The 275,312-nt window shown below is 51.8% G+C and overlaps 3 protein-coding genes across 8 annotated transcripts; all 3 read right to left on the reverse strand.

Moving 5' to 3' along the window:
• Nucleotides 1-52,490: 52,490 nt before the first annotated feature.
• RAB28 (RAB28, member RAS oncogene family) lies at nucleotides 52,491-134,958 on the reverse strand. Of its 6 annotated transcripts, none has more exons than XM_048509521.1 (8): nucleotides 134,758-134,958; nucleotides 121,093-121,189; nucleotides 112,471-112,559; nucleotides 108,147-108,276; nucleotides 63,660-63,763; nucleotides 62,964-63,041; nucleotides 55,224-55,319; nucleotides 52,491-52,947 (listed from the first exon to the last, which is right to left on the reverse strand). In XM_048509521.1, exons 1-7 carry the CDS (start codon nucleotides 134,830-134,832, stop codon nucleotides 55,224-55,226), a joined length of 669 nt encoding a protein of 222 aa, XP_048365478.1. In that variant the 5' UTR covers nucleotides 134,833-134,958; the 3' UTR covers nucleotides 52,491-52,947. The 6 variants fall into 6 exon arrangements, with proteins under 6 accessions (XP_048365478.1, XP_048365477.1, XP_048365480.1 ...); XM_048509520.1 differs by having other exon boundaries at nucleotides 55,219-55,319; XM_048509523.1 differs by lacking the exon at nucleotides 55,224-55,319 and having other exon boundaries at nucleotides 134,758-134,957.
• A 32,553-nt stretch (nucleotides 134,959-167,511) lies between these two features.
• NKX3-2 (NK3 homeobox 2) lies at nucleotides 167,512-172,765 on the reverse strand. Its single transcript, XM_048510137.1, has 3 exons — nucleotides 172,417-172,765; nucleotides 171,982-172,343; nucleotides 167,512-168,200 (listed from the first exon to the last, which is right to left on the reverse strand). The coding sequence occupies exons 1-3, from the start codon at nucleotides 172,509-172,511 to the stop codon at nucleotides 167,650-167,652; spliced, it is 1,008 nt and encodes a 335-aa protein (XP_048366094.1). The 5' UTR covers nucleotides 172,512-172,765; the 3' UTR covers nucleotides 167,512-167,649.
• A 19,672-nt stretch (nucleotides 172,766-192,437) lies between these two features.
• On the reverse strand, nucleotides 192,438-244,502 carry BOD1L1 (biorientation of chromosomes in cell division 1 like 1). Its single transcript, XM_048509573.1, is given in 18 exon segments — nucleotides 192,438-192,546; nucleotides 194,165-194,175; nucleotides 208,195-208,206; nucleotides 209,259-209,335; nucleotides 209,491-209,563; nucleotides 211,299-211,372; nucleotides 215,013-215,067; nucleotides 215,700-215,767; nucleotides 216,978-222,885; nucleotides 225,062-225,137; nucleotides 232,324-232,468; nucleotides 232,656-232,770; nucleotides 233,874-234,043; nucleotides 234,554-234,697; nucleotides 235,354-235,950; nucleotides 236,503-236,693; nucleotides 239,524-239,648; nucleotides 244,177-244,502. Coding segments are annotated over 18 exon segments (8,214 nt in total). The 5' UTR covers nucleotides 244,441-244,502.
• Nucleotides 244,503-275,312: the final 30,810 nt, after the last annotated feature.

Raw genomic sequence — 275,312 nt, forward strand, 5'->3', positions numbered from 1 at the left:
GTGGCGCCGCCGCACACACGCCCCTCCAGTCCCTATTGGGCAGGGAGGTTGCTTTAGTAACCCCTTCTCGGCACTCAGAAAAATGAGTAACCACTTCTAGAGAAGTGGTGAGAACTGGTTGGATCCCACCTCTGAATACGTTTATCATGTTGCTATTCACCTGGTACTTATTGTTATCCATCAATTCAGCTTGAAGAACCACAAGAACCTGGCTATGCAAGAGAGATGGAAAATCTACCCGCCTTGCCTTTAAAATGCCATTCCTGATGCTGATCAAGAAATTGTTATTATTGTTGTTGTTATTATTAATGAAAATGACAATTTCAGTTTTAGACCACTCAGTTTTAGACCACTCAGTACATTAAAATAATCATACAAAGTAACATATAATATTCAATTATGACTCTTTAAAGAATAAAATCCAGCAAGGGACAGGATGGTCCAATTAAACTTATATATTTAAAGATCTTAAATGTGTTCAGTTCTGGTCGCCACATGTCAAAAAGGATATTGAAGAGATAGAAAAAGTGCAGAGAAGGGCAACAAGGATGATTGAGGGACTAGAGCACCTTCCTTATGAGGAGAGGCTACAGCATTTGGGACTCTTTAGTTTGGAGAGGAGGCCTCTGAGGGGGGATATGATTGAAGTCTATAAAATTATGCATGGGGTAGAAAATGTTGACAGAGAGAAATTTTTCTCTCTTTCTCGCAATACTAGAACCAGGGGGCATCCATTGAAAATGCTGGGGGGAAGAATTAGGACTAATAAAAGGAAACCTTTCTTCACGCAACGTGTGATTGGTGTTTGGAATATGCTGCCACAGGAGGTGGTGATGGCCACTAACCTGCATAGCTTTAAAAGGGGCTTGGACAGATTTATGGAGGAGGAGTCGATCTATGGCTACCAATCTTGATCCTCCTTGATCTGAGATTGCAAATGCCTTAGCAGACCAGGTGCTCGGGAGCAGCAGCAGCAGAAGGCCGTTGCTTTCACATCCTGCATGTGAGCTCCCAATGGCACCTGGTGGGCCACTGCGAGTAGCAGAGAGCTGGACTAGATGGACTCTGGTCTGATCCAGCTGGCTTGTTCTTATGTTCTTATGTTCTTATGTCAGAAAAAAAGAAAAAGGGAAAGGGAGGCCAGCTGACAATGGATAGAAATTGTTGCTATCCTCAACCAGAAGCCTCGTGGAACAGCTCTGTCTTACAGAAACTGCGGAACTGTGAAAGATGCCAAAAATGTTTTGGTTCCATCTCTGTTTGAGTGGGATTTGGATGCAACAGAGGGACAGTTACATGGGAAAGTGCTAAACAAAATCTGCACTGGCAACGTATTCCAGTGGCATAGCGCCAAGGGGATGGGGTGTGTGACGCACTAGCCACACACCGATGCGGGGGCGTGGTGGGGGCATTCCGAGGCATGATGGGTCATTCCGGGGCATGGCAGGGGCGGGCGGGGGCATGGCAGAGCACAGGGCGCACGCATGCCCCATGCGCAGTTTCCCCTTGCTATGGCTCTGATGTATTCCCAGGAATTGGCTCAGATGGCATGGAGTATAGAGCTCGCATGGAGTAGTGCTTAAGAGCAGTGGACTGAGGACTTCCTTTATTGAGTCAATCCATCACACATTGGGTTTTCTTCTCTCTCCTCTGCCTTCTACTTTTCTTAGCATTATTGTCTTTTCTTGTCTTGTGAGTAAACTACAATAGCCACAATTGGGTCATTTTAATTTCTGGGGAGAGTTCAAACTTGCTTTGATCCAGTACCCACTTATTTGTCTTTTTCATGGCCTTTGGTATCCGTAAAACTCTCCTCGAACACCATATTTCAAAAGAATCTGCAGGAAGAGCTCTCCTGGGTGGCTCAGTTCCACGCAGCCTTTTGGGACTGGCACACAGCATCATGCTTTAAATTTTCCTTTGATTTCTTGGATAGATCTCTTGTTCTTCCTTTTTTGTTGTTCTCTTCAGCCGCTTCCGCACGACCACGCTGGGGGTTGGTTCGGCGTACATGACGCCGACCCAACCCCCCCGGGATCGTTTGCACAAACGGTCCCGGTAACGAATGGGAAGACAGTGCCGCGGAGCGCCGTCGTCAGATCGACGTACCTTCTCTGCGACCATCCGGCGCATTGCCGAGGCCAGGGAACACGCCCCCCCTGCCCTGCATGACCGCTCCGGAGTCGCAGGGCAGGGGGGCATGTCCCCAGGCCTCGACGACGCGCTGGACGGTCACAGAGAAGGTAGGTCAATCAGGCAAAGGGGAGAGGGATGGCACCTTCCAACTGCTGCCGTTTGCACGGCAGTGGCTGGAAGCCGCCATTTTCCAACAACCTTGCTCCCCATGGGAAAATGGCGGCTTCGCGCCACTGGGGAGGTGCAAGGGCAGTGTGGCTGCGGAGCAGCTGCACCCCCCATGCGAACAGTTCCCTGGGGACGGCGTTTTTGCCGTCCCCAAGGCGCTGTATTTCACCCGTGCGGAAAGGCCCGAATTCTTGACACTGGTATTGCAATGCTTCTCATTGTCTCTATGGGCAAGTTGCTGGAATGCTGCATTTAGACCTCTGATTCTATTTCTGGTCATTTTTCCTTTTGCTTCCAATGTGTTTTTACCAATTTTAAGGTGTTCATTAGTCATCTATCAAGGCTTTTCCTTTCTTTGGGCTATGGGAATAGTCTTTGTGCATTCTTCATGATAGTTCTTCCAGTTCACATGCACTTGAATTCAGTAATGTAAATCTGTTCTTTACATGTTTTTTTAACTCTTCAAGAATGTTTAAATTGTACTTTGACATTATGAATATTTCCAGCTTTACTGTAATTTTCAATATAAACAATTCCTGATCTGTACCACAATCAACTCCTGGTCTTGTTTTAGTAGTGAAAATAGAAATTCACCTTCTGCTTCCACTTATATAACTGATTTGTTTTCTGTATTGGCCATCCAGTGTTGCTCACACATATGATCGTCTGGTTGCCTGAAACGTGTTCAGAATGGCTGTTTCCGCACAACACAAATAAAACATCTTGAGGCCAGAAGTAGAAGCATTTTGGGGAGGAGTTCTGCACAGCTGTTTCTCCAAAACATTTTGACAAAATTTATTTCAGCACAAAACTGTTTTATTTGAAAATGCTTAACTAGCTATCTTTTTTCCTGAAACATCTTCAAAACGTTTCCTGCTTGCTGTGCAGAGATTAGGAAATGTTTCATTTTAATGTATTGTCGAAGGCTTTCACAGCCGGAATCATACTTTGTGTTGGCCTGGTTAAGGGTGGCAGGTTTCTCCTGACGTTGCCAGCTTCGGCTGGCATCTTCAGAGGATCTGATCGTCTGAAGATGCCAGCCACAGATGCAGGCGAAACGTCAGGAGAAAATGCTGCTAGAACACGGCCATACAGCCCGGAAACCACACAGCACCCAAATGTTTCATTTCTCTCACCCAATTTTTAAGCTCTCACTTGTGTTTCTCCACCACTTGCCATTCTCTCTGCTGTCTGCCAGTGGTGGGATTCAGCCAGTTTGCACCACTTTGGCAGAACCAGTTGTTAAAATGGTGCTTGTAAACAGCCAGTTGTTACATTATTTGAACCCCACCACTGCTGTCTGCTATTAGCTGAATTGTCCTACAGACATTTTCTCATCTTCCATCGCAACTGCCCCCAATTCTCTCATTGTTGTGTGCTAATAAACTCAGTATTGCCTGCTGACTACACACACGTGTCATTTTTCCTTAAAAAAAAAATTATCTGAGAAAACTTTGAAGCTACATAAAAATGCTGCATAGGCTACACAGATTTCAAGTCTCTGTAGCTTCAAAGATATGACAGTGTGTGTTTTTTAAAGGGAAGAACCATTTTTTCCTGAAATACTTTATTTTTCAGCACCATGTGGACAACCCCTCCCCCCCCCAAAAAAACAGTTCTTTTCAAAATGTTTGGAAAATGTTTTAAATGTTCTCTGCAGAAAAAAGCCTACGAACAACTTATTTCTAGGAATCACCCGCCTGCTTCATTTCATGCTTCTAGCCCAAATCTCCAGATTTATTCCATTCCACTTTGTAACCTATGTTTGTGTTCCAGTTACCTATGTATACTTTGTGTGTATACTAGATCCTAAAGGGAAATTATGGCTGTTTTTCAGATTTTGTTATTGAAACACAGTAAGTCAATAATTTCCCTTCTGAATTTTCCACCCCTGACTGTTCACGTCTTATTACAGTATACACTGTAATCGCTGTAAGAATTTGCCACCCTCTGTGTTGTGAACCACCAGAACATTGAGGCTAATGTAATTTCCTTTGGTAATTTCCTGTGGCTGGATTCATCCAAAGGATGAGATACTTGTGTGCCTTTTTCCAGTCAGAAGATTAATTCACAGCTTCAGTGTCATTATCCAACTACAACATTTTTTTGTTAGCTCTTTTAGTTCTATTTACTGATTACACTTTACACAGAGTTCTAAATAAACATCACTGCAAACATCACAGTGCATTAAGAATCCACTCTGTGTGAGCTGCTAGCACTATTTATAAAGACACGGGGCTGGGCTTTTTTTAAAAAACCCAAATTTTGTTAGAAGTTTTGAAATAAGAGCTGTAAAATTGGAGAGGGAACACTGACCACCAGGAACATTTTGCCATGTTCTTGAAGAGTAGTGACTTGGAGTAGTGATTTTAGCAGGACTGGTTCTAGGTTTTCATTAACTCTGGGCAACAGACATAACTGAACTCCCTTCTCCCTTTGGGAAAGCCCCAGCCTTTCTCAGAAGGAATTCTTCAATCTCCTCTGCCCGATCTCCCTTAACCTGGAGGGCTGGTACCTGTTTAACTTCCTGGTGTGTACAATTTAATGCAATAAAAGTGCAAGCATCACAGAACGAACTACAAAACCGGCCAGAATGTCTACGACAGTTAAGTAGGCCAAACTTGGGACAAGCTTGCCCATTTCATGATAAAATGACTCCACTTCCTTAGCAATAGATTTTAATCTTGCCTGTAGACTCAGAAGTCACTATCATGGAATGTGCTGTGCACTCATCATAGATGTGACGATTTCCATTAAGTTCGGGACCGCATTACCCCATATGTCCCAGCTCGGCCTCTGCGTTTGGCAGAGGCCAATTTACTGGAGATCCCTGGCCCCTCAATGATGCAGCTGGCCTCCACTCGGGCCAGGGCCTTTACGGCTCTGGCCCCTGCCTGGTGGAACACTCTCCCTCCAACTGTCCGGGCCCTGCAGGACCTTGGTGATTTCCGCAGGGCCTGCAAGACCGAGTTGTTCCACCGGGCTTTTGGAGAAACCAGCCGCTGAGTGTGCCCCCTCCCCCCCAGGTTAGGGGTCCTCAATATCAGTGGGACCCATTATTGGGATTTATGGGTCCTTAATACCATCAGGACCCACTACCTTCCTAGGGTGACAGAAATTTGGCATCTCCAGATACAGGATTCCCATCAGCCCCTGCCAGCATGGCCAATTGGCCATGCTGGCAGGGGCTGATGGGAATTGTAGTCCATAACATCTGGAGTGCCAAAGGTTCGCCACCACGGTCCTAGGAGGATTAGGTTCAGGTGGGACTCCATCTTAGGATATAACAACTGCTGTTTTTATTATAATTATGGATGTTTATGATGATTTTATGTGGTTTTATGCTGTACACCGCCCAGAGCCCTTTGGGGATGGGGCGGTATATCAAATTAAACAAACAAACAAACAAACAAACAAATAAATAATACCACACTAGGAAGCTTCCTGGTGAGATAGTGTGAGGTTGTGCTTAAAGAGTTGGACTAGAGTCTAGGGGACCCAAGTTCAATTCCCGCTAATTCATTGGCTTATTTTTATTCATATTCTGTTTTTCTGCTTGATCAGGATTTAGAACAGTTTTTCTCATTTCACTCACACTTCCACTTAATCCTCACAACCACAAATTGTGAGGGGAGGTGGGGCTGAGAAAATATGAAGGACTCGAGGTCTCTTAGTAGGATTCCAGGGTTGAGTTTGGGAATCGAACCTGGTTTTCCCAGGTCACACTACAACACTCTATATACTACTCTACATACTACTCCGTATAACACTATATACTACACTATGCCAGCCCACTCCAACACTCTATGTGCTACACCATGCCACAGAAGCTCACTGTATGTGGGTCAGTCACACACTCTCAGCCTAAACTACCTCAGAGGGTTGTTGTGAGGAGAAAAAGAGAGATTGGTGCAAGGTGCTTTGGGTCCCTCTTGGGAAGAAAGGTGGGGTATAAATAAAGCAAAATATATTTAACTAGCAGGGCCCGGCCACGCGTTGCTGTGGCAATTGTCCTTCTCATCACAGTCCGCAACCCACACAGATGTCCATGCAGGTCCAATGATCCCCAGCATAGCCTTTTGGGGTGGTCAAATGGAATCCCTCTTTCCCTTTTCAATTCACATATGGTGGCGTCTTGTTTTTTTAGTATAAGGTAACCCTTCCCATTCCACAACGGAACTGTCCAGAGTGCGAATCCCGCTGTCCATGAGGCTGGTTGCCACTTTCACAAGTCCTGGCTTGGGAAGGCAGAACTGGGGCAAGGAGGCTATCCCAGTCAGGGAAGCAGAGGTGCAGAGGTGGTGAGGGCGCTTCAGATCGAGGCCAGCTCCCCTGGGTTCTTAAAGGCCATGTGCAAAAAAGAAGGGAGAGCCGGTAGTGTCGGGTTCACCCCCAGCCCGCTGGATTTTCTTAGAAGAAAAAAGGCAAACCCAGCTTGCTTTTAGTAAAAGAGAGTTTTCAAAGTAATATGGGGTGAGGAAGTGGGTAAGTGGTGGTTGGATGTGAGGGAGGGCAGAGTGAGGTAAGGATGAGCTGGATGTGTATTGTGTGGTAGCAGTGGGTGAGGCACAGAGAGTGAACGTTACCTGCGTGTGAGGGCGTGAACCCCACCTGATGTCTCACACGGCAAAGTGTGTATGTGTTTCACTTCCACTCGTATTACCTAACAGTATTACCTATTTACTGTTTTCACTGCTCATCTCTTCGGTGTTTAAGAGTCATATTTCAATCATCTGGCTGAAGGAATGTCAGCAGCAACTTTGAGGTTTTTCTTCACAAAAGGGGACTACATACCCTATGCTTTGAAAGTATTCCAGGGTACGATAATATCCCAACTTATGTATGATGCACAGGTATGTTTGTATAATGATTACCAAAACTTTGAAGTCATTCAGACCCAATTTCTTTAATCTCTGGAGTGCCTCACGATATATTTAATGCCTTACTTCCTTCTAGCAGGAAGGATGGGTAGAGGAAGGGGGAAGTGAGGATGATGTATGAGTTTGAAAGTGTATGAGTATGATGTATTGTATGAAATTGTATGAGTATGATGTATGAGTCTGAATTTGTGTGCATCGAGGAATGCTGCTGTAAATTTCGTTGTGCGTGCACAATGACAATAAATGCTTATGCTTATGCTTATGCTAGTTTAACCTCATTAACTTATGCTGGTAATTATCACTCAATGCGGATGAAGAAAGTGGAGGGCAAACACAACCGTCTTGGTCTTTCTAATGCTGCTTTGCTTCACCTCGGGTATCCTTGAGTGAGAGCATTTGTCAAACGAAGATTGTAGGATATTGCTCTTCAAAATGATAGAACACAGGCCCACACCAGTTTGGTAGTAGGGAACAGTAATAAAAGCCCCGTTAAGGTATTTATATACTTTAGAATACCTTAAATATCATAGAGCATTTACCATAGCTCAGCTTATTGGCCTTTCATCTGCTTTGCTCGCATTTCCTATACACCAGTGATGGTGAACCTTTTTGAGACCGAGTGCCCAAACTGCAACCCAAACCCCACTTATTTATCACAAAGAGCCAACCCAGCAATTTAACCTGAATGCTGAGGTTTTAGTTTAGAAAAAAAAACCAGTTGGCTCCCTCTTCCTCTGCCCCACCCGCTTGAGCAGGGGCCAGCCTGCTCTAGCCTCCAGCAAGTCCCGTGCGCACTGCTCTGTGCCTCTCTAGCATCTCTGCCTCCTCTGCGCGCCCCCAGGCAGCAGCCACCCAGAGCACAGGCACCAGGCCTGCCAGTCGAGTCCTCCCTGCTCACCGTGGTGTGCACACGTCGTGCTCAGTGGCCAAGGCCAGCCTAGATGTGTGTGTGTGGGGGGGTGATTTTCTGCCCCCCCACATGACGAACTCTGTGTGTGCGTGCCCACAGAGTTGGCTCTGAGTGCCACCTCTGGCACCCGTGCCATAGGTTCGCCATCACTGCTATACACTATGCTTACGTCCATGCCAGTTGATAATGATAAAAACTGTTCAGCATGTTCTGTTACATTATTGCTTGGATCAGAATATTCACATTAGTGGCGTAGTGGTTAAGAGCAGGTGCATTCTAATCTGGAGGAACCGGGTTTGATTCCCCGCTCTGCCGCCTGAGCTGTGGAGGCTTATCTGGGGAATTCAGATTAGCCTGTGCACTCCCACACACGCCAGCTGGGTGACCTTGGGCTAGTCACAGCTTCTCGGAGCTCTCTCAGCCCCACCTACCTCACAGGGTGTTTGTTGTGAGGGAGGAAGGGCAAGGAGATTGTCAGCCCCTTTGAGTCTCCTATAGGAGAGAAAGGGGGGATATAAATCCAAACTCTTCTTCTTCTTCGATTTATTGCTCCAATCTTGTCTAGAAAATCTGTTTTTAGGTCTCTCTTCTGGATGATAGTGCTGCTGAAATGTCCTATAAGGTGGCAAAATTTTGGGCTGTAGCATGTGAAATGAGCAAAAGAAAGTGGCTCATTTTTAATAAAGTTAACATTTTCATTCATATTTTATATGGATCCATTCTGCTATTGATTGTATGTCTTATAAGACTGATCTGTAGCTTTTTTTAGTTGCTAAGCCTGGATTGCAATAAAATTGATTGATTGATTGATCGATTGATCAATTGATCGATCGATCGATTGATTGATTGATTGATCGATCGATTGATTGATTGATTGATTGATTGATTGGAGAGAGAGAGAGAGAGAGAGAGAGAGAGAGAGAGAGAGAGAGAGAGAGAGAGAGAAATAACAGCTGCCGCAGTGTCAGGGGCATGCACATAACACTTTCCACATCCTGACAATCAAAAGGATAAGATGCTCAAGTTAGGCACACATGTGCATTGCTATATACATGGTGGGAAGCAAATACCGAATGGCACAAATTGCTGCAGCCCCATTTCAAACTGAGAGCTTTTCTTTTTCTTGTCTTCTGCTGTGATGGAGAATGTTTTCTTTTCGTGTCCACATTCATTTGAACACTCAACACTTTGTCAGTGCACCGCATGAGCAATCCTTAACAACGGCCAGAAACCCGGGAAACTGGGGAAAGATTCAGTGGCTTGCTGAGAAACATCACGGGGAAGGAGAGAAGGTCGTCGTCTAGATTGATAGACGATAAATCTCAGGAAATTGTTGCACAGGCCCCATCGGCTTCTCCCTCGTCTTGCATTAAATTTAACACCGCTGTTAGTTCTTGGGCACAATCTGGAGCAAACGGTTGGTAAGCCTGTCTTGTGAAGCTGACTCCAGATAGTTCCTTCTTGAAATCTTGGAGCTTTGGGGCTTTACCTGACAAGGGCTCTGTCTCTGGCATTCCCCATGGTTCCTTAAACTTGCTTTTCCGGAGCACAGAACCCCTACACTGACCTAGCTCCAGCTGGAGTTGATACAAGGATCACAGTAGCTTCGGTACAAAAGAAAGCTCAGCCCTTCTAACTTCTTCTCCCCATTTTGACCCCAAAAGAAGGGAATACCTCTTTTGCCTGTTCTGGGGCACTTTTGGGGACTTTCCCCACTACAGAAGGGAGCTAAAGTCGACTCGGTTCCCTTCAGTGGAGGGCGATTCCAGGCTGTCCCCACAGCAACCGAGTTGGCCCCGTGGAACTGAGCTAAGTGGGCGGGATCATCTTGGTGCCTGTTTCGCTCCTCGATCGTGATTGGCGCTTGTGTTACGGCAGGAAACGGGAGCGTTCTTTTTTTAAAAAACAGTTTTTACAGTTTACAGTTACATTGCTTCTGCTCCGCCAATGCGACTCTCCTCGTTTCATGCATGCCACCAAAGCGCCTCGTGATTGGTTGAACGGATGAGGTGTCGTTTCGATGCTTCCCCACTTCTAAGCTTCGAAGCGGTATCGACCTTGTTCCAGCAGAACAGTGTAGGTAGAAACCAGTTCAACTCTGTCAGTGGGGAAAGATCCTTTGAGTGTTTGGAACTTTGTTAATCAATTAATTGGTTCAGTTAATAGAGGAAATGTTGACATTTTTGTGGTTATACTGCTGTTGCCATATTGAATTGTTTTTTATTTTTTTTAACAGCTGTTAGCTGCCTTGAGAAATCAGCTAGAAATTTAATAAATAATATGTGCACAAAACCCCTGCAACGGGGTGAGAGTTGCTAGTTGCAATGATACTGTGGATGATTCATTGCTCACTTGCCACATCTGGTTCCAATAAGTTCTCCACGCTGAAATGTTCTACCAAATGTAGCAGAAGGGCAACCCTGCAAAGCTTCGCAGCTGCTGGATGACCCTCGTCTGCAGACTGACACAGAGTAACAAATTTGCACCCTTTAAGAAGATCTTATTACATCTCAGTCATTTGGCATGATGAAGGATTTAAGTTTCCACCCTGGGAATTCTAATTTTTGAGAGAGAGAGAGAGAGAGAGAGAGAGAGATGCTGTACATATTAAGGAATTGTTGAAGCCTTGGTTCATGGACAATAAAGCCACAGGCCAGCCAAGCAAGGAGAAGTCAGACTTTCTTGTGGGATTCACATATTCAGCAGCTCCCTAGTTAATTGTTATTTGCACAATTGTGGTAATCTACATTTTAATCGCAAATCTCTGAATTTACACATGGGAAATGTGGTAAAAAATATAGTAAACTAAAACAGCCCCTCTATCGACTTAATCTTGTTTGCCAAATGTCAAGGTAATTAAAAACAAAACAAAACATTATGCTCCCACTTCGGACTTGATGGAGTTTTGGCAAATGTTTCTGTTGTAGAGAACGGCTGGCTATATACTACAATCAATGCACATGATATTTAAACAAAAACAAATAACCCAGACTCTGGGGGCAGCAAGATCAAGTGTATCTTGTTCATAAAATGCAAGTTTCAGTTTTGTGCAGCCTCAATTTGCCTTGGAGACATGCAGGGACGGAGCAAGTGAGAGGATTTACCTCAGCTTCCATTTTGTACATGATACAGACAGTCTTACTTGGCCACCAGCCTTTTAAAGTAAAAAATGCATTTTTTAAAACAAAAGTCCTTTTTAATAACACATTTCCCACATTAATATTCTAACAACAAAGCTGAAAGTGACATTTTGAATAGTGTAGTGAAACCAAATGGAGGTTGAAGCGTTAAATGCCTTCTCCCTTCCCTGCAAAGACCTGAGGCAATTGAAGCTTTATGACAGTGATGGCGAACCTTTTCGAGACCGAGTGCCCAAATTGCAACCCAAAACCCATTTATTTATGGCAAAGTGCCAACACGGCAATTTAACCTGAATACTGAGGTTTCAATTTAGAAAAAAACAGTTGGCTCTGAGGCGTGCGTTACTTGGGAGTAAGCTTGGTGGTAGTGCAACTCTTCCAACGGGTGAATCACAACCCTAGGCAGGTTTACTCAGAAGCAAGCCCCATTGGCAGCAACCGAGCTTACTCCCAGGTAAAGGATGGCACTTTAGTTCTTCGCCTGAAAATACCTACACTGCTTCCCCAAAACTAGGTCTTAGGTTTAATGCTAATAATCGAGCCCAGCGGCCCAGGCCAGCCTAGATGGGGGGGGGGGAGGGCGGGGTGACTCTGTTTTTGCGTGCCCACAGAGAGGGCTCTGAGTGCCACCTCTGGCACCCGTGCCATAGGTTCACCACCACTGCTTTATGACAAGGATCTTCACTGTGTGACTGAAAATAAGCTACACTACACTTGATCTTAGCTGTAAGGCCGAGAAGTGATGAAAATAAGCTGTTTGTTTGCAAGAACATATTTTTAAACAATAGTTCTAAAAGGCATCCTGGTAAGAGAAGTTTCTGCCTGCCTGAAATGTTGAAGAATTATTAAACCTATGCATGGTCTCACTCCCTGACATTCTGTGGTTGGCTCCACCTCTGGTTGCAGTCATTTTGTGGTTGTGGTTGTACCCCCGCCCCCCGGCAACCTGTGTCAGACTTAAATTCTTCAGAGCTTATTGGCTTCAGTGGAGTTGGGAGGGTGGGAAGGCTCCCCCATCAGCTTGCCCGAGTGGCTGGCCCTCCAGCATCGTTCCTCGGTCAAAGGTGAGCATTGAAAGTGTGAGAGAAGAGGGGTTTGGCTTCACCCCTGAATCTGCGCTCTGGCTTTCCTGCTCATCTCCCTACAAGCCGGGTGAGAGATCCGGTCCTTATTCCCTGGCCTACCCTCAGGCTGCTTTCCAAAGAGTGGCTTGGAAGCAGGCGATCGCAACAGCGGCAGCTGGGCCCACAGGAGGACTGGGCCTAGTAACAATGGCTCCTTCCCCAGGACCCCTCCCTCCCCTCCCCCCCCCCCGTTTGCTTCTGGGGGTCATATGCTCACTGGTTCTCACCCATCCCTCCCCTCCTGCCTGAGTGTTCTTGCCTGGCCTCCCCTGGTTAGGCCACCTCGAGCTTTACTCTCTCCTCGGGCTGTCTGGAGGGATGTTCTGGACCTGAGCACCTCTTCCCACCACCCTGGTATCTCTCTCAGTGCCCGTGATGACTTGCAGTGCCAGTGATGACTTCCTGTGGCTCCCAGCCTGCCTGCCTGCCTGCCTGCCTGCCTGCCTGCCTGCCTGCCTGCCTGCCTGCCTGCCTGCCTGCCTGCCTGTGGCTCCCTGCCTGCCTGCCTGCCTGCCTGCCTGCCTGCCTGCCTGCCTGCCTGCCTGCCTGCCTGTGGCTCCCAGCCTGCCTGCCTGCCTGCCTGTGGCTCCCTGCCTGCCTGCCTGCCTGCCTGTCTGTGGCTCCCAGCCTGCCTGCCTGCCTGCCTGTGGCTCCCTGCCTGCCTGCCTACCTGTGGCTCCCAGCCTGCCTGCCTGCCTGCCTGCCTGCCTGCCATGTTGCCAGCACAGCTGCTGTTTGTGAGGGCACTGCCTTCGGCTCCTGGACATCCTTTTCCATCACAACCTTCTGCTGTTGACTGCCAGGGCACCACCTGCAGCTTCCATTCTGCCCGACTTAGAGCTGCTTCTGTTGCTGACCATCAGGACACCAGAATGCTGGCCAGCCACCAGGTGGGGGCTGAATATCTCCCACTACTACAACTGATCTCCAGGTAAAGGAGATCAATTCAATTGGAGAAAATGGCTACTTTGGAAGGTGGACTCGATGACGTTCTACCACAATGGAAGCTTTGGGGGGGGGGGTGGCCACTGAGCCCACCCCTCTTTTGTTGCCCGCGCACTGGCTATATATTTGACCATCTGTCTACCCCCTCCAGCCCAGGGTTTGTCCACTGGGGTTGGATCCCAGATGCCTTTTATTATCATTCTTTTTTTTGTAGGTTACTGCTGCTATAGTTTTAATAGTTTTAAGGTTTTGTATTGTTTAATTGGGGCTATCCGATTTGTTTTATTGTCCTGTTATTTGCTGTTGTACACTGCCCTGAGCCCTTCGGGGGTAGGGCAGTTTATCAAATCGAATTAATGATGATGATGATGATGATGATGATGATGATGATGATGATGATGATGATGATGATGATGATGATGATGATGATGATGATGATGATGATGATGATGATGATAAAAGTCCCAACCCTCTCCAAACCCAAGGCTTCTCAGGATCCACCCCCCAAAATCCCAGGTATTTCCCAACTCAGAGTTGGCAACCCTCCATGGCTCCCAGCTACATGGCTTGACCAGCCAGTGAGAACAGGGCCAGGGTTGCCAGTCACTGGCAAATCGAATATGAATCTAAACACTGGGATTGTAACTACTGATTCTTAACAGTGACACTCAGAGAGCAACAAACAGATCGCGAAAGGCCTTCCTAGATCCTGGGGATGAATGGTGAACATTTAGAATTTCAGACACCTCCTTTTCCGTACTTGCAATGGACCTAGACAGCCACTGGAAGAGAACTGTTTTTATATTGCTCAGCACATCCTGAGGATTAGAGGCGTATCAGGGGGAAATGGCGCCCGGGAACAACACCTGCTCTATGCACGCCCACGTGCCCCATGTCCCCCCTGCACCCCTGTGCTCAGGGGCAGCGCTAGGGGTGGGGCCTGAGGACGAAGGTGGCTCGGACAGGCACTGCAGCAGCCTGCCTGAAAGTTAGTGGTAGGACTTTATACTCCAGTGGATTGGCTCCCATCAGCCCCTGCCAGCATGGACAATTGGCCATGCTGGCAGGGGCTGATGGGAATTGTAGTCCCTAACATCTGGAGTGCCAAAGGTTCACCACCACGGTCCTAGGCTGTTCTGCTGCCACGGTGCCCATGCAAGCCACCCCCCTGAGCCACTGCCCTGCCTCCCTGCAGGCCACCTCCTGCCCTCCCCAGGCCTATAGGGAGGCAGGGAGTAGGGCACCACAGTGGGAGGCCCAGGAGGAGGTCTGCTGCAGTGCCCATTCAGGCTGCTTCTGCCCCTGCCTCCAAGCTCCGCCCCGAGGGCCTGGGGAGGGAAGGAGGTGGCTCAGACAGGCGCCGCATACCACTCACTGGGTCAGGGGGGATCAAATGACCACACCCAGGTTGATGCAGGGGAAGAGAGAGATGCGGGGCGATTTTGCATCCCCCTGTCGGTGTGCCCAGGGTCATTTGCCCCCCCTTACCCGGTGGGTGGTACGCCCCTGCTGAGGATAAAATCTCAGCTCTGAGACTTCTCCCATGGCCCTTAAAAGAGACAGACATCATATAGGAATCAAACCCAACATTAAGGAGCTGGCTGTTGGCCACCTAACACAAGGACCTCATTGAAGACGTACCTGAGATCCGTATATCATACAAACATATCATGAATGCACTTTAAATGCTGGTTTTGTATCCAGTTTTTTCTTGTGATTTAGAATGGGGGATTATATCACATACTTGGTGGCTAGTAGCCAGTGAAATGACTTGTGGTTTAATATGATCTTAACATCTATTTCTAAAGTGACCAGAAATAAAATAAGCTTGCATATGAAGCCTTACTGGGCACTTTGGAAATTATTCACATCTAAACTCCGCCAGTTCACAGCTGAGTCACTACATTTTGCCAAAGGGCTGGCAGCTCATAAAGAGCTTGGCAAACATATGGCTGCGCTGTGGTGGCTAGAGTTATACAGCTCCACAAAGATGCACTCTTGACCACCAGTGTTGCTCTCTGAGTCAATTGGCTATTGTGTCTCTTCCAGGCTTTGTGGCCATGGTCTGGTAGTTTTTGTTACTAACATTTTACCTGCATCTATGGTTGGGATCTTCAGAAACATGTAACACTGAGATGTGTTTCTTGCCAATGTCAACCTATACAGTTGTCGCTACAAACATAACTGGATATATTGATGGAAGAGAGTATATTGATGGAAGAGGCACTTTTAAGCGCCTAACAGATTTATTCAGAGTCTCATGAAAATAAAGCATATCTCTTCATGAACCAATGAATGGTCTATAAAATAAGGCCATATGATCCAGCTTTGTGCATTTAACAGCAATATGGCTTTGGGAAGAATATGAGCATGACTGCTTTGTAGCTTTGGTGAAATGAAGGACAACTATGGCTCAGTGATAAAGCATCCGCTTGGAATGTAGGAGGCCCTCAGTTGAAACTTCACAGAATCACGGAGTTGGAAGAGACCACCAGGGCTATCAAGTCCAAACCCCTGCCATGAAGGAAGACACAATCACAGCACTCTTGACATATGATCATCCAGCCTCTGTTTAAAAACCTCCAAAGAAGGAGACTCCACCACCCTCCGAGGCAGTGAATTCCACAGTCTAACAGCCCTTAAAGTCAGAAAGTTCTTCCTAATGTTTAGGTGGAATGTCTTTTCCTGCACCCTGAATCCATTACTTCATGCCCTAGTCTCTGAGGCAGCAGAAAATAAACTTGCTCCCTCTTCGACATGGCATCCTTTCAACTATTTAAACATAGCTATCATGTCCCCCCTTAACCTTTGCCTCTCCAGACTAAGCATCCCCAGCTCACTTCTTTCCGTAGGGCATGGATTCCAGACCTTTTACCATTTTGGTTGCTCTCTTCTGGACACAGAGTAGAGTTGTACAATTACTTCCTTCGATCTAGACACAATACTCTTGTTGATGCATCCCAGAATTGCATTGGCTTTTTTGGCTGCCATATCACATTGCTGACTCATGTTCATGTGGTCTACTAAGACTCCCAGATCCCTTTCATATGTACTGTTGTCAAGTTACGTGTCACCCATCCTATATCTGTGCATTTCATTTTTTGTAGGTATACACAATGAACGATGGTGCAACGACCAAATATTTAAAGCAAAAACAATGTGTTGCACCTACCGCTATACAATATATATTAGTACAACTAAATTATCAACAAAGTGCAATAGACAATAAACATGCTCATACAATACAGTGCTCTTACCCTACCGTGTTTCCCCGAATATAAGACAGTGTCTTATATTAATTTTTGCTCCCCAAGATGCGCTATGTCTTATTTTCAGGGGATGTCTTATTTTTTCTGTGTTCTGTTCGTCGGGCATGCTTCCAAACAAAAACTTTGGTATGTCTTACTTTCGGGGGATGCCTTATATTTTGCACTTCAGCAAAACCTTTACTATGTCTTATTTTTAGGGGATGTCTTATATTCAGGGAAACAGGGTAAGTACAACATCAGCATCCTATACAATATACAATCACAGAGTCCTACAGAAGAATGCAGAATTAACCATCATATGAACGTCTTTGGAGTGCCCAATTAGGCGTCCTCGCTACTGAGTTCTCATGCACTCAATGAAGATAACTTTCTGTTATTTATTTATTTATTTATTAAATTTAGCATGCCGCCCTATCCCCGAAGGGCTCAGTGGTGGCGAATTTGTGCAATTGTCCTTGCTACTAAGTTCTCATGCAATGCAAGAAGATAATGTGAACGAGAGATGTGATTTTTCACCGTTTTCGAACTCCATCTTCATCAGATATTGCAGTTCTCATCTTTAAATATGCCTCTCATACGGGGCATTCACTCAAGATTTTAAAAAGATGTGCCTCCATGCAACGGCACATCAGCAACCCGCATTGTTTGCACGGCCCCCGTAGCTGCCTGCATGGAGGCATGTGAACACGGAAACAGGAGAGCCTGTTACTTTATCCTGACCGCAACTTGCTCTACCTGTGCTGTGTGGAAGGGGCCTAAGAGTTGGGCAACAGTGGAATCAACTGCGTAGGGAGGTGATGAGCTCCTCCTCACTGGCAGTCTTCCAGCAGCTGCTGACAAACACTCCTCAGGGATGGTCTTGGCAGATCTTACGTTGAGAGGGGGTTGGACTAGATGGCCTGTGTGGCCCCTTCCAACTCTGAGGATTCTATAAATGAAAATTGACTGCTCTTGGGGTTGTTATTGGTCTATGTCACAGGTGTCAAACTCACGGCCCCCCAGATGGTATGGACTACAGTTCCCATCATCCCCTGCCATCATGATGCTGACAGGGTATGATGGGAACTTTAGTCCACAACATCTGAAGGGCTGCGAATTTGACACCTATGGTCTATGACAGTGATGGTGAACCTTTTCGAGACCGAGTGCCCAAATTGCAACCCAAAACCCACTTATTTATTGCAAAGTGCCAATACGGCAATTTAACCTGAATACTGAGGTTTTAGTTTAGAAAAAATGGTTGGCTCTGAGGCGTGCATTACTTGGGAGTATGCTTAGTGGTAGTTGATGGCTTTGCTTTGAAACAACCATGCAACTCTTCCAACGAGTGAATCACAACCCTAGGAGGGTTTACTCAGAAGGAAGCCCCATTGCCAGCAACCGAGCTTACTCCCAGGTAAAGGATCGTGCTTTAGTTCTTTGCATGAAAATCAGTGAGGTTTAACAGCGCTTAACAGGGTTACCTATACTGCTTCCCCAAAACTACGTCTTAGGTTTAATGCTAATAATCAAGCCCAGCGGCCCAGGCTAGCCTAGATGTGTGGGGAGGGGGCACTCTGTTTCCCGTGCCCAATGAGAGGGCTCTGAGTGCCACCTCTGGCACCCGTGCCATAGGTTTGCCACCACTGGTCTATGTTATGCTCGGCATTGATGTAAATCAGCGTTTCCTCCTATGCTACTGCCAGAAAGCCCCTGCAGGGCATGGACATGCTCCTCGTTATGCTGCCCCGAACCATAGCTCGAGTGGCTTGTCCAGAGACCCAGCCCTGTGCCCACCAGTCCTGGCAAAAAGCCCTCCTCAAAAAAGGCCCGGAAAGGGTCAACAGATCCCCCTTGTCTTTCCACCTTGGTCTCCCCTCTCTCTGCCGTCCGTTCCTCTCCCATCCTGAGCTTGGCACCAGCCCTGTTTCGTGGAAGGGCTCTGGCAGTGGCTCACTGGCTTTCTCTGTTCCTCCGGCCTGCAAATAAACAGAAGTCAATCTATGGGGTCTATTTTGAAGATAGAATTCTCTCAGGACCGGTTCTCCTCAGACGGCGGTCAGCAAAGCCGGCCTGAATTTCAAAATTGTTCCTGCAGTACTTAGAGCAAGCTAAGCTGTTGTGAAAGGGCCAGTCATAGGCCTGGAGGACTCTGGGGATGAGTTATTAGGAGACAGGGGCATCAGGAGCTGCATGATAATTAGACGAGGCTGGGGAGGACTAATGGTTTTAGAGCAGAAGGGAGAAGGGGGGGGATGGGGGAAGTTTTTCCACAGGACTGGGCACTCCATTTTCTTCTCAGCTGACAGAAGGCTGGGAGAAAGAATATTGTTTATTGGTTGTGGTGGGTTTTCCAGGCTGTGTGGCCGTGGTCTGGTGGATCTTGTCCACGGCCACCCAGCCCAGAAACCCCACCACAACCAGTTGAATCTGGCCGTGAAAGCCTTCGACAGTGCAATATTGTGCCATAGGTTTGCCACCACTGGTCTGGGGGATACAACTACAACATTAATCCATGAGGATTGTGAAAACCATGACATTTGTGAGGACTGTGACTCTGTAGCACAAATGGCAGATAAAGAAGAGCCCCCTGAAACTTCTGAAACTTTTCAAGATAACTTTTTTCACAGGCTACTTATGGAACTGGCAGACCAGAGCTTGCTAAAAGCTCACACACTACAGTATCTTGAAACCCAAATGAAATCAATATCAGAACAAGTTAACAGATTAACAGAGAGAAAAATTACACTTTTCAATTGCTCCTAAAGGGGTAAGCTTATTTACTTGTACAAAAAGTCAAAATAGAGGAGCCTTATCAGCAAGTCATAGGACAATATTTAAATCAAACTCTACATTGCTTGACAAAGTCAGTGGGTCTGCTCCCCTTCCAAATAGCATGAGTTTAACTCTACTACCTTTGCATGTCATACTTGGTATTTTTGCTCTAAGAAATTGCATGCCTTGATGGGACTCAGTTAAAAGAGCAACCCACTATTTACAACAGATATTAGGCAATAAAACTCTGAAAGTTACAGAAATGGAAAGACTTAGAGCAACTCAACAGAATATTCCTGCGACTGATGAGGAGGAAGCAAACTTTGCAAATGAATGGGGTCTTCCCTACTGGAAAGTTTTTAAACCAGCAAATTAGACCTCTTATTCCCTTCATCTGATGGGAAACTAAGTGTAATATACATGGGAGGGCAAGACCCATTGCATGGGAATGCACGGGAAATGCTTATGAGAAGTTTTGACCAAAGCCAGAAGCAGAAGATTTCCTCAGTTCAACCAGACTGTCAAAAGCACCCAAAAATCATCTCGCTTCAAAACCCAGCGCTACACAGAGAACAACATAATAAGAGCAGTGTAGAAGTGTACAATTACTTCCCTCGATCTAGACACAATACTCTTGTTGATGCATCCCAGAATTGCATTGGCCTTTTTGGCTGCCATATCACATTGCTGACTCATGTTCATGTGGTCTACTAAGACTCCCAGATCCCTTTCATATGTACTGTTGTCAAGTTATGTGTCACCCATCCTATATCTGTGCATTTCATTTTTTGTAGGTATACACAATGAACGATGGTGCAACGACCAAATATTTAAAGCAAAAACAATGCGTTGCACCTACCGCTATACAATATATATTACTACAACTAAATTATCAACGTGATCAGCGCTACACAGAGAACAACATACTAAGAGCAGTGGAATTTAACAACCGGTTCCAGTGGTGGGATTCAAATAATTTAACAAGTGATTGTTTACAAGCACCATTTTAACAACCAGTTCTACCGAAGTGGTGCGAACCTGCTGAATCCCACCACTGATTAAGAGGCATTGCCCTCCCCTTGGGCAGTGGTGGCGAACCTATGGCATGCGTGCCAGAGGTGGCGCTCAGAGCCCTCTCTGTGGGCACATGCGCACAGAGGCCATCATGTGGGGCTGAAAATCACCCCCTCCCCCCACACACACATCTACACTGGCCTGGGTCGCTGGGCACAACGTGCGCACACCGCGGTGAGCAAGGAGGACTCAGCTGGTGGGCCTGGTACCTATGCTCTGTGTGGCTGCTGCCCAAGGGGGGGCAGAGGAGGCGGAGATTCCAGAGAGGCACAGAGCAGTGTGCATGGGACTTGCTGGATGCTAGAGCAGGCTGGGCCCTGCTCGAGCGGGTAGGGTGGAGGCGCTGGGGCAGCGCAGGGCAGAGCAGTGGGTGCACGCAGGACCTGCTGGAGGCTGGAGCAGGCTGGCTGCTGCTGCTCGGGGGGCTGAACAAATAAAACGTGTGCCTTTCCAAACACCAGGGAAACGCTCAGACCCAAGTTTTTTGTCAATCGCCTGGGCAGATCAAGCCCAGGGAGGAGGAACCGAGATGAATTTAGGATTTTTTTTTAAAAGCACACCAAGGTCTTTGCTAGAACTGCTTTTATTTTTCTGTTCCTGTTGCATTTTTGTGGGAAGTCAAGTGCTGTGATGACATGTGAAGGAAAAATCACAGATCAGATTACTGCTTCTCAATTTAGCTTTCCTGAAGTTATCCCACCCCTTGCACAGCATTCTTGCTTAGGATTGCTTTCCTTGGCTGCCTTTTTACTTCTATTTTGTGGTGGGGAGTTTATTGGGTTTCAGAAAGCAAAGGTTTTACTTCCCTCTCCCCCCACACCCCTCCCCCTTCCCCTGCCAGGTCCCCAGTGTGATAATAGTGTAATTATTTCAGGGAGATTATTAGCATTAAACCTAAGACCTAGTTTTGGGGAACCAGTGTAGGTAACACTGTTAAGCGTTGTTTGTCCTCGGATGTCCCCATTGCAGCGACGTGACTGCCATGGGGAGAAAACGTGCTTGGAGGATGTTTCAGTGGCCTATCACACTGGCCAACAGCTTGGCAGAAATGAAACTGACTGGAAGTTTTATTTTGTACCAAAAAATGCATACCACCATGAAGATAGATCAAAGCACTTGAATCCCTTTCCCTGAAGAGTTAATGCCTGGGCTAATTCAGCTAAGAGACATCTAGGAGCATAGGGTATTTCCCCCACTGCATGCATGCTTTATATTTATCAATTAGAGACAGCAGCCTTTGAGACCAAAATGACAGATTTTACATTAAACAAGCTCTTCTCTCACCTGCTTCTCGCTTTCCTCCCATTTCCTTCTTGCTCTCTCTCTCTCACTCTCTTGTTTATCCAGTGTTTGAACTCCAGGAAACCAACCCCCAACCTGCAGTATCTCAGCTCTGAGAATGACTAAACTGAAGGCATTATTAAGCTGAGAAAACATTTGCTGGATTGTGTTTTTTAATGTCAACTGCAAACATTCCAGCGTAACATTAAAATAGAGCAACATTTGCTTGAAATGCACCGTGTCAAATGTAAAAAGTTGCCTCCACGTGAAGGTGCTGTTTTGGTTCCAAGCCAGGCTGCTGATCTCTTCCAAAGGCATTATTTTGATTCCAAAGGCATTATTTTGATCTCTTCCAAAGGCATTATTTCTGCGCCTGATTAATGATCGCAAGAGAGCAAATGTTAATAGCTTGAGAAGCTCCTTGAATCGCTACGCACGAGAAACGCTTTAAACTGTGCCATAATTTCACAGCAATAAGTCAGAGCTCTCACCTGACCATTATACCAGCATTGCGCTTGGTTTGCTGGAGAGGACTCTGTCGGATACAGACCCCTTGTTGCTCCCTTGTTCCAAAGAAGTTTCCTATATAAGGGCAATAAGATAACTGGAGGGGAAATTCAAACTCCTGTTCTGTTTAATTCACTTTTAATTCACACTCCTCCTATTCTGCTTACAGAAGAGCTTTGGAGATCATAGCATCCCATCTCCACTGATGTCATGTTTTTATAGGGGAAGGGGGGGACATATAGTCTTGTGTTATCAAATCCAACTCGTACTAATACTGTCATAACAAGACACCCCCCCTCCCCTTTCTAGTGGTAAGAAGAAGAAGAAGAAGAAGAAGAAGAAGAAGAAGAAGAAGAAGAAGAAGAGGAGGAGGAGGAGGAGGAGGAGGAGGAGGAGGAGTTTGGATTTATATCCCCCCTTATTCTCCTGCAGGAGACTCAAAGGAGCTGACAATCTCCTTGCCCTTCCCCCCTCACAACAAACACCCTGTGAGGTAGGTGAGGCTGAGAGAGCTCCGAGAAGCTGTGACTAGCCCAAGGTCACCCAGCTGGCGTGTGTGGGAGTGCACAGGCTAATCTGAATTCCCCAGAGAAGCCTCCACAGCTCAGGCGGCAGAGCGGGGAATCAAACTTGGTTCCTCCAGATTAGATACACGAGCTCTTAACCTCCTATGCCACTCCTACGCCACTCTTAACCTCCTACACCTCCTACGCCACTACACCACAGCATGGGGCAGTGGAGAGAGGGTTAGGCTAGGACAGCCATTCTCAACCAGGGTTCCCTGGTACCCTGGGGTGCCGTGAGCATGTCCCAGGGGTACCGTGGCAACACTACCGCCCCCCCTCATTTTTGTGGTGTCTCCCACCGGCGCCAGCAAGGACATGGAGCTGGCCCATGGGGCAGGGCCTGCCACAAGGTCAGCAGCCACCCCCACCCCCAGTGCTTCCCTTCACCCTGGGAGGGAAAGGTAGGGGGTGTGGCAAGCAGGAGCAATGGGAGGGGAAGGTGGCGGGTGGCGGCAGGGGTACCGTGAGATATGAAGAGTGAGGTCAAAGGTACCCTGACCTCAAAAAGGTTGGGAAACACTGGGCTAGGATCTGGGATTCCCAGTTTCAAATCCCCACTTGGCCTGGGAAACCTGTTGGATAAGAAGAGCCCTGCTGGGTCAAACCAGCGCCAGTCCATCTATTCCAGCATCCTGTCTCACACCGTGGCCAAACAGTTCCTCTGGATGGTCAACAACAGGGCACGGAGGCTGAGGCCTTCTCCCGAGGTTGCCTCTTGGCACTGCGGCTCTCAGTATGGAGGCTTCCTTTCGCCCCCATGGCTGGTAGCCTCTGAGAGCTCTCCTCCATGAATGTGTTGAATCTCCTTTTAAAGCTGCCCATGCCTACATCCCCTGGCAGCGAACTCCACTTCTTTACTCTCTGTGTAGAGAAGTATGACCTTGGACTAGTCACACACTCTCAGGGTAACTTACTTCACAGGGTTGCTGTCAGAATAAAGTGGAGGGCAGGACAACAACGCAAACCACTTCCCTATGGGACAGCAGAGATGTTTAACTGTTCCCTTTATTTGCCTAGCTCGCTTTTTATCCTGTTTCATTATTTATTACTATTTATTATCTGTCAATGCCAATAAAGGAGGAAGAGGAGGAGGGGGAGGAGGGGGAGGAGGAGGGAACAGCAGAGGTTTCTTCTTTGTGCCACACTGAGTGTTTGCCAGGGTGATGGACAGCCCAATCCACTAGCCCCCGGCAGCCGGAGATGGTGCTGCTGCTACGTTGACGTAGGAGGTTAAGAGCTCGTGTATCTAATCTGGAGGAACCGGGTTTGATTCCCCGCTCTGCCGCATGAGCTGTGGAGGCTTATCTGGGGAATTCAGATTTGCCTGTACACTCCCACACACGCCAGCTGGGTGGCCTTGGGCTAGTCACAGCTTCTCGGAGCTCTCTCAGCCCCACCTACCTCACAGGGTGTTTGTTGTGAGGGGGGAAGGGCAAGGAGATTGTCAGCCCCTTTGAGTCTCCTGCAGGAGAGAAAGGGGGGATATAAATCCAAACTCTTCTTCTTCTTCTCTAGAGGCCTGGGAAAACAAAATGGATGGGCTCCTGAAAGCCTTCCACAGGGCTAAATGGAGCTACGCCACCCTTTTGAAGCCCTCTCCCCAGGCCTTTCCCATAAGCCAGCATCTGATCAGACACCAGTGTTGCTCCATGGTGGCACCCACTTCCAAGTTCTACTGCTTCAGAGCCGTGGGACACCTGACCGCTGGCACCTTTGCCCTCTCTGCTGGCAGGGGTATCCGTTATGCCTGTGAAGGCCAGCGTGGCACCGCAGTGCATTTCAAAAGCAATCTGGCACCCCCATTAAGAACATAAGAACAAGCCTGCTGGATCAGACCAGAGTCCATCTAGTCCAGCTCTCTGCCACTCGCAGTGGCCCACCAGGTGCCTTTGGGAGCTCACATGCAGGAGGTGAAAGCAATGGCCTTCTGCTGCTGCTGCTCCTGAGCAATCTAAGATCAAAGTGGATCAAGATTGGTAGCCATAAATCGACTTCTCCTCCATATATCTTGAGTGCCAGGAGCTCATTGCAGCGAGGGCACACCCACAACTTCTGTCCTTGTGGCAGATAGTCGTACATGTGACTCTCAGTGCAAAACACTGGAAAGCCCCCATCCCCCTGCTGGCTTCCTGCCTTCATGTCTGATTTTGTTTAGATATTTAAATATTAAACTTTTAGTCAGTGCCACCCACCCCCCCCGAGCTATCTGTACCTACTATCCCTCAGGAAATGTCCTTATTTATTTTTTAAAAATTGCACGTGCCGTTAGGTGCACGCCGCTGGTTCCAGAGACTGAACTAAAGACTGACTGACTCACCTCTCAGCAGCCCCACCTCTCAGCAGCCCAGGACAAAGAGGAACAAGAGATAACCTCTGTTAACCCCTGTTAAGTCCCACCTCTCAGCAGCCTCAGCAGCCTCACCTGTCAGCAGCCTTACAAGGAGAAAAAGAGATAACCCCTGCTAACCCCTGTTAAAATACACTGTTTTAAAAGATGTGGTTTTGAGAAAAGCCCTCCAAAATGAACACCAGAGCTCACTCTGCTCTTCCTTGCCCAGTCCTCTTCTCCACTGCTACTCCTCTCTGCTGGTTCCAGAGACTCAGTCTTCTGCTGTCTCTCTCAGTCTTCTGCTGTCTCTCAGTCTTCTGCTGTCTCTCTTGGGTTTGGGCCACAAGGAAGATAGACTGTGGTAGCCATTTTGAAATACCAGATTCCAGTTGCCCAGGGCACAAGCAGCATGGGATTTGCAGATTCTGTTGTTCCAAATGGAAGGAGAGTTTCCAGGAAGTAGACGATTTTGGCCTAATTGTTTGTTTGTTTTTGCCTTTGCTTAACCAAAATGAACTACTAATAACTGCTGCAGAGCCTTGTTGGAATGTACCATAATTTGCTGTGGAAAGGGGAAAGGGGCTTTCCTTGAGATTTTTTAAAAAGTCTTAGTCTTTTTCAATTGTAGACATTCTATGAGATTTCACTCCACTGTTCAGTAAGAATCATAACTGCTGCTGCCTTCCGATGTTTCCACCAGTAACTTCTGAGCTAAGAGTCAAACGGTGGATCCTTATTTTAAAATGCGATAAAATCAGATTGGATGTCATTAATAGTTTATACCTTGAAACCGGTTCAGTGAGCTTCACCCTGCATTGATTCCCCCTTTTCCTGGTGTTTCCCTTGCCCTCCTCATGACAGCATTTCTGATTATGAGCCTAAATCCATCGATTAAAAACCCTCCTTACATCTTCTGTGTGGGAGACAAGCACGGGCGGCCAGAGAAGCAGGTGGCAGAAATCACACCAGTAATATTTGAGTGGGAGATTACTTCGACATCTGCTGGCCAAACTGGAGAACAGCAGGGTGAAATTTGCAGCCCGATCAAGGACCATTCCTGTTTACAGCCAAGGGCATGAAATAAATACTCTCTCTCTCCTCTTCTGGAAACTGACGTGTGCCCTGTGGAGTTGTGGGTTATACACATTAGCATGAAACTTGGGGAATTAGGAAATCTGGCTCAGACCTTATGAAATGGCAGTACAGGCACTTCAGTAACTTACCGGATAACCCACATTTTGAATGTTTCTTGTAAATAATTTTGTTAGAGTGAAGCGGGGGGTGGAGGGGGATGAAATGAAAAGACCTGTTTACACGAGTGTCTGCTGCAGTGCTGAAAGATCATGGTATGTCCAAAGTGATCATGATCATGTCAAAAGTGTTCCACATTTTTCTTTTAATGTTACAGGTTGTGACTTCTTTTTAAGCTAATACAGAATAGCGCGGAGGGGGGGAGTGTCCATTTATTTTCAAAGATGACGCTATATTAACTATAACAATTATATTAGTCAATTCAATAGACATAAATCAGTGCGATGATAGCAGAAAAAGGTATAGTATAAAGTTCATTCATATTCATTTAAAGTTCATTGAGTGAGAAAAACGCACTTTAGCGCTTGGCGTTCCGCTGTTGCCGCTTGCGGGGCTGTAATTGAAGATCTCACGTGAGGATTTCACGCCAAAAATTAGATGTGCCATTACTGCCTCGCATGCGTGGATTAGATCATTCTACCACTTTTCTGATAAGTATCAGCTTTATTGACTTTCCATATTGGTTTTGCGGTGTGTGGACCGAGATCACACCGCAGTTTTTTTCACTCAATGAACTTTAAATGAATATGAATGAACTTTATACTATGCCTTTTCCTGCTATCATCGCACTGATTTATGTCTATTGAATTGACTAATATAATTGTTATAGTTAATATAGTGTCATCTTTGATTACGCTTCCTTGAGTTACGGCAAGTTTCTTGTAATGGATGTGTGGTCCAAAATGACCACGAAATTACAACCATAGACCAATCTCAGTGACGCCAACCCTTATCAAAATCTCTTAGCCAATCTGGGACCAACACAGCATGGGGGGAAGTATCTCCAAATCCAAGTCAGAGAAGAGATGTGATTTCCCTCATCTCGTGGAATATAGCCGGATGGATCAAGAAATGCGATAATCGTGATTTCCTCACTTATCTACAAAAAAATTTACGCTATAGCCTTACAAGAAACTTTGTCCAATTCAGAGCTTCGTCTTTAAATGGCTACCAAACAATACTCTCTCTTCCTGCTACAAGAGTATCCAAGTTTTGGTCGCTATTCTGGAGGACTTTCACTCATTTGTGTAGCCAACAGCATCAAAGCTAAATCTCCCTTCTCGACTCCAGTGTCCCCCCTGCTTTGCACACAGGTGGCTGTTTTGGTAGAGGGGGGAAGCTCTTTCTACATGATTATAGTGAACTTGTATATACCTGCTGGATTGACATGAGACCTCCTTAATCAACAACACATGGAGTAGGATATCATCATTTTGTGAGAAAAATTTAGAAAAATAAACAACCATCTACGGAGGTGATCCTGGCAGGTGATTTTAACGCCAGAGTGGGTATCGGACCTTTCTACCACTTTTGGCCCATTTGGAATCAGGAGGATGATCTCGTACAAGCTTCTTCTAACCCCAGCTCTTTCGCCTTCCTCAAAAGGACTCTCTCTGAATGCGTATGGAATTCAGTTAATCAAATTTTGCCATCAAATTCTAACAAATTATGGTTAAACGGCCTCAAGTGCTATAGGGAATGCAGATAGCTTTACCTTTGGTAAACTCGCTCGGTGCTAGCGTGATCGACACATCTTTAATATCCCCCTATCTACACCTCAGTGTGTCAGCATCTTTTAGCTGCTGGGGACTTATTGGCTAAGTGATCATCTTCCACTCAATGTAACTTTTTTCATTTTGAGGTAAAGACTAACAATACAGAGGACCCCCACCTCAACTTTAGGCATCAGAAAATAACATGGTCACCTTGCAGGTGGCAGCTGCTGCTACAGAAACATCTACTTAGCTCTTTTACATTTAGTAAATTAAAAGAGAATATATTACAGGCTGGACACACCTAGAAATGCGTGGAATACATCACTTTTGAAACAACTAGTTTCAAATTTAGCAGGGGAACTTCCTTCAAGCCGTCTCCTCGAATTCAAATCTAAGGCTGTAAAACGGTCATAGAGAATGGTTTGATCGCTACTGTATTGGAATTTAAACAACTCTAATAACCATCATTATATAGAAGTTACTTGCAGCACAGGTGAGGAAAAGCTACTCAGCAATATAACCCGAAACTGAAAAAAGCGATTTTCAAATTATGGTACAATGGAAACCGAAAAAAATCAATTCAACAGCAGTGGGGAACAACTATATCAAGCCACTTTTAACAAATAACATTAAGCAATTCTGGCAGATCATAAATAGAAGGGCCCAAACGCAGTATCCAGTTGCCCCATATTTCACTAGACCGATGGTTCAGTTATTTTTCTAATCTGTTCAATGCTAGCCTAACTGAATACCCTGATTCCAATTTCAATACCAGAGGAGCTACCAGATTGGCCTGAGGTTAATCCTCAAGAAGTGAGTAAACTAATCAGTGGTTTGAAAAGCGGTAAGGCCCCAGGTCCTGATGCAATAATACCAGAAATACTTAAATCCTCACCCGAAAGTGGTGGGCTACAACTCTGGCTTCCTTTATTTACCCATGTAATAACACGGGCCGCCTCCCAAAGACGTGGCTGGCGCCTATAGTTGTCCCAATCTACAAAAAGGGTGATATTACAAATCCTTCAAACTATCGTCCTATAAGCCTATTATCTGTAATTGGCAAACTATATGCAAAACTACTCCTTAGGAGAGTGGAAGATTGGGTCAAGCAAGCAGAAGTAATAGGACCGAGCAAATTGGATTCACTAAAAATAAATCAACACTGATCATGTAACAGTTTTAGCACACTTAGCTAACAAAAGTATAACTCATAATAACCGTGAAACTGTTTGCAGCCTTCCTGGATTTAAAGGCATTTGACTCCATATCTAGAGCCCTACTGTGGAGAAAATTGACGGCGTTACACATGGACACCAGACTCCTGTTTCTTATAAAACAGTTACACATTTGCACTAGCTGCAGAATAAGAGCCGCAACAAAAGGACCGCCACAGAAAATATCATCACAACCAGAGGGGTCAAACAAGGCTGTACATTGGCCCCCACTTTGTTCAATATATTCCTTAGTGACCTAGTGCCAACCCTCCAGAAGGCCAATGGGCATGTTCCCAAATCCAAGCACTAAACACGTGTCTGCTACTGCATGCTGACGACACCGCTCTTCTTTCCCACACTAAAGTTGGTCCTCACTGCCTCTTAACTTGCTGGGCGGAATATTGTAAGAGGAACGAACTGGTAATTAACTATGAAAAAACTAAAATAAGGGTCTTCGCTAGAAGAACCCCTAGTCATACATGGACCATCAATAACAGACCCATAGAACAAGTTAACCAGTTCAAATATTTGGGCATAACTCTTACTAGCAACCTTAATTGGGCAGTACATAGGAAATTAGCACTCGCTGCAGCTAACAACAGTGCCCTAGCAATTCAGCCGCTTTTCACTGTGGGCCACCAGTATATACTCATCCGCATTGAAGGTGTTCAATGCTAAATGCTGCTCCTAGCTCCTCTATGGAGCACCTATTTGGATCGGAGCTATAAACAAAATATAAACACAGCTCCAGTCCCGCTTCTTCCACAAAATTATGGGCTTACCAAATTGTGCTTCATATGCAGCTCCTATGTTTAGAACTCGGCAAATATCATATGCCACGATGGTCTGGTTGAGAACTGTCAGATACTGGCTAATGCGAGATCCACTATCTGCAGGATCACTCCAGTTTGTTACACCTCATGCTTTCCGACTATGCAAATTCTAGGTGGCTGAAACTAGTTGAGGGAAAAATCAACACTCTTGGCTTTTCATTAGAGTCGTTAGTCCCTCTTTTCCCTATCAGAAGCATATTTATTTATTTATTTATTTATTTATTTTTGGAACTTTTATACCGCCCCATCCCCGAAGGGCTCTGCTTGAAAACTAAGCTATTAGAACAAGAGTATTGGGATATGATAACAGCTGCGAGGAAAACGTGTTCCCCCCTGACCCTGCTTATTCCAATTGAACAAGGACACATGGCCAATTATTTACAGTGGATCACCAACCCTAAATTAAGAAGAGCTTTAACACTGGCCAGATTCAATCTAATGCCTTCTATGCTGCTCTATGGCAGATATCAACAAATTGATAAACAGAGGAGGCTATGTCCATGCAATATGGGTCAGGTGGAGACACTCGATCATACCCTCTTTCATTGTGTAAGGTTTGCAAAAAATCAGAATGTCACAATCTGCACTTATCCCATTTCTGTATAACAATCTAACTGATGCTCTTAAGATACCTATGCTTTTGAACAACATGGATCCCACAGTGTGTGAGAATGTAGCAAAATTTCTGCTAACAATAATAGACGTAAGTCTAGATGAATACCAACCAATGTCTATGTATTATGACCACATATAGCCAGCAGTAATTTTGCTAGCTTCTGTCAGTATCCGATGACGTTTAAGTGAGTTAACTTAGCTGAAGGAATGTCCTATAGTTACAGAAGGACCATGTATATATTTTAGTATTTAGTATTTTTTAAGTTTCTTGTTTGGGATTAGGCTATCCCGGTTCATTGATCGTTTCCTCTGGTTCACTTGCCGCGTTTTTTCCATCCATCCATTTATATTCCCCAGATTTAATAGCCAAGTCTGTGTTCCTGTTTTATGCACTATGGTTACTGTGATGCACTTCTCATAGGAAGGTCCATGAATCAGAACATGGGAACAGATCAGACTGTGTGTCCAGCTTTCAACTGGGGTCAGCCACATGGTAGGTGTAATTTCAGAATGGGAACCACTTTCCTGCCAGTTGGCCATTTGTAGGTTTAGTTGTACAGAAATGGCATAAGCAGCTTGTAGAATTTTCTCTTTGAAACTGATGCCTCCAAGTGAAACAAAGACTAGCCCGGCAGCTTGAATGTTGCTTCTTTGAAGAAGCCAGCAAAACATCTCCAGGGTACAACTTTCTCTGTTTCTAACACAAGTTGCTTTGATCAGGAGCCCACTGGAGTCGTGGGAATGCCTCAGGATAAAATGCTCTTACTTGATCCACTTGGATTTCGGCCTGCCTCTTTTCACTCTTTATGTTGACACTTATGAGGAACTCAACAATATTTCTGCATAGCAAGTGGAATTTATCTGGACTGAAGTCTGTTCAATCTTGCAGGTTATAATATTCCATTGGAACTCCTATGGAATTTCCATGGAGGTGAAAAGGGAAATGGTTTGTATCTGCATCATGGGTTCTACAGAAACTTAGTTGCACCCAAAGGAGAGTCATTGAAGACTGTTCAACACAGACTAATGAGTGGATTGGCACAACGAAAACTGCCCACTTTTGGAACAATGTATTTGGAGAATTCAGTAGAGGAGAACTTTTACAGGAGTCTTTTAAGAATTTGCCAGTTGCCAAACCAATTAAAAGTACTACTAGATTGGACAAATCTAGAAATAAGTCACTGAGAATTAAAGAGGAGTATTCAATACCGGAGCCAAATTACGACACCATTTACAGCTATGGCACGAATGGGCTCTACAGTAGAGGTTTGTTTATTTGTTTGTTTATTTGTTTGTTTGTTCAGTCGGTCGGTCGGTCGCCCTATCCCCAAGGGGCTATTAAAGAGACAAACCCCAGAACTAAGAAGAAATACTCTAAAACCAACAGAAGAACAACATACCAGGGAAATAACAATTATTGCCAGAAAAGGAGATAGTGGTGGATTTGGCACAGCTAATGTATGAGATGGCAGTCATGAGAAAGGAACCCATTTCCCTTTTTCAGGCAGCGATTGGGGCCCATGGAAACAATCCAGGTTGCTTTCGCACCTTTGCATGGAGATATTTGTCTTTTTAAATTATTTCTTGCAACACATGTGTAGCTGTGCAGGCATACACAAATGAACCCCTACAGCCATGCCGGTTGTCCCACAATCCAATCAGCTGCACCTGCATAACTGCGCATGGGCAACATTCTACAGGGGAAAAACGGAAAAGGGAGCTCCCTGCAATGGCTGGGCAAGAATAAAAGTGTTGCTGTAGAACAGTCGTACTCGCTGCCATGGGGAAGAAACATGCTTGGGGGACTTTGTACACTGTTGGGTGCTCAGAGAATTTGCCACTTCATGCTAGGCAACCTAGTGGTGCTGAGCTGAACATGGACCCGATGTCAGGCTGTGGCTACAAGTCGGTCGGTTAACCTTTGTCGCAACCCAAAGATCAAAAATGCCAATCTTGAAAGGCACCGTACATTGGCCTCGCCCAACCAATGTGAGAAATATGCAAGGGCTACCGATTCAAGGGAGGAATTGGCCAAAGAAGCTAGCCCCTCCAAAATCGAAACTGAAACCAATTCAAATCACTACGCTCAACATCAGAACACTAACCAGACGAAGCCACAAGCTCACGGAAAAACGTAAACAATGTTGCATACACATTGCCTGCCTATGAGAAACAAGATGGAAGGGACAAAAGTCACACAACATTGGTGATGGGTTCAAAGTGATCTACAATGGCATGATGAATCAGACAGGTGTTGCCTTAGTCGTCAGCCCCGACTTGCGCGATTGTGTGGCTTAAGTTAATCACTACTCTGACCGGCTTATGTCTGCTGCCATCGACTTCGGCACCTGCCCATTGCGAGTCTTCTCTACATATGCCCCGCAGACAGGATGCACAATGAAGGAAAAAGAGCAGTTCTGGCAGGAGCTACACAACCTCGTTGCCTTGAGCCATGCAGAAGATTTGCTTATGTTCTGTGGTGACCTGAATGGCCATGTCAGTCAGGCCAAAGATGGATACAACTGCCATAGTGGCCTTGGTTATGGTACATGTAACCATGACAGCCACTGAATCCTTGACTTTGCAGAAGCCAATGACCTCATAATTTGCAACACATTTTATAAGAAGCGCATGAGCCATTTGATCACCTATACCAGCTGCAATTATCACAGCCTTTATGTTGACACGATGCAATTATCACAGACTTTATGTTGACACGATGATGCAACTTCACTGCTAATTCTACTGACACAAAAGTTATTCCATCTGACTGCTTGACCCTGCAACATAAGCTAGTAGTCATGGACATGAAGACTGCCGTGCAATCTCACAATGGCCATGAAAGAGGACCAGCTGCCATTAAGTGGTGGAAACTACATCACCAAGCAAGGGCCATAGTTAACAGCATTATCTTCCCTGAAGTAGATGCAACCTCTATCAACATCACATGGAATACACTTCTTGACTCCATAACAACTGCCCTTGGCACAAGGAAGCCAGGCCACCGGTGCCTCAATAAGCAGATGTGGCTCTGGGCTGAGGAGGTGCAGCAGAAGGTGAGGGAAAAGACGATGATCTTCAAGGCCTGGTTTGCTAACAGGACTGGCGCCAATTGGCAGCATTACACAGCCGCCAAGTGGGAAGCCAAAAGAATAGTGGCCGCAGCCCTGGCTGAATACCACCAAGAACTCTATAAACAACTGGATACATGGGAAGGTGAAAAGAACATCTATCGATTAGCAAAAGCACGAATGACAGCAGCATGTGACATCAAACACTGCATGTGCGTAAAAGATAAGAGTGTTCAGTGACTGCAGGATAAGAAGAAAATCCTGAGTTGGCGTGAACACTTTGACAAGATCTCAAACATCTAATTCCCACATCCGCCAATTCTGGAAGGTGTACCATGCTTTGGCCCAGTCCCTCACATTGCAACTGAGGAGGTGGCTGCCACCATCGGAAGTATGAAAAACCAGAAGGCCCCTGGCCCAGATGACCTACCAGCAGACATTTGGAAGCTAAAGAATATGTGCATTGAAGCATTAGATTGGCTAACTGCATTCTTCAACGCCATGATCTCCACTGGCCAACCGCCGACAGACTGGTCTATGAGCATCACTGTACGAATCTTCAAGAACAAGGGCGACCCAGCAGAATGCTCTAGCTACTGGCCAATATGCCTGCTCTCACACACCATGAAAATTTTTGAACACATCCTCAACCGATGTCTACACGACATCATCCAGCTTAACACTAATCACTGCGATTTTGTGAAAGGCTCTGGAACAACTGACGCAATCTTCGCAGCCCGACAATTAATGGAAAAACATGGTGAGAAAAACAAATCACTATACATTGTCTTCCTAGACTTGGAGAAGGCCTTTGACCATGGACTTCATCAGCTTATTTGGTACGTGCTGCATGATCACAGTGTGGCTGAAGAACTTATTAACTGGGTCAAACTTCTTTACACGATCACCAACAGCCAACTATTGTGCGCAGCTGAAACATCTGACAGCCCAGTAAATGTTGGCATCCACCAGGGCTCAGCACTGTCACCACTGTTGTTCATTCTCATCATGGACACGAGCACGTGGAATTTACAAAGTGCTGTACCCTGGATGTTGCTCTATGCTGACGACATCATACTCATAACCACTACCGGGGAGGGGCTTCAGCGCCAGGTGCAGGCCTGGAACGACTGTCTAAGTCAATTCAGCCTCTGCCTTAACGCTGCAAAGACTGAATATCTGGAAATTACTCTTGGTGTGGGCTCGATCCAGGTCAATGGTGACAATCTGAAGAAAACAGATGCATTTTGGTACCTTGGCTCAAACTTACAGAGCATTGATGGTAAAATATGGGCGAGTGTCAATGCGACATGGTTGAGGTAGAAGGGAGTCACTGGTGTTCTTTGTGATAAGAAAATGCCTATACACCTGAAGTCAAAAATCTACAAGACCATGGTCCACCCCGTAGCACTCTATGGGTCAGAGTGCTGGCCTGTAACGAAAGTGGCTGAACGATGACTCTATGTCATGGAAACGCGCATGATTCTCTGGACAATGGGCATATCCCTCCTCGACCACATCACCAATGACTTGGTCCGACAACAATTTGGCATCATGCCCATCGAGGCAAAAATGAGAGAGAGGTGCCGGCACTGGTTTGGCCATGTCTGATAAGCAGCCACAGACACTGTTGTCAGCATCGCCTATCACATTGAGGTTACTGGTCGGTGGTCACTCAGATGGCCAAAGCAACGATGGCAAGACACCATCAATGTGGATCTGAAAGTTGCATGGCTGCAACCAGACAACGCGCTTGACTGAGATAAGTGGCATTTAAAAATCCAAGCAGTGGGACAATGCTAGAAACAAGGAGAATGGAGTGTGCTCAGAAAATGGTGCCGAAGAGAAAGTTCAGGGAAGCAGAGAAGCATGGGGAATATAGTCAATAGATCACACAGCAACTGAAGACATTTTTGAAACGTTTAAGCCAGAGAATTGTTTTAAAAGGGGATTCACTTCAAACATTTTGAGACTGGAAATAAAACATTTTGGTGTAAAAACAATGTGGAACTCCATGGAGAAAACATTTTATTTCCTGCCGCAAAATATTTTGGAACTTATGGAATGTTTTTAACTTGTTGTAACCTGCCCAGAGCCCTCCAGGAATTGGGCGGGATATAAACAAACAAGCAAGCAAACAAACAAACAAATTACGCACAGTGTAGGGTTGCAAAGGCAATGCAGGCCATCAGAGCTGTAGCAAGGGAAAATTGTGCCTGGGACATGTGTGTGCCCTGCACCCCTGCCACATCCCTGCCTGCCATGCCACGCCCCAGAATGCACCTTGGATGCCCCCGCACTGCCCCCACACCGGGTCGCACCCAGTGCAAGATGCCCCCTGTCCCCTGGGCGCTACGCCACTGCAGGCCATTTGTGCACTTGCAATTTTCTTTTATGGTTCCTTTGTGTTTAATGCGCAGCCTCCCCTCCCTCCCTACCCAGAACTCACTGTGCTCTGACTGTTTGGAATCTCTGCAGTTTCCCCAAACTGGTAAACTGCACCTTTTTGTCTCTTATCGCAGTCCCTGTGTGTTAGGCTCCTCCTGGGTTTTCCTCTCCTTCCCACCTTTACACCCTCTTCCCCCACCCACCTAATACCAGTCCCTCCCCTTTTCAGGCCAGCAGAGTGGCCAGAAGGGTTTTCTTCTTTTTTTATTTACTGGTCTAAAGATGGCTAAGAAAAGGAAAAAAGAAAAGGTGGCAGGCGACAAGGAAAGAAGAAAGCGGCCGAAGTTGAAAATGGTGCCTGGCTCAGCTGGGGATGATTTGCAGCAGGAGAATCCCCTATTTGAATGGGAAACTGCGGGTAAAACCCACTATGAACAAAAGAGCTGGGGAGTAAGCCCTGCATGCTTAATGGGCCACTATGGCCCTTTCCCCACTTACCTTTGACCGAGGGTTGCTGCGCGCAATTCCCAGTGTGCGCAATTCCTGGCGCGCGCCCTGGCTTCCCCACAACCCCGCGCTCTGCACGGGGTCATCAAAAGGCGCCATTTGAAAAGGCGCCAGGAATTACGCGCGCTGAGGCAGCGTCGGGGCGGCTGCGTTCTCGCCGCCCCTGAAGTGGGGAGTGCAGCTGGACCCCGCACTACTTGAGGAGAGTAGCGCGGGGCTTAAGGTAAATGGGGAAAGGGCCTATTTTCACTTCCCAATCCCACTATAGTGGGACAAATGAAAAGCCACCTCTGGAGGGAGAGCAGTGCCCCAAGGTAGTTTTCTGTTTCCATCTCAATGGTGAAAAGCCCACATAACTTCCAAGTTATATATTTAAAAACCTGTTCTGTTTTAGACCAGAAATGCCAGAAGCTTGTGTTGCCATTCTCCAGACTGAGGGCACGATTTTTGACTTGGGTTTGTGTTCAGCCTGCAGCTGATGTAAGCACTCTAGAAAGTAATAATAAACCACACCGATCGGAAACCCTCCCACATCTCAGAAGTTGACAGAAAGGCAGTAACTTTTTGAAACTAATTATTTCTGCACTTTAAGTCAGGATAATTTCTGCAGGATATTATCTAAAAGCTGGAGAAACAGACCCTTCTCACAACGGATCATAAACTTGCCCTTTCACTGAAGACTGATGAAAGTGATGTTTCTAATTGTTATAATGGCACATTTATTAATGACTCATCTGGTTAGTATTCCTCACTTTGGACAGCTTTAATCAGGGCAATTATCTCTTTGACAGCCTGGACAGGTAGTTAGACAAGGAAAGACCCTTTAACAAGATTGAACTCCTATGGACCAATTAATCTTTCTATAAATTTGTGTGTTCTAACAGATGGATCCTACTCAAAGCAGGCTTTTGACTAAAACCATAAATCCACTTTTTCCCCCTAGTAGTAGCCAGAGACATTTGCAAGTCAACCTGAAATATTACAAAAACTCTTAAATTGTGGTTTCAAAAACAGAGCAATTTTATGTGGCGTGACTCCAGTCTGTGTCCATTCATTTCACTGTTGAGTTATCCGTGGTGTTTGGAACCTTACTCGGGCACATTGTTCATCTGTGTTCAAAAGTGGATTGATATAAATGCCTTTTTGGTCCTTTTGGATTATAATTTTGATGCATAAAAACAGCTTTTGCTCTCTTGAAAACTGGCGTGGCCTTCCCCGGTGGCACTTTGTGTGCCAGGATTTTTCTAACTGAATGGAAATTTGATGCTGACAATTTGTTTCCAAATTGTTCTGTGCCGCTGTTTGCACATGTAGTCACTTCGTAGCTGATGGATTGAGGTGCTGCGATGTTATAGAATGTCTACAAACATTCCAATAGCTCAAGTAACATAGTTGTGTCCATACTTTCACTTCTGTAAAAAGAGCTGTTAGTTAGCGTGGCAGTGATTTAAATTTCAGAAAGGTATCATGGAAGGAGGAGCTACGTGGAGCAGGGTAGGGTTGGAAAGCTACCTGGGAGAATATACCAGAATGTCAGGATCCCAGGAGACAGAGTCCTCAGCTATGTTGAATTCTCTTCCCAGCATTCCAGTAATATATCCTTCTAATGCCTTTAAATAATTGGAAGTTAAGACATCTTAAACAGTGTCTCAGTGGCCATTTACATACCTATGATCTCCTTTGCATGGAGAATACATTGCCTTCAGATTTGATTCTCAATGATGCATGTGTTTCCCCCTCTTCAATACTCAGTGCGTTGCAGATCAGAGAAACGCTGCAGTTTGTGAAAGCGGGCATGGGGAAAACGAAAAGGTGGCTTGGCACTGAGGAAGCAGTGAGGCATGTAAATGAAGAACCACAGTGAGATCCCACTGTGAAGCACACAGCCGCACCACCGACACAGAGGGCCATTGTTCAACTTCTGTTAAAGATCTAGACTGACAATCTGAATCAACATGGTATAGTAGTTGCAGTGTCAGACGGGTGCATTCCACACAGCAAATGTGTAATCGGTTGCAGTCATTATAAAGGAACCCATTTTCTAATTCACACGGGCGCCCTTCACCTGTTCAAGCAGTGATTGGAGCCCATGGAAACAATCCGGGTTGCTTTCGCGCCTTCTCACTAAGACACTTCTTTTTTAAAAAAATTCCTGCAACACCTGAGTAGCTGCCCTGGCATATAGACATGAACCCCACAGCCATGCCAATTATCCCACAATCTGATCGGCTGCACCTGCGTAGATGCACATGTGCAACACACAAAAGGGAGGGAAGGAAACAGGACCTCCTTGCAACGGCCAGGCAGCAATGAATGTGTTGCTGAAGACGGGTCATGCTTGCTGCCATGGGGAGGGAACATGCTGGGGGGACTCCGTAGACTGTTGAATACTCAAAGAATCTGTCCCAACCAGCCGGTCAACCTACATGGAATAGTGGGCAGAAGGATTCTCCCTGACAGAGGACTGCATGGAACTTAAAGTGAATGGGTGGAGGGAAGGGAAGCAGTGGCATATTTGCCCGGGGACATGGGGGTACCCATGCCCCTGGACACAACTAATCTGGTCGCTTACCCATGCCCCCGGACACAACTAATCTGGTCGCTTACCCATGCCCCCGGACACAACTAATCTGGTCGCTTACCCATGCCCCCGGACACAACCCAATCTGTCTTTACCCACATGCCCCGACACAACTAATCTGGTCAGCCACCCATGCCCCTCCCGGACACAATGCACCAATCTGGTCAGCCACACCATGCCCCCGGACACAACTAATCTGGTCGCTTACCCATGCCCCCGGACACAACTAATCTGGTCGCTTACCCATGCCCCCGGACACAACTAATCTGGTCGCTTACCCATGCCCCCGGACACAACTAATCTGGTCGCTTACCCATGCCCCCGGACACAACTAATCTGGTCGCTTACCCATGCCCCCGGACACAACTAATCTGGTCGCTTACCCATGCCCCCAGATACAGCTAATCTGGTCGCTTACCCATGCCCCTGGACACAACTAATCTGGTCGCTTACCCATGCCCCCGGACACAACTAATCTGGTCACAAAATCACCCCCCCCCATGTGACCAGATGTCTCCCAACCCAACAGCCACTGCTCCTGCCTGAGTTTCTTTCATGCTGTGGCTGCTGGGCCGGGAAGAGGGGCTGACCAAACTCTTACTTGTGAGTAAGCACTTTTAAAAGTCAGTGCTTACTCATGAGTAAGCTCCACTTACTCACAAGTCAGGCTCCAGCCCCTCTTCTTGGCCCAGCAGCCATACAGCAATTTTCTCTCGCTGCTGGGCCGGGAAGAGGGGCTGGCCCCAGCTCTTACTCATGAGTAAGCCCTGCTTACTCATGAGTCAGGCTCCAGCCCCTCTTCCCAGGCCCAGCAACCAGGGCGCTAGGGAAAGGAAATAAAGCATCTCCTGTGTTGGTGCAGGAGTGTCTCCAAACTAGGATTGTTCGAAAGGATCACTGGTTTAGTGATTTTCAAGAATGGGCCAAACTCATTTTGGGAATGGGACCTGTGCTAAGTCACACACACACAAAAAACCCAGTTTATACTATGTCCTATACCTGTTATATTTGGCCTGTACGGAATCCACCAGGGATCTGGTAGACCCACTCTGCCAAAGAATATACACTCACCTACCTCACAGAATAAAATGCAGGAGAGAAAGATGTAAGCCATTTTGAGTCCTTGTTGGGAAGCAAGGTAGGCTATAAATGAGGTGTATAAATAAATCAAAGCATCAAAATTCTCAATGACACTATAAAAAGATGTAGCAAAGATGTATTGAAAGTAATATGCAATGGAAACTGTTTTTAAAGGGATTTTTCCCCAAGAAATCTTTCTCCAAAGTGTTTGCTTGTCTTTGCACTAGCAAAATTGTTAACCCCTTAATTTGTAATAATTAAGTGACTTTTATATATGGAAAAACTTCAAAACCCTATCTGGCACATGGATATATATGCTCCAGCCACCTGAATAAATGTCCTTTCTTCACGCTGTAGCCATGTGGCTTCATCTTCCTGACTTTGCACAGGGAGATAAACAAGTATTTTTAACTATCTGCCTACATGCAGTGGAGGGACACAAAAGTCAGACACGTGTGTTCCTGCCACAGGACAGAGAGGCCAGCTGGAAGCTCCTTGGGCAGGCCTCACAGCACAGTTTGAAAGCTGAAGTGTCCTCATGAGCAAACCCCTTTCGAAATCAGGGCTGAAGGCAGAGGAAATCATCATGGTAGGCACAGAAGTGTTCTCTTGTAGCAGGCCTCAAGCCAGTGCCTCTGGGGAACAATGTGTGAGGTTCCAACTCCTCAGCTAGGAGAAAAGGCAAGGTGACCAGATGTCCCCCTTTTGACGGGACAGTCCCGCCTTAAACCAATTTGTCCCGCATCCCGCCGGGTATTTTTTACTGTCCCGATTTTTGGAAGGCTGCCGCACTACCTTCTGGGGCGCTCCCCTTTTCCTGCCCTGTCACAGGGAGGGAAACAGGGGAGCGCCCCAGAAGGCAGTACGCTCCTGCGGCCGCGCGCACCCACCCACCCTGGTCCTGGTTTAAAAAGGTGACAATCTGGTCATTTTAAGAAAAGGGCCCTCACGTGAGGGTAGCAAATCAGCCTGAATCTGAGCTTGTAGGCAAGCTTCCTCTAGAGGAGAGATCCCAAGTTTTGTTCACCTTACGAGAATTTTTAGAAATTTGAAAAAGTGTAGGCCATCTATAAGAGGCAGGATCTGTCACAAAATGGCTCCGAGGAGAGGAATCACAAAATACTGGGACCTCCCAAGCAGTGGCATAGAGCCAAGGGGGCAGGGGAGTGCATGATGCACTGGGCGTGGCAAGGGCGTTCTGGAAGCGTGGTGGGGGCGTTCTGGGGGCGGGGGTGGACAGGGGTGGGATACAGGGTGCACGCGTGCCCCAGGCACAGTTCCCTCTCGCTCTGCCCCTGCTCTCAAGCCAAATCTCCTTCACTGGTGGAGCTATTTCTGAATGGGTGCTACTTCCAGACCTACAGGTGAATCTCCTGGTGATTTCTGACACAATTCTTGATCCCAGTGGGGTGGAAGAAAGCCAAGATTGGCTCTTAACTTTGGGGAGGAGATTTTGGGGGAAGGAGCAAATGAGCTACTTGGCACCAGTGGTGGGATCCAAAAATTTTAGTAACAGGTTCCCATGGTGGCGGGATTCAAACTGTGGCATAGCGCCAATGGGGGTGGGCAGGGCACAATGGGGGTGTGGCCAGGCATTCCGGGGGCGGGGCATTCCTGGGCAGGGCTGTGGCAAGGACACAGCCGCTGCGCCGGTCCTTGGGCAGGAAACGAATGCACACAGGTGCAGGCTGCCACGCACGCTGGTGCACCTCCTGCTAGACTGCTTCCAGTTCTGCGCACTACTGCTGAGAGGAGGGGCGTCACTAAGGCAAAAATCACGTGGCAAAATCACCAATTAGTAACCCCCACTTGGCACACACAAGTAATTAGTAACCTACTCTCGGGAACCTGTGAGAACCTGCTGGATCCCATCTCTGCTTGGCACCCTCTGGGGCCACACTGAGGATTATTTATCTGGAATAGGCACTTGAGTTTGGGTGTTGTGGGCTTTCCAGGCTGCATGGCTGGGGTTGGGCACTTTTGGCTCCTAATGTTTCACATACATCTATGGCTGGCATCTTCAGAGGTATGACACAGTAAGATGTGTTTTTCTCTGTGGCACAGTGTGGAGTGACTTTGCAAGTGCATTTTACTCCCCAACTGCGAGGCAGACAAAACATGTACCAGACCACACAATCACTCCGTGCTGTGCCACAGAAAAAAATACATCTTACCGTCACATGCTTCTGAAGATGCCAGCCATAGATGCAGGTAAAACTTCAGGTGCTAAAGCTACCAGACCACAACCCTACAGCCTGGAAAACCCACAACAGCCAGTTCATTCTGACCGTGAAAGGAGCAGCAGAGGCGTAGGAGGTTAAGAGCTCGTGTATCTAATCTGGAGGAACCGGGTTTGATTCCCCGCTCTGCCGCCTGAGCTGTGGAGGCTTATCTGGGGAATTCAGATTAGCCTGTGCACTCCCACACATGCCAGCTGGGTGACCTTGGGCTAGTCACAGCTTCTCGGAGCTCTCTCAGCCCCACCTACCTCACAAGGTGTTTGTTGTGATGGGGGAAGGGCAAGGAGATTGTAAGCCCCTTTGAGTCTCCTACAGGAGAGAAAGGGGGGATATCAATCCAAACTCTTCTTCTTCTTGATAACGCACTTGAGTTTCTTCCAACATTAATTAAAGCTGCTTTGAAGAACCGACAGTTCTGAATGTTCAGTGGGGGAGAATTTTATTTTGGCTCCTTCCTGGTTCACTCTCATGGCTGCTCCCGTGCTCAGAGATCATTCAGCAGATGGAACAATATCACATTTGCTTTATTTCGTTCCATGACTATGTATGCTTGCTAAGCTTCAGGTGAGAATTGGCATTCTCTCAGATTATTAATTGATCTCCAGAGATCAACTCACCTGGAGAAAACAGAAGCTTCTGAGGGTGGATTCTACTGGCACCCAGTTGGGGAGGGGGGGCAGGGACACGGGCATATCAGATTCTTTTTTATATATAATTTTTATTGTATAGAATATTGTTATATTTGTTACATTTTGTTATATTTGTGAGCAGCAGTGGCGTAGGAGGTTAAGAGCTCGTGTATCTAATCTGGAGGGATGGGGTTTGATTCCCAGCTCTGCCGCCTGAGCTGTGGAGGCTTATCTGGGGAATTCAGATTAGCCTGTGCACTCCCACACACGCCAGCTGGGTGACCTTGGGCTAGTCACAGCTTCTCGGAGCTCTCTCAGCCCCACCTACCTCACAGGGTGTTTGTTGTGAGGGGGGAAGGGCAAGGAGATTGTCAGCCCCTTTGAGTCTCCTGCAGGAGAGAAAGGGGGGATATAAATCCAAACTCTTCTTCTTCTTCTACATTCAATATGTTTATTCAAACTATACATTTTTCCTTTTTCTCCCCCCTCCCCCCTTCTTTTCATTGGTTATTCAAGCAAGCAGCAGAAGGTCTGTCTATATTCTTCTCTATTCTTTCTGTTCCATAGGTTCTTGTCTTCAAATCCAGCTTCTTCCATCCATTTCTCATACAATGTCCATAATTTCATAATATCTTCTAATTTCTCTTGCCATTGAGTATTTTTTGCCAGTCTCTAAAAAATTTCTAGCTGTATTTGTCCCCAAATATATTCTAACCATTTTGAAACTGTCCATTTCTTGTTATCTTTCCAGCCCAACGCCAACACTGCATGTGATGCTCTGATCATTATTTTATACATTGGTTCCAACGTCCTATTTACTCTTATATCATCTATTATCCCCACTATTAATAAATCATTGTTTACATGGGCACATCAGATTCTGATCTATGTGGGCTCTGCTGCCCCCTGATCTCCAAGAATGTCCCAACCCGGAGTTTGTGACCCCGCAACTATTTCAAGGAGTGCAAGCGAGTATGATACAAATGACTAAATATGTTCACATTCGCTGAACAGAATCTTTGCTGGAGGCCTTCACAAAAGCCGAGGTGTTTTGACCCTTATGTTTGTCTCGGCCCAGTCAATCAGTGGAGGACACCAGACCTGCCCCAGTAAAAATGGTCTCACTTCTCAAGCTAGATTGGAGAAAGGAACCATGTCGATAGTCTGATCAGTATGCAAACCCCTGCCAGAATTAAGCAACACTTAAACTCAGATTTTTTTCAAGTCACAGCTTCTCATTAAAACGAGGAAGAGAGCAAAAGCCCTTACAGATGCCTGCCAAAAATAACTGAAGGCCGAAAAACCCACAGTAGACTTCAGTCTCTCTCTTTCGCAACCTTGACCTCACTTGATTTCACCTTCTCTTCTGAAAATACGCTCTACTTCTTGCCACCAGCTTTCAGCTCTATTTATTGCACCTCTGCACTTTGGCAGCGTTATTTTCTGGAGCCGTTTTGCTGGTGGGGCGAGGGAGAAGCGGCCTGCAAGCTGGGCAGGGGAGCAGGAGCAGGAGTGTTGGGGGAATCCGTGACTTCCAAATGCCTGTTTCTCTTTGGGAGTGCCTTTGTGACATCAGCACCCTTTATTCCAATTCCTGCTGTCCAATCTGTCCAAGCCCCTTTTTAAAGCTATCCAGGTTAGTGGCCATCACCACCTCCTGTGGCAGCATATTCCAAACACCAATGACACGTTGCGTGAAGAAGTGTTTCCTTTTATTAGTCCTAATTCTTCCCCCCAGCATTTTCAATGGATGCCCCCTGGTTCTAGTATTGTGAGAAAGAGAGAAACATTTATCTCTGTCAACATTTTCTACCCCATGCATAATTTTATAGACTTCAATCATATCCCCCCCTCAGATGTCTCCTCTCCAAACTAAAGAGTCCTAAATGCTGCAGCCTCTCTTCATAAGTGAAGGGGGGTGCTCCAATCCCTCGAAATCCATCCCTTCGTTGCCCTTCTCTGCACTTTTTCTATCCCTTCAATATCCTTTCTGAGATGTGGCAACCAGAACTGGACGCAGTACTCCAAGTGCGGTAGCACCACTGCTTTATATAAGGGCATGACAATCTTTGCAGTTTTATTCTCAATTCCTTTCCTAATTATCCCCAGCATAGAGCTCTTGTCCTTTTCTACAGCTTGCCACGCATTGAGTTGACATTACCCCTATGGAATCTATCCACTAAGATGCCCAAATTCTTTTCCTGGTTCTGTGAACTGATAGCACTTGGACCCTCTGTAGCGTAGTATGTGAAGTTTGGATTTTTTGCCCCTATGTGCATCACTCTTGCATTTTTGCTACATTGAACTGTGAGACATTTACGCATTTCTTAGCCCCACTCCACCTTAATTTATCAAGGTCCGCTTGGAGCTCTTACGCCAATCGCTTTCAAGGTTCTCACCCACCTTACATAATTCTAGGTATCATCTGCAAACTTTGGCCACCACGCCTTCGCACCCCTACTTCCAGGTCATTTATGGAATAGGTTAAAGAGCACTTTGGTCCCCAAAGGCTGATTGGTTGGAGGAATTTTCATGCTCCTACACTTCCTCTCAAATTCCATTGAGAATTTCCCATTTACACCTTCCACTCCCTCTTGCTCTTTCCTGTTCCTCAACCAGTTTTTAATCCATAGAAGGACTTCCCCTCTTATTCCTTCAGCAGTGGCGTAGGAGCAGCAGTGGCGTAGGAGGTTAAGAGCTCGTGTATCTAATCTGGAGGAACCGGGTTTGATTCCCAGCTCTGCCGCCTGACCTGTGGAGGGCTTCTCTCTGGGGAATTCAGGATTAGCCTGGGCACTCCCACACACGCCAGCTGGGTGACCTTGGGCTAGTCACAGCTCTTCTGAGCTCTCTCAGCCCCACCTACCTCACAGGGTGTTTGTTGTGAGGGGGGAAGGGCAAGGAGATTGTAAGCCCCTTTGAGTCTCCTGCAGGAGAGAAAGGGGGGATATAAATCCAAACTCTTCTTCTTCTTCTTCTTCTTCTTCTTCTTCTTCTTCATTACTGAGTTTTCTCAATAGTCTCTGGTGAGGAACTTTGTCAAAAGCATTTTGGAAATCTAAGTAGACAATGTCCACTGGTTCCCCCTTACCCACATGCCTGTTTACACCCTCAAAGAACTCTAGTAAGTTTCTAAGACAGGACTTGCCTCTGCAAAAGCCATGCCGACTCTTCCTCAGTAGGTCTTGCTTTTCTACATGTTTTATCATTTTATCTTTAATGAAAGATTCTACTAATTTACCAGGAACAGATGTCAAACTGACTGGCCTGTAATTTCCTCGATCCCCCTTAGATCCTTTCTTAAAGATTGGTGTGACATTGGCCATCTTCCAGTCTTCAGGGATGGAGCCTGATTTCAGGGAAAAGGCTACAGCAGGCACAAATGACTCTTGGTACTGAGGGAAAGTCTATCAATTTGAAGTTTATTTTCCAACTCATTGCCAAAACATTATTTTGGGACTTATCTATGGAATCCCATTTTTCATTACTAAATTCAGCTGCTCTGAAGATAAATTAACATTGGGTCAAACCTCAGGCCAGCATCATCAGGGTATGGAAATAAACCGATGATTTGCTCGGTTTCAGTTCATGAGCGATGTTTCTGCAGTAACTCTTTCTATTTACTGGCACTTTCATCCCCTTTGAGAATGGGAGTCTGGACATCATAACACCGCAAAGCATAAATATGAAACACTGTCTTTAAAATGCAGATTCAGCAACTGAATTAAAACAGCCAATAAATTTCTCTTTTTTTTTTAGTGCTTTGATTTGTTTGCTCTTAAAAAATCCCTGTTGGGAGAAGCAAAGCGAGGTGGCCCGTCTCTGTGGTTACCTCCTCAAGGGCTGGTCACCCTGAGAGCTTCATTTCTCCTCATCCTCTGCACTGTGCCTAGGAATGCGAACCCCACTCTCCCTGTCAGATGAGCGGGACAGAAGTGCTCAAAAACCCCATCAAAAACCCCATCTAAGCTGTGCATGCAGAAACTCGGTCCGTTTGCTCTCTTTCGTGGGATTGCACCACAGAAGAAAGATCTGAACCTGTCACCCTTACCGCACAAAACAATGAGTAGATCAGTGTGCTGTCTCATTAGGGCTTAGTGCACAGGTGTCAAACTCGTGCCCCTCCAGATGTTATGGACTACAGTTCCCATCATCCCCTGCCAGCATCATGCTGGCAGGGGATGATGGGAACTGTAGTCCATAACATCTGGAGGGGCGCGAGTTTGACACCTATGGCTTAGTGCATCAGACACCTATGGCTTAGTGCATCCCCTGCCAGCATCATGCTGGCAGGGGATGATGGGAACTGTAGTCCATAACATCTGCAGGGCTGCGAGTTTGACACCTATGGCTTAGTGCATTCAGATCCTGGTGGGTGAGCTGTTTAGGAGGGGGCGCCTTGCTGGATGGAACTCATAACCAAGAATGGAACTCATAACCTCTAGAGTCTTCAGCTTGGCTGTGTCAAGGGTTCCTCTCATGGAATTCCTGCCGTAGCATTAACAAGCAGTTTTTAAAAGCTTTGATGCCTCTCTTATACCTTGTCCTGTGTTAGACTATAGACTATAGCAATCAAAGGGAACAAAGACTATAGTATAGTTGTCCTGTGTTAGACTATAGACTATAGCAATCAAAGGGAACAAAGACCAGGATACTTCTATTCAGATCCATCCACCTATTGACCTTGCTATCTTCATTGTTACTCCCATGCTACAGACTTCTCTGTGACTCACATGCCAGGCTACTCTATTCAGATGGCCTCACCTTTTGACCTCACAGTATATATACTCCACTTGCTTTCCATTCCTACCATCAGATCCTCTGAAGATGCCAGCCACAGATGCAGGCGAAACGTCAGGAGAGAATGCTGCTAGAACACGGCCATACAGCCCGGAAACCACACAGCACCCAAGAGAACTGGGAAATCACACTCCAGTGACCCAGACAACCCATTTTTGCCACTGCTGGTTTACATTTTACTCTTATTCTCAAGGCTACAGAGTCTTTCAAAAACAAATGGATTGACTGAAAGGAGGTCAACATTTCTGTAGAATGTTTCCATTAAGCCACTTAAAGCACCAGCTCATCTTTTTTTTAACAAATATAGATTGCACTTCATTTTTTCCTAGATAGAGATCAAATATCCCCCCACATCCCACCCAGATGACCCAGCTCGTGTTTATACATGTCAGGGCGTTGATCCAGGCAATACAAATGAAGACATGGTGTGTTTTAATCCGCTGTCTGGTATTCAGCTCTCCACGCACTTGGCCTGCCCCAGCCGGCTTGACTCATCTCTCCTTCATTGCTTCATTACAGGGTCGCCGCATTGTAAATCCCAAGAGCAATGATTCATCCAATGATTTCTTCAAAAAGAAATCCTTCAACAGTGCCAAGACGTGGTGCTCCCCTTCAGACATCGGCAGGCTTATGTTAATGGGGACCGCTTAATAAGTTTGTACTGTGTATAATAATATCAAGATCCGTGCCAAGCAATAACACAGAGCTCTCAATATGTTTAAGAGTAAAGTCAGTGACAGGAGGTGGATTTTCTGGTGTCCAAAACACAGCTGAGTTGGCACATTTTTATGTTTGGATTCTGGCAAACTGAAACCGTTTTGAGTCAACTGTTCCACTGACACTTTATGCACACACACAAACTGAAAACATCCCTGTTTGGAAAAAAGAAAGTGATAGAAGGGTAAAATGGGAGAGGGAACCTAAATCAGGGTTAAAGAAAAGCTTTTAAAAAAGCAGGCAGATATTAAAACGCGCCTCATTTTTGATCTGACTGTTTGTAAATTAAACATTGATGCTCAGAAGAACGAGAAAGCAGGTTGTAAAATGTGCTCTGCATGGTCCAAGTATTTGGAGGGGGGGAGAATAAAAACAGACCTGACCTATTCAACTGGTGCCTGGTGTTTGAAACCAAATACCAGCTTTGTTTGGGGGTCTGGGGTGGGGGTGGAGGGGTGGAGATATTTTGTTTGCAATTACTGCCATCCAGTTTGTCCGACTCCATCAGTCAGGGGCTGCCTTTGGTGGAGGAGGCTCCGCTTCCAACTTCTCCCTTTCCAGAATGCTTATGAGGAATGCCTCAGCAATGGAAAAGAGGAGCACATTTCCTCACTCTAATTCCCTTCCTGCTCTCCCCCCTGCCCCCCCCCCCCGCCTCTGTCTACCCCCTGGCTTAGAGGACAAGGTCCGGCCTTGTTCTTTTTTGACTGTCTCCAGGAAGGCTTTATAAAGGAGTACCTGGGGGCAGAGGTGGGATCCAGCAGGTTCTCACAGGTTCCCGAGAGTAGGTTACTAATTATTTGTGTGTGCTGAGAGGGGGTGACTAATTGGTGATTTCGCCACGTGATTTTTGCCTTAGTTACGCCCCTCCTCTCAGCAGTAGCGCGCAGAACTTGAAGCAGTCTAGCAGGAGGTGCACCGGCGTGCGTGGCAGCCTGCGCCTGCGTGCATTCGTTTCCCGCCCAAGGACCGGCGCAGCGGCTGCGTCCTTGCCACAGCCCCACCCCAGAATGCCTGACCACACCCCCGTCGTGCCCCGCCCAGCCCCATTGGCGCTACGCCACAGTTTGAATCCCACCACCATGGGAACCTGTTACTAAAATTTTCGGATCCCTCCACTACCTGGGGGCAGTACACGGATGCCACCAATACATCCCAAAACTCTCCAAGTCTTTAAAAGCTGCTCCTACTCAGGGCTAAGGCCCAAACCATATTTCCTAGAACTGACTTTGGTCTCCTGGCCTCCTGCCTTCTCACTGCACCCTCTCCTGTGCTCTTGTCCCCACCCAACTGCCTTCCCTTCCCTGCTCACCTAATGGTGGCCAGAGGCAGCTACCCAAAGCTCCCACCACCCAGGTTGGAGCAACCAGTGGTGGATATCCAGTGGCAAGACCACCAAGCCAGTGGCTTAGCTACAATGGGAAGATCTGGGGGAAAGCGCCCCAGGCAGCCCCTGTTGAGTCACGTGAGGAGGGGCAGAAAATCGCCCCTCACACTTCTGGCCTAGCTGGGCCCAGGCGTGACTTGCGTATGCTGCCTGGGCAGGCCTCGGCCCGTCATCCGGCCTGGTGGGCCGTGGACGTGCACACTGCGCTGCCCCCTCTGGCTCAGCCCACCCCTCTGGCAGCAGCCAGTCGGCTGTCACAGGGCGGTAAATGGCAAGCCCCAGAAGGCAGTGCTCCTGCGGCCGCGTGCGCGGGAGGCTGCCGCACTGCCTTGCACCCCAGAAGGCAGTGCGGCAGCCTCCCAAAAATTGGGACAATTTGAAGAACCGCGGGGCAAATTGTTTAAAGGCGGGACACTCCCACCAAAAGCGTCAGCCTATGCTTGGTGCAACCAACCCACGCTCGGGAGCGGCCAACAAAGAATTATTCTTTGGTGATTTCCCCCCTTTTTCATTTCTTGTACATGTCCTTTTAAAATCTTAGCTCAATTGAGAGTTCTTTAGACAGCCATTCTGGTCTCCTGAGACACCTCCCATTTTTCCTCCTCATTGGAACTATCTGAAATTGTGCCCTCAAGATCTCACTTTTAAGAAACTCCCAGCCATCGTGTGCTCCTTTCTCTTTTAGTATTTTTGACCATGGAAATGCACCCAGTAGCTTCCTAAACTTACTGAAATCTGCTTTCTTAAAATCTAGAGTGTGTGTATGACTACGCTTAGCATCCCCTTTCCACTGTATAACAAATTCCAGGACAACATGATCACTCCCTCCTAATGATTATACCACTTTCACTCCACTAATCAGGTCATAATTATTGGTTCAGAGCAGATCTAAAATAGCCGTTCCCTTGTTGCTTCTTCCACCTTCTGGACCATGAAATTTGTTGGACCTGATTGTCATTGGAAGAGTTTGACTCCAAGTAAATATCTGGATAATTGAAATCTCCCATTACTACTATTTCTCTTCTTTGCGCAGGTTTGGCCATCTGTTCCAAGAATGCCTCATCCATCTCTTCAGACTGACATGGCGGTTTATAATAGACCCCCACAATGAGACCAGTGTTGTTTCTCTCTCTTAATTTTTACCCAAATGCTCTCAACCTGGCTTGCAGGATTTAAGTCTTGGACCTGCTCAGAGCTGAAATAATCTTTTACATATACTGCTACACCTCCTCCTTTTCTATTTGATATGTTTCTCTGAAATAGGTTATACTTTTCAGTTCTTATGTTCCAATCATGAGACTCATCCCACCAGTGAGGCCTATAATATCATATTTGTTTTGTTGCGTTAAGAGTTCGAGTTCATCTTGTTTGTGGTGGGTTTTCCGGGCTCTGTGGCCATGGTCTGGTGCAGTGGTGGCGAACCTTTGGCACTCCAGATGTTAGGGACTACAATTCCCAGCCCCTGCCAGCACGGCTTTTTTCTAAACTAAAACCTCAGTATTCAGGTTAAATTTCCATGTTGGCACTTTGTGATAAATAAATGGGTTTTGGGTTGCAATTTGGGCACTCAGTCTCGAAAAGGTTCGCCATCACTGACCTACTGACTAAATCTGAGCTTTCCCTTCTCCATTTTATGACCCAGTGAGCGGGGTTCGGCTGAGTGAGAGTGACCGGTTCATGGTCAACTGTGAGGTCTCTCGGGGTCCCAGTCTAACGCTTTAAGCTCTATACCACATTGGCTCTCAGTAAGTTGCCCTTTTTCAGTCTGTTGTTGAGTTTCAAGTGTTGGAAGTGAAGGACTTTACGCTGTTTCCTGCCTCAACCTACAGAGGGGGTTTTACTCGAGAGCTAGTGGCTAGATAGGGACCTAGGGATTTGACACCTTTACTCTATCATGCTGGTTCTATCCCTTTGATGTCAGACTGATACTCTCAGGGACTTCCTTCCTTCCGGCTTTTTCCTCAACCCCTTCTCTTCTTCTATTCCTACCATGCCTAGAGAGAGGATGGATGCTCCACGCATCCATCTCCATCCAGCTAGATTAGGATAGCATAGTGACTCTATCTACCTACCTTTCTATCCAGAATGGAGTTCACTAATAAATACTCTTTTTATTATATTAGAAACTACAACTGACTCCGACTTTCTTTTGTGTAAGCTTGCCGCACATTGGGATCCATCACGCACACGCACGCACACGAGGTAAGGGCTTCTGCTGTGTTCTAGCCACCCGTGCCGCTCTGCTAACTACGATAAGGGATAATCTCCAACTACCAGGAGCACTTATCCCAACATGAAGGAGAAAGGCGGGCTGTAAAGGAAGCAAATGAATGAACTGCACAAATAAAATGCATGAAGCACAAAACCAAGGCATAGCCGGTCGCCCTTGGAGCTGTACCAGACCATGCAGCTGATTCTAAAGGGCAAATCCATCTGGTGCTCATGACCAACCCTCCAGGTTAAGAACGAGGAATCTCTCGTACTGATTTCAATAAGAGTGAGAACAAAAAACAGAAAGCATCAGGCTTGACAACAAACCCGTCTTACCTCCATCCGTTTATTTCAAGCATCACCTTTCATGTCATATAATTTATAGTTTTTTTTCTGAAATATTCTTAACAATATCTGTAAAAGGACATCTGTATACATAACTACACTGGTTTGCTGAAATATAATTCACAAGAATATAGATCGCTATCTCAATTTTGCAAAGTGTGTGGTCCCAAACATTTCAGACTTGGCTAGCCAAAGAAACAGCCTGCTTGCTTGTCGACTCACAAACGGGTTGAAATGAGTTGTCAGGATCTCTAACTGCATCACAGAAATGTTCACGGCTAAAATAACACGCCTGTGTCAAGGCAAAGGAGATAAATACAAAAGAAGAAAAAGAAGAAGAAAACATTCACTGAATTGTACACATTGAGCTTCTAGGAGAGTTAACTTTTCTTGACACAGGCTCCTGGCTGTAGTTTACAATGTCGGCCTTCACCACCCTCTGTTGTAAAAAGAGAGAAAGAAGAGGTTATAGCAAGAGAATCCCGCAGAAATGGGTTCCAAAGTGCTGGTAAAACATTTAATATGTTAATGACTCGCCTTGGAAGCTAGAGAACTGACTATGAAATATGGAGCTATAAAAAAGAAAGAGCCAGTCAGAAGGAGCAGAGGAGGCCGTCCCTTTTTCCTAGAAATCACACATAAAAATTACTGTATGTTCTGATACTAATTGTAAATGAATTCCTTGATTCCAAGCGAGGGGGAAAGTTTTCTTGTAACATGTTGTCTGCTTCTTTAAAATAGTCTGCTGAAATTCGATTTTTGATGCAAATATGGGAGGTTGCAGGGGGCCAAATGCCCGATAACAATAGCGCCCTGAGCCTGCTTTGTAGGCACGTGTCCACAGCCCAGGTTTACTGCTAATTTCAGAACCATTTCTTCCTCTTTCAGCTCTGAAGGAAGCTCGGCACATGCTGACACCTAAATTTAAGTCTTTGGAATCACTTGCAGTGATTTTTTGACCTCTCTTTTGCTGATAAAATATCAAGAATGAATTCTTAACCAGAAGTTTGTTGTAACACGGGCAGACCAGGTCTAATACAGTCGTTCTCAACCTTCCGAATGCCGCGGCCCTTCAATACAGTTCCTCATGTTGTGGTGACCCCCAACCCTACCATTTATCCATTTTACAGATGGAGAACACGATGCAGAGAGTCTTAGGCGACCCCTGTGAAAGGGTTGTTCGACCCCCAAAGGGGTCCCGACCCACAGGTTGAGAACCACTGGTCTAATACATGGCCTGGTCTACTTATGAACCATTCTTACCCAGTTTCCATGACAGACACTGACGGGATTCTGGGATCACGTAAAGGCCAGATAGACCAATCCTTCGTTTCTATTATAGATCAGTCGCTAACTCAGGATCCCTTTCCTCAGCCACTCAAGGAGACAGCCATCCACTATTTTTTTTTAAAAAAAATCTTTCCTACAGAAAAATGATGCGGCCAATTATCAGCTGTTTTCTGAACTGCCCTTTCTGGAAACAGCAATGGCGAGGTTGCCACAGACCAATCCCAGGTCTTCCTCAATAATTAATCCACTCTGGATCCTTGTCAGGTCAGCTTCAGGTCAGGCAATGGGACACAGACAGCTCTGCTAGCTTCAGATGATGCCCTCTACCTGAGTGTAGACAAAGGCCACAGTCAACTGGATTTATCTGCAGCCTGTGATAATCATGCCATCTTGTCAACTCAACCTAGCCCACAAGATGGCTTCTTACCTCGACACAGTTGATTTGACCACATGGATTCATGTCACACTAACTGAGACTAGATTACTGTAAGAAGAGTTTGGAAGAGTTTGGATTTATATCCCCCCTTTCTCTCCTGCAGGAGACTCAAAGGGGCTGACAATCTCCTTGCCCTTCCCCCCTCACAACAAACACCCTGTGAGGTGGGTGGAGCTGAGAGAGCTCCGAGAAGCTGTGACTAGCCCAAGGTCACCCAGCTGGCATATGGGAGTGTACAGGCTAATCTGAATTCCCCAGATAAACCTCCACAACTCAAGTGGCAGAGCTGGGAATCAAACCCGGTTCCTCCAGATCAGATACACGAGCTCTTAACCTCCTACGCCACTCCTGCACTGTCTTCCCTTAAAATCAGCTCAAAAGAAACTCCAGCTGGTGCAGATTGCTTTGGCTCAAATATGATCCGAGCGCATGCGCATTAATCCCGTTACTTGGACAAACGGTAAGGGACTGTGGTCTGTGCTGCTGTGTATAGCATACTGTAAGTAGGATCCCACTGTGCAATTTTTGCACCGTTTAATGTCTGCCATGCAGAAAGCTTCATGCATACAATGGAGCACAATCCCCCTTTGAAAGCGTTCCCCCATGCCATCTAAGAAATCATCCCAGAAGATTCTTCCAGTGAAGGCCAACGGACCGAGTGAGAAGAATCCCTGAGGTGCACGTGGGAAGGCCGAAGATTGTCAGTGCAGCTCTCTGCCACTTAAGACTCCAAACGGATCTCTAACCCCAAGTTAATCTTTCCCAAACACTCATGAAATCCACTGGCAGTGATGGCTGTCTGAAGTCACCAATGAATTCAGCGGCGTTTAGGCCTGTTATTTTTTTTCTGCATTAGGGTGAAAGTAGTTTACATTACGCTTTACCATTTGTAAAAAAATACAAATCAAAATGTCACACAATACCACAGTTACTATTTCATATACACAAAATAGTAACTCTTGAGTTGTTTCGCTGTACTACTACCTGACCTACTGCACTGAACAGATTTTACTCTGACAGTTGGGCAAGTTGGCTTGTTGGTTATCGTCTTCGGGATACTTCATTAGTTCTGCCCTGACAACATGCTGCAGCCATGCGCCAAGCAGAGGGAGGAGGTCAGTGGAAAAACACACACACATGAAACAAAGAGAGAGAGAGAGAGATGGACGGTTAGATGAGGAGAAGTGACAGGCACAAATGAACAGGAACAACACACAAAAGCCACCGGTGTCCCAGATGCCCTGCAGAGCAGACACACAGCCCAGTCCTTGGCTGAGCAAGGAGCGCTTGACGTTCCGTCCTGCCAGTGAGACCTGTGACCGTCCGCTCTAGAACCAGGATGGGATGCTTCTTAAGTAGCACACAAAGGCCAACTCGTGGGCGGTTTCGAGAAGGCGCTCAAAGGCCTGCTGCTTGGGCAAGGCAGCCCGGCCCGTCCCTGTAGGACAGTGGTGGCGAACCTATGGCATCGCTAAGTAAGCAGAGGTGGCACTCAGAGCCCTCTCTGGGGGCACGCGCACACAGAGTTCGTCGTGGGGGGGGAATCACACACCCCCCACAAACACATCTAGGCTGGCCTGGGCCACTGGTCATGACGTGCGCGCACCACAGTGAGTAGGGAGGACTCGGCTGGCGGGCCTGCTGCCTGTGCTCCAGGTGGCTGCTGCCATAGCACTGTTAACCCCACTGATTTTTATGGGAAGAACTAAAGCACGATCCTTTACCTGGAGTAAGCTCGGTTGCTGGCAATGGGACTTGCTTCTGACCTCCTAGGGTCGTGATTCTCCCGTTCGAAGCGTTTCAAGGTTGTTTCACCAAGCTTACTCCCAAGTAACGCGCACCTCGGAGCCAACAATTTTTTTCTACACGAAAACCTCAGTATTCGGGTTAAATTGCCGTGTTGGCCCTTTGTGATAAATAAGTGGGTTTTGGGTTGCAATTTGGGCACTCGGTCTCGAAAAGGTTCGCCATCACTGCTGTAGAATCACTCTATTGGATGGTTTCTGGTATTCATCAGGAATCTATTTTTTCCTGCCGTTTTGAAGTTATGCCTGTTTTATTTTGTTCTTAAATTAAAACTGTGATCTTTTTTCAGTCTACTGGAAGAAAGTGAGTTTGAAATTATATAAATGTGGGGGCAAAAAGAGCGACGGCTTCATATCTTGTTATAGCTTAATATACGGGGAAGAATAAAGAAGTGTTATTTGTATAATAAAAGGCTGGCTACAGAAACCGCACAGTTGGCCCCAATCCTGAGCTGATCCCTTTCTTCAGTTTGGCGTGCTGGGGATGTAAAGGAGGGTGGGTGGGTGGGGGGTGTTGTTGTACCAGCACCTGTGTGTCTTAGCAAGCACTCACTCACATAAGAGGTTGAAGAAATGTTTAAGCTGCAGGGCTCAGAGTCTTCATGCGAGTGTCTCAAGAAGATGCTTGGTTCAAAACCCCACAAGATCACCAAAGGCACCAGTGAACATTCATTTCAGTACAAGCAAATATTCTTTACCAAAAAAGGGAGTGAAATGTGAGAGTTCTGCTTTGTTTCCCTTCTCAGTCTCAAATAGTGACTATCTCTGTACTCAGGACCACAAGCAGCTGCAGCTACCAGCAGTCACAAGGCTCACGCTCAGAACAGCCAACACCTGTGCCTGCTCCTCCTTAGGCAGCTGCAGGTGGTACAGTGACTGTAGTTATTCAGCAGTGGGGAAGAGTGGTGTGCACACAAGAGAGTAAACACCACATTCTGTTTTGTTTGTTGTTTTTCACACATTTTGTGTAAGCCCCACTCCTATACTGTGTGAGTGCGTGGTGACTGGCTGGAAATGAGTGGTCGCCACCATGGCTAGCCTTTTATATTATAAGATTATGCCTGCCAATATACAAAGATATACATATAGTTTCATTTTAGATTAGATAGATAGATAGATAGATAGATAGATAGATAGATAGATAGATAGATAGATAGATAGATAGATAGATAGATAGATAGATAGATAGATAGATAGATAGATAGATAGATAGATAGATAGATAGATAGATAGATAGATAGATAGATAGATAGATAGATAGATAGATAGATAGATAGATAGATAGATAGATAGATAGATAGATAGATAGATAGATAGATAGATAGATAGATAGATAGATAGATAGATAGATAGATAGATGAGGGATGGATGGATGGATCATTAGTTTAAGCACACGTTTTATCACAGATGTTTATTTCTATCGTCAACTGTATCAGTTATATCATACCATCCTTGCCAAAAAGTGTTCTCAACTAATGAAACATGTACACGTTCTTAAGGTGCTTTGGATATATAGTCAATATTTTTAAAATGTTCATGAATTTTTTTCTTTCTTCTAAAATAAGATATATTAAAGGGCAAAATGAAAATACACAACAGGCTTGATCCAGCCTAAGTGCTAAAATCCCACTGATTTTAATCAAGTCCCGGTGAAACCAGTGAGGCTTGTCTGGATTGTGCCTTTATTTTCTTTTAAAGAAAAAGAACCTTTTACAGGTTCTCTTGCTGTATAAACATTTTTGGTTGAAGATAACCTCTGTATGTATTAGACAGAAATTGGTAATGGACATAGATGGCTGTGGGGGAATCTAAATTTATGAGCTGCCCATGTTCTCCACTGGAGTTCTTGCTGATCAACATAAAATTCTCTTATCAGGGAGGCCAGAGTCTTCCCAGCTTCATGGTATCATCAGAAGCTCAATCCGTTGAAGATCTTTGCAGAAGAGCAACAGTAAACAATGTTATCTGAACCCAGCGGACTCAATTTCAAGGCAATTCACTACCTTCAGCAGTTTAAAAAATTACTAAGGAAAATCCTGGTTTAAATTCTATCTTGTATACACCAGTGAGGTTAGTGAACTCACGTTTCACACACTGTACACACATTGTAGGAGATTAGCAAACAATTCGGAAGCATTTCAAGAATTTCTGGTTCAATGAACAGAGCATTATGGTGCATTGGACATTTATGTCCATTGAAAATCTGCACAAAGATGCTCCTCAAAACTTCAGCTAGATGTGAGTCCAGTACACCTTGGAGATCAACAACATTTTGAAGGTATGAGTTTTCCAGACGCCAAACTCCCTTTCTCAGGCACCAGAAGGAATGGAGATCCCCAAGTCTTTATGTCCCAGTCTGAAGGTGTTCGGGGTGGCAGGTGGGGGTGGGGGGTGGAGGTGGGTTGCAAAGAAAGAAATCAGGATGCAGAGATAAAACACGACCATTGGCAGTCCTTGATAGTATATCGAGACAAAATAGAAAAAAAATAAATTGATGACTACTGGTTTTGAAGATTAAAGACTGTTAAAACAAGATCCAATAATTCATTCATGGAAATTGGAAACCCTTGATAGAATATCTAGACAAAAGAGAAAAGAAATAAATTTATGACTAATAATTTTGAAGGTTGTGGACTGTTAAAGTAAGACCCTACAGAGAAAAGTGGGATGAAAAAATTAATGATGTTAAAGATTTCATTTTATTTTAAGGTTTAATAGCCAAGTGCTGAAAGTTTAGGGTTTAATGGTTAATATTTGATGCAGAAGAAACTGGTTTACCGTATATACTCGTGTATAAGCCGACCCGTGTATAAGCCGAGGCACCTAATTTTACTGTTCAAACCTGGGAAAACTATTGACTCAGGTATAAGCCGAGGGTGGGAAGCTGGGAGGCAGAGGGAGCTCCTTATTTGGGCAGTGACATCAAACCCAGCTGGCAGGCAGAGGGAGTTCCTTATTTGGGCAGTGACTCCCCCTGATGTCACTGCCCAAATAAGGAGCTCCCTCTGCATCCCGGGTTTGACCAAGCCCAGCCAGTCAGGGTGCCTCGGGGTTCCCCCTTCACCCTCTGAGGAGGACAGCAACAAGCAGCTTCCAGGAAGCAGGGAGGTTGTCCCGGCCTGCCCCCAGCCTCCTTGTGATGGATAGAAAATGGTAACTCTCGTATAAGCCAAGGGGGCTTTTCTCAGCCTTTAAACAGGGCTGAAAAACTGGGCTTATATGCGAGTATATACGATAAATCCTATCTTGTATACACCAGTGAGGTTAGTGATTGTGTACATTCACATTGTGTACACATTGTGTACATTTTGGATTTTGATTTTAAAGTACAAATAAAAAACTGAATCTAAAAAGAAGGATGCAGAGCTAAAATGGAAAATTCAATCAGCCAGGTTAGAGCAGGGGAGAAATGCTACGGGGCAGGAGACTGGCGTCTGTAGAGAAATAAAGACGCTAATTCCCCCACCCTCCCTGGGTGTTTTACAATTTGCAGTTATGTGTTATACGTAGGTTTGCTTACTTGCAAGCTCTTGTCAGTTTTTCATAAGCGGTTTGGGAACTGGGCTAGATCCAATTTTGAGGAAAGGCTGAGCCTTTGTGCCTACTTTCCCTGGTCTGGGACCCCATAAGGGGTCTGGGGGGGGGGGGGCTCTGTATATATGACCGGCTTGGGGGCTATCCTCTAGCTCTCACCTTCAGATGGCAAGAGAACCATGCAACGGCTTGCATCCAAGGGACCTCAGGGGTTGCCATCCCAAGTTGCTCCCCCTCCCCGCAGGTGGGCTGGGGAGATGGTTGGTGCCGCTGGGTAGCAGGTGGGGAGCCCGATGCTGAGTCTGCGTACTGTGCTGCATGGCCTGTTTTTTTTCTCCAGGCCTGTGTCTGCTTTGTTACTCCCCCCTGCCTCCCCCCCCCCCGCCCCACTCTCTCCCACTCCCTGGGAGCACAATAGGATTCAGCCACGCACCCAGCATCTCATTTAATCAGAATTCTCCACAACCACATGTGGAACACGGCACCCCAGAAATGGGAGTGGAATTGGAAAAGGGAACAGAGGTCCCTTTATCTGTTGAGGGTCAGTTTGGAAATCTAATAACAGCTGTGTTGTAAATGATCATGGCATTATTGCACAGTATGGACCTTGTGAAGGCATTATTCTGGAATATAGTTGGTTGGATTATTAAAGCCCAAACACCTTACACCGAACCTTCTTGTAAAAAAGAATCCACATTATATTACTCCAAGAAACTTGGCCAATGAACGACATTGGTTTAATAGGATATGCAGCCTTTCCAGTTAAAGCTCAAATGGGTAATAACGGAGGACACCCAAAAGCGGGTCTGGATCATTTAATTTCTAACACATTACAATGTAAATAGAGCCAAAGGAGCTTTCCTCCTGAGTCTTAGCTGCACATATACAATTCAGAAAGAATACTCTTCTATTAATATCAGTTTATTTATGACCTGTTAAAGATAAAATTGGAGGCAGCGAAGGGATTTAGTTGAAAGATTAGTAACATCCTATCCCAGGGTTTAGTTGTTAATTGTGGATGATTTCAATGTTAAATTGGACTGAACGATGAACAATTACTGACAGCCAGAGGGATGAATGGGTCTAACATGGAAGGATGGATGAATAGGTCTGAAATGGGATATTTTTATGGAGTCTTCGGTTATAAAGATAAGTGCATTGAGGCTGAGTTTGCTGGATCTTGTTCTAAAAAGTATTACACACACAGGCACTTCATACGCTTGCAGGCAATGTCACGGGAGTAAATGCTAGTTTTTGGCTGGCATCATGTTTAACCTGGGCCCCGTTCTGGGAAATCCTTGCTCAGATAATACAGGCTGCAAAGCCTGCATAGTCAGACAGCCTGCTACTGTGCGTTTCCTTCACTCCCCGTCCTGCAGGCGGAAACTCACAGATCCCCAAACACAACCTGTTAACTCTCTCCTCCCTCTCAGTTTTCTTCCTACGTGCCAGGAAGTGGGTAAGCAGCAACAGGCAGGCCAACACATGGACAGGTAAGTGCAGAAAGGATAAAAGGCAGATCCTGAACATAAGAACATAAGAACTAGCCTGCTGGATCAGACCAGAGTCCATCTAGTCCAGCACTCTGCTACTCGCAGTGGCCCACCAGGTGCCTTTGGGAGCTCACATGCAGGATGGGAAAGCAACGACCTTCTGCTGCTGCTGCTCCTGAGCACCTGGTCTGTGAAGGCATTTGCAATCTGAGATCAAGGAGGATCAAGATGGGTAGCCATAGATCGACTTCTCCTCCATAAATCTGTCCAAGCCCTTTTTAAAGCTATCCAGGTTAGTGGCCATCACCTCCTGTGGCAGCATATTCCAAACACCAATCAGACGTTGCGTGAAGAAGTGCTTCCTTTTATTAGTCCTAATTCTTCCCCCCAGCATTTTCAATGGATGCCCCCCTGGTTCTAGTATTGTGAGAAAGAGAGAAAAATTTCTCTCTGTTTCTCCTGGCTTTCCAATTTGGCACAGCATGTAGGAGGGAGAGTCTGCAAGAATACCAAGGGAAGCGCATCACTCAGAGGTACCACTGAGGTTGAGGCCAAGCATCTCCCCAGCCATGGCACTTGGGAGCGTTGGGTTCTGGCAAGGGCCGCTGGGACATCAGGGGAGCTACAAAGCATCTCTAGTCTTGCGCAAGCAGGCACCAACTTGCCTGTTGAGAATTTACATGAGATCCAAAATACTATTCTGCCAGTGAAGCGCAAAAACCTTCACCAGCTCCCTGGTATGAGAAAAGGGCTTCAGGGAGTTCCACTACAGCACCTTCAGAGATGGCCCAGAAGAAGAAGAGGAGGAGTTTGGATTTATACCCCACCTTTCCCTCCTGTAAGGAGTCTCAAAGCAGCTTATAAACCAGTGGTGGCGAACCTATGGCACGGGTGCCAGAGGTGGCACTCAGAGCCCTCTCTGTGGGCACTTGCAAACAGAGTGCCCCCCCCCCCATCTAGGCTGACCTGTTCCGCTGGGCTCGATTATTAGCATTAAACCTAAGACCCTGCCTGGGTTTGGGGAAGCGAGGGTGTAGGTAACCCCAAGTCCAGCCTCTGGTTAAACCCCACCGGGATTTTCATGTGAAGAACTACGATCCTTTACTTGGGAGTCAGCTCGGTTGCTGGCAAGGGGGATTGCTTCTGAGTAAACCCTCCTAGGGTCGTTATTCATCCATTGGAAGAGTGGCATGGTTGCTTCAAAGCAAAGCCACCGACTACCACCAAGCTTACTCCCGAGTAACACACGCCTTGGAGCCAACCATTTTTTTCTAAACTAAAACCTCAGTATTCAGGTTAAATTGCCATGTTGGCACTTTGCGATAAGTAAGTGGGTTTTGGATTGCAATTTGGGCACTCAGTCACAAAAAGGTTCGCCATCACTGTTATAAACTCATTCCCTTCCTCTTCCCACAACAGACACCTTGGAAGGCTGGTGAAGCTGAGAGAACTGGGACTAGCCCCAAGTCATCCAGCAGGCTTCATGCGTAGGAGCAGGGAAACAAATCCAGTTCACCAGATAAAAGTCTGCAGTTCACGTGGAGGAGCAAGGAATCAAACCTGGTTCTCCAGATTAGAATCTATCACTCGTAGCCACCACACCAGGGACCCCCTGCTGATTTCACCACAAAAAAAGGACAGACGGCCCCAAGTGAGACTAAAGCAGCTCTCTGGCCAAGTACCAGGGAGCTGTGGGCATTTGTTGGCATGCAAGAACTTAGAAAGAAAAGGAACAGCTGAAAGCTTAATTCTATGACTGGAGAGCAACATTTTGCTTCAGTATGCAAACAACATGCAGCTCAAGACTGCCACACTTTGCAGTAAAACAGATTGTTAATTGGTGGGCTTGAAAAGTAAACACATCGGCAAGCAAAAGCCCCACGCTCAGGAGCCTCACCTGTGATTGCTCTATTTCCGCTCTGTTTAATTTGACATCGAGGATGTCAGCAGCAATTCTTTGAAAACACAGGAAGACCTATTAAAAAAAGAGAAAAGGCTTAAGTGATTAGAAACAGACTTCCTGAAGTTACTTCAAACCCAGCAAACATTTCCTGAATTATAAACAGTGAGATAGGAAAAAATATATATAACCAGTCCCAAGATCTCCAAACGACTCCATTGGTAAATCTCATGCCAGTAAGCATAATGTAAATGCCTATTATTCTGGGCTGTTATATAGATTCTAGAGGATTGCATACAAAACACATTCTTGCATACAGTGACAGCCAGCATAATGCATACATTAGAATTACTTTTTTAAAGATACACAGAAACCCCACTGAAAACATCATGTTGAAGCACCTGTGATGAGCAATTTAGTGCACAAAAACCTTTGCCCATTATTTATTTATTCATTGCAGTCATCTCTGGAAACTGGTGCTATAAATGTAAATAGCACTTCACATTATTCTTAACAAATGAATTTGAATTGATTTGATGGCATATGATGTTATCGTTTTAGTTTTGATAAGCTACTGAATAATTGTAACTGTGAGCCACTGACTGACCGTAATCTTTAATTGCAAACTTCACTTTGAGATGTATCAATAAAATTATCTATTAAATGGGGGGGGGGGGGGTCATATTTACTTACAGAATCACCTGTCTTGGCTGACACAAAATGGCTGCTACAGTGGTTTTCCTGACAGAAGCGATGGTGCCGATCAGCCTTTACTGTCCGCAGATGCTCCAAATCAACTATTAAAAAGTTCAAAGGAAAATATTAGTGTGCTGTTGTTTGCACGCTTGATAACGGTTTCTTTGTGTGGTCACATGAATATGGGTTTTGCACTGATACATAAATCCAGGAAGTTCTGGAGCGCTGGCCAAGAAACTGGCGCTCCAACTCTCTCCAACTCTTTGCCCCTCTGCTCATGACTCAAGAGAAGAAGTAACCATCTTCCAAGTTCAGTTCTTTCTTTTTTTTTCAGAATCCCTCGAAGTAGCAGGATAAGAGAGGATTTAGGAGAGTAGGAAGAACGACTACACAGATGATCACTGAAAAGAAGGCCCAGCTATAGAGAAGAAGAAGAAGAAGAAGAAGAAGAAGAAGAAGAAGAAGAAGAAGAAGAAGAAGAAGAAGAAGAAGAAGAAGAAGAAGAAGAAGAAGAAGAAGAAGAAGAAGAAGAAGAAGAGGGAGGGAGGGAGGAGGAGGGAGGAGGAGGAGGAGGGAGGAGGAGGAGGAGTGAGAGCTTGGATTTCCTTATATCCCCCCTCTCCTCCTGCAGGAGACTCAAAGGGGCTGGACAATCTCCTTGCCCTTCCCCTCACAACAAACACCCCAGGAGGGTAGGTAGGGGCTAGAGAAGGCCCTGTGAGAAGCTGTGACTAGCCCACAGGTCACCCAGCTGGCATATGTGGGAGTGTACAGGCCAATGATCTGAATTCCCCAGATAGGAGCCCCCTTTACAGCTCAAAAAAAAGGTGGCAGAGCTAGGGAATCAAACCCGGGTTCCTCCTCCAGATTAGACACACACCGAGGCTCACTTAACCTCCTACTTAACGCTACTCTTCCTCCTGCTCCTTTGTGGTTTTTTCTGCAGCTCTCCACGCTGGCCCGCTAAGCCCCACTTTTGGTCGTTTCTGTGCTGCGCCGCTTACTCTCAGTGCTGCCATGTTCTGGCGCAGCTCCCTGGCTTCCTGACACCACGACCCTCTTGGGGGGCGGGGTCATCAAAAGGCGCCGTTTTGAAGAGCAGCAGGAATGACGCGCGCAGAGGGGGCGCGAGAGCGGCAGCTTCGGGGTGGCTGCGTTGTCGCTGTCCCTGTAGTGGGGAGTGCCGCGGGACCCCGCGCTATTTGGGGAGAGTAGCGAGCAGCAGAAGGTAAGTGGGGAAAGGCCCATAGTTATCCCGGATAAGAAACTGATTACTTGGACAAAGGTAGGCACTGTTAACATCTCAGAAGTCAACAGAACCTCTTACTTTGCACCAACATTGAGGTGAAAGAGTAAAATTCAAAGAGTTGTCCAAGCTACTGCTCAACATATACCTGGCAAAACAGTTGAATCAGAGCCCACTTGATCTGACATAAAGAGCTGGTCCTTATAAATGTTGATGCCGTGGTGAAGAGACGGGCACGGTCGCTGGAATTCATCTCAGTCCTGATCAAACTGCCAGAAATACTTATTTCCGTCACCCCTTCAAAGATTTGGGGGACGGGGGAGGAATTTTGCACCTCTCCCCCGTGGGCGCCATCTCCTCCTCCCCCACACTGACTCGGATGAGCCAAGTCAGTGCAGGGGAGGTGTGGGGGTGCAAAATTGCTCCCCACACGGCACACCCCTCCTCCCCTGCATCGACCCAGGAGCCGAGTCAGCGTGGGGGAGGAAGGGTGTGGGGGTGATTTTGCCCCCCCCCATGTGACAGGATGGCGTGTGCCTGGGGAGATGTGACCCCATATGTCCCTGTGGGCGCTCTGCCCGATGGTACTGTGCCATCCAGTCTACCCACTAGAGCAGACCTGGGCATTATATGGCCCACAGGCCACATCCAGCCCGCCAGATGACCCTGACTGGCCCCACTGCCTTGCTGGGGACCGAGGCGCCTTTGAAAGCCCCGCAGAAGCCGGCAACCAAGGCAACCTGCTTCTGCGGGGCTTTCAAAAGCGCCAGTCGATGAAAAAAGTCGGTCAAGGGACTTAAGTCTCCCCACTTGCTTGATGGTCACAGTGGACAACTATGCAGGTAGGTTAAGCCTGTGATTCTTTGTGCCAAATAGTGTTGTATGCAGAACTGTTGCCACTGATTCCGAGTTGATCTGTGCACCTGTCTGTCACTTATCAGCCCCTATTAGGCAGAGCTGAGTTCAGCATTTTGGCCCCGCCCTCCACAATATTTTCTGTTTCTTATGCGGCCCCATGGAAAAAATAATTGCCCACCCCTGGCCTAGAGCAATCGTTTTCTCCTTGGGAACTGATCTTTGTGGTCTGGAGATCAGTGGTCAAAGAGGGAGAATTCCAGGCCTCACATAGAGGCTGTGTGTTGGCATATGCTGAGAGCAGAAATACACAGACAAGAGAACTGGAAGTTATTTATTGGTCAAGGTTGAGGTGGAATAGTAGAGAGAGGCAGTGATGATTAAAAAAGGGCGAAGGGGATATATGTCTCACCTGCCTTGACGACCCTGCCTAGTATTCGTCCAGGGACGCAGGTATAGATTTTTAGGGGGGGGGTTGGGAGTGGGGCCACACCCACACCTGCCCCTAGGGCATAGCCACTCCTCCCCAAGCCCCGCCCCTGGCCTAGCACTTATAAAAGCAGCTCTCCGAGGCCAGGGACGGCAGACTGCCCTGCCCTGCCCTGCCCTGCCCTGCCCTGCCCTGCCCTGCCCTGCCCTGCCCTGCCCTGCCCTGCCCTGCCCTGCCCTGCCCTGCCCCCCAACCGCTGTTCCTTCTGCCCTCCACTCTGGGCAGAGGCATAGAGGGAAACTGGAGCCTGGTGCAAAATCTGAGCCCCACCCCCACCCCCCGGGCAGCCGGGCCAGCATGCTGGGAATCCACCCCAAGAAACAGTACATCACTTTCCAGTAATGGTGTTTAAAACTAGAAGGAGCCCAAATTCTCCCTTTTAAATCCACTCCTTGAAAGGGGAGAGAATCTGGGGGTCCCCATTAAACAACACTGAAAGTGATGCTGTTTTGGAGTGGATTATCCCAACAGCATCACTTTCAATATGGCGTAGTGGTTAAGAGCAGGTGCATTCTAATCTGGAGGAACAGGGTTTGATTCTGCCTGCCTCTGCCGCTTGAGCTGTGGAGGCTTATCTGGGGAATTCAGATTAGCCTGTGCACTCCCACACACGCCAGCTGGGTGACCTTGAGCTAGTCACAGCTTTTCGGAGCTCTCTCAGCCCCACCCACCTCACAGGGTGTTTGTTGTGAGGGAGGAAGGGCAAGGAGATTGTAAGATCCTTTGAGTCTCCTATAGGAGAGAAAGGGGGGATATAAATCCAAACTCTTGTTCTTCTTCTAAACTGAGGACCTCAGATTCTCCCTTTAAATCCACGCAAAGGGGATGGATTTAAAAGGAGAATCTGGGGAAATTTGGGGGGTGCCTGCTGTCAGGGGTACAATTGTTAAGCTAGAAGCACCAAACCTTCAGGGTATCTTTAGGGGACTTTCCTAATGATACCACTCAGGTTTGGGGAATCGATTCTAGCCTGGGTTCAAAGTTATGGACTTCCCTCAAAAGGTGTGTAGCCCCCCCATCTTCTATTAGTCTCCCATTGGAAATAACAGATGGAGGATGGGGGTACCCCCCCTTGCTGGGGAGTTCCATAACTTTGGACCCTCCCCTGAAGGCCAAACCTCCTCACCAAACCCGGGTAGTATCATCAGTAGAGTCCCCCAAACAATCCCTGAAAGTTTGGTGCTGCTAGCACAGGGGTCTGCAACCTGCGGCTCTCCAGATGTTCACGGACTACAATTCCCATCAGCCCCTGCCAGCATGGCCAGTTGGCCATGCTGGCAGGGGCTGATGGGAATTGTAGTCCGTGAACATCTGGAGAGCCGCAGGTTGCAGACCTCTGTGCTAGCACAAACAATGCGCCCTCTGTAGGCAAAAAAACGAAAAATATTAAAAATGTTTTAAAAACCCACAAATGGAGGGGCGGAGCTTCGGACATGAATGGGGGGGTTGAACCTGAGAAAAAAAACCCTTACCTACGTCCTTGTATTTGTCTGTTTCTTCCTATTCTTCTTCTGACATACATCTTTGGTGCCTTTTAAAGGAACCACAAATCTTACCTCTCCAAGTGAGAATTTAGAAGGGTTTTTTTTTAATTTTTATAAATACATACAGGAAATTGCTGCTACTCACCTGGAAGTTATTGCTATTTATAAGATTTTAAGTAGCTTTGTAAATTACCTTGAGCACAGAAAAGATGAGATACTTATTTTAAGTTAATCAACTGAACCCCCCCACCCCCCACCCCCAATTCAATTTATGCAATTTATCCAATATCCTTTGGTCAAACCAGATAAGCTTACTTCTACTTGGCCATTAGGAGCATAAGCATAAATATCTTCTATTTCACAAACGAATACTTCAAAAAGTGGTATTCTGAAATCCAAATGAATGCCCACTGTTTTCATTTTGGACCATTATATGCCTACTGGGTATATAGAAAAGCTTTTAAACACCACCGCATTTCACTGGAAAATCCAAGCTTGTGTTGCGTTACATGGAACTCAAAGCTTGTATGGGCTTGATTGTGCACATTCCCAGTCTCTTCAAATCTAATTCTAAAGTAATGGGAAGCGATAGTGAATAACTTCTCTTTTTATTGCATTACAGTCCCTGTAAGAGTGTTGATTCAATGCTGTCAAATTAAAAAGCAAACACGTTCACAAGGCTTTAAGGACAACCAAGCTCTTTATGTCAATATAGGGGGAAAACTTCAAGTGATTTCCTGAGGAAGGGACCCAGCTGACTTGTGAAAACTTGTAAATTTGCAAATCTAGTAAGGCTACATAATAGTGTCATTTGATTATCAACTGAAAAAAAACCTGCCACATAAGGTGCTTTATTTAAAAAATGATACTGGAGGTCTTTAATTTGCAGGCTCTGGAGATTTGGTCAGAAAGAGTTCTGGTCTAACAGAATTCCTTTTTATTTGGCACACTTTGGTTTTCTTCTAACGCAATTCCTACACACTGTTTATTTGGCATAGTTTAGCCATGCTGACATTAACAAAAAGAGAAATCATAACCAAGTGATACTACTGCTTTCAATAATGAGATAAAATAATGAAGTTAGAGAAGTGACTTAAAAAAAATCCAATAGTGCAATCCTAAGCAGAGTTTGTCAACTGAAGTCAATTGAAGTCAAAGGGGAGAGGACGTGGGATCTGGTTGGGGCTTACCCACTCTGGGGAAAAGGGGATTGGCTCAGAGGTGGGATCCAGCAGGTTCTCACAAGTTCCCGAGAGTAGGTTACTAATTATTTGTGTGTGCCGAGAGGGGGTTACTAATTGGTGGTTTTGCCATGTGATTTTTGCCTTAGTTACGCCCCTCCTCTCAGCAGTAGCGCACAGAACTTGAAGCAGTCTAGCAGGAGGGGCACCGGCGTGCGTGGCAGCCTGCGCCTGCGTGCATTCTTTTCCCACCCAAGGACCCTCCATGGCGGCTGCATCCCTTGCCACAGCCCCACCCAAGAATGCCCCGCCCCCAGAATGCCTGGCCACGCCCCCATCATGTCCCGCCCAGCCCCATTGGCGCTTCGCCACAGTTTGAATCCCACCACCATGTAAACCTGTTACTAAAATTTTTGGATCCCACCACTGGATTGGCTCCACCTCTGCAGCCCATGCAGATGTTGGAGGTGGAGTCCGTAGCGTAAAGCTGGGCCTGGCCTGGTCATGTTCAGCTTTATACTGCGGGCTCTGCCTCGGTAGTCTACATGGACTTTGGAGACACACAGTTCAACGCTGGACCCAGAAAGGCTGCAGGAAAGCGGGGGACAGGGGCGGGGTTTCAGTGTTTGCCCCAGGTACAGTTTTCACTGGATACACCCCTGAACGAAAGGGGTGTACCATTCACCCGCCCATCCCCAAGTATCCTTTTCCAAAAAGTTAAGCTGTACCAAGTACAGTAGGACTGGTGTATATAAGATTAAGATCATGGTCTGAAAATTACATATGGGAGATCAATCGGCATTTCCTTGTAAGACTGGTTAGGTTCAACGGCCTCTTCAGATAGCCTGAGGAGTTCATAATCCCATCAGCCCCTGCCAGCATGGCCAAGTGGCAGGGCTGATGGGAATTGTAGTTCATGAACATCTGGGGGGCCATAGTTTGAAGACCCCTGCTCTAGTAAAATTCTTCAGGATCTGGTTTTTGTTCCCAGGTTTTCCATGAAGGACCTACACCTTGGCCAATGGACCACATATACATATGCCTAGACACCAACTGCCTTTGCACTAAGAAAAAGAAATGATCAAAGGCAGCAAAAAAAAAGTTGAAGAAGGGTAGGACAAGAGAGTTCACATAAATGTGTTAACGGGGAAATTCTAAGAAATGTGTGTCCCGGGGGAAAGTTACTGCTCACAGCCAAAGGACTGTTAAGAAAAATTAACCAGCCACACCAACAGCGGGGTCACGAAAAATGATCCAAAACCCATTTCCTTGCTTATTGAACAAAGGTACGCAGTTGCAACAACACTCAAATATTTTCAGAGCAGCAGCATGCATGTATGTGGCATTCTTGGCACAGCTTTCCCTATTAACTCGCCACTTAAATTTCATGCCCACCCAAGTCTCCTGGGGGGGTGGGGGTGGGGGGAACATGCTATTGCCATTCTATTTACAATATCATTCTAGCTGCTTGTTTTGGACCCAAGACAAGAAAAAGATCTTCACAATCCGGGACGTTTGCCATCCTTTGGCTCAATGCACTATTTACAGATTTATCAACCAGATCAAGTGGGTGTGCTGCAGGCCAGCCTGAAGCTACACGGGAACCACTCAGGCCGCCAAGTCTCTTTGATCCACACGGCATTAAACACACCGCTCGCTCTGGACGAACATTAAACCCAGTTTTACAAGGCAGAAACCGTTATATTAAGACAAGCTTTTCAAAAGTACACTGAAAAGGGGTTCGATTTTATTCAGCATCACTAAAAAAACCTTGCTGATTTTGTCCAAATGAATTTTGACACGATTCAGTCCTAGCTCTTCTTTAAGATCACTTATTGTCACTGGGGCCTGTTTTAACCGCATTAATTAACTTGTGTTGTTTGATAGCTGCCTCAAGCGTTCGAAAAGGCAGCCTATAAACTTTTAAAACAAATAAATCATTAGGGTTAACTCTCGCATTACATTTTCAGAAACCAGTCCCAGTATGGAAAGGGACCATTGGAAGCCTCTGCATCTGCTTCCTATCAGGGGCAACAGCTGCCAGATGCCAGGCCGCGGTTAATCATCCGTATGTGTAAATTATGGGACTACTCACAGAACAAGGACATACACTGGTCTAGATATCCCCACGTTACAAAATGCACAGGTTGTACACACGATTGACCAATGGCATGCCTCAGAAATGCAATATGAGAATCCAGGTGAGATTAAATTGGTGGCGGAGAACTGTCATGATGGCTGGGAAGGAAGGAGGGAGGGAGAGTGTGCTGAATGTGGAAAACAGAAGAAAGAACAGGGCTCCTGTGGCAGCACGCAAAGAGAAAAGAGGAGGGGAAAAGAGGGAAGTTGCAAATTGGGTAATGTTCCCTCACTGAACTGTTATCAAAGCAAAGCAAAGCCTTTATTGGCATACATAGAACAACAGCAACAAAACACAGCAAACATTAAAATTTTAAAAGGCAAAAAGGATAACCTCAGATAAATACATATTATTACTGGCTCTGAATTATTTCCGTAACAAAGCTTGCAACCTCTTCACGAAAAACAGAATCAGAATTGTTCAACAAGAGAAATAATCTAATCGAATCTGTTAACTCACATTGGAAGAGAGGGTGTAGATTGACATATTTAGATCTTAATTCTTAGCAAATTTGGTGCGTAATATAATAGCCAGTGAGCCAATGTTTCTGACTACCTTAGAATTACAGCTGCACAACCTTTTAGATTTTCCAGGTTATTAAACCTGCCATGTAGTAAGGCAGATGGCATAACATTTGAATCTAGCAATTGTGAAGGCTCTCCTTGAGCAGGGGTTAGTTAGAGAATATAAGTAGTGGGCCATGCAAACTCTGCTCAAATGGAATTAAAAATTGTGTGGGAGAGCAAGTTCTTTTAGCTGCTAGATACAGTTCTGCAAATTCCCAATCTAAGAGACGGTCTTTGAGTAGTTTGTACGCTTCTGAGCAAGAAAGAGAGTAGAGTGATTCAAAAGACAAACCGATAGATACAATTTTATTTTCAATCAGAGAAAACCAGGGGTTAGCCTGTGTGTCTGGGACTGAGCTGTTATCGATATTTTCACATGGTCTCCATGGGGCAAAGTACGTGTTTTGATTAAGATTCATGTTCCATGCTGGTGGTTAGTAATGTCCAAACAGAATCCAGAAGAGTTCTGATTTGGTTTCAAGTTACATTTTCAACTTTTTTCTTTGTCGTTGGCAACAGTGTGCTTTTCCAATAATTGCCCAAAAACTGTTACAAAAACTCGTCTCTACGGTTAATGAAGAATGAAAGCCTCTTGATTTAATAAAATATTAAAATGTCCCTCAGGGTGATTTCAGTTGGCCGTGCCAGATTCAGAGTAAGAAAAAGCCCATTCCCTCAAAAATCAAACTTCTACAAACTTCTGTCAGATTCTTAGACCTTTTAAAAATTCTATATTAGACTGTATTCAAGCATTAATCATACACTAGCGGGGCCCGGCCATGCGTTGCTGTGGCAATTGTCCTTCTCATCATAGTTCGCAATTCACACAGATGTCCACGCAGGTCCAATGATCCCAGCATAGCTGCTTTTGAGGTGGTCAAATGGAATCCCTCTTTCCTTTCTCAATTCACATTGTCATATGGTGCTGTCTTTTTTTTTAGTATAAGGTAACCCTTTCCATTTTACAACGGAACTGTCCTGAGTGCTAATCCCACTGTCCATGAGGCTGGCTGGACATGCACAGTCCTGGCTTAGAGGGAAGGCAGAACTGGGGCAAGGAGGCTATCCCAGCTCAGGCAGCAGGAGGCAGGGTGGTGAGGAAGGCTTCAGATCGAGGCCAGCCCCCCTGGGTTCTTAAAGGGCCACTGCAAAAGAAGCTGAGCCGGTAGTGTTGGTCTAAGCCCCCCCACCTCGCTGGATTTCTTCTAAGAAGAGAAAAGTAGCAAACTGCAGCTCACTTTTAGTAAAAGAGAGCTGTGGCGAATATGGGTGAGGAAGTGGGTAAGTGGTGGTTGGATGTGAGGGAGGGCAGAGTGAGGTGTGTGAGGATGAGCTGGATGTGTATGAGAGGATGTGTGTTGTGTGGTAGCAGTGGGTGAGGCACAGAGAGTGAAAGCTACCTGCATGTGAGGGGGGGAACGTCTCACCACGGCAAAGTGTGTATGTGTTTCTATTTCCACCTCATTGATACCTAACAGTGTTACCTATTTACTGTTTGAAATGCTCATCTCTGGCCATCTGCACGAACATTGTAAGGGCACACCAACCCCTCAGGCCACAGACATGCTGCACGAACATTCTAAGGGTGACAGTTAAACACAGCCAGCTTCATGGCCTGGTGCGCCAGGAAAAAGACATTTTACCTGGCTCAGGTATGGACTTTCGGCGATTTGAAGGTCTGATTATCTGCCCGCAACAGGGAGTAACATCACGTGAAAAATTGGGGGCGATCCGTCCAATCATTTCGGCGTTAGGGCATCAGTAACCAAAACACTGTTGCGGTGGGTTATTGTGGTGAAATGGGAAAGGAACAGACGCTGACCCTTCCCTCTCCCTCCACTAGGGTGGGTGGGTCATATCCAGATGCTGGGCCCCCTCCCTCCCCTCCCTTGTATGCCACCCCTCCCTCTCTCCCCTCCCTAACTTCTCTTCCCTTGCATCCCACCCAATTGGCCATGCTGGCAGGGGCTGATGGGAATTGTAGTCCATGAACATCTGGAGAGCCGCAGGTTGCAGACCCCTGGACTAGGATCTGGGAAACCCTGGTCTGAATCCTCCAGTCTGCCACGGAAGTATGATGGGGGACCCTGAGCCAGACACACACTCTCACCCCAAAAGTATCCTGCAGGGTTGTTGAAAGAGCAAAAAGAGCAAAATGGAGGAGAGAAGACATAATGTAAGTCACGTTGGGTCCCCTTTGGGGTGAAAGGTCCAGTATAAACAAAGGGAACAGAAATAAATAAAATAAAAATACAAGCCTTCCATTGCAACTTTAATATGTGATGACATCGGCAATTCCCTACCTGTGAATGCTGCATATTTAAAAGACATCATTTAAAAATCATGGTCCTGTACAATTATAAGAATATTTCAAACACTTTTCAAAACAATGCCACTATTTCAGATTTTTATCAGTTTTTTAATTTGTTTTTTTATCCATTTCTATAGTCATATGACTGACTCAAGCTCTCTGGTACCCTCCTCAATCAAATGACTGCCCATTCCACGTGTGTGTGTGTGTGTGTGTGTGTGTGTGTGTGTGTGTGTGTGTGTGTGTGTGTGTGTGCGTGTGTGTGTCCACTCACAGGTAGGTTCCCGGTAAGAGATCAGAGAAAGCAAGCGTTACACAGCTTGCTGTGGGTATTTTATGGCTAAATTGTTCCATGCAAAACAAGTACAACGTATTCAGAAAACACCAAGACTTTGCTGCCTGGATGGTTAAAATCAGTTACTGGAAGTTTAATATTTACCTGAAGCACAGGCTGTCTCTATGGGTGGGTGGGTGGGTGTGTAAAAAATCTACATGGCACAGTGTAAAAGTATATGCTTTTCTACAGCATGTTGTGCAAAACTAAAAATAATCACTCAAAAAAGCATTTGCAGCTGTTCATACAAGTCATAAAATTACATAATGTTGAAATAATGAGCTATTACAATTAGCCCACACCTATCTGACAAGTAAAATACCCTAAACATGTATTAAATTGATTTACACGTGCTTAAAATTATACACATATTAGTTTTACAAAAACATGGCTGAGGCATAATTAAAAATGTCATATGGCCCTTTTTCTTCCAACTTGTGGGTCTACCGTGGTATCAAAGGGGGCTGCAAGCGAGCACTTGCCTGCAGGCAGGCCCACACGACGTGCGGAGCCACCAAGCCAACCACAGGCCATTGGCCACAGATCATAATCCACCAGGTGCTCCATAAACCTCCCAGCTTTTGTTGCCTGCCTGGCACTGGGAAGGCGAGGGTGCTGCCAAACACTGCATTGGCTCGGTAGGTCATGCATCGTTACAGCAGCCACCCACTTCCCTCCTTCCAGCCTCTCCTCGCTGTCCAAGTTGGATGACTGAATGGAGGAGGCTACTGACTTCCTGAGACCATCTGTTCACCCTGGGCCCAACCTCCAGGCCCCCTCTTCTGTCCTTGGGACGCTGCTGAGCTGCTCACCACACTGGCTGTCTTCACTGGCCCAGACCCTCCCTCCTGATGCTGAGCTGGGGGTTACTTCAGGGGGCTGTCTCCACACTGCCCCATTCCCTCTCTCCCTTCAGGTCCCCTCCCCTCTGGTTGCAACTGGAACAGAGGTAAGGGATTGGCTGGCCAGCTCCCCTGCTTGCTGTGGGCCTCGGCTGGGCCCCCTCCCTGGTGGCAGCTTCAGGAACTGCCTCCTCCTCCTTGGCAGCTGTGGCACAGCTATTCCCATCACTGGGGGAGACGGGGGAAACTGTGCTCGAGGCCACCGCTGAGGAAACTGTGGGGCAGATGGTTCCAGCTCAACACCCTCCTGCCAGCATTCAGAGCATCCCAGTTGGGAGTAGCTGTGGCATCAGTGTGTGGGGGGAGATCCCCCGAATCCAGTGCTTTTCCCGGACAGAAAAGATAGGCAGAAGGGGTAACCTGGCCCAGTGACCAATGTCTGAGGAACATGGTGTTTCTGCCTGCCCTCAACCCAGTTGAAAAAAGAAGTAGCAGAAGCAATAGAATTATTGCCCCGTTCAATCTCCTTCTTGAAAACAATACAAAATGCAAAATGCAACTGTTAGTAAGAACAAGGTACACATAAAATATAACACAGACCATAATATGTCAATGGAATTAACAAGGGCCCTCTTAACCTTGCTTGCAATCAGGCCAAAATTAGCAACCTTGTGTGAAATTTTAGGGTTCTCGTCAGAGAGCATAAGTAGGAGATCAGTTATTTTATATTTGTTTTATCTTGGGCTGGTCTTGGGCTGGTGAATAAACTTGATTGAATTGGATCTCCTTGCTGAGGGGCTCGCTGGCACAGTGGAAAGTGAAAAGTATTTCTGAGCAAGTGTGTTCAGGGTCGCCAACATCTTTTAAATTTATACTTTGCAGGTCACAATTAGAAATCCACAGTGACCTTCCCCAAGCCAAAGGCTGCTACACAGAGTGATCTGAAACACTGCTGGGTCAAAGAAACGGCAAGAAACTCCAGAACAACTTAAAATGCTGTCATTCTTTCATACACACTTACTCTGCAAGGAATGCATGCTGTCATTGGACTACATAAAAGGGAAGTTCCTCAATAGGAATAACGGGGATCAATAACGGGGATCAATAACGGGGATCCGTTAGTAGGACGCCATCTATATATTTGACTGATCGCTGCTTTTAATGGGGTGATTTTAACATTGATAGAGCCACTGCTTAATGTTTATTTAATCCAATTTGATATTACTGATTTTATTGTGTGCTCTATTTCTATGTTTTGTTCACCGCCCTCAGCCCTTCGGGGGAGGGCGGTTTATAAACACAATTAATAATAATAATAATAATAATAATAATAATAATAATAATAATAATAATATAATAATATAATAATAATAATAATAATAATAATAATAATAATAATAATAATAATAATAATAATAATAATAATAATAATAATAATAATAATAATAATAATAATAATAATAATAGATTTCCAGAAGTTTCTAATCACCAGAAACTCTCCCTCGGTTTACCATCACAGCAAACTACCCAGTGGTGGGCTCCAAAAGTTTTAATAACAGGTTCCCATGGTGGTGGGATTCAAACTGTAACGTAGCGCCAATGGGGCTGGGCGGGGCACGGCGGGGGCGTGGCTGGGCATTCCGGGAGCAGGGCATTCCTGGGCGGGGCTGTGGCAAGGATGCAGCCGCTGCGCCAGTCGTTGGGCGGGAAACGAATGCACGCAGGCGCAGGCTGCCACGCACGCCGGTGCACCTTCTGCTAGACTGCTTCAAGTTCTGCGCGCTACTGCTGAGAGGAGGGGCGTAACTGAGGCAAAAATCACGTGGCAAAATCACCAATTAGTAACCCCCTCTCGGCACACACAAATAGTTAGTAACCTACTCTCGGGAACCTGTGAGAACCTGCTGGATCCCACCTCTGAAACTACCTTCATCTCTTCACTGATCCCAAACTGCTACGAGCTGTTTCTCTGGCTAGATGCAATGTGCTTCTTCCACCAGAAGAATCATATTGCAAACACTGGTAGAACTTGCAGTTGCACCCTTGGGTTGGAGTAAACCGTCCACCGTGTCCTTCACCGCTGCCCTTCTTACGACTCTGTGTGGGAAAACCTACTTGAACCCCTTTTGTCTGGCCTAGACAGCATTGCGGATGCTGCCAAAACTCTGTTTTTGTTAGACAGCAACTCTGTCTCAATACTGGAACCTACGGTCGTCGTCACCACACTTCCCAATTTTTCGCTAAACAAAACTTGTAATTCTTACTTTTTAAAAAGATTGTTTTATTTAATGATCTTAATTTTTATATTCTTCAAGCGCATCACATATTATATTTTTTTAAATGCCATTAAAGGTTTCAATTCGCAGTTCACTAGAAACTATTGAAACAATATTTGAGGATGAAGAGTTTTAAACCAGAAGCAGGAAGGTACAAAATAAACTCAACACGCATCTCACTATTCTGTAAAACATTTTCTCAACCCCAGTCGTTTTGGTGGTGGTTTCTTTTGAGACGCAGAAGCACGTGATAGTACAGCAAACTGGGAACGGGCCTACCCTGTTTCCCTGAATATAAGACATCCCCTGAAAATAAGACGTAGTAGAGGTTTTGCTGAAGTGCGAAATATAAGGCATCCCCCGAAAGTAAGACGTAGCAAAGTTTTTGTTTGGAAGCATGCCCGACGAACAGAACACAGAAAAATAAGACATCCCCTGAAAATAAGACATAGCGCATCTTTGGGAGCAAAAATTAATATAAGACACTGTCTTATTTTCGGGGAAACACGGTAGTAGTGCCAGGCAGAAAAGGAGCCTGCAGCACTACCCACTTATAGCTACAGGAGGCAGCAGCAGCCAGACCAGCGAGAAGCACTCCAAACAGCAGCCGGAGCCGAATTCTCTGGCTCCTATGAGCACATCACACTTAGCCTCTACTCTGAACCACAAGAAGGCCCAGCTGTCATGGCTCCTTGCCCCACCGTACCACTGCCTTGCTCTGGCACTCACTTCTACTTCCTCCTGCCAACCTGCCTGGCTCTGGGACTGCATTGGCACTGGCACGCCTTTTCTGCATTTGCAAGAGAGAACCATAGTGTACTTGCTTACAACATGAATATATATATATATTGTGTGTGTGTGTGTATAAATCTCCTGCAACCTTTTGTACTTAAACACACACGAAATCTCTGTGAACCTCTTTTCTCATTGAAATCACATACTTTTCAGAAGTCCTGTTGAGGGGAAAGTGCCAGGAATCAGGTATAATAAAACTGAGTGTCAGAAACAAGTCTGGTTGGAAATCAGATTTACGCCATCATTTTTAGGTCATCGGGAAAGCATCTGGAGTGATGCTCTGGTTATACTCACATCATCCAAACTACGCGTCACATTAACAGCCTCCAGGAAGTTATTTCAAATACAAAATAAACTGTAAATGCCCCTCTCAGACAGACAGAATGACAGATAGTTATTAGGCAAGGGTACTTAATTTGATTGGGAGTGTGCGTTTTTTACGCACATAGGCCAATATTCATGGTGCCCCATACATGTATGTCAAAATAATTTTGCAGGAAAAAAATTAAATCTTCATATGCAATTTTTTTTAAAAAAAACCCGCAACAGCAGTTTGCTGTTGTTTTTAATCACCAGGCAAGAAGAGTCAGGGGCCACGGAGTGGACTTTGAGGACTAAGTGCAATATGGAACGCCTGCAAGTTTAAACCAGTGTGTTTAAGGTTGATGTCTTGAAAAATGAGATCATTTTAATAGAAAAGGATTCATTCTATTAATTACAAGGGAGAGCTAAAAGGTAGGAAAAGGAACTTTATTGGCAATTAATTAGTTAAATATTTGCAAGTTAGAATAATCAACAAAAATTAACCATTGGGAACCAACCCAAGTACTTGCTGTGTGGAAGAAAATTTGAAGGTGTCCGCCTTGTATGTTGGTGCACACAAGACACACCCAAAATAGTGGGGTAAAGCAAGATTGTTTAATGAGTGGTGCAAGAGAGAACCAACAAAGCTAAAGCTGGAAGGGGGGGCAGGTAAGATGATTGTGAAAAGAAGGTTGCTTGGTGGAGAATAGCATCCCAAGAGCCAATTAGCAAGGGTCAGCCACAAGAGGGAAAGGGAGGGAGGTGCTTAAGGGATGGAAAGAAGGCAGCTGTGCCAAGAGTGGTGTTGGGGAAAAGTGTCCGAATTGAAGGGTGAAGCAGCAGAGTGAATGAAACAGAGCAGAAGACAGAAAGGACGGTGACATAGCTGGCTGGGAACAAGGTCCCGAGGCTAGGGTACATGCATGCATAGCAGATAGGGGGAAGAGAGGTTTTTTTAAGAAGAATCTATTGAACTAAGCACCAGGGTAAGGGCTTTTAGCTCAGGTTCAGCCGTGAGGAGGGGGGGGACTGATTGGCTATGAGGGGTTTTGGGGGTCCCTCTTTTACCCTCATTTTCACAGACTTTTCTATTCCTTGCAGCTTTTAAGCTACATACATTTCAGTCCCAGAGGTCAAAATGAAGATTCCATCTCAGTCTGGGAAGAGAAACTTTCTATGCTGCTAGGAGTCTACACACAGAACACTGCTACAGCAGCAGACTCTAATATTATGCGCTATTTAGGCCTGCAATTGGGGATCACGACTCAGACAACCTGCTGAGATGGTTATTCAGGACTTTCTGCTCAACAGTTGCCACAAAACGTCAATTATGCTTTACCTCTTTTGAGTTCATTATATTCACCTGGCATTTCCTACTTGCAGCCCCCACCGACCTGCCCTCCCTCCAGATACTGACAATGTTTCTACCACTTCAGCTACACCAGCGCTAAAGAAGACTGATCACCAACCAGGAGAAACTCCACTTGTTAAATTAGTAGAAATTACTGCAGAACATTAAGGGGGGGGGATGTGTTCCCCAAAGAAACAATTGTCTGAGAGGGCTATAATTCAAACACATTTTATCAGACAGCTGGAGGATGGACACCCCCTTCTCTGGGGCTCATGATGTTCAATGGTTAGCACGCTTCCAAATTTGAGCAAAGCCTTCCTCGAAGCAAGAACCAAAAGAAGAAAGCTGTGCGTGTAAGAAAACCGCCTCCGAGAGGAGCAGAAGATTCTGTAGATCACAACCAAAGAAGAGCCTAACAAATCGGCATTCCTCCAGTAAACTTTCCACTTTGGAGAGATGTGAAAATCCACATACCAATTCAGTCACTTCAGACAATCTCTAGGATTGCCTTGACAATCTAAAATTTTGCAAAAATTCACAGATACACAAGCACACGCACACACAGGCTGAGCAGGCCAGTCCAGGTGAAGAGGAGACTCCATCCACTGTAAGAAGGTCACAGAGGGCCAACAAGGGAATTATGCCAAAGGAATATAGTGACTACGTTCTTTATGCACATGCACAAACTGCAAATGCAACTCAAGGCTGTCCTACCTTGCAAGCGCAGTGGAAGCATACTGAGCCCACAAGCTGTGGAGAAATTATGCAGTTACCTACATGGAAAAAAATGCTGCTCATGAAACCTCCAGGCTGGCTGCTGTCAAAAATGCCACAAGCAGCAATGAGCCAAAATGGGGCAAGAAGGATCTAAAAGTTTTCAGCTGACCAAAGCTCCAGCATCCTGAGATATTGAGAGCTTCCTTTGAACCCGTATTGGACAAAAGGCCATTTTTAAGCTTCGGAAGAGTTTCTATAGATATCCACACACAGGACGGCTTTTCAGTAGTTCCAATAACATGTCTGGGAATGTTCTGGTCTGCTGAAGCTTTCCCTCCACTCAGTGACAGACTTGCGAAGGTGCCATTTCAACACTACCTGCAAGCAAAGGTAATAAAGATCCAGATACATTTTGGGTTTTCCTCCTCTGCATCGCTTGGCTAGTGAACTAAAAGAAAAGAAGATAAAAGAAGGCAAAAGAAAAGAAAAATGAAGAAGAAGAAGAAGAAGAAGAAGAAGAAGAAGAAGAAGAAGAAGAAGAAGAAGAGGAGGAGGAGGAGGAGGAGGAGGAGGAGGAGGAGTTTGGATTTATATCCCCCCTTTCTCTCCTGCAGGAGACTCAAAGGGGCTTACAATCTCCTTGCCCTTCCCCCCTCACAACAAACACCCTGTGAGGTAGGTGGGGCTGAGAGAGCTCCGAGAAGCTGTGACTAGCCCAAAGTCACCCAGCTGGCATGTGTGGGAGTGTACAGGCTAATCTGAATTCCCCAGATAGGCCTCCACAGCTCAGGCGGCAGAGCGGGGAATCAAACCCGGTCCCTCCAGATTAGATACACGAGCTCTTAACCTCCTACGCCACCAAAGCACCACCAAGTTGTTCTAATATTCTTGCTGTTACAAAACTTCCAGCAGTAAGCAATTCCAAACATTATCTGTGGTTTCTTCCCCTTTTTTCCTGGGGACACAAACAAGATTGGGGCATACACAAATGCATGTGACATCTTACGGTGCCATTCCTCTGAAACTACCAGACCACAACTGGGAAGACCCACAGCAGCCTGCTGATTTGGGCCATGAAAGCCTTCGGCAATACAAATGGGTTAAGCCAGTGGTGGCAAACTTATGGCACGGGTGCCAGAGGTGGCACTCAGAGCCCTCTCTGTGGGCACAAGCACACAGAGTTTGTCATGTGGGCGGGACATCGCCCCCCCCCCATCTAGGCTGGCCTGGGCCGCTGGTCTTGATGTGCGTGCACCTCAGCGAGCAGGGAGGCTGGCAGGCCTAGTGCCTGTGCTCCAGGTGGCTGCTGCCCGGGGGGCAGAGGCAGCAAAGATGCTAGAGAGGCGCAGAGTGGTGCATGTGGGACTTGCTGGAGGCTACAGCAGGCTGGCCCCTGCTCGAGGGGGTTATTCAGGTTAAATTGCCGCGTTGACACTTTGCGATAAATAAGTGGGTTTTGGGTTGCAATTTGGGCACTCGGTCTTGAAAAGGTTTGCCATCAATAGGTTAAGCCTTTATTAACAAATAAATGAAAGAACCATAGGCCTATTAAATGGACAGATCATTCGTTTCATAAGGTTTTTAAGATCTTCTCTCCCAAAAAGTTTCAACAGCTCCAAAGCTTTTGTCTGAGCTAGTACAGAATCACTCAAAAATTGTAGGAGAAAACGAGGGACCTTACCTTCCGAGGACTTAAATGCTTCTATTTTTTTTTCTCCCTTGAAAAATAAATAAAAACTCAAGCAGCTGGCCAAACCAAAGAGCTTTGGATAGGCGAAATCTTGGTGGAAATTTTTCCCTTTTAAATCTTTTTTTTAAAAAAAATGTACCAGTAACTTTTTAGCTCGCGGCTCTTAAACAGCAGTTCACCTACCTCTGGGCTAGATTTGAAATTTTATTTCCCCACTGCTAAGCTAGAAGCCTTAAAAATCATTTGATTTAAGGTTTTCTTAATTAAAAGTCGAGGTTAAAAGGGGAATGGCAACGGGTGATGCAGCTGTGCGAATGCCAGCAGAAAGGCGTCCGGAGAAAGAAGCGAGGCAAAAACACATAAAAGAATGCCACAAAAACTAAGTGGGTGCCTTAAACAGCTGTTTTGTTTTAATTAATGGAAAGTGAACCTTGTGTAAATATGCCTTGTAGCTATTTCAAGAGCAACATTCTCTGTACATTTTCCTCCATCTCAGCCTATACCAATTCAAGTGTTCCCTGTTCCCATCACAAATTACTGATGTATCGTACCAACATCAAAGGTAAGTTCTTAGAAGTGGCGAAATTAGTCATGTGCAGCCTTGTTATTAACCAGGCTTGTGTGACTAAAGTCACATCCCGTGTCCAGTGAGGTCAGCTGGGGGAGAAAGTGAAAGAATTCTTTGCTTCAGAGTTCCCTGCAGAATACACACACGATGCACAGTTTTTAGAGAGGACCTCTGAAGAGAACAGTTCAGATGGAGTGCCATCTTTGGGACTGTGGCTAAACAAAATGTGGTTTGCGTAGACAACGAATGAGATATCTTTGCACAGGTTTGTGGGCACTTTGTTGATACTTGGAGCTTATTTACTTTATTCTAGAACAGTGGTTCCCAAACTTATTTGGCCTACTGCCCCCTTTCCAGAAAAAATATTACTTAGAGCCCCCTGGAAATTAATTTTTTAAAAATTTTTAATAGAAATTAAACAGAAAGATATATGTATTAATGTTTCTACCTGTGGCCATCACCGCCCCCCTGGATCGCTGCAGCACCCACCAGGGGGCGGTGGCGCCCACTTTGGGAATCACTGTTCTAGAATAACCAAGATTTGCAGCCACAGACATTGGAATCCATGTGAAAGTTGTTTAGAGATTTGATGATAGATACATAAGTACAGAGGGGTTAGGTTGGTTATGTGTATTTATTGATTTGTTTCGTTTTGTGTACTGCCCTTCTCTCATGGGCTCAGAGCAGCTTACAATATTTATCAACAAATAGAATAAAATACATAAAACCCAACCTGGATCCTCTGGCGATCAGACGGGAGGGAAAAGGCAAAACAAAAATTAGAATAGAAAAAAGGAGGAGGAGGAAGAGAAGGGAGTCCTGGTGAGAGAGAACCGTAGTCGCCTCAACCGTACACCCTGCAGAACTGCATCAGATTCTACTTACTCTTAAGTAGGATTTGGATTTAGGTTAATTGCTGTATTGGTTATTTTAAAATTTTAATTACTGGACTGAAGATACAAAAAGAAAATGTAAAATGTCTCACAAAAGAGGACATCTGAACAAAGGATTCAAGCAGCAGAGGCAAGCAATGGCAATAAATCGAATTAAAAATTAACAACTCAGGAGGTCTGGATGGTATTTAACAACATGTCTTCTTACTGGAGGATTTGAAAGTACACCAAAGTCACATGGATTTTTAAAATCTGGTCCTAAGGGGAGCAAGGAAATTACAGTCACCTTAGTAGAGCACAAAACAAAATGCAGTAAAACAGTATTAAGCACATAGAAGAACAAGCCTTGCTGAGGAAGAATGAGCTTGGCTTTTTCAAAAGGAAGGCTGTATGCAGAATTTTTTTCCTCTACCTTGACTTCCAAATTGCAGCTTTTTTGAGGGGGGCATCACATCCAGTTTCATTTTCTAAATGCATTTTCTCTCAAACTTAGTATAATACATTTTTTCTCAGAAAGAGAAAAAATACCAGAAAAGTTTCTAGAGCAGATCATTAAGGAGACAGTCTGTAAGCACTTGGAAGAGAATAATGTGATCACTGAAAATCAATATGGTATTCTCAAAAACAAGTCATGCCAGACTAATCTCATCGCTTTTTTTGATAGAGTGACAAACTTGGTAGATGAAGGGAATGCTGTGGCCGTAGCATATTTTAGAAAGGCCTTTGACAAGGTGCCCCATGATATTCTTGCAAGTAAGTTGGAAAGATGTGGACTAGACAATGCAACTGTTAGATGGATTTGTATTTGTTTGACTGGCCGAACACAAAGAGTGATCATCAATGGCTCATTTTCATCCTGGAAAGAACTACTGGGGTGTCACAGGGTTCTGTCCTGGGCCCAGTGCTATTCAATATTTTTATCAGTGACTCGGATAATGAAACAGAGGGCATGTTAATCAAATTTGCAGATGATATCAAATTAGGAGGGGTAGCTAATACCCTGGAGGGCCAGGATTCAAAACGATCTGGACAGATTAGAGAGCTGGGTCAAAACTAACAAAATGAATTTCAACAGAGATAAATGTAAGATTCTACACTTAGGCAGAAAAAAATGAAATGCACAGATACAGGATGGGTGACACCTGGCTTGACAACAGTGCAGGTGAAAGGGATCTGGGAGTCTTAGTAGAGCACAAACTGAACATGAGTCAGCAGTGTGATATGACAGCCAAGAAAGCCAATGCAATTCTGGGATGCAGCAGTAAGAGTATAGTGTCTATCTAGATTGAGGGAAGTAATTGTACCACTCTACTCTGCATTGGTTAGACCTCACCATGAGTACTGTGTTTAGTTCTGGGCACTGCAATTCAAGAAGGATATTGACAAGATGGAAAGTGTCCAGAGGGCAACCAAAATGGTAAAAGGTCTGGTATCCATGCCCAACATAGAGAGACTTGGGGAGCTGGGGATGTTTAGTCTGGAGAAGCGAAGGTTAAGGGGGGACATGACAGCTGTGTTTAAATATTTGAAGGGATGTCATGTCGAACAGGGAGCCAGCTTGTTTTCTGCTGCCTCAGAGATTAGGTCACGGAGTAATGGATTCAAGGTGCAGGAAAAGAGATTCCATCTAAACATCAGGAAGAACCTTCTGATTGTCAGGACTGTTTGTCTGTGGAAATCACTGCCTCGGAGAGTGGTGGTGTCTCCTTCTTTGGAGGTTTTTAAATGGGGGTTGGATGATCATACGTCAGGAGTTCCTGCAGGCAGGGGGTTGGACTTGAAGGCCCTTGTGGTCTCTTCCAACTCTATGATTCTATGATTCTAAGAACACAATCCAAACACATTAGCAAGCAATCTGGGCAAGAAAGTGCACTTTATCAAAAAAATCTACCATTTTGAGGGTTGGCACCATTCTCTTTCTGTCATCTTTCCCACTGGACCACCATCAGTGGGCTTTTTGAAAAACTGATCATTGCTATTGTGCTACAGTACAATAATATACTAGGGATCTATTGCAGTAACCGACTTGTGCCTGCCTGCTTTCGTACTTAAAAAGCAGACTTCTACCACTTTTTGTTGCAGATCCACAAAAGGCAGGAGCCGCTCTTTTTAACTTGCGCTGTTTAATCTAGTTGGGGAGGGGGGATTAACTTAGCAGAAATAAAACATGGTTCAGGAGAAACTTCTGTCATAAAACTATACATGAGAGGGCAAAGTGATTAAAAAAAATAAGCTTTTCACCTGCTCCATATCAGATACAGGTATATCGGAACTAGATCTCCATACCAGATAGCAGGTCTTGTGATCACTGAATTAATTTTTAGGCAGCAGACTGAGGACAGTCAAAAGAACAAAACTTATTCATCCAACACAATTTGTGGAATTTGCTCCCACAAGCCATGGCTACTAGCTTAATCACATCAAATGAGGTTTCCAGTGGCAATTTGTGAAGCAAACAAACCTCCACACGTTATTTAGAGGCACTGCACCTCTGTTGGGAGTGCAAGGGAACAGGGACTGTAAGGGAGGGATGATGGTTTCATTCCCAGCTTGCAGCCTTTCCACAGTTCCACACTATGGAAAGCAATATATTGGACTAGCGGGGCCCGGCCACGCGTTGTTGTGCCAATTGTCCTTCTCATCACAGTCCGCAACCCACACAGATGTCCATGCAGGTCCAATGATCCGCAGCATAGCCTTTTGGGGTGGTCAAATGGAATCCCTCTTTCCCTTTTCAATTCACGTTGTTATATGGTGGTGTCTTGTTTTTTTAGTATAAGGAAACCCTTTCTGTTCCACAACGGAACTGTACAGAGTGCGAATCCCGCTGTCCATGAGGCTGGTTGCCACGCACAGTCCTGGCTTGGGTAAGGCAGAACTGGGGCAAGCAGGCTATCCCAGGGCCTTTCCCCACTTACCTTAAGCCCCGTGCTACTTGAGGAGAGTAGCGCGGGGTCCCCCGGCACTCCCCATGAGAGGGGCAGCGACAGTGCAGCCGCCCTGACGCTGCTGCTGTCGCGCCCCCCCAGAGCAAGGCATCTCTGGCGCTCTTGCAAAGGGTGCCTTTTGATGACCCCGCGCAGAACGTGGGGTCGTGGGGACGCCCAGGCACGCTCCAGGGATGCCGCGCGCTGGGAATAGCGCGCAGCGAAGGCGGCCGAGGGAAAAGTGCGGAAAGGCCCCCAGCAGAGGCAGGCCCCCAGCAGAGGCAGGGTGGTGAGGTGCTCAGATCGAGGCCAGCTGCCTGGGTTCTTAAAGGGTCATGTGCAAAAGAAGCAGAGCCGGTAGTGTTGGTTCGCCCCCACCCCGCGGATTTTCTTAGAAGAAAAAGGCAAACTCCAGCTCGCTTTTAGTAAAAGAGAGCTGTGGTGAATATGGGTGAGGAAGTGGGTAAGTGGTGGTTGGATGTGAGGGAGGGCAGAGTGAGGTGTGTGAGGATGAGCTGGATGTGTATGAAAGAATGTGTGTTATGTGGTAGCAGTGGGTGAGGCACAGAGAGTGAAAGTTACCTGCGTGTGAGGGGGGGAACCCCACCTGACGTCTCACATGGCAAAGCGTGTATGTGTTTCACTTCCACTCGTATTACCTAACAGTATTACCTATTTACTGTTTTCACTGCTCATCTGTGGCCATCTGCACGAACATTCTAAGCCCTCAGGCCACAGACAGAAATGCTACACAAACATTCTAAGGGTGACAGTTAAACACAGCCAGCCTCATGGCCTGATGTGCCAGGAAAAAGACATTTTATCTGGCTCAGGTATGGGCTTTTGGCAATTTGAAGGTCCGATTACCTGCCCGCAACAGGGAGGAACGTCATGTGAAAATTTGGGGGCGATCCGTCCAGCCGTTTCGGTATTAGGGCATGACTAACAAAGTCACTGTTAGCTTTTTATATATATAGATAAGATGGACCTTTGAGCTGATCCAGCAGAAAGTTCTTCTTTTGTTCTTAAAATATATTATGCTAAGAATTCTCCCAGCCCAGGAATATCGAAACCCCACCCTAATTCTGGAACCGGGGGGGGGGAGGGAAATGTCCATTCAGTGTGTAAGTATCTGAAACCAATGAACGTGAATGGTACAGATATGGCCAAGCACCTTTAACCAATTTGCTACTGCATATAATCATAGGACAGGAGGCCACTCAGGTTGTCCCTCTAGGCATCAACTGGTCCAGATGAACAGGAATCCATAAGTAGAATGCAAGTATATCAAAGTACATCTATATCAGTGATGGCAAACCTTTTCGAGACCGAGTGCCCAACTTCAACCCAAAACCCACTTATTTATCGCAAAGTGCCAACATGGCAATTTAACCTGAATACTGAGGTTTTAGTATAGAAAAAATGGTTGACTCCAAGGCGTGCGTTACTCAGGAGTAAGCTTGGTGGTAGTCAGTGGCTTTGCTTTGTGTGACACTTCGAACGGTTAAATCACAACCCTAGGAGGGTTTACTCAGAAGCAAACCTCATTGCCAGCAACCGAGCTTATTCCCAGGAAAAGGTTCACGCTTTCGTTCTTCCCATGAAAAACAGTAGGATTTAACAGTGCTTAACAGGGTTACCTACACTGCTTCCCCAAAACTAGGTCTTAGGTTTAATGCTAATAATCTCCCTGAAATAATTACACTATTATCACATGACGAACTCTGTTTGCGCGTGCCCGCAGAGAGGGCTCTGAGTGCTACCTCTGGCACCCGTGCCATAGGTTCGCCACCACTGATCTATATCAAGGCGGATACGAGTGTGTTTTCAAGGGAAAACAAGATCCAGACAGCAGACGGAACGAACAGCCTCCACAGTCACTACCTTAGTGGTGCAGTAGTTAGCATCAGCAGTCTCCAATAGGGATGACTGAGTTTGATTCCCCATTCCTACACATGAAGAGAGGACTCTAAGCTGGAGATTTGGGTTTGTTTCCCCTCTCCTCCACCTGAAGCCTGCTGGGTGACCTCAGGCCAGTCACAGTTCTCTCAGAACTCTCTCAGTCACACCTACCTTCCAAAGTGTCTGCTGTGGAGAGAGGAAGGTGATTGTAAGCTGCTTTGACACTCCTTAAAGGCAGAGAAAAGCCAGGTATAAAATCCAATAGGGCATATTGCCTAAAGGTCTATCTTGTGTAATTATACAAAACAAATTGAGGAATTTTACACACAGACGTATTCTTGCTCATCAGCGTCTTCTGGCACCTTAAAGATGGCAAAATTTAGTGGGACATAAGCAGTAAAGTCCATTATGCTAAACAATACAGTGGGGGGTAGACACAGCAGTGGTGGTGGGCACAGCAGTGAGGCCTTGGGAAGCAAGGTGGGGGGGACGATCCTGCATGCTGGACTGAGCGCACTAGGGATCGGGCCCTCCCCAAGCCCCGCAGACCTTGGGGAGGGAGGGAGGATAATCCTGGTAGTAGGCTGAGCAACTCAGTCCAGCACCCAGGATTGGGGTGGGCAGAGAGATGCATCCCCATTCCTCCCCTCCCCCCATGCAACCAGGGCACGGCCTGTCCCTTGAGTCCTCTGGCTGTTCCATCAGTCACCCGCTGTTAGCTCCTGCTGACTTTTCCTGCTCTAACTTGTTCCTGGTGGAGGTGGGGCCACAGAGGCAGCAAGCCCCAGCCCAGCACTGCTTACCCTGGACACTCTGATGTCCACGGTGAGTGGGGTGGGGTTAATGGCGTGGCAGGCACTCCTGGGTCAGCTTCAGGTGGGTGAAGGAGAAGTCCAGGGTGGCAGCAGACACCTGCCTCCGCTGCTCCACCTGGTCCTGCTTGGCCCTTGGGGGCCCTTGGGGGCTCTTGGGGGTGGGTGGTGGGGAGGGTGGCAGGGAACGAGGAGGGCTGGTGCCGGGTGCAGGATAGTGGCCAATCGCCAGGCAGAACTCGCTTCCAGCAAAGCGACACACACTGCTTGGCTGGAAATAAGTCCTGTGCAGTGTTTAGTTAGAAGTGAGTCGTCGCCACATTCCATTCCTTAGGCAATTCTTTCTTAGGATAAGATTTCACGAAGCAGAGATTTGTCACAGGTCCGTCAAACTTTGTCACGGGTGTGATATTCATGCAAAGAGAGTCACTTGGAGTGCACGACTCAGTGGCCTTCTGTTCAGGAAAACACGTGCCTCGATAAAGTGGTTAGTCTTCAAAGTGCCACCTGATTCCTTATGATTTTGGATGCTGCCAACTAACAGGGCTATCCTCTGGAATTCTCTAAACAGGTCGTTTTACAAGCTGCATAAATTATGCAAATACACAGAATGGCTCATATTTACATAACATACTCTACGATTTGTGTTACTTCTTTTTCATGAAAAACAGCATGGAATTATGTTCTGAAGCCTCCTATATCAGGACAAGGAATTATATTTGGCAGTCTATTATATTGTAAAGTACCAACCATTCCATTTGGAGATTTCTGCAGCCCTTGCTCATGTGTTATCAAACCTAAATGATTGACACTAAAAAAAACCCCCATGATTCTCAAAACTTAAATTCTGTAACCCATGTTCTTGCCTGAAATGTGAATACTTCTCTGAAAACATAGCATAAACCAGTGGTGGCGAACCTATGGCACGGGTGCCAGAGGTGGCACTCAGAGCCTTCTCTGTGGGCACGTGCGCACAGAGTTCATCATGGGCGGGGGGGAGAAAAATCTCCCCCCAAACACTCACATCTAGGCTGGCCTAGGCCACTGGGCACAACATGTAGGTAACCCTGTTAAGTGCTGTTAAACCCTACTGATTTTCATGGGAAGAACTAAAGCACAATCTTTGACCTGGGAGTAAGCTCAGTTGCTGGCAATGGGGCTTGCTTCTAAACCCTCCTAGGGTCGTGATTCACCCATTCAAAGCGTTGCACGGTTGCTTCAAAGCAACACCACCGACTACCACCAAGCTTACTCCCGAGTAACGCACGCCTCAGAGCCAACCATTTTTTCTTAACTAAAACCTCAGTATTTGGGTTAAATTGCCATGTTGGCACTTTGCGATAAATAAGTGGGTTTTGGGTTGCAGTTTGGGCATTCGGTCTCAAAAAGATTCACCATCACTGGCATAAACCCAGCTCTGTCAATGGCCGATCTCCATTATCATCTCAGGTTTGTTAGAGTATGAAGAAAAAAAGAACTCAAGTTCAGGTAATGTTTAGCACTTATCTTGCTGAACTAAGTGAATTTAATCACCCCCCACTTCCAGTCCAGATCACCAGTGCAGCCAACACACTTTATTTTCCTTTAAAAAACAGAGTAATTATGTTAAGAAGTGTGTAAAGGGTGGAGGGCCCACGCATGCGAGGTCAAATATGAGGTTTATGAACTGCAGAAAAGCATGATTAATATGAAAGGGCAATAAGGGAGACACATATTTCACACTTTCGCTGCAAAGAGCAAGAGCATCGCTCAGAAACTGCCAAAACAGATGTTCGTACATTTGGCTCCTTAATCTAGAACACTTTCCAGGTTTTAAAGTATATCCACTGGTCTGCAAAAATTATGCCGTACTTTAATATAATTCTTCTGTTTAGATTTTTAATAAATAAGGTTATTACTTTAGTAGCCATGCCAGCTGGGCAATTATGATTTATTGTCCGGGCCTGCTTTAATATTGAGTGGCTTTTGTGGCTAACCCAGGCAGATTACCTTTTAAGCTTCAAGATATCGCTCACCATAAAGCAGCTGGAAAAAAGGCGGCCTGCGCTCACAAACCAGCATTATTGCCCAAGCAATCAACGTCCTGAAACATGCAGCCCTCCGAAAACCTTTGGCTTGGCTTTGTTCTCACTATGTTCGTTACAAAAGCCAAAGGGAGTCTCTACTGATTCTGCCGTTTGGACCTTTTTCTTTTTTTTTTAACCGGAAGGACAGCTTAAGAAAAGCATTAATTTTGTAAAGGGAAAACTACCTGGTTATTTAAAAGTTCCACTTACAAAAAATGTTTAAAAAAAACCCGCTACATCTAATTTCCTCTTTTTAAAAGGAAAGTCTTCAGATTTCGACCTGGCCCGCTATTCCCAATACTCAGCAGGACCTAATATGGATGTGTTTTTGGATAGCAGATCCAGATTTCATTCTGGGACCTTTTGCATGCAAAACAGATGTTTTATCATAGAGCTGCAGCCCCTGTCCACAATCTTGGATAGCCGACTTTGGATCAAGATCCACATGCCTTTCCCCCCCATGTCTGAATTACATTTATTATGCATTTATTTACTTCATTTATACCAGCGGTGGCCAACCTACGGTGCTTGAGATGTTCATGGACTACAGTTCCCATCAGCCCCTGCCAGCGTGGCCAATTGGCCATGAACATCTGGAGCACCATAGGTTGGCCATCCTAATTTATACCCTACCTTTCCTCAAGCGGCTCACATTGTTCTTTTCTTCTCCACTTTATCCTCAGAACAGTCCGGTGAGGTAGGTTGTGCTGAAAGAATTTGATTGGTCACTCAGCCACCCCCCGCGGAAGAGCAGCGAATCAAACCTGGGTCTCTCTGATCCTATTCCAACACTGACCACTGCACCACACACTGGCTCTCTCTGGCTTGTGTAGCACACATGAAAGTCTGTGCTAAACTGAATGAACACACAGTCATCTACGCACTTTTAAATCTTGATAGCAGAGAGGCAAAAGAGGCAGCCTCCCTGCTTTCAAAGTGTAAACTTTTTAATAAGTAAGCTCAGCGGCTCAAAGCATAAAGACCAAAGGAGGATTAATGAATATAGGTCAGCTCTTACATTTTCATGCCTCAGCTGAGAAATACAGGGAACCAACCCAAGTCAAGGGCAGGGAACGACCGGTTGCTTCTCTCCACCCAGAGGACAGGGAAATTTCCCGTAATAATTTCGTCTTGTTTGCTCTCCACTAAGTAAATTCACCTTCAAAGGTGGAATAAAGTGGGAGAGAGCCCCACAAGAGAAAAATGATAGAGAAAAGATTCTGCCAACCAAGTAGGCTTTTTTACTTCAAATTGGTCTCTTGAGCAAATAAAGCAGCAGCAAAATCTATACATCACTCAATACCACTGAAGTTTACAGGTTAAGGAAAATCAAATCCACCTATGGGGACACCAATCATCAATACATGTATTTACTTATTTCCTTATTTATTTTTATCTTGCCTTCGAATGGTCATATTCAAGAGAGCTTACAAAATATAATAAAATACAATACATTACAACATAGAGTCATTTTCAGACTATGAAAATGACCGCATAAAGGCCAAGCAAAGATGAATATTTCTGGAAATTTTGTAGAGTGAAAAACACGGTTGCTTTTGCAGAAAAGCAGCCATGCTGGGGAAAATTGAGATATACCGTATATACTCATGTATAAGTCGAATTTTTCAGCACGTTTTTAATGCTGAAAAAGCTCCCCTCGACTTATATGCGGGTCATTAATTTTTTGTGTGTGTTTTTACTTTGCCAGCCAGCAGGGGGCGCGGTTTTTATGCTAGCGACACCAAATGTTCAGGGTACCCTCAGAAGACACTCCTGATGATGCCAGCCAAGTTTGGTAAAGTTTGGTTCAGGGGGTGCAAAGTTATGGACCCCCAAAGGAGGTGCCCCCATTCCCCATTGTTTTCGATGGGAGCTATTAGTAGATGGGGCTACCCTTTTGAGGGTCCATAACTTTGGACCCTCTGAACCAAACTTCACCAAACCTGGCTGGTCTCATCAGGAGAGTCTCTTTACGATACCAGCCAGGTTTGGTGAAGTTTGGGTCAGGGGATCCAAAGTTATTGATCCCCAAAAAGGTGCCCCATCCCCCATTGTTTACAATGGAAGCTAATAGTAGATTTTCCATTTCTGATAATATCCCTCTTAAAATCTAAGTTGGGCTACATTTGGACATACAGATGATGATGAGGAATCCAGTTTTGAAGGATTTTAACTCTTGTGTTTTAGCTTGGTTGCTGGTTGAGCTAAGGTTTTTGTACTTTTTAAGTTATTGTTGATACCATATTGTTCTTGTTGACCCTCTTTTCCACTTACAGAGCCAGTTTACTGTTTTTCTTTGAAATAAATATTCAAAAACATTTAACCTACTGATGCCTCAATTGATGTAATTTTATTGGTATCTATTTTTATTTTTGAAATTTACCAGCAGCTGCTGCATTTCCCACCCTCGACTTATACGCGCGTCAATAAGTTTCCCCAGCTTTTTGTGGTAAAATTAGGTGCCTCGACTTATATGCGGGTCGACTTATACACGAGTATATACGGTATGTAATATTTAATCAACTTCTGTTGAGTCTGCCATACTCAATGTCAGACGACTGCTATCTATCCAACTGACATAGTGAAATCCTCCTCGTGATTAAATCCATAGGAATCGACACTGACCTTTTACTTCAGATGATCAAGCAACTATATTAGGAACAATTGCTCAGAAGATCCGCGACCAGGAGATAGCAGCCCTGCATCCGTATAAACCAAGACTCTGATTGCCTCAATTTCTAGCCATCTGATGCAATCACAACTCCAACTTGTCCTGTCTGACGGACTTGGAACCATCTATTAGCAGATGGGCATTGAGGATGGCCACGATGAACTCAGGGAGATTCCTTCGCATTCCACCCTCTCTACATTTATGTTCACGGGGGAAAGAAATGCCAGATTCCATCGCTCACATCCTTTTCAACGGCCATCATTATAAAGATCCGTGTGAGAGATTAATTATCCTGCAGCCCATCTTAGTACAGCCTTAAATAACACGGACCAAAAGAAACAACTCTAATTTCTTTTATCTGATAAAGATCCAAAAATCACTAGTTTGGTAGCTGAGTTTTTTACACAAATACTAAAAAATGAAGACCACCCAAATGGAGAAATTTCTTTTAAATTTATTCCTTCTATACATTGTTAATTTTAACTCAAATTTTAATCCTTGTGTTTATGCTTTATTTTTATCGGCGTCTTTTGTGGATATGAATCTGTATAGTATGCCAATAAAGGTATTTCAAGTTCAAGTACATGTAATACTTAAGCTTCCTCTCAAACCTATGTTGGAGTTTACTGCACAGAGAAGCAGTATAAATCCAGACTCCTCCTCTTCTTGTTTGAATGATCTATCTCAGTGGTTCTCAACCTACCTAATGCCGCGACCCTTTAATACAGTTCCTCGTGTTGTGGTGACCCCCAACCCTAACATTTATCCATTTTACAGATGGAGAACACTGATGCAGAGAGTCTTAGGCGACCCCTGTGAAAGGGTCGTTCGACACCCCCCCAAAAGGGGTCGCGACCCACAGGTTGAGAACCGCTGGTCTATCTGGTTTGTCAGATCAGAAAGGTTGGGACTGGGATGGATTTTTGAAGTGCGAATCTCTACAAAAAGACCCTCTGCTACATGACCCTGCACCCTCCTTTGGGCAGCTCTGGAGCATGGTAACATTTGTTGGGAGCACAAGGAGGTTGATGAGAACGTTCTTCTCTTTAGATTTCTACAGCGTGGCTTCCTTTTTGTCTCCAGTCTAAACCAGGGTCTTAGCTAACTTGTTTCTAAACAGCCTGTCCCCTTGGAAAAGGTAGGGCAGTGTGGTGTAGTGGTTAAGAGTGGTGGACCAGGTTTGATTCCCCTCTCCTCCAATGAGCGGCGGACTGTGATCTGATGAACCAGATTTGTTTTGTGCTCCCACACATGAAGCCTGCTGGTGGACCTTAGGCTAGTTACAGTTCTTCAAAGCTCTCTCAGCCCCACCAACCTCACAAGGTGTCTTACAGGAGAAAAAGACAAGATATAAATCCAAACTTCTTCTTCCAGGCTAAAACTATCAACTTGAAGTGAAGGTTGGCTTGCCATGCTCTCAGACACACAGCCTGTCTTGTGATCTCATGACAGCTGAAGCAGTCATTGGTCATATGGGGTTGAGGGATGCCTTTTACCAGGTCACAGTGACAAGGGATGCCTCTATTAGGTCACGGTGACAAGGGATGCCTCTACCAGATCATGGTGACAAGGGATGCCTCTACCAGGTCACGGTGACAAGGGATGCCTCTACCAGATCATGGTGTCTAGGGATGCCTATACCAGGTCATGGTGACAAGGGATGCCTCTACCAGGTCACGGTGACAAGGGATGCCTCTACCAGGTCATGGTGACAAGGGATGCCTCTACCAGGTCACGGTGTCTAGGGATGCATCTACCAGGCAGGTGATGCCCTGCTTTGTTGGGCCATTGCCAGGAACGTTCCCTGTAGGGGTCAGTATGTCCCTCTCCATAACCATACTGGTCAATGGGAACATGTGACGGGGCATCTGAGGGGTGAAGCAATGACTCCCCCTGGGTGAAGAGGCAGAGGTAGGCCTCTAGATCTGTCACAACTCTTCCCTTAAGGCCTTCTATGATCTCATTGAAGCAAGATGGCTGCCTAGTCGTTTCCTTGACTGGTGGGAGGTTGTACATTACCCCTTGTCAACACAGTCTCAGACATTGGGGTCAGATGGGAGACAGGAAGGGGGCGATGTAGACCTGCCTCCCTGAACAGCCAGTGGGAAGCACCCAGGATCAAATCGCCCTCCTCCTCCTCAGAGGGAGAAAGGATAACATAAAAGTGGATACAAAGTTAATTTCTCAGGCACCAGTTACTCAACTATGAGATACCTGCCCCAACACAAGAGACAAACATGGTTGAGGCCCGGTGAGACCACCACCCTTGCTGAAGTTAACCAAGTGGGGTTTTTCCTCACTGCATGGATAGGAGTCTTGCCTGGAGCAGAATGCTGGACTCAACTACCTCCAAGGTCCCTTAAACCTATAATATTCTATGGCTACTTCCACTCACAGCTCCAATCCTGAAAAACGACACACCTGTAACGTAGAAATCTATGCAGCACTTCTTTAAAATGTCTAATTGAAAATTAATTCCGTTGGCTGATGATTACATTGGAGCAAAACAGGAACACCATTATTTCTTTCCAAATCAACGTGATGGAAAGACGTCCCCCAAGGAAAGGAAGTCTTAACAGGAGGAAGAAGATCCAACTCGTCAGGAAGTCACTTGACCCAACCTAACAGAATGATACAATTGGGACATTTTTAGGGTACCAGATAATTCATTAAGTATTCTCCTCCCGCCCTCCCTGCCGCCCTGCTCCCCGCTCCCCGCACACGGACACCCAAGCTCTTTTCCCTCTTTCTGAACCTGCATTTATACTTGAGGGACCTATATATTTGAGGGATCGCATCTCCCTGTATCGCCTCGCTAGGACCCTCCGATCTTCGGAGGAGTACCTACCGTGTTGCCCCGAACATAAGACAGTGTCTTATATTAATTTTTGCTCCCAAAGATGCACTATGTCTTATTTTCAGGGGATGTCTTATTTTTCTGTGTTCTGTTCGTCAGGCATGCTTCCAAACAAAAACTTTGCTATGACTTACTTTCGGGGGATGCCTTATATTTCGCACTTCAGCAAAACCTCTACTATGTCTTATTTTCAGGGGATGTCTTATATTCAGGGAAACAGGGTATTAGTGGTCCCTGGCCCAAAACACATCTGGCTGGCCTCCACTAGGGCCAGGGCATTTACAGTTTTAGCATTTAGCGCCAAAAAAAATCTGAATCCTAATCAGAAGAATCTGGGTTAAGACCAGGGCATACTGCCCATGTCCTCGGGCTCATGCCATTTGGTCACATGGGAGGGCACCGGGCGCGGCTGGGTCCTTGCACCCGGCCTCTACTGCAGCACGGTGCCCAGGCTGGCGCCCGGCAGCTCCCTCCGTGCCAGTGTGCTGCTTGCCGACTGAGCTTGCCACTACGGCAGATCGGCTCCTGCCCAGAGGTCGGGGAGAGCAGGAACTGGCCCGCTGCTGTGGTGTCCATCTGAGCCTCCCGCCATCAAGCTTTGCCCTGCCCAGCGTCCCTGCTGGCTGTAAGTGGGACATGGGGGGATGTAGGTGGGGCATGCTGTAAGTGGGGCATGGGGGGATGTAGGGATCCGGGCTGGTGGGGGGCATAGGGTGCCATTTTTGCCTGGTACACCTCTGGTTAAGACAATTATTAAAGTTGCAATCTAATTATAACCACTGTGAAGAATGCACTTAATTTGACTGGCTCCCTAGCTATCTGTTGATAAGTAAGCTGGAACCTAAAACAAGTGCTGACGCAGCATGATAAAAACCTTACTACTTTTTGGTCCAGCCAAAACTAAACTGAGACGACTTGTTTCTCTCCCTCCTTCTCTTCTCCCACCCCCAAACGTCTGTGCACAGAGACACAGCTACCTCACGAGAGCCGAAAAGAAATGCTGCATTTGGTGGATACAGAAATCAGATGAATCTGCAGCATAAGCAGCAGCGTTGTATGTTGGCTGTGAAGTTTGATTATAAGCTCCTAACTTGACTCGCTCTTCGGTGAAAGAAACAATTGTAAAAAAAAATACTTAATGGCGCACACAGGAAAAAAATTTATAGAAATTCCTAAGCACACATTTGCCCCTCCTTCCAAACCATGTCCAAAAGTGCAGCTCCTCACAATCGAACATTCGTTATCCTCTATCATCGGCTTCCTTCGGTGAGGATATATTTCCACAGTAGCTAATGGAGACATTCCTCCAAATCAATGCACTGCAGTGATAGAGAAATAAAAGCTCATTTCACTGTAATGATGCTTCCAGACTTCCTCCAAGTCAGGTGGTTGCTTGCTGTTAATGATCTGTGACATACCACACAAGTAGTCCTAAAAAGACTGATTATCCCCTGCATGTGCAACAATATTTGCTTTATGGATGGCTAAATGAATGAAGACATTCAATGTAACTGTAAAAGTAAAAAATCAAAAGAAAACTTACAAGTAACGTGTTTTCTTTGAGTAAAAGAGCTGTGAACATTTTCCATTAATACTTAACCTTTTGCTGGAGCAGCACAACCACATATAATGCTCGAACCCATAAAGCCAAAACGCAACATGGGGATAATGCAGATTATCTACCGCATTGTGACTTTTGGGGGAAAAAATACCATTTATGCCCAATTGGTACCAATTAGAACTCTTATTTACTCTCGGGGACAGCCTAGAAGACAAACTTTATGGAAGAAGGACAGCAGAACAGTTTCCTTGGTCATAAATTGGACAATCGTTAACATCTCAACACAGGAAAATTTATTTTAACTAAGATACAGCGCAGTCGGGCAGGACAGGACATCTCCCGGCCCAAGACAGTCACAGGTTTTCTGCTTGCCATTTTATTGCATTTACTAGACGCCAATTTTGTCCCCCATATGTCAACTGTAGGTTAACGATCCCCCAAGTGCAATTTTTTAAAGTCTCCCTTTTTTTTAATAAGACTAAAGATGCAGCCAGAAAAAACAGTCCAAGTTAAGACAGACACAAAATTATCCTCAACTATGATTCACGACGCATCTTTGTTTAATGGCATTATGTCCCTGCCGCCTGGGCGGTTCGATGTAAATGCCGTTCACTTCAAGGGCCCTGGCAAAGAAACATTTCCCAAGTTGTTGTGCACTTTGCTGTGCAGATTTAAATATATATATATATATATATATATATATAAAAAAACTGAAAATTTAGTCTTTGACTCACAAAGCACTGCACGAAAGATTTAAATTCTCATTCAGGTGCTCAGACACTACAAAGCTGTCCATTTTATGCTTTTCAAGTTTAGGCATCACCTCATTTCTGTAGGAAATTTCAGTTTTGCGGGAAGCTTTCCAGCAACTTCACTAATTTCAAAGCAAAGCGTAATCTGTTCATAACGTAGCAATTGCTGCCGTGCTGATAACAAAAACAAGGCCTGATTGGCTTTGTTCATTGCTCCTGTTACACAAGAGGCCGGAAAACAGAAGGGCCTGATACCACACCTGTACGTATCATTGAAACTGAGGCAGGAGCAGTTTCGAGGCAAAAGTGAAGATGTGCATATTTCAGGGGAAGGCAAGCATGTTAATCTCTACAGCTCTTTATAAAACATGATTTAAAAATTATTTAGTTTATTTTTTTCATTTTGCAATATTAACAGAGTATAAAAAAGAAACACGAGACAATAAGGGCCTTTCCCCACTCTCTCCCCTTCACTTCATTACGCGCCGCGACGCTGCTCTCAGCCGCCATGGCATTCCTGGCGTACAGCTCGGTGACTTCTTCCATCGCACTCGCCGCGCTCTGCGCAGGGTCATCAAAAGGCGCCGTTTTCTCCAGCACCAGGGATGCCGCGCGCTGAAGGGGCGCGACAGCGGCAGCGTCGGGGCGGCTGCGCTGTCGCCGCCCCTGTCGTGGGAGTACAGGGTAATCCTCCCGCCATTTGAGGAGAGAGAGGGGCTTAAGGTAAGTGGGGAAAGGCCCTATGATAAGATAACTGTCTGCCTTTCTCACTGAGACCCAAAGCGGATCATACAATGCAAGTTGATGCAACTGGTAGAATGGGACGGTTCATTAACTTTTGTAACATACAATGAAACCTCAGTGGGCTAGCAGCCAAGTTGTGAACTTGCCTCTTTGCCGCTGCTGCTGGCTATAGCGGGCCCTGCCTTCTTTATCCTTGGAAATTGTATGCATTGTGAGTCAGGGTGGTAGGGAGTGAACGACGAATGGCTTAGGAGTGGGTCAGGGATAGAGGGGGGTCACACATGGTGCTGGCTGCCACACCCCCGCCTCCAGCACTGACCCCCTCTGACACTCACAGGGGAAGGTGGGAACCCCTTTCGATCTTTGATTGCCATCATGTGGCTGCACCTTGCTAGCCATTTTGCTGGCGATGGCTTCGGGGAATCCCATGAACGACTAATATAGGTAGCTGCGGAGCTAGTCAGAAACCGCCTGCAGCCTGTCCGTGTCATCACCTCGGTAAATTTATTGGAAAGCCTGTTTGGCTCCTAAAAGTAATTAAGTTATGAGTGAATGGAAAACTGTTTAGCTATCCCCATTCTGATGACTGTAGCTCCGCAGTTTTCATCAGACTATGAACAAGCTGCAGGGAAGCCTTCAAGGAATACTTTTCCAAGGATGAAGCCTTCTGATGCAGGCCCAAAGCTAAAGTCGCCCATAACCATTCCCTTGTCACTGTCAAGAAAGCAAGAACGGTCAGAATGGCAGGACAGTCCACCACACCTGGATTTCTGACGTATTCGTAGCAATTTAACCAAAGTGGAAATGTCACTAACGGCCGCCTCGTGTCTACCTCAGTGGGTCTCTCTCCTGTATTCGACAGTCATCAGGTTGGCACCTTTCCCGGGTTCACCGGCTGCCCAACATGGAGAAGCTTCTTGCATCATGGAGATAAGGAGTGCAGAAAACGTCCTCTGCTGGATTTCCGGTGTGCCCGTTTTCTGGCTGCTGCGGGTTTTCCAGGCTGTGTGGCACTAAAACTACCAGCCACGTGTCAGGACCATGCCTGTCAGTATCTTGATGTCTTGCTGTGTGTGATTTGCAATTGTTTTCCTGTTTCCCTCTTCCCTTCCTAGCAATCTCCTGTTAGCAATCTCCTGGCGCCAGCCCATCCTCAAAGAGGTGTGAAAGGTTCCCAGGTCCTTTGTAGCTTTGTAGTAGAAACTGTAATGGACATTTGGTGTGGGGCAAAACAGGGGGGAGGGGGGGTTAAAAAATATAAGTCCTGGATCTGAGCTCTCTAGCTGAGATCCTGCTTTACACTGTTACTCTTCGCATCACCTGGAATAAACTGCTTTTGGACTTTCTTACGGTCTCTGTTATTTCCACGTTGGAGAGTCTGACATTAAGCAGGATCTCCCAGTTTGACCCGCACTCGGATCCATGGCCGACAAGGATGGAGCTGCAGGCAGGTCCCCGGCTGGCGAACCTGATGAGGGAACGAGGCGAGTTCCAGACAAGGACGAGATGCCCCACGACCCGGACTCAGGAGACAAAGAGAAGGATGCTCCCGTCCCCGACCAAACGGGGGAGATTAAAATATATAAGTCCTGGATCTGAGCACTATAGCTCAGATCCTGCTTTACATTGTTACTCTTCATATCACCTGGAATAAACTGCTTTTGGACTTTCCTATGGTCTCTGTTATTTCCACGTTCGAGAGTCTGACACCATGCAGCCCAGAAAACCCACAGCAGTGAGCTGATTCCAGCTGGGAAAGCCTTCAACAATACTTTGCCTGGTTACTGTTACAAGCATGGGTAGCCGGAACATTTTGTTCAAGAAAGGAAGGTGGAAACTTCCTTCTGCAGGAGAGAACAGTTGATGCCACAAATAATCCACAAGCCCTATTATGATGCAATTCTTTCTGAGCCCTGGCAACTCTGAGAAATCTGGTACAATTCAGCATTAAGTTGGGCACAAAATACCGTTTGGGTTGCAGACTAAATTGGCCATTTCCATTGACTCCCACTTCCTGCCACAGACTGCCTACATATCACACCTCTATGTCCCCTGCCTCCAGAAGCATTTGGTAGAGAACAGAAGCCTGCAGTGGGGCAGCAGGAAGCAGGAAATGTCTGTTACACTGATGGAAGATTTATAGCCCCATCCAAAGGGGGAAGGTAGGCAAATCCACGGTTGGAAGTGATACGTGGCCTCGCTGGTACATTTGCCCTCCCCAGGAGAGGTGGAGGTTGGATCCGCTGGTGGGAGTCCACTGTGGCTCTCGACAGCAGTGGAATGCAGAGCTGAACACCACGCCCATGTCCCTGTGTCCCTGCCACCAGCATAGTGGGGGGCGGTCCGAGGGCGTGGCCAGGGGAAAGGCCAACACTAGTCAGCTTCCACCCAGCCATTGCCCCTGTTTTGCTGGTGGCCGGAGCTGTAGATTTACACCATCTTTTGAGTGGCATGAGTCCATTAGGTTCAATGTGAGTTTCTGGCCACAGGGAGACTTTTTTGTGTGTTTTTGGACTCCTCGTGCTGTTGGAAAGCCTTCTTGGGATCGGCAGCCACAGCACTGTGTCCAGACTCCCAGCCCTTTGGATGGGGCTGCCCATCTGGATCCAACCCATAATCCAGAATGGGTTTCTCCTGTGGAGTAGGGTGGAACCTATTCATTTGGACAGGATGCTGTCCCCTGAAACATAACATAAGTTGCCTACCAAAGAGAAATGTGTGCATCTGCTCTTCTGTATGAACATCACAGAATCCTACTGACTAGAATCAGGTGGCGGCGAGACTGTATCCAGATATGGACTGTTTATCAGCCCCGCCATACGCTACGCTGGCAGGGGCTGATGGGAATTGTAGTCCATAACATCTGGAGTCCCAAAGGTTCGCCACCACGGCACTAAGTCTTCACTTTCAGTTTCTGGACAGCAGTTCTTATTAATGACCGTGAATCTGTTCCGTGTACATTAAAACAGCATGTTACATTTCTGGCTTTCTGCTTTTAAAGAATACATAGGCTAATGTAAACTGTATTCTACTGCAGAAAAACCGGTTGTAACACTTTCTCGGGGTTTGTTATTCCAGCCTAACTGCTTCTCTGCTCCGCCAGGTAAGGACGCATTTCTCAGCAGAAACAAAAAGCGGCACTTACAGGCCAGTTTATTTGGAAATTGCCCAGTGTCCATTAGTAGAAATTATTTCTAAATACTCAGATTTATAACTCAAATCTATAGTTTCAAGTGCAATTATGTTGTCCTCATAGATCATCAGGCAGTTCAATGCATTAACCTCACAATTTACGTTAGAATTTAACCTTTACACTTCACACTACAACAGTGAAACATTTCCTGCTCACAGACAGCACTCCGGCATTCATTAATCATCGGTCAGGCAAATAGACCATCAACATTTTTAATTAGTATGGACGCACTGTCTTCTCAGCCCCATCGGTCACAATGGTTGTTTAAAAAGCTGACTTATTGGACTCTGTTTGGGAACGGATCTGGTTAATATCTACGAGAAGAGAGATTGCTCGTCCATCCAGCCTACAGTGCAGTCTGATAATTCCTACCCCTTCTGTAAGAGACTGATAACCGCTGCCCTTGGGCTAACCAGCCAACTGCAAATCAAGTAACAGCAGCTCCTACATAGCCTGGGTTAATTTTGGGTCACAATTTATCCACTAGGAATGTTGACTTGACACTTAAGGGTTTTGCTTATAAATATGATAAGGGGGCGGAGGGGGGGGGGAGCTGGTCAGGAAGAAGGAAAATAAGGCAACCCTGTGTGAATGTTGGAAAAAACCCCACTCATAGTAGTGAACATAAAAATGGATTTTAAAGCTTAAATAAACACACTTCTGCTCTGCTGCCCCTGCTCAAAATGAAAAAGAAAGAATGTAAGAGGGAAGGAAAGAAACCTTAAGATTAGCTGAATGAATTCACTGAATAAACAGCAACTGTCTACGTTACCTTCTAAGTGCCACAGCACTGTAATAAGGACATAATGTGCAATTCAAAAACTTTTAACAGTACTTCTGAGCATGCATTTTTCCTACAATTATGGCTCCTCACCTTGGATAAGCTACCGTATATACTCGTGTATAAGTCGACCCGCTTATAAGTCGAGGCACCTAATTTTACCACAAAAAGCTGGGGAAACTTATTGACGCGCGTATAAGTCGAGGGTGGGAAATGCAGCAGCTGCTGGTAAATTTCAAAAATAAAAATATACCAATAAAATTACATCAATTGAGGCATCAGTAGGTTAAATGTTTTTGAATATTTATTTCAAAGAAAAACAGTAAACTGGCTCTGTAAATGGAAAAGAGGGTCAACAAGAACAATATGGTATCAACAATAACTTTAAAAGTACAAAAACCTTAGCTCAACCAGCAACCAAGCTAAAACACAAGAGTTAAAATCCTTCAAAACTGGATTCCTCATCATCATCTGTATGTCCAAATGTAACCCTAAACTTAGATTTTACAGGAGGGATATCATCAGAAATGGAAAATCTTACTATTAGCTTCCCATTGTAAACAATGGGGATGGGGCATGCCCTTGGGCAAATAACTTTGGATCCCTGAACCCAAACTTCACCAAACCTGGCTGGTATCAAGTAAAGAGACTTCCTTCCTGATGAGAATTGCCACAGGTTTGGTGAAGTTTTGGTTCAGAGGGTCCAAAGTTATGGACTCCTTCAAAAGGGTAGCCCCATCTCACTATTAGCTCCCATTGAAAACAATGGGGAATGGGGACACCTCCTTTGGGGGTCCATAACTTTGCACCCCCTGAACCAAACTTTACCAAACTTGGCTGGCATCATCAGGAGTGTCTTCTGAGGGTACCCTGAAATTCTGGTGCCTCTAGCATAAAAACCGCGCCCCCTGCTGGCCAGCAAAGCAAAAACACAAAAAAAAATTAATGACCCGCATATAAGTCGAGGGGAGCTTTTTCAGCATTAAAAATGTGCTGAAAAATTCGACTTATGTATAATGTATAACTTATGTATATACGGTAATTAACTTCCAAGGGAGGACAGTGGGGGGAAAAAGCAAACCCCACCGGAAATTTTATGTTTCCAAGGAGAATTAATGCTATTAATTGGCCATGTTAGTAAGGGGCCATTGGGAAGCAACCTGTTGGGGACCCACGCTCATTTCTAGCAACATCCCCCAGTAAATACATATATATTCCAGGGAGGACCAGTGATGAGAATTTCTAAAAGCCCATCATGCCCTTTGGTGAACATGTTCCATGGAGGATGCCACCAGCACAAAAGCCAGATGTTAATTTAGAAAGATCATCTTTTGCCATTTTGATCCCAAGGCACACACAATAAGTAGAACCAGATACAAAAATGCCCACTTCCCCTTTCTCAGTCCAAAGTAGGACTAGGGGAGGGCAGAAAGGCAGGAGAACACACCCCTTCCTGTTTAATCAAATTCCACAATACGATGATACCAAGGACTTCTGAGAACATAGCACATTTGGGCAATTTGTAAGATGATCCACAATAGAACTTCAGCCATAGCCATATGACAGACTCCAGCAAGGTGCTTGGGGAGATTTTGGACAGCTTGGGTGAAACATCTGATTACTGACTGCACTTCAAAGTACACAAAGGTACAGCCCCTTTAAAGAACTTGGGTGGTCAACACTGAAGAACCAGTAGCAAAAGCTGACAAATGAACGGGTAGATGTCTCTATATCAGGGGTCTGCAACCTGCGGCTCTCCAGATGTTCATGGACTACAATTCCCATCAGCTCCTGCCAGCATGGCCAGCAGGGGATGATGGGATTTGTAGTCCATGAACATCTGGAGAGAGGCAGGTTGCAGACCCCTGCTCTAAATTATAAAATGGATCTTCAATCTAGGCCAGGGCAAAAAGTATCAGCTTTAGCAGACTCATCAGTTGACTCTCTTCTCTTTACAGAATGTCAGTACCAAGAGTGGATTTAAAGAACTTTCAACACAGACTTAGGAAAAATGTTTCCACTCTCTGATGTGTTCCCTGCTGCAATGGTATAGTGATAAAAAACACTAAATCCATACAACAGAGATCATAGGAGAACTAAACTGGAATGTGCGACTACGCTGTATTTTGATGAAGTCAGAAAAAACTGGTGTGAAGGACAGTGTTCAAAAGCACAGGCACAAATAGGGACTGAAGATACAAGCACAAGAATGACAGTCATATTTTTCAAAACAACCAAATCAAGAAACTGAAAACTGCTGGGCCAAGGAAGGGCTGGGAAAACCAGCCAATCTGTGGGTTCAGCGGCCTCTTGCAATCGATGTGCAGAATTTCAGGGAAACCTAAACAAACACGGCATTCCAAAACATCCCCAACTCTGAATTCAGGCAACACTCATCCTCCAACATACGAACAACGCTTGAAGAGCCGGCTACAGAGGACCTGGATCCTCCGAAGCTTTTATTGTGATGAGGAAAGATTTGCAGTTGCACATATTGATTTTGTGATGGTTTGCTCTCCCAGCCATCCCTTCCTGTCTGTCCCTTGGCCCCCATGCATTATCAACATTCAGACTTTAGGATCCTCTGAATTGGAACCTTTATATTTGGATCCAGAACACTGTTTCCGCAGGTATGAGGAATTCTGTCTGCAGAGTGCAACTTTCACAGTGGCCCCTCCCAAAATCCTGCCCCCGCCCCCCCGGAACAGAATTTCAGGGGGCATTTGGATCTGCTGCTGGAGCCATTAAAAATCTCCCTCTACCCCTGGAGTGAGGGGGGTTTTTGGCTCCCGCTAAGTTGTATCCAACTTTATGGAATATATTTATAATAAGCTCTCTTTCAGTATTTGAAGGGCTGTCAGAGGAGGGCAGGGAGCTGTTCCTGTTGGCAGCAGAGGAGAGGACTCGCAAGAATGGGTATAAATTAGGGGCAAAAAGGTACCAGGTGGACATCAAGAAGAACATTTTTACTGTTCAGCAGTGGAATCAGTTGCCCTGGGAGATGGTGAGCTCCTCCTCTCTGGCAGTCTTCACACAGTAGCCGGACAAACAGTTCTCAGGGAGGCTCTAAGCCCGTGGTGGCGAACCTTTGGAACTCCAGATGTTATGAACTACAATTCCCATCAGCCCCTGCCAGCATGGCCAAAGGTTGACAGGGGCTGGTGGGAATTGTAGTCCATAACATCTGGAGTGCCAAAGGTTCGCCACCACTGCTTTAAGCTGGATCCCACGCATTGGATCAGAGGGTTGACTAGGACGAGACCTGGTATGGACTTCTTCTTCTTAACCTCTTGTTATGGTGCGTTGTTTCCATTCCACACATGCAGAATAATGCACTTTCAAACGGCTTTTACTGCTCTTTGAAGCTGTGCAGAATGGCAAAATCCACCTGCAAACAGTTGTGAAAGTGGTTTGAAAACGCATTATTTTGCGTGTGCGGAAGGCGCCTATGATTCTATATCTACCATGGTTTCACTAATGGAAGCCTCCTATCATCTCTACAAAGTCAATGTTTTTTGTTCTCACAAACAAAAAAGTCACACAGATTAAGGTATGCCGTAACAATGAGAATCAGGTGAGATTGCCCCTCCCCCTTCTGTCATTAGGGAAATAGTGGCAAAACATCATGTACTGCACTGCAATGATGTTATCAGCCAAAAAGCCCCTCTCAATATTTGATGGCCAAAGGAAGCCTTTTAATTTTAAGGGATAATTTTAAGGGATCAGAAAGAAGTATCAGATTGTGCACTGCTGATCAAGCACGGTTTTTAAAGGGGAAACGCAAACAATAAGGCAGCCATTTTATATAAGAAAAACAAGGAAAACAAACGAGCAGAGCTCCCCAAGTTTTACGGGTAGTGTCATGCTGCTAATCACCGAAGCAAGTTATTTCCATGAAGTGATATCCCCCAGTAGACTAAACACTGTGATTGCTGTCACAATATAGCACCCCCTGTTTGGTGCAACACATGAAATATGACATTCTGAAGTCCAGAGCTTGCCAAAATCAATGCACAATGCTGCCAGTGAAATGAAAAGGACCACACATATACCCGTGTCTGCAAAACTGAACCCACATAGTTGTAAGTACAGAGCTGAGAATATGGAACATAATGCTGATGTGCATTTTAGTAGATCACCCAAACATTCCAACTAAATAACAATTTAACAACTTACTTTTATTGCCTACCAGTGCCACATGCGGCTGAGTCTCTGACTCTTCATTGACCTTCTTTATAACGTTGTACCAATCTTCCAAGTTTTCAAAGCTCTGCTGGTTGGTGATATCATACACCAGGAGGACAGCCTGAGGAGAAAAGGACAATTTGTTAAGAAAAATGGATGACTTTATGCTACCCTTTAAAATCTTCAAGAAGGGGGAAAGTCTCTTTTGTAAACATGATCCCTGTGACACAAAAGGAAAGTTACTCCAGGCTGAATCACACACGCTCCTCGGCAGCCACAAGGCAGAAGAGCACAGAACGGCACCTCAGGATCACGGTCCCACCCACAAGCAGAGTGGATAAAACCAGATTTTTAAAAAGTCAACAATCCCCCCAAAAATCACATTTAAAAAATGTAAATTATATTGATAATGTATTTACATTTTAGCTACAGCAAATGTCTCTTTTAGAAATGACCTACCAAAAATCAAATCTGAACTCAATAGCTACCGTGTTTCCCCAAATATAAGACAGTGTCTTATATTAATTTTTGCTCCCAAAGATGCGCTATGTCTTATTTTCAGGGGATGTCTTATTTTTCTGTATTCTGTTCGTCGGGCATGCTTCCAAACAAAAACTTTGCTATGTCTTACTTTCTGGGGATGCCTTATATTTCGCACTTCAGCAAAACCTCTACTATGTCTTATTTTTAGGGGATGTCTTATATTCGGGGAAACAGGGTATGTATAATCTGTCAAAAATGAATTTGCCACTTCCCTAATCAAATTATGAATACTGTTGGTCTTTGCAAAGGAAAAAAAAAACCTGTGGAAAGCAACTTCATCAAATAATCCTATAGCTCAGTTCTTCATGCACTGACACTGCAGCCCAAGAACTGACACTCAAATCACTCTGAGCATTGCCTACTGGGTGACCTTTTCAGTCCTGTTTCTTACCTCTGTAGGGTACAACTCTCTGTAGCAGGCTGAGAACTCTAGTTAAAAATAGCTAAGACACTACCTGTCCTCCTGGAGATTTACCTTCTAGCTCCCATATCTGACCAATTACTTCCTCCTGACCTTCGTTTTGGTTGAAAATATTTCCTTTTCAGTTGGTGTGGGCAGAGCAGATATCAAAGAGAAGGGGAATGCTTTGGGAGAGAGACAGATTGGGAAAAGGAAGCAATTGTCTCATGTTGATATCTATATCATCTGTCTACAAAAACCGGGCAGATTTCCTATTTGAGGCCATAAGCATTGTTATCTAAAAAATTATAATGCATGGTACATCACTGGGGTTGAATAACGAAAAAAAATATTTAAGAAGAAGAAGAGTTTGGATTTATATCCCCCCTTTCTCTCCTGCAGGAGACTCAAAGGGGCTGACAATCTCCTTGCCCTTCCCCCCTCACAACAAACACCCTGTGAGGTAGGTGGGGCTGAGAGAGCTCCAAGAAGCTGTGACTAGCCCAAGGTCACCCAGACTCAAAGGGGCATGGACACCTCTTTGCCCTTCCCCTCACAACAAACACCCCAGAGGTGGTGGTGGGCTGAGAGGAGCCCCAAGAAGCTGTGATCAGCCCAAGGTCACCCAGTTGGTATGACAATCTCCTTGCCCTTCCCTCACAACAACAAACAATTCCCTGTGAGGTAGGTGGGCTGAGAGAGCTCCAAGAAGCTGCGGGATTCAGGCCCAAGGTCACTCCAGCTACGTGTGGGAGTGTACAGGCTAATCTGAATTCCCCAGATAAGCCTCCACAGCTCAGGCGGCAGAGCGGGGAATCAAACCCGGTTCCTCCAGATTAGATACACGAGCTCCTACGCCACTGCTTAACCTCCTACGCCACTGCTGTAAGAAAGCTTACAATGGACCCACAGATTATATATATGGGCTCTATTCATTTTTAGATCGGCATGTTCCATCGTTGACCTGACCTGGACAGGCCTGGCTAGTTGGATCTTGGCTTATCTCGGAAGCTAAGCAAGGTCAGCCCTGGTTAATATTTGGATGGGAGACCACCAAGTCCAGAGCCATGAAGCAGAGGCCAGCAATGGCAAATCACCTCTGAATGTGTCTTGCCTTGAAAGCTCTTTGGAGGTCACGAAAAGTCAGCTGTGACTTAATAGCCCCCCCCAAAAAAAAGTTTTATGATTATAGCTACATTATACTAAATATATCCTAAATTCATATTGAACTTTATTTAAGTAGCAACACAATTTTGATTTAAATCCATCTCCCTCTCCCTGTGAAAAATATCACATTTTCTAAGACGCAGGCACGTGACTCCTAGAATGGAGCTATTCTCGTTGAATACAAGTCTGCTGCGGTAGTTTGTGAACTTTTGACTAATGATAGTAGGCCACAGTATTGTGTTGGAGGGTTCAAATGGCTTTCTTAGCCATCAGCCTCCTTCACGGTTTCAGGAACCTCATCACCAGTACCCTAGTTCTCACCATGCTGTAGGTTCCATAATTTTCTGAAGAGTTATGACTGAATTCCACTAGTTCAACAGTTACAGCACACAGGCAGTGAGAATAGTGAACATCAGGAAAACAGTCTAGGGTACTCTGGCAAAAGACCAAGTCAGTCACAGCTAAAAAAAGCAGTGGGGTAGAAGAGTTGGTGATAAGAATTCCTCAGCAAAGCTCATCCCTTTTTTTTACCTTGTGTTTGGCAATTAAACAATGTCCCGGGCGAAGGCAAAGAAAATATCACAAAAGCCCACATCTAAACATAATTTAGACGATGAATGCCGACAAAATTACCAGCAATTTTGCTGTCATCAAACTCATGACCCCAACCAACGGAAACCTCTCCTGAGGGGCATGGAGCACGAAACAGCCCAGCCCCAAAAGGAAGGGAGAGGAAGAAGAGGCAAGGCTGGCCAGCTGGTTGGTTTGCTGAAGGGCGTATGTTGAGTCAGAGTGATGTTGTGATTAAAACCAAGCCAGGAACCCCAGCGTTTAAATTTCACCACTGTCATAGACTCACTGGGTGGCTTTAACACAGCTGCCACCTCTTCTTCCCGAGCCTCATCTGCCACAGGGATCATCAGAATGACAGACCTCATACCATATCTTTTGAAAGGTGTAATGAAATAGCACACAACAAGGGGCTCTTGAATTCTCCAAAAGCATCCCTTTAAAATGGACACATTGTAGAGGCAGCAGCAACTATTATTAATTGAATGCTTAGCATGAAATTCCATCACAATGGATGGGAGTTAATTCCTAAATGTTTTTGGACTGACTATGCGGAAAGTGTTCCTCGTATTCTCACATTCCCAGACATTTTAAATTTTGTCCATCGAGTTCACTGCCATACAAAGAAAGCCCCACGTTATTGTGAGCTTTAACTTAATCTCACTTTACAAGGTTTCCGCTTCATATGTAGGAAAACATGATTTGGCAACACAGATGTGGCAAGATTTACTCAGGATTGGGTTTGTTATGTTAAACATCTGTTAACGACGTTTTTGAAAATGACTAGCTTTAAAATTTAACTACTTGGCCCCTTTTTTCATCTACTAGCGTGCAATTTCCAGGCTCTCCTCAGTTAACAGTTCTTCCTCTATTTTTACACCCTCGTGCACAATATTTACATATTGCCAAAAGCAGCAAACAAAAATATAAGTTAATCTTTTATAAATACATGGTAGCCTTTTCATGCATTTCTCTAATTTTATTCAAGCAATCTAAATGATCCAGTTCCCAAATCAAATGTTATTTTGTGGCTGCCTTCCAAAATAACATAGTTTATTGTCTTAAATGATTCTTATTTGAAAAAAAAAACCCAGAAATTATATAAAGTATTTAACTTTAAAACAGGCTTATTTCTAAAGCATTTTTACCACTCTGCAAAAATTATTTCACTACCTGGTTGACTTCTTTTGTTTGGCCTCCTAGAAACTCAGCTGGTTGAGTAAATTTAATGGCACAGGATTGGTCTTCATTTCCTTCTCTGCTTCTGCTCCCCAGGAAGCATCTGCAAGCAAGACAGCCACTACACCGACCGTACCGTGGGGATATCTAAATAACCATGGCGAAGACGGCTATTTTCAACTTAACCCACAATGCAGGGCAATGAACATCTGTTTCAGAGAGCTGTGAGGGATACACGAACTAGCACCTTTGCTTCGTAAAAGAAAATACTGTTGAGAAACCCCGCACAAAAAAATTGAAGCTAGTTTAACAAAACCAAAGTTCAAAACCGTTTCACTTCAGCAGGTATTGACATTTTACTAGTCACTTAACATTCTCTCCGAACGTTTTTTTTTTTAATGTAAACATTTTAGGAAGCCTACGAATAAATCCCTGCAGTCATTTTTAAAACCATACCTGTGCACCGTAGACATATTTATCCAACATCTTGCCTCCTATTGTTTGGCCACCGATATCCCATACTTGAAGAGAAACACTCACATTTCCTACAAGAGAGGGGGAAAAAACAGATGCACCTGAATATTTAATTTAACAGAAAACAAGTACAAATAAGATTTATTCAGGGCAATTCAGAACAGCACATACGTCAGCTATGCTGGATGAGCCATATATTTGTGAGTCTTTGTTTTGTGTTTTGAAGTGACAACTTTTGTGTTTTGTGTTTTGAACTGACAATAGTTGCATTGACAGGTTAACTGTACCAGATCATTGTTTAAGTAAAGTCCGTCTATTAAAATCATAATGGGACAAATGGCTGTGTCAGCTGTTCAGAGAAAAACAACCCATAATCTCACACAGAACAGTCCTTCGGACGTATCTCAGTAGCTGTTAGGAGCCTAGCCTTTGACTAGGCTATTCAGTTGTCTTCAGGAAGCATATATAGCAGGCTTTGAATCCAAAGATATTCTGGGATCCAAAGATCGGCCTGAACTGAACCTAACTGTGTTTTCCTTGACTAGCAAAACTACCCCATATCATGCCATATCATGAACTGTTTCACGCCCCCTCTCACCCAGTCGCATTAACTGAAGTGGCCCTAAGAAACCCCGGTTCATGAAATAAAAAACATACCAACTTGGACCCTGTCTAGCAATACAATAATTTTGCGGACCGACTATGCCTTTGGCAGATATCATTTGTGCATATTTCAGCCCCAAAAGCGTTGCTAATCTCTTTGTCATGAAAACATCCTCCTTCAGGGCCAATGAAAATCCAGAGAGGCAACCAGAGGTAGGATTCAGGGGGTTTCAAAGGTTCCATAGAACCTGTTGTTAAAATTTTAAATATCACTTTTTTAATACTTAAAATATTTTTATTAAGTATTAATATTTTAATACTTAAAAGAGAAAAAGTGATATTAAAATATTTTTAAAATACTTTTTAACAGTCATTATTTGAATCCCGCCACCATCAGAACCTGTTGTTAAAATGTTTGAATCCCACCACTTGGAGGCAACCAAATGCACGGCCAAGTTTTCATGTTCACTGTTGTTTGGAACAGTGAACTTTCTGCTGTTGAATCGACATCTCACTTTCTCAGCTGCAAACGCAACTTTTCTGTCTGCAAAAGGCAAACCGCCGGAGAAAATCAAAAGTGAAGCTGAGCACGTTGGCCTCTCCAGGGCACGCATCACTTATTCTTCAGTTATAGACCTGATGCAGCTCAAAGAAGTCATACTCTGCCATTATCACAACTGTCCTTTATTGAAAATAAGGTCAGCCTATTCACATCTCCGATCCTGTTCGGCTCCTGAAATTGTTGAGATCAACAGATCAAGTGTGTGTGAGGGAGCTGGTCACCGTAACTGATGCATTAATATGTTGTGAATATTGAACCAATAACATTGCTGCATTCCTTTAATAAATATCCTAAAAGTAAAAGCCCATCATTTTGGATTCCTGGAAGGTTGGAAATTCTGCTTTTAAACAGCAAAAGGTTCTTGTTTTCTTTTCCAGTTGAATGTTCAGACATTTTAGTTTCAGTTTTGTATGTTTAACCAAATGTAAGTTTTTCACATCCCTCTGATTTCAGTGAGAGAGTGGAGCATAAGTGAAAAACAGATAGACTAAATTTAATAGAACTAACTTTAGCCAAACTGTACTCTTAAGTTTTTTAACAGTGGGGGTGGAGTGGATCTGTTAAGGACAGGTTACTGTTCAGACTAGTGATTACTGATATCAATATGAAACAATTTTATTAAAGTATAACACATCAAACAGTGGGGAAGCACAAAAGTTGACACAGGAGCCTATCTTGTAAAACATTATATACACTCACAACAGGAGTCATACAATCTGAAATAACTAGCATAGCATTCCTAAGGCAACATACACAGTCAGGAAACACCTTTCAGTGCAAAAAAACTTATGAAAGCTCAACTTTCAGAACACAAAATGCTGTGCTCCTTTCATGTGTTTCTACAATGTTATCCCTCTGCAAAAGGCTACCAAAGGAACGTATTGTATCAAGACCAAAATATATTAGGGTCGCCACATGTTTCCGCACAGAGCACTGTACTCTTAACAGCAGGCATACTAGCAGAAACCAGGTGGGTTGAATTTTCTGAGAATTCTACAACTTTCCACATAACATAAACAAAGCCAATAAGTTTTGATTTTCTTTTAAATTAGCACTGAAATGATTAGTGTTGCTCACAGCAAGATTTTAAATAACTGTGCTGCTTCATAGTTTACAAGAAAAAAGACACTGGGTCGATACGGCCAGATATTTCACCTAATTCCCCTTTTTATGATAGCCTCCAGTGCAAATGGCTGTTGGACATACAGATCCTGTGATCTCAAACATGGCATTTTTGGGTGATCAAAAAGGACTCTTTTTTCCCCCCAGCAGAAAAGCTGGGTGGATACAACTCATACTGCGCTTACGATGTTTATGCTGCTTGGTATCATTAAAAAGATGTAAATCTGGTTATGATTCTGCCCATCATTTTTCACGGTGTAAAATGTTACACAGGGTTGCAATCCCTTACAGAGTTCTGCTGGTGTTATATGTAACTTTTAGATAAATTATACATACGATGTATTTTAGATAAATTATATATACGATGTTTTAAATTTTTATGTTGATGGAAACCGCCCTGAGCCTTCGGGGAGGGCGGTATATAAATGTAACAAATAAATAAATAAATAAATAAACTGGGAGAAATAAACGGTTCTTTTACAAGGGGCAATAAATACAAGTACCTAAATGTAGAATTCCTTATTTAAAATTTTTAATCGCCTACAATTGCCACATTTTAGTGGCAGATTTTAATAATCCAGAACAAAAGTTCCAGCGTGCAATAAAATCAAAAAGTGAAACTACACCAAAAAGCGCAATAAAGAGATACTAGAAGTGAAGCCAATAAGGGGCAACAGTTCTTCAAAGGGGAAAAGCCCAATATCTTTTAGCCCTCTTCATCGGTGCAATTTATTCAACAGCTGAACATGTTGCATCGCTTTCTTGTAACTGATTTGAGACAGGACCTTGGTATGTCTTGCCAGAAGACGCAACGTGAGTCTGATTAACTGCTAAGCATGCTAAAGAGCACAGAACTTTCCATTAACTATGGCACCTTATGAGCTGCTCTTTTCATATTCCTCAAGTGCTCACACACTCCTCGCGGCTTGAGAAAGTGACCTGATCTTAACAATGTTTATACCTGTTTTGAAGAGATACCTGTAAAAACTACCTTTAGCTGCAACTCGGCATCTTCGCCCGGAAGCTACATACACAACGTTTGTTAAGCATACAGTCCACTGTGCGCACGCACACGGAAATGTATGGCAGTTCGCATGCTTTGCCACACAGACCCTGCGAGAAAACTTCTCGACGGACAGTAGCGTACCACAAGTCACCAAACAGAACTGCCAAGACAGAGAAATGATTTGTGTTCAAGCTACTGGCAGCCAAATGATGTGCAAAAATATTGTATTAAGAACTATATGTCTCCAAATGTGGGTTGATCCCCTCATATGGCCACGGGCCTCGACTATATTTTCTGGGATACTAAGACTAAATAGTTGGTAAATAAATATCTACTTTAGGTTGGAATCTATGAAACCAAGTTCTATTTCATAGAGTGCTAAATGTCAATCAATTCCATACAGAAATGTACTTTTTTCCAGCAAAGCCACACAGTCTTTCAGTGATACTCAAGCAGTTTAATTATACCTGGTAAACTGAAAAGTTTACACACAGATATCACACAATGGTTTTTTTTTAGAAATGCTGTATCATTTAATATGTTTTTACAGATGTACACAATATCTTTCACAGGCCCTGATGGGGAAAAAGGTTCTCTTTAAATGTCAAGTTTTCATAGGACCCATATATTAAGAATACTTCAGAAATTATGTTGGAACTTTTTTTTTGTGCTCCACAGGAAATAGTGCTCAATTGAAAGCAAAGTTGATCTTATTAGGGACTCCAGGGCAGTTATCCAAGCTCTTTTGGTCTGAATCGAAGCCACTAGCAGGATTCAACAGAGACCTTCTAAAAGTATACTTGGGGCACTGGTTAACCTTACTTAAATTTCTACAGTCAAGATGGAACTAAAAACACATGTCTGTCCACTCTTCACTGAAAACTTGTAAAAGTCTTTTCACAGTGAAACCTTGTTTACGGGACGATGCCCACAACCTTCCTGAAAGTATTTTGACTATGACTCTTAAACAGCTCTATCTGCAAAACCTCTGGCTAACAGATACACTATTTTAAGCCCTGAAATCTGCACAGTGGTTGCATCCAGACTATACAGCACACTGAAACATGACATATAATGAAATGGGCGACTATTTTCAATAATGAAATTGAATTTCCCCCTCAAACAGAGAGAATGACATTTTAAAAGATCTTTAGATGAAGCCTTCAACAATGTTTGGTACCAGGTGCCAGAAAAGTATATCGCAGTCCAAAACACAATGGCCACAGTGAAGAGATTCTTGCACAACACAAGGATCTAGGTGCAAAGAAAGAGTCCCCCTGCCAAACAAATGCCCAGCATTGTCAGTTTTGACGTCGTTCATCTCTTGTTTACGGGGAGACAGGAAGAAAGGGGTGCTTAGGACTGGCTCTCTTCCTGGTGCCAAACAAATAATGGGGAATGTCAAAGCTACCCACATAGTAAATCAGGTGCGGGTAATAAGGGGTACTGCAGAAGTAGCACCCCATGCTGGGTTTAGGTCTTCCCCCTTTTGCATATCAAAGCAATGAAGTGCATAAAAGCCCCTGTCAGAGTTGGAGACATGGCATGGACTGTAATTCACTGCAGGAATGACAAGTCCTATTAACTCCAACAGGGTTCATGCACAAATATTTTACTTATCTATTTATTGCATTTATACCTCCACCTTTCTTCCCATGGAGGAGTCCAAATCCACTTACAGTAGTATCCACTCCTCCACTTTATCCTTACAACAGCCCTGAGAGGTATGTTAGGCTGAAAGTCTGTGACTGAACCAAGGTCATCGAGCAAGATTCGACTGCACAATGGGGAATCAAATTTTTTTTAATTTATTTATTTATTTATTTATTTATTTATTTATTTATTGGTCTTCTATACCGCCCTATCCCTGGGGGGCTCTGGGCGGTGTACAACATAAAATTCTATCACAGTATAACCAAATAAAGGAGCAAAGCTTAACTAAATCTGGATCTTCCAGCTCCCAGTGTGCCACTCTAGCTACAGCCCTAAGCAGTCTGTTACTAAATTTTTAATCAGCATTATTGTGAAAATACCAGACACGAGTCTGCCAAAAGTACAGCAAACCAAATCTCAATAACTGAAATCAATACTGTTCTTGATAAACGAGCCGGCGTTTCTGAAAAGGGAAGTAGGTGAACAGTGGGCTTAAAATAATGGTGTTAAATGAAGGCATCATAACCCAAATATATAGGCATGAACTCACTAAAACATACAGCTTCGAGGATAAAATGTATTACCTACTCCTCTGAATGTAAGCATGAAAAAAATTCATTTTACACAGAATATCTGCTACACTATTGTGTCCACTTTTACAGTTAATTTTAAGAATAATTAATGCTGCTGTTCAAATTGAATTAAAGTCTAACAGTGCAACCCCTAAGTACAGTTACGCCAGTCTATACCCATTGAAATGAATGGGTTTAAACTGGAGTAACTTTCTTTAGGATTGCAGTGTAAACCTATTTTTCCTGGGGCTCTTATGCTGACTTATTCAGCAAAAAAAATGATGTTTAGGATATACTGGTCACCACAGTGCCGTTTTATTAATGGACTAAAGAGTGTGATTGTTGACAATGTAACTTACAAGACCTTGGGCCTGTCCAGTTATTCAGTTTTTTGGAGAAGAAGTAATTATTTATATCAATTTTGTATTGGAATGTTTGTTGATCCTTGAAGATGCTCATGTATTTTAAACTATTTGCTTATCTCGTGGAGACTAATAGTAAATAAAAATGGATGCCCCATGCCCTTTCTGTTGCTAAAACACTTATGCTACAATTCTGGAAAGAAAAATGCCCACATCCCATAATCCATTGGATTGTGGACCTTACAATATCATCAACATACAGCATTCACTCAATAATTGTGCGTAGACCTATTTTTAGATACTTGGAAACTTTTTTATAGACCTGTTGTCTATATTGTTATATTTTTATTTATTTCTATTGCAGTAATTAAAAATAAATTTTAAAATTAAAAACTGAATTAAAATTTATGAGCAGTGCACATTTTGAAACTTTTTAGTCCTAAGATGCTACCATTCGCTTAAAAAAAACACTCTCATATATCAAATCTTAGAACAGATACTTACCACAATAAATCCAAGGGATTTTGGTTTTTTTATTAAAAATGGTTTTTGTTCATTAAAAAGTGTGAAAAAAATCTGGGGCAACATTTAGTCTACATCAATAACTTGACATCTGCCTATAAATACAGATACCTATATCTATATATATATAAAATGGAACCATGCGTTTGTTGCTTCGAGAATAACCCCGCACCTACTGGCCCAAATGCTCTGAAAATTTCACAAACACTTACTCATTCCCCCAGCCGTGGCCTTCGTGACCTTCAAGACTCCTCCAGCCAAGCTCAGGACAACATACCTGAGCCAGATCAAACATCTTTTTCCTGGCGCACTAGGCCATGAAACTGCCTGTGTGTAACTGTCACCCTTAGAATGTTCGTGCCCTTAGAATGTTCGCTCAGATGGCCACATATGAGCAGTGAAAACAGTACATAGGCAATAACTCTAGTGGACATGAAACACATACACTCGTTGCCGTGTGAGACGTCAGGTGGGTTCCCCCCCCCACAGGCAGGTACCTTTCACTCTCTGTGCCTCATCCACTACTACCACACAACACACCTACTCTCATACACATTCAGCGGAGGGAGAGGGAAGGGACGGAGGGGGAGGCATGCAAGGGAAAAGAAGTGAGGGAGGGGACAGAGAGTGAGGGGTGGCATGCAAGGGAGGGGAGGGAGAGGGCCCAGCATCTGGATATGACCCACACACCCTAGCAGAGGGAGATGGAAGGGAGGGAGGGGAGGGGTGGCATGCAAGGGAAGAGAGGGTGGAAGAGAGAAGGGGCGGAGGGGGAGGCATGCAAGGGAAGAGAAGTGAGGGAGGGGAGAGAGTGAGGGGTGGCATGCAAGGGAGGGGAGGGAAGGGGCCCAGCATCTGGATATGACCCATCCACTCTAGCAAAGGGAAATGATAGGGAGGTAGGGGGAGGGGTGCCATGCAAGGGAAGAGAAGTGAGGGAGGATGCAGTCACACACATCAATGATATCGCACAGTATCAGCCTGCGCGTTTCCATGAGCACGTACTGATGGCCTCTGCAATTGATTTGCTGCTACTGTTCCATTCCCATTTCACCACAAAAAGCCACGGCTTGTGTGTGTGTGTGTGTGTGTGTGTGTGTGTGTGTTGTGTGTGTATACATATACATACACACATGTTCTCAACACATACATTCTCACATGCATAAGGAATGCATTCTGCTAGAGCTAGTATAAATATCTAGACACCCATCCCTCCAGATTTCTACCAGGGAAACATGCAATTAGCTTCTTCATTCACAGAGAAACGGACTGTGAGGCTTGGAATTCATACTGCACTGAAAATCTATGTGTCTGAATATTAATGGCAGAATCCAGAGAATGGGGTCAAATGGATGTTGGCACCCAGGTATTCGAACTATTTTTCAGCTCTGTATAGGTAATGATACCCATAATTTTTATACTGGCTTTCCAAAATTTAATACTGTTCAACTAAACTACACTGTATTTTTTTTTCCCCTGAAACATCCCAGAAATATTTGGTGAAAATGCTCTCTCTGGCTTTGGTTTGTTAAGCACACCGGGGAAAATGCATTTAATGGGTTATTTTTATGCTTACAAATTGAATTACACTAAAATGAACAAATGGTTCATTTTAGAAACAGTTGTTTAGAAACAAACTTAAGGTCCTTCCATTCTTTCTTCTTTCTTTATGTTTTTCATGCAGTGTGCCACGACTGGCATCTAAATAGTTGCTTTGCATCATGAAGTGAAACATCTTGAATGTTCAAACTGTATTTTTATGAGTGCCTAGGGAACCTGCATTTTAGTGGTCTATTAAATGCCAGCAATTTCATGCTGCCTTGCATAAGACAGCATTCACAGATCACAGCCTAGCAACTCCATAGCTACGCTGCATATACTCCAACGGGTCCAGCAAAAGCGGGCAAAATTTCATTCCAAAATCATATTTATCTCAACAGAAATACTGCTTTCAGTTCTTTTTCTTCTATTTGCAGATACCGTTACTCACGTAGACTCTACAGATCTAGAAAGGCTGAACTAACACACTCCTGAGAGCCCCATCTCTAAATCAAAACAATCCAACAGCAAATACATAACCCTTTATCAGGCAGCACCCTCCCAATTATTAAAGTGCCACATTAAATCTTGTCTGTTTCAGAATGCAGCCTATTCTCAACTTTCCCCCACTGTTTGCATTGTGCATGTTCATTCTCTTCTTACCTGGCAGTGTGATTCTTTTCAAAAAGAAGTCAAGTCCTATGGTTTGTTTGTACTGCTTCCCAAAAGCTTCTTGAGCAAAGCGTGTGGCTAAAGAGGTCTAAAAACAGAATCACATCAAATCCATTTGGTATCTTAAAAGCCACAACTGAACAGTAACATAATAATAAAAAAGCATATTTAAAAAAAAAATCAGTGACAGCTGATGCTTCAGTGATTTGCATACAAATGTAGAAAATAATCCCAATTTAAGCAGGTAATAACAGAATTATAAACAAGGAGGGAAAAAATGAAAACAAATAACAGTCATTCAACCCAATCTATATGTGATTATTCAAAAGTGAATCCCACTCTTTGGTAAGTGAACGTATGAATCTATATTCATAAATATGTATTCAGTCAACTTTTTCTGAATGTCATAATTACAAATATATTACCATTTTAATTGTAACGGTAGTCAGGTAATTTCTAAAGCAAAACCGACAACTTCTGCAACAGTCTCTTGGCTGATTTGCAGTTTTGAGTTTTTTTTAGAATAAATAAGATTAAGTTGTTAAAAAGCCTGTTGTATACAAATGTTATATGAAAACCTTAAACTGCTCCAGCACACCGAACAAGATCTCAGGTTATGCATTGACTAGTTATTGCGGTAAAATGAGAGACACTTCCAAAAACTTTGTATTCACAATATTTATTTATTAAAATATGAAAACCCCACCTTTCTCCTAAATCTGAGTTCACACGTCCAAGGATTTCTTGCACGTGTGTTTCTGGAGAATCCCCCCACCAAATAACTATTGAAGCTGAAGGGATCTGAAAACAGTTAGCAACATGGCACAGAGATGTACAAGTAAATAAAAAAAGTTTTCAAAATCTCATATAGCTAAGATGCCAAACCACAACATGTTGATCCCACTGACTAATTATGAATGTTCAGATAGAGAACTGAGACACACAGATTCATTTTTTCCATGCATAGCGATTGATGAGGACTGGTCTACTGTGCAAAATGTGAAAACCCTTAAACATACATTCATTTAGAGGAGACTCCTAGAAACTAAAGAGCAATTTTCCTAATATTATATTGGTTTCCAGTCTAAACACACTACTAAGAAACTTGCCTTATTTGAAATAATACCTGTTGAATGCAATTGAATGTATTTCCTAATATACATACTTGAAACAGAGCCTCAATTATAATCACATTATTACAAGATTAATAAAGGGTGTTCTCGAGAAGGGTTGCATTGAGTACATCAATCTCCTGAGCCAACATGGGGAAGGGTGTCTTAAAAATCGGATGAAATAATAAATAAATAATTTTCAGATTGCAACAATATAAAAAACAACCTGTATTGTGCTACGGTATCTGCAACTGAAGTAATTCCACTCCTTACAATAAAAAGGCCAAACGTTATTTTCAAATTTTGATTTGAAAACTACATACTAAGAAACACTTCAACATTGTAATTTCAAATACTTTCACAGAAAGGACATTAATACAATAAATGCATTGATAAAAATTCTAAAATAAAAAATATGAAAAACATATAGGGGAAACTGCCAACACTTCTCTTCCCACAAACTGATTCCCACTTTAAATATATCCTTTTTTTATAAGAAATTGAACTTCAGGGTCAAAAATATGCATAATAACGACGTAAATTTAAAAAATACAAAAACCTCCAGCAAGGTTATCTACTTTATTCCTCCTTCTTTGATTTAAGGACATAGTAAATATTAATTTTATCCCTCTCCAACACTTGATATTCCCTAAAGGTTTCTGAAGGTGTTAATGAAAACACACACTGGGTTAACAACTGCCGGTAAGAGCGAGACGTTATCAGCAGCAAAGAAAAGTTTTCTTAAAGCAACCTTCTTACATCCTCTCCTTAATGAGAAAGAATGTAGAGCAGAAAATCTGTGGCTGTACAAGACCCCTTAAAGTTTGCTGTTAATGAATGTGCTACATTGGAGGTCCTACTCTTACAACCCTGGAAAAACAAGACTTCTAGTTCAAGCACAAATATTTATACTCCGAGTAATGGTATCAGCAGTTCACATTCTTCTATCCAGCAACGGGCTTGCCGAAACTTAATTCTAACATTTGTCTTTATATAGCTTTCTAAACTTAAAATACACCCTCAAGTTTGTAGGAGCAGACAAACATTTTATCCGTAACATAGTAGAGCACTAAAAACAATATCTTGAAACCACTCTACACCTCCTTCAGAAAGAAAGAAAGAAAGAAAGAAAGAAAGAAAGAAAGAAAGAAAGAAAGAAAGAAAGAAAGAAAGGAAGAAAGAAAGAAAGAAAGAAAGAAAGAAAGAAAGAAAGAAAGAAAGAAAGAAAGAAAGAAAGAAAGAAAGAAAGAAAGAAAGAAAGAAAGAAAGAAAGAAAGAAAGAAAGAAAGAAAGAAAGCTGTTGTGGGGTTTCCCAGCTGTGTGGCCGTGGCCTGGTGGTTCTTGCTCCTAACATTGTGCCCACATTTGATCCCGGCCATGAATGCGCAAGAAATAAAAACATCGGTTTTTGAATGAGAATGGAAAACAAAACCTTTCCACTCAACTTAATTCCACACCACTTCTGCCTCTCTGAAATGCCAAACGATTAACAAACCAAGGCGAAGGGTTTCTGGGCCTCGGAGGCTTCCCCCAAAGGCCTGTCCCAGCACCCGTCCTGCAGATTAAGGAAAGATGCTCTAGGGGTCAAAAAGGGTGCCCTGAATTAGGGCCCAGAACGCCAGGGGACTCCAGTTGGACACGCCCAAGAGGCCAATTGCTGGGTTTTCACTAAAGCTGTCCAAGCTGAGACCTGGGAGCATTATCAGGCCTTGGAGGGGGGGTGGATATTGTATACTGTAACTCACAGTAACCCCCATTTCCTTCCTGGAATTGCAGTTTCTCGTCTTCAGGGACGGGAGAAGGAGAGCGAGCCTGAACCGTTCTGAAAGTCTGTCTGTGTGGACTGCACGTGACCCACCTGTATGCTGACGGTTCCTTTTTAAAAAATATTTTTATTGTATAGTTTGAAATAATCATTCTATTTACATCTTTCTGATATAATTTCCAAACAATACATTTTCCCTTTTTCCCCTCCCACTCTCCCCTAATATTGTTTTACTTTTCTTTAACCAAACAGCAGTAAGTTCATTTGTTGTTGTCTTCTTATCCATATGTCTCCTTTGACTCCCGTCTCCTTCATCCAATTCTCATAACTTGTCCATATCTTCATTATTTCATTCTGTTTTTCTTGCCATGTTTTATTCTTTGATAATATTTCAAAAATGTCTAATGTCACTTGTTCCCATGTATATTCCAACCATTTCTAAATCGTCCATTTTTCCTCATCTTTCCATCCAAACGCTATCACTGCATGTATTGCTCTAATCAACGTTTTATACATATCTCTATATTGTAAATCTATTTTTTTATCATCAATTATTCCCATAAACAATAGATCATTTCTTAATTCCACTTTGTTTTTCACCAATTTCTCTATCCATAGCAATGCCTTTTCCCGTATGCTGACGGTTCCTCGTCTCATTAGCGGTCCATCAAGAAGGCAGCAATTCTCTTCCCACCTTTTTACATTGTTTTGCCCAGTTATTTGTTTATTTATCCTTTCCCTGGCTGGACTTTCAGTCCACGCCTGTTAGGGAACACTCCCCAGCAGCAGCTCTGCTCTGAAGGAAGCCCCATTTGAGCTGACAGGACTGACTCCCAGGAAAAGAGGCCTTCCGAGTTGCAGCCTCAGTCTCCCCCCTGGTTTCTCTGCACTCCCACAACCCTCCATTCTTGGCTCACTGTTCTGTCTTGTCCTCAGAGCACCTTAACTCCACTCTCCCAGGCCTCAGCATACGTATAACAGGTTGCAGTCGTTATAAAGGAACCCGTTTTCCTTTTTCCCATTTACAGGTGTGCTCTTCACCTGTTCAGGCAGTGATTGGAGCCCATGGAAACAATCCGGGTTGCTTTTGTGCCTTAGCTGAGACACTCCTCTCTTTCTTTTCGCATATGCGTAGCTGCACAGGCATACAGAAATGAACCCTGCAGCCATGCCAATTGTCCCACAATTTAATTGACTGCACATGTGTAGCTGTGCATGTGCAACACAAAAAAGAAAAGAAAAAGGGGCCTCCCTGCAACGACTGAGCAATAATGAACATGTTGCTGTAGATCTATTTGGCAGTCATGCTCACAGTCACAGAGGTGAAAATGTGCTTGGGGAACTTGGGATACTGTCAGGCGCTCAGAGAATTTGCCCAAAACCGACTGGGTGACCTGCACAGAATGGCAGCAGGAGGATTCTCCCCAGTGGTGGGATCCAAAAATTTTAGTAACAGGTTCCCATGGTGGTGGGATTCAAACTGTGGCATAGCGCCAATGGGGCTGGGCGGGGCACGACGGGGGCATGGCCGGACATTCCGGGGGCAGGGCATTCCTGGGCGGGGCTGTGGCAAGGACGCAGCCGCTGGGCCGGTCCTTGGGCGGGAAACGAATGCACGCAGGCGCAGGCTGCCACGCGTGCCGGTCCACCTCCTGATAGACTGCTTCAAGTTCTGTGCGCTACTGCAGAGTGGAGGGGCATAACTAAGGCAAAAATCACATGGCAAAATCACCAATTATTAACCCCCTCTCGGCACACACAAATAATTAGTAACCTACTCTCGGGAACCTGTGAGAACCTGCTGGATCCCACCTCTGATTCTCCCTGACAGTCAATGGCATGGAATCTAAAGTGATGGGTGGAAGGGAGAAAAATGAAGTATCTGTGGTGTTCACACGGGAGCGCCTCCAACCCGGGATCGCGCAAACGGATCACTGGTTTAGCAATTTTGGAAAATCCCGAGTTGAGCGGAATAAAACGGGCCAAACTAATTTTGGGAACGGGACTTGTGCAAAGCCCCTCCTCTCAAAAAACAGTTTATATAATGCCCTACCCCCGTTATATTGTGCCTGTGCGGAATCCACCTTACGGTGGTCAAAACTGTTCGATTACAAATGTGCTGAACTTTTGCTCTTGAACAGTTTCAGGGTGCAAAGGAGCAGACGGGGTTACACACATACACAATAAATTCCCACTTAGCTCTTTTGAATCTGGGGGCGCCTGTTTAAAGCAGCTTCTTTTATGGTTTTGGTGCTTCAGCAACATTTTTTCTCTTTTTTTAAGGGCACTGCGGTGAAGCCATCCCAGCCGATCAGGGATCCCGCAGGTAGCTCCATGATGGCAAAATCAAAAGCATTGCTTTCAGTCCAATAGTCCAATATTTCAAGGTCAGGAATATGCATTAAGAGCTGTTGACTCTCATCAAGACATGAATACAATCCTAAACAGAGTTATGCCTTTCTAACAGTGGCGTAGGAGGTTAAGAGCTTCTGGAGGAACCGGGTTTGATTCCCCGCTCTGCCGCCTGAGCTGTGGAGGCTTATCTGGGGAATTCAGATTAGCCTGTACACTCCTCCCACACACGCCAGCTGAGTGACCTTGGGCTAGTCACAGCTTCTCGGAGCTCTCTCAGCCCCACCTACCTCACAGGGTGTTTGTTGTGAGGGGGGAAGGGCAAGGAGATTGTCAGCCCCTTTGAGTCTCCTGCAGGAGAGAAAGGGAGGATATAAATCCAAACTCTTCTTCTCTTCTTCTTCTAAGTCTATGGAGGTCACTGATCTTATAAAGGTATGACTCTGCTTAGAATTGCCCTGACAGTGTGACTTGCCAGCACAGGCACAAATCAGAGTTCCTTGCTCTCTGGTTCTGTAGCATTCAGGGCCCACATTCCCACAGCAGTTAGATATTGGAAAGCTCTGCCAGGTACTATTTAAAAATGGCCTATCTTTGTAATTGCTGTATTATTTTATTTCATTCCATTTTCAACATAGGTTTCAATGTATTGTCAAAGGCTTTCACGGCCAGATTCAACTGGTTCGGGTGCGTTTTCTGGGCTGTGTGGCCGTGGTCTGGTGGATCTTGTTCCTAACGTTTCACCTGCATCTGTGGCTGGCATCTTCAGAGGTGTATCACAGAGAGAAGTCTGTTACACACTGTTTCAATTGTTTGAGCTACCCAATGAGTACAAATGAAAACCAAGAACGGCTCCAAATCTTGATTATTATTGAGCTGAAATTCATATTTTATGTAACATTGTGGAAATAATGCAATTTATTCCATTCAGTTTATGACTGCTCACAGATCCATCAGCCGTAAGCAAATAAAGGAACAACAGCAAATAATTATAGCACCCATTTGTAGCAGAGGTCCTTAATGGTACCCACCTACCCTTTTCTGACATTTTTGCCAAGTGATTTTAAAAAGTGGAAAGGGACAAAGGGGGGCTTTTGACCAGACTGGCAACTGGAGACCTGATTGGGTGTGCAAATTTTTTAAAAAATACTGTTCATGGAGTAGCTTCCACCACAACACAGGGGAGATAAGCCACAGAGGCTGTTTTGTGATGGGCTCCCCCTTCTGCGGTGGTCATTCCGTGGCTATGATTACTACCCTGTTTTAGAATTCCAAAGGTGTTCACAGAACCCAGTAGGTTGGGGACCCCGACTTAGAATAGTAATTTAATGATCGTTAATGAACTTGTTTTTTTTACAATTAGCACAGATCAGTCACTTTCTTTCCCCGTTACAATTCTACCCAAATATGCAAATACTTTAAATACTTTACAACCATTTGACGTCATTTGGCCAGTATTTTTCCTACTGTGATGGACTGCCCAGTAGGAGGAGGAGGAGGAGAAAAAGGAGAAGAAGATGAAGAAGAACATGAACAGGAGGAGGAGAAGGAGAAGGAGCTTGGATTCATAGCCCGCTTTTCTCAACCCTATAAAGTCTCAAAGCAGCTTACAAACTCTTTCCCTTCCCCTTCCATAACAGACACCTTGTGTGGTTGGTTGGGCTGAGAGAGTTTGAAAGAACTGTGACTGGCTCAAGGTCACCCAGCAGGCTTTCTGTGGAGAGGCTGGGGATGAAACCCAAGTCACCAGATAGGAGTCTGCTGATCACATGGAGGAGCGGGGAATCAAAGCCAGTTCTCCAGGTTAGAGTCCATCTGCTCTTAACCACCACCCCACCCTGGCTCTAAGTGGGTCTAAAAAGTGCAGGTCTGTCTAAGGCCAGGTTGTTTACATTCCGGAGGGAGGAATAAGCTCCCTAGTGACAAAGGAAGCAACCTGATTGGACATGCTAACCTGCACTCTGATTGGTGTAACAACTGGATCACTCAGAGAGGGAGGAAGATATCTCTCAGACAGGAAACTTTTGAGGGGATCTATCCATCCATCCATCCATCCATCCATCATCTATCTATCTATCTATCTATCTATCTATCTATCTATCTATCTATCTATCTATCTATTTATTTATAAACCGCTCCAGAAAAAGGATCACTATTTGATGGCACCTTGCACAAAATTATTTTCCATACGGAAGCAATTCACACATTTCACAATGAGATATCAAGCAATTAGCACCCCTCTGTGAACTGGCCTGTAGCGATTCAACTCAGATACGTGTGGTTTACTCTAATCATAGTTTATGCCCCAAGCCAAGATTAGTGTTTCCAAACATACAAGCAACCTATGATTTAGAGCGGTCTGCTTTCATTTTCCACCCATTCAGCCCGCAGTTCCTAGATGCAATGGTCTATGGAAGTAAAGCCATAGCTATAATGATAGCTGACAATTCACATCAAACCACCGTTTGTACAAACCACAGTTTGTACACCCACTTCAAACTATGACAGATTCTGGTTTGCCCACCAGACTATGGTCTGACATATTAGTCATTCATTTAAACCACAGACAGGCGTCCTTAACCGTGGCTTGGCCCAATGCCTGAAATGAACAAAAGTAACAGATCTGTGTGAATCAACTCTTAAAAGGCCTGCAGAGAGATGGCGAATGTCGGGGGACAGACAATCCACTCTCAAACAGCACAATTCAAATCCCTGCTCTGTCTTGAATTCACTGAGCATTCAGGAGCAAGTCATTCCCTCTCTGATGTCATTTCTACAAAGCAAGACTAATAATGGCCTATGCTCTCATAAAAAGCTCTTTAAACATTATAGGAATGTACAATAATAGAACTCTAGTTTCTAGTCCATGACTGGTATGGAAGCATGTAATTCTGGCCATACAACATACAATATTATGGTCCAATGTGACATTATCTTTAAAATAATCTGCGAGCAATAAATCTTCAGTGCCACAGTCCCTTGAACGATGGTTAACCTACATATAATGCCAGTGGGGAGATCTGACTATAAGTACTGCACAATCCAAGAGAACTGCCTCTCTTGCAATACTGCCAGAAGCCAGGATTGAATTTACCCTCAAACTTTCTGCCTGTGCCTATCTAGATGTTGTCAAGTAGAGCCTTCCCATCCACAGAAAGAGGAAATGGCTCCATGTTGGAGTTTGTGCTGTATGAATGAAAGGTACATATTTATTTACTTATTTTAATATTAGGAAAATTTAATTATCCTGTTGTTTTAATTAGTAATTCTCCAGAGCCTGAGGAGTGGATATATCCTTTTAGCAAATAGAACTAAATCGGGAAGTGCCAGATATTTCCTGGTGTTGGATCTTAAATATAGTCAAATGGTATCTGTTTTACAAATTTGTCTTTGAATTGAATGGCTAAACCCTTTTAATCCATCTTATATTTTTACAAATGAACTGTCAAGTTGGAAAGCAAAATCCATAGATGTAACAAATGATTTTAAATTTAATAATTTAATAATAGTGTATAACCACTGTCTAATACCTAATGCCAATAAAGGTTATTGTGTGATTGTGATTGTGAATGAAAGGTTAAAAGGATCCAAGGCAGCAAAACACCTTAGAGCAGGGGTGTCAAACATGCAGCCTGTGGATGACCTGGGAGCAAGGGGGAGGGGGGCTGCCAAAGTTGGCTCACAGGCCTAATGAGCCCTTTCATAGGGTTCCGATCTGGACTGGCGAGCCTGCTGTCAGGTCACCAGCTGAGACAGTCACCCCTCCCTCTGGGCCCAGACACAGTTATGTCATATCCGGCCTGTGAACAAATGACTTCGACACTCCTGCTCTAGAGAGCTGGTACCAGCAAAGATCAACAGTGGGTCCGTCTAACCCACCATCAGGCCAGTCTTTACCTTTTGACAAGCATCTGCCCGGCCACTCTTGGAAACAAAGCAGTGAACTAGATTAGAGATTTAAAATTTCCGGAATTTTTGAAGCCAGAAGGGGGAGGTGTTTTCCCCCAGTTCCCCCCCCCCCCCGACATATAATGCAAATGCCGCAATCCAACACCAGTAGCAACCTCATCGGAGCTGGCCGAAGAACCCGCCTTTTCCCATTTTAACTTTTTTTATTTTTGCAACATCTGCTTGACAACAGTCTTTTTAAGACCTCAAAAGCTTGCTGAATATTTAATGGTTTTGCTTTGTCCCTAATAAAAAGACATGACAGGGGTTTTTAATAGGCATTTCTGGAAAAAATGTATGTGATACTGATTTTCTAATCAAGACTAAACTTACTTGACTGTTTTTATTATGCAGGACATAACATTTGCAGCACATATAAAATTGTATTCTCTGGCATACTTCTGAAGCTGAAAAGCATAAATGCCTTCATTTTCTGCAAGCTCAATTGCAAATACACTTTACCGTGAAAAGAGAGCCAACTGCACCTCGTCGAAGGCTTTCACGGCTGGATTCAACTGGTTGTGGAGCATTTTCCGGGCTGTGTGGCTGTGGTCTGGTGGATCTTGTGCCTAACATTTCGCCTGCATCTGTGGCTGGCATCTTCAGAGGTGTATAACCTCTGTAACAGACTTCCCTCTGTGATCCACCAGGCCACGGCCACACAGCCCGGAAAACCCACCAGAACCAACTGCACCTTCTTAGCATATGTGTCTACGTTTCTGCTATCTGAGAGGCATGAAAAGAAAAATGGAAATCACAAATGGAAATTTTGAACAAACATGGAAATTTCGAACAAAAGAAAGTGGATTATTCGACAAAAACAGTCTTATATAGTCACAGTAGGACTGGCACCATATTTTGACAGTGTTTTAAATTCTGCAATAGTGAAAATGTTGAACTACTTAATAGTGTCTTGTGGCCATAAACATGATAGCATTTTAATGTCAGACAAAAACAAGGTTGGGCCTTTAACTGCTTGTTGCCCAGGTAGTGGGTGTCTCTGGCCCCTTCCGCCCACGCAAAATAATGCATTTTCAAACCACTTTCACAACTGTTTGCAAGTGGATTTTGCTATTCCGCACAGCTTCAAAGAGCACTGAAAGCAGTTTGAAAGTGCATTATTCTGCATGTGCAGAAGGAGCCTCTGTTACAGGCCTTTACGGAGAGCCGCAAAGCTTCACCACAGAGGAAAAATCCACAGGAACAGTAAATTCAATTGTCTCAAGCAAACCAAGGGAAAGCAATGCAACCAAAATAGACCTGCCAGCTCCGTTCATGAAGATGGCAGAAATGCACCTGGGGTTTAAGTACTGGATACACCACAAAACCTGGGAAGAGAGAACCCTCCCAGGATCAACCCCCCACATCTCCAGTTTAAAAGATCCAGTTGTGAGCAATGTAAAAAAATCTCTGCCTGAAACGCCAGAGAGTTGCCACCCGTTTGAGTAGACAGTATTGATCTTGATGGACCAATGGTTTTATTCAGCATAAGGCAGTTTCAAAAAAGACATGTATACATCTGTTTCTCCCTGGTATACAACGTGAGGTTACTACAGCCTTTCCAGGCCAAGGTCAAGGAGCTAACATCAACAGCCCAGGTCCAAGGTACTGGAGGGACTAAGACTTTCCATATGCTCTTGCTCTACCTTTTGCCCGAAGATTTTAATGAAGCCTACCCTTGCATTCCCTCATCTGCACAAGTTAAATCCAAACCTTTTCTGTAGCAATATCTTATCTCTGGGATCGTGTCAGGCAAACTCCCTCAGGATCAGAAGATTAACCAAATTCTTCTTGCTCAGGCAGGATTTGTGGTCCTAGGAGGGTCAGGGAACCTAGCTTGTTCTATAATATTGCTTTTTGGTAGATCGGTCATGCTAGATCATGAAGAAGAAGAAGAAGAAGAAGAAGAAGAAGAAGAAGAAGAAGAAGAAGAAGAAGGAGGAGGAGGAGGAGGAGGAGGAGGAGGAGGAGGAGGAGGAGGAGGAGGAGGAGGAGGAGGAGTTTGGATTTATATCCCCCCTTTCTCTCCTGCAGGAGACTCAAAGGGGCTGACAATCTCCTTGCCCTTCCCCCCTCACAACAAACACCCTGTGAGGTAGGTGGGGCTGAGAGAGCTCCGAGAAGCTGTGACTAGCCCAAGGTCACCCAGCTGGCATGTGTGGGAGTGCACAGGCTAATCTGAATTCCCCAGATCAGCCTCCACAGCTCAGGCGGCAGAGCAGAGAATCAAACCCGGTTCCTCCAGATTAGATACACGAGCTCTTAACCTCCTACGCCACTGCTGCTCCTGTGGTTGATATTACGCCACTGTGGTTGATATTACTGTGGCTGATTTTTTGGTATTGTGTTTACAGTTGTTTAAAGAGCATATTTGAGCTACTCATGTCCAGCATAAATTCTGGAAATGAAACTATCCTGCAGCCAAGGCGACCATCTGTGAAGCATGGCTGACACTTAACAGCTTCATTGAACTCTGCTCTGCTTTCCTTATATCATGCCCCATTTTTTTTTAAAAAGCTCTTCTCTGCCCAAATTGTACTAGCTGCACCTCATACATGACAGACAGACTTGGCAGCTGACCCTACCAGACAGAATGAAAAAAGAACAGACAAGCTGAGCTGCCAAAGGAAAGGCAGAAGCAGATGTTGGAGAAATATGGAGGTTCCAAAGCTTCCGGTGAGAGACTGAGGGTGAGCTGATGCCTTTGTAAGTTCTCCAAGCCGCAAAGCACCATGGCAGCAGGAAAAGCTAGCTGGAAGGTAGGTTTCAGTGAAGCAAATGACTCTTGAAAAAAGAGAGATAACCCACAGTGCTTCAAGCTCTCCTCTTGAGTAAACCGTAGGAGTGGAGGCTCTTGGGATGTGCTCCGGAGTGGAGAGCCAGAAAGCAGGGGGAAGATCTATTGCTCGCAGCTGCGTTCGAACCAATCTGGACTTTAAGCATGACCAACTCTCATTTCTTAAACACTGAAGGATAATTAATCTTCTGGATAAAGAGAGATTTCTTCTGTGCTGAATATAAACAGCCATGTGGTGAGATACTCCTTTTCTCTGAGGAGCTATTAAAAATAGAATGGAAGCTTTAAAAACTTAAAAGGAAAATTGGCAAAAAGTGGGTTAAAGAAAAAACGTAAGGAGGACTTTTATGTTGCTTGCTTATTTGTGGAACAAAGAAAAAAGGGAGGGGTTAGTACATACTTAAGATTTTTTTTCTTTTTGACAAAAGTGCATGTGGAACAAGTTTGCTACTGGCCTAAGCCAGATTTACACAGATGGATAAAACTGGTTTTATCTGGGGGTTGCCTAAGACTGCATCAGTGTTCTCCATCTGTAAAACGGACAAATGTTAGGGTTGGGGGTCACCACAACTTGAGGAACTGTATTAAAGGGTCGTGGCATTAGGAAGGTTGAGAACCACTGACCTAGGGTATGCCATAGAGTCTGCCCTCCTAAGCTGCCAGTGGGGCTGACCTCTGCAGTTTGGCGACTGGAGGCTGGCAACCCTATTTCAAGTCTGCCGTGCTCGCAATAGACATGTGTGTCTTTTGAGGGATGGCGGCTGCAGTCCTGGTTCTCCATGAAACACTGAGCAACACCCCCCCATACTAGTAAAGCATTGCCCCCCCTCTCCGCAAAGGGTTGCAAACTCTGAGTTGAGAAACACTGGTGATGGGGGGGGGGCGGTGGCTGGAGTCCAGAGTGGGCAGGGTTTGGGGATGGGAGAGACCTCAGCAGGGTATAATGGGAAGTCACACTCATTTGTTAGGAGGGCCAGATCTGAAATAAATGTGACGGTCTGATCAAGTTAGGCGGGGGGGGGGGGGGTTCCTCAGCTAGTGAGCCCCCAGGAGCTTGCCAGCTCAGATCAGCAGAGTCACGGGGGCGGGGGCAACTCATCAGGACAGATGAGTCCTGGGGACAGGAGGGGAGGCAGAGGGGGTCCAGCATCTGGATGAGGCCCACTCACCCTGGGGAGAAGGGGTCATCTAGTCATAGCCCACCCATCCTGGGGAGAGGGGGCAGGAAGGAGAGGAGGGAGGGGGCCGTCATCTGGTCATGGCCTTCCCATCCTGAGGGAAGGAGGTGAGGAAGGGAGAGGGGTGAGGGGGCCCATTATCTGGCGGAGACCTACCCCGGGGGGGGGGGGGGCCTCAGCTGGCTTGTGAGCCTGGTATGCCCTCTCAAGGCGCCAGATCCGGCGTCCAGGCTGCCTGTTTGACCCCCCCCCCCCTTCCAAGCAGGCATTTGCTCCAAGGCTGGTCTGAAGATCAGCTGTCATAACAGGAAATCTCCAGACAGCACCTTGAGGTTGGCAACCCTACCAAGGAAAGCCTTATTCAAGCGGGACATGGCTGTTAACAAATAAGAGGGAAGGGGTGGCAGGACTAGGCGGGATTCGAACCTACACCGGCAGCCCCGCTCCCAGGTCAGCCGGGGTGCCGATCTCGCGAGACTCCGCGAGACTGTCCGTCCGACTGACCTTGCCGGAGGTTCCGTCGCCCAACACCACGAACTTGAGCTGCCGGTCGGGGCAGTCTTCCTCAGAGTCCGACATCGCCGGCCGGCCGGCCGGGAGGAGCCCCGCGCGGATCCACTCCTCACGGCAGCGACGGCAAGGAAAGCGCCGCCGCCATCTTGCTCTCCCTCGGCGCGGGTCGCGATGGGCGAGATCATCTGGCAAGACTTGAGGGGGGGAACTGGGAGGGAAGGTGAGGAAGACGGCCGATAAGGGAGGGGGGTGACCAAGCCGACGTGGCCGGGGGGAGGAATTCGTGGAAAGGTCAACCAGCGCGAGCGGGGAAACCGGCGACGAAGCTCGGCCCCCGCTGAGACGCCGATCACGGATCTCGTCCCCCCTTTTGCGAGTAAATGGTTCGGTCCAAAGCGGATGCCGTCATAATTCGGGCTGCTAATGACGCCCGGCACGGTAACTAAGGCCGAAACGGGACTGGCAGAGAGCCCCGCCCCTTTTACTTAATATGGCAAAAGAGCAGGCCACGGTATGTCAGTCAAAGGACCGGAGAAGAGGGGCGCATGCGTATTGCATGGCCTGGTCCAGATGAGGCAGGAGGGGAAAAAAACTGCAGATTGGCGAATGTGCAGCTCGGTGCATTTAATTTGGATCTTTGAAACCACAAGCCGTTGATTTGAGTGGAAATGATTTAATTTACACCAAAAAGTGACGATTTAAACCAAGAGGAAATAGTTTGGAAATAAAAACCACATGGTACCATCTTCCTCCCATGCTTGTGAATATTCAGAAAGAGTTATTAAGGACGATCGATGTCCCTTTGTTTTTAATACTTATGCAAAATAATATTTTTGACGTAGAGTCCAGCTTCCAAAGTGGCCAGGTGGACTGATGCCCAGGGGATTGCAGGGGAGCTCCAGCCACCACCTGGAGACTGGCAAACCTTTTTGGGACAGCCTTTGGCTGTAGCTCTGTGCAGCCTGTCCGTGCAGCCTGTCTGTCTGTGGCCTGAGGGCTTACAATGTTCGCTCAGATGGGCAGAGATGAGCAGTGAAAACAGTAAATAGGTAATACGAGTGGAAGTGAAACACGTACACACTTTGCCATGTGAGAGGTCAGGTGGGGTTCCCCCCCTCACATGCAGGTAACTTTCACTTTCTGTGCCTCACCCACTGCTACCACACAATACACATCCAGCTCATCCTCACACACCTAACTCTGCCCTCCCTCACATCCAACCATCACTTACCCACTTCCTCACCCATATTCGCCACAGCTCTCTTTTACTACAAGCGAGCTGGAGTTTGCCTTTTTCTTCTAAGAAAATCCGCGGGGTGGGGGCGAACCAACACTACTGGCTCCGCTTCTTTTGCATGTGGCCCTTTAAGAACCCAGGGAGCTGGCCTCGATCTGAGCGCCTCACCACCCTGCCTCTGATGCCTGACTGGGATAGCCTCCTTGCCCCAGTTCTGCCTTACCCAAGCCAGGACTGTGCGTGTCAACCAGCCTCATGGACAGCGGGATTCGCACTCTGGACAGTTCCGCTGTGGAATGGAAAGGGTTACCTTATACTAAAAACACAAGGCACTACCATATAACGATGTGCATTGAAAAGGGAAAGAGGGATTCCATTTGACCACCTCAAAAGGCTATGCTAGGGATCATTGGACCTGCATGGACATCTGTGTGGGTTGCGGACTGTGATGAGAAGGACAGTTGCCACAGCAAAGAGTGGCTGGGCCCGCTAGTAGTGTATAAACACAAAACACCTTGCACCTGTTTGTTAACAGTACTCAGTACTGAATAACGAGAAAAAAAACCTTTGCTGGACACTCAAGGTACTGACCAAACTCCCATTGACTCCTCATAAACACAATATACATAACAACTTCGAAACACACAATCCTTAGACGATTCTCACATCTTAACAATCTAATTAAACCTGGATGCAACTCGCCTCTTGACAATACAGAAACTCTTATCCTGCTGGATTTTTTGCTTGATATCTCACATGGAGATAAGAATTTCTATTATATTGTTTAAGACATGAGTTGCATCTAGGTTTAATTACATTGTTGAGACATGAGGATTGGCCAAGGATTGTGTGTTTCAAGATTGTTGTGTAGGTCATTTCTGAGCCATGCGGTGACATCACAAATTTTACTAGGCAGACTGTGTTGACGGGATGATTTGCCTTTTCCAGTTGCCTGCACTTTGATATGGCTTTTCCAGTTGTCTATACTTTATGCCCAGCAAGCTGAGCCCTCATTTTACCAATCTCAGAAGGAAGGCTGCGTCAACCTTGAACCAGCTACCTGAAACCGATTTCCGTCGGGTTCGAACTCAGCACACCTTAGACTGCAGTACTGCAGCTTACCACTCTGACCACGGGGCTCTTTTATCTTTTGTACTGAAAAGCATATTGACCCTGCACACTATGGCCCCTTCCGCACAAGCAAAATAATGCGTTTTCAAACCACTTTCACAACAGTTTGCAAGCAGATTTTGCCATTCCGCACAGCTTCAAAGGGCACTGAAAGCTGTTTGAAAGTGCATTATTCTGTATGTGCGGAAGGAGCCTATGATTAGTTTTACAACAGTTTACCTACAATGCTTTTCTGTAAAGGAGCCCTGGGAACTGTAGTTTGGCAAGGCCTGCTGTGAATTTCTCTTGGAGTGCTTAATGCAGGGGTGTCCAACCTATGGTGCTCCAGATGTTCATGGACTATAATTCCCATCAGCCACTGCCAGTATGGCCAATGCTGATGGGAATTGTAGTCCATGAACATCTGGAGCACCATAGGTTGGACACCCCTGACTTAATGCCTCCATGTAGAATTACTACTACCAAATTACTTTGGGAAGAGAGAATAAATGTTCCCTAATTTAAATATGTGGCACACGTATGCTCTAAGACAGTGATGGCGAACCTTTTTGAGACCGAGTGCCCAGACTGCAACCCAAAACCCACTTATTTATCGCAAAATGCCAACACGGCAATTTAACCCAAATACTGAGGTTTTAGTTAAGAAAAAATGGTTGGCTCTGAGGCGTGCGTTACTCGGGAGTAAGCTTGGTGGTAGTTGATGGCTTTGCTTTGAAGCAACCGTGCAACTCTTCAAACGGGTGAATCACGACCCTAGGAGGGTTTACTCGGAAGCAAGCCACATTGCCAGCAACCGAGCTTACTCCCAGGTAAAGGATCATGCTTTAGTTCTTTGCATGAAAATCATTGGGTTTAACAGCGCTTAACAGAGTTACCTACACTGCTTCCCCAAAGCTGGGTCTTAGGTTTAATGCTAATAATCGAGCCCAGCGGCCTAGGCCAGCCTAGATGTGGGGTGGGGGGATTTCCTCCCCACATGATGAACTCTTTTTATGCGTGCCCACAGAGAGGGCTCTGAGTGCCACCTCTGGCACCCGTGCCATAGGTTCGCCATCACTGCTCTAAGAGTTGTTCCCTCTTTGTACACACAGTGATGTACCAGTGCCAAACAGGCGTAATTTGGACCCATGATATAGTGAACCTATAAAACAGTTTCTTCATTTCATCCTTCCAGGTCCACAGAAGCAACGTTTTATGTGCTCTCTGCCATTTTGTTAAACAACCAGAAAATACAAAACTGTCACCTCAACAGGTGACAGGAGACATGTGTAGCTGGATCCCGCAAATAATATTTCATGAAGGGGTGGAAATAATGACGCTTTTAAGAAACCCCCGTTTCAGAGTGCTTCCTGGCTCTGGCCTTTCGCTCGCACGAGCTGCAGTTTAAAAGGTTCAGGCCACTAAAATTCAAAGTGACAGAAACCTACAAATATTTATTGCCGTGCATTTAATAAAATTTACATTTACAAGCTGTCAGTTTGTAATGCTGAATAACTAGTAGTTTAGGAGGCTGAATAACAACCCGGGGTGTTCTGTGGGTTCATTACTGCTCACTTCTGATGTGTTTCAGATACACAGAATAATCCTTCAAGCTGAGGAGGGGTTGTGGGGGGGGGGGGGGTTATCTCCATTAAGTCAACACGGGCACAAAAACTTCCATTGAGTTGCAGAGAAGCCAGGAAAAGGAATTTATCATGCCTCTATAAAACAAGGCATAATTAAGAACCCCCCTTCTGCTTGCTTAACGTGCTAATATGAGAACATTAGGGGCTAACGTCCCACCTAAGGCTCAGTTTCTGCAGCTGTCTGGGCGTTTGTTAATTTACAGACTCAATTACGTGGAGTCCCTTAAATGCAGAGCAGAGGTGGGTGGTAAAGGTGCACAGCTAATGAAGAAACACAGGGTAGAAAAACCACTTTAATGCCTGTTTTATATGCATCTTGGGTACCCATTTCTTGAGAACAAAGATCATAACTGGAACAATTCTCCAGGCAGGAATAAATATGCCTAGTCTTGAGACACACCTAAAAAGTCCAAGATGGCTAATGCCTTTTGGATTCCGGGGTCTGCTCCGAAACAAAATGCAAAGCCAAATATTTTGCTTGCCGTAATAAAAACACAGAGCACAATTCAGTCCAATCAAGCCCTGAAGAAGAAGGAGGAGGAGGAGGAGGAGGAGGAGGAGGAGGAGGAGGAGGAGGAGGAGAGTTTGGATTTATATCCCCCCTTTCTCTCCTACAGGAGACTCAAAGGGGCTTACAATCTCCTTGCCCTTCCCCCCTCACAACAAACACCCTGTGAGGTAGGTGGGGCTGAGAGAGCTCCGAGAAGCTGTGACTAGCCCAAGGTCACCCAGCTGGCGTGTGTGGGAATGTACAGGCTAATCTGAATTCCCCAGATAAGCCTCTACAGCTCAGGCAGCAGAACTGGGAATCAAACCCGGTTCCTCCAGATTAGATACACGAGCTCTTAACCTCCTACGCCACTGCTGCTCCTTTAGAGGTATGTTTATTGCAGTAACAAAATTAAGCATATGTATCAATCTCTTTCCCCTGCTGAAATGCAGAAGATTTAAGGTCCAGGAGGCTCGGCCAAAACATGCCGAGGTCTGCCATTGCTTTCCAGAAGATCTCTTGGGAAGACTTCTGAATCATCACACTATTCGTCTGCCCAAAGCGAAGTCCTTTTCACTCTCACTGATTTCTTGGCCAATATTCACGCTTGTCCGCGATTCTCCCAGGGAAAAGAGTGGAATTCAAAAATGTCTCGTTCCTGCTCCATCACGCACTGAAAGAGGCCAAGAGAATGCCGCCGTTGACACGTCCATGCAAACCAGGAGTTGTCCATTCAGGGTAGTTTTATACACACATTTCTTGTATTGGGTAATGAGGCATGCCAGTTTTCCATGAAAAAACAACAACATATCACTTTGGGTGCTGTGTGGTTTCCGGGCTGTATGGAAACCACACAGCACCCAAGTGATTCCGGCCGCAAAAGCCTTCGACAATACATTGAACATATCACTTTGCTATTCCAAGTGGGCAATTCCGCTGCCAATTTTTTAAAAAGAAAATAGAATGAGCAGATGCTGCTGCCAGAGACCCCACAATTCTGGGGGACTCCCGCCACACTGAACTCACCGCTCAAGCGAGGAACTTGGCTGAATGGAGCTGGGAGTTCTTTCCGCTCTCTCCTGATCCCGTCCGTATCTGGTGTGCAATAATTTTATTTTCAGCTTTCGTGAACTGAAAATGTCTAGGTTTGAATCCCTGTTCTGCTCCCTGCGTGACTGTAGGCCTGTCACTTAACGAAGTTGTCTGTTGTGAGTGGGTCATGATCATTTTTCACCGGAATCTTTGGGTGACCTCAGTGGAGTCTTGGGCCTGCCTCAGTAATAACTGCACAATTGCGTAAGTGTAACCTCAGCTTGTGGGTTCTGTGGGGCAGAACTTGGAATGAGTTTGCCACAACAATTTTTAAAAACAAAATGGTTTACTTACTTAACATATAACATCAACATTTAACATTTAACATCACACTTCAAGGTCCTGTTCAGGTTTTCAAGTCCTTATATTTTCAAGTCCTTATATTTACAATCTTCTGATATTGCTAAGTCCAATTCTTCTTTGCAAGTGGGTTGGCTCCTGAAGACTCCAAGGGCTTGATGAACAGGATTGAACATGATGAAGGTTTCCAGGAGAACTCTCACCCATTACAACCACAAAAAGAAACCCAGAAACAATAAACTCCAACATTTACAACATAGTAAAAATAAACAACTACCTTCCCAGTAGTTCCCAACAACATTGCAGTTATCTTAACAAGGTGTTCAGGGTTTTAGTAGCATTGGTAGGAGTGAGCTCCAGATGTTAGATTACAATTCCCATCAGCCCCTGCCAGCATGGCCAATTGGCTGATGGGAATTGTAGTCCATAACATCTGGAGTGCCAAAGGTTCGCCACCACTAGTTATACAAATCAAGGTAGCCTTGTCTCCTCCAAACTAGCTCCGCAGCCTTCTCCTGCTTTGGGTCTCCACCCCTTCCTGGGTCAACCCATTCTGAGCATGGGGGTTACATAAGTAGCTCACAAGGTCTCTAAATGTGCAATGGAACAAGGTCCCTTTTGTTTGAAGTATTCTAGCCAGGACAGAGCCAGAGAATGAAGCATGCCCAAATTAGATTTTAAAAGAAAAAAAAATAGACATTTACCTCTGTAAAATGGAAGCTTCCATTACTTAGTGCCTCTTTTAGCAGCAGTGGCGTAGTGGTTAAGAGCAGGTGTACTCTAATCTGGAGGAAGCAGATTTGATTCGCCGCTCCGCCGCTTGAGCTGTGGAGGCTTATCTGGGGAATTCAGATTAGCTTGTGCACTCCAACATACGCCATGGGGGTGACCTTAGGCTAGTCACAGTTCTTCTGAGCTCTCTCAGCCCCACCCACCTCACAGGGTGTTTGTTGTGAGGAGGAAAGGGTAAGGAGTTTGTAAGCTCCTTTGAGTCTCCTTGTAGGAGACTCCAACTCTTCTTCTTCTTCTTTTAAGAATGGCGGGGGGGGGGGGGGTTATACAAAAAAAAATCAGAAGTACCTGTTCTTACACCCGTCCAAGATTTCCATCAATCATCATCACCTTTCTCCTTATGGTTGTTAATCTTTCTGGGGTTGTGATGGCTGAATGTGGCAAGTGTGTGTGTGGGGGGGTGGGTATTTAAGAAGGCTGATATTTATCTAAGAAAGCTATTTATTATAAGTGCATAAACACTTCTCGGACTCTAAAAAGAAATGGTTAATGTCCAGCATGTACATTTCTACCAGATCACTTCACAAACACTGAAAAATTTGCACAGACCAGTGTGGCGTAGCAGGTTAAGAGCTCGTGGAGCAGCAGTGGCGTAGGAGGTAAAGAGCTCGTGTATCTAATCTGGAGGAACAGGGTTTGATTCCCAGCTCTGCCGCCTGAGCTGTTAGGGCTTATCTGGGGAATTCAGATTAGCCTGTGCACTCCCACACATGCCAGCTGGGTGACCTAGGGCTAGTCACAGCTTCTCGGAGCTCTCTCAGCCCCACCTACCTCACAGGGTGTTTGTTGTGAGGGGGGAAGGGCAAGGAGATTGTCAGCCCCTTTGAGTCTCCTGCAGGAGAGAAAGGGGGGATATAAATCCAAACTCTTCTTCTTCTTCTTCTTCTTCTTCTTCTTCTTCTTCTTCTTCTTCTTCTTCTTCTTCTTCTTCTTCTTCTTCTTCTTCTTCTTCTTCTGTTGTGTGAATGCTGCCTGCGTGCCATCAGGTCACTTCTGACACTATGACTTAACGACCCCCAAAGCATCCTATTGTGAAGAACCTTGCTCAGCTCTTGCAGAGTGCCGGCTGTGGTTCCTTGATTGACTCCGTCTACCTCATGTTGCGTCTTCCTCTTTGCCTGCTGCCTTTAACTTTTCCTGGCAGTTTTGTCTTTTCCAGTGTCTGTGTTGCTTGCAGGAAAATCACTGGTTTAAATTCATTTCTGAGAAGTCAAAACTACCAAAATGAATTTCAGCAGGGAGAAAAGTTAAGGCACTACATGTAAGCAGAAAAAATGAAATGCACAGATAGAGGGGCTGATGGGAACTGTAGTCCATGAACATCTGGAGCGCCATAGGTTGGCCACCCCTGCTCTGGAGTGTGTTTCTCTCTTGGGGACTCAGATAAAAGTGGTGGGGAGTAACTCAGACAGCCCCCCCCCTTGGAGAAAGGCAGGAAGGCTTCTTTGGGAACACTTTCCAGTAATTCACAGGAGCCTTTCCAAGGAGGCTTCTTGTCACCCGTCCCCAAGGAAAAAATCAAGAATCGCCTTGACTTGAGTTTTCTTGGGAGGCCTCTTGTCCTAAAATCCCTGCAAGGTTCCCATAAGCCAGCAGTGGCCGGAGGGCAAAAAGAGTCTCACTGGATAAATAAGGGCTTCCTTGAGCTGGGCATAGAGCAGGGGTGGTCACTGAGGGAAGGCCAGGAGGAAAGGTTGTGGTGAATTCCCTTGGGCAGGAGGTTGGACTAGATGACCCCTCGGTGTCCTTTCCAGCTGTCTTTCTCTGTTTCCCTTTGCTCCCTGATTCAAACCAGTGGGATGCGCTGGGGTGAGGACAAAATAGGAGAGGGCGACCTGTTGAGGCCAGACCAGGTGCCTGGCTGGCGGGTGGCTTGGAAAGCCCATTCGGAAGTCAGGTCCTGGTGGGACATTTGCCCCAGGGTGACTTCCCTGAATGCTTGAAGAGCGGCGGTCCAACCGTCAGGAGTCCCTTTCCTAGGGGGCAGCAGATTTGCCTTTCTCCGTGTGGCCAAGGCCCCCAGTTTGGCCAGCCAGGCTGCCCAGCGGGCCGATTTGAGGCCGTCTCTCTCGTGGCAACCGAATTGGCCCAGATTGTGGCTGGGGACGTGGAGGGATGTCAAGACTGCCCTTTGGGGAGCCAGCCCAGCTACCTTGGACTCTGCCGGCCCCCTGGGCTGCCCACAGCCTCGCTAGCCACGGGTCCCCCTTCTCCTCACTCTTTCTCCCAAAGAGAGATAGCAGATAACTTTTAGTGGCATACAGTAGTACAAAGATTTCAGATAAAATACCCCTGCCCAATTGAAAGACAAAGCACAAAGCAAAATTAAGATCGTTTGTTTATGACCGGGCTTAAAACCTGGCCGTTTGCTCTAGAGTAGGGGTGGCCAACCTATGATGCTCCAGATGTTCATGGACTACAATTCCCATCAGCCCCTGCCAGCATGGCCAATTGATCTGATATAGACTGTTGTCCGGTAAAGATCTGGAGACCACGATTAAAGTCGCCAAGTTTGTCTACAGTGTGTGTAAAAGCAGGAAGAGGGGAGTTATCCCTTCATTGAAACAATGAAAGTGTGCCCATGTAACGATGGCTCAGTTGAATCTCTGGCCCACCAATCACTACACTGTCTCAGATTCAAGGAAATCAGATCCAAGTATGTGAATCTCACTCCTTTACATTTACCCCATCTCCCCGATTTAATTAGATTACACCACTTGTTGGACAACCCTGATCCTTCTCTCTGTATGATAGTGGCAGACTTTCTCCTGGAAATTACCAAGCGCCAGTAGATTTCCTTCGACCTAACATTTATTTCCTGTATTGTATATGCTTTTTAATCCTTTTTTTAAATTGTTGTTGGACTGTTGTCTATGCCAATAAAGGCTTGCTAATTAAGTAAGAAACAATGAAAGTTATTGAAAAGAGTTCAGCAAATAGTGCTCTAATATCTCCAGAAAGAGAGAGTAGTATTTTATGTTGAATGCAATAATAAAGAGGCTGATTAAATAGACAGATCAATTATAAACTTTATAAGTCTTAATCTTTTTACATATTTTAATATATTTATGCAGTTATAAGCATGTTTTTACTTCAATTGTATAAGCATTGTAGAGGCTGACTGTCAGAGGTTTCTACTGCTGGTTTTCTGCAATTTGTTTAGCAAACTGATTAGTGAATTGGGTCGTGTTATAATAGGGTGAATTGATGTATGATCTGGAAGTGGTCCACTGGTCTGTGACCCTAATAAAGAGACTGGTGAGGAGGAGCCCTCATGAGCACCTTTACTCGAGAGTAAGCCCTTTTGACCACAGTCGGATAGGCCTGTCCTTGCATGAGATTGGGCTGCTGAATTTGGGGGGAGGGGTGGTCTGGTGTCTTTTCCCCTTCTTTTTCACCTTGACTGACTTTGTCCCCTCCGGCTTGGGGGAGTTGAGTGGCCTAGACACCCTTCTGGGAGATCCACTTTCCGGCTTCTTCACAGAGACCCACCAATGCCAGAAGGAATTGTGGGGGCTCAGCACGAAGGTGCCCATTCTGTTGCTGGGCGGGCCTTCTCTCTGGACTCGGAGGTAAACCGCGTCTGCTGCTGGAGGTTCCATTTAGGACAGCCGCAGACGGACAGTTCATTGCATGCAGTTGTCTTGTTTCTGCAACTAACTACGCAGAAGGTTATTAAATGTGAGAGCATCAGTCTAAGGACAGACAAGAGGTGACACAGAAGGACAAAAGACTGAGGAGTCTCTCTAACGTCACAGCCCTCTCTTGCTGACCACTGACCCTCCCCCTGCTGGGTCTTCTTTTAAGTCCTTTTGCACATTAAACATTGCTACATCCAACAGGACCCCCAAGGTGGGCCTAGCGCGCACAGCTGGCGCGCGCCTGGAGGTGTCTGGGGTGGGGGGAGAGAGAGCCGGTAATTGTCCGTCATTAGCCGGCTTGAAAGGCGATCCGGCCCCACAACTGAAGCCGGTCTTGATGGCAGAGGAGGCGCAAATTGGCCTGAACCCTCTGCATCAAAAGCGGGGGGGGGGGGGGGAGCCCGGAGGGGGACTCGGAGAGACCCTCTCTGGATTTCCACCCCCCCCCCCTGCTTCTTTCATTCCTTTTCACAGAAAGATCCATGTCCCTAAAGCATAGGTGTCAAACTCGCGGCCCTCCAGATGTTATGGACTACAGTTCCCATCATCCCCTGCCAGCTGGCAGGGGATGCTGAGAACTGTAGTCCATAACATCTGGAGGGCCGCTAGTTCGACACCTGTGCCCTAAAGGGGAAGCCACGCCTTTAGACGTAGGAGCTCCGCCCACTGACTCCATGGAGGTGGGGGGGGGCTCTGAAGTTAAAGAGGTGCTCAGGGGAGGGAAGGGGGTGGGTGAAGGCAGGGCTGAGCATGCACAGAGCGCCTTCCCCGGCACTCTCGCCAGTGTTGTCAATACCGTGAATTAAACACCACTAATAAATGCCGCTGTCACGAATACCACACATAAAGACTACCGTGAACAAACTGAGACTTTTCTCACTTGGGGTGGGGGGTGCGGGGTTGGGTCATGGAAGCAAAAATCCCCCCCCCCCGAAAGGTGAAGAAAGGGCACCTCTTTAGAAGGTAAGAACATTGAGCTCCAGCTGCTGAGGACAGAATCCGAGGAGGGGGGTGTTTGATGCAACACAGCTCAGAATGTATCTATTAATTACTTACCCCATAACACGTTTCAGACCTGGGAACGAAGGGCATTCCTTTCAAAGGCTGAATCCGCATGGGCCAAAAACAGCGGTGTGAAAACGGTGTGAAAACAGTATAAACCCTTTTGCACCGTTTTGAACCCTTTTACACTATTTTCACACCCTTTCCACACTGCTGTTTTTGGCCCATGCGGAATCAGCCAAGGATTCCTTGGGCTCCGCTTCAGGTAAGAAGAAGACGAAGAAGAAGAAGAAGAAGAAGAAGAAGAAGAAGAAGAAGAAGAAGAAGAAGAAGAAGAAGAAGAAGAAGAAGAAGAAGAAGAAGAGGAGGAGGAGGAGTTTGGATTTATATCCCCCCTTTCTCTCCTGCAGGAGACTCAAAGGGGCTGACAATCTCCTTGCCCTTCCCCCCTCACAACAAACACCCTGTGAGGTGGGTGGGGCTGAGAGCTCCAAGAAGCTGTGACTAGCCCCAGGTCACCCAGCTGGCGTGTGTGGGAGTGCCCAGGCTAATCTGAATTCCCCAGATAAGCCTCCACAGCTCAGGCGGCAGAGCTGGGACTCAAACCCGGTTCCTCCAGATTAGATACACGAGCTCTTAACCTCCTGCGCCACTGCTGCTCTTAAGCCGAAGTTCCTGCAGCAGAGGGCGAGCGAGCCCTGATGGCTTTGCCTTTCGCTTCACCCGGAGCTCCTTTGCCCGTGTAAACGCGCCTCTCCCGGAGCGCGGGCTAGTGGGACTTGCGGTTTGGGTGGGATCTCACCGTAACAGTAGCAGCGATTGTGAAGACTCGGAGATTTAGGGTTTTTTAATTGCACTTTTCCCCAAGCCAAAATAGCCTCCGGCTATCCACGTAAAAGCGAGAGCGGGGCTGCTGCGGCTCGGATTTCGGGGCGAGTGCGGGTGGGGGGGGGGGGGGGAGAGTTGGATTTGGTCTCCATAAACACCCGAACCGGTCTAGGTTCCTCTCCCTGCTCCCCGCCTTCCTCCTCGACTGCCAGCCATAGCGGCGTGATGGTAAGCCGGTTTGACTCCGAAGTACAGGCAGGAGTGAAAGGTTTGCTTACCAGATGTCGAGGGCCATCCCGTGAAAGAATCTCCGGATTCAGGAGCAACGCAATCGGTGCGGCCAGACAATAATACTTCAGTGCTTTGGAAGGCCCCAGACCGGCTGGCATCATGGGCTACATCCCTGCGAGGTAGGCTGTAGAGCAGAGCCAGGGCAGGGAAGGGGGGGGGGAGGCTGAGGCCAAGAAGCGAGGCCCTCCCTACTGAATGGAGAACGGAGGGGAAATGCTAACGGGGCCTTTCTGGTGTGTGACTCCAAGAAGAAGAAAGACAGACAGACGGACAGACGGAAAGACAGACGGAAAGACAGACGGACAGAAAGAAAGAAAGAAAGAAAGAAAGAAAGAAAGAAAGAGAAAGAAAGAAAGAAAGAAAGAAAGAAAGAAAGAAAGAAAGAAAGAAAGAAAGAAAGAAAGAAAGAAAGAAAGAAAGAAAGAAAGAAAGAGTAGTAGTAGTAGTAGTAGTAGTAGTAGTAGTAGTAGTAGTAGTAATTTGGGTTGGAGTTTAATTTGATCGTTTTTATCGATTCTATGGGAGGCGGCAGATCAGAGCTTTCGGCACAGGATCTTCCAGGCGGATTTCGACTTCCATTTTTTACAATTTAGGCTCCTTCCGCGGATGCAGAATAATGCACTTTCAATCCACTTTCAATGCACTTTGCAACTGGATTTTACTGTGCGGAAGAGCAAAATCCGCTTGCAAACAGTTGTGAACGTGGATTGAAAGTGCATTATTCTGCATGTGCGGAAGGGGCCTTTGTTCCTTAACCCCAAACCGATTTGCCTGCGCTGATAGATCTTAACTGCCCAGCCAGACATCTGTGGGATGGGGTCTTCCCCTCCCCATATTAAATGCGCGTTCACCACTGAAGTCTACTGCTCATCACCCCCCCCCCCCCCCGCCCGCCCGGACCTGGGGATCGCGGGCCAGGTGTCAATCGAGTAGGGGTGGGTTTTGCTTTCCATCGAACAGACACGGATCTTTTCAAGCCACTTACTGCAGCGCGGGCCCATTGACCTCTGTGGGCTGTGTGGACCCAAACTCCCAGAGGCGAATTTGTGCCGCTGAAGTTTATTAACTGGGAGGAAGCAGAAAGATGATAAATCCTTCGAGCTGGTTTAGCCAGTCAGATTCTGGACCCCCACAGAGCCCCTGAGAGACCAACCAGAGTTGCAACCTGGGCCTCTTCTGCACATGCAGAATAATGCACTTTCAATCCACTTTCAGAATGGTTTGCAACTGGGTTTTGCTCTTCCACACAGTACAATCCAGCTGCAAAGTGCATTGAAAGTGGATTGAAAGTGCCTTATTCTGCATGTGCGGAAGGAGTCCTAGAAACTTTCCAGAGTCTACTTGGAGCTCCGGTTTGACTCCGGAAAGTTTCTCCCCTAGGGCCACACATGCAGAATAATGTACGTTCAATCCATTTTCTAGTGCCCTGTGCAGCTGGATTTCACTGTGCGGAAGAGCAAAGCCCCCTTGCAAACAATTCTGAAAGTGGATGGAAAGTGCATTATTCTGCATGCATGGAAGAGGCCTTAGTAAGACTCTTGGACTGCTGGATTCTGCGGATCAGCAGGGCGGCCGGCTGCGCCGTTGGTTCCCGATCCGAAGGGGCGCAGCGGCAATGCCGCGTTCAGTGCTCCCGGCGTCTTTCTTGGTGGCGCACAGCGGCCGGGCGCGTGAATCTCGCCCATTCGGTGCTCTGCGAAGCCAACCGGGGGACCGAACCCGGAGCGAAACCGCGGCTTTTCAACGAATGCGCGCAGGAGAGGCCCGCCAGAGCGCGGCCGCCCCCCAAGCCCCGGGCTCCGGGCAAAAGGCAGCGTTTCTGCCCGGGGAGTCGCCCACTGGAACGCTGCGGGGCTGACTGGCGAGGAATCCGCGCGGGTCGTCCGGCCCCCAGCCAGGCCCCGTGAGTGGCGCCACTCGGACCCGATTTTTCGGGGCCACTAAGCCGGGACTCCGTCGTTTGGCTTGCAGAGGCGCCTTCCCTGGAGCGCTGGATGTGCGCTCCGCTTCGCTTCCAAACTTCCTTTTACCTTTTAAAACATTGTTTCACGCAGTGGGGGGGGGGGGGGGGGGAGAACGGGGGAGAACACAAAGAGTTTGCTTTGCAGCTTGTAGAACTGCACATAGAAGGAAGGAAGGAAGGAAGGACGGACGGACGGAAGGAAGGAAGGAAGGAAGGAGGGAGGGAGGGAGGGAGGGAGGGAAGTGTTGGAAGATCCACACCTGGTGCGCGCGTGTATCCCTTGAAAAGTAGCAGAGTGGCACAGAGGCTAAACACAGGGAAGCTTACCTGAGCACGAACAGGTGGTTGAGCTTGCTAGAGAGAACTTCAGACACAAAAGAAAGTCAGAGTCATTTGTAGTTTCTTATCTAATAAAAAGAGTATTTATTAGTGAACTCCATTCTGGATAGAAAGGTGGAGAGATAGGTTCACTATCTAATCTAATCTAGCTGGATGGAGGCGGATGTGTAAGAGACACATCCTCTCCCTAGGCATGGTGAAGGTAAGAGTAATGGAGAGGGTTTCCGAGAAGAAGGCGGAAGCAAGGGAGGAAGTCCCTAAGAGTATCAGTCTACATCAAAGGGATAGACTCAGCATGATAGAGTAAAGGTGACAAATTCCTAAGTCCCTATCTAGCCACTAGCTCGCTAGTAAAAAACCCCTCTGTAGGATGAGGCAGGAAACAGCATAAAGTCCCTTTCTTCCAACAGGAAGGAGGGAGGAAGGAAGGGAGGAAGCAAGCAAGCAAGCAAGCAAGCTGTTGTGGCCAAGCGAAGCATCCTGGTCAAGTGGTCAAATTGGGGCCCAAATGGGCAAGACATTTCCTGGGCCAGCGTCCCCTCCGTCCCCCTAGCCTGCCTCGCGGAAACTCAAAAGAAAACAGCTGCCAGCGCGCGCCCCCGCCCCCGTCAACCAGGTTGCTGGAGAAGAGGTCGGTGCAAACCCGATGGACCGCTGGGAGACGCCACCCCCCCCCCCTCCAGGCGGCCCCCTTCCTCCGCGGACCGCCCGGGTGACATTCTGCTCCGGCTGAAGCGAAGGGCAAACCTGTCCGGGGCTTTCAGGGGAGCGCAGCCTCACCTCCAGTCCGGGAAAGGGGCTTCCAGCGGGCAGGGGGGCGACTCCGAGACATGCCCCAGGCGCCTTCTGGGCTGCGCCTTTTTCTCCCTGGAGCGCTGGAGGTGCGCTCCGCTTCTCCTTCGCTTCCAAACGTATTTTTACCTTTTAAAGCATCGTTTCACGCAGTGCTGGGGGCGGGGGGGGGGAGAACACAAAGAGCGAGGGGTTTGCTTTGCAGCTTGTGGAACTACACATGGAAGGAAGGAAGGAAGGAAGGAAGGAAGGAAGGAAGGAAGGAAGGAAGGAAGGAAGGAAGGAAGGAAGGAAGGAAGGAAGGAAGGAAGGAAGGAAGGAGGGAGGGAGGGAGGGAGGGAGGGAGGGAGGGAGGGAGAGAGAGAGAGAGAGAGAGAGAAAGAAAGAAAGAAAGAAAGAAAGAAAGAAAGAAAGAAAGAAAGAAAGAAAGAAAGAAAGAAAGAAAGAAAGCTGTTGTGGGGTTTCCCAGCTGTGTGGCCGTGGTCTGGTGGTTCTTGCTCCTAACATTGTGCCCACATTTGATCCCGGCCATGAATGCACAAGAAATAAAAACGTAGGTTTTTGATTGAGAATGGAAAACAAAACCTTTCCACTCAACTTAATTCCACACCACTTCTGCCTCTCTGAAATGCCAGACGATTAACAAAAGCTGTCCAAGCTGAGACCTGGGAACATTATCAGGCCTTGAAAGGGGGGGGGGGTGGATATTGAATACTGTAACTCACAGTAACCCCCATTCCCTTCCCGTCTTTTCTTTTTTCTTTTCTTTTTTAAAAGGGCCATCCCAGGGAGGGAGGGAGGGAGGGAGGGAGGGAGGGAGGGAGAGAGAGAGAGAGAGAGAGAGAGAGAGAGAGAGAAGACATTCCCTGAAAATAAGACATAGTGCATCTTTGGGAGCAAAAATTAATATAAGACACTGTCTTATTTTTGGAAGAAAGGGACTTTGCGGTGTTTCCTGCCTCAACTATTATTTACTAGATAGCCAGTGACTAGAAAGGGACCTAGGAATTTGTCACCTTTACTCTATCATGCTGGTCCTGTCCCTTGATGTAGACTGATACTCTTAGGGACTTCCTCCCTTGCTTCCGCCTTCTTCTCAGAACTCTCCATCTTACCTTCACCATGCCTAGGGAGAGGATGTGTCTCCTACGCATTTGCCTCCATCCAGCTAGATTAGACTAGATAGTGAACCTATCTCTCCACCTTTCTATGCAGAATGGAGTTCACTAATGAATACTCTTTTTAATAGATTAGAAACTGCAAACGACTCTGACTTTCTTTTGTGCCTAAGCTCTCTCCCTCTCTCCCAAGCTCATCCATGTGTTGTCCAGGTAAGCTCAGCTGTGTTTCAGCCACCCTGCTCTACGTGCAAAGGGAAAACACACACACCAGGCACTGCTTCTCCCAACAGAAGGAAGGAAGGAAGGAAGGAAGGAAGGAAGGAAGGAAGGAAGGAAGGAAGGAAGGAAGGAAGGAAGGGAGGGAGGGAGGGAGGGAGGGAGGGAGGGAGTGCAGACTGTCAGGGCAGGACTTTAGGGTTTGCCAGCCCTCCAGGCCAGGGCCCGTCTCCTTCCCACCTGCAGCATTTTGCGGGGGAGGGGGGCACTAGTCATAGAACCATAGAGTTGGAAGAGATCTCAAGGGCCATCAAGTCCAATCTCCTGCAGTGCAGGAACACACAATCAATGCACTCCCGACATATGCTCATCCAGCTTCTGTTTAAAAACCTCCAAAGAAGGAGACTCCACCACTCTCCCAGGCACTGAATTCCCCTGTCGAACAGCCCTGATGGTCAGGAAGTTCTTCCTAATGTTTAGGTGGAATCTCTTTTCCTGCACCTTCAATCCTCAGTCTCTGAGGTAGCAGAAAACAAGCTGGCTCCCTCTTCAACAGGGCAACCCTTCAAATATTTAAACACAGCTATCATGTGCCACCTTAACCCTCGCTTCTCCAGACTAAACATCCCCAGTTCCCTAAATTTCTCTTCATAGGGCATGGACTCCAGACCTTTTACCATTTTGGCTGCCCTCCTCTGGACCCGCTCCAGCCGGTCAATATCCCTTCCGAATTGCAGTGCCCAGAACTGTACACAATATTCCAGGCGAAGTCTTCTTACCAATGCAGGATAGAGAGGTAACATTACATCCCTCCAATGGATCGGCTGCAGGGATGAGCGCAGCCGACTTTTCTCCAGCCCCGTTGTGGGTTCCCACCTACCTTGGGGGAGGAGGAGGACGCTGCGGACCTAGTCTGTTCCTGGGGGGAGGGGGAGAGAGCATCCAGGGAGCAGGCTCTTCGAAGTCACCCTACACGGGCGAGGAAATCCTTGGGACGCCCCTGGGTCCGAAGTCAGGCACGGCGAGGCCAGGCTGAGCCGGCCTTTGGAGCGAGGTGCTGCTGGCTCCAACCACAGCAGTCCAAATATTTGGACTCTAATGAGGTGCCAGTTATTTTAGTTGGGGGGAAAAGATTAAAATGTGTGTTTGTAAAGTTTGCCTCTTGCTCTTGTTTTCAGGGGTGCAGAAAAGGGCTTTCGCGGACAACCCTAGGAGGTCTGGGGGAAACGAAGCCCGGTGTTATTCAGTGGGGTTGACTAAGTGTCATGATGGTTGCGCTTAGTCTGGCAAGAACCCTGCGAGGTAGGCCTGGGCAAGAAAGGGCTTGGCGTCGAGGAGGACGGGTCTCCTGTGTCGAAGGAACCTCTTCGTGGGAGGGAGGGAGGGAGGGAGGGAGGGGGATAACACTCTGAGTAGAAGTGGAGGGCGAGCCCTGACAGGCTACAGGTCCACATGCAGGGAAATGTGTCTGTAGGGGTTGTTTTGCTCTGCGTTCAAATATGTAACTTGATTTTGTTCCAAGGTCCACAAGTCCACAACCCTTTCGAAGGGGCAGCGCAACTTGCTCCAAGGAGATGTCTGGACGCTACCCCACCCCGCCCCCAGGCCTTGACCCCTGGGCCGGTCCTGTTGCTGGGAGACCCCCTCAGAGCTCAGCTCCCCCTCCCCATGAAGGGAAAGTGAGTAGCTGACCTGGACATCTAAAGGCACCCGTGGAGGAGGGCTTGTTAGGGACCTGGTAGGGACCCCCGGACTGACTGTCTTCTTCCTGACCCTTCCATGATTCTGTGAGTTGCCCCTCTAAGGGAGGCAGCCTGGCAAAATATGCAGCAGAGGGGGAGGGGGGGCTGGAATCCCCTGGAACAAATGTTTTGGAGGGGCACACTGAGCCCCAAGGAGGGGTGTGTGACAAGGCTTGCTTTCCAGGCCTCTGTGTCTGCCTTCTGCTCCCAGCATCGGGATGGGAGGGTTAGGATTAGGAAACGAGTTTGAACCCAGGGGCCCTTTAAAGACCAGCCAAGGTTCCCCTTGAATATTAGTTCACACCTCATCTTTTAGGTACAGCCCCAAAAGGTCAGTGGGGGTCAAGGACGTAGGGTCAACCCCCCCCCATTACATGTCCCAAGCTCCGCCCCCCTGTTTGTGGTTTTTTATTTTTAGCGTTTTTTTCAGTTTTTGGCAAGCAGGGGGCGTAGTTTTTAGGCTAGCAACACCAAAATTTAAGGGATTTGTTGGGGGACTCTCCTGATGATACTACCCGGGTTTGGTCCAGGGGGTCCAAAGTTATTGACTTCCAAAGGGAGGCCCCATCCCCCATTGTTTCCAATGGGAGCTAATAGGAGATGGGGCTACACCTTTGAGGGTCCATAACTTTCGACCCCCTGAACCAAACTTCACCAAACCTGGGTGGTAATATTAGGAGAGTCTCCTAAAGATACCCTGAAATGTTGGTGCTGCTAGCTTAACAATTGCACCCCTGACAGCAGGCATCCTGCCGAATTTCCCCAGATTTTCCTTTTAAATCCACCTCCTTCGGCATGGACAAAGGGAGAATTTTAGGTCCCCAGTGTTGGAAGTGAAGGACTTTGTTACGCTGTTTCCTGCCTCAACCTACAGAGGGGGTTTTTACTAGAGAGCGAGTGGCTAGATAGGGACCTAGGGATTTGACACCTTTACTCTATCATGCTGGTTCTATCCCTTTGATGTTAGACTGATACTCTCAGGGACTTCCTTCCTTCCGGCTTCTTCCTCGACCCCTTCTCACCTCTTCTATTCCTACCATGCCTAGAGAGAGGATGGATGCTCCTCGCATCCATCTCCATCCAGCTAGATTAGGATAGCATAGTGACTCTATCTACCTACCTTTCTATCCAGAATGGAGTTCACTAATAAATACTCTTTTTATTAGATTAGAAACTACAACTGACTCTGACTTTCTTTTGTGTCTGAAGTTCTCTCTAGCAAGCTCAACCACCTGTTCGTGCTCAGGTAAGCTTCCCTGTGTTTAGCCTCTGTGCCACTCTGCTACTTTTCAAGGGATACACGCGCGCACCAGGTGTGGATCTTCCAACACTTCCCTCCCTCCCTCCCTCCCTCCCTCCTTCCTTCCTTCCTTCCTTCCTTCCTTCCTTCCTTCCTTCTATGTGCAGTTCTACAAGCTGCAAAGCAAACTCTTTGTGTTCTCCCCCGTTCTCCCCCCCCCCCCCCCCCCCCCCCCCCCACACCGTGTTTTAAAAGGTAAAAGGAAGTTTGGAAGTTTGGAAGCGAAGCGGAGCGCACATCCAGCGCTCCAGGGAAGGCGCCTCTGCAAGCCAAACGACGGAGTCCCGGCTTAGTGGCCCCGAAAAATCGGGTCCGAGTGGCGCCACTCACGGGGCCTGGCTGGGGGCCGGACGACCCGCGCGGATTCCTCGCCAGTCAGCCCCGCAGCGTTCCAGTGGGCGACTCCCCGGGCAGAAACGCTGCCTTTTGCCCGGAGCCCGGGGCTTGGGGGGCGGCCGCGCTCTGGCGGGCCTCTCCTGCGCGCATTCGTTGAAAAGCCGCGGTTTCGCTCCGGGTTCGGTCCCCCAGTTGGCTTCGCAGAGCACCGAATGGGCGAGATTCACGCGCCCGGCCGCTGTGCGCCACCAAGAAAGACGCCGGGAGCGCTGAACGCGGCATTGCCGCTGCGCCCCTTCGGATCGGGAACCAACGGCGCAGCCGGCCGCCCTGCTGATCCGCAGAATCCAGCAGTCCAAGAGTCTTACTAAGGCCTCTTCCATGCATGCAGAATAATGCACTTTCCATCCACTTTCAGAATTGTTTGCAAGGGGGCTTTGCTCTTCCGCACAGTGAAATCCAGCTGCACAGGGCACTAGAAAATGGATTGAACGTACATTATTCTGCATGTGTGGCCCTAGGGGAGAAACTTTCCGGAGTCAAACCGGAGCTCCAAGTAGACTCTGGAAAGTTTCTAGGACTCCTTCCGCACATGCAGAATAAGGCACTTTCAATCCACTTTCAATGCACTTTGCAGCTGGATTGTACTGTGTGGAAGAGCAAAACCCAGTTGCAAACCATTCTGAAAGTGGATTGAAAGCGCCTTATTCTGCATGTGCGGAAGAGGCCCAGGTTGCAACTCTGGTTGGTCTCTCAGGGGCTCTGTGGGGGGTCCAGAATCTGACTGGCTAAACCAGCTCGAAGGATTTATCATCTTTCTGCTTCCTCCCAGTTAATAAACTTCAGCGGCACAATTCGCCTCTGGGAGTTTGGGTCGACACAGCCCACAGAGGTCAATGGGCCCGCGCTGCAGTCAGTGGCTTGAAAAGATCCGTGTCTGTTCGATGGAAAGCAAAACCCACCCCTACTCGATTGACACCTGGCCCGCGATCCCCAGGTCCGGGCGGGCGGGGGGGGGGGGTCCCTACAGTCTGCATTTTTTCACCATTATTCCTAGAGAAGGCCTTCTTCCTCTCCCCTTTTAAGTGGTGGCAACTCTCCCCAGGAGCATGCACACCAAACTGCCCAGGCCCTCAGCCTGCATCACGACTGGTCCTCCATGCCAGTCTGAAATTCGGGCAGGGCCCCCAAAACAGCTTAATCCTGTGTGCTTTTCGCAAAGTGTGCCAATGTCAGTGAAGAAGAGTTTGGATTTATATCCGGCAAACAAGAGACAGAGGCCAAGGCCTTCCCCCTGATTTTATTTCCTAGCACTGCTACTCAGAGGTAGATTGCCTCTGAATGTGGAGGTTTATTTTAGTCACCACGGCTATTACACATAGATGGACCTCTCCCCTGTAAATCTGTTTCATCTGCGTTTAAAGCCATTTACGCCTCCTGGCTATCATTAGATTAGTGGTGAGGACCTTATAATCTAGATGTTACTAACCAGCCCTGCCAATTGGCCATGCTGGCAGGGGCTGATGGGAATCGTAGTCCATAACATCTGGAGTGCCAAAGGTTCGCCACCACGGCAATAGACTGACTGACCAGGAGTCCCACACCCCATGTCCTTTGCTTAAAACCAAGGTGCTTCCTTCCTGTATATACACTGACTCCATTTCCACTAACCCCACCAAGTCAGAAATGTTTCATTTTGTATTTTATGATGGGATTTGAAACAGCTCTGGTATTGACTAAAGAGGGCCACTGGCCCAAAACATGCTTATTTGCTTTTAATGAAAAAGGTTCCTATTTGTATTGTATTGGAGTTTTGTCATCATAATTTTGTCATCATATGTAACCTATTAGTATTCATTGTTATTCAGAACACTGTTAAGCTGCTGGACTTCAAAGCCATCTCTGCTTTAAAGCCTTCTGTGTGGGAAGTTGCACACTTCTCTCACATAAGGTGCTTCTTTTCCTTTATCCCAGTTGGAGTGCCCCACCCCCAACCTCTTTGGGTGTCCCCTGAGTTCTGGCATGATGTCTTTTCACTTTCTCCACCACCCCGTCTCATTTTAGAAACCCCTCTCATGCTTCTGCCTCTATTTTTGCCTCAACTGAACTCTGCCCCCAACTCCTTCCAACAAATGTTTCTAATTTTCCCAACTATAAACACAAACAGTATTTGAGCTGGGTTCTTAATATCTATCCATTTCTCCTGCCACACCCTGGATGGAGCCATCTACCTTCTCAGGAAAGGGTTGTTTCCTCTACAGCACCTAGAAATTAAAGAAACAGAGAAACCTAAAGCTGAAAAGGACACCCAGGGATCATCTAGTCCAACCTCTTGCACTCCCCCAGTGACCACTGTTCTATGCCCAAAAAACCTCCAGGGTCCCTGGCCAACCTGGTCTGGAGGACAATTTTTTTCCTGACCCAAAGTGAGACTAGTAAGATTCCAAGTACAAGAAAGGGATACAAGAGCTCAGCACTAACTCATCCTTTCCTGCCCCCACCCAGTGGCCTGCCTAAGAACAACTCATGTTTTCCTCTAGGTTGTGGGACCTTGGCACTCAGATATTTTTTGGGACTACACTTTGTTTCAAGCAAAGTATGGCCACCTGGGCCATGCTGGCAGGGGCTGATGGGAATTGTAGTCCATAACATCTGGAGTGCCAAAGGTTCGCCACCATGATAGGCTGTCCACTCCATTTCTGGTCTACCTGGTGAGCCCACCCACCCCCCATGCCAATCTGAGCCGGGAAGCTTCATGCCCCCCCAATTGCCAACCATCTTCCCTACTCATGTCCTTGGCTGGTAAGTCTGCTGCCATCTCCCCAGTGCGTATGATTATATGTACATTTGTGTTAACAATTACCATAGATGTTTGATGCATTTTTTGTTCGTTTTAGGAGGGGCCTCAGAAGGCATTACGAGGTTAGCCGATGCCGGAGGTTAGCCGGCCTCACCTTTCGTGTTTATTTTGAAGCAACAACTCATATATGAAGTATCATTTTGTACATAATGGTTCTTAATTCAATATCACTTGTCAATGTGCTTTGTACATCATTGTACTCATTCAAATACAAATTGTAAAGGTATAAAGTTGTGAACATTACCTCGTATAAGACGTTGCTTATGAAATTGTGTATTATACGTCGTGGATAAAATTACCCACGTTGCTTGTGGTTTAAGCCTTTGTGCCATATCTCCCCAGCGCAGACAACCCTGAGCAGCCCAGAATCCCCTGCTGCAGAGACTCCCAGAAGCCTCTAGGACTGATTTCATCTGGATGGTTCAGTGAAAAGCACTTTAATGAGAAATGCCAGGGAGGGTGGGGTTGTAGTTCACCGCAGAGTTCCTTGCCCCCCAACCAATCGCTTTACTCTTTTAGCCCCCCACCCACCCACCCACCCCCCGCAAAGGCCCCTCCAAGCTCTGTACCGTGTACTTCTTTATACAAGAGTTGAGACATTCTTCATGACTCCTGGGGGGCGGAGGGGGAACAATTACCTGTTTAAAATTAGGCTTTCCTCCACGTTCCTCTGCCCGGCCTGGAGCAACTGAAAGACTAATAACATTCATTCCTGCCCCAACTTCCCTGAGCTTAGAGTCCCTTTCCTCAGATGCAGCAGTGGAGAAACACGGGCTGTTGGCTCACTTGTATGGAAAACGACACACACACAGAGGGGGATGCTTTCTTCCTTCCCATTGTACCTGAGGAAGTGGGGTATACCTCCGGGAAAGCTCATCCTGCAGTGAACAGTCTTTAGTCTTCTAATTTCTCCCTTGTTTTGCACAAAATGATGGATTCGGTTTCAGGGGACCCTTCGGTCTATTTGAAAAATGCTGCCTTCTCGGAGCTGAAAATTTTAAGACAGCCCAATGTAGTGGCTAAGGGCAGGTTGGCTCTAATCTGGAGAACTGGACTTATTTCCCCACTCCTCCACACGCAGCCTTCCGGGTGACCTTGGGCTAGTCCCTGTTTTCTCAAAACTCTCTCAGCCCCACCTACCTCACAAGGTGTTTGTTGTGGGGAGAGGAAAGAAAGGAGTTTGTAAGCTGCTTTCGGACTCTTTACATGAGACCAAAACTGGGTATAAATCCAAACTCTTCTTCTACAACTACTACTTGATAGCCAAGATAGCTTGATAGAACCTACAGGTTCAGAGGCAGTATATCTTTCGAAAATGAAGTGCGAGGAGGGCACACTAACAGCAAAAGCCCCGTCGGACTTCTCGGAGGCAACTAGCTGACAGCTGTTGTAAAGCAAGAAAATACGCAGAGTCTGTTCAGTTGCAGTCCGCGACTGTTCTTCTCGTTCAACGTTGCTTCTGCCAGGGTTTTTGACAGAGATGAGGGGGAAAGGGGGCGGCCAGGAATTCAATGGTTCCAATCAAAACCAATAACCCAGAGAACTGAGACTTGTAGGGAGGCAGGGAAGAGGAAAATCCGATCCCCGACCCCCAAGTAAAGCGTACACTGGGGGGGGGGGCAACCTGTGGTGCTCCAGATGTTCATGGACTACAAGTCCCATCAGCCCATGCCAACATGGCCGATTGGCTGAGGGGAATTGTAGTCCATGAACATCTGGAGCACCACAGGTTGGCCACCCCTAGCATACACGGTCCGCCCTCTACTCTCCCCTTCCGTCCCCATTGGAAATAATGGAAGCCAGCTTGCTCTGACGTAGACCCATTTCACGCGCTTTCCTTTGCAAAAGTAGCAGAGCGGCACAGAGGCTAAAACACAGGGACGCTTACCTGGGCGCACCTCCGTGGCTGAGCTTGGTAGAGAGAACTTCAGACCACTGGCGTAATGCCCATTGGGCAAGGTGGGCAGCTGCCCAGGGCATCACCTTGTGGGGGGCATCAAAATGCTGGGTTCGTTTTTGGGTATTTTAGTGGTTTTCCATTTTTGGCCCGTGTGGGCGTGGTTTTTAGGCTAGCGGGCAACTGGGCCTCAGTGATCATCAGGAGACTGTCCTAGCAGCTCTCCTGTTTAGGATTTGTTCAGGGAGTTCCGTGCCATGGACTCCCAAAGGTGTTCCCTATCCCCATTGTTTCCAATGGGGGCTACTAGGAGATGGGGGCTACAGTTTTGAGGGTCCATAACTTTGGCCCCTGAACCAAACTGCACCAAACTTGGGAGGTATCATTAGGGCAGCCTCCCCGATGAGATCCTGGTGTTTTGAGATCTGGTGCCTCTGTGAAATGTGCCCCCACAGCCCGCAAAACCCCCCATTGACAGTAATGCAGAAAACTCAATGCAGAACAAAGATTCTTGGGCAAATTTCTAGGATGTTCCTGTAAGTGTATTTTTGATGTATCGGCACCAAAATTTGTGGGGTATCATCTGAGATGATAGAGTACCCCTGTTTATGCAGTTTGGTTCAGGGGGGCCAAAGTTATGGACCCTCAAAACTGTAGCCCCCATCTCCTATTAGCTCCCATTGGAAACAACGGGGGATGGGGCACCCCCTTTGGGAATCCATAACTTTAGACTCCTTGAACCAAACCTCACAAACTTGGGAGTAGTATACACATTTTAAGTTTATATGTCTAAAAAATGCACCCCCTGCAAGCACCAATGTCCTGGTGCAAAAAAAAAAATTGGTCGTAGGGAGTGGCTGCCCATTATGGGGCATCCAACTTGGGTTTGCCCAGGGCTACAGTTTGCCCAGGGCTGCCTCGTTAAGCCCCTGCTTCAGACACAAAAGAAAGTCAGAGTCGTTTGTAGTTTCTAATCTATCAAAAAGAGCATTTATTAGTGAACTCCATTCTGGATAGAAAGGTGGAGAGAGAGGCTCACTAACTATCCTATTCTGAACGGATGGAGACGGAGGCCTGGTGAAAGTAAGATGGAGAGTTCCGAGAAGAAGAAGGCGGAAGGAAGGGGGAAGTCCCTGAGAGTATCAGTCAAAGATCAAAGGGATAGAGCCAGGATGATAGAGTTAAGGTGACAGTTCCTAGGTCCCTATGTAGTCACTGACTATCTAGTAAAACCCCCTCTGTAGGATGAGGCAGGAAACAGCGTCAAGGTCCCTTTCTTCCAACACATTCATTTCGCATCGGGGTTAACGCGGTCCCGTTCTAAGAAGACTTTAGGTGGATCTGACTTCTCCGGTTTTCCTGAAGCTAGGCCCTTCTGCACACGCAAAATAATGCATTTTCAAACCACTTTCACAACTGTTTGCAAGTGGATTTTGCCATTCCGCACAGCTTTAAAGAGCACTGAAAGCCGTTTGAAAGTGCATTATTCTCCATGTGCGGAATGAGCCCAAGATTTTGCCCATGGGGCCACTCAAAGGAATGGGGTTTTGGCGCTGGGCTTGGGGCCCTCAAAGGGTCTTTTCCTCCTGAACCCCTGGGAGGGAGGGAGCTTACTTTCAAGTAAACCAGAGATCAGATAATGTTATACACCTACACCCCTATATAAAAACTGTATACCATTTTTAAAAAATCCCTCTATTTCTATTTTAAAAGCTGTTCAGAGGTGGTCTTAAAACCACTTTTTAAAAATTGAAACTTTCCAAGAGACATTTTTGTTTGAACGGACCAGCCAAACGACCTCCGTGTCAGCGTTTTCTTTTGCTTCTACGAGGGGCTGCCCTTTGCTGGGGTCTGTGTGTGTTTTCCGAGCCTTTCGAGCGCCCCGCTTTCCGACGGAACTTCCTGCGACCAGGTTGGTGTCATCGGGCCACAGAAGAGGCGACGCCGGGAGCTCCCTCAGCCGGCGACCCCAGGCTCAGTTTCTCAGTTCAGAGGCCACTGGGCTGCAACCCGGGTCAACAGCACCGAAGGAAACCGCCCAGCCCCAGTGGCTCCCAGTGGCTCCCCGGAGCAAGGCGAGAAGCGGCCGTCCTCCTTTGCGAGTCGCCATCCGGAGCGCAATCGGGATTAGGGCGCGCAGCCGCTCCGTTTCCGGCGCTAGTTTCATGCCAAATGCTCCGGAGTCGTATGGATTGCCCCGCACTGACCGACCCCCCCCCCCAAGGGGTTATATCTGATAAAACCAGGGAGGACCACGCCCTAAGAGGGCATTTGGGGGTTCCGGAGAAGGCTGTGGGGCGCTTTGCTCCCCTTTGTCTTTTCAGCACGCCCGAGCGGCTCTCTTCGCCTCCCAGTCATTTCAGCAGGGAAGGCTGCCCCCCCTCCACCCCCCACCCCCCGCAATGCGGCTCCTTCTCCAAAGCAGATTTTCATCATCATCATCATCATCATCATCATCATCATCATCATCATCATCATCATCATCATCGCCGCAAGATCTGAGACTGGAAGTCGAGAGACTCTGATGGCACAAACCTGGCAATCTCCAAAGGCCACAGAGATGTGATCGGCAAATAAACCACACCGATGCGCCGCTCAGGAAGAACCCGACGAAGGCCGATGAAGGCCAAAACTGGCTACAGATGTGGCAGCTGTGATTGGAGGATGAGGATGAGGACGATGAGGGTCAGAAGGATGGTTTTGTTCTCCTTTTTCCTCCGCCTCAACAGGTTTCTGGGCTCCATCGTAACTTTCAAATGATAGGATCGAAACAGCGACGTCGGAGGGACTTTGGAAAGGCTGCAGGGAGGGGCGAAAGTTCCCGAGCTGCAGTTTCCCCCACACTTTCTCCGAAGTTTCAAGCGAGCGAGTCCCCGTGAAGCCAACCAGCCAGCCGGCCTTCCTCCTCCTCCTCCCGAGCTCTCGGCCTCTGGCCCGTTTTCTTTCTCCGTCCTTCACTACTGGGGGACTCCGGACTCGCCACAATCCTTTCCCAAACGAATCAAGCTATCCCTGCCGGGAAACCGCCAGGAGGACAACGCCCCCTCGGGCTAATCCGAATTGGCAGCCACCAAAAGTGGGGCAGCCCAGACCTCGGCCTGCTCGACGGGGCTGACTCCCGAACTCTCTGCTACAGGAGCCTGCCTGCCTGGCCACCTTGGGGAAGGCGGCCCCGAAATTCAGCAGGGCGCATCTTCAGCAGGGCGCGCGCGAAGAGCCTTCTGCCCAGGGGCGGGGGCTTGGCTGAGGAGCCCACTGAGCCAAGTCTACACACTCACACTCTCACACTCTCACACACACACACACACACACGCACACCCGTTACAGCGTCGTGCGGTTCGCAGCCGGGCAGGCGCGACCCCCAATTCGGCGGCGCTCCCGGGCTCCCTGCGTCCAGGTGAAGCGCGCCTTGGCTCCGCGCCCTCGGCCAGGAAGCCCTGGAGAAGCCGGCGCTGAAAAGTTCGGGAAGCTTTTCCCGGGACTCCTTCTGCATCGTTCGAGCCTCCCTCTCCACAAGTGGTCGGGGGCGGGCGGGGAACCACTGCATCTTCACGAAATCCAGGGCCCGTCCCGGGTACGGAGTTGAAGTCAAAACGGCCCCGGTAGAGCCCGGGATCGGGAGCGCCCCTTCCCTCCACGGGCCTGGAGCCTGATTGAGAAGCTACGTGAAGACGGCGAGAGACAGCAAGGCTGGCTGGCAGAAAGGGGAGGGGGGTCGAGGGACGCCCCCCCCCCCCCCCCCCGCCCGGCCAGCTCCACCTGGTCCCTGGCCAGGTAAGGGTCTGACTCTCTCTGACTCGGCTGAGAGAAGAAACAGCCCCTTTGCAAAAGGGCTGACCTGATGGTCGCCTGCAAACTATTACAGACCCCCTTGGGACCCCGTCCAGCCCTGAAAGCAGTGGTGGCGAACCTATGGCACAGGTGCCAGAGGTGGCACTCAGAGCCCTCTCTGTGGGCACACGCAAACAGAGTTGCCCCCCCCCCCCACACCTCTAGGCTGGCCTGGGCCGCTGGGCTCGATTATTAGCATTAAACCTAAGACCTAGTTTTGGGGAGGCAGTGTAGGTAACCCTGTCAAGCACTGTTAAACCCCACTGATTTTCATGCGAAGAACTAAAGCGCGATCCTTTACCTGGGAGTAAGCTCGGTTGCTGGCAATGGGGCTTGCTTCTGAGTAAACCCTCCTAGGGTCGTAATTCACCTATTGGAAGAGTTGCACGGTTGCTTCAAAGCAAAGCCGCCAACGACCACCAAGCTGACACCCGAGTAACGCACGACTGGGAGCCAACCGATTTTTCTAAACTGAAACCTCAGTTTTCAGGTTAAAGTGTTGGCACTTTGCGATAAATAAGTGGGTTTTGGGTTGCAATTTGAGCACTCGTCTCAAAAAGGTTCACCATCACTGCCCCAAACCCTCGCAGGCATCTTGAAACGCCAGTGGGCCCACGAATGGCTATTTCCCTCCCTCCCGCCAATGATTGGCCCCTGGGATTTCCTTTCCTATCCGGGTGGGAGTTGTCCCCAAGACCTGGCCTGGCCATCAGAACCTCGAAGCCACAGCAGGGTTCCCCCCCCCCCAGATCTTCTATCTTTCTCTCCCCCCCCCCCCCCAAGTCTGGTGTGGGTTTTCCAGGCTGTGGGGCCGCCGTCTGGGAGCCTGTGTGTGAAGAGCGGGTTGGTGCTCCTAACGCATCCCCCTCATCTATGGCTGGCCTCTTCAGAGGCTCCTCAGGGTAAGATGCGTTTCTCTCTATGACGCAGATGCCAGCCCTAGATGGGGGCGACACGCTGGGGGCACAAACTCCCAGGCCAGGGCGCTGCCCAGCCGGGGAAACCCACAACAGCCGGTCTGACAACTCTTCTCGCTCACAGAGCTATTTCCAGCAGCAGCAACCACAATGTGAAATATATATTTATTCGTTTTTGATGGTCTTCACCCGAAGTTGGATCCATCTAGAAGAGATAACAAATTAGTTACTACGTTCAAGGTAGAAACTAATTTATTATCTAGATGGATCCAACGTCGTTCATTCAAAAAAGGTTAAGACCATCAAAAATGAATAAATATCCAATCGAATCCAATCCAAAAACCTTTATTAGGCATAAACCAGAAGTACCCTACATTCCAAGTACAAAAACAGGATCATTGTTATATATCATGTAGAACACGGATTAAAAATGTAGCAACTGCTTCAGAAATTTCTACATTAGGGCTGTTCAATAGCTTATGAATAAATATATATTTCACATTGTGGCTGCTGCTGCTGGAAATATCTCTGTGAGCAAGAAGAGTTGTTTCACACTGTGGTTGTCGCTGCTTCATCGTGTTGCTGAGGACAAAAATGTTGCCTTTTGCGTCGTTTTACTTTTGCATATTTTAATAATTCGCACCTCTGAGTGAAATCTGGTGGCTGGAACGCGTTTGGTTCTGACGGGATTTTAAAATATATTTTTTTAATGCTTCCACACTTGGTTAATTTGGCATAGATGCGGAGGAAACTCTACGGGCAAAAACTTCCAGACCCCCCCCCCCCAGCCAGGAAACCCCCCAGCAACTGATTCTGACCTTCCACAATCCGTGGTCTTTGCAAGGGTTTGGTCCAAGGGGAAAACTCCCAGCAGAGTGGCTCCGAGGTTTGCTTTTGGCGCTTGGGATCAAGAGAGTCCGTCCCTCCAAACCCCAAACCCACCTCCCAACCCGCCTGCTCCCAAAACCGGACCCAATCGAATCCGCCCGGTTCAACAGGACATCGGCTCCGCCGCCGGGAGGAGCGTCCACGATCCCCGCAGCCCCTTTGCGGTTTGTTCAGCAGGATCTGCAGAGGAGCTCCGCGGACGGCTTCCATTCAGTTGACCCCTTTGAGACCACTGGCATAACCCGCGCCCCCAGTGCCAGGCCCCCCTCCGAAGCGGGCTTCCCTGGAGATCCGCGGGCCCAAACGGGAACAAGAAACGGTTTTGGGTTTGAGCGTTGCCGGGAGGGGTTCGCCAGCGGATCTCCTTTCCAGACCCGAGATCTGGCCCCCCTTCGACTGAACGCACCCCCCTCACTCCCCCCCCCCCAGGAACTGGATCCACAACCCCTCAAGCTGTCATCACACCCAACCCGACGGAGCCTTATTCGGGACCGCGTCGGAAATGAGGCTGCGGGTCCACGCCCGAGCAGAGGCGCTGCAGGGGCTGTGGGGCGACCCCCCCCCCCGCCCTCCAACTCCCTTTTCGCGTCAAGCGCCGCATCGGCACCCACCCGCGGCTTGATGAACTCCCCACTGCATCGCACTGTGCTCAAGGCGGCTTACTCTCCCCACCAGTTTAACCCCCCCCCCCCCCCCCGCTCCGTAGGCCCAGTTCAAAACAATGACTGAGAAGGAAAGTCCCGCTGGGCTTCAAAAAATCCTTTTTCAAAACCGGCTCTTATTGTTTTATATCAGTGGTGGCGAACCTATGGCACAGGTGCCAGAGGTGGCACTCAGAGCCCTCTCTGTGGGCACGCGCAAACAGAGTTGCCCCCCACCCCCCACACATCTAGGCTGGCCTGGACCGTTGGGCCTGATTATTAGCATTATACCCAAGGTCTAGTTTTGGGGAAGCAGGTAGGTAACCCTGTTAAGCCCCAATTGATTTTCATGCGAAGAACTAGAGCGTGATCCTTTACCTGGGAGTAAGCTCAGTTGCTGGCAATGGGGCTTGCTTCTGAGTAAAACCCGATTCAATTCGTTGAAGAGTTGCAGGGTTGCTTCCCCAGCAAAGCCACCGACTATCACCAAGCTTTACTCCCTGAGTAACACACTCAGAGCCAACTGTTTCTAAACTAAAACCTCAGTACTTAAGCACCATTCTGTTAAAATTTCTATGATAAATAAGTGGGTTTTGGGTTGCAATTTGGGCACCCGGTCTCAAAAAGGTTGGCCACCACTGTTTTATATAGTCCCTTCGGTCAGTTGAGCGGAGAAAGGACACAACAGCAGAGAGAGATAAACTGACTTTTATAAATTAAAAAAGAAAGGCAGTCAAGAACGGGGACGGGGGGAAGGGGAAGACAAACCCTCCGTTTGCAGCTCGAAGGAAGTCAAATAGTCACAGCCCAGCGCCACCCCCCCCCCGCCTTCCGAAAAGAACCGGCGCAGGGCGGGACAGTCCAGACGTCCTCGGGGTTCCCCGCGTACGGAACCCCCGGAGGTATTTTCGCCTCCCCCGGGAAGGGCCTGAAAACTGACCTTGAAACGCGGCGAGGAGCTGCGCGCAGGGAACTCCCGAGCACGTCTGGATGCGCCTTCACGAGCCCCGGGGGCGGAAGGCGCCGCGCGCGGCATGTTCGTCCCCCGCTGGAAGGGTCGGTTTTAAAAGGGTCCGACTAAAAATATTCACATTGACTATAAAAATAATAATTATTATTATTATCATCATCTTAACAATTTTCATACAACTGGAAAGTGCTGAGATCGTCTCTCTCCCCAAAGACCCTCTTGAGTCGAGCGCTCGAAACCCCCCCGACGGCCAGATCCAGCCAGGGGCGGCGGCGGCGGCGCGCCGGGCTGCAGGAAGCGCCAGGGGTTATCTGCCCACCTTCTCCCCTCCAGTTCCGGCAGGAGACGCCCCTCGGGTCCGGTCGGTGGGGGATCCAGGAGATCTTTTCTCCCCTCCCCCCAAGATTCCGGCTGGAAGTCTTCCCCTCCTGAGGTCCTGGAGCGCCCCAGGCAGGGGCCGGCTGAGCCAAAGGGGCCCTCCATTCCGCCCGGGGTCTCCGGGAGTCCGGGAAGCGCTCGGGGAGCGGGTGGCGGCCTCTGGGCGGAGAGCCCGTGGCCCGTCCAGGCCCGGCGGCGCGGCGCGCAAAGGTCCCTGGCCTCTTCCAGCTGCCCCCGGCCGTCGGGGGTCTCGATCCTGCCGGTCACTGGGTGGCTCCGGTGGCGGTGGCGGCGGCGGCGCAGGCCGAGAGGGCCCAGCCGGGCAGGCAGTAGTACGGGTAGTAGTAGGGGGGCTGGAGGGAGAGGAGGGGCGGCGGGCGCAGGAGCTCGCCCGGCTGGTACTGGCGCTGGTCGTCGCGCACGAGGACCTTGACGGCCACCTTCTTGGCGGCGGGCGCGGCGGCCATGAGGTCCGCGGCCAGCTGGCGCCGCTTGGTCTTGTAGCGCCGGTTCTGGAACCAGATCTTGACCTGCGTCTCGGTCAGCTTGAGGGAGGCGGCCAGGTCGGCGCGCTCCGGCCCGGACAGGTGCGCGCTGAGCCAGCGCCGCTCCAGCTCGAAGACCTGCGCGTGCGAGAAGGCCGCCCGGGAGCGCTTCTTGCGCGGCTTCGGCGCCGCCGCCGCCGCCGCCGTCGAAGCAGCCGTCGAGGCCGCCGCCGCCGCCGCCGCCGTCTCGTCCTCCTCGGAAGGCAGCTTGGCGCCCTTGGCACGCTCTTCTTCCTCCTCCTCGTCGTCTTCCTCCGCGGGGCCGCGATCTGCGGGGAAGAGGGAGACAGAGAGGCGACAGTCAGCAGGGCCCCGCGCTCCACACCCGCCCGACGCCCGCCGCCTGCACGCCTCTCGGGACCCTCCCCGGCACCCCGAGACCCCAGACCCGGTCCTCCATCGCGGGCGGGGGGTGGGGGGAGCGGGGCGCCGCCAAGCGAGTGCAGCCAGGTACTCCGAGCCCGTGGCGCAGGCTTGGCTTTCCAGGAATCCTGCCTTCGGGAGAGAACTCCTGCCTCTTCGGAGTGGACAGCCAGGTCGGTCCTGGGCCACTGACTTCCGAGTAACGTTCCTCCCTTGGGAGGAAACCCCGGCCTCTGCGCTTCAGACAGCAGGCTTGGCCTGAGGTCCCATGGGAAGCGGACGCCCGCCCGCGAAAGGACACTCCCCGACGGCAGCCCAAAGTCCCTGGGCCTCGAGCCCCGAAGGAACTCCGTCAGAACTAGAGAGGTCTGGGCTCCTTCCTTCCTTCCTTCCTTCCTTCCTTCCTTCCTTCCTTCCTTCCTTCCTTCCTTCCTTCCTTCCTTCCTTCCTTCCTTTCTCCCCCCAGTCTCTCTCTCTCTCTTTCTTTCTTTCTCTCTTTCTCCTTCTTCCTTCCTTCCTTCCCCCATTCTCTCTCTTTCTTTCTTTCTTTCTTTCTTTCTTTCTTTCTTTCTTTCTTTCTTTCTTTCTTTCTCTCTCTCTCTCTTTCTTCCTTCCTGCCTTCCCCCAGTCTTTCTTTCTTTCTTTCTTTCTCTCTTTCTTTCTCTTTCTTCCTTCCTTCCTTCCTTCCTTCCTTCCCCCAGTCTCTTTCTCTCTTTCTCTTTCTTTCTTCCTTCCTCCCCCCAGTCTTTCTTTCTTTCTTTCTTTCTTTCTTTCTTTCTTTCTTTCTTTCTTTCTTTCTCTCTTCCTTCCTCTTTCCTTCCTTCCTTCCTTCCCCAGTCTCTCTCTCTCTCTCTCTCTCTCCCCCTTCCTTCCTTCCTTCCTTCCTTCCTTCCTTCCTTCCTTCCTTCCTTCCTTCTTCCTTCCTTCCTTCCTTCCTAGATTCCCCCCCCCCCCACCTCCCTCCAACTAAACAACCGTTGGGCCTCCATCCGGGCTCCTGAAGAGCGTCTTTCCAGGCTGCGCGGAGTCTGTCGTTTGTGGAGGCTGTTCAAAGGGTCCCGCCGCCTCCTGTGCTCGATTTCAGCCGCTGACCGGAGGCGTTTGGAGGGCCCGAAGCAGGACAGGCCGATCTCGGATCAATGAAGTTCGCGCCCCAAAGGCTGTAGGGCCAGACGCGCAATGCGATCCTCCACAGAAGAGAGACCCGTCTTCTAAATCAGCGGAACTTGGTGGGTTTAGTGTCGAAGGGGGCGGCAGCTCTGTTTAGAATTGCGCAGTTGCGCACGTGAATTGCCGGCTTAGCTGTCTCGTTGAAATTAACGGGCAGAACGCCGTCCTTGACTTGGCTGGATCCGGCCATAGTTTATGCTGGATCCGGCCATAGTCTCCCCCCCCCACACACACACCCCCCGACCTTCTGGGCCTTTCTGTCCTCTGGGCCCCTCCGCATTCCCTTTGACCCTCCCCACACCTTCTGGGGCCTGGCGTTTTCCTGCTTGGACGGCACTTGGTCGCCAATGGCTGCTACGACAAGACAAGGTCTTCTATTAATTTTTGCTCCAAAGGATGCGTTCGGGCTGATTTTCAGGGGATGCCATTTTTTTCCCATGAACCACAGTCTACATTTATTCTTGAACAAAAATCTGTAACCTTGGTTTATTTTTGGAGTAGAACTTCTATTTCAAGCATCCTCCAAAAGTCCTGAAAAATCGTGCTGGGGCTTTTTTTTAGGGGTAGGGCCACTGGGGTTTTTTTTGGGGGGAGGGAGGTACAACTGAGAGGCAGCCTTTCTGAAGTTCTCCAGAAGACGAAGGAGACATCAGTTTGGCCCAGTCCGGTCTCCAGGGTCAAACAGACGCAGCCTCTCCGAGATATACCTGGACCCCTCCAGCCCCCTTTCCTCCGGCTTTTCCACCCTGCCTCAAAGCTGGGACAAAGTTGCGAAGGGCCCCTCCCAGGCGCCTCAATAGAAAGTGCGGAAGGAGCAGCAGCCTTTCCAACCCAAACATAGGGTTTCCTGCACATGTAGAATAATGCACTTTCAAACTGCTTTCTTAAAGCCTTTTGAAGTTGTGTTGGAGAATGGCAAACCTAATTTGCAAACAGTTGTGAAAGTGGTTTGAAAACGCATTATTTTGCATGTCTTTGCATAGTCCACAGGAAGCGAAATCAGGCGAAAGGCTGCTCTCTGCGTGTCTATCCCGAAGTGGGATCCGCTGACTGCGCCCGGGCCTCTGGATCGCGCCCGGGCAGGGCTGACTCGCACCTTCGTGTTTTGCCAGAACATTTGGGTTCGCTGCTTCGGCACTCTTCTTATAGGACAGAGAAGGGAGCCCCACTTTTAATACCCCAAACGAAATAGAACTACTTCGCTGCTCGCCCGAGCCCAGAACCTTCTAGCGACACTCAGCAAGGGGGAAGACCAAGGCCCGGCACCCCGACCCCTCGCCCAGTCCAGGACCCCACAAGGGTAGCGCTGGAGGGCCCCTTCCCAGCTTCAAGGAACAATGTGAACAATGCGCCTTTGAAGGCTTTCAGGCCAGACTCAACTGGTTGTGGTGGGTTTTCCAGGCTGTGTGGCTGTGGTCTGGTGGATCTTGTTCCTAACGTTTCGCCTGCATCTGGGGCTGCCATCTTCAGAGGTGTGTGCCAGCCACAGATGCAGGCAAAACGTTAGGAACAAGATCTACCAGGTCACGGCCACACAGTCCGGAAAACCCATCCCAACCAGTGTGAACAATTTGGGTACTGGTACTGTAGGAGCCTGGGCCGTGTGGCCGTGTTCTAGCAGCATTCTCTCCTGACGTTTCGCCTGCATCTGTGGCTGGCATCTTCAGAGGATCCCTTCAGAGGATACAGCCCGGAAACCACACAGCACCCCAGTGATTCCGGCGTGAAAGCCTTCGACAATACAGTGTGAACAATGTTCACATTTGGGCACGGCACGGCTTGGTTTCGGCCGTCTGCTCCGTTTCCAAAAGGGGCAACCCCCTCATCTTGCGCAAAACCATTTCCTGCTTTGTAAAAATCTTTATTTATTTTAATTCTGGGCTCTCCCCAAGAGGAGCCGCCGATCTGGCAAGTCTGGAGGACAAGGGCGTCTTTCTCAAAACTGTACAGAAAGGCCCTCATCGGAGCTCCCACAGCGCGCCCGGCTGGGCCTCCAAACAGCCGCCCCCCCCCGCCGCCGCCGCGCGCCCCGCTCCAAACCCTGCTTTGTGGACAGCGCTGGCCGAGACCCGTCGGGTGGGCCCCTTCGCACGTGCTGGCGCGCCCGGGCCGTCGTTTGGAAAGGTCTCGAGCTGGTCTTCGGAACCGGCTGCCGGGGCGGACGTCGGAAAGACACGTGGCTCTGTGGAGCCAGCCGCCCCAGAAGCCCAAGTCCCCCGGACCGGGGTGGCCAAAGCCTAGAAGGGTTATCGCCGGGATCGACGCCTGGGAGCCCCACCGGGGTTCCAGCGCCCCTTGACATTGGACGGAGGGCTCCGGAAGGAAAGGACGGACAGCGCCCTCCCCCTTCGCGGGACGGAGCCCCTGGCTACCCCCTCCCCGCCCCCAATAGACGTTTGTGCCCAAAGCGCAGCGCCGGATGGAGTCTCCAGAGGAGCTGGGCCGAGGGAGGCACTGCCTACGACCCCCCCCACCCCCATGCACAGGAGCCGGAACGCTCCCGTCCGGCCTGCCTACCTGCGACCCTGGCCGAGAGGTGGCCGTCGCTCAGGCCGGCCGGGGGCTGCTCCTGCGCGGGCCGCTCCCTGCAGACGGGGCGCTCCGACGGCGAGTCTCCGGAGCAGGCAGGCGGCTGGCGGGGCCTCCGGGCGGCCGCCCTCCCTTCCCGGTGGGGTTCTTCTCCCTCTTCTTCCTCCTCTTCTTCTTCCTCCTCCTCCTCCTCTTCCTCCTCCTCCCTGTCGGCCTCCTGCTCCTCGCTCAGGGCCGAGTCGGAGTCCCAGGCGGCGGCGGGGGTGGCGGCGGCGGGCAGGGGCGGCGGGTGCTGGATGGCGCGGGCCAGGGCGGCCGCGTCGTCGCCGAAGAGCCTCCAGCAGCAGGCGGGCGCCAGGTCAGGGCCGGCGAGGGCGGCGGCGGCGGGCGAGAGCAGGGCGGGGGGGGCGGGGGCGGCCGCCGCGCTCGTCCTTCTTGTTGAGGATGGCTTGGATGGAGAAAGGCGTCGGCGTCGGGGCCGGGGCGCTGCCGCCGCCGCCGCCACCGCGCACGGCCATGGGTCTGGCGGCCAGCCGGGCGGCCCCGCTCCGGGCCAGCGCCTCCCTTCAGCTGGGCCGGCTCATGGCCTCCCCGCCGCCCGCAGCAGCAGCAGCAGCGGCGCCGCCGTCGGGGCCCCCGTCCGGCCTGCCTGACGCTCCCATAGGGGCCGGGGGCGGCCGGGATCGCGCTGGGGCTGCTGGGGCCCCTCTGCCCGGAGGCCTGTCCCGCTCGGCTCGGCTCGGCTCGGCTCGGCTCGGCCTGGCCCGCCCCCCGCGCTCTGCCTCTCCGCTGGGCCGGCCGCTGCCTTTTTCTCGCGCCGGGCCTGCCATGCCTCGCCTTTGAGTGACAGCTGCGGGGCCGGCCTGGCCCACTGGGCAGGGATCTGCTCGCCGAGGCTCCTGATTGGCTCTGGCAGCCGCCGCCAAGAGGCAGGCGATCTGGTCCAGGCCGGCAGCGCCGTCTCGGGAGGCGCTAACCCTTTCCCGGCCCGAGCCCGCTTCCAAAGGCCGCCTTGCCCGGCGGAGAGCCCGAGGCGCCGCCGGCCGCGATCCCGCGCACGCCTGTTGCTTGCTTCCGGGCAGAGGGAAAGCGTCTGGCCGCCCCGACCGGCGCGGGCGTCTGTGGATCTCGTGGATCTCAGGGCCTGGGGCGTCGGGACGAACGGCAGGAATCCCTTCATGCGCCCAACCCATGGATGTTTCTTTATGGCATGCAACGCACACACGCACGCACGCACACACACACACACACACACAGCGCGGAATCCAGTTTCCAAAAAGCACTCGAGGGCTTTCCCCTAGATTCTAGAACCAAGACTATTTCAGCCCCGCAGTTCTGCTGGATTCGAACTCCGCCCCGGGTCCCAGGCTGGAGCGTCTCTGCTCGCCTTGGAAGGGCGTTTTCTAAAGATCGGCGCTTTACTCTAGAGGTGACCCTTCAGCCATCCTTCAGTAGGCCTCTGGCCAGGCCAGCTCTAATACTCGTTATGGGACCGTGGTGGCGAACCTTTGGCACGCCAGATGTTATGGACTACAATTCCCATCAGCCCCTGCCAGCATACCTCTGCAGGGCAAATGCGCCGCCCCCCCTTCTGCCCCTCCTCCCTTGCCAGCCGGTTGGATAGCGGAGGAAAAGCAGCGCGGAAGAACAGCGCAGGCAGCCCGCGGGTGTTCGCACGATACGTCTGCACGCATCTTCGCCGGCGCAAACACGACGCGGGTTTTATCCGCGGCCCCCGAGGGTCGCGCTGCAGGCGCCCAGGAAGCTGACCCCCCCCCCACCCCTCACCTTTACCTGGAGGGAGGGAAGAAAACCCCAAATCAGAGCAACTCTCTCCCGCCCCCCTCCCAACCCTTGCTGGTTATTTCCCATTCTGGAGGAGGAAGAGATCAGACGCCAACAGGGCACCTCACGGACCGGAGGCCACGATCCGACCAACGCCATGCCTTTCCAGGCCCGGTTGGGCCCCCTGCCCCTTCGCCCGCGGGTGGCACCCAGAGGATCTCACGGGAGCCGCCGCCGCTGCAGCTGTGACCCTGCAGCTGGATCGGGCCCTCCTGTAATGCTGCGCTTTGGACCGCGGGGGCTGGCGATCTGGAATACGTACTGGAACGGCGGTCCGATTGAAAACCGAAAGCCAGCCGGGCTCTTTCGAGAGATCCCTTCAACACACGCTCCTGGCTGGGGTTTTCCCCCTCCCGGGAAAATGAGACCCCCCCCCCTAAAGGTGAAGATGCCGCTGAGTTTACTTCGGGATAGTCGAGCTGGGGAGTTGGGTGGTAAATCTGCCTTATTTCAGCATTCACAGGCCTTGGAGGCAGCGGAGCCGCCCAGAGAAATGGGCCCGGAAGCGCCCTTTGGGTCTCCTGCGCGCAGGATCTCACACGGGGCGTTGGGGGGCGTTGGGGGGGGGGGCAAAAGCTCGTTGGTTTCTAGTTTGCTTCTACAGAGGAGGAGGAGGAAGAGGAGGAGGAGGAGAAAAAGAAGAGGAGGAGAAAAAGAAGAAGAGGAGGAGAAGAAGAAGAAGAAAAGGAGAAGAAGAGGAGGAGGAAGAGGAGAAGAAGAAGAGGAGGAGGAGGAGGAGAAAAAGAAGAGGAGGAGAAAAAGAAGAAGAAGAGAAGAGGAGGAGGAGGAGAAGAGAAGAAGAGGAGGAGGAGAAGAGGAGGAGAAGAGGAGGAGGAGAGTAGAAGAAGAGGAGGAGGAGGGGAGGAGGAGGAGGAAGAGAAGAGAAGAAAAAGAAGAGGAGGAGAAGAGGAAAAGAGGAGGAGAAGAAGAAGAGGAGAAGAAGAAGAGGAGGAGGAGGAGAGTAGAAGAAGAGGAGAAGAAGAGGAGGAGGAGGAGGAGAAGAAGCAGGAGGAGAAGAAGAAGAGGAAGGAGAAGAGGAAGGAGAAGGAGAAGGAGAAGAGGGAGAAGAAGAGGAGGAGGAGGAAGAGGAAGAGGAGGAGGAGGAGCAGAAGGAGAAGAAGGAGGAGAAGGAGGAGAAGGAGAAGAAGAGGAGGAGGAGGGAGAGGAGGAAAAGAGGAGGAGAAGAAGAAGAGGAGAAGAAGAGGAGGAGGAGGAGGAGAAGAAGAAGGAGATGAAGAAGGAGGAGGAGGAGAAGGAGAAAGAGGAGGAGGAGGAGAAGAGGAGGAGGAGAAGAAGAAGAAGAGGAGAAGAGGAGGAGGAGAAGAAGGAGAAGGAGGAGGAGGAGAAGAGGAGGAGAAGAGGAGGAGGAGGAGGGGGAGGAGGAGGGGAGGAGGAGGAGGAGGAGGAGAAGAGCAGAGAAGAAAAAGAAGAGGAGGAGAAGAGGAAAAGAGGAGGAGAAGAAGAAGAGGAGAAGAAGAAGAGGAGGAGGAGGAGAGTAGAAGAAGAGGAGGAGGAGGAGGAGGAGAAGAGAAGAAAAAGAGGAGGAGGAGAAGAGGAAGAGAGTAGAAGAAGAGGAGGAGGAGGAGGAGAAGAGAAGAAAAAGAGGAGGAGGAGGTGGTTTTGGATTTATACCCCACCTTTTTCTCCTGTAAGGAGATTCAGAGTGGCTCACAAACTCCTTTTCCCTTCCTCTCCCCACAGCAGACAGCTGGGGGGAGGGGTCGGAAAGGCAGCGTGAAATTGACGTGGCTGCAGAAGAAGGGGTTCAGTGTGAAATGGACAATATTGTGTTCAGGGTTATGGAAGAAAGGGAAATAGTAATGGGGGAAAGGGCATGCAATCGGGCCAAGGATTGTTCCCCTCCCCCCATCGTTTCAGGCCACCCATGAATATTCCCCAAAGATCACCTAAAGTTTCCTGTTCTAATGAGGGCTAGAAAAAATAAATCGAAAAGAACCTTCCCAAATCAGCGTGGGGCGACTCCACATAAGTGTGAAATAATTCCCCGAGGCTGCCTTTAGACCTTGCTGTGAATGCTGAGACCCTTCCTAGAAATCTCCCCCCACAGAAACCCCACACGGATTTAAAAAAAACCATATATATTCATTAATAATATTTTAATATATGTATTAAATTTTCAGGGTGGGGGTGAACAGAGGGGGGGGGAACGTATGGAACAACAACAGCAACAAATAGATCCATGCGCAGGGATTTCCCACATTCATACATCAGGAGCTTTTGAAGCCCAGAAGTGTCCAAAACACATCCCTGCCTGAGCGCAGCTTTTCAGCCGTCCCCCTTTTTTGCCCTGGGCGGATGCAGCCTTGCTCTATCTGCAGCAGAGACAGAGACAGAGTTTGGGTTGGGGACGAGTGCATAGCTGGGGTTAGGGGCAGCAAATTGGATCTGGTCTCTTGGGGAGGGCGGGGAGGTCAGGGAACTGCACTGCTTGTCACACACCCACCCGGGCGTGCAGTGGGCCGGCTTTCCAAGCTCTCGCCCCCTTGATTCTGGACGCAAGGGTTCCGCACAGCACAAATATAATGTCTTCAGGATGTTATAACTGTAGGGATAAGTGCTCCTGGTTGTTGGAGATTATCCCTTATCGTAGTTAGCAGAGCGGCAGGGGTGGCTAGAACACAGCAGAAGCCCTTACCTCGTGTGCGAGGGATCCCAATGTGCGGCCAGCTTACACAAAAGAAAGTCGGAGTCAGTTGTGCTCTCTAATCTAATAAAAGAGGCCACAGTGAACCTCCGATTCTGGATAGAAAGGTGGTGGATAGGAGTCACTATCCCAATCTAGCTGGCTGGAGATGGATGCATGGAGCATCCATCCTCTCTCTAGGCATGGTAGGAAGAAGAATGGAGAAGGGGTCGAGGAAGAAGCCAGAAGGAAGGAAGTCCCTGAGAGTATCAGTCTAACATCAAAGGGATAGAACCAGCATGATAGAGTAAAGGTGTCAAATCCCTAGGTCCCTATCTAGCCACTCGCTCTCTAGTAAAACCCCCTCTGTAGGTTGAGGCAGGAAACAGCGTAACAGTGTAAAGTCCTTCACTTCCAACAATAACAAGTGTTTTGAGGCAGAACTGTGCACAGGTGGATTCCACACCGTATAAACAACACTTCTTTAGGAGGTTCTTAAAAAGATCCGTTTGGGCATTTTGTGTCCCCGCAGGGCAGGAGAACAGGAGCGCTGCCAGCCAAAATGGGCCTTTTCCCTGCCTGCTGCAGGGAGTTGAATGCGTCCGCTGCCGGGTTGTCCTCTGGGTGCAGCCCTGCTCATTCGGAGAAGAGAAGTGTGCAAGCTGGCTGGGGTCAGGTTGCGCTTTTCTTCCTGAGTTGGACACCCCTACCCCTGGAAGGGACAGGGAGAGGAGAGGTCTCATCCAAAGGAACAGCACTTTGGAGGCAGAGAGACCACCGGCAGCGCCTGACCCCCCCCCCCCAGAGGCAGCCGGGTTAGCCCAGTGCTTCTCACCCACTGCTATTGATCCTCGGCTGGCAAACCAATCAAGACCTCCCCCACCCCACCCCCATCTGGTCTGCAAAGACAGTGAATCATATAGAATCATAGACTCACAGAGTTGGAAGAGACCAGAAGGGCGATACAGTCCACCCCCTGCCATGCAAGAAGGCACAATCAAAGCATCCTGGCCAGATGGTCTTCCAGCCTGCTTTAAAACCTCCAAAGAAGAAGACTCCACCGCCCTCAGAGGCAGCGTATCCCACCGCTGAATAGCCCGGATGGTCAGGAAGTTCTCTCTAACGGTTAGATGGAACCTCTTTTCCTGTATTTTGGTCTCTGGCTACCTCTTCACCTTGACCTCCCTCCAGATATTGAAACATGGCTGTCATGTCACACCTTTTAGCCCCACCCATTTTAGTGCAACCTGTATATTGTCTATTAGATTATTTTATTTATTTATTTATTTATTAAATTTATAGGCCGCCTCATCCCCGAAGGGCTCGATCGGCTCACAACATGGCTGTTTCCAACAGCAATTTAATACAACATAAAAAACTGAATCCATTAAAACACAGCAGCAGTTAATAACAAGAGAATAAAACAACAAAATTGTGTAAAACATACACACACAAGCACCCGATCTTAAAGGCCAAAAAGAAGAAAAAAGGAGGGGAGGAGGTAGGCAGGGCCCAGGATGGAATTAGGGCCCAACCAAGATGGTCCAGACAGGCAGCTTTGATTTCAGATTATCTATTTTATACTATTATTTTATATAGTATTTTTTTAGTCATTGCATTGTATAAGTATATTGTGAGCCACTGGGAGACTGCTTTGGCAGGGGAGAGCAGGGCATGTTATAATATTTCACCACCACGAACACTAATATAATGTCTGACTCCCCAAACTCTAAGGATGTGGAATGCCCGGACTGGTCTAGGGCTGCCGGGGGTTCCCTCCTTATCCGGCCAGAGGTATTCAGGAAACCGGACCTCCTTTTCCTCCACCGTGGGGGCCCATAACCTGTTGAAGCAGTGGATTTACTCAGAGCAGACCACCTTGCAGGACGCAATGTAGACAAGAACTGACAGACACACAGTCACCAGTGCAGTTCTATTTATTGCTAACTACTGACAAAGTGCTTCGCCAGACCACAGGTGTTTTCAGGCACAAATCATCACTCTGTTGTCTGTGCTATCTATATACAAATGTGGTACCAATCAGGTGCCCTTACCTTATCAGGTTTTGCACACGGTACATGTTGTGCAATCAGTCCTAATTTTGCACACGGCACCTGCTAGAAGGAGGGTCCAGCTGTCATTTAGATTTTGCTCATCTAAATACATGTTCTCACATGTGCTCTTAAACCTGGAATTCTACCCCTTCCCAAGGCCTGAATGATTGATGGCCAGCATCCAGGACACCTTGTCATGCCTGGGGTGAAGGGAACGTGGGGGGCTAGGGAGACTCTCACCTGAGCAAGGAAGAGATGCTGGTCCAAGAGGAAGAGGAGACTTGAATCACCAGAAGGTGAGGGTTGCAGAGCCGTGCGGACCTGCGAACAAGCGCAAGCACCGCCAAAAATGCACGGCAAACACGCACAGGATGGAACAGGACGTATCAAACAGGCCCAAAGAAAGTACACTGATTCCCCTCCCTTGTTTCTGTTAAAGGAACATGTTCACACATGCAAGGTGCGCTTCCAGACCCCCGGCGGCACCCCCTGTGTGCCTAGAGTCATGCTTGTGACAGGTGTGCATGCTCAGTCTCCCAACATACGGCCTGACCAGCTGGCCTAGAGGCTCAGGGCTGGGGCCACACTGACCGGGAGAGCAGGCTGGGCAGAATGGGCCCAAAGCAACTCAGCAGCACACAGCTCTTTGTGTTTGTTTAAGGGGTTCTCAGGGGGAGCTCCAGTCTCTGCTCCGGCCTCACCGAATAATCTAGGGGTGGCCAACCTATGGTGCTCCAGATGTTCATGAACATCTGGAGCACCATAGGTTGGCCGCCTCTATTATAAAGGAACCCGTTTTCCTTTTTCCCATTTACAGGTGTGCTCTTCACCTGTTCAGACTATGATTGGAGCCCATGGAAACAGTCCAGGTTGCTTTTGTGCCTTTGCCCAGACACTTCTCTCTTTTTAAAATTTTGAATGGCTTCTGGGACATGTGGGAAGCCTTTAGTCCAGGGGTGACCAACTCTGGCACTTCAAATGTTCATGGACTACAACTCCCATCAGCCTGTGTTGGCATGGCCAATTGGCCATGCTGGTAGGGGCTGATGGGAATTATAGTCCATGAACATCTGGAGCACCATAGGTTGGCCACCCCTGGAATAATCTGCATCGCCTCTGCAGCCGGAGCCCCAACGTGGAGAGATGCGCCCAGTACCAATCTTGATCCTCCTTGATCTGAGATTGCAAATGCCTCAGCAGACCAGGTGCTCAGGAGCAGGAGCAGCAGAAGGCCATTGCTTTCACATCCTGCATGTGAGCTCCCAAAGGCACCTGGTGGGCCACTGCGAGTAGCAGAGTGCTGGACTAGATGGACTCTGGTCTGATCCAGCAGGCTCGTTCTTATGTTCTTATATTCCCTTGGACTCTTCAGTTTGGAGAGGGGGGATATGATTGAAGTCTATAAAATTATGCATGGGGTAGAACATGTCAACACAGAGAATTTTTTCTCTCTTCCTCACAATATTAGAACCAGGGGGCATTCATCGAAAATGCTAGGGGGGTGGGGGAAGAATTAGGACTAATAAAAGGAAACACTTCTTCACGCAACGTGTGATTGGTGTTTGGAATATGCTGCCACAGGAGGTGGTTATGGCCACTAACCTGGATAGCTTTAAAAAGGGCTTGGACAGATTTATGGAGGAGAAGTCGGTCTATGGCTACCAATCTTGATCCTCCTTGATCTGAGATTGCAAATGCCTCAGCAGACCAGGTGCTCGGGAGCAGCAGCAGCAGCAGGCCATTGCTTTCACCTCCTGCATGTGAGCTCCCAGAGGCATCTAGTGGGCCACTGCATGTAGCAGAGTGCTGGACTAGATGGACTCTGGTCTGATCCAGCAGGCTTGCTCCTTATGTTCTTAAGGAGAGAACGCCACCTTGAGGCGAGCCGGCCTCATTGCAGGAGCTTTTGCCTTGACCCTCTTTCCGAACAGCGGGTGAACTGAACTGTTCACCTTTCCCAAGTCCGGTTAAAGAAGGAAAAATCATTCCAGCAGTTGTTCTTCAGAAGGAAGAAAAACAGAGGAAAGCAACAGGCTGACAGCAAGGCGGACGGTCTCAGCAGCGAGGGCAAGAAGGCAGGCATTCAGGCTGACCCCAGGGGTCAAGGGTGAACAGAGAGGCGGAGGAGAATCCCCTGAAAATGCCGCTTCTCTGGCCTTCCCAAGCTGGGCTGCAGCGCAGTGACTTCTCCGCTCCTTCCGATTCCAGTCCAGTGCAATCCTGTGCACGCTTTCACTTGGAAGGGATCTGTTTTATCCACAGACAGGTCCTGTGACAGGAGACAGGAGACAAATCCAGCCTAAGTGCCGTAGGAGGTTAACAGCTCGTGTATCTAATCTGGAGGAACTGGGTTTGATTCCCCGCTCTGCCGCCTGAGCTGTGGAGGCTTATCTGGGGAATTCAGATTAGCCTGTGCACTCCCACACATGCCAGCTGGGTGACCTTGGGCTAGTCACAGCTTCTTGGAGCTCTCTCAGCCCCACCTACCTCACAGGGTGTTTGTTGTGAGGGGGGAAGGGCAAGGAGATTGTCAGCCCCTTTGAGTCTCCTGCAGGAGAGAAAGGGGGGGGGGTTGTTATTTCCAAACTCTTCTTCTTCTTCTAAGTGACCATAGGTTTGCCAATTCAGAGTTGCGAAATTCCTCTAGATTAGTAGGTGGGACCTGGGGAGGGCACAGTTTGAGGAAGGCAGAGGCCTTAGCAGGAAACAGGCCCCAGACTCCACCCTCCAAAGCAGCCGTCTTCTCCAGGGGAACTGACCTCTGTAGACAGCAGTGGCGTAGCACCAAGGGGACGGAGGGGGTCGTAATGCACCGGGTGTGCGCCAGTGCGGGGGCATGGCGGGGGTGTTCCGGGGTGGGTGGGGGCATGACAGGTGTTGGAAGGACTTTACACTGTTACGCTGTTTCCTGCCTCAACCTACAGAGGGGTTTTTACTAGAGAGCGAGTGGCTAGATAGGGACCCAGGGATTTGACACCTTTACTCTATCATGCTGGTTCTATCCCTTTGATGTTAGACTGATACTCTCAGGGACTTCCTTCCTTCCGGCTTCTTCCTCGACCCCTTCTCCATTCTTCTTCCTACCATGCCTAGAGAGAGGATGGATGCTCCTTGCATCCATCTCCATCCAGCTAGATTAGGATAGTGACTCTATCTACCTACCTTTCTATCCAGAATGGAGTTCACTAATAAATACTCTTTTTATTAGATTAGAAACTGCAACTGACTCCGACTTTCTTTTGTGTAAGCTGGCCGCACATTGGGATCCATCACCCGCACGCATGCACGCACACGAGGTCAGGCTTCTGCTGTGTTCTAGCCACCCGTGCCGCTCTGCTAACTACGATAAGGGATAATCTCCCACTACCAGGAGCACTTATCCCAACCACAGGGGCACAGGGCGCATGCGTGCCCTGGGCCCAGTTCCCCCTCATTATGGCTCTGATAGATGGGAGATGAGCTATAACTGCAGGAGATCTCCAGGCCTCACCTGAACGTTAACCACCCTCCGCGGGAAGCCAACAGTGGACTCTGATCTTTATGAATCTCCCGCCCACTTTCCTCCTCAGTCCCGCACCTGGGTGACCTTGGGCCAGACATGGTTCTCTCTGAACACTCTCAGCTCCACCTGCCTCATGAGGTCTCTGTGGCGGGGAGGAAAAGGGAAGGTGATTGGCAGCTGCTTTGAGAGACCTTATAGGTAGAGAAAAAATGATCATGAACATCTGGAGCACCATAGGTTGGCCACCCCTATTAACAAGGAACTGGGGACCCCAGATTCTCCCTTTAAGGTGGATTTAAAAGGAGAATCTGGGCTCCCTAGTTTAAACACCATTGAAAGTGATGCTGTTTGGGGGTGGATTCCAGCATCACAGAGGCTGCCCATGGGCGAAGGGGGCTGCAAAACTCAGATTTTGCACCGGGCTCCATTTTCCTTAGCTACCACCAGGATAAGGGAAGACAGAAGGGACTGCCAGCTGGGAGCCAAGCCCGTGGAGGGAGGGGGGGCGGGGCGGGACGGGGCAGGGGAGCCTGCCATCCCTGGCCTCGGAGAGCTGCTTTTATAAGCACTGAGACCAGGGACGGGGCTTGGGGAGGCGTGGCCACGCCCCCAAAAGCAGGTGGGGTGTGGCCCCACCCCTGAACCCCCCATAAAAATCTATAGCTAGAGAGTTTGGAGAGAACTGGGACCAGCCCAAGGTTACCCAGCAGACTTCAAGGGGACGAGTGAGGTCACCAGATTAGAGTCTGCTGCTCTTCACCATTATGCCACACGGGCTCCTGTAGATCTCCCAGAATCACAAGGGCTCACTGTCACCTTCCTGGGACAAAGTATTTGCACCATGGCTGTCATCTGTGAAAGCAAGAGACTCTGGACCCTTCTGTGTATTCATGCTATCTGGCTAGAGTCTCAGTAAGAAAGGCAGACTATAAACAATGTAAATAAAACCAACCAAGACAACAGGCACCCGCAAGGACTTGTGATGGGGGACTCTCATTTCCCTCCTCACTTTTCCCTCTTTCCCTTCCCTGAAAGCCCCCAGAGCCTCTCCACGTTTCCTGCTTCCTTCTCTCCTTCCCGTCCAACAGCCCACTTACCTTTATTTGCCCCTCTGCCTTCAGCTTTCCCTTCCCCTCCAACATCTTCTACATAGGAAAACTATGGCCCAGTTGTGTGGTCATGGATGCTGGGCCAGGCCTACCTGCATACTTGGGAACCCTCAAAGACTAATAGGGTACAGTGACCAGACGTCCTGCTTTTGGCGGGACAGTCCTGCCTTAAGACAATTTCTCCCACATCCTGAGGGTTTTTTGAAGTGTCCCGATTTTGGAAGGCTGCCGCACTGCCTTCTGGGGCGCAAGGCAGTGCGGCAGCCTCCTGCGCACGCGACCACAGGAGCACGGCCTTCTGGGGCGCTCCCGTTTCCCGCCCTGTGACAAGGCAGGAAACGGGAGCGCCCCAGAAGGCAGTGCGTTCCTGCGGTTGCCCATGCCGGTTTACAAAGGTGACCATCTGGTCACCTTATTATAGGGGCACCTTCCTTCCCCTGAATCCCCCTCCCGACATTATTTCCCCTTTCCCTGCCCTCTTCTCTCCCGCTCAGTGATTCACCGGGCTGCCTTTTTTCTGCCTGCTATCATCAGCTATATTTATGTATTATTTACTTCATTTATACCTTGCCATTCTCCGCAGTTAGGACCACAGCAGCTGACATTGTTCTCCCCTCTTCCTCCTTACCCACACAACAACCTTGTGGGATAGGTTAGGCTGAAAGTATGTGACTGGTCCCAAATCAGCCTGTGAGCTTCCACAGTTAGAGAGGGATTTTAACCTGGGTCTCTCTGGAGCTCCAACCGTGGCACAGGGTGGCTTATGTTGAAGAGTAGAAAGAAGCCAGCCCTGGTAGAGCCAGGCAAGTCAGATGACATCGGGTCACCCAGAGACTGCTGCCAGGCCTCGAGTTGCCAGCCTCCAGGTAGGACCTGGAGATCTCCCAAAATTACAACCAAACTCCAGACAGAGTTCTTGCTCCCTGGAGAAAATGGCTGCTTTGGGGGGCGGACCCTACAGCATTATACCCTGCGGAGGCCTCTTTGCACCCCAGACCCTGTTCTCCTCAGATGCTACCACAAAATCTCCAGGAATGACCTGGCCTGAAGTTGGCAATCCTAGCCAAGCCTAATCCCAATGAGTTCTCCCTCAAAGGCCAAAGTAGGCCTGCCACCTCCCACTGTCTTTTATTGATCAGGCTGGAATCTTTGGTTGCCTAGCAACAGCCACTGAAGGAGTCCCGTTGCTTAAAGCTCCATGCACTTTTTTTTGCTTTTTAACCCCCCCCCCCCCGTGTTTTGGTTGTTCAGTTTTAGATTTCACCTTTTCCTGCAAACCCTTTTCAGGTTTGCAGAAAGATTCATCTTGCATGTTCACTGCTCCAGTCACTGCAGGCATCCGAAGATTTGGCCTACTTGGCTATTAAAATATAAGAAGAAGAAGAAGAGTTTGGATTTATATCCCCCCCTTTCTCTCCTGTAGGAGACTCAAAGGGGCTTACAATCTCCTTTCCCTTCCCCCCTCACAACAAACACCCTGTGAGGTGGGTGGGGCTGAGAGAGCTCCGAGAAGCTGTGACTAGCCCAAGGTCACCCAGCTGGTGTGTGCGGGAGTGTACAGGCTAATCTGAATTCCCCAGATAAGCCTCCACAGCTCAGGTGGCAGAACTGGGAATCAAACCCGGTTCCTCCAGATTAGATACACGAGCTCTTAACCTCCTACACCACTGCTGCTCCTAAGGTGATGATGGTAAGTTGAGTGGTCCTGTTCTGAACCAGCTGATCCGGCCCTGTCCTGCCTGCTGTGTCTGATGCTTGCTGGAGGTGAATTCACAAAGCAGCATCTGACTAGGGGAGAGGGAAGGCTGACCTGGTGAGGCAGGTAGGTAGATAGGTAGGAACAAAGAGAAGGCCAGAGGGCGAATGCAAGAAAAGGAAAAACCAGAGAGGGAGAGGGAATGGGTGGAGGACAGGGGAGGTCGTCTGGGCTGGAGCAGCAGAGGAGCAGAATCAGGGGATTCACCTGGAACAACCAGCCCAGACTTTGGATCCGAGATTCCAGTCCTTTATTAAGGGATGCAGCTCCAGGCTGGGTGATATAAACAGTGGCATTTTTACTTTCAACTTTTAGGGTTGTTAGGTCCAGAGGTGGGATCCAGCCGGTTCTCACAGGTTCCCGAGAGTAGGTTACTAATTATTTGTGTGTCCCGAGAGGGAGTTACTAATTGGTGATTTTGCCATGTGATTTTTGCCTTAGTTACGCCCCTCCTCTCAGCAGTAGCGCCTGCAGAACTTTAAGCAGTCTAGCAGGAGGTGCACTGGCGTGCGTGGCAGCCTGCGCCTGCGTGCATTTGTTTCCCGCCCGAGGACCGGCGCAGCGGCTGCGTCCTTGCCACAGCCCTGCCCAGGAATGCCCCACCCCCGGAATGCCTGGCCAAGCCCCCATCGTGCCCCGCCCAGCCCCATTGATGCTACACCACAGTTTGAATCCCACCATCATGGGAACCTGTTACTAAAATTTTTGGATCCCACCGCTGGTTAGGTCCCCTGTGATCACTGGAGGGGGGGGAAGGGGGATGGGAGGTAGAGTTGCCAGATCTATGTTGGAAAACTCCTGGTGAGTTGGGGATAGAACCTCCCTAGGGAACTCAGTGGGGTACATAGAGGTACAGACATACCCTTTCAATAGCAGCCAGTTTCTCCAGAGGCACTTATCTGTGTCATCTGGAGATGAGTGGGGATTCCGAGGGATCTCCGGGTCCCCAGGAGTCTGGCATCCCTTACCTTGACAGAAAACCCTGCTGTCGATGTGTGCGTCTGTCCAGTGGTGGGATCCAAACATTTTAGTAACAGGTTCCCATGGTGGTGGGATTCAAACTGTGGCGTAGCGCCAATGGGGCTGGGCGGGGCACAACGGGGGCGGGGGCGGGCATTCCGGGGGCGGGGCATTCCTGGGTGGGGCTGCGGCAAGGACGCAGCCACTGCGCCGGTCCTTGGGTGGAAAACGAATGCACACAGGCGCAGGCTGCCACGCACGCTGGTGCACCTCCTGCTAGCCTGCTTCAAGTTCTGCGCGCTGCTGCTGAGAGGAGGGGCGTAACTAAGACAAAAATCATGTGGCAAAATCACCAATTAGTAACCCCCTCTCGGCACACGCAAATAATTAGTAACCTACTCTCGGGAACCTGTGAGAACCTGCTGGATCCCACCTCTGCGTCTGTCTCCGTGGATGTGCCTGAGATGGATGCCAGGAATTCTTATCTTCAGCTAACAAGTTTAGCCTGTTAAAATGTCGCCCAAATGACCCATTTAGTTTTTTTTTTTTTTAATCTGGCAGCACCAACTTCAATAAGGGTTGTGTTACTGAACAGTTCTGCGGGCTTGTTTATATTAAAAGAGCAATGCATAACCTGTCATTGTCTCTGAAGAAAACCTTCCAGATTTCTGCTTTCTTTGGGCATTGAACCAAAAAAAGAAACAAGGAAAAGAAAAAGGATTTCATTTTAGTCTTGGAAACGGGATGGGCTATTACGCGTGTGATTGTCCCCATTACCTCTTTTCCTGTATTTTTCTTCCTCACTCACATTAATGAGCTTTGACAATTAGAGTGAAATTATTGTATCCCAAGTGTGACAACTCGCATAAAACTCTCAGCATAATTGATGTGACATTCTCGGCAAGATTCAATTGCTTCCTGGCACCTGGGACTGAAAGAAAGGAGGAAAATGTCCCTCTCCGCAGTAACAGATCTCAACCAGGGAAAGGCGTTTTGAATTTTCTCCAGTGTTGAAAAGCAAGTTTTTTCCTCTCTGGGATGGGTAAGTGGGGGTGGGAAGAATCAAGTGAAGTTAAAAGGCCTTAAAACCAGATGCCGATCAATTAAAGATTTTTTTAAAAGGGTGCTCATAAGGTTTTTAATTAATGCTCTGAACTTAGGGACATTTATGTCGTGGTAAAGGTTGGAGCACTTTGCTGGAAGCAATTCCCTCTGGCTGCCATGAGATGCACAAGATGGGTGATTTAATCAGTACCACAAATACTGGCCCACGCCTGGTGTAAAATCCCAGCTGGGACCTGGCAGGGCCTCTTAACCCCTCTCATGCCACAGACCTGCAGAGCTCATAAGAACATAAGAACTAGCCTGCTGGATCAGACCAGAGTCCATCTAGTCCAGCCCTCTGCTACTCGCAGTGGCCCACCAGGTGCCTTTGGGAGATCACGTGCAGCTCACCTCTCCCCCTCCACTGGTGGTTCATTGGCCTCTCCCCACCCAACCATAACAGAATGATGGGTCTCATCAGTAGTATTCCTACATCCCGGTGGTGGTTGGAGACCTCTTAGGGTCAGGGGCGTACTGGCCTAGGGACATGGGGACACCCATGTACCCAAGCACACACCTTTCTGTCATGTAGGGGGCACCAGACACCCACTGCCCGCCACAGTGCCCTGACCTCCTCCCAGATCCCCTGCAGGCTAGCTTCTGCCCTCCCCAGACCCTGGAGAGAGCACTAGTCAGACTCCAGGGGCGCACAGGGCGTGTGGCGTGACACTGCAGTGGACAGTGGCGGCACTCCGTCCCTCCCCCATGCTTCCTGCAGCCTGGCTTTTGCCCTCTCCAGAACCTGGGGAGAGCAGGAGCCGAGCTGCAGGGAGCCCAAGGGGTGGGGCTTGGGGGCCGGGCCCTGTTCATGAGCTCCGCCCCCAAGCACGGGGGGGGGGCACCTGGAGGAGTGGTCACTGGGCACCATTTTCCCCCCATATGCCTCTGCTTTGGGATTACATTCTCTATTCAGCAGTGATCTATTCTATTCCCCTAGAGAAAAGGCCATTTTGGAAGGTGGAATTTGTGGCATTATATCCCACTGAAGTCCCTCCTCAAACCCCACCCACAGTTGCAGCCCCTCCCAGAGCTGGCAGCCTTACCCAACAGCCACAGCTGTCTATACTGCCAGATCGTACACACAAGTGCTTTTTGGGAGATGTCACAAGACAATTACCGGTAACCACAAAAGGCCATGAATTGTTGGAAGGCAGAAAGAGCATCATTCGTATTTTTTTTAAACTTCTGTTTTGTTTTTATTTAATTTCTGGGGTTTTTTTTACTTCTTCAGCACTGTCAGTTTAAAAAAGCATGCCCTTCATTCATAGCCTCAACCAATGAAAGATTTCGGTGGCAGGCCTGCATTTTCTCCTAATCGTGATTAATCAATTCAAGGTTTAACGGAAACATCGCTACGCAAACAGGGCACGTGGCAATCGATGGCTTTAACAGAGGAGGAGGAGGAGGAGTCCTGCAGGAGACTCAAAGGGGCTGACAATCTCCTTGCCCTTCCCCCCTCACAACAAACACCCTGTGAGGTGGGTGGGGCTGAGAGAGCTCCGAGAAGCTGTGACTAGCCCAAGGTCACCCAGCTGGCGTGTGTGGGAGTGCACAGGCTAATCTGAATTCCCCAGATAAGCCTCCACAGCTCAGGCGGCAGAGCTGGGAATCAAACCTGGTTCCTCCAGATTAGATACACGAGCTCTTAACCTCCTACGCCACTGCTGCTCCTGGACAGCACAACACCCCTCAGAATGTAAAAAACTCCCAGTGAACTCGGGTTAAACAATGAACTACACCCCCCACCCCCCTAGATCCCAAAGGCATCCTTTCCTATGTAAGAATTGGCATCCTCTTTTGTTCATGTGCAGTGGCTGCAGAATATTATTTATGCACTAGCGGGACCCAGCCACGCATTGCTGTGGCAATTGTCCTTCTCATCATAGTCTGCAACCCACGTGGATGTCCATGCAGGTCCAATAATCCCCAGCATGGTCTTTTGGGAGCAGCAGTGGCGTAGTGGCTAAGAGCAGGTGCACTCTGATCTGGAGGAACCGGGTTTGATTTCCAGCTCTGCAGCTTGAGCTGTGGAGGCTTCTCTGAGGAATTCAGATTAGCCTGTGCACTCCCGCACACACCAGCTGTGTGACTTTGGGATAGTCACAGCTTTTTGGAGCTCTCTCACAGGGTGTTTGTTGCGAGGGGTGAAGGGCAAGGAGGTTGTAAGCCCCTTTGAGTCTCCTGCAGGAGAGAAAGGGGGGGATATAAATCCAAACTCCTCCTCCTCCTCTTCTTTTGGGGTGGTCAAATGGAATCCCTCTTTCCCTTTTCAATTCACATTATGATATGGTGCTGTCTTGGTTTTTAGTATAAGGTAACCCTTTCCATTCCACAACAGAACTGTCCAGAGTGCGAATCCCGCTGTCCATGAGGCTGGTTGACTTGCACAGTCCTGGCTTGGGTAAGGCAGAACTGGGGCAAGGAGGCTATCCCAGTCAGGAAGCAGAGGCAGGGTGGTGAGGCGCTCAGATCGAGGCCAGCTTGCCTATTTTAGCGTGGCCACGTGCAAAAGAAGCTGACCCGGTAGTGTTGGTTCGGCCTCACCTCATGGGATTTTCTTAGAAGAAAAAGGCAAACTCCAGCTCGCTTTTAGTAAAAGAGAGCTGTGGTGAATATGGGTGAGGAAGTGGGTAAGTGGTGGTTGGATGTGAGGGAGGGCAGAGTGAGGTGAGGGAGGATGAGATGGATGTGTATGAGAGTATGTGTGTTGTGTGGTAGCAGTGGGTGAGGCACAGAGAGTGAAAGTTACCTGCATGTGTGTGTGTGTGTGTGGGGGGGGGGGGAACCCCACCTGACGCCTCACACGGCAAAGTGTGTATGTGTTTCACTTCCACTCGTATTACCTATTAGTATTACCTATTTACTGTTTTCACTGCTCATCTCTGCCCATCTGAGCGAACATGCTAAGCCCTCAGGCCACAGACAGGCAGGCTGCACGAACATTCTAAGGGTGACAGTTAAACACAGCCAGCTTCGTGGCCTGGTGCGCCAGGAAAAAGACGTTTTACCTGGCTCAGGTATGGACTTTTGGCGATTTGAAGGTCTGATTACCTACCTGCAACAGGGAGGGACGTCATGTGAAAATTTGGGGGCGATCCATCCAGCCGTTTCGGAGTCACCAACAAACGGATGGTTAGCTTTTTATATATATAGATTGTGTACACAATCCAGCCAAGACTGAGCACCTATTTTGGAGTTCAGCTGATGTCACTGGGAGAAATAGGAACCTCTTGGCTCTCCTCTTCAGACCAACAGCAGGCAGAAGCACCCAGTACTGACAGGATTGTGTCCCTTTATGAATTCAGCACAGGAGTTAAATCTTTGATACAGGCCTTACAACACTCACATTTCCAGGCCACTCACACCTCGATTGTTCATGGATGTCCACATATTCCCCTCCCACCCTGACCCCCTCCCATTTGGTTCTGGAAACATTTCGTTGTTTTTCAAAACACTTCTGCCACAACGTTTTCTCCTGAAACATTTCCGAGCTACCTTCCCTTATGATCATACTGGAATGATCAACCTGCAAGACCGAGTTGTTCCACCGAGACCAGCCGCTGAGGGTACCCCCTGCCCCTCCTTTGTGCCCCATATGGGTCCCTTATACTATCAGGACCCATCTCATTCTCTCATATATATATATATTTATTTATTTATTTTCTGGGGAGGGTTTAAGCAAGGGTTTTGTGGGACGCTGTGTTAGGTATTAACTGTTGTTTTAATTGTATTTATGGTAATTAATTTTGTGATGATTTTATGTATGATTTTATGTTGTTCACCACCCTGAGCCCTTCGGGGATAGGGGGGTATATTAAATTAAACTAATAATAATAATAATAATAATAATAATAATAATAATAATAATAATAATAATAATAATAATAATGACCTTTTATTTCCCACAAAAAATCCTGGCCATTATCCACTCCCCCCCTGCAGTTGCCCAGGCTCCCCTTTGGTGCCTGGTCCGCCATTTTTTCTGTCCCTCACCTCACTGCTTCCCTCCCAATTTTTACCATTTCTTGCAGTCTTTCTTTTCGGTCCTTTCTTTTCAGATCATTAAATCAGCAACGCCAGGCAGAATTGAGGGAGCGCATGCACACAAAACTTGACAAAAATTACACCAGCCAGGAAGCAACATTCTGAGGAGGGGAGTGCAGACAAACAACCAAAATTGATGGGATCAAAAACACCTTCGAAACGGGGCAAGGGCATTGCAGGGAAAAGGTCACCATCAAAAAGACATCCAGCGGCTGAATAAACAACACAACTCTCCTTTTGGGAAACATTTTATAATTTATATATAAAAATTCAGTAAGAAACAAAGTAGAATATTCGACAGAAAAAATCCACATTACAACAATAAAAATCCCTCAAGAAAACAAAAAAATGAGAAAAAACACAGAACGCCAATTTGAGTTATAAAACATATGAATGTGAACATTTTAAAATAATCTCAGGTTATTTGGCAACTTATCAGATCCTTGCAAATTTTGATAACAGTAATAATAATAATAATAATAAAAAGCTTCATATGAAACTGAACTTGAGGATTTATTCTGGTGGGAGTAAAAGATTCTGGCAACCGGCCAGACTGCGGGGGCCTTCCGTTACAAGCAGTAAAGAACCACCTTCAAGTTCGATGAGGGATATCTTAACTGCAGCTTGTTACGATTGAGAAGGAGAAATACTGAGGAAGAAACATTCAAAAACTTCAAAATGAGACACAGTTCTCCACTTCAGGACCATTCTGGCTGAGGCAATTTAGTGCTGCCTCAAGTGTGTCCTACCTACTTGGATACTGGGATAAAATTTACACATGAGAATATATTTCATTGTGAATCGGGTGCATTTCCCCCATAATGGAAACGTGGCCTTAAATTCTACTTTACAGAAAGCTACAGGTGTGACGAGGAACGAGAGCGAGGGCACTTCCTTCTTCTAATCTACTTGACTCCTAGATGATGCGAAAACATATTTCTACCAGTCAGCCCGACGGCAATTCCTCTTGAGGATTAATTAAGCTGAAAAATGCCACCTCCCCGGCCCCAATAATAACGCTTAATGTATGCACAACATTTAAAAAACTGGTTAAAATGACTAGTGGAGGATAACGTAACAAAGTTCACAGACCAGTCTTTGCTGTTAAATAAATAAAGTGTAAAATACAACTTTTTTTTTTATACATGGCTTATGTACAAAAGGTGTCAATTAAGAGGCCACTGGTGATGAGTGGATTTAGAAGCATTGGCGTCGGCAGGACACCGTTCACGATCTCCGCTTGAGAGACAAGGGAAGCGCCTGCAGAGCAGTGGCTCTTCTGCGTGGATGAAGAGTTTAGAGAGCTGTTTAAAATATGTGACCAACGGGTTCCGCATTGATGATGTTCTACTGGAAAAACAAGCACATGCAGAAAAAGAGGTGTCGCCTCCTGGCTTTCTGCTCCCATCTGCGCTTGGTATGAGGTCTACCGCTTTGCCTTCTTGGCCGCCGCCTCCTCGGTCCGCAGGTGACCCTTCTTCAGCGACCCTGGGGGACTGCCTTCCCTTTTACGCTTGGTGGGCTGCGACCGTGAACTGAAAACCAGGGAGAAAATAACACCCCAACTGAACAGCAGATAAAACTACAATGGAGGAAACCTGGTGCAATCCAAACAGGTGAAGCAGGGGAGAGAAAACCGGCAATGACTTTCAGGCCTGCGTTCTTTCCTAGGAAAGGAAGCTGAGAATTTAGCAGAGAACTGTATGTCGGGGACCTCTGCATCAGAGGCGCAGCTGGGCCAGAGTGCGCCCGGTGCGCACTCTGGCTTTTTCGCCCGCCCGCCCCCCCCCCCCTCCCGCGGCGGCGCCCCCCTCCCATTCCCACTCCCACTAACTTTAGAAAACCGAGCAGGCTGGAGAACAAGCCTTCCTGTTCTGCTCGGTTTCCTAAAGTAAGTGTGTGTGTGTGTGTGGGGGGGGGGCGCCATAGGGGGAAATCACGCCAGCCCCCCCGCGGCGGCGCCCCCCCCCACTCCCACTCACTTTAGAAAACCAAGCAGGCTGGCGAACAGGAAGGTTTTCTAAAGTAAGTGTGTGGGGGGGGGCGCGCCGAGGGGGGAGACGCTGCAGGGTTTCGTAAGGCAATGTTCTAAGATACTACTGTTGTTTTAATTATATGTATGTTTTTAGCTGATGTTTTATCTGTACACCGCCCTGAGCCCTTCGGGGATAGGGCGGTATACATAATAATAATAATAATAATAATAATAATAATAATAATAATAATAATAATAATAATAATAATAATAATAGGGGCTGGGGGAGGGGGAGGGGCTGGCGGATTTTGCGCCCCCCACGTGACCCAAATTCGTGCACCCGGTGTGTCGCGTACAGCCCCCCGCCCCTGGGAGCTTCGCCACTGTTTTGCATTCCACTGCCTTGGGGGGTGGGCAGAAGAGTTCTGAAGAGTTTCTCAGCCAGCTTCAACTGCTGCTCCTGGGCGAGGATCAGTAGCCATTGAAATTGTTCAGTTTCTCTCTGGTCTTTGTCCAGTTTGCCTCAGCCTTCTTGCCTCCCTCCCTCCCTCCCTCCCTCCCTCCCTCCCTCCACACACCAACACTGTCCAGCTCTCTGGCAGCTGAGATCTTGTCCTGACCCTCTTTCGAGATCTACCAAACTTTCCCTGGCAGCTCTTGACCATCTGGTGCTCATACTCTTCTTCCTTAAATGAACTTGCCGGTTTTTCTTTGTGCCCCTCCCTCCCCCAGGCTCAAAACACTTTGAGGGACCACCTCCCCAAACCCCACCTCAAAGTCTGTCCCAGTTTGCAATTCAATTCATTGGATTTCACAGGCTGCCCATCCCCCATCCCAGCTGTACACAACTCTGAGCACACACGAGGACTGCGTCTTGCAATCCCTCCCCCACCCTGTTAACTCCTCAGCTCCACCGAAAGACCAACACAGGCCTCCGAGGCAGCCGCTTGCTTTCAACTGCGCCACTCAATCATGGCAGTGCAACGGAGTCCAGGGAATGGGGGTTACCATGTAAAAGGGTTTGGGGAGGCAAGGAACCCATCCAGCCTCCCAGCATCAACAGTCATTGCAAAGCAGAGCCGATTTAGGATGACTCGCAAGACTGTGACCCCTGGCTATGATTTAGAACTTGCAACAAGTCACTCTCCCGATACATGTGGACACTAATGCTGGCCTACGTTATGGCTTCCTGAAAAAAACAAGGAAATGCCTGAGCACATCAAAACGGGAATAAAAATCATCATTATTCCTGCTTAAGAGAAACCCACATCGACTTCCTGGATCTGGCCCTCCCTGGGTCCTGGAGGCTCTTGAGGGACCCATGGTCCTGAGATGCCCCCAACTAGTCTCCTCAGACTACAGGCAGCAGATGCTTCTGCAGCCAAGTCGCAAATAAATAGTACCAGGTAGTAAATAAGTCCAGTTAACAAACAACCAAGTAGTAGTAAATAATAAATAACAAAAAAGGTAAAGTTTCCCCTTCAGTCGCATCTGACCCTGGGGTACCCCTGCAAGCAGTGATTTTATAGGCAAGCCACTTTTGTGGGGTAGCTTGCCATTGCTTTCCCCGGCTACCCCCTAGCTATGAGCTAGGTACTCATTTACCGACCAAGAAATGGATGGATGGCTTGAGTTGACCATGAGCCAGCTGCCAGGATATCTGACCTACAGGGGGCTCAAACTCCTGACCGTGTTAGTGGCAGTGCAAGCACTTAACCACTACGCCACGGGGCTCCTTAGTAAATAATAGTAAGTAGTAAATAATAGCCCAAGTAGTAAATAATAGTCCAATGAACAAAACAAACAGATTAATATACTATTTTGGACCAGTTCCTATGATGTTTTTCTTCCACTCCTACTGAGTTTTGAGTTCTTAGCCTGTACCTGGAACTGGAATAATTTTCTGGCACCTGGAACCATTTTCTGCTTGGATCTGAAGTATTTAAAACTCGGCTTGGTTCTCTGACTCCATCAATTATTCAGATCCTTAACGGATGATGAAGAAAGCCTTGCTGGATCAGACCAGTGGTTTGTCTGATCCAACATCCTGTTCAACATAGTGTCCAGTCAGTTACCCTGGAAGACCAACAACGAAGAATAGAAGCTGATATCTTCCTTGGTGACCCTGCCTGCTTGACCTGGTATTCAGAGGGTGACTGCCTCTGAGCATGGAGGTTCCCTTTCCTCACCGTGGCTAGCAGCCCGGATAGACCTGAGATCCATAAATCTGTCTAATTTTCTTTTAAAGCTGTCTATGCTTGTGGCAGTTACTATATCCTCTGGAAGTGTATTCTACATTTGTGTAAAGAAATATTTCCTTTTGCCCATCCTGAGTCTACTTTCCCATCAAACTTACTGAATGCAAGTTGATGTCCCCCACTGCAGAGCACAGAGGCCAATTTACTGGTGGTCCCGGGGCCCCTGTATGATATGGCTAGCCTCCACCTGGCCCTGGCCCCTGCCTGGTGGAACTCTCTGCCACTATCTGTCCGTGCCCTGCGGGACCTTGAACAGTTCTGCAGGGCATGCAAAATGGAATTATTCCGCCAGGCCTTCTGTGTGTGTGTGTGTGTGTGTGTGTGTGTGGTTTAGCCGTTGAATTGCCATCCCCTCTATTCCAACTGGCGGGCAGACTTGTGTATAACCTGATGCTGCTCGGCCACCAAGTCTACCCTCGTGATGCAAATTGGATAACGATCTTGCCATCCATTTTTGCATTGTACTTATTAACTTTAACTGGTTTTTATGCTTGTCATTGGGTTTCATACTATTGAATTTTTATACATTGTACACCGCCCAGAGCCCTTTGGAGGTGGGTGGTATAAGAAATCAAATAAATAAGTAAGCAAGTAAGTAAGTAAATAAATAAATAAATAAATGTTCTCGAGTCCCAGTATTTTGGGAATGGGAGACACACATCTGGGTGGGTTGAGATACTAAAACCGAAGACTGTCAATATTGGGGGGAAGAATTAGGACTAATAAAAGGGAACATTTCTTCACGCAACGTGTGATTGGTGTTTGGAATATGCTGCCACAGGAGGTGGTGATGGCCACTAACCTGGATAGCTTTAAAAGGGGCTTGGACAGATTTATGGAGGAGAAGTCGATCTATGGCTACCAATCTTGATCCTCCTTGATCTCAGATTGCAAATGCCTTAGCAGACCAGGTGCTCGGGAGCAGGAGCAGCAGAAGGCCCTTGCTTTCACATCCTGCATGTGAGCTCCCAAAGGCACCTGGTGGGCCACTGCGAGTAGCAGAGAGCTGGACTAGATGGACTCTGGTCTGATCCAGCTGGCTTGTTCTTAGGTTCTTGTTCTTATGTTCTTAATATTGACAACAGCTACATTTGAAAGGGAAGAGTGGGAAGGGCAGTAAAACCAAAGCAAACCCGGCCAAGCCAGCAGTGGCTGCCATTCCCATACTTACAGAGTCACAGGAGAAGACTTGCTTGGTTTTGCATGAGCTGGTGGCTTTTTCCCGGTGGATGTTTGGTGATTTGTCGGAGAAACAGGACCTGGGCTTTGGTTTTTAGTGGCTGCCCGTGTTGTTGGTTTGCTGGGCTGTTTTCTGGAAAAAAGAAGAAGAGTTTGGATTTATAACCCACCGTTCTCTCCTGCAAGGAGACTCAAGGCAGCTTACAAACTCCTTCCCTTCCTCTCCCTACAACAGACACCTTGTGAGGTAGGTGAGGCTGAGCGAATTAGGAGAGAACTGTGACTAGACCAGTGGTGGCAAACCTTTGGCACTCCAGATGTTATGGACTACAATTCCCAACAGCCCCTGCCAGCATGGCCAATTGGTCATGCTGGAAGGGGCTGATGGGAATTGTAGTCCATAACATCTGGAGTGCCAAAGGTTCGCCACCACGGGACTAGACCAAGGTCACCGAACAGGCTTCATGTGTAGGAGAGAGGAAACTAACTGGGTTCACCAGATAAGCGTCTGCTGCTCACATGAAGGAGTGGAGGATCAAACCTGGTCTTCCGGACTAGAGTCCACCGGTCTTAACCAGTTGGCTTTTTCCAAGTATACTTTGAAAAATGTTTTTTTCCTGCAAGCAATTTCTAAGCAATCGTTCTAGAAAGCAAAAATAAGTTGAACGTGCAGAAAATACGTTACGTACAAAGAGTTTGGGTAAAAAAAATTTTTTTTTGTAACTTCAAAATATTGGAGGTTTTTAGGAAGATCCTTGAAACTGACTATTCAGAGCAAGGAATAATAATTTTCTGCTTGCATGTGCTTGGATCTGAAGAATTTTTCTGGTTCCCGATTCTAAAATTTTAAGCTGCTGTCTATTTTTGAACTTTTGTCTAGAACAGCGGTCTGCAACCCACGGCTCCAGAGCCGCATGCGGCTCTTTCAGCCTTATACTGCGGCTCTGCTTGTCCTGGAAGTCGGAGGGTAGCATGCGCATGTCCCTCCAGGAAAGGTGACTGGAGGGGTCAAACTGGAGGCAGCTCCGTGCAAAGCCGTCTCTCCGGCTCAATAGATCTTCGGGGCTGGAAAATGGGTCCAAATGGCTCTTTGGATGGTAAAGGTTGCTGACCCCTGGTCTAGAACTTGCAGACATTAAACTGCATTGCAGACATTAAGCTGCATTAATGTTTGGTATGCAGGGGGAAAACTGTGGGTCGGTGAAGGGTTAGGCATTTCCCCCTTCATGGCTCTTTAGGAAGACTGTATGTCCCACATATTTTTTTCGTGGGTGGCTTCTGGAGCCAGAAAAGCCAACTTCTGCTCTACCAGTTGAGTCTGGTTATTGGCCGTTTCTGTCATGACTAAAACTTGCTATTGGTTTCCCCTTGGAATCACTTCTTATGCTCACAAAGTGGAAGCCTTCAGACTAGTTAAGAATAGGCTCTTGGATCTTGATTTCCCCACCCCCCCCCCCCCCCACCCCCCCCCCCCCCCACCCCCCCCCCCCCCCACCCCCCCCCCCCCCCACCCCCCCCCCCCCCCACCCCCCCCCCCCCCCACCCCCCCCCCCCCCCACCCCCCCCCCCCCCCACCCCCCCCCCCCCCCACCCCCCCCCCCCCCCACCCCCCCCCCCCCCCACCCCCCCCCCCCCCCACCCCCCCCCCCCCCCACCCCCCCCCCCCCCCACCCCCCCCCCCCCCCACCCCCCCCCCCCCCCACCCCCCCCCCCCCCCACCCCCCCCCCCCCCCACCCCCCCCCCCCCCCACCCCCCCCCCCCCCCACCCCCCCCCCCCCCCACCCCCCCCCCCCCCCACCCCCCCCCCCCCCCACCCCCCCCCCCCCCCACCCCCCCCCCCCCCCACCCCCCCCCCCCCCCACCCCCCCCCCCCCCCACCCCCCCCCCCCCCCACCCCCCCCCCCCCCCACCCCCCCCCCCCCCCACCCCCCCCCCCCCCCACCCCCCCCCCCCCCCACCCCCCCCCCCCCCCACCCCCCCCCCCCCCCACCCCCCCCCCCCCCCACCCCCCCCCCCCCCCACCCCCCCCCCCCCCCACCCCCCCCCCCCCCCACCCCCCCCCCCCCCCACCCCCCCCCCCCCCCACCCCCCCCCCCCCCCACCCCCCCCCCCCCCCACCCCCCCCCCCCCCCACCCCCCCCCCCCCCCACCCCCCCCCCCCCCCACCCCCCCCCCCCCCCACCCCCCCCCCCCCCCACCCCCCCCCCCCCCCACCCCCCCCCCCCCCCACCCCCCCCCCCCCCCACCCCCCCCCCCCCCCACCCCCCCCCCCCCCCACCCCCCCCCCCCCCCACCCCCCCCCCCCCCCACCCCCCCCCCCCCCCACCCCCCCCCCCCCCCACCCCCCCCCCCCCCCACCCCCCCCCCCCCCCACCCCCCCCCCCCCCCACCCCCCCCCCCCCCCACCCCCCCCCCCCCCCACCCCCCCCCCCCCCCACCCCCCCCCCCCCCCACCCCCCCCCCCCCCCACCCCCCCCCCCCCCCACCCCCCCCCCCCCCCACCCCCCCCCCCCCCCACCCCCCCCCCCCCCCACCCCCCCCCCCCCCCACCCCCCCCCCCCCCCACCCCCCCCCCCCCCCACCCCCCCCCCCCCCCACCCCCCCCCCCCCCCACCCCCCCCCCCCCCCACCCCCCCCCCCCCCCACCCCCCCCCCCCCCCACCCCCCCCCCCCCCCACCCCCCCCCCCCCCCACCCCCCCCCCCCCCCACCCCCCCCCCCCCCCACCCCCCCCCCCCCCCACCCCCCCCCCCCCCCACCCCCCCCCCCCCCCACCCCCCCCCCCCCCCACCCCCCCCCCCCCCCACCCCCCCCCCCCCCCACCCCCCCCCCCCCCCACCCCCCCCCCCCCCCACCCCCCCCCCCCCCCACCCCCCCCCCCCCCCACCCCCCCCCCCCCCCACCCCCCCCCCCCCCCACCCCCCCCCCCCCCCACCCCCCCCCCCCCCCACCCCCCCCCCCCCCCACCCCCCCCCCCCCCCACCCCCCCCCCCCCCCACCCCCCCCCCCCCCCACCCCCCCCCCCCCCCACCCCCCCCCCCCCCCACCCCCCCCCCCCCCCACCCCCCCCCCCCCCCACCCCCCCCCCCCCCCACCCCCCCCCCCCCCCACCCCCCCCCCCCCCCACCCCCCCCCCCCCCCACCCCCCCCCCCCCCCACCCCCCCCCCCCCCCACCCCCCCCCCCCCCCACCCCCCCCCCCCCCCACCCCCCCCCCCCCCCACCCCCCCCCCCCCCCACCCCCCCCCCCCCCCACCCCCCCCCCCCCCCACCCCCCCCCCCCCCCACCCCCCCCCCCCCCCACCCCCCCCCCCCCCCACCCCCCCCCCCCCCCACCCCCCCCCCCCCCCACCCCCCCCCCCCCCCACCCCCCCCCCCCCCCACCCCCCCCCCCCCCCACCCCCCCCCCCCCCCACCCCCCCCCCCCCCCACCCCCCCCCCCCCCCACCCCCCCCCCCCCCCACCCCCCCCCCCCCCCACCCCCCCCCCCCCCCACCCCCCCCCCCCCCCACCCCCCCCCCCCCCCACCCCCCCCCCCCCCCACCCCCCCCCCCCCCCACCCCCCCCCCCCCCCACCCCCCCCCCCCCCCACCCCCCCCCCCCCCCACCCCCCCCCCCCCCCACCCCCCCCCCCCCCCACCCCCCCCCCCCCCCACCCCCCCCCCCCCCCACCCCCCCCCCCCCCCACCCCCCCCCCCCCCCACCCCCCCCCCCCCCCACCCCCCCCCCCCCCCACCCCCCCCCCCCCCCACCCCCCCCCCCCCCCACCCCCCCCCCCCCCCACCCCCCCCCCCCCCCACCCCCCCCCCCCCCCACCCCCCCCCCCCCCCACCCCCCCCCCCCCCCACCCCCCCCCCCCCCCACCCCCCCCCCCCCCCACCCCCCCCCCCCCCCACCCCCCCCCCCCCCCACCCCCCCCCCCCCCCACCCCCCCCCCCCCCCACCCCCCCCCCCCCCCACCCCCCCCCCCCCCCACCCCCCCCCCCCCCCACCCCCCCCCCCCCCCACCCCCCCCCCCCCCCACCCCCCCCCCCCCCCACCCCCCCCCCCCCCCACCCCCCCCCCCCCCCACCCCCCCCCCCCCCCACCCCCCCCCCCCCCCACCCCCCCCCCCCCCCACCCCCCCCCCCCCCCACCCCCCCCCCCCCCCACCCCCCCCCCCCCCCACCCCCCCCCCCCCCCACCCCCCCCCCCCCCCACCCCCCCCCCCCCCCACCCCCCCCCCCCCCCACCCCCCCCCCCCCCCACCCCCCCCCCCCCCCACCCCCCCCCCCCCCCACCCCCCCCCCCCCCCACCCCCCCCCCCCCCCACCCCCCCCCCCCCCCACCCCCCCCCCCCCCCACCCCCCCCCCCCCCCACCCCCCCCCCCCCCCACCCCCCCCCCCCCCCACCCCCCCCCCCCCCCACCCCCCCCCCCCCCCACCCCCCCCCCCCCCCACCCCCCCCCCCCCCCACCCCCCCCCCCCCCCACCCCCCCCCCCCCCCACCCCCCCCCCCCCCCACCCCCCCCCCCCCCCACCCCCCCCCCCCCCCACCCCCCCCCCCCCCCACCCCCCCCCCCCCCCACCCCCCCCCCCCCCCACCCCCCCCCCCCCCCACCCCCCCCCCCCCCCACCCCCCCCCCCCCCCACCCCCCCCCCCCCCCACCCCCCCCCCCCCCCACCCCCCCCCCCCCCCACCCCCCCCCCCCCCCACCCCCCCCCCCCCCCACCCCCCCCCCCCCCCACCCCCCCCCCCCCCCACCCCCCCCCCCCCCCACCCCCCCCCCCCCCCACCCCCCCCCCCCCCCACCCCCCCCCCCCCCCACCCCCCCCCCCCCCCACCCCCCCCCCCCCCCACCCCCCCCCCCCCCCACCCCCCCCCCCCCCCACCCCCCCCCCCCCCCACCCCCCCCCCCCCCCACCCCCCCCCCCCCCCACCCCCCCCCCCCCCCACCCCCCCCCCCCCCCACCCCCCCCCCCCCCCACCCCCCCCCCCCCCCACCCCCCCCCCCCCCCACCCCCCCCCCCCCCCACCCCCCCCCCCCCCCACCCCCCCCCCCCCCCACCCCCCCCCCCCCCCACCCCCCCCCCCCCCCACCCCCCCCCCCCCCCACCCCCCCCCCCCCCCACCCCCCCCCCCCCCCACCCCCCCCCCCCCCCACCCCCCCCCCCCCCCACCCCCCCCCCCCCCCACCCCCCCCCCCCCCCACCCCCCCCCCCCCCCACCCCCCCCCCCCCCCACCCCCCCCCCCCCCCACCCCCCCCCCCCCCCACCCCCCCCCCCCCCCACCCCCCCCCCCCCCCACCCCCCCCCCCCCCCACCCCCCCCCCCCCCCACCCCCCCCCCCCCCCACCCCCCCCCCCCCCCACCCCCCCCCCCCCCCACCCCCCCCCCCCCCCACCCCCCCCCCCCCCCACCCCCCCCCCCCCCCACCCCCCCCCCCCCCCACCCCCCCCCCCCCCCACCCCCCCCCCCCCCCACCCCCCCCCCCCCCCACCCCCCCCCCCCCCCACCCCCCCCCCCCCCCACCCCCCCCCCCCCCCACCCCCCCCCCCCCCCACCCCCCCCCCCCCCCACCCCCCCCCCCCCCCACCCCCCCCCCCCCCCACCCCCCCCCCCCCCCACCCCCCCCCCCCCCCACCCCCCCCCCCCCCCACCCCCCCCCCCCCCCACCCCCCCCCCCCCCCACCCCCCCCCCCCCCCACCCCCCCCCCCCCCCACCCCCCCCCCCCCCCACCCCCCCCCCCCCCCACCCCCCCCCCCCCCCACCCCCCCCCCCCCCCACCCCCCCCCCCCCCCACCCCCCCCCCCCCCCACCCCCCCCCCCCCCCACCCCCCCCCCCCCCCACCCCCCCCCCCCCCCACCCCCCCCCCCCCCCACCCCCCCCCCCCCCCACCCCCCCCCCCCCCCACCCCCCCCCCCCCCCACCCCCCCCCCCCCCCACCCCCCCCCCCCCCCACCCCCCCCCCCCCCCACCCCCCCCCCCCCCCACCCCCCCCCCCCCCCACCCCCCCCCCCCCCCACCCCCCCCCCCCCCCACCCCCCCCCCCCCCCACCCCCCCCCCCCCCCACCCCCCCCCCCCCCCACCCCCCCCCCCCCCCACCCCCCCCCCCCCCCACCCCCCCCCCCCCCCACCCCCCCCCCCCCCCACCCCCCCCCCCCCCCACCCCCCCCCCCCCCCACCCCCCCCCCCCCCCACCCCCCCCCCCCCCCACCCCCCCCCCCCCCCACCCCCCCCCCCCCCCACCCCCCCCCCCCCCCACCCCCCCCCCCCCCCACCCCCCCCCCCCCCCACCCCCCCCCCCCCCCACCCCCCCCCCCCCCCACCCCCCCCCCCCCCCACCCCCCCCCCCCCCCACCCCCCCCCCCCCCCACCCCCCCCCCCCCCCACCCCCCCCCCCCCCCACCCCCCCCCCCCCCCACCCCCCCCCCCCCCCACCCCCCCCCCCCCCCACCCCCCCCCCCCCCCACCCCCCCCCCCCCCCACCCCCCCCCCCCCCCACCCCCCCCCCCCCCCACCCCCCCCCCCCCCCACCCCCCCCCCCCCCCACCCCCCCCCCCCCCCACCCCCCCCCCCCCCCACCCCCCCCCCCCCCCACCCCCCCCCCCCCCCACCCCCCCCCCCCCCCACCCCCCCCCCCCCCCACCCCCCCCCCCCCCCACCCCCCCCCCCCCCCACCCCCCCCCCCCCCCACCCCCCCCCCCCCCCACCCCCCCCCCCCCCCACCCCCCCCCCCCCCCACCCCCCCCCCCCCCCACCCCCCCCCCCCCCCACCCCCCCCCCCCCCCACCCCCCCCCCCCCCCACCCCCCCCCCCCCCCACCCCCCCCCCCCCCCACCCCCCCCCCCCCCCACCCCCCCCCCCCCCCACCCCCCCCCCCCCCCACCCCCCCCCCCCCCCACCCCCCCCCCCCCCCACCCCCCCCCCCCCCCACCCCCCCCCCCCCCCACCCCCCCCCCCCCCCACCCCCCCCCCCCCCCACCCCCCCCCCCCCCCACCCCCCCCCCCCCCCACCCCCCCCCCCCCCCACCCCCCCCCCCCCCCACCCCCCCCCCCCCCCACCCCCCCCCCCCCCCACCCCCCCCCCCCCCCACCCCCCCCCCCCCCCACCCCCCCCCCCCCCCACCCCCCCCCCCCCCCACCCCCCCCCCCCCCCACCCCCCCCCCCCCCCACCCCCCCCCCCCCCCACCCCCCCCCCCCCCCACCCCCCCCCCCCCCCACCCCCCCCCCCCCCCACCCCCCCCCCCCCCCACCCCCCCCCCCCCCCACCCCCCCCCCCCCCCACCCCCCCCCCCCCCCACCCCCCCCCCCCCCCACCCCCCCCCCCCCCCACCCCCCCCCCCCCCCACCCCCCCCCCCCCCCACCCCCCCCCCCCCCCACCCCCCCCCCCCCCCACCCCCCCCCCCCCCCACCCCCCCCCCCCCCCACCCCCCCCCCCCCCCACCCCCCCCCCCCCCCACCCCCCCCCCCCCCCACCCCCCCCCCCCCCCACCCCCCCCCCCCCCCACCCCCCCCCCCCCCCACCCCCCCCCCCCCCCACCCCCCCCCCCCCCCACCCCCCCCCCCCCCCACCCCCCCCCCCCCCCACCCCCCCCCCCCCCCACCCCCCCCCCCCCCCACCCCCCCCCCCCCCCACCCCCCCCCCCCCCCACCCCCCCCCCCCCCCACCCCCCCCCCCCCCCACCCCCCCCCCCCCCCACCCCCCCCCCCCCCCACCCCCCCCCCCCCCCACCCCCCCCCCCCCCCACCCCCCCCCCCCCCCACCCCCCCCCCCCCCCACCCCCCCCCCCCCCCACCCCCCCCCCCCCCCACCCCCCCCCCCCCCCACCCCCCCCCCCCCCCACCCCCCCCCCCCCCCACCCCCCCCCCCCCCCACCCCCCCCCCCCCCCACCCCCCCCCCCCCCCACCCCCCCCCCCCCCCACCCCCCCCCCCCCCCACCCCCCCCCCCCCCCACCCCCCCCCCCCCCCACCCCCCCCCCCCCCCACCCCCCCCCCCCCCCACCCCCCCCCCCCCCCACCCCCCCCCCCCCCCACCCCCCCCCCCCCCCACCCCCCCCCCCCCCCACCCCCCCCCCCCCCCACCCCCCCCCCCCCCCACCCCCCCCCCCCCCCACCCCCCCCCCCCCCCACCCCCCCCCCCCCCCACCCCCCCCCCCCCCCACCCCCCCCCCCCCCCACCCCCCCCCCCCCCCACCCCCCCCCCCCCCCACCCCCCCCCCCCCCCACCCCCCCCCCCCCCCACCCCCCCCCCCCCCCACCCCCCCCCCCCCCCACCCCCCCCCCCCCCCACCCCCCCCCCCCCCCACCCCCCCCCCCCCCCACCCCCCCCCCCCCCCACCCCCCCCCCCCCCCACCCCCCCCCCCCCCCACCCCCCCCCCCCCCCACCCCCCCCCCCCCCCACCCCCCCCCCCCCCCACCCCCCCCCCCCCCCACCCCCCCCCCCCCCCACCCCCCCCCCCCCCCACCCCCCCCCCCCCCCACCCCCCCCCCCCCCCACCCCCCCCCCCCCCCACCCCCCCCCCCCCCCACCCCCCCCCCCCCCCACCCCCCCCCCCCCCCACCCCCCCCCCCCCCCACCCCCCCCCCCCCCCACCCCCCCCCCCCCCCACCCCCCCCCCCCCCCACCCCCCCCCCCCCCCACCCCCCCCCCCCCCCACCCCCCCCCCCCCCCACCCCCCCCCCCCCCCACCCCCCCCCCCCCCCACCCCCCCCCCCCCCCACCCCCCCCCCCCCCCACCCCCCCCCCCCCCCACCCCCCCCCCCCCCCACCCCCCCCCCCCCCCACCCCCCCCCCCCCCCACCCCCCCCCCCCCCCACCCCCCCCCCCCCCCACCCCCCCCCCCCCCCACCCCCCCCCCCCCCCACCCCCCCCCCCCCCCACCCCCCCCCCCCCCCACCCCCCCCCCCCCCCACCCCCCCCCCCCCCCACCCCCCCCCCCCCCCACCCCCCCCCCCCCCCACCCCCCCCCCCCCCCACCCCCCCCCCCCCCCACCCCCCCCCCCCCCCACCCCCCCCCCCCCCCACCCCCCCCCCCCCCCACCCCCCCCCCCCCCCACCCCCCCCCCCCCCCACCCCCCCCCCCCCCCACCCCCCCCCCCCCCCACCCCCCCCCCCCCCCACCCCCCCCCCCCCCCACCCCCCCCCCCCCCCACCCCCCCCCCCCCCCACCCCCCCCCCCCCCCACCCCCCCCCCCCCCCACCCCCCCCCCCCCCCACCCCCCCCCCCCCCCACCCCCCCCCCCCCCCACCCCCCCCCCCCCCCACCCCCCCCCCCCCCCACCCCCCCCCCCCCCCACCCCCCCCCCCCCCCACCCCCCCCCCCCCCCACCCCCCCCCCCCCCCACCCCCCCCCCCCCCCACCCCCCCCCCCCCCCACCCCCCCCCCCCCCCACCCCCCCCCCCCCCCACCCCCCCCCCCCCCCACCCCCCCCCCCCCCCACCCCCCCCCCCCCCCACCCCCCCCCCCCCCCACCCCCCCCCCCCCCCACCCCCCCCCCCCCCCACCCCCCCCCCCCCCCACCCCCCCCCCCCCCCACCCCCCCCCCCCCCCACCCCCCCCCCCCCCCACCCCCCCCCCCCCCCACCCCCCCCCCCCCCCACCCCCCCCCCCCCCCACCCCCCCCCCCCCCCACCCCCCCCCCCCCCCACCCCCCCCCCCCCCCACCCCCCCCCCCCCCCACCCCCCCCCCCCCCCACCCCCCCCCCCCCCCACCCCCCCCCCCCCCCACCCCCCCCCCCCCCCACCCCCCCCCCCCCCCACCCCCCCCCCCCCCCACCCCCCCCCCCCCCCACCCCCCCCCCCCCCCACCCCCCCCCCCCCCCACCCCCCCCCCCCCCCACCCCCCCCCCCCCCCACCCCCCCCCCCCCCCACCCCCCCCCCCCCCCACCCCCCCCCCCCCCCACCCCCCCCCCCCCCCACCCCCCCCCCCCCCCACCCCCCCCCCCCCCCACCCCCCCCCCCCCCCACCCCCCCCCCCCCCCACCCCCCCCCCCCCCCACCCCCCCCCCCCCCCACCCCCCCCCCCCCCCACCCCCCCCCCCCCCCACCCCCCCCCCCCCCCACCCCCCCCCCCCCCCACCCCCCCCCCCCCCCACCCCCCCCCCCCCCCACCCCCCCCCCCCCCCACCCCCCCCCCCCCCCACCCCCCCCCCCCCCCACCCCCCCCCCCCCCCACCCCCCCCCCCCCCCACCCCCCCCCCCCCCCACCCCCCCCCCCCCCCACCCCCCCCCCCCCCCACCCCCCCCCCCCCCCACCCCCCCCCCCCCCCACCCCCCCCCCCCCCCACCCCCCCCCCCCCCCACCCCCCCCCCCCCCCACCCCCCCCCCCCCCCACCCCCCCCCCCCCCCACCCCCCCCCCCCCCCACCCCCCCCCCCCCCCACCCCCCCCCCCCCCCACCCCCCCCCCCCCCCACCCCCCCCCCCCCCCACCCCCCCCCCCCCCCACCCCCCCCCCCCCCCACCCCCCCCCCCCCCCACCCCCCCCCCCCCCCACCCCCCCCCCCCCCCACCCCCCCCCCCCCCCACCCCCCCCCCCCCCCACCCCCCCCCCCCCCCACCCCCCCCCCCCCCCACCCCCCCCCCCCCCCACCCCCCCCCCCCCCCACCCCCCCCCCCCCCCACCCCCCCCCCCCCCCACCCCCCCCCCCCCCCACCCCCCCCCCCCCCCACCCCCCCCCCCCCCCACCCCCCCCCCCCCCCACCCCCCCCCCCCCCCACCCCCCCCCCCCCCCACCCCCCCCCCCCCCCACCCCCCCCCCCCCCCACCCCCCCCCCCCCCCACCCCCCCCCCCCCCCACCCCCCCCCCCCCCCACCCCCCCCCCCCCCCACCCCCCCCCCCCCCCACCCCCCCCCCCCCCCACCCCCCCCCCCCCCCACCCCCCCCCCCCCCCACCCCCCCCCCCCCCCACCCCCCCCCCCCCCCACCCCCCCCCCCCCCCACCCCCCCCCCCCCCCACCCCCCCCCCCCCCCACCCCCCCCCCCCCCCACCCCCCCCCCCCCCCACCCCCCCCCCCCCCCACCCCCCCCCCCCCCCACCCCCCCCCCCCCCCACCCCCCCCCCCCCCCACCCCCCCCCCCCCCCACCCCCCCCCCCCCCCACCCCCCCCCCCCCCCACCCCCCCCCCCCCCCACCCCCCCCCCCCCCCACCCCCCCCCCCCCCCACCCCCCCCCCCCCCCACCCCCCCCCCCCCCCACCCCCCCCCCCCCCCACCCCCCCCCCCCCCCACCCCCCCCCCCCCCCACCCCCCCCCCCCCCCACCCCCCCCCCCCCCCACCCCCCCCCCCCCCCACCCCCCCCCCCCCCCACCACCCCCCCCACCCCCTCCTCCCCCCCCCCCACCCCCCCCCCCCCCCCCCCCCCCCCCCCCCCCCCCCCCCCCCCCCCACGGCGGCCCCGCGCCACCCCCCCCCCCCCCCCCCCCCCCCCCCCCCCACCCCCCCCCCACCTTTGGCACTCCAGATGTTATGGACTACAATTCCCATCAGCCCCTGTCAGCATGGCCAGGAAGGGGCTGATGGGAATTGTAGTCCACAACATCTGGAGTGCCAAAGGTTCGCCACCACAGGACTATGATGTGGTAATAGGACCAGCGTGGTGTAGTGGTTAAGAGCGGTGCACTCTAATCTGGAGAACCGGCTTTAATTCCCCACTCCTCCACATGAGTGACAGACTCTTATCTGGTGAACTGGATTTGTTTCCTCACTCCTACACATTAAGTCTGCTGGGTCACCTTGGGCTAGTCACAGTTCTCTCAAAACTCTCCCCCCATCTTACCTCACAAGCTGCCTGATATAGGGAGAGGAAGAGAAGGAGTTTGTCAGACACTTTGAAACTTCTTACAGAAAAGGAAGATGGGGTATAAATCCAAACTCCCCCTCTTCTTCGCCAGCTGATCCTTTGTTATCCCAGGAAGTAGGAGGGAAATGGAGTTTAGAAATTGTGGTTCCAAAGGAACCAAACAAACAACACCCACAAGAAGCTAATCCAATAAATCAGACCATTTGAAGCTATGGGCACCCAATTCTCATTGCGGGAGCAGGTTCCAATGCAAGGAACGTGACTACGGCAAAGTGAGGCAAAGAAAGTTGACACGGACTTGCCAGGGGCCAAACGCAGCCCAGGGGTGGGAAGAACTGACGAAGGTGTCTGCCAGATCATTTCATAGGAAGGTCCATGAGTGTCTGTAACTCCTTTAGCTGACAAGCATTGAAACTCTGCAGCCACTGCAAGTATTTCATGTCTTACTGGTTAGTCCACCAGTGTTGCTGGCAACACATTTTCCTCCCCTGATGCAGTCTCATGTTCCAATCAAGGCTTGGGGTTCTTCAGTACTTTTTAAAAGGAAGGGACGGACAGGAAGAATAGCCGGGGCCACCAAGGACATTGACTTCCTACAGAATTTCACTCCCTCTCCCATATTTTTAAAAAAGAATAAGTCGGGGGCGGGGGGGGGGGGCACCTATGGCGCTCCAGGTGTTCATGGACTACATTTTCCATCAGCCCCTGCCAGCATGGCCAATTGACCATGCTGGCAGGGGCTGATGGGAATTGTAGTCCATGAACACCTGGAGCACCATAGGTTTGGCCACCCCTGGAATAAGTCATCTGGAAGAGATCAGGCTCCCTCCCTTGTCAGGATATCAGTGGGCCGCAGTAGCGGGCTGATGGTCTCCATTGCAACCAGGGGGATAAGTTACATGCAAAGCAGTTTAAAACCTCAGCATGTACATTAAATACGTAAATGGCAAAAGCACCCAGCCATTGGAGAGTGCGCCGCAGTTCTCTTTAACCTCACTTCAGAAGTCATACAGATGAAAAAAAATTCAAGAAAGCCCCACCTCAGCTGGCTGCTCGGCTTCGATACTCTGGCTCGCTTCAGCTTTCTCTTCCAACGTCTGAGGCTCTGAGCTACCATCTGGAAAGAAACACCAACAAGGGCCTGAGGTGATCCCCAAAAGACTTATGCACAAGAACACTTTCTTAAGGTCAACTTGAGCTACACGTCCTGCCGTGCAGATCTAGTCCAACATTTGCCACCAGAGACAGTAATGCTTGTTGCATATCGGCTACCTGAATCTCCCTGTCCCGTAGCTGGAAGGCGGTCTCGTGTTTCTTCCTCCTGACCAGATATTTCTACCTGTAACTGACAAGAGGAGAGGCAATCAGAAAACCAAAAGAACATCACTGCCTTGCTGGATCAGACCAGGATCAGACCAGGATCCACCAAGTCTAGCACTTTGGTTCCAGGAGCAGCAAATCAGATCTTAGTTACGGAATACATTGTACAAAAGTCGCTTTTCAACTTTCAAAGTTCACAAAGCGACGTACAAAATCGAAGCAGGCACAATTACTACCAATATTCCTCAACTGCTTCTAGGAGAATAACAGGCTGTTACACAGACGGAGGGTCCCTGCCCTCCTGGATCCTCGGGGAGACGGCAGACCCAAAAGGATCCAGACGTGGTCTCTCATGGTACGGCTGACAGCTAGTTTCATGCAGGGCACGGAAGTGGCAGCCCTTCCCTACAGCTTATTTCCCAGCAGAGACAGACACACAGGGACACTTCTCAAACAAGGCTATCTACCACTAGTGGAGCACTATAGTGAGAAGTCTTCTGTGGCAACCCCTGACTGCCTCCCCTGCCCCCCCCCCCGCTTGGTAGGCTGGGAGACAAAAAAGTAACCCTCCCCGGCCATTGCATTGGAATGACATCATTTCCAGGGTGAACCTGAAATGACATCACAACATCAATGTGATAGTACCCCCCAAGTCCCCGTACCCCCCAGTCTAAAGCTGGATGCCAGTCACTGGCAGGCAACCATAACTAGCATGGCATCAATAATCCACCCTGTGCCCTTGTGCTACCAAAGTGCACCTTATTTTAGCACTTTTTCCTGCTGCCCAAGTGGGGGGCAATTCCTGCCCAGCAGAGAGAGAGAGAGAGAGAGAGTGATGAGTTTCCAACACAAACAGTGAAGGGGATGTGTCACTCTAGAATCCCTCTTGCTATGCACCAGGCATCCAAATCCTGCCTAGAACTTGTCTGCCTGGAGGCAGAAGGTATGGACACAAGAATCTTCTCCTAAGGAATGTTCTATCTTATTGTCAAATCACTGGGGTGTTGTGTGGTTTCTGGGCCACATGGTCGTGTTCTAGTAGCATTTTCTCCTGATGGTTCGCCTGAATCTGTGGCTGGCATCTTCAGATCCTCTGAAGATGCTAGCCACAGATGCAGGTGAACCGTCAGGAGAAAATGCTACTAGAACATGGCCATACAGCCCAGAAACCACACAACACCCCAATGTTCTATCTTATTTCTGTTGCCGTTCCCAAGCAACAGTACAGCAGACTTTTTTCCCCTAGGTCCCACCAAATGAATCAGTCTTTGCTGTCATACACCTTTCTCCAGAAATGTGCAGGCTCCTTTTTTTAAAAAGCCACCTGGCTACTGCAGGAATAACTGCAAAAATCTGTCATTTCTTGAGTTTCAAATAAGCACAAGCATTTTATTGTCATTGTGCACGCACAACGAAACTTACAGCAGCATTCCTCGATGCACACAATTTCAGACTCATACTCATCCTCACTTTCCCCTTCCCTCCCCCATCCCTACACAGCCCCAAACACATCAACACGAAGCCGCGGAGTTTAGCATAGCCACAGCTCTAGAGTAGAAGCTGTCTCTAAGCCTCTTTGTCCTACTTTTGATAGAACTGTATCGTCTGCCGGATGGTAACAGTTCAAAAAGAGAGTGTGCTGGATGAGACGGATCTCTCAGAATGCTGAGTCAAGAGACCAATACTTCAGTAGTTAAGAATTCTTTTTCATATTGTTCTTCCACAAAGACTCAAAAACAAAGGAAAAGATGAACACAAACCTCAAGCGACTTTTCCTCAGGAAACTGGACTTTCATTGCTTCTGTTACAATGATGGAATCTGAAGCGTCAGGTGCTAAAACACAAAAGAAGAAGAAGCGTTTGGATCTATACTCCACTTTTCTCAACCTTAAGGAGTCTCAAAGTGGCTCGCAAACTCCTTCCCTCTCCCCAAAACGGACACCTTGTGTGGTAGGTGGGGCTGAGTGTTAGGGCTCAGCCTGGTCTGAATGGGAGCACCTGGGAGGAAGACTCAGATAGAGAGGAGGGGACAGTGCCGGTTCCAGATTCTCAGGCACTACCTTGTAGAAGCAGAGACTGAGCCACCAGAAGTTCCTGCAGGACCAGGTCCCCAGACTCAGCTGAGATCCACAGCCAGGTCCAAGCTCTGAGATTTCCCAGCAAGAGCTGAGCTCTGAGTCTCTTCAGCCTCTTGATACGGAGCCAGAGGGGACACTGACAGCTCCCCCCACCCCCATCTCCAGAGCCCCAGGAACAACGCAGGAGACCACATGCTAGCTTACAGTAAAGGAGACGCCAGCAGCAGGTTAGCAGCTATGAGGGAGCTAGATAGCTGTAGAGTCTCTTCAGGAAGAAGAAGAAGAGTTTGGATTTATATCCCCCCTTTCTCTCCTGCAGGAGACTCAAAGGGGCATATAATCTCCTTGCCCTTGCCCCCTCACTCCTTGCCCTTCCCCCCTCACAATGTTATTTTGGAATGAATGAAAAGTGCTAAGGTTGCAGAGGGGGCAGCTATCCTGACCTTTTGCTTGCAGAAAATTAAATTTGCCAATTAACACAATTTTATATGCATTTACACACACAATTTTTACATATGGTGTATTTTATATATTTTATATATGGTGTATTTTATATATGGTGTATTTTAAGTTTATATATGGTGTATTTTACGTTTCAAAGCAGCAAAGTAGTTTAGTTCTGATAGAAAAGTCAGCACTGCATCCGCTGCAATTCTTCCCAAAACTGTCACTTTTTTTCCGGGAAAAAAGGCAGGAAAAAAATCTCCCATTCCTGCAGCTTCAAAATCTCAAGGGATTTTACATATTTTGTAGCACCAACTGAAGATAGGAGGAAGAAGATTCCCTTAGCTTGCCTTTCCTGTCCACTTCCTGTCCACAACAGCAGCTCTGCGTACTGTCTTAGTCCGCAAAGAAACCGGACTCTTAACTCCTTGCTCCCATGGATGATCAGCAGCAGAAGAGGTGTTGGCAGAGACCTTCATTAGCCCCTTGGCCACACTCTTTCTCAGAATGCCGACTCTTTGGTTTGGGGTGTCACACTGAATGCCAGACAGGAAGCTGCTGTCCCCCCCCACTCCACCCCCCGTCCAATTCTGATTTATATGGCGATGGCCTGCTGTAAATTTAAAAGTCAACCAGGACCTGGTGCTATTCTTGGCATTCCTTGTAAAAAGCTTATTCATTAACACAAATTAAAAATGCATACATTGTTCCTTTTATTGCTGCTTGATGAAGGATTCATAAAAAGAAGTTTTCAGTCTCGAAAAGCCAGAGTTCGATCTTAGCCTCTTAAAAAGCAACAGGGAATTTACATTCCTGGAAGTCCTGGACTACACAACTTGGCGCCTGCTGCACACAACTCATTCCTGACAGAAAACATGTCTTGTCTTTCAAACTTCCTTTTACCTAGGCGGAATAAAGCACAGAGAGTGCTCTAAAAAGGTCTCTAGTAAGGTACTGCACATTTAGAATGCTTCCCATATATTGCACAGTTTAGAGATCACAACAGGAGGACTATCTTCAAAATACGTGACACTGTGAGTGTTTTTAGGAGAGATGGAAGAAGGAACCTAGAAGAAGGAACCCTAAAATTCTGAGCAGAGAGTTACAAAGGTCTGAAAGTACAGAAGTCCCACAGTGGGACAGAAAGAACCAGCATGGTATAGTGCTTAAGAAGAAGAAGAAGAGTTTGGATTTATATCCCCCTTTCTCTCCTGCAGGAGACTCAAAGGGGCTTACAATCTCCTTGCCCTTCCCCCCTCACAACAAACACCCTGTGAGGTGGGTGGGGCTGAGAGCTCCGAGAAGCTGTGACTAGCCCCAGGTCACCCAGCTGGCATGTGTGGGAGTGCACAAGGCTAATCTGAATTCCCCAGATAAGCCTCCACAGCTCAAGCGGCAGAGCTGGGAATCAAACCCGGTCCCTCCAGATTAGATACACGAGCTCTTAACCTCCTACGCCACTGCTGCTGTAATCTGGACTGTAATCTGGAGAACCAGGTTAGATTCCCCACTCCTCCACATGAGTGGTAGAGTCTAATTTGGTGAACCAGGTTTGACTCCCTGCTCCTTCATGTGAGCGGCGGACTCTAATTTGGTGACCTGGGTTTGATTCCCTGCTCCTCCACAAGAATGAGCCAGGTTTGTTTCCCCGCTCCTACACATGAAGCCTGCTGGGTGACCTTGGGCTAGTCACAGTTCTCTCCGAACTCTCTCAGCCCAGCCTACCTCAAAATATATCTGTTGTGGGGAAGAGAAGGGAAAGCGGCTGTAAGTCACTTTGGGACTCTGTAAAGCTTGAGAAAAGGGAGGTATAAAAACCAACTGTCCTTCTTTTATCCCCACAGCTAGTTCCACAGGAGGATTAGCCAGTTCCTCTTCACCGACGTTACTTAATTGACCTAAACTGAAGACTAGCAAGCTGACCCATAGTGTGATCTAGGATAACAGTTTCTATTCCTACTGCAAACCAAAGTTATTCTGCATTGAACTTTGCTGACATTTATTTTGAGTTCACTAAACACTAAGAGTTCACTAAGAGTTCAATTAGTCTTTATTCCTATATAGTCTCCTGTGCAATAATTGGGTCATTCCTGATCCATGGGGTAAAATCACATCACAACATTTATTAGGCAGACTATGGCCCCTTCCGCACACGCAAAATAATGCGTTTTCAAACCACTTTCACAACTGTTTGCAAGTGGATTTTGCTATTCCGCACAGCTTCAAAGAGCACTGAAAGCAGTTTGAAAGTGCATGATTCTGCATGTGTGGAATGAGCCTTTGTTAACAGGGTGGTTTGCCATTGCCTTCCCCAGTCATCTACACTTTACCCCCAGCAAGCTGGGTACTTATTTTACTGACCTTGGAAGCAGTGGCGTGGGGCGTGTGGGGAGGGAATGGCGGCCAGGCCCCTTCCCCCGCGGCCCCTCCACTTACCTTAGTTCAGCCGGCTGCAAAGAGCAGCTGGCTGAAAAAGCAGCCTGGCTGGGCCACTGCCCAGCCTAGCAACCTGGTCCCGCCAGGCTGCTCCGGGCCGTGGGGCCTGGCTGGTGGGGCAGGGATGCCCAGGAGTGGGCTCCACTGGGCCTGGCCCAGCAAGGCTGGCCGGGTAGCAGCTTCTGCTAGGCGGGGCAAGGGGGGAAGGAAGAAGGGTTTTCTGCCCCCTGTCTGACCTCATCAGCGCACGCCTGGACGCCCCTTCCCCGGCCGCTTGATAGCTACGTGACTGCTTGGAAGGATGGAAGGCTGAGCTACTTCGGTCGGGATGAAAATCAGGTTATGAACAAAGCTTTGGCTGCAGTATTGCAGCTGACCACTCTGCGCCACAGAGCTGCTTACAATACAGTCAAAGACCAGTGAACACCGATTCCCCACACCAAGGAATGATGCATCTAATCCCACTGCCAGATGCCAGAAATGATGGTCCACAAACAGGATAATCTCTCTCCTGACCTTTATGATTCTCTTCCTGCTGATTTTCTTTCATCGGGCTCTTGCATGGACGCTCCTGTAAAATCGAAGGAGAAAACAATAACAAGACTACAGTATTTACAGTGCACTATGAAGCAATTACTACATCTGGATGGAAACCCTCAATCCTTGGATCAGTAATGAATGCTGCAGGCCAAACAAGAGGTAATATTAGAACAACGTTAACTAAAGCTCAGCTCAGTGGTAGGAATAAGTGGTCTGCCTGCAGAAGTTTTCTGCTCCAATGCTTGACGTCACCAAATAACAATCTCCCAGCATCCTGTGCGGTGTGGTTGTATTGTGTGTGTCCAAGTTGATAATATAGTGCAAGACAGGGATTCTGGAACATGGTTTACAGCAGAATCCAAAACCAAGTTACACTCTTCTTGGCCCCATGAGGTCAAGTTCACTTATTGTATTTCTTTATTCGATTTAATATGCCGTCCTTCCCATTCTGGGAGAACTGCACAGTAGAAATTGCTCAGTGTCTTCTGAAAGGTTTGACAAGCTTAAGTTAGTTTATTTTCTCCTAAAAAGTGGCCTTTAACACAGAGCGTTTCAAAAAGGTGGGCATAAATGTACAGGAAATAGTCTCACAACATCTCAAGTACCTCAATAGCTGTCAACACAATTATATAGGAAATAATATTCGGATAATATCTCAAATACCTCATCAGCCATCAATTGAGACTGTAGTTCCTGCTCTTCAGGCACAACAGGAAGAACTTCTTCATTGTCTAAAGGAGAGTAATTTAAACATGCGTATAAGGCTGTGCCCACTTAAATCTTATTACCTTGCTAAATATTAAACTATCAGTTCTTTCTCAAAACAGTATCCCCATTTCCCTTTGCATCATGCTTGGACCTATTTGCGTGAAACGGAAAACTCCCAATTTTTATACACACACACACACACTCTTTATACATATATACATATATATATACACACACACACACATATATATACATATATACACACACATACACATATATACACACATACACACACACACACACACACAGACATATATACATACATATATATATATATTTAAAAGACAATCAAACTCATGTGGTTCTCCCAGGCTTTCTCCCAAGTAAAAGGAACAAATGAGCCCTGTGGCACAGAGCGGCAAGCTGCAGTCCTAGCTCTGCTCATGACTCAAGTTCGATTCCCCTTGCTCTTCCTGGCAGGGGTCTGCAACCTGCGGCTCTTCAGATGTTCATGAACTACAAATCCCATCAGCTCCTGACAGCATGGCCAATTGGCCATGCTGGCAGGGGCTGATGGGAATTGCAGTCCATGAACATCTGGAGAGCCGCAGGTTGCAGACCCCTGATATAGCGTGAAGGGAGAAGCAGAAAGGAGCTCATTTCCATTCATGCTTCTCTGATTGCGCTAGCCAGGGCCCACTCCGATGATTTTAAAAGTAGTAGCTGTCAGCCAATTCTCTCTGTTTTGTCAAGACGTTCCTTCCATGTGCTATTTCTGCGTGTGATGTTTTCAGTACATACTTTGCACACTTCATCCTGTAGCAGTCTTTATAGGGGCTACTCAGGACAGAAAATGTCTGCCACTCAAAGGCATCCTAACCTTAAACTTGGTTTTAGTTGAGTTTTTCATTACTTAACGGGGTGGATTTGGCCAGCTTTTTCATTCAATCTCACTCAATTCCCTTTCTTACTACAATACTGGCCACATGAGGGTATTTGTTTTAACATGCCAACTTTTGGATGCCCAGAATGGCTTTTCTTGGTAGTCAAAAGGATTCCTTTTTCACCAGCAGAAAAGCTGTTTGTATACAACCCAGTATTTATTTAGCTTAGTTTATTACACAGTTCTGCAAAGGAACTCAAAATAACTAGTAGGTCATTTATATTACCGGGTGATGAAGTCTTCCAAAACTATCAAAAAACATTCACACCTTGAGACATAGGAAAACTCACCAGAATGCTGTTCTATACTTTCTTGAAAAGCAGTTTCCACGTCACAATCATCTCCCACTTGGGCTTCAACGTCAGCTGAACGACGGGGCGCGCACAGTTCCATTTCTCCGGTGAGAGCTCCGTTCTCAGAATCACTCCCTGGTTCATAAAGTAAAGGTGTCAAATATTCCCCCTTGGGGAAGTCCCTTTTCCCAGAAAGGTCAGTTTTTAATACTGAATCATGATTAATATTGTCTGTCACTCGTTTATTATCTCCTGTTTCTTGTTCCGTCCGGAGATCACAAGGGCTTGAGGTGACTTCATTACGCAGCACACCCTCTTGGACGAGCACTGAGATTTCAGCAGATGGACTGTCATCCAAGCATATTTCTGTAAGGAGATCTTCTCCGCTAGAGGATTTCTCTATATTTGCAATTGTTTCAGATTTTTTGGTGTCCTCTGTGGTCTCAAATGCTGCCGATTCACCCGTCAAAGCAACCTCGGGTTCCTCCTGGGAGAAATTCAGACTTCCTTCACAAAGCACAGCTGAAACATCCTTGCTTTCTTCTGGGGCTGAAGAGACGGAATGGTCACTGGCTTCAGCGCACGCAACGCTCCTCTCCTCATCCACTTCTATGCTTTCAGGAGCAAGTGGAGTCTCCTCTAAGGCAGGGATGTTGGAGGCACTGTCGCATTCTTCCACCACTCTGGCAGCAACTGTTGCAACGACCTCTGGATTCTCTATACTCAAGGCAACCAACTGCGGATCATGTTTTACGACGGCAACATTTTGTCCAGGGGCATCACATTTTGTCTCCTCTTCAACAAAAACTGTAGCACCGTGGGTGATTCTGGAGGTGCTTTGAACAGCCAGTTCAGATTCCTGGCCAGTGGCATCGCTGGACTGAACAGCTTTGCCTTCTTCTGTTGCGTCTGAACAGACTATGGTACTATCCCCTTTTTCTCCAACTTTTGCCAGCATCAGCGCTCCTTCTGCTGCACTTGTGGAAATGCTGAAGGACTCCAGCCTTCTTTCAGTCCTTGAATCGGAAACTGAATTCAGTTCTTGGGTGGCTGCAGGAGACAAAGAGAGTTCCAAATGTTCTGCGGAACTTGTTGAGATCACGGCCGTGTGGGCAGGGTGTTCCAAACCGAAGGCAAAGGGTGGAATCAAGTCTTCTGTGTCTGTGTGAGAAAGAGGAACCTCCAGCTCTTCATTAATGCTTGTGGAAATTACAGTGCACTCATCTCTTTCCTCCTGGCTCTGGTCTGCTGTGCAGCTTTTGTTCGCTTCTCCCCTGGATGCGCTGGGTGCAGGAACCGCGTGCACTTCCACATTGGTGGAGGTCATTTCTACGGCTCGCCCAGTAGCAAACTGACTCCCTCTTGCTTCCACGGTTGCACTAGGCATCGGGGCTTCAAATTCTTCCAACACACTCGTGGAAACTTTACTTGGCGTAATAGCTCCACCTTGACTCAGACAACGGTCGACAGCTGTGCTCGGCATCGGGGCCTCAAATTCTTCTCCACTTATTCTTGTGGTCTGGTCAGAGTTTTCTGCAGAGGCTTGCTCCGTGTGCTCGGAAGAACAACGTGGAGGCAAAGGACATACTTTGACAACACTTGTAGAGATGGTCTCTGCTTCAACTTCATCGTCTTCAGAAGCCGAAGGGACAGCTTCTTCCATTCTAAAGGCCAGGCCGTCACATTTCTTATTGTCTAAATAAGACGTGGCGTCCTCATTCTTCTCTTCTGTAGCAGAAGGCGGGCCTGTACTTTGTTCCAAAGTTTCACTGATTGTGCCAATTTCATACTTCTCTGTATTTGCAGATGTTTCCTCTTTCTCTATGATGAAGCCCATAACATTTTCATTGCCCGAGCCGACAGTGGTGGTGCTACTTTCAACAATTCCCTTGGTGCTGTGGTTGCCGCTGCCCCCTTTGGTTTCTTCTCCGAAACTAGTCAGGCTGTCCACCGTGCCTTTACCAGCGTCGGTGGCCAGCATCCCCAGCTCTGTCCCAAGCTGGCTTGTAGCTCGGCAGATGGAGGAGTTTCCACTTTCTGCATCTCCGACACAAAGTGAGGACCTTTCAGCCGCTTCGGTTCCTGTGAAGGCCGAGGCATGATCCAGTTCTTCGTTACCTCTTCCGGTGCTGGTAACAAAGTCTTCACCTTCTTCGTCGTCTTCCTTTGCCCCGGTGCTGGTCACAAACCCTTCGTCGTCGCAGGAACCTCGGCTAACCTCCGTGACGTTTGTTTCGGCTGCGGCTTCGGTGCTGTCTGTAGCCTGCTCGTATTTTTCTTGCATGCTTAAAGAAACGGAGAAACCTTCGTTGCTGTCCTCCAAGCCAGGACAAGCAGCTGCAGCTTCAGGGTCATCTTCTGCTGTTATGCCGGTGCTGGTGACGGCACTTTCGCCATACACGACGTCCTCGCTCTTGTCGGCATGGGTGCCAGTCACGGTATTACTGGCCTCCAATCTGGCGCACGCTTCAGTCACAGCGTTGTCTCCTGGAGAGTCTGTACCAGTGACAGAGCAGATAGCAAAGCCGAGACCTCCTCTTGCTGCACCGGTACAAGTCACGGCACCTTCCACTGCTTTAACTTGTCCGGTCCCACCTGCAGTTGTTTGAAATTCATCTGGACTTTCACCATGCAGAGAGCCATTCCGATCAGCAGTGCCTGCACTGGTCACGGCGCCGTCTCCTTCTACCTCACTAACACAGGTAGTGGCACTGTCAAAACGGCTTGTACCGCGAGAGGCGGATGCCGTGCATCTTCCTTCAGACCCTGCGCTGGTCACGGCATCGTCTTTCTCTTCGGTTTCAACGTTATCCAGGTTTTGCTGGAGTCCCATGCCGCCATTGTTGCTCAACTGTTGACCGCTTTCTTCAGCGTAATTTGCAGTGCACTCGTCCCCGTCTTCCTCCTTCGTGCTAGTTGAGGAACTTTCACAGGCCGCAAGCCCTTCCGTAACGCCAGCGCCACTTTCTTCAGCGGCGGTGACGGTACATTCGCCATAGTCCTTTTCGGTTACAAAACGGGGCCCCTGCTTGTTTTCGGCCCAGACCCCCCCATGGAAACCTTCATCTGCTTCTATGCTTGTACAGATCAAAGTCGCCTTCCCTTTTTCCTCGGAACAAGAAATAACGGCGTCGCCTTCCCTTTGCAAATTTACAGATGAGCTCCCTTCACCTCGGCTCTCTCCCATACTAGTGGCTGTCACCAAGCTTCCGGTACTTCTCTCTGTGCTAGTTCCTATCATGGTTGCATCAGAAGTCTCCATACTGTGGCTAGTGTCATAACTTCCTCCCCCTACGCTGCTGCCTACTACATTGGTTTCGTTTTTATCATCAGCGAATCCTCCTGCGTTGGCACCCCCTCCTTTTGCAATGTTCTTTCCCGAGGAGGATTCTGTTACGGCGCCAGCACTGCCCTGCTCCTCTGTTTGGTCTTTGCATTCTGTAGCAGGCGTGTCTTCTTTTCCAGAAGAACCTTCACTTGGATTCTCTCTTTCAGCTTTCTCCAAGATGGCTGGCTCAGATTCATCTGTATGTATACACCCACCAATGATCATCAGGTCAGTCAGGCGGTTGTTCTGTGTCACACTTCTGGTGCTTCCTTGCACAACGCTCTCCTGAATGTTTGCATTCTCTTCAACTGCTTGCTCGCCACTTAAAGAAGAAGCTTCGCCTTTGCTATTCATGGGGATGTCATTTACTGTGCCTCCATCCACATTACTGGCATGTGTAACAGCACCATGTTGTTCTATTTTAACAGCATCCTCTGTTTTATTGTCAGAAACAGCAGAAGGTGTATCTAAATTTAAAGATTCCTCCATAGATACTCTAACCAAGGGGTTTGTGATTTCTGCAAGGTTGTTAGCCTCCTCTCTTGAGGATCTCATTAGTGGATCAACTATATTTTTAGAAGTGTTCAGTGCTGCAAGATCCTCAGACGTCCCTTGGATGTTTAACTTTTCCTTGTCCTTGTGAGAAGAAAGTGAGATCTGATCACTCGTCTCACAAGCAATCACATGATATGGATCCCGCTTAATAGGTCCCACACTGTTCAGAGCATGATCATTTCTATCCCTTGGTTCGCCCTCTTCCTTTTTGGAAGCATTTTTATCTTTTTGCTCTGAGTTAATGTGACTTGAAAGGGAAAGTCCAGATGTTCTTTCTTTGGAATTTTCTGATTTATTACATACGTACACTGAGTTATGATGTGTTTGTTCTTTGGCTGTATTTTTAAATTTAGTCTCTTGGGAATCATGACTGCTTTTTTCTTCTGCTGGAGACGTCTGATGACATGATTCACTGAGCGTTCGTTGCAATTCAGTGTCCGTTGATTCTTGGCTTTGTTCAGAATGTAACGTGTCACAGACCACATTCTGAGAAACCGGGAAAGAGATGCCTGCAGATCTAACTGCCGGTGTTTTTTCTTCTCCCATATCCGTGTCTTGGGAAGACAAAATGCCTTTTCTGTTTTCCCCTGCAAACCTTTTGCTAGCTTTTTTATCGGCCAGCTGACTGTTTTCTGGCACCCTGGCATGACCGACTGTCTGTTTTACACCTCTGTCTTCGGCCTTGTTTTCTTCATCTCGCTTTCTAATTTCCTTACTACTATGCTTCAAACTTTTGGTTTTGTGACCTTCTGTGGACAACTTTCTTTCCAGCCTGGAACTGCTGGAATCCCTTTCGCTTTTCGTTTTCTCTTTTGTAGACAGTTTTTCCGCCAACTGCAGCTTAACCCTGTGACCAGAATCTTTTTGTGAACTGCTAAGCACGATTAGGCACACTCAATTTCTTTGTGACTTCCAATTCCATAGAACTGTCCCCTTTCCTTAAAACTCTTTTACTCTTTACCTCTCTTTGACCTTATAATGCTTATCTAAATCAATTTCTTCTGCATTCTTTTCTTTTTCTGATTTCTGCCCAGATTCATGCTTGGAAGAACTTTCTGGCAATTCACTTTCTGGTTTTTTGGCTTGTTTGCTATGACTCTTGAATTTAGACTTCATCGACAGCCTTTCTTCTAAGATACTTTTTGATTTTCGCCTGTCTTTGTGAACACTATCACCTTGTCTTAAAGCACTATCTAGATTAACGGATGCTGTATCATGTCGATCCTTATCTTCTAAACAACTTCCACTTCTCCTTGATGTTGCAGAACTGTGTGTCTTTGATGCACTCTGCGACTCCTTCTGAGGCCTAGAATCACTTGAAGACTTTTTGCACTTGTGTTCTCCTCTTGATTTTTCTGTAGAAATATGTCTATATTTCCTGTTATTCTCTTTATGTGAACCTTCTTCATTTTTGGAAGCAGGCTCCGAAACATTTTTTACTTCTTTGCTGCTTGCCGATGCTTTCCTTTCACTTCTGTGCTTATTCTTCTGTTCACCTGACAGAGTTTTGGTCAGCTGATTATGTTTCTGAACACTCTCCTCGCCTTTGAGACTTTTCTCAGACGACAGATTTTCTGCCTCCTCACCTGTTCTATGAATACCATCTCCCTTATATTTATGTTTTGTTAACGGTTTGTCTTCAGAAACAGTCCTTTCTTTTTCATTTTTCTCTTTTGACAACCTAATATCTTTCTTGAGTGCACTTTTGGAATTTGGTGGTTCCGAATCTTCCTTTTTAATATGTTTTTCATTTTTGAGTATATTTTTCTGCTTCTGAAATTCCTCCTGGTTGGCCTCTGCCCTGTCACTGTGAGGCTTCGGATCCTTGACTTCTGTGTCATGTTGGGCACCGTCCAGTTGAAGACTGGTAGAAGTTTTCCTTTTGTGCTCTCTCTCCACTTTGATATCATTTCGGCTTTCTTCAGTGGCGTGAACGGACTCTGAAAGTCTTCGAACGAGTTTATGCGTTTCAGTTTTGCCTGGAGTCGCCTTCGCTTCCTTTGAGGATAGCTTTTCTCCACTCTACAAGAAAATGTAACAGATCATTAGATAATGTAATAAATAGCCAGATACATCTATACCAGACCTGGGCATTATACGGCCCACGGGCTACATTCGGCCCACCGGATGACCCTGACTGGCCCCCCTGCCGTGCTGGGGAGCGAGGTGTCTTTGAAAGCCCCGCAAAAGCCGGTTGCCTTGGCTGCCGGCTTCTGCTGGGCTTTCAAAAGCGCCTCGCCTCCCTGCCTTTTGGCCCGGCCCTCCACAATATTTTCTGTTTCTTATGCGGCCCCATGGAAAAAATAATTGCCCAGCCCTGATCTACACTGTATCAATGTTATCATTTACTGTTCTAAGAACCAATAAAAGATATCTACAATTTCACAGCCATTCATTCAAGGAGAATTTACTTTCATATGAAGATAGAACTATCAAATAATATTTATCAACATTTTAACAAATGCAAGAGGTAAAAAAAAATCAAAGTTAGGAAAATGAGGTTCTGATGGAATCATCAAAATTCCTTAGCACCTAGAAAAACTCAAGATGTTATTTGATTATTTCAGTAAATATCCAAGAATTCTACTTTAACATAGGGAAATGTCACCAAATAGTTTTGTAATGAGAGCATCTAAGAATAGTGACCTGTATCCAAAGGCTTTTTGAAGACTTAAGTTTTTGAAGACCTACTGGTAATTAAGCATTCTTAAGAGGGGACAGTAATTTGCACCACTCCCCCATTCCCACTGTGATTCTCTCACCTCCTCTGCAAAATTTTATTCTGGGGTGGTGGTAGTGGGGGGGGGGCAGTGGGAACCCTCAGTATAGGGGACAAAGTGGGAATCAGAAGTGAGGATATCAGCAAAATCTGCAATTCTCTCTTAAGAAATTTGAAGTGATCTCTGGAACCACACAGATGGATCCAGACCAGCACAACTACATCCACAAAAGAAAATCTGACAGGATTGGGTCCTGCAGTAAATTTCTGTGAATGAAAAGCGTTTATATCAGCAGAATGGGACTTCCTTGTTTCTCCCTTCCTGCTGTATTCTGCAATGCTCCACAAAATGTTTGGCCTTGAGGACAGGCAACCCCAAGGTCAAGCATGAGGGGGGAGTCTGAGGTCTGCAGCAAGGTAGTGATGGAAATCAGTAACCTCCCTCTCTGTTGGTGGGGGTTTACAAAGTTCAATTTCAATAAGCCTTTATTGGCATACAGAACATACAATATAAATACAGTTAAAATTACTAGATAAAACTTCACACTGGATCATCAGTTCAGTTCGCAAACCTCAGCCAGAAACTTTGCCACTGCGAGACAACGGTCAAGGTCATTACAGTTTAAGAGCATATTTACTTTATCAAGCTCTGTCAGGGTTTTCATAGAGTCAATGATTTGTAATAAGCTGGATCTTGGTTTCTGGTAAAGTGGGCAGTGGAGGAGAATGTGCGCAATGGAGATCAGCAACTGCTCCCTGGACTGCAGGAGTGCAAAAGCACTCTTATCGTTTGGTATACCCTTGAGTCTTCCCTCTATGAAGCCGGGGATGTGCATAATGTTAAAACTAGCCAGCATGTAGAGCTCTCCTATATATAGGGTTGGTAAGCGCTGCAATATAGTAGGCACAAGGTTTCCCTGCAATAAAATGGAATTGCTTAATGTTCATTGGCGAGCAGGATTTGTTGGCCAAGCTCTGCAGTTGTTGATAATCCATTGCTAGTAGCAGCTCTTTGATTAGGGCAAATGTCTCAGTGAGGGTTAGCATGTTCAGAGAGTCACTATCATAGCCCAATTCCCCAATCTTTGTTATAACTGTTGTGCACCATTTAGGAGTGATGGAGTTCTCTCAAAGGTGAGTTAAGGCGTCAATTGAGTTGTCGGAGCTTTGATAATGAATATGCAGCCAAAATTTTATGATCTTTAACCAGATAGTGGCCTCTATAGAGTATTGGCCAGATTCTAGACATAGAACTGCATATGGGACGCAGTTTGGCACGCCAAATAATTTATGCAGAAATTTAGAATGGAATGATCTAATGGCAAATTAGATCTAATTACAAAGTTACTGAAACCAGTGTTTGTAACGATGTAAAAACATTATCAGCAAACGCCTATACTTTCCAATCTGAAAGTTCACAGGACAAATCATCAAATTTTATCAGGCAATAATTTTACAAGTTTATAACAGGGGACATACTTCATTTGTTTTTTGGGGTTCTTTGATATCTTCCTCCGGCTGTTCATATTTCTTCTTCCCACCTTCATCATTATGTCTGAAACAGGCAAAAGAGGCAGTTTTAAGTGCTTATATTCTTTTGATTTTAATTAACTCCTCAAAGAGATATAGGAAAACCTAATTTTGTCTGATATTTACCACTTTGTATCAGACAACCAATATCTTTCTCCAGCTTTTTCAAACTATGACAACACACTGCTAGGTCTCGAACCTTGAATCAATAAACAAACTCTGGATTGTTGATCAGCAGCATTTATTGGAAGGCAACGAAGCACCCAGATAGAGATAAAGCCACCTGCCTCATACCCCCACACGACAATGGAAACATCACGTTTCCCATGGGAGCAGGTGTCAGGGGTAAGCCTAGTTATCTACAAAGTGTGTGAAACCATACAAAAGAGATCAAGGGAAGAATGCCCCATTACAGCAGTGGCAACATATATTTTATTTATTTATTTATTAAATTTATAGGCCGCCTCATCCCCGAAGGGCTCGAGGCGGCTCACAACATGACTGTAAGGAATTCCATAGAAGCAGAAATAAAAGGCTTTTGGGAGTAAAAGTCCATTTATTAAGACATCTTAGAAAGCTCAAGTACACGCAGTGGCAGGAATGGCACTTCCCGCCAGAAGCACAGGTTATAACACCATTCACCCCATCCCCCCTTCCTGCTTCCCGGCGGGCATTCGAATATTTATCTCAAACGAGAGATAAAGTCTCCGCCGATGGATCTGGCCCATCGCCCGGGCTGTGGAATGCACTCAAGGTTACTTCACCATCAACACCATTGAATCCTTTACACTCTTGCCTCTCCCGAAGAAGACCCTTCCCTGCAGGTTTATACTTGGAAAAGTAGCGGTGAAAGCAGAAATAAGAATTGGGCTTTATTATTTCCGGAATAAACTGACGGGTTACACCGCGAGGAATATCCTACCCAAGAGTACCCGTATATTGCAAAGCGTTTGCGATTGCGCAGAAGTCCAGTGATAGCGTCAATTTCCTGTGAGTGCTTTATGACGCTTTACTCATCAATAGTCGGTGGGGGGGCCTCTCCATTTTGGTCGTGCGCCGAAACATCGGGCGGGAGCCTCCCTTGAGCAAAGCTGGAATGGAAGACAGGATGGATGTTACTAAGAGAGTTGGAAACCAAATCTAGCCGGGCAGTGACTTGTCATTAATCGCTTTAGTAATCTGAAAAGGTCCCACAAATCTCTTTGCCAAGTTTGGAATATTTATGCACGTCTCTGAGTTTTTTTGTAGATAAAATCTACACCCAGGAGCTTACCAGCACTGCGCGGGAAAAAAAATCCGAGCGGTGTTTTATCCGCTTTACAGTTTAGAGGAGTCCTTTTGCTTGTTGTAAAGGCATGGTCTGGGCAAAACCATCCCTCGGCTTCGGGATGAAACCCATTGTTAGCGAAATTCCAGGATTGGCTGGCAGGGCGTTTGTAACAGCAGCAGCTGGCGGAAGGAGCCGACTCCAGACCTTGCCACAATAATTCAAAGGGGTTTCTTTGTACTACTACTTGAACGCATTGTTGTAGGCGTGCTCCATAAGCGGAATAAGCTACGCTGCACCCGTTTATTGTACTGGTAGTTGGTGTAACAAAGCGTAAAAATACTGCTCTAGAGGGTTCTGTTATTGCAGGTTCTCTCCGTCTATGCCGTCACTTTGAGCGTGGTAAGGCGACGATCCGGCCGTATTTAAGCAAGCCCCAAAAGCGCTTTCCAGAACTTTGAGATGAGGGCAGGGGCGTGATGGGAGACGAGCGGAATGGAGGCTGAATGACGTAAACATGTTGAATAAACAGCCGTAAGCCAACTTAGGGAGCCGCGGGATAGCACATTACGGAATAAAAATGGGCTTTGCTTAGAGAATAAGTCTACCACCACCCATAAAACGTGGTTGCCATGACTTTCGGGCAAATCTTGGTAATCTAAAATCAAGGAGATGTGACTTCCCTCCTCTTAAGAGGCTGAGGAGGCTACGGGAAGGTTTCAATAGTCCATGGGGCTTTCCGGGATAGTTTGAAAAGCACCGCAAACGAGCAGCCTTTATCTTAATACTCCAATATGCTGCGCGTGGCATACCAAGAACTACCCGGCCCGAGGCCTAAATGCAGGATTTCAAAAAAAGCCAAAATGTCAGCGGCAGGAACGCGGAGGAGGCAACGCAGCATTCCCCTGGCAACTCCATTCTCCAAAGCAATTGGGAGTCTCCTTACGACGCTGGAGCGTTGCATTGCCTCTCCCGGATTCCACGCAGAAGGAGAGCGAATAGGAGCGGTGGAGAGATGGGCGTTTGAAGTCCGGTGACAACCGGCTTTAACTGGGAGAGGCAGCGGTCGCGTGGAATGTCGCCGTGGGCATTGCCCTCGGTGGCGAAGGCCCAGCGTCAGCCAGTTGTTGGTTTTCCAGGAAAAATGGACTGTAAAAGAGAAGCGAGAGAAAAGAAATGGAAGTTGTTTTACGGTTTTATCTTGGTGGAAAAGAGCTGCCAGGTTTATGATCGACCAGAGAAGCTTGAAAGTTGGCAGCGGCTACTCAGCCGAGTGGCGCCAAGTGGGAGAGTGCTACTTTGATGGCCGCCCAGTCTCTTTGTCTCCACAGTCCAGTTGAGTTCGGCACCAGAGAATTTTTAGACAAATAAGCACCGCGAGGAACCGATCTACCATCTTTATTTTTCTGCAACAGGGCTGCCCCAGTGCTTTGTCCGATCCCGCGTGAACCACAAGCGGGAGATCTGGGTCAAGTGCTTTACCGTAGGTTCGGTGGTAAAGATTTTTAGCGTTGAAAGGCTGTTTGACATTCCTCACCTCAAAAAAAGACCAGGAAAGGGCCGGGGCTTGCGGCGGACAGTGGATCTTTACCCGCTGGTATGGCGGGAGTCTGTGAGAGGGAGAGTCAGTTTAAAGCATTTAAAGGTATAAATACACGATAGAAATTAAGCAGAAACCAAAGCGACTGGAACTGCGGGTTGGCGGGCGGGGCGACCATTGGAGGACTGCGTCAATTTTAACAGGATCCATTTTTTTAAGCCCTCGAGATCCGACAACCCAAAATAATGGTGTGGAGGTCTGATGAAGAAACAGCATTTGGAAGTTTGGCGAAGTTTATTAAACGGCGTTTAAATACCTCTGAGGCAACGACTGTTGCCTATAGTTTGCGGCAGGTAAATTACAAAAGAAAAGCGTTAATCTAAGTATGCAAACAACTCCCTTGTACAGTAAATCATGGAGAACCGTTGATAGAATACCAAAGCTCCGGGGGACCCCATAACCCGAAGATGGCATTATTAAATGTTCCGTGTCAACTTTTGGTAAACATAGATCGGGTGTTCTGTCCTTCGGCAATTCACGGAAATGGCTTCTCTCAAGTCCAATTTAGTAAAATCGTCCTTGCTGAGTGCATCTAAAGTTATGATCCCAAAGGCAAAGGATATTTATTGGACAGGGAGACGCATTGAACGTGTAATAATCTGTGCAAAGCCGTAAAGACCCATCTTTCTTTTTGACAAACAAAGCGGGAGCAGCGGTGGTGTGTGTTTGTTAGCCATATGAACCAGCGAGCAAGGTTTCTAATATGCGTCAGAGAGCCGCAGTTCCTTCTCATTGGGACTCATCTTGCGGTAGATTCTACCCTTAGGTAGTTATTGCCTGGTTGCTAACCGGTTTGCGATGGAGTTATACCTATTGGGGTGGCAACTGATCGCATTCCTGCTCTGAAAAAACTCTGGCTGGGATCATGATATGCGAGTGGGATGCCAATAGAATCGGGGAACAATCACTTTGAGGAAGCCGGGGAGGGTGTGTGTCAGAGAGGCGTTGGGTTTTCTTCCCAATTCGTAATTCCACCGCCAGGGAGGTCAGTGATTACGGATCCTTTCTTTCCAAATAGAACTTTTGAAAAGTTTATTGTAACAATAACAAAGGCATGCCCAAAACTATGGGTGTTTGGCCACTGGTAAAATAAAAGACAATTTTCTCCCAATGAATAGAACAGCGGAGAAGGCTGTGGTGCGGGCGTTCTTGGATTTCGAGGGCGTCCGGTGAAACTTATGGGCTTATGCAGAATTCCGGTCTAGACCTGGCTCCTCTGCCACCTGGGGCATTAAAGCAGTGGGAGCAGCGAGGTCCACAGGGCCGAGGCTACTGGCATATCTTGGGGTATTGTGTTTAGAGTTGGCAGAAATGCTTGAATTGATAATGGGGCGCTGCGCCCTCACGATCAAATTGAGACCCCATGTCCATAGGGGGGGGGGCTGAAGAAAAAAAGGCAAACAGCTGCTTCCCCTCCTCTGGAGGCCATGCTTCCAGGTCCGCTTTAGGCGAGCCAGTGGGAGGCTGACCCTGATGACTGCGTGAATTTGGTTTGGCGGTCGCATGGAGCACAGGCGGTTGGGACTTTGTTGGGCAGTTGGCTGGGCCGGCCTCGCGGTAAAGACACAATCAAAATCCGAAAAGCGTGGCGTTCAGAGAGTAGTTTTGGTAAAGCGGCTTCGACTTAGTGAAGACTGGTAGTAATAGTTTTAGAGGCGTGGCGCACTCCCTTAGCCAGCGTATTCAAAGCAGGGGAAGCGCCGCGGGACCCCGGCTGGATCAATCTGCAATAGTCAGAGGAACCCGATTAAAAACACCGTTTGTGGCTTTGCCGTCCAGCATCCAGTATTCGCATTTCATCGCGTTCAGACCCCACTCAGAGTAGGCGGCGCGTGCGGGCAGAATTCTGCAAGCGAGTGGTTTGCGCTTGCTGGATGGTTTTGATGGTGGATGGCTTCATTCGGCCTGGATCTTCGGCCAGCGCTCTTAAGGCGGAGAATCTTGGGGCTGTCGCGAGAGTCCTCATCCTGCAAATCAAAGAGTCCGCAGAACCAAGTGGCTGCTGCCGCATCAAGGACTGAGCGTGTGCATGACCACCCCGGCTCCGGGCGGGTATAATCATCATAGTCTTCCAGTGGGCGGGTTGCAAGATGAAGTAAGTTTGGGCGGGTCCACATCCGGCAGCGAACGGTATCGGGGCGGCTGGTAGCGTGCGATAGCCTGCTGGGAGGTGGTTGCCGCCCGGGGTTGAGCAGGGTGGGCAGCTGTTGTCCACGAGGGCGGAATCCGGTAGCTGGCCCGGTGCCGCTGGCGTTTGGTGTAGCCAGGACCCAGGTGCGTGACCCCACCTGGCACCCGGCCTGATCGAAGTAGCCTTTATAGATTCAACTTAAGAGGGCTTCCTGGTCTGCTTTTCCCGCCGGTTCCCTCTACAAACGCCAGCTCCTCTCCTTGCCGGTCGTGCATCACATTAGCGTAACGCTTTTCTCGTTCAATTTAGCCGGTTACTTCGTCCCGTTTAAGGGCTTCAGTAGCTAACATGCGCGCGCCAGGCGCGCCTGAAGCTTGCAGCTTCCGGCGTTAAGATTGTAAAATCCAGTCTGGAATGTTCAGGACTTTATCATGGACTGACCAGATTCTGGGCATATTGGCCCGTAGTTGAGCGTCGCTGGCGTCAGCTCAAAACTGGACTGCTGGCGTTGCTGTTCCGGTCCCTCTGCAGGTTTTAGCGCTCTTGCTGCAGCTGCGTTCCTCCTCCCTGGCACAGTTCCGCGGTTCCGCTTGCGCTTGGGCATCGCGTCGCCCCACTTCCTCATCCCAGTCATCTCTCGATGGAGAGGAACGATCCGGCTAGGAATGCGGAAACTTCGCCGGACTCGCCGTGCGTCTGGAAGGCGAGACATCGAACTTACCGTAGCACGGTGGCTCCCGAGGCACCCTCAGATAGCGTTAAACAGGCGGAATTAGAAGTCCGATTAGGGGAAGCGATGCGGATACCCCTCCCAATTCAGGTTTAGTCCGGTGTCCTTTGGGCCGGGCCTGATGCTGGCCGCACGGTGGTTCGCGGAGCATCCGCAAAATACTTCCAGTCCAGGAATCGTTCAATGGATTCCTGGGTTGCCGCCCATGAAGGTGAATTCAAGCCGTCTCTCTCCACATGACAGGTTGCATCTACAGTTTTGTAAATCACATACCGCAGCCGGGTAGAGATCCGATCCACTGGCGCTCGATCCATAGGACAATAGCCCCTCTTAAGCGGATCTCAGTGGAAGTCCCCATGGTGGAGTGCGTCCGTCCCTCGTTCCAACGGGTAAAGGAAGACTTCGTGCTGGATACGAGGGGCGGGGAGAAACCACCAGCGAGGCCCGTTCTCCCTGCCGGGTTCCTCCAGATCCAGAAGGGAAAGGTCATGGGCCACCTCCTTTAAAGCTACGACACCTTCCGCCAAGAGTAACATTCAACCTCCTCCGCATAGACAAAGAGGTCCACTACACATTGCGGAATATAGGATGAATTAAGTTTCCTGCCACAATGTAAGGAATTCCATAGAAGCGAAATAAAAAAAGGCTTTGGGGAGTAAAAGTCCATTTTATTAAGACATCTTAAGGAAGCCTTGCAAAATTACGCGCGGTAGCAGGAATTTGGCACCTTCCGCCAGAAGCACAGGTTATAATTTCACTCGTTCACCCCCATCCCCTTCCTGCTTCCCTTAGGGAACGAGCATTCATCTCCTGCTATGAAGATAAAGTCTCCGCCGATGCATCTGGCCCATCGCCCGGGCTGTGGAATGCACTCAAGGTTACTTCACCATCAACACCATTGAATCCTTTACATGACTGTTTCCAGAACAGTAAATCAATATAACATAAAATCTAACTCATGAAAATTCAGCAGCAATTAAAACAATAAATACAAATTAAACAACAAGGTTGTGTAAAAACACACACACAGGCCAAAAGAGAAGGGAGGAAAAGGCAGGGCCCAGGATGGAATCAGGCCCCTACCAAGATGGAAAAGGCAGCTTAGTTAAGGTTTCAATGGGGGGCAATAGAGCCGCGGCCAGCCCCTCCAGAAGCCCGGTGGAATAGCTCCGTCTTACAGGCCCTGCAGAGTTCACCGAGGTCCCGCAGGGCCCGGACAGCTGGAGGTAGAGCATTCCACCAGGCAGGGGCCAGAGCCGTAAAGGCCCTGGCCCGGGTCGAGGCCAGCCGCATCGTCGCAGGGCCAGGGATCACCAGCAGTTCTGCCGCAGGCTGAATACGTATATCTTGTAGCGATTACATTGGGCCAGGAATGCATCTCAATCAACTAGGTGCATCCCTGACACACACACACCCCATAAAAAGCAAATATATTTCAATATGGAAAAATCAACATGGTTTAATTTACACCTGAAGAAATTACCTTGACTCCCTCCTCCTTTTCCTGCTTAGTGCCACCTTCTTTTCTAAAAACCTCTTTTCTTTCAGTACATCTTTAATGCTGGCACCACCGGCTTTTAAATCAAGGCCTCTGCTCAAAGACTCTTCCACATTTTGACTGCTTTTACCTAAAACAACACAACAACAAATCTGAAATCAGTACTCTTTTTCTTCTACTGTCTTGCTGGCCCCAAAAAGTTTGTGGTCAAACATGATTTCACTGTCTTGTAAAAAGAAAACCAAATGAAAGCGATGGACAAGAAAAATTAATTGAAACACAATAGAAGTATCTGTTTAAATAGAGCATCCCGGCACCTTGGTTTCCTGTTTTCAGAGTTCTTGTTTTTTCTGCAGCTTTCTGCTTCCGCCTTTCTTCCAGTTTCTCTCTGTTAAGCTGTCTTCTTAAAAGCCTCTCTTCCTTCTCTTTAGCCTGAAGACAACAGAAAGAGGAAAGTGCTGCAGTCATGGCTGAAGGGTGCCTGGGGTCTTTTCCGCTCTCTCTCTTCAGATAATAGTCCCTGAACCCCTCACAATGCCTCACTCAAAGTTGTGAATGAACCAGAATGGTGGAACTCTCTCCACAGGGGCGAGAGACAATTGTCACAGTATAATAGCCCAGTAGGCAGGCTCCAAGCTGTCCCCTCCTTAACCCAACTATTTTTATCGCTGTGCGACTACTGGGGTTTGCTTTCGGAAACGCAAGGCAGGTGCGGGTGCAGAGGTGTAGCTAGGCAAAGCTGCGCCCGGGGTGGCCTCTGTGTTTCCCCCCTGGGGGAAGGCGAGAAAACGTGGAGGGAGTTTTCCCTCCCTGACAAGGACCTTTGATCTCTGGATAGGAAGCCTAAATGCTTTGAATAAATTACACAAAGGAAGCTAGTGGCCACATGGTTGTATATCAGAAGCTGATTTACAGGGAGGGCCAGGAAACAGAGTTTACCTGAGAACCAAAGGGACAGAACTAGGGAATTCTGATCCAGGCCGGGCAGGAGAAAGCAACTCCTGATCCCAGATCTGAAACAAAACCTGCTTGGAACGATGCTATAGCTGAGGAATCTATGTATTGGAGCATTTCTTATTTTCTGTTTTTTTCAGTAAAATCTTTGGAAAACTCAGCAGTAGCAGTATTTATAAGACAGGCGTGGACCCCCGCAGGTAAACAATAATGATCTGAGAGAAAGAGGATCAGAAAAGTCTGAGGGGATCTGTGGGATGGTCTGAGGAGTTGCGGGGGGGGGGGGAGAGACCCATCGCTGTCTCAACCAAACGCTTGGCGGAACAACTCTGTCTCACAGACCCTGCAGAACTGTGTTCAATTCTGTAGGGCCCTGGCCTCATTTCACGGACCATTCCACCAGGTCAGGGTCAGGACTAAAAAGGTTCTAGCCCTAATTGAGGCAAGCCGGACTTCCCCTGGGTCAGGGACCACAAGTATTACGCATGCTGCGAACGTGTTGCCTCCCTCAGTGGCCCTGATGAGGGCAGTAAGACAGAGAATACATTTGTAAATCATAAAGGATGTCTAATCAAACTTACAACAGATTGGCGGCGTTGCTCCACAGTCCGCTCATCGTCAGAATCACTATAGTATTTGGAGTAAAGATAAGGCTTGTGGACGTAAGAGTGTCGCCCAGATTTTGTTTTTTTATCACTGGGATCACCAGTCTCTGGTCTTGTTTTAATTTGATCGTGTTCCTCTTCTTCATCTGGAGCAAGGGTGAGAGAATGGAGGTAATTTAGAGGAATGTGCAATTTAAATCCAGATTAATGATGAGATCCATTGGGTCATGCACAATTTTCCATGTGAGCAATGCTGACTTCTAGCCCTCCCTATTTGTTTGGACATTCATTTTACAACGGGAGTGCAAGTTCATTTTCAGCAGTTTCTGGGAGAAACAAATATATTATTGGGGAGGCTTGATGCCCCATTTAAACTGTTGTTATATTTACGGTTTATTTTGTACAATTAATGACTAAGAGAAGTAAAAGAGGTATCAGTAATAATATACTGAATACAATAGTTTGATGCCAGCCAGTGTATTTTTAGTACTGATCATAAGGCCTAAGGAATACATAGGTCATGCAGGTATGTTCCCAGTTTAGCACTGATCTATTAAATATAATGGAAACAGGAGACATCAGCAAACAGCGGACAGTAGAACTCTTTAGTTCTAGTGGCACAGAGCTGCAGTGCTGCCTTGGAACAGTTAACCCACCATCAGAAACAATCTCTCCTTCTTCTGTGCTGTCAGAAAGCACAAGCTCTTCTTCGCTCTCTTCTTCAAAGGAAGACAGGTCACTGGTGTGCACCGAGCTCACTGTGATATCACTGAGTATCTCCGTATCAGAATCTTCCAATACTAGTACAGAAAGGAAGAATAATTAATACTATCTCTAAAACCCAAGACCCACCCAAATCTATGTACTATGGGCAGTTTTCTGCTATTTTCCCTTTCTGGCTACACTCTTTCACTCTGCAATGAAAGCTTCTTCAATAAAGCAAGGGCACGAACAACAGAAAGATACAACAAAATAGAAACACAATAGACAAAAAAGTACCACCATATCCAATGTGCTCACTGTTAATATACCGCTGTAGAAATTCGCTACAAATACCTTGCAGACACTGTCATTTGAAGTTTTGCAGTATTACAAATTTATAACCCAAATATAGCATATAAATTAGCTACATTCTTAAAAAATTTGCCACTGTGCTGCAAATAGAAGAAAGAAATGTTTCTCAAAGTACACAACTGTCAATAATTATTCTGGCTTTATTATTCTCGAAGGAAGGAATTCCCAGTGGTGAAGTCTTTGTACTAGATGTTATGGACTACAATTCCCATCAGCCCTTGCCAGCATGGCCAATTGGCCATGCTGGCAAGGGCTGATGGGAATTGTAGTCCATAACATCTGGAGTGCCAAAGGTTCGCCACCACGGCTCTAGGCAGAATGTTCCCAGTCAACCCTCCCCCAAATCCCATCATCCCTTGCCCTTCCAGTCTTGTACACTCACGGTCTTTTGTACTCTCGGTGGCTCTGTGTTTACTGCTGTTCTTTTCCCCAGTTGAATGTTTGCTCAGTTCTGTCTCTTTTGCTGCCTTTTCTTCTCTCGTTTTCAGAATGTCATCGTTCTTTTTCAAGTGGTCTGACTTCTTGTCCAGTTTCTCCTTTTTCTCTTTCTTTCTCTCTCCTTTCTCGGAGCTCTCTGGCTTCCTGTCTGCCAGTCTGCTCTTCGGCTCTTCCCCTTCCTGCACAACATCCTTGCTTGGGTTAATCAAACCAGGCACTTCTTTTGGCACAATTTTTCCTTCTTCAGCTGAAGAGAAGCTATTTACCTCTTCCCCATTGGTTACTATGTCAGCACTTTCTTCGGCAGAGTTGCACAGTTTCTCCCCATCCAGCAAATCTTCTGAATTTCGCTCTCGCTCAATCCCACCGTCTACACTCTGCTGAGATGAGAGTTTTCTTGAGGTTCTGTCAGGAGCCTTGGAATTCATTATCTCGGTGGAAGCCCTGGCGGCACTGGCCTCTTGGTTGAGAGAAGTGATTGTTTCCAAAATAGACATGGCATCGCTGGCCACGCTTGCATTGGGGGTGGCAGCAGAAACACCTTTGAGGAAGGGAACAGAAGAAAATAAATGTGAGTGTTGCTGGCCAGGCTACACCTGAAAAATCTCCTCTTGCACAAATACATTCAGGTAAAAATCCGGTATTCCCTCTTCTCCCAAGAGACCTAAACAGAAACATCAACTTAACCAAAGAGGTGCTCTCTCTCTCTCTCTGTCTATCTATCAAAACACCACAGCAATATACTAGGAGATTTTGATAATTACCATTAAGTTTCAAAGAAAACCAAATGCATTCAGTTAACACATCCATCATTTTCATGAGGTACTTATGGAATTTTTCCATGGCACCCATGGGGTTTTTAAGGAAAGAGACAAACAGAGATGGTTTGCCATTGTCTCCTTCTGCTTAACAGACTTCCATGGAGGTCTCCCATCCAATCACTTGCCAGAGATCTGCATGACAGTTCCTCTTTGAACACACTTCCCCACACACTCACTTCAATCAAGGACCGATAAAACTGGTTGCGGAGCTGGAGGCTCGACATGAAGACTCAACAGTGTGTCCGTTTGCCAAGGGCAATGGGAAGACAGACCTTGTGTGGCAAGAGAAGCATCTGGTTTCTCCTCAGGCTGTGCTGTGCTAGGACTGGTTTCCTCTTTATGATTTAACGTGGCTAAGAACTCGTGGACAGCTTTTTCAACCTGTGGCCTGAAGATGTGGTTGATCTTTGGATCCACAACTTGAGAAATGATTCGGTCAATCCCAGATTCCAACATCCCAGACCTGAAACAAAACGATAAAAGTCAGGAATAATTTTGTGGCTGGAGGGGCAGGGGGAGTTCACACCAGACTGATCTGTTAAGTGAATGCTAATATTGAGCATTTTTATATATAGTGCATTTGAAGTAATCTGTGTCATCAACCTAATTTCAGGAATCTTTACAACAGCATTATAAGTGAAGCCATTATTGCCCCCCCCCCTTCCCCCTGGCAAACATTGCACTGGGAGTGGGGTAAGAGAAAGAGCAACCAGCCTAATATCTCCTGCTGAGTAATTTTACACAGGCAAGATTCGAATTGGATGCTTCTGAATTTACAGCAGGAAGCTTACCTATACTAGCTCCTTTCTGTCAAAGAATTACAATAATGATCTCATAGTCTTATTGATTTGGGGGCAGAATGGCTATAATCATGTAAGGAGTGAAGCTGGCTAGGAACAAACCATTGCATATATTTATTATTTTATTCTTTTTCCGTATCTTGTAAAGAAAACTAGCACTCCTGAAGCAAAACCCAAGTGGAGTTATGTATACACAATCACAAAAATTAGAGGGCGGATGTTCATGATAGAAAGCTTTTTAAACCTCTCACTCAAAGGCAGAAAAAAGCAACATCAGGTCTATAAAACGCTTCAAAAAAAATCTGGAAAAATCAGCCGGTGTGTGTTTTCTTTTAATTCATAATGGCCTTATTGAGCAGAAGCGACAGCTAGTAAGCTATATGGGCACTCTGACAAAGGACTCTGAATGAAGTTGAGCTGGGAAACGAAAAGGAAGCTAGAGATGTAAATGATACGTAAGATTATGGTTGCAGCATCAGTGTTCTGAACGTATGTCTAGAACTTGTGAAGACCAGAGATACTCTGAACAACCTTCTGATCCCTCTGAATATTTGTAGTCTGTTACTATTATTCATTGAAGGCAATATCAAGGTTGAAATAAATCTGGCACTTGATATGTACTTTTAAAAAGTAACCACTGTTTAATACATTTCAACAGCTGAACGGCATTTTGTACTGGAGTGACTAACGATGTGAGCACACAGATATTACATAAGAGAGAGCCTGCTGGATCAGACTAGTCCAGCACTCTGCTACTCGCAGTGGCCCACCAGGTGCCTTTGGGAGCTCACCTGCAGGATGTGTAAGCAATGGCTTTCTGCTGCTGCTGCTGCTGCTGCCGAGCACCTGGTCGGCTAAGGCCTTTGCAACCTCAGATCAAGGAGGATCAAGATTGGTAGCCACAGATCGACTTCTCCATAAATCTGTCCAAGTCTCTTTTAAAGCTATCCAGGTTAGTGGCCATCACCACCTCCTGTGGCAGCATATTCCAAACACCAATCACACGTTGAATGAAGAAATGTTTCCTTTTATTAGTTCTAATTCTTCCCCTCAGCATTTTCAATGTGTGCCCCTGGTTCTAGTATTGTGAGAGAGAAAAAATTCTCTCTGACAATATTTTCTACCCCATGCATAATTTTATAGACTTCAATCATATCCCCCCTCAGCCGTCTCCTCTCCAAACTAAAGAGTCCCAAACGCTGCAGCCTCTCCTCATAGGGAAGGTGCTCCAATCCTTCAATCATCCTTGTTGCCCTTCTCTGCACTTTTTCTATCTCTTCAATATCCTTTTTGAGATGTGGCGACCAGAACTGAACACAGTACTCCAAGTGTGGTCGCACCACTGCTTTATATGAGGGCATGACAATCTTTGCAGTATACACCTTTACTGGTATATATACACCTTTACTGGTATCAAAAATATGAACCATTATAATAATTAAGAGGACACAGCTGATTAACATTACCATTCAAACAATATAAAATACAGTGGAAAACATAATTAGATAAATGCATATATTATATATTTTACAATACCTAGAGTAATCCCTTTTCCTAACAACGTGAAGCTTTATAGCGCCCTGTAGGAAACTAGGAACTTCTCACACAGATCTACAAAAGGGCAATTTAATAAAAAGGAAATCAAAGCTGCAACAGAGGAGTCGGCTCTCGGTTCAAGAATAGGAGTTAAGAACTTAGCCCGAATCTCAGCATTGAATGAGCAGAAAATAAAGTATGTTGTACTGTTTCTGTGTTCCTAAATCACAAGGGCAGAATCTTTCTGCATATGGTACTATCTGGAATCTTCCAGAGGGTAGGGCTGATGGCACAGCATGAATGTAAGCGAGGGCATAAGCTCTGCACTGCCTCAGATTTTGTAAGAGGGAAAGACATTCAGCTAAGTGGCCTGGTATGCTTTGGATTGCCAAACTCAACAGGGAGCAGGCCTTAGAGGTAGCACTATGAAGGTTTTGAGCCTCCATTTCCAAAAACCTCACACAGATATTAGTTTGGACAATTTTTTTTAAAAAACAGCAGTAATGCTGCAATTTTGCTTTTGAACTTCTTCTTTTCTTGAAAAAGTACACCGACGCATGCATGATCCCGCCGTCCTTCAGGAAGTGCGAAGATTACTTGAAAGGAAAAAAAAGTGACATGCCTCCTGCAACAAACCATCACATTCGGGCAGGATCGCCAGGACTGTGGAAGCAACTCTGTGAGCACCAGAACCCTTCAGGTTAACAGCAACACCCACTCACTTCCAACGGTCATATTGCTCTTAATCTAAAAGGAATTTTGTTCAAAATCTGAGGCAGTGAGGAAGCCAGCTGGTGATGTGGCTGGGAGAGGCAAACCCAAAATGTCACCATCTTAGCAACAGTCCTTTCCCCGTGTTGTGTTGGACTCCAGCTTCTGTCTAGTTTTTCAAAATACATCTTGAGGAGCTCCTCTTTATACAACCAACACGGACAGATCTGTAAAACGGTGACTTACTTGAGAACCTGTTGTCTGATATTATTCCGCAGCTGGTTCTTGTTCAGGTGAGGGCTCCATGTGTGAGTTGCTAGATGGTTGGAAACAAAGTTGTCAACCCGCTGCCGTAAATTCTGGTAAGCAGGCTGAAAGGAAAGGATGCGAAAGATGCAAAGAATAATATTTTAGCTGTGGGCATAAACAATGTACAATCCATGTCTTAGAACAGGGCAATGAAAAAAGGCAAAATGACACACAAACAACTGCACCCCTCAACAGAAAAAAAATGCACTAAAAAAAACCCACCGGCGCAGAGGCGCGTAATGAGACAGGAAGCAGGTTGGAGCAAGAAATCTTGTCCCGACCCGCTTCCTCTTTGTGGCGCGCTGTGAGAGGAGGTACATCGGGGCAAGATTTCTTGTCCCGATGCTCTTCCTCTTGCCCTGTGCATGCTTCTTGCTTTCCCCACGGAAAGCAAGAACACTTCTGGCACGAATTTTCGTGTCAGAGCAGGGTGAGAGTAGGGAATGCCAGCAGTGGGTCACAGGCCTAAGAAAATCTTTTCTGCAAATAATACTGGACACAACATTTCACTTGTTAAAAGACTGTTTCACTCTTCTCTAACCAATGGTTGTAAATGTGAAGGCCAAGGAAAAAATTGGAACATTGAAGAAAGTTTTCCACCCCTCCTCCACCATTACTGTTTTCCATTTTTTAATGGAAAAACTGGGATTTTGGGGGGCTGGAACTCTAATAAAATGTTTTCTTTTAGTATGAATAAAATGTTTTTAAAAACGAAGTTCTCAAGTGGGTTAGCTGTCTTTTATGCCCTAAAAATGCTTTATAATACATCAACACGATCTACATTATCATTTGTTTATTTAGTTATTGTCATATTTTTAGACAACAGGCTGGGAGCAGTTCACCACATTTAATGTCAATAAAATCAATATATCAATAGTACAATAAACAATAAAACATAGTGCCTTATAATAAAATCCCACGAAGGGTAGAGCAATCAAAAATTTTAATAACAATACTTGTATAACCCTATTAACTGGGGAAAAAAAGAAAACGAAAGGGTGGGGAGGAAGAAACATGAAAAGAGACCAGCTAAGATGAATACATTGCTGCACTCAACCATAGGCCTGGAAGAATAGCTCCACCTTACAGGCCCTGTGAAACTGAGCAAGATTCTGAAGAGCCCTGGTCTATTTAGACAGTGTTCCATCAGGCAAAAGTCACAGTTAAAAAGGCTCCGGCTCCCGTCGAGGACAGTCAAACACTTTTTGGGCAAGGGATCACCAGTAAGTTTTCATTTGCAGAGTGAAATGATCTTTTGGGGGGCTTATTATAAATAATCCTCAAATCACCTGTCCTGCTTCAGATTTCCCCAGCATATTAAGAAACTGTGCCTGGTAAACTCTTAAGTCCATTGATATAAAACTGAAAGTTGAGAATAAGAGGAAGAGCCTTTATCCATCTCAGAGCTTAGTGAGCTGCTATGGATGGCATCTTGAGTTACATGTACTTTGCCCCTAATTCATAGAATCATAGAGTTGGAAGAGACCCCAAGGGCTATCAAGTCTAACCCCTGCAATGCAAAGATTCAAAAAATACTGAACCTGAATGTTTTAAAAGAACTCCTGACAGATCCAGCCTCTCTTTAAAAACCTTCAAAGGAGACTCCACCACACTCCAAGGAGCATCTTCCTGACAATTAGTGCTGTTCGACAGTGATTCCACAGCACTAATTGTCAGGAAGTCGCTCCTAAGTTTTAAACGGAATCTCTTTTTCTTCACCTTGAACCCATTTTACTCCTGGTCCTAGTCTCTGGAGCAGCAGAAAACAAACTTGCTCCCTCACCAATATGACATCCCTTCAAATGTCTAAACATGGCCATCATGTCACCTCTTAACCTTCTCTTCACCAAACTAAACATACCCAGCTCCCTAAGTCTCTCTTCATAGGGCATGGATTCTAGACCTTTGACCATTTTGGTTGAATGGCACTGGGCCCAGGACAGAACCCTGTGGCACCTTACTAGCCACTTTTTTCCAGGATGAAGAAAAGCCATTGAGTTCGGTCAGTCAACCAATTACAAATCCATCTATATAGTAGCATTGTCTAATCCACATCTTTCCAGCTTACTTGCAAGAATATCATGGGGCACCTTGTCAAAGGCCTTACTAAAATCAAGGTATGCTACGTCCACAGCATTCCTTCATCTACCAAGTTTGTCACTCTATCAAAAAAAGAGATAAGATTAGTCTGGCATGACTTGTTTTTGAGAAACACATGTTGATTTTCAGTGATCACATTATTCCCTTCCAAGTGTTTACAGACTGTCTTCTTAATGATCTGCTCTAGAATCTTTCCTGGTATTTTTTTTCTCTTTCTGAGAAAAAAAATGTACTATACTAAGTTTGAGAGAAAATGCACTGAGAAAATGAACAGCATTCCCTTTGTCTACCAAGCTTGTCACGCTATCAAAAAAAAGAGATAAGATTAGTCTGGCATGAATTTTTGACATGCTGAACTCAAAAGGTTTGCCATCGCCATGGTAAGTTATACAGACTGGATTTTTATATGCCAAACACTTCCATTTAAACCTTCAACAAAAATACGCACTGCATGAATATTTCCCTTCAACTCTGTGGTGGGAAATCTTACAGGCAATGTCAGGGAAAGAATGAGGATACAACTTTTCTCCTCAGCTTATTTATTACACACAGATAAGTTCAGGTTCAGCTGGACCACTTCTGTAAAGAAGAGGTACAACCCAGATTTACCCCTCCCAGGAGAACCAGGGTGACAAAACAGACAGACAGATATGGAACGGGAGAGAAAGCGAAGTTTCTTGCTTTGTGGTGCTCACTTGCATTTCCATGGGGGCCATTCAGCTTGGCTTGTTCCCCAGCCAAGCTTTCCAAAGTCCACCTTGGGACAAACATGGAAGGAGAAATACAGCGTCACAAGGCAAGGAGCCAGGAACACAGTGTCAGGAGGACTGCATCTAGGTGATTGAGATGCATTCCTAGCTCAATGTAATTGCTACAAGATATATGTAATCACTGATGTCTTGGGACATTCTTTCCTTGATCTTTCCTTTATGGCTTCACACTCTTAGTAGATAACTAGGCTTCCCCTGACACTTTGGTCTCATGGGAACCGGGTTGTTTCCATTGTCCTGTAGGAGTACGGTGCCAGGTGGCTCTCTATCCCTATCTATCACCAGCTGTGAGGGGGCCTTGGTTCCAAACTTTCTCACATTTTTTGGGAAAATGGGAGGAGGGATTGCTGTCGGAATAAAGGGGATTGCAAAGGGGATTGCAAAAGCCATCTTAATCAGAACTGGCTTTGCCAAGCTGGGTGCTTCGATGCCTATCAATAAATGCTGCTGATTAACAACACAGAGTCTGTTTATGTCTTAATGTCTGAGACCTAACACGCAGGAAGCCAGATGGCCTGTGACAGTGATTCTCAACCTTCCTAATGCCCTTCAATACAGTTCCTCATGTTGTGGTGACCCCCAACCCTAACGTTTATCCATTTTACAGATGGAGAACACTGATACAGAGAGTCTTTGGTGACCCCTGTGAAAGGGTTGTTCAACCCCCAGGTTGAGAACCACTGGCTTGTGAGCATCTTTTAAAATTCACTTAAATCCAAATAGTCACTTAGGATTTGTATTTAATTGTGGCTCATATCCTTTAAAGTTTTACTTACTGACTGTGGTGAGGTTTCTGGTCTGTGTGGCTGTGGTCTGGTAGTTTTAGCTCCTAATGTTTCAACCACCTCTATGATTGGCATCTTCAGAGATCATGGGATGTGTCATAGAGAGAAACACATCTTATTGCCTCTGAAGATGCCAGCCAAAGATGCAGGAAAAATGTAAGAGCAAAAACTACCAGACTGTAGTCCCACAGCCTAGAAAAAACCACATCAGCCAGTTAATTCCAGCCGTAAAAGCCTTTATTCACTGACATGTTTATATCTCAGCTTTTCCTTGGGAGCTTACAACTGTTCTTCCCGGTTTCATCTCATCCTCACAACAACCACACTGTCAGTCTGGCTGACTGGCCCAGCTAACTTCCACAGCAGAGTGGGGCCTGAATCCAGGTCCTCCAGATCCTGATCCAATGCTTTGACAGCACGGCAGTCAAGTTCCTGTCTAAATGTTTTCCGGGCTTCTTTCCTCGCAACCCATCTCAGATCTTTGGACATGGGGGCGGCACAGAAAGCTCCTCCCCGCTTCATAGTTCTCGACCTCAAAATGTGCAACGAAAGTATTTCCTATGTAGGGTTAGGGGAGAAATTCCTGCCGCACGATTGAGTCCAGACCCAGAGTATGGCACAACAATGGAAATAGGTAAGAAAGCAGATACAAAGGCAGGTAAGAAAATAGCAAGGCAAGAAAATACGCAGGTAAACAAAAAAGAGGCAGGTAGCCAGGCAGAAAAGCAGGTAGGAAGGGAGGTAAGAAGGCAGGTAGGATGGCAAGAAGTCAGGCATGCAAGAAGGAAGGGAAAGAGGGAGGTAAGCAGACAGGAAGGCAGAAATGGAAGGAGGAGGGTAGAAAGGCAAGCGGGTAAGCAGGTGGGCGGGTAGGCCGGCTCCTTCCCTGTCTCCCTCCCTCCCCCCCCTTGTGACCCCCGACCCTGCCGCCGCACCTTGGTGTCGACGTCGGCCAGGCAGTCGCGGCGGAACTGGTCGAAGAGGCCCTGGCTCTTGAGGCGGCTGAGAATGAGCGAGACCAGCTCCGGCTCGGCGGCGGCGGCGGGGGGTCCGGGCGAGGTGCCGGGCGGCGGCGGGGGCGGCTGGGGCTGAGGGGGCGGCGGAGGCGGCGGGGGAGGAGGCGGCGGGGGCGGCTGGGCAGGGGGGGAGACTGCCGGGGGGGTGGCGGCGGCGGCGGCGGCGCCCCCGCTGCTCGACATGGCGGCGGCGGCGGCTGGTTACCGAGCAGCGGTCGCGGCGGCCCCCGCTCCTCCCCTCGGTCCCCCGGAAGCGGAAGGGAACTTGAGGTGGAAGTGGCCGACAACGAGGCCAAGAAGAAGAGCGGCTTCCGGGCTTGGTGAGCGGAGCTGAGAGCGACGAGCGACTCCAAGCAGTGCGCGTGCGCAGAACCAGTCGGAGGCCCGCGCGGGCGCTCCAATGATTTCTTCCTTGCCGTGGCTCCGCCCCCAAGTTTGGAAGGCGTGGTTCTCCGCCTCAGGCTGCCAAAGGGGCGTGGCCACGATGTGTTGTGCCGGCGGCCGTCTTGGCCAAGCGAGCGCGTGGTTATTCCCCCAGTCTGTGGTTTGCGGAACTCACTGCTGAAAGATGCAGTGATTGATTTAAGGGGGGGGGGGGAGGGGGGGGGAGAGGGGAGGGGAATTTGACAGATTCGTGGAGGACAGCCTGGGATGGCAGCCCCAAGGATAGGAGGAACGCTACTCTGCAAAGAGACTGCCGGGAGTAGGAAGAAGTTGCATTTGGAAACGTCAGCCGCCTTGTGTGATTGTATGTTTATATTTAAGTCTATTGTATTTTTAATAAAATTGATTTTATTTTAAACGGAGATGTAACTGCTTTAAAAGTATCGCAGGACAGAATTGTTTCTGTATTTACACTGGCCAGGGAAGATCTCCCTAGGAGTATCTTACTATTGCAGTCATAAAAGCTATTGGGGGCCTCGCCACCTAATCTATACCAACTATATGAGTGATGGTTCTGGGGAGCAACAGCAACTTCTTGTTGGATGATCCCCATCCCCCACTCTTGTTCAATGGAGCTATGAGTGGGCAGGGTGGTGTCGAATGATGCAGGGACGTCACTTCTAGTTATACCGGGACATGATGTCATGATGCTTTAGGAATTTTCAAATCTCTGATAATTTCAAATCTCTCTGCCTCCCCCCCCCCCGCCCCACATGCTCCTAGCTATAAAATGGCTTCTTTCTTGCTTTCTTTTCCCTCTTTTCTCTTTCTCTTCCTTCCATTATTTTCTTTCGCAAAATCCATAACATTAATTACAAACCATATTTCATGTATCTTGTTGGTACAGATCCCACCTGGTCTTCGTGAATTACCTTATTGATACATCTTCTTAATCTGGTTTCCATAATCATTGTAAACAATTAAAGAATCAATGTCATGTGTGCTTCCTATAAGGAGTTCTCTGAGTTCCAGAGAGAGCGCACATGTTTAGTGCTTGCGGAAGACCTGAGGTTTTGGTGGAAAGAGAGCATTGGGAAAAAGAGACTGTGTTCTAGCCAGGAAGGGAATTTACTTCTAAGGAGAGAAGAATTCCTAGCCCAGCAGAGTTGGTTCATCTTCTGGACAGAGCAGGAAGAACTGAGGGAACTGACTTAAAGGCACCTTCTGCACACACAAAATAATGCGTTTTCAAACCACTTTCATAGCTGTTTGCAAGTGGATTTTGCCATTCTGCACAGCTTCAAAGAGCACTGAAAGCAGTTTGAAAGTGCATTATTCTGCATGTGCGGAATGAGCCTTAAAGTTTATGTCAGAGTGGGACCATTCTCTAGTAGTCAGAAGAGAAATTTACACTCCACGTGGGAGAAGAATTCTCATCCCTAGTTCTTTAGAAGAATTTACTTCAAATGCTATGAGGTCAACCCAACGTTTGAAAAGTCTGAAGGGAAAACCGAGTTGTGAAAGACTCCTTTCTGTATAGACATACTTTGAAGTTTATAGACGTCAGAGTTAACACATGAGCCTCTGGGTGCCAACTTGGATATAATCTGTGAAACGTCTTGAAATTCCATCACATTTTAAAAGTGTTAAGAACTCTGGCCCCTTCCGCACACGCAAAATAATGCGTTTTCAAACCACTTTCACAACTGTTTGCAAGTGGATTTTGCCATTCCGCACAGCTTCAAAGAGCGCTGAAAGCAGTTTGAAAGTGCATTATTCTGCATGTGCGGAATGAGCCTTAGTGACAAACTGACAGCTTTTCAAACAGCCAAACACCATCTGTGCTGAACTTTGAAAACAACTTCATACTTGGGTATAGAACTGCTTCTTTCCTTATTGACAATATTCCCTCCTGTTTCCCTGAATTATTTAATGAAATTCTGCTATTTATTTTTTGGACTTAAAAAAGGCTTGTGTGCAGTAGTGGGATTTAAATAATTTAACAACTGGTTCCGAAGGACTCAGTGGTAGGATTACAACCAGTTCTCTGAACGAGACAAAAAATTAGGTACCGGTTCTACAGAACTGGAGCGAATAGGCTGAATCCCACCACTGCTTGTGTGGTTATCTGAAGTAAGACAGGCAGACAGACACACACACAAATACACACACACAGAGAGCGAAGAGAGGGGAGATCACCTCAGTTCCTTAAGCTGGTTCAGTTAAACATTTATTTCACAAAGGAACAGAGCAGGACAACTGAAAAGAATCCTCCTGATCTGTAGTTTGATCTGATTTTTGCATGCATGTAAAAACAAATCTTCAAGAAGGGCCTTTCTTCTGAGGGATGCAATATTCACATGATTATTCCAAACTTCACATACAAGCTACAGGGGTCAGTGCTATCAGTCACAGACCAGGAAAGGGATTTGGGCGTCTTAGTTGATAGCTCCATGGGAATGTCAACTCAGTGAATGGCAGCTGTGAAAAAGGCAAACTCTATGGTGGGGATAATTAGGAAAGGAGTTGAGAATAAAACTGCAAAGATTGTCATGCCCTTATATAAAGCCGTGGTGCGACCGCACTTGGAGTACTGTGTCCAGTTCTGGTCGCCACATCTCAAAAAGGATATCGAAGAGTTAGAAAAAGTGCAGAGAAGGGCAACGAGGATGATTGAGGAACTGGAGCACCTTTCTTATGAGGAGAGGCTACAGCGCTTTGGGACTCCTGAATTTTGGAGGAGGAGATTAATCTGGAGGAGGAATTAATATGGATTGAAATCCAAAACATGCAAGTGGTAGAAAATGCTGACAGAGAGAAACGTTTCTCTCTTGGGCACAACACTAGAACCAGGGGGCAATCCATTGAAAATGCTTGGGAAGAATTATTAGGACTACTAAAAGGAAACCTTTCTTCACTCTAACGCGGTGATTGGTGTTTGGAATTATGCCGCCACAGGAGGTGGTGGATGGGCTTACCAACCTGCATTGAAGGCTTTGGGGTGGGCTTTGGACAGATTTATGGAGGAGAAGTCGATTTATGGCTACCAATCTTGATCCTCCTTGATCTGAGATTGCAAATGCCTTAGCAGACCAGGTGCTTGGGAGAAGCAGCCGCAGAAGGCCATTGCTTTCACCTCCTGCATGTGAGCTCCCAAAGGCACCTGGTGGGCCACTGCGAGTAGCAGAGCGCTGGACTAGATGGACTCTGGTCTGATTCAGCTGGCTTGTTCTTATGTTCTTATGTCTCTGTGGAGAAAATGGCAGGTTTGGAGGATGGACTCTATTAGTATTAAACCCTGCCAAAGTCCCTCCCAAAACTCTGCCCTTCCTAGCATCAACCTCCAAATGTCCAGGCACTTCCTGCACCAGAGCAGGCAATCCTAGATGCTGCCAATAGTTCATGTGCAGGCACAAGTCACAACTACTTGCAGAGGATGGTGCCCAGTTGCGTGGGGTGACAGGAAAGAGGGGTGTCTGCTCTCCAGACCATTTCCCTCTTAAGTACTCTAACTCTCCTGCACGCTGCTATCCCTCTGCAACTGTTTTCAACCCAAATAGTCTGGGGAAACTTGGCAAGAGTGACCTGCGGAAAGGGTCGCTGAGGTTTATTCTGCACTTTCCATCTACCAAGATGGCTGTCCATTTCCCCGTTCAGACAATAACTCACTTGATGGGTTCAAGGATTTTATTGGAGAAAGACAGCAGAAGACGGTTCTGGTGAAAGGGCGCCAAAACTGTTGAGAATATGTTGCAGCAAATCCCCACCCCCACATGTGAACCAAGACAGTAGCAAGAGTCCAGTCTGAGAGCTCGTCCCAGCTGCTGAGCTCCAAGGCCAGGGAAACAGGTAAGCAGCACCTGCAAGAAGCCAAAGTTCTCCCCAGCTATTCCCCCGTCCCAGCAAAACGCAATCCTGACAATGGCACGCCACCATTGCTCACGAAGTCCCAGCGCAAAGGGCAAAGGTGGATTGCCTGTATGCAGAGGTGGAATCCAGCAGGTTCTCACAGGTTCCCCGAGCAGGTTACACAATCATTCGTGCGCCGAGAGGGGGTTACTAATGGGTGATTTTGCCACGTGATTTTTGCCTTAGTTACGCCCCTCCTCTCAGCAGTAGCGCGCAGAACTTGAAGCAGTCTGACATGAGGTGCACTGGCGCAGCAATGCAGCCTGCGCCTCGCGCGGCATTCGCTTCTGACCAGCACAGCGGCTGCTGGCCCTTGCCATAAATTTAGGAATCAGTTCCCACCCTCGAATGCCCGCCCACGCCTCTGGCTATGCCTTTGTGCCCCATTACTAATATGCCACCACGTGCCTGGAATCTCACCAAATACGGGAACTCGTTACTAAAATTTTCGGATCCCACCACTGGTCAGGCCATGCTGGCCTTCCCCTGTGTGCTGGTCTGAAGTCTTCTCAGGAAGTTTTATGGCCTTGAATGACCAGCTTTATGCATTTTCCTATATGCAGCCTGGCAGTCTGGTCTATGGCCCTCTCTCTTTTATTCCGTGTGCCTTTCTGTTCCCCAAAGTGCTGCCAGCTCTGGATTAGGAAATATCTGGTTTGGAGGAAATATAAACATCTATTATTTCCATTTATTCCAATGTATGCACTCCACACACCAAGGAAGCTGCTGCTGGCACAGTGCATCTGAGACCAAGCATTGGTTTCAGAAGGGGAGAAAGAGCTGGGACAAAGAGAGGAGAAAGCTTTCCTTCCCAGCCTTCTCAAAATGCTGGGCAGAAGGGCAGAGGAGATTCTTTTACCCCCACCCTTCCCTGGCGTTCCCTTTGAGCAGAAGGAGGTAAAGAGAATCTCCACTAGGGGCAATTCCAAATTAAATATTTTTTTGGACTTAAACACCTTTGGATCCTGTCTTCTGGGGCGCGACAGCCGCGAAACTCGGCGACAAAGTTACAACCAATATTGACAGCCTTTTTCTTCACGGAAGACTCTTTTCTCAGTGACAAAGAACGCGGACGATGTGCGTTTTGCTGAGCTGCCCTGCGCCCATCTCACGGGTATGGCGACTGGCATAGGATCTAATGAAGAGTGTGTGAAAGTTGCGGTTCTGTCTTCATAGTACAGCTTCCTGCATCTTCCTGCCCTCTAGTGGCTCTTTGAAAAGATACGCTCGTTTCTACAGGAGCTCAGAGATGACAGCCACGCTCTCTTGGTCTCTATGAGTTCCTAAACCACAGACCAACTACCTCTCTAGGGCAGCGGATGGCTTAACCTTTTCGTATAATCATGCCCTAAATTGCAACCCAAACCCCACCTCATTTCATCTAAAGTGCCAACCTTGCAATTTAACCTGAATACAGAGGTTTTAGTATAGAAAAAAACGCTTTGGCCTTCTTTCGAGTATGGCGTCACTCTGTGCGTTTTCGAGCAGTAGTCGGTGGCTTCGGTTTCTGAAGCAAACTACGGAACTCTTCGAAATCACAACCCTGTAGGAGGGAAAGTTTATTTGTGAAGCAAGCCCCCGCTTGCCAGCAACCGTGAGCTAATTTGTGTAAAGGGATCAGCGCTTTATTTCCTGGTGATGAAAATCAGTGGGTTTCAATTGTTTTTTTTTTTTTTAACAGGGTTACCTTGCCACTTCGGGTTTCCCCAAAATCCAGGGTCTTTTAGGTTTAAGGCTGCTACCACCGCGAGCCCAGCGGCCCAGGCCAGCCTAGATGTGGAGGGGGGGTGATTTCCCCCCCACGTGACGAACTCTGCGCGTGCCCACAGACGGCTCCGAGTGCCACCTCTGGCACCTGTGCCATAGGTTCGCCACCACTGCTCTAGGGGCACAGCTGAGATCAGAGCGGCCCATGCAGTAGTAGCATTAGGGTGGAAGGACAAAAGAATCTGGACAATACAGAAATGGTTGGAATACATATGGGAACAAATACAATTAGAAATTTTTGACATAATGTCAAGAAACCAAATATGGCAAGAAAAACAAAAAAGATATGAAGTGGATTTGGACTGAATTCAAAGATTGGTTAAACAAAATTGGAATCACAGAAGAAAACTGGAAAAGAAGATTAGAAAGAATGGACCTGCTGCTGCGCATTTAAAGAAGAAAAGAAGAAGGGAGGGAGGGGGGTAAAAGGATATGGAGGATGAAACATAAAGATGTATAATATAAATCTGTAACAATCCAAAATATCAATTAAAATTATATATATAAAAAATAGGGGCACAGCTGTCTGAAAGAAACTTGTTTGTACAGCTACTTCTGGTTGACCTGGTGTTTGTTTTCACAATGACATGCAGCCTTCCAAAATTGAACCTGAGGGCGAAGGACTGGTTGGTTTCATCCTTCATGTTTGACCTGCATAGGTCTGTTACATTACAGATTGGTGGTGGATAAGTTAGTGATCATCAGGAAAATCTAGGCTTCAGCAACGTATACATTCGTCTATCCATTCCTCTGATCCGAGAGCTGTTTATTACTCTGCTGGGAAACAGCTTTGAGAAAAGCAGTAAAGAGGTCAAAAGTGTTTGCCGATCAGAACTGACAGGCAAGAGGTCATGGACATGATCCCAGTCAAATATGTACTGTGTGGGGGACTCACTGAGAGGATGGAGAAAAGTTCCTGTTTGGTTCTGGTGGCCCTCCTCGCTGGTGGGTTTTTTGTCCTCCAAGACTCCAAGGCTGAGTCACTAAGCTGGTCACAGGCAGTTCCTGGCAGGAATGGTTTTTGTTGACTCCTGTGAACAGCTGTCCTTTTGCCGACCCCTTATGATAGGGGTCTGTAACCTGTGGCTCTCCAGATGTTCATGGACTACAATTCCCATCAGCCCCTGCCAGCATGGCCATTTGTGAAAAAAGTTTCGTGAAAACCATATAGTACATCATCACTTGTGCACTATACTATACCCACAATGAACCCCAAACATGGTTGAAGTGTATTTTTTGCCAGAAATTGAACAACCAGATGTAGGTAAGGTTGCCAGCTGCCAGGTGGGGCCTGGAAATCCCTCAGAATTACAACTGATCTCCCCTGGAGAAAAATAGCTGTGCTGAAGAGTGAACTGTGACATTATACCTCACTGAAGTAATGTCTTTCCCCAAGGCCTGTCCTATGCAGGCTCCACTCCCAAATATCCATTTCCCAACTTGGAATTAGGAACACCAGATACAGGAAAGCTGTCTAGACACCAGGAGCAGCAGTGGCGTAGGAGGTTAAGAGCTCGTGTATCTAATCTGGAGGAACCGGATTTGATTCCCCGCTCTGCCGCCTGAGCTGTGGAGGCTTATCTGGGGAATTCGGATTAGCCTGTACACTCCCACACACGCCAGCTGGGTGACCTTGGGCTAGTCACAGCTTCTAGGAGCTCTCTCAGCCCCACCTACCTCACAGGGTGTTTGTTGTGAGGGGGGAAGGGCAAGGAGATTGTGGGGCCTTTGAGTCTCCTGCAGGAGAGAAAGGGGGGATATAAATCCAACCTCCTCCTCCTCCTCCTCCTCCTCCTCCTCCTCCTCCTCCTCCTCCTCCTTCTTCTTCTTCTTCTTCTTCTTCTTCTTCTTCTTCTTCTTCTTCTTCTTCTTCTTCTTCTTCTTCTTCTTCTTAACTTTGTATACACTTTTCCCCTGCTGCCTTGTAGGTAGCTTCTAACATATACTCTTTTACATAAACAATAAAAACGTAAATTAAATTGCAATCACTATTAAAATCTCAGATGGCCACAAGTGAAATCACCTTAAATATACTAAAGTCCCAAACCGTGAAACATCTAAGTAGGAATACGATGCAAACCTAGAAAAAGGATGGGTGTGAGGGTCTGTTACTCCAGTCAATAACAAGACTCAAGGAAGGTTCAAGAGCTTTATTGGAACTGTGTCAGCCCAATGGGCATATAGCCAAAACTGGGGTTTGGCTTTCTGACTCCTGGTATATACCTGGTACTTGATGCAATTCCACATTCATGAATGTTTTAACAGTTCCAGCCATTGATTATATTTGGAATCACTGTCCTAGACCTATTCCCCACGGTCGATTGATTGTGTGATACTCACACGAAATATCATGGATTCAAGAAGAACTCCCTACTGCCTAAGCGACGGACAGGGATTCATCCCTTTTCTGGCGCTCGTTCTCTCCCTTATCCCGCATCTTTGTTTGGCTCAGCCCATAATCCCCCCACCCTCGCATTCCCATAATATCAGCATGTGAAAGGACAGTGAGAAAGAGACATTGTTTTTGGGACAGGCAGTTACTCCCTCCAAAAGGCAGATAAGGAGAAACAGTTTAAACACTATTGCTAGTTACTTGCGAGCAAAAGAAAGAGGCCTTGGGCGATTATAATAGCTGGGCCATCTGCATCGAGGCTGCCTATCTGAGAACTGCCAGGCCGAGTTTCGGCTATCTGGCCGATGGGCTGACGCAGTTCTAATAAAGCTCTTGAACCTTCCTTGAGTCTTGTTATTGACTGGGGTAACAGGCCCTTACACCCATCCTTTTTCTAGGTTTGCATCCTATTCCTACTTAGATGTTTCACGGTTCAGGATTTTAGTATATTTAAGGTGATTTCACTTGTGGCCATCTGAGATTTTAATAGCAATTGCAATTTAATTTACGTTTTTATTGTTTATAGTATATTGGAAGCTGCCCTGAGCCTGTGAGGGGAAGAGTGGCATACAAGTTAAATAGAATAAATAAAAGTGGGATATCATTCTAACTAAACAAACCCTTGCCTGACAAGGGGGTAAGGAAGGAGGTATTTGTCGGGGTAAGGCCTGACAAGGGGTAAGGAGGAAGGAGGTATTGTCGAAGGCTTTCACGACTAGATTCAGCTGGCTGTTGTGGGTTTCCTGGTCTGTGTGGCCGTAGCCATAGACCATGGCCGCACAGCCTGGAAAACCCACAACAACCAGAAGAGGGAGGTCATTTAAATGATGGAAACTGTAGCCGTCTCAACCGTACCCCTGGTGGTTCAGCTCTGTCTCATAGGCCCTGTGGAATTGCATCAAGTCCTGCAGGGCTCTGGTTTCACTGGACAGAAGAACCCACCAGATTGGTGCCAGGACTGAAAAACTCTCTTGACCTTTTGCCAGTTCTTAGGCCAAGCAAACTGTAGACAATTTTAGCCGCCAAGCGACCCTCAGCAGGTAGGACTGTTATTTGCTAATAGCAGCATCTGTCAGGGGGCATTCTGGGAGAGGCGGACTTTTGAAAGCTTGCTAACTCAAAGCATCACTATTAACCCTTCCCAGTTCAGTTAATAATCAGCTAATCTGTCGCTGCGGGTTGGTCCAGCTTCTTGAAACCATCAGTAGACTAGGCTGACCAGACGTCCCGCTTTTGGTGGGACAGTCCCGCCTTAAAACAATTTGTCCCGCGTCCCGTGGGTTTTTTCAAGTGTCCCGATTTTTGGAAGGCTGCCGCACTGCCTTCTGGGGCGCAAGGCAGTGCGGCAGCCTCCCGCACGCGCGGCCACAGGAGCACGGCCTTCTGGGGCGCTCCCGTTTCCTGCCCTGTCACAGGGCGGGAAACAGGAGTGCCCCAGAAGGCAGTGTGCTCCTGTGGCTGCGTGCGCATGCACACGCGCACGGCTGCCCGCCTACCCGCCCGTCCCGGTTCACAAAGGTGACCATCTGGTCACCTTACAGTAGACTCATGTAGTCAAGCTGGACCCAGATTGGACCACTTCAGATTGCCAGCCTTCAAGTGTGGAGTTGCATGTAAAACTCAACAAATAAGATGCAAGAGCACAGCTCTTTCAACTGGGGCCAAGGACCTTTCTCATTTGCCAATTAATTCTTCGATGAGGGGACCTCTACTCTCAGCATTACAGTAGAAGTGGAACATCGCTACGGCAAATACTCCAGCCAAAGGGTGAGGGGATACAACATGGCAGCTTTTAGATCCCCATGCATGGACTTCTTTTGGAGGATCCTGTTCACCTCCCGTGCTAGGAAACTGGTGACATTTATTCAAAATATTTCTGCCCCACCTTTGAATCAAATGATGCAGAGGAGAATTTGGACACAGCTGACTACGTGCAATACAACCCCCTCCCCCATTCTCAGGTCAGTGGCAGAGAGCAGTGTCCTTCCCTTCATATCTGCACAGGGCAATTGGCAGGCAGGGGGGAAACACGCTGTTTGCGGTTGCTCCTTCTCTTGCAAACGGGTCAGGCCCAGAGGTGGGATCCAGCAGGTTCTCACAGGTTCCCGAGAGTAGGTTACTAATTCTTTGTGTGTGCCGAGAGGGGGTTACTAATTGGTGATTTTGACACGTGATTTTTGCCTTAGTTGCCCCTCCTCTCAGCAGTAGCGCGCAGAACTTGAAGCAGTCTAGCAGGAGGTGCACTGGTGTGCGTGGCAGCCTGTGCCTGTGTGCATTCGTTTCCCGCCCAAGGACCGGTGCAGCGGCTGCGTCCTTGCCACAGCCCCGCCCAGGAATGCCCTGCCCCCGGAATGCCCGGCCACGCCCCCGGCGTGCCCCGCCCAGCCCCACTGGCGCTACGCCACAGTTTGAATCCCACCACCATGGGAACCTGTTACTAAAAATTTTTGATCTCACCACTGGTCAGGCCATGCTGGCCTTCCCCTGTGTGCTGGTCTGAAGTCTTCTCAGGAAGTTTTATGGCCTTGAATGACCAGATTTATGCATTTTCCTATATGCAGCCTGGCAGTCTGGTCTATGGCCCTCTCTCTTTTATTCCGTGTGTCTTTCTGTTCCCCAAAGTGCTGCCAGCTCTGGATTAGGAAATATCTGGTTTGGAGGAAATATAAACATCTATTATTTCCATTTATTCCAATGTGGGCATCACCCCGTGAAGGTCTACTGAGGAAATGTTATAATTTCCTACTGATTGGATAAAATATTAAGATATTAAGATAAAAACAATAAAAGATAAAGAAATTAAATGGGAAACACAAGAACAATTACAAATGCAAGGTTGGAACACTGATTGGCGATTTTATTATCAGTTAAGAAACTGTTTCTTAAAAGACAAACAACTCTTCCAGATATTATAGGGGGGGGAAATCTTCTAAATACTGACAAAAATTTAATTAACATGTATGATCATTGCCTAAAATTAGAATTAGAGAAAGATCAAGTTAAAGATTATATGGCAAGATGGGCTCAAGACTTAGGCCATAATATTGTTTGATCAATGGGAAAAGTTATGGAGAAATAGTCTGAAAATTACTGAGAGTAATTATATTAAAGAGGCATATTATAAGGTCTGGTTTAGGTGGTGTATAACCCCAAATAAAACTGCAAAAATAAATAACAGCTCTAGAAAGTGTTGGAAGTATAATGAAGTAAAAGGTACCCTATCCCACCCAATGGTCGACATGCAACAAAGCACAAGAATTTTTTGGGGAAAAATTGAGATTACTAAGATTTGAAAAGTCAAATTAAACTTAAACCAAATCTCACTTGTTAGGCATGAAAAGTAAAGCTTTAAATGGATCACAAAATATATTATTTCAATATTTAGTAACAGCTGCAAAACTGGTATGGGCAAAAAATTGGAAAATATGTTGTACTCCATTAGTTCAAGATTGGCAAAATAAAACCACGGAGTTAATGCCTTTAGCCAAAATTTCTGATTTGTTGGAATATAAAATGAATGAAGAATTTACACAAAGATGGAAAAGTTGGTCTAATTATATGGGTAAAATTTATGATATAATGTTAATTTGTTAAATGAGTAGAGATAATTGGATAAATTGTATGGTAAAACATAGATATAATAATTTATGTTGCGGATGTAGCAAAGTTTGGGGCGACAGCTTTATCAACAACTGCGCACTCCTGTTTATCACCTATTAATCTTTTCTATTTGTCGTTATTGTTTGGTTGTTGTTTTATCTATGTCTAATAAAGGTAATGAAATGAAAATAATTGATGTTTGATTTGTCTTTTCTCTTTTTTATTGTTTATGAGATTTATCTGTGGATGTATTTGTGAATTATTGTGAATGTAGATGTTGATATATTTGTGCTATGTTATAAGAAAGTTAAGTAAAAAAAGATATGGAATATCTTTGCCTTTCAAAACAGAATTTCAAAATTGCAAGAGACAAACAGCTCCCCCCCCCTTGTGCTCCGGGGGCTGTGGTTTCATGCCGAGTCTGTTTTCTGAAAGGATCGCGTCTCCCTGGAGGTGGCCCAGTTAAAAGTGTTGAGTCAGGATCACATCAGACAGACTGCCTAGCATCAAAGCGAGGCTATCTTCAAAGCGCAGCTTGGATTATGAAAGGATTGAAGGCCAAGGGCTCAAAAAAGGATGGCATAAAAACAGTCACAGGCCTTGTCTGGATTTAATCCCATTCCACTTGGGAGAGGACTTGGTTTGGACCCCTGCTCAGATCCTTGAAGATGGGCGTGGGCTCCAACTCTGCCTATGTGTAGTTTGAAAGGCATGATCAGAAACTGAACACGGAATGAGAGGGCTCTGGTCTGATTTTGCAAGGTAATTTCTGGCCAATTATCTACTGTCGGCTGTTCCCCACCCTCGTCCCACACTGGCGCGAAAAGTTGTGCCAGTAGTGCTCTTGCTTGTCCCAAGGAAAGTGAGAAGCATGTGTGGGGCAAAAGGAAGTGTGTTGGAACAAGAAATCCTGCCCTGACATGCCTCCTTTCTTGGCGCACCACAAAGAGGAAGTGTGTTGAGATAAGATTTCTTGCCCCAACGCACTTTTGGTTCCACCACGCACCCCAGCAAAGGGGGGTAATTGGCCTTTATGCTCCTATTTTATTGATTTACTAGCGGGCCCAGCCATGCGTTGCTGTACCCCCCCCCCCCCCCACCCCCCCCCCCCCCCACCCCCCCCCCCCCCCACCCCCCCCCCCCCCCACCCCCCCCCCCCCCCACCCCCCCCCCCCCCCACCCCCCCCCCCCCCCACCCCCCCCCCCCCCCACCCCCCCCCCCCCCCACCCCCCCCCCCCCCCACCCCCCCCCCCCCCCACCCCCCCCCCCCCCCACCCCCCCCCCCCCCCACCCCCCCCCCCCCCCACCCCCCCCCCCCCCCACCCCCCCCCCCCCCCACCCCCCCCCCCCCCCACCCCCCCCCCCCCCCACCCCCCCCCCCCCCCACCCCCCCCCCCCCCCACCCCCCCCCCCCCCCACCCCCCCCCCCCCCCACCCCCCCCCCCCCCCACCCCCCCCCCCCCCCACCCCCCCCCCCCCCCACCCCCCCCCCCCCCCACCCCCCCCCCCCCCCACCCCCCCCCCCCCCCACCCCCCCCCCCCCCCACCCCCCCCCCCCCCCACCCCCCCCCCCCCCCACCCCCCCCCCCCCCCACCCCCCCCCCCCCCCACCCCCCCCCCCCCCCACCCCCCCCCCCCCCCACCCCCCCCCCCCCCCACCCCCCCCCCCCCCCACCCCCCCCCCCCCCCACCCCCCCCCCCCCCCACCCCCCCCCCCCCCCACCCCCCCCCCCCCCCACCCCCCCCCCCCCCCACCCCCCCCCCCCCCCACCCCCCCCCCCCCCCACCCCCCCCCCCCCCCACCCCCCCCCCCCCCCACCCCCCCCCCCCCCCACCCCCCCCCCCCCCCACCCCCCCCCCCCCCCACCCCCCCCCCCCCCCACCCCCCCCCCCCCCCACCCCCCCCCCCCCCCACCCCCCCCCCCCCCCACCCCCCCCCCCCCCCACCCCCCCCCCCCCCCACCCCCCCCCCCCCCCACCCCCCCCCCCCCCCACCCCCCCCCCCCCCCACCCCCCCCCCCCCCCACCCCCCCCCCCCCCCACCCCCCCCCCCCCCCACCCCCCCCCCCCCCCACCCCCCCCCCCCCCCACCCCCCCCCCCCCCCACCCCCCCCCCCCCCCACCCCCCCCCCCCCCCACCCCCCCCCCCCCCCACCCCCCCCCCCCCCCACCCCCCCCCCCCCCCACCCCCCCCCCCCCCCACCCCCCCCCCCCCCCACCCCCCCCCCCCCCCACCCCCCCCCCCCCCCACCCCCCCCCCCCCCCACCCCCCCCCCCCCCCACCCCCCCCCCCCCCCACCCCCCCCCCCCCCCACCCCCCCCCCCCCCCACCCCCCCCCCCCCCCACCCCCCCCCCCCCCCACCCCCCCCCCCCCCCACCCCCCCCCCCCCCCACCCCCCCCCCCCCCCACCCCCCCCCCCCCCCACCCCCCCCCCCCCCCACCCCCCCCCCCCCCCACCCCCCCCCCCCCCCACCCCCCCCCCCCCCCACCCCCCCCCCCCCCCACCCCCCCCCCCCCCCACCCCCCCCCCCCCCCACCCCCCCCCCCCCCCACCCCCCCCCCCCCCCACCCCCCCCCCCCCCCACCCCCCCCCCCCCCCACCCCCCCCCCCCCCCACCCCCCCCCCCCCCCACCCCCCCCCCCCCCCACCCCCCCCCCCCCCCACCCCCCCCCCCCCCCACCCCCCCCCCCCCCCACCCCCCCCCCCCCCCACCCCCCCCCCCCCCCACCCCCCCCCCCCCCCACCCCCCCCCCCCCCCACCCCCCCCCCCCCCCACCCCCCCCCCCCCCCACCCCCCCCCCCCCCCACCCCCCCCCCCCCCCACCCCCCCCCCCCCCCACCCCCCCCCCCCCCCACCCCCCCCCCCCCCCACCCCCCCCCCCCCCCACCCCCCCCCCCCCCCACCCCCCCCCCCCCCCACCCCCCCCCCCCCCCACCCCCCCCCCCCCCCACCCCCCCCCCCCCCCACCCCCCCCCCCCCCCACCCCCCCCCCCCCCCACCCCCCCCCCCCCCCACCCCCCCCCCCCCCCACCCCCCCCCCCCCCCACCCCCCCCCCCCCCCACCCCCCCCCCCCCCCACCCCCCCCCCCCCCCACCCCCCCCCCCCCCCACCCCCCCCCCCCCCCACCCCCCCCCCCCCCCACCCCCCCCCCCCCCCACCCCCCCCCCCCCCCACCCCCCCCCCCCCCCACCCCCCCCCCCCCCCACCCCCCCCCCCCCCCACCCCCCCCCCCCCCCACCCCCCCCCCCCCCCACCCCCCCCCCCCCCCACCCCCCCCCCCCCCCACCCCCCCCCCCCCCCACCCCCCCCCCCCCCCACCCCCCCCCCCCCCCACCCCCCCCCCCCCCCACCCCCCCCCCCCCCCACCCCCCCCCCCCCCCACCCCCCCCCCCCCCCACCCCCCCCCCCCCCCACCCCCCCCCCCCCCCACCCCCCCCCCCCCCCACCCCCCCCCCCCCCCACCCCCCCCCCCCCCCACCCCCCCCCCCCCCCACCCCCCCCCCCCCCCACCCCCCCCCCCCCCCACCCCCCCCCCCCCCCACCCCCCCCCCCCCCCACCCCCCCCCCCCCCCACCCCCCCCCCCCCCCACCCCCCCCCCCCCCCACCCCCCCCCCCCCCCACCCCCCCCCCCCCCCACCCCCCCCCCCCCCCACCCCCCCCCCCCCCCACCCCCCCCCCCCCCCACCCCCCCCCCCCCCCACCCCCCCCCCCCCCCACCCCCCCCCCCCCCCACCCCCCCCCCCCCCCACCCCCCCCCCCCCCCACCCCCCCCCCCCCCCACCCCCCCCCCCCCCCACCCCCCCCCCCCCCCACCCCCCCCCCCCCCCACCCCCCCCCCCCCCCACCCCCCCCCCCCCCCACCCCCCCCCCCCCCCACCCCCCCCCCCCCCCACCCCCCCCCCCCCCCACCCCCCCCCCCCCCCACCCCCCCCCCCCCCCACCCCCCCCCCCCCCCACCCCCCCCCCCCCCCACCCCCCCCCCCCCCCACCCCCCCCCCCCCCCACCCCCCCCCCCCCCCACCCCCCCCCCCCCCCACCCCCCCCCCCCCCCACCCCCCCCCCCCCCCACCCCCCCCCCCCCCCACCCCCCCCCCCCCCCACCCCCCCCCCCCCCCACCCCCCCCCCCCCCCACCCCCCCCCCCCCCCACCCCCCCCCCCCCCCACCCCCCCCCCCCCCCACCCCCCCCCCCCCCCACCCCCCCCCCCCCCCACCCCCCCCCCCCCCCACCCCCCCCCCCCCCCACCCCCCCCCCCCCCCACCCCCCCCCCCCCCCACCCCCCCCCCCCCCCACCCCCCCCCCCCCCCACCCCCCCCCCCCCCCACCCCCCCCCCCCCCCACCCCCCCCCCCCCCCACCCCCCCCCCCCCCCACCCCCCCCCCCCCCCACCCCCCCCCCCCCCCACCCCCCCCCCCCCCCACCCCCCCCCCCCCCCACCCCCCCCCCCCCCCACCCCCCCCCCCCCCCACCCCCCCCCCCCCCCACCCCCCCCCCCCCCCACCCCCCCCCCCCCCCACCCCCCCCCCCCCCCACCCCCCCCCCCCCCCACCCCCCCCCCCCCCCACCCCCCCCCCCCCCCACCCCCCCCCCCCCCCACCCCCCCCCCCCCCCACCCCCCCCCCCCCCCACCCCCCCCCCCCCCCACCCCCCCCCCCCCCCACCCCCCCCCCCCCCCACCCCCCCCCCCCCCCACCCCCCCCCCCCCCCACCCCCCCCCCCCCCCACCCCCCCCCCCCCCCACCCCCCCCCCCCCCCACCCCCCCCCCCCCCCACCCCCCCCCCCCCCCACCCCCCCCCCCCCCCACCCCCCCCCCCCCCCACCCCCCCCCCCCCCCACCCCCCCCCCCCCCCACCCCCCCCCCCCCCCACCCCCCCCCCCCCCCACCCCCCCCCCCCCCCACCCCCCCCCCCCCCCACCCCCCCCCCCCCCCACCCCCCCCCCCCCCCACCCCCCCCCCCCCCCACCCCCCCCCCCCCCCACCCCCCCCCCCCCCCACCCCCCCCCCCCCCCACCCCCCCCCCCCCCCACCCCCCCCCCCCCCCACCCCCCCCCCCCCCCACCCCCCCCCCCCCCCACCCCCCCCCCCCCCCACCCCCCCCCCCCCCCACCCCCCCCCCCCCCCACCCCCCCCCCCCCCCACCCCCCCCCCCCCCCACCCCCCCCCCCCCCCACCCCCCCCCCCCCCCACCCCCCCCCCCCCCCACCCCCCCCCCCCCCCACCCCCCCCCCCCCCCACCCCCCCCCCCCCCCACCCCCCCCCCCCCCCACCCCCCCCCCCCCCCACCCCCCCCCCCCCCCACCCCCCCCCCCCCCCACCCCCCCCCCCCCCCACCCCCCCCCCCCCCCACCCCCCCCCCCCCCCACCCCCCCCCCCCCCCACCCCCCCCCCCCCCCACCCCCCCCCCCCCCCACCCCCCCCCCCCCCCACCCCCCCCCCCCCCCACCCCCCCCCCCCCCCACCCCCCCCCCCCCCCACCCCCCCCCCCCCCCACCCCCCCCCCCCCCCACCCCCCCCCCCCCCCACCCCCCCCCCCCCCCACCCCCCCCCCCCCCCACCCCCCCCCCCCCCCACCCCCCCCCCCCCCCACCCCCCCCCCCCCCCACCCCCCCCCCCCCCCACCCCCCCCCCCCCCCACCCCCCCCCCCCCCCACCCCCCCCCCCCCCCACCCCCCCCCCCCCCCACCCCCCCCCCCCCCCACCCCCCCCCCCCCCCACCCCCCCCCCCCCCCACCCCCCCCCCCCCCCACCCCCCCCCCCCCCCACCCCCCCCCCCCCCCACCCCCCCCCCCCCCCACCCCCCCCCCCCCCCACCCCCCCCCCCCCCCACCCCCCCCCCCCCCCACCCCCCCCCCCCCCCACCCCCCCCCCCCCCCACCCCCCCCCCCCCCCACCCCCCCCCCCCCCCACCCCCCCCCCCCCCCACCCCCCCCCCCCCCCACCCCCCCCCCCCCCCACCCCCCCCCCCCCCCACCCCCCCCCCCCCCCACCCCCCCCCCCCCCCACCCCCCCCCCCCCCCACCCCCCCCCCCCCCCACCCCCCCCCCCCCCCACCCCCCCCCCCCCCCACCCCCCCCCCCCCCCACCCCCCCCCCCCCCCACCCCCCCCCCCCCCCACCCCCCCCCCCCCCCACCCCCCCCCCCCCCCACCCCCCCCCCCCCCCACCCCCCCCCCCCCCCACCCCCCCCCCCCCCCACCCCCCCCCCCCCCCACCCCCCCCCCCCCCCACCCCCCCCCCCCCCCACCCCCCCCCCCCCCCACCCCCCCCCCCCCCCACCCCCCCCCCCCCCCACCCCCCCCCCCCCCCACCCCCCCCCCCCCCCACCCCCCCCCCCCCCCACCCCCCCCCCCCCCCACCCCCCCCCCCCCCCACCCCCCCCCCCCCCCACCCCCCCCCCCCCCCACCCCCCCCCCCCCCCACCCCCCCCCCCCCCCACCCCCCCCCCCCCCCACCCCCCCCCCCCCCCACCCCCCCCCCCCCCCACCCCCCCCCCCCCCCACCCCCCCCCCCCCCCACCCCCCCCCCCCCCCACCCCCCCCCCCCCCCACCCCCCCCCCCCCCCACCCCCCCCCCCCCCCACCCCCCCCCCCCCCCACCCCCCCCCCCCCCCACCCCCCCCCCCCCCCACCCCCCCCCCCCCCCACCCCCCCCCCCCCCCACCCCCCCCCCCCCCCACCCCCCCCCCCCCCCACCCCCCCCCCCCCCCACCCCCCCCCCCCCCCACCCCCCCCCCCCCCCACCCCCCCCCCCCCCCACCCCCCCCCCCCCCCACCCCCCCCCCCCCCCACCCCCCCCCCCCCCCACCCCCCCCCCCCCCCACCCCCCCCCCCCCCCACCCCCCCCCCCCCCCACCCCCCCCCCCCCCCACCCCCCCCCCCCCCCACCCCCCCCCCCCCCCACCCCCCCCCCCCCCCACCCCCCCCCCCCCCCACCCCCCCCCCCCCCCACCCCCCCCCCCCCCCACCCCCCCCCCCCCCCACCCCCCCCCCCCCCCACCCCCCCCCCCCCCCACCCCCCCCCCCCCCCACCCCCCCCCCCCCCCACCCCCCCCCCCCCCCACCCCCCCCCCCCCCCACCCCCCCCCCCCCCCACCCCCCCCCCCCCCCACCCCCCCCCCCCCCCACCCCCCCCCCCCCCCACCCCCCCCCCCCCCCACCCCCCCCCCCCCCCACCCCCCCCCCCCCCCACCCCCCCCCCCCCCCACCCCCCCCCCCCCCCACCCCCCCCCCCCCCCACCCCCCCCCCCCCCCACCCCCCCCCCCCCCCACCCCCCCCCCCCCCCACCCCCCCCCCCCCCCACCCCCCCCCCCCCCCACCCCCCCCCCCCCCCACCCCCCCCCCCCCCCACCCCCCCCCCCCCCCACCCCCCCCCCCCCCCACCCCCCCCCCCCCCCACCCCCCCCCCCCCCCACCCCCCCCCCCCCCCACCCCCCCCCCCCCCCACCCCCCCCCCCCCCCACCCCCCCCCCCCCCCACCCCCCCCCCCCCCCACCCCCCCCCCCCCCCACCCCCCCCCCCCCCCACCCCCCCCCCCCCCCACCCCCCCCCCCCCCCACCCCCCCCCCCCCCCACCCCCCCCCCCCCCCACCCCCCCCCCCCCCCACCCCCCCCCCCCCCCACCCCCCCCCCCCCCCACCCCCCCCCCCCCCCACCCCCCCCCCCCCCCACCCCCCCCCCCCCCCACCCCCCCCCCCCCCCACCCCCCCCCCCCCCCACCCCCCCCCCCCCCCACCCCCCCCCCCCCCCACCCCCCCCCCCCCCCACCCCCCCCCCCCCCCACCCCCCCCCCCCCCCACCCCCCCCCCCCCCCACCCCCCCCCCCCCCCACCCCCCCCCCCCCCCACCCCCCCCCCCCCCCACCCCCCCCCCCCCCCACCCCCCCCCCCCCCCACCCCCCCCCCCCCCCACCCCCCCCCCCCCCCACCCCCCCCCCCCCCCACCCCCCCCCCCCCCCACCCCCCCCCCCCCCCACCCCCCCCCCCCCCCACCCCCCCCCCCCCCCACCCCCCCCCCCCCCCACCCCCCCCCCCCCCCACCCCCCCCCCCCCCCACCCCCCCCCCCCCCCACCCCCCCCCCCCCCCACCCCCCCCCCCCCCCACCCCCCCCCCCCCCCACCCCCCCCCCCCCCCACCCCCCCCCCCCCCCACCCCCCCCCCCCCCCACCCCCCCCCCCCCCCACCCCCCCCCCCCCCCACCCCCCCCCCCCCCCACCCCCCCCCCCCCCCACCCCCCCCCCCCCCCACCCCCCCCCCCCCCCACCCCCCCCCCCCCCCACCCCCCCCCCCCCCCACCCCCCCCCCCCCCCACCCCCCCCCCCCCCCACCCCCCCCCCCCCCCACCCCCCCCCCCCCCCACCCCCCCCCCCCCCCACCCCCCCCCCCCCCCACCCCCCCCCCCCCCCACCCCCCCCCCCCCCCACCCCCCCCCCCCCCCACCCCCCCCCCCCCCCACCCCCCCCCCCCCCCACCCCCCCCCCCCCCCACCCCCCCCCCCCCCCACCCCCCCCCCCCCCCACCCCCCCCCCCCCCCACCCCCCCCCCCCCCCACCCCCCCCCCCCCCCACCCCCCCCCCCCCCCACCCCCCCCCCCCCCCACCCCCCCCCCCCCCCACCCCCCCCCCCCCCCACCCCCCCCCCCCCCCACCCCCCCCCCCCCCCACCCCCCCCCCCCCCCACCCCCCCCCCCCCCCACCCCCCCCCCCCCCCACCCCCCCCCCCCCCCACCCCCCCCCCCCCCCACCCCCCCCCCCCCCCACCCCCCCCCCCCCCCACCCCCCCCCCCCCCCACCCCCCCCCCCCCCCACCCCCCCCCCCCCCCACCCCCCCCCCCCCCCACCCCCCCCCCCCCCCACCCCCCCCCCCCCCCACCCCCCCCCCCCCCCACCCCCCCCCCCCCCCACCCCCCCCCCCCCCCACCCCCCCCCCCCCCCACCCCCCCCCCCCCCCACCCCCCCCCCCCCCCACCCCCCCCCCCCCCCACCCCCCCCCCCCCCCACCCCCCCCCCCCCCCACCCCCCCCCCCCCCCACCCCCCCCCCCCCCCACCCCCCCCCCCCCCCACCCCCCCCCCCCCCCACCCCCCCCCCCCCCCACCCCCCCCCCCCCCCACCCCCCCCCCCCCCCACCCCCCCCCCCCCCCACCCCCCCCCCCCCCCACCCCCCCCCCCCCCCACCCCCCCCCCCCCCCACCCCCCCCCCCCCCCACCCCCCCCCCCCCCCACCCCCCCCCCCCCCCACCCCCCCCCCCCCCCACCCCCCCCCCCCCCCACCCCCCCCCCCCCCCACCCCCCCCCCCCCCCACCCCCCCCCCCCCCCACCCCCCCCCCCCCCCACCCCCCCCCCCCCCCACCCCCCCCCCCCCCCACCCCCCCCCCCCCCCACCCCCCCCCCCCCCCACCCCCCCCCCCCCCCACCCCCCCCCCCCCCCACCCCCCCCCCCCCCCACCCCCCCCCCCCCCCACCCCCCCCCCCCCCCACCCCCCCCCCCCCCCACCCCCCCCCCCCCCCACCCCCCCCCCCCCCCACCCCCCCCCCCCCCCACCCCCCCCCCCCCCCACCCCCCCCCCCCCCCACCCCCCCCCCCCCCCACCCCCCCCCCCCCCCACCCCCCCCCCCCCCCACCCCCCCCCCCCCCCACCCCCCCCCCCCCCCACCCCCCCCCCCCCCCACCCCCCCCCCCCCCCACCCCCCCCCCCCCCCACCCCCCCCCCCCCCCACCCCCCCCCCCCCCCACCCCCCCCCCCCCCCACCCCCCCCCCCCCCCACCCCCCCCCCCCCCCACCCCCCCCCCCCCCCACCCCCCCCCCCCCCCACCCCCCCCCCCCCCCACCCCCCCCCCCCCCCACCCCCCCCCCCCCCCACCCCCCCCCCCCCCCACCCCCCCCCCCCCCCACCCCCCCCCCCCCCCACCCCCCCCCCCCCCCACCCCCCCCCCCCCCCACCCCCCCCCCCCCCCACCCCCCCCCCCCCCCACCCCCCCCCCCCCCCACCCCCCCCCCCCCCCACCCCCCCCCCCCCCCACCCCCCCCCCCCCCCACCCCCCCCCCCCCCCACCCCCCCCCCCCCCCACCCCCCCCCCCCCCCACCCCCCCCCCCCCCCACCCCCCCCCCCCCCCACCCCCCCCCCCCCCCACCCCCCCCCCCCCCCACCCCCCCCCCCCCCCACCCCCCCCCCCCCCCACCCCCCCCCCCCCCCACCCCCCCCCCCCCCCACCCCCCCCCCCCCCCACCCCCCCCCCCCCCCACCCCCCCCCCCCCCCACCCCCCCCCCCCCCCACCCCCCCCCCCCCCCACCCCCCCCCCCCCCCACCCCCCCCCCCCCCCACCCCCCCCCCCCCCCACCCCCCCCCCCCCCCACCCCCCCCCCCCCCCACCCCCCCCCCCCCCCACCCCCCCCCCCCCCCACCCCCCCCCCCCCCCACCCCCCCCCCCCCCCACCCCCCCCCCCCCCCACCCCCCCCCCCCCCCACCCCCCCCCCCCCCCACCCCCCCCCCCCCCCACCCCCCCCCCCCCCCACCCCCCCCCCCCCCCACCCCCCCCCCCCCCCACCCCCCCCCCCCCCCACCCCCCCCCCCCCCCACCCCCCCCCCCCCCCACCCCCCCCCCCCCCCACCCCCCCCCCCCCCCACCCCCCCCCCCCCCCACCCCCCCCCCCCCCCACCCCCCCCCCCCCCCACCCCCCCCCCCCCCCACCCCCCCCCCCCCCCACCCCCCCCCCCCCCCACCCCCCCCCCCCCCCACCCCCCCCCCCCCCCACCCCCCCCCCCCCCCACCCCCCCCCCCCCCCACCCCCCCCCCCCCCCACCCCCCCCCCCCCCCACCCCCCCCCCCCCCCACCCCCCCCCCCCCCCACCCCCCCCCCCCCCCACCCCCCCCCCCCCCCACCCCCCCCCCCCCCCACCCCCCCCCCCCCCCACCCCCCCCCCCCCCCACCCCCCCCCCCCCCCACCCCCCCCCCCCCCCACCCCCCCCCCCCCCCACCCCCCCCCCCCCCCACCCCCCCCCCCCCCCACCCCCCCCCCCCCCCACCCCCCCCCCCCCCCACCCCCCCCCCCCCCCACCCCCCCCCCCCCCCACCCCCCCCCCCCCCCACCCCCCCCCCCCCCCACCCCCCCCCCCCCCCACCCCCCCCCCCCCCCACCCCCCCCCCCCCCCACCCCCCCCCCCCCCCACCCCCCCCCCCCCCCACCCCCCCCCCCCCCCACCCCCCCCCCCCCCCACCCCCCCCCCCCCCCACCCCCCCCCCCCCCCACCCCCCCCCCCCCCCACCCCCCCCCCCCCCCACCCCCCCCCCCCCCCACCCCCCCCCCCCCCCACCCCCCCCCCCCCCCACCCCCCCCCCCCCCCACCCCCCCCCCCCCCCACCCCCCCCCCCCCCCACCCCCCCCCCCCCCCACCCCCCCCCCCCCCCACCCCCCCCCCCCCCCACCCCCCCCCCCCCCCACCCCCCCCCCCCCCCACCCCCCCCCCCCCCCACCCCCCCCCCCCCCCACCCCCCCCCCCCCCCACCCCCCCCCCCCCCCACCCCCCCCCCCCCCCACCCCCCCCCCCCCCCACCCCCCCCCCCCCCCACCCCCCCCCCCCCCCACCCCCCCCCCCCCCCACCCCCCCCCCCCCCCACCCCCCCCCCCCCCCACCCCCCCCCCCCCCCACCCCCCCCCCCCCCCACCCCCCCCCCCCCCCACCCCCCCCCCCCCCCACCCCCCCCCCCCCCCACCCCCCCCCCCCCCCACCCCCCCCCCCCCCCACCCCCCCCCCCCCCCACCCCCCCCCCCCCCCACCCCCCCCCCCCCCCACCCCCCCCCCCCCCCACCCCCCCCCCCCCCCACCCCCCCCCCCCCCCACCCCCCCCCCCCCCCACCCCCCCCCCCCCCCACCCCCCCCCCCCCCCACCCCCCCCCCCCCCCACCCCCCCCCCCCCCCACCCCCCCCCCCCCCCACCCCCCCCCCCCCCCACCCCCCCCCCCCCCCACCCCCCCCCCCCCCCACCCCCCCCCCCCCCCACCCCCCCCCCCCCCCACCCCCCCCCCCCCCCACCCCCCCCCCCCCCCACCCCCCCCCCCCCCCACCCCCCCCCCCCCCCACCCCCCCCCCCCCCCACCCCCCCCCCCCCCCACCCCCCCCCCCCCCCACCCCCCCCCCCCCCCACCCCCCCCCCCCCCCACCCCCCCCCCCCCCCACCCCCCCCCCCCCCCACCCCCCCCCCCCCCCACCCCCCCCCCCCCCCACCCCCCCCCCCCCCCACCCCCCCCCCCCCCCACCCCCCCCCCCCCCCACCCCCCCCCCCCCCCACCCCCCCCCCCCCCCACCCCCCCCCCCCCCCACCCCCCCCCCCCCCCACCCCCCCCCCCCCCCACCCCCCCCCCCCCCCACCCCCCCCCCCCCCCACCCCCCCCCCCCCCCACCCCCCCCCCCCCCCACCCCCCCCCCCCCCCACCCCCCCCCCCCCCCACCCCCCCCCCCCCCCACCCCCCCCCCCCCCCACCCCCCCCCCCCCCCACCCCCCCCCCCCCCCACCCCCCCCCCCCCCCACCCCCCCCCCCCCCCACCCCCCCCCCCCCCCACCCCCCCCCCCCCCCACCCCCCCCCCCCCCCACCCCCCCCCCCCCCCACCCCCCCCCCCCCCCACCCCCCCCCCCCCCCACCCCCCCCCCCCCCCACCCCCCCCCCCCCCCACCCCCCCCCCCCCCCACCCCCCCCCCCCCCCACCCCCCCCCCCCCCCACCCCCCCCCCCCCCCACCCCCCCCCCCCCCCACCCCCCCCCCCCCCCACCCCCCCCCCCCCCCACCCCCCCCCCCCCCCACCCCCCCCCCCCCCCACCCCCCCCCCCCCCCACCCCCCCCCCCCCCCACCCCCCCCCCCCCCCACCCCCCCCCCCCCCCACCCCCCCCCCCCCCCACCCCCCCCCCCCCCCACCCCCCCCCCCCCCCACCCCCCCCCCCCCCCACCCCCCCCCCCCCCCACCCCCCCCCCCCCCCACCCCCCCCCCCCCCCACCCCCCCCCCCCCCCACCCCCCCCCCCCCCCACCCCCCCCCCCCCCCACCCCCCCCCCCCCCCACCCCCCCCCCCCCCCACCCCCCCCCCCCCCCACCCCCCCCCCCCCCCACCCCCCCCCCCCCCCACCCCCCCCCCCCCCCACCCCCCCCCCCCCCCACCCCCCCCCCCCCCCACCCCCCCCCCCCCCCACCCCCCCCCCCCCCCACCCCCCCCCCCCCCCACCCCCCCCCCCCCCCACCCCCCCCCCCCCCCACCCCCCCCCCCCCCCACCCCCCCCCCCCCCCACCCCCCCCCCCCCCCACCCCCCCCCCCCCCCACCCCCCCCCCCCCCCACCCCCCCCCCCCCCCACCCCCCCCCCCCCCCACCCCCCCCCCCCCCCACCCCCCCCCCCCCCCACCCCCCCCCCCCCCCACCCCCCCCCCCCCCCACCCCCCCCCCCCCCCACCCCCCCCCCCCCCCACCCCCCCCCCCCCCCACCCCCCCCCCCCCCCACCCCCCCCCCCCCCCACCCCCCCCCCCCCCCACCCCCCCCCCCCCCCACCCCCCCCCCCCCCCACCCCCCCCCCCCCCCACCCCCCCCCCCCCCCACCCCCCCCCCCCCCCACCCCCCCCCCCCCCCACCCCCCCCCCCCCCCACCCCCCCCCCCCCCCACCCCCCCCCCCCCCCACCCCCCCCCCCCCCCACCCCCCCCCCCCCCCACCCCCCCCCCCCCCCACCCCCCCCCCCCCCCACCCCCCCCCCCCCCCACCCCCCCCCCCCCCCACCCCCCCCCCCCCCCACCCCCCCCCCCCCCCACCCCCCCCCCCCCCCACCCCCCCCCCCCCCCACCCCCCCCCCCCCCCACCCCCCCCCCCCCCCACCCCCCCCCCCCCCCACCCCCCCCCCCCCCCACCCCCCCCCCCCCCCACCCCCCCCCCCCCCCACCCCCCCCCCCCCCCACCCCCCCCCCCCCCCACCCCCCCCCCCCCCCACCCCCCCCCCCCCCCACCCCCCCCCCCCCCCACCCCCCCCCCCCCCCACCCCCCCCCCCCCCCACCCCCCCCCCCCCCCACCCCCCCCCCCCCCCACCCCCCCCCCCCCCCACCCCCCCCCCCCCCCACCCCCCCCCCCCCCCACCCCCCCCCCCCCCCACCCCCCCCCCCCCCCACCCCCCCCCCCCCCCACCCCCCCCCCCCCCCACCCCCCCCCCCCCCCACCCCCCCCCCCCCCCACCCCCCCCCCCCCCCACCCCCCCCCCCCCCCACCCCCCCCCCCCCCCACCCCCCCCCCCCCCCACCCCCCCCCCCCCCCACCCCCCCCCCCCCCCACCCCCCCCCCCCCCCACCCCCCCCCCCCCCCACCCCCCCCCCCCCCCACCCCCCCCCCCCCCCACCCCCCCCCCCCCCCACCCCCCCCCCCCCCCACCCCCCCCCCCCCCCACCCCCCCCCCCCCCCACCCCCCCCCCCCCCCACCCCCCCCCCCCCCCACCCCCCCCCCCCCCCACCCCCCCCCCCCCCCACCCCCCCCCCCCCCCACCCCCCCCCCCCCCCACCCCCCCCCCCCCCCACCCCCCCCCCCCCCCACCCCCCCCCCCCCCCACCCCCCCCCCCCCCCACCCCCCCCCCCCCCCACCCCCCCCCCCCCCCACCCCCCCCCCCCCCCACCCCCCCCCCCCCCCACCCCCCCCCCCCCCCACCCCCCCCCCCCCCCACCCCCCCCCCCCCCCACCCCCCCCCCCCCCCACCCCCCCCCCCCCCCACCCCCCCCCCCCCCCACCCCCCCCCCCCCCCACCCCCCCCCCCCCCCACCCCCCCCCCCCCCCACCCCCCCCCCCCCCCACCCCCCCCCCCCCCCACCCCCCCCCCCCCCCACCCCCCCCCCCCCCCACCCCCCCCCCCCCCCACCCCCCCCCCCCCCCACCCCCCCCCCCCCCCACCCCCCCCCCCCCCCACCCCCCCCCCCCCCCACCCCCCCCCCCCCCCACCCCCCCCCCCCCCCACCCCCCCCCCCCCCCACCCCCCCCCCCCCCCACCCCCCCCCCCCCCCACCCCCCCCCCCCCCCACCCCCCCCCCCCCCCACCCCCCCCCCCCCCCACCCCCCCCCCCCCCCACCCCCCCCCCCCCCCACCCCCCCCCCCCCCCACCCCCCCCCCCCCCCACCCCCCCCCCCCCCCACCCCCCCCCCCCCCCACCCCCCCCCCCCCCCACCCCCCCCCCCCCCCACCCCCCCCCCCCCCCACCCCCCCCCCCCCCCACCCCCCCCCCCCCCCACCCCCCCCCCCCCCCACCCCCCCCCCCCCCCACCCCCCCCCCCCCCCACCCCCCCCCCCCCCCACCCCCCCCCCCCCCCACCCCCCCCCCCCCCCACCCCCCCCCCCCCCCACCCCCCCCCCCCCCCACCCCCCCCCCCCCCCACCCCCCCCCCCCCCCACCCCCCCCCCCCCCCACCCCCCCCCCCCCCCACCCCCCCCCCCCCCCACCCCCCCCCCCCCCCACCCCCCCCCCCCCCCACCCCCCCCCCCCCCCACCCCCCCCCCCCCCCACCCCCCCCCCCCCCCACCCCCCCCCCCCCCCACCCCCCCCCCCCCCCACCCCCCCCCCCCCCCACCCCCCCCCCCCCCCACCCCCCCCCCCCCCCACCCCCCCCCCCCCCCACCCCCCCCCCCCCCCACCCCCCCCCCCCCCCACCCCCCCCCCCCCCCACCCCCCCCCCCCCCCACCCCCCCCCCCCCCCACCCCCCCCCCCCCCCACCCCCCCCCCCCCCCACCCCCCCCCCCCCCCACCCCCCCCCCCCCCCACCCCCCCCCCCCCCCACCCCCCCCCCCCCCCACCCCCCCCCCCCCCCACCCCCCCCCCCCCCCACCCCCCCCCCCCCCCACCCCCCCCCCCCCCCACCCCCCCCCCCCCCCACCCCCCCCCCCCCCCACCCCCCCCCCCCCCCACCCCCCCCCCCCCCCACCCCCCCCCCCCCCCACCCCCCCCCCCCCCCACCCCCCCCCCCCCCCACCCCCCCCCCCCCCCACCCCCCCCCCCCCCCACCCCCCCCCCCCCCCACCCCCCCCCCCCCCCACCCCCCCCCCCCCCCACCCCCCCCCCCCCCCACCCCCCCCCCCCCCCACCCCCCCCCCCCCCCACCCCCCCCCCCCCCCACCCCCCCCCCCCCCCACCCCCCCCCCCCCCCACCCCCCCCCCCCCCCACCCCCCCCCCCCCCCACCCCCCCCCCCCCCCACCCCCCCCCCCCCCCACCCCCCCCCCCCCCCACCCCCCCCCCCCCCCACCCCCCCCCCCCCCCACCCCCCCCCCCCCCCACCCCCCCCCCCCCCCACCCCCCCCCCCCCCCACCCCCCCCCCCCCCCACCCCCCCCCCCCCCCACCCCCCCCCCCCCCCACCCCCCCCCCCCCCCACCCCCCCCCCCCCCCACCCCCCCCCCCCCCCACCCCCCCCCCCCCCCACCCCCCCCCCCCCCCACCCCCCCCCCCCCCCACCCCCCCCCCCCCCCACCCCCCCCCCCCCCCACCCCCCCCCCCCCCCACCCCCCCCCCCCCCCACCCCCCCCCCCCCCCACCCCCCCCCCCCCCCACCCCCCCCCCCCCCCACCCCCCCCCCCCCCCACCCCCCCCCCCCCCCACCCCCCCCCCCCCCCACCCCCCCCCCCCCCCACCCCCCCCCCCCCCCACCCCCCCCCCCCCCCACCCCCCCCCCCCCCCACCCCCCCCCCCCCCCACCCCCCCCCCCCCCCACCCCCCCCCCCCCCCACCCCCCCCCCCCCCCACCCCCCCCCCCCCCCACCCCCCCCCCCCCCCACCCCCCCCCCCCCCCACCCCCCCCCCCCCCCACCCCCCCCCCCCCCCACCCCCCCCCCCCCCCACCCCCCCCCCCCCCCACCCCCCCCCCCCCCCACCCCCCCCCCCCCCCACCCCCCCCCCCCCCCACCCCCCCCCCCCCCCACCCCCCCCCCCCCCCACCCCCCCCCCCCCCCACCCCCCCCCCCCCCCACCCCCCCCCCCCCCCACCCCCCCCCCCCCCCACCCCCCCCCCCCCCCACCCCCCCCCCCCCCCACCCCCCCCCCCCCCCACCCCCCCCCCCCCCCACCCCCCCCCCCCCCCACCCCCCCCCCCCCCCACCCCCCCCCCCCCCCACCCCCCCCCCCCCCCACCCCCCCCCCCCCCCACCCCCCCCCCCCCCCACCCCCCCCCCCCCCCACCCCCCCCCCCCCCCACCCCCCCCCCCCCCCACCCCCCCCCCCCCCCACCCCCCCCCCCCCCCACCCCCCCCCCCCCCCACCCCCCCCCCCCCCCACCCCCCCCCCCCCCCACCCCCCCCCCCCCCCACCCCCCCCCCCCCCCACCCCCCCCCCCCCCCACCCCCCCCCCCCCCCACCCCCCCCCCCCCCCACCCCCCCCCCCCCCCACCCCCCCCCCCCCCCACCCCCCCCCCCCCCCACCCCCCCCCCCCCCCACCCCCCCCCCCCCCCACCCCCCCCCCCCCCCACCCCCCCCCCCCCCCACCCCCCCCCCCCCCCACCCCCCCCCCCCCCCACCCCCCCCCCCCCCCACCCCCCCCCCCCCCCACCCCCCCCCCCCCCCACCCCCCCCCCCCCCCACCCCCCCCCCCCCCCACCCCCCCCCCCCCCCACCCCCCCCCCCCCCCACCCCCCCCCCCCCCCACCCCCCCCCCCCCCCACCCCCCCCCCCCCCCACCCCCCCCCCCCCCCACCCCCCCCCCCCCCCACCCCCCCCCCCCCCCACCCCCCCCCCCCCCCACCCCCCCCCCCCCCCACCCCCCCCCCCCCCCACCCCCCCCCCCCCCCACCCCCCCCCCCCCCCACCCCCCCCCCCCCCCACCCCCCCCCCCCCCCACCCCCCCCCCCCCCCACCCCCCCCCCCCCCCACCCCCCCCCCCCCCCACCCCCCCCCCCCCCCACCCCCCCCCCCCCCCACCCCCCCCCCCCCCCACCCCCCCCCCCCCCCACCCCCCCCCCCCCCCACCCCCCCCCCCCCCCACCCCCCCCCCCCCCCACCCCCCCCCCCCCCCACCCCCCCCCCCCCCCACCCCCCCCCCCCCCCACCCCCCCCCCCCCCCACCCCCCCCCCCCCCCACCCCCCCCCCCCCCCACCCCCCCCCCCCCCCACCCCCCCCCCCCCCCACCCCCCCCCCCCCCCACCCCCCCCCCCCCCCACCCCCCCCCCCCCCCACCCCCCCCCCCCCCCACCCCCCCCCCCCCCCACCCCCCCCCCCCCCCACCCCCCCCCCCCCCCACCCCCCCCCCCCCCCACCCCCCCCCCCCCCCACCCCCCCCCCCCCCCACCCCCCCCCCCCCCCACCCCCCCCCCCCCCCACCCCCCCCCCCCCCCACCCCCCCCCCCCCCCACCCCCCCCCCCCCCCACCCCCCCCCCCCCCCACCCCCCCCCCCCCCCACCCCCCCCCCCCCCCACCCCCCCCCCCCCCCACCCCCCCCCCCCCCCACCCCCCCCCCCCCCCACCCCCCCCCCCCCCCACCCCCCCCCCCCCCCACCCCCCCCCCCCCCCACCCCCCCCCCCCCCCACCCCCCCCCCCCCCCACCCCCCCCCCCCCCCACCCCCCCCCCCCCCCACCCCCCCCCCCCCCCACCCCCCCCCCCCCCCACCCCCCCCCCCCCCCACCCCCCCCCCCCCCCACCCCCCCCCCCCCCCACCCCCCCCCCCCCCCACCCCCCCCCCCCCCCACCCCCCCCCCCCCCCACCCCCCCCCCCCCCCACCCCCCCCCCCCCCCACCCCCCCCCCCCCCCACCCCCCCCCCCCCCCACCCCCCCCCCCCCCCACCCCCCCCCCCCCCCACCCCCCCCCCCCCCCACCCCCCCCCCCCCCCACCCCCCCCCCCCCCCACCCCCCCCCCCCCCCACCCCCCCCCCCCCCCACCCCCCCCCCCCCCCACCCCCCCCCCCCCCCACCCCCCCCCCCCCCCACCCCCCCCCCCCCCCACCCCCCCCCCCCCCCACCCCCCCCCCCCCCCACCCCCCCCCCCCCCCA

Source organism: Sphaerodactylus townsendi, linkage group LG10 (genome assembly GCF_021028975.2).
Source record: "Sphaerodactylus townsendi isolate TG3544 linkage group LG10, MPM_Stown_v2.3, whole genome shotgun sequence".
Classification (NCBI taxonomy): domain Eukaryota; kingdom Metazoa; phylum Chordata; class Lepidosauria; order Squamata; family Sphaerodactylidae; genus Sphaerodactylus; species Sphaerodactylus townsendi.

Coding starts and splice junctions, on each gene's coding strand:
- RAB28 (XM_048509521.1), bottom strand. CDS start 134,832: ATGTCGGACTCTGAGGAAGACTGCCCCGACCGGCAGCTCAAGTTCGTG. Junction 121,190..134,757: donor GCGACGGAACCTCCGGCAAG/GTCAGTCGGACG, acceptor TTCTGTTTTTAG/ACCTCTTTAGCCACACGCTT. Junction 63,764..108,146: donor GGCACTGGTAGGCAATAAAA/GTAAGTTGTTAA, acceptor ACTTTTTAATAG/TTGATTTGGAGCATCTGCGG.
- NKX3-2 (XM_048510137.1), bottom strand. CDS start 172,511: ATGGCCGTGCGCGGTGGCGGCGGCGGCGGCAGCGCCCCGGCCCCGACG. Junction 172,344..172,416: donor CTCAACAAGAAGGACGAGCG/CGGCGGCCGCCC, acceptor TGACCTGGCGCC/CGCCTGCTGCTGGAGGCTCT. Junction 168,201..171,981: donor CCTCTCGGCCAGGGTCGCAG/GTAGGCAGGCCG, acceptor TCTTCCCCGCAG/ATCGCGGCCCCGCGGAGGAA.